At 36.5% G+C, this 279,015-nt stretch overlaps 9 protein-coding genes across 19 annotated transcripts in view; 5 read left to right on the top strand and 4 right to left on the bottom strand.

The window, feature by feature from the left end:
* The first annotated feature begins 3,310 nt into the window (after positions 1–3,310).
* On the top strand, positions 3,311–32,082 carry SEC23A (Protein transport protein Sec23A). Its single transcript, XM_051218336.1, has 13 exons — positions 3,311–3,357; positions 4,878–5,136; positions 6,269–6,409; positions 7,527–7,604; positions 9,943–10,101; positions 11,491–11,642; positions 14,477–14,780; positions 15,912–16,151; positions 17,234–17,652; positions 19,238–19,417; positions 21,610–21,817; positions 23,895–24,083; positions 31,464–32,082. The coding sequence occupies exons 2-13, from the start codon at positions 4,918–4,920 to the stop codon at positions 31,551–31,553; spliced, it is 2,379 nt and encodes a 792-aa protein (XP_051072892.1). The 5' UTR covers positions 3,311–3,357; positions 4,878–4,917; the 3' UTR covers positions 31,554–32,082.
* Positions 32,083–44,400: 12,318 nt separating this feature from the next.
* On the top strand, positions 44,401–73,843 carry RNASEH2B_1 (Ribonuclease H2 subunit B). Of its 3 annotated transcripts, XM_051209416.1 has the most exons (10): positions 44,401–44,464; positions 44,500–44,559; positions 44,608–44,822; positions 44,858–44,969; positions 49,162–49,365; positions 51,637–51,854; positions 53,478–53,546; positions 56,233–56,300; positions 67,376–67,502; positions 73,540–73,843. In XM_051209416.1, coding segments are annotated over exons 3-9 (732 nt in total). In that variant the 5' UTR covers positions 44,401–44,464; positions 44,500–44,559; positions 44,608–44,762; the 3' UTR covers positions 67,377–67,502; positions 73,540–73,843. The 3 variants fall into 3 exon arrangements, with proteins under 3 accessions (XP_051072889.1, XP_051072890.1, XP_051072891.1); XM_051209417.1 differs by lacking the exon at positions 73,540–73,843 and having other exon boundaries at positions 44,608–44,715; positions 44,755–44,969; positions 67,376–67,567; XM_051209415.1 differs by lacking the exons at positions 67,376–67,502; positions 73,540–73,843 and having other exon boundaries at positions 44,608–44,715; positions 44,755–44,822; positions 56,233–56,387.
* SUB2_1 (Suppressor of the cold-sensitive snRNP biogenesis mutant brr1-1) lies at positions 60,125–94,807 on the bottom strand (the record flags this gene model as incomplete). Of its 2 annotated transcripts, XM_051209289.1 has the most annotated exons (6): positions 60,125–60,946; positions 67,304–67,487; positions 71,537–71,578; positions 73,372–74,340; positions 78,065–78,253; positions 94,640–94,807. In XM_051209289.1, the coding sequence occupies 4 exons, from the start codon at positions 78,210–78,212 to the stop codon at positions 67,456–67,458; spliced, it is 1,191 nt and encodes a 396-aa protein (XP_051072888.1). The 2 variants fall into 2 exon arrangements, with proteins under 2 accessions (XP_051072888.1, XP_035588377.1); XM_035733200.1 differs by lacking the exons at positions 60,125–60,946; positions 67,304–67,487; positions 94,640–94,807 and adding an exon at positions 69,699–69,738 and having other exon boundaries at positions 71,533–71,578; positions 78,065–78,212.
* A 17,484-nt stretch (positions 94,808–112,291) lies between these two features.
* On the bottom strand, positions 112,292–125,353 carry MS3_00001686 (uncharacterized protein). 2 transcript variants are annotated; one of them, XM_051209155.1, is made up of 8 exons: positions 125,086–125,353; positions 124,870–125,047; positions 119,871–120,074; positions 119,685–119,827; positions 119,493–119,649; positions 119,331–119,457; positions 116,377–116,487; positions 112,292–113,764 (listed from the first exon to the last, which is right to left on the bottom strand). In XM_051209155.1, exons 3-8 carry the CDS (start codon positions 119,963–119,965, stop codon positions 113,366–113,368), a joined length of 1,032 nt encoding a protein of 343 aa, XP_051072886.1. In that variant the 5' UTR covers positions 119,966–120,074; positions 124,870–125,047; positions 125,086–125,353; the 3' UTR covers positions 112,292–113,365. The 2 variants fall into 2 exon arrangements, with proteins under 2 accessions (XP_051072886.1, XP_051072887.1); XM_051209156.1 differs by lacking the exons at positions 119,331–119,457; positions 119,493–119,649; positions 119,685–119,827; positions 119,871–120,074; positions 124,870–125,047 and adding an exon at positions 119,015–119,173 and having other exon boundaries at positions 125,086–125,137.
* Positions 125,354–128,571: 3,218 nt separating this feature from the next.
* MS3_00001576 (uncharacterized protein) lies at positions 128,572–152,051 on the bottom strand (the record flags this gene model as incomplete). Of its 2 annotated transcripts, XM_012938500.3 has the most annotated exons (10): positions 128,572–128,804; positions 131,958–132,142; positions 133,310–133,538; positions 136,414–136,595; positions 137,670–137,991; positions 140,393–140,476; positions 148,686–148,898; positions 150,109–150,198; positions 150,233–150,402; positions 151,730–152,003. In XM_012938500.3, 9 exons carry the CDS (start codon positions 152,001–152,003, stop codon positions 132,009–132,011), a joined length of 1,698 nt encoding a protein of 565 aa, XP_012793954.2. In that variant the 3' UTR covers positions 128,572–128,804; positions 131,958–132,008. The 2 variants fall into 2 exon arrangements, with proteins under 2 accessions (XP_012793954.2, XP_051072885.1); XM_051209041.1 differs by having other exon boundaries at positions 150,109–150,402; positions 151,730–152,051.
* A 5,106-nt stretch (positions 152,052–157,157) lies between these two features.
* Positions 157,158–162,563, top strand: MS3_00001197 (uncharacterized protein). The gene is made up of 2 exons (XM_051208683.1): positions 157,158–161,961; positions 162,000–162,563. Exon 1 carries the CDS (start codon positions 160,325–160,327, stop codon positions 161,378–161,380), a length of 1,056 nt encoding a protein of 351 aa, XP_051072884.1. The 5' UTR covers positions 157,158–160,324; the 3' UTR covers positions 161,381–161,961; positions 162,000–162,563.
* A 77-nt stretch (positions 162,564–162,640) lies between these two features.
* On the top strand, positions 162,641–207,395 carry CDK11A_1 (Cyclin-dependent kinase 11A). Of its 3 annotated transcripts, XM_051208923.1 has the most exons (10): positions 180,591–186,282; positions 187,015–188,498; positions 189,467–189,760; positions 191,202–191,348; positions 192,187–192,286; positions 194,216–194,492; positions 196,189–198,935; positions 201,733–202,749; positions 203,836–204,093; positions 206,929–207,395. In XM_051208923.1, the coding sequence occupies exons 7-10, from the start codon at positions 198,435–198,437 to the stop codon at positions 206,998–207,000; spliced, it is 1,848 nt and encodes a 615-aa protein (XP_051072881.1). In that variant the 5' UTR covers positions 180,591–186,282; positions 187,015–188,498; positions 189,467–189,760; positions 191,202–191,348; positions 192,187–192,286; positions 194,216–194,492; positions 196,189–198,434; the 3' UTR covers positions 207,001–207,395. The 3 variants fall into 3 exon arrangements, with proteins under 3 accessions (XP_051072883.1, XP_051072882.1, XP_051072881.1); XM_051208924.1 differs by lacking the exons at positions 201,733–202,749; positions 203,836–204,093; positions 206,929–207,395 and adding an exon at positions 178,822–178,849 and having other exon boundaries at positions 181,077–181,122; positions 185,694–186,282; positions 196,189–196,766; XM_051208925.1 differs by lacking the exons at positions 180,591–186,282; positions 187,015–188,498; positions 201,733–202,749; positions 203,836–204,093; positions 206,929–207,395 and adding exons at positions 162,641–164,987; positions 169,558–170,146; positions 170,879–172,364 and having other exon boundaries at positions 196,189–196,766.
* Positions 207,396–209,204: 1,809 nt separating this feature from the next.
* Positions 209,205–259,392, bottom strand: BTBD1_1 (BTB/POZ domain-containing protein 1). 2 transcript variants are annotated; one of them, XM_035733198.2, is made up of 10 exons: positions 259,319–259,392; positions 240,875–241,323; positions 237,391–238,427; positions 233,267–234,151; positions 228,458–228,598; positions 226,425–226,526; positions 219,751–220,029; positions 217,933–218,292; positions 213,877–214,314; positions 209,205–211,000 (listed from the first exon to the last, which is right to left on the bottom strand). In XM_035733198.2, the coding sequence occupies exons 2-10, from the start codon at positions 241,194–241,196 to the stop codon at positions 210,572–210,574; spliced, it is 3,993 nt and encodes a 1,330-aa protein (XP_035588375.1). In that variant the 5' UTR covers positions 241,197–241,323; positions 259,319–259,392; the 3' UTR covers positions 209,205–210,571. The 2 variants fall into 2 exon arrangements, with proteins under 2 accessions (XP_035588375.1, XP_051072880.1); XM_051208787.1 differs by lacking the exon at positions 259,319–259,392 and adding exons at positions 251,747–251,818; positions 251,864–252,066 and having other exon boundaries at positions 213,877–218,292.
* A 12,653-nt stretch (positions 259,393–272,045) lies between these two features.
* Positions 272,046–279,015, top strand: part of POLR2C_1 (DNA-directed RNA polymerase II subunit RPB3) — a gene marked incomplete at both ends in the record, with an annotated part of 9,471 nt that continues 2,501 nt past the window's right edge. The window contains 3 exons of one of the 3 annotated variants that reach the window (XM_012938494.2): positions 272,046–272,507; positions 276,870–277,304; positions 277,515–277,754. In XM_012938494.2, the coding sequence (XP_012793948.2) occupies positions 272,046–272,507; positions 276,870–277,304; positions 277,515–277,754 (1,137 nt within the window). Of the gene's footprint in view, positions 272,508–275,216; positions 275,664–276,869; positions 277,305–277,514 lie in introns of those variants that run through there. The other 2 variants (XM_051218227.1, XM_051218226.1) reach the window with 2 other exon arrangements.

Genomic DNA, 279,015 nt, shown 5'->3' with positions numbered 1-279,015 from the left:
TATTTTAGAAAACAGACATTTTTGAAAAGTAATCTGCTATTTTCCAAAGGAGGGCTTTATAGGAGCTAGTACTATGTTAATCCTAAATAGGTTATTCTAGACTCTGGACAAATTAATCCATTCATTCTTCTCAAGAAACATTTTTACCTGGTAACTTGTTCGCTTAGTAACCTTGATTGTTTTATTACAGTGTATGTGTTGATTACCCACCCTATTCATTGTATGAGAATAAATATCGAATCACGCTTGACGAAATGAAGTTAGCACACTCTTCTTCTCCTCTGTGCGTCATTTCGTCTCACTTCGTTTCGCGTTCTCCTCTTCGCTTCTATCATTTCGTTACTCTGGTTGTCTGTTCAGGTCAATGCATGTACCACGGAAGTGAAGAAGCATTATGTACAAAGAGAAACGGTGGATTACTCCCAACAAAAGGTGTATGCACGGAGGATTTTCACAAACAAGCACGTACAAACATAACGGCCTTAAACTACTTACACTAATATAGAAGGCACATAAATGATACTTTTATCCTGTACCATAAGAAGTGTAATTTGAGTTATATTCCATAAACTCTCAACAACCGTTTCCTGCCATTGAAATTTGAGCATGCAAGCAACAGACTGAGTGCTCATAACAAATTTATTTTTTGATACATCTTAATGAGTACAAAATTGTAATTCTAACGACTCGTGACTCAATGTATCAATGAACTTGAAACTATCAAGTCTAACCTTGGCATTAGTACCTACACGCTACGCATCCATTTCCTCTAAATCAAAATAGGAAGAAGATTTGATTTAACCCTAATACTAAACCGTGCGTTTCGATAGGGAGACTAAGTTGGAGAGACTCATTTCACCTTCATAGGATTCGCCAGAGAGATCACTTACCGTTTTAGTCCCTCACCGTTGATTTCATTCCAACATACCCGCCTCATACACGGTACAAGGAGTAGCTGCTTGGATCTTATATCACAAGTGCGATCTCAGAAATGTCAGGTATAATAATCTAAACATTTTTTGTCTAAGTGGCGAGATGACACTAACAGCCCATTAGATCCTGAAATCTTATGAAGCGGCAGTCTGAAAGTCATTTGTCGTCCTAAGGCTGTTTCTCACTATGACTTCAAGGTCATTTTGGTCCGTTATAGATGACACAATTTCACTTGTTGTGCAACGATATTGCGGAGATGTGACGTTCAGTGAAGTGTCTGAGTGGGGCGGCGTTGGCTGTAGCGGATACTGTTGACGGAGAGGGGTGTTGAGACGTGCGGCTATTGGGCGGACATCAGATGTAGATGACTGAACAGGTCGCTGGAGCGCAGCCGTTGAATGTCCCTGGTGCCGAGTGGATGTCGGATGTTGATACCGTGGCAGGTCAACAGAGCTATGGAGGTCAGCGCGCCACAGACTCGATATTTTGACGGAGAGCGTGGCCTAGACTGCGCGAAAGAGGAAAGTACCACGGAGAGTAGAACCACCGCAAGAACGACTGTTTTAAAGGGGAGACGGGTGTTGTGTGCGCTTCTTATATCCACATGAGTAGCATATAGCGATAGTCAGGAATCGAATGTATTTCAGTGGGAGTTCGAGAAGAGAAGAAAGGGAACATGAAGCAATAGAAGAACTGGAACAATGAAATCTGACACTATACACTGGTATTTGTAAAAGGAACAGTCAAGTTTGAGACAAGTGGTTGATATTTTGCAAATTAAGTATTTACTGATTGGTTCTCAGATTTTACTCATATGTTCTGTAATTTTGCGTTCAAATGAATTCGCTTGTCCACACATGTCTTCCTGTTCACTACAACATGAAGCGTTCCAGTTATTTATTCGTATCACTACATACTTGCTAGAACTAGCTTCTATTGGCCACTCGCCCATCCACTCAACCAGCGGATATAGGTCATATTGTAATATTATCCCTCCTGGTTATGGGCCTTCGAATGTTGATGCCATATTGCCAAGAGTAAAACAGTCGACTTTTCTAAAATTAGCAAATCATTTCTACAAAGCAAAAAAGAAAATGACCATGGGTTTTTCCATGTTACTTCCTGACTAAAACATTCATAGATCACCAACGTAGATGATCTGTCGAATAATTATGGACCTATTCGAGTTAGGAGGAAATGGAGTGGCCAACCAGCTAACGTCTAAGTCACACCTCGCGGTCAGTACCTTATGTGGATTACCGTCTCAACGTTCCCCGTCCCCGTTTCTACCTTGATGACCGTACGACAAAACGACGTTATTACAGAAATATATTAGTAAGAGTAGGTACAAGGAACAGAATGAGGTCAGTGATGCATGAGCTCGTCCATCAAAAGCAACTAGTTTGCGTACATCGTTTAGCCCTGACGTTGGCGAAGGCAGGTGAACTGTTCGATATTTAGCGACTTGACTGCTGCATGATTTGATTAGGGCCCAGTGACATTTCAATGGTCCTGCTGGTTATTCGCCCCTACATACTCTTGAATAGCCATATGAATATTTTTCATTATATTAATGACTGCACCAGTGAAACTTACGGGTTGGTGGTCACACACAAATCTCTACCTTCTAGTTCATGAATGGGGACTGATAGCTGAGTCTTTTCCGTCTCTTGGCAGTATAGACTTGTTAAAAGACAAATCAAATGGTATTCCCAGAGGTCCAGCAAACTTATCCGCCTGAGATTTTATAATCCTTATATGAATATCGTTATGACCACTGTTTTTATCTGGATTGAGATATTGAAGTACCTGTAAGTTAGCTCCTTTCTTAATAATTAGAGAATCGAACGACAAGCCGACACTATGATCTATTGTTGGTTCTATACCAAGGGCAAAAAAATTTCACTGAAATATTCCAATAAAGCTGCAGCCTTTGCAACATCAATTCACGCTAATATCAATGGACTTTCTTACACCAAGAAAGGTGAGTTCATCGCTTTATATACGAGAACAATCTTTTTGGACTAATTTCACAATCCCTGAACAATTGTCTTCCAGACGAATGCCTAGCTTTACTGACCAGTGCTTTGCATAAATCCTTGGCCTCGCAATAAGTGGATCTTTGTTTCCGAGGGCCTGTAGAGATAAGCATATTTCTATGCTTTTTCCTACGTCTAAGAAGTTTCTCGATCTCAATGGTAATCCGCAGTAATATTCCTGCCCGTTTCATACCCAGGTTTCTAGCTGAAGACACTGGTAATCATTGACACTAAGCACGCAATTTCGTAAATTTACAACTTATTCTACATCATATATAAACATTTCAGTTTTTTATGTTAGGTCTGTGGTTCCAATTGTCATCTTCGCATCTAGCGCGAAATTTGTAACGGAACTTAACACGTCTTTACACGTTTCATAGTTTTGGTAAGTCCTTTGTTCTGCTCAATAAACTATGCACATATCCTTGAAATTGGAAAAAAGACAGTCAAATATAATTTTTGCAACCTCGTCCTCAACTCTTCTAGCGCCTCAAATGTGTCCATAAGGTCGACCTGTTAGAAATAATTTATCTGATGTCCTTGATGTTATCATTTTTAAAAGCCGCATAGTTTGTAACAATTTAATATGGTAACCAACATTAATAAACTTTAAAGGGTGTTTTTTGTGATTTCATTCTCTAATCACTCAAGCCTCCAAGAAGAAGATTAATCGTTTATCATAGAGGCATTATTCATTGGTTAACTGTGTCAGAACTAAGAAAGTCTTCAGCCTCGTATGAATCCTAAGTGGATTCGAAAGCTTCCAAAGTTCGTCGGTTATTTAGAGATTACTGAGAAAGTAATTGCAATAAAGATTGATCAAGGTAAATAATGCCATACAAAACTCCCCACTCGTCAACCATGTTCGTATATTGGTAATAAGGCTGAGCCTGGCGACTTGAAGAACTTGGGGACTAGATCTCCTTTCAGACGGACACCTCATTAGGTGGGTCAATCGTCACTGTCCGACTGTTGGACTTAGCCACGTAGGTATGTGTAGACAACCTAGTGGATGTCTAAAGGATTATTGTAACCGATAGTTAGAAACTTGAGGTTAACTTATTCAAAATCGTCCGCAATTGAGCAGGTACTTTCACTCTTGCCTTATATTATAAGTTCCTAATCCACCTCATAAACTTCTCTCTACTCCACTAATTCATATTTTCTCAAACTATCTTTGATGTCTAACTTTCTCTATTTCCATAAATACTGTTGCATTCGATTGCAACGGAAGCCTCAACCATTCTTCTGCAGTGGAGTAATATTAGTAGGTGCCGTCGTATGATAGCCAGTGGTCAAAAATAGGTTTATGCCCCACTTCTTCCCTTAAGATCCTTGAATATATGTGCGTCAACGGTTTTCCAGTCCCTTTAGATGAACCATCAGTACACATAAACCCTGTTTATAGGCCGCATATCGTCCTTAATTAGTGTATTGGGGTCGTAAGCCGTAGTGGGGAGATTAAAAGTACGACTCTGTTTTCGGAATATTTGTAAACCAGTGTTTAATTATATTTTAAAAGTCAGGTGCTTAAACTATCTGATCAAATACATTTTTCAGCAATGATTGTCGACCTTAATCTTAGTAAAGTGATCCTATTTTGTATATTACCAGATTATGTATGATAGGACTGATTCTTTATTAATCATCCCCTCAATTCTTTTGCTTCTATGTGCACCTGAGTTTATTATTATTATTTCCTTGTTACATCAAACATTTATCTTAAAATAAATGTGATTATTGCTTTGCTTCAATTCATATGGCAAATAATCAACCGTATAGAATAACAAGTCACCTACTTTCGTAAACTCTCTTCTTATAACTCCATTTATTTATTTCTTGTTATTATTTGGAACTATCATTTATTTCTGTCAAAAGTATCTCCAATTTCCTCATAATATCTAGCTTGAATAACCTGTTCCCAATCATTTGGTAATCCCTCAAAATGGCGACAATGGCTGAATTTATACAGCAATCTGAAATAAATGATGGAATACGTTTTTCCTGGAATGCTTGGCCTGCTTCTCGACTAGAATCTGCTCAATGTGTTGTGCCTATTGGATGTTTGTATACTCTGTTCAAAGAACGTTATGATTTCCCACCAATTAATTATGATCCAGTGTTCTGCAGTCGATGTCGTGGTATTCTTAACCCTTATTGTCCGGTAAATTCCTTTGGATTTATAAAGAATCCCCATATTTTTCATATTCTTACCAGTGACTAAGCTATTTTTCGGTAGTGGTTTTAAGCAATATATATATATATATATTACTAACCACAAGTTACGTAATTATTTGAACAAAGTTGTTTTACAAGTTAGTGCCACTCAATGGTCTATCTTATTACACTGAAATTGCACAGCGTTTAGCTACACTGGTTTCAATCATTGCGAAATTGTTATATTTTCATCCAAGTTGGAGATACACTTTACTAATGAATTTTGAAAATATCCTGTTCCATCATGAGGTTAACTGACCACTTGAATTATTTATTATTATTATTTTATTTAAACACATAAACATTGGCACTAGGAGGAACCAAATGGATATGCGCCACATAAATCATTCGACTTGTGTGAGGGCTGGGATACTACCCGGGTGCCCAGACCGAAGCAGCTGGTTTTCTTAGGGGGCCATACCCCGAGCCTTGGACCTAAAGGTCTGACCCACAAGGCAATGGAGCGTCGTGAGGAGATGCAGTCACATGGTAGCCGGTGACCAACGATTGGTTCATACGCCACTTGTTCCCGCAAGATACTGGAGCCAGTCCATGTGCATCATTGGTTTGGAATCCGGTTAAAGCACCGGACAATCGCTTTTCGTTCTCTCAATTTCGTAAACAACACCCCCGCCATGAGAAGGCAATGAGAACCGCCTGGATTCATTTCACCAACAAATGTAAATCGTTGCTGCGTGTTATTTTATGGGTAATGAGTTAAAAAAATTAATCTATGCATCTGAGCTATCACTGAAGGGAATTTAACTTTAATCTACCTAAGTAGCGTGGCAGAGGTTTGTGTACTCGTCGTCTGTGGGCTATACATTCTATATGAAGTTTATTGGTACTCCGTGATTGACTGAAATCGAAACAGATGAATTGAAGTCAAAACTTTCTGACTAAATGTTGAGATCCATTGACTTTAACCCATTAGTTACCTAATTCTTATGTATCTTTATCTCACCTTGTTATTTGGAATCTATGTACACAGTACACTTTTTCCGATAGAATTAAGTTATGTTACTTGATCTAATGATGTCATCTGTCCTTTCTTTTTAATCATCTTCGTCTATTCTTAGTTTGATATTAGAACTCGTACATGGACATGTTGTTTGTGTAATACACGAAATAGTTTTCCACCTCAATATGCAGGAATGACTGAACAAAAATTACCTGCAGAATTGATGGCTCAGTTTACCACACTTGAATATACCATCCCAGTAAGTCTATTTTTTAATTTACCCAAGTGTATTATGTGAAAATACATGTTGAATTGTTCCAAAGTTATCTTTAATTTTATGTACCATCTAGCTTTTATATTTATCCGTTGTGAATAATTTTCTGCTTGTTTTATCTGTCTTAATTGAATGGAAAAATTGTTTTCGAAGCTCAGTATTACATTCCTACTGCTTTAATTGTGCATCACTTACATAACAATTGCCACCGGATTTAATCAATTTCTTGATGATGATTTTTGATCATCGAGAATCGTTCAATGTTCTTAACTCAAAAAGTTCAGGTTTCAAAGGCACAACATGAAACTGCTGCCATCTGTCCACTATTCAATCGAAGTTTTACAAGATCAGCATCACAACTCCGCTATAATTGACGCATATTAACATACAATGGGCGGATTAAATGTGATTGAGGTAGCCTGTGTATTATGATATCATATCCATACTTGAGATCAGATTTTCATCTAGATAACATTTACATCTCTATGTCATACTTTATTCAAAGATACTTCCAGAATGTCATCGATGAAAAATTGAAGAGTCGTGAGATTGTGCAACTCTACCTAGTACCACTGGATTTTTGAAAAGAAAGAAATCATGCAATGAATAAAAAGGGATATTGTGCGTTGAAAAATTTTGTTTAAGTATGAATATAGTGAAGATTTACTTGTTAGTAGTCGGTTTATACTGTAAGAAAAAACAAATGGAAAGCCACAATTTTTGTTTTAGCAGAATTATTGTTAGTTGTTCACTGTAACTGTCTTGTTAATTTCTCCTCTCTGTATCGCTGTGACCAATCAGTTATCATCAACGTAGGGCCCAGTATTAATGTTTATCAATTTAAGTTTCCATAAAATCCAAATCAACAAAGCTAGACAGGAAATCGATAAGATAAGAAATAAAGAAGAGGATTTAATTTCAGCTACACTGAGAGATACAATTAGAAAAACAAACAAACAAGATCAAAGATTTAAACATGTTATTCAAGTCAGAATTTGAAAGAAGATTATAACAATTCATAGAACCGTAACTGATTTCATGCCTTGTCATTTACTTTCTCTAAATATTAACATGTATACATTTATTTGTATTTATTTTTTAGAAGGTTCAACTTGTTCCACCCATTTTTATGTTTGTTATTGACACATGTATTGAAGAACCAGAATTTACTCATCTTAAAGTAAGTTCATTGTAAATATTGACTTGAATTTCTTAGTAAGGTTATCAACGATGCTTTTATCTTCACAAAGTATGTCTTATCCGTTACTTTCGACCATTATGAGGTTTTATTTCAAACCTTAAGATTTACACCTGAACTAAGGATAGGGAGTGAAGTAGTCGAACGCGTTGACAACTTCACTTATCTTGGAAGTCTGATCAGCCCTAATGGGTTGGTGTCTGACGAAATCTCAGCACGGATTCGAAAAGCTCGTTTGGCTTTTGCCAACTTACGTCACCTTTGGCGGAGGCGAGATATCCGTCTATCAATTAAAGGACGAGTATACTGCGCGGCAGTCCGTTCTTTCTTACTTTACGGCAGCGAAACATGGCCTTTAAGAGTGGAAGACACCCGTAAGCTACTAGTATTTGACCACAGATGCCTTAGAAATATTGCTGGCGTCTGCTGGGATCACCGGGTAAGTAATATTGAGGTTAGACGCAGGGTATTAGGGAATGATGGTAAATCAGTTGATGAGGTTATGAATCTTCATCGACTGAGATGGTTGGGCCACGTATTACGTATGCCTGAACACCGATTACCACGACGTGCAATGCTAACCGGTGTAGGGGATGGTTGGAAGAAAGTTAGGGGTGGCCAAACCAAAACGTGGCATCAGTGCTTGAAGTCACTAACTTCTAGTCTGAGCCATGTTGGTAGATGCAGACTACTTGGTTGGGGTCCGCGTGACTTTCGTAACCAATGGTTGGAGACTGTGTGTGACACGGCTCAGAATCGATCACAATGGCGTCGGTGTATACACTCCCTGTCTTTCCTTAAACTAAGAGATTAAAATCGCTTCATATCTTTCTTTCTACGAACTAATTCTTTCTTCCTATATTATATCCTTATTGCAACCTTTGACCTAACCACTCCTATGAATCCGGTGTTCATCTTGCTGTGCTAATGAGGTATGGCAACCTGGACCGATGCACATATGTGCCTGGTCCTACGTTGTAGCTGACTGACTGACTGACACCAGTGATGTTTTTCATCAAAGATTTTAAACTCCTACATTGGAGATGTTCATAGCAAATAGTTGCCAATAACCTCAAATGAATTTCTCTTTTTCTTTCCTACTCGTAACCTTGACAGTTCAAATGTGATAAATAGTATATTGAAATGTTTAGTTATGTTTCTCATCATGAATAACGTTCTCTTTTGCCTCCTGTTGTCAACTTGAATGAACTAATAAAAATAATTGAAACGTTCTAATATGTATTTATCATATTCCAGAAGTATCAAACATTAATTGTCGACCCTTTTTAGTCTTTGAAAACAATACAACTCACACTGTACTTCACTGGGGTACTTGCTGTTAAAAAAACTTACTGTTTCACTGTTTCTCTATGTTTTCCATATCTCATTTAGTCACGAGCAACGTTGAATCTGATACACTTGTACAGTCTTTCAAGTTACCATATCAAGGTGAAATTAAGCAAATCACAGTAGTAGGAATAGTGACAGTATCAGCGGTAATAAGAAAGAATAAATATAGACAGTATATTTCTAAACGAGAGGATGATTTCGTGGAATAGAAAAGTATAAGATTATTTTCAAATTAAAGACCTCGGAGAAAACAAAGAGTGAAAACATATACACAATTGTAATGGATTCCGTACCATGTCACACATCGTCTCCCAACCACTGGTTAAGATAATCGTGCAGACCACAACCAGATAGTTTGGATCTGCACAGACGGGTCAATCCAACAGTTAGTGACTTTGCAGATTGATGCTATAACTTGGTTTTCCCGTCTAACTTTTTTTTTCGAACTGGTGTTGCACCGGCAAATAGCTAAAAGCATACACATATAAATACGTATAATAAACCTACAGATGTAGGTAGTATGTTGAGACATTCTCTTAAAGAGCTTATTTATCAACGGGGACTGATAAAACACTTCTGACTATGAATAACTCGAAAATCCAAATGATTGTGAAAAATAGTTAATACTATATCCATTGAACAAATTAGTGATGATCGTGACTTAGTACGCTAGTCTCAAACGTGTTATCGTCTGAAGTGTGACAGGTACTGATATCGAGTTTCAATATATGAACATCAACACTGGAACGCAGGCGTTTTAAGTTAATCAGTAATAAGTAGACCTTAATATGCGTTACGGATTCCACTGCTGGATACAATTCAGAAATATCATAGTATGTATTCTTGACTTTCCGTTAAGTAAACGTCACCTTAAAGTAATTTATAGCTTTGTGACTTGTAAGCTCATATTTAATAAGTATTTATGCTTGAATTATTGATTAAAACTTTTGTCAAATTCAATTTCTTCTAGGAGTCTATTCAATTGTCGTTGAGTTTCCTACCACCACATGCTTTTGTTGGTTTGATCACTTTTGGGAAAATGGTACATGTTCATGAATTGGAAGCAGGACCTATTTCTAAATCATGGGTATTTAAAGGAACAAAAGATTATACAGGGAATCAAATCCAGGTACGAAAAAAAACAACTGTTCTCCTCTTTCTAATATGTTAATCTTTTCTTTCATCTTCATTTTAAAGCACTTTTATGCTTATAATTCCTCCATTGTAGCTGGTACCTTGACGTAGTACGTCATGTTTACATATAGTCATAATGTAATCGAGTCATATTGGTTGGAACATTCTTTCCTTTAGGTCCTACTATACCAGAGAGGGACAATGCTGAAAGCAGCTAACCCGTGGTCCAAGGACGAAGTCGTACTCCAGACTGTGTACGAATGTCATGACGATCTGGTATTTTCCTCAAAACTAGCACGCCTAATTTTCCTCCACGGATCTGTCGCTAGTGGCAATGTCCTTCGGATTGCAAAGCTTTCTCATCTAGGACTGTTTGAAAAAATGCTACGTGTTACTGACCTCAAGTAGTTTTCCCTTGTGATCTGGGGTCATACTCTCGGGTCTTCATGTTCACTACCTAACCCAGTTTTGTTTACAGGTCGTTTTGGAAGAACTGTCTTTCCATCATGTGGACAACCTGGATGTTACAACCGCCCTGACGCCTCTAACATCACGCAAGATCACCCCATCTTTATGCTTTGGTTCTGGTTATCGAACAACTCAACTAAACGAAAGAATTGAGAAACCTTAGAATAATGGTCTAATCTATATTCTTGTTCGGATCATATTCCACGTCTACTATTTATTCTATAACCTAGTACCCTAGACTTAATCATTTATGTCTAACCTGCACAGCTGTTATCGTCCCGCTATACTTAAGCCTTTCTCTAGCCTCTACTCTATGTCAACGACCAGCTTCTATCATACTCAATACATTAATGATCCACAACTCGTGTAATAATATGAAGTAAAATCCTGTCCACACGTCGAGTTAGGAAATTACAATAACAGCATAACTAGGCCATAAGTAGGGGAATTTAGTAATGAATTTGTAATAAATTAACAATAAATTAAGGAAGGTACAACACTCAATAACGGTTTATACATCATGTACGAGCTTACAAATAGGAAAATACCATAATTGAAGTATTTACTAGTCAAAAACTAAAAATATAAACAGTATTTCAGGTAGTGCAGTTCTAAAAGTTTAGCTTTTCTAAATACCTATTAAAACATTACTGAGTTCAGATTCAAGTACATCCGTTTGACACAATCCAAATAGGATGAAAAACCCGTTCTAGTTTCTCCTGGAAGCCAATAACTAGTTCTAATAAGACTTCGTATATGTACTATGTAACTGACACCAAGCAAAGTAAGAGTAATGTCATTAATTTTGATGATGGATTTGTTTTAATGAATTTAGAACTTAACCTTCCAATTTTCAAGTGTATCAGATTAATAACATATGTACAAATGATGGATACATAATCTATTTCTCATCTAGGTTATGTTAAGTGTTGGTCGTAGTTCAGTTACAACTGCTAATCAACCTACTTCTGTATTCAATCCAAATTCTCCTTCAGGTGCTCCTAAAGGTGTTTACAGTTCTGAAAAACAATTTCAACAACCACAAATGGCTCAATTACCATACAATAGGTTTGTTTAATGCTTCTTCATTGTTCATTTGAATTTATAAAAAAATGAAAATTGTTTTATCACTGAACAATTAGTTTCTTACTATTCATTTAGAATTCTTTTACATATGTAGTGTTAACTATCCTGATGATTCAGTTCTTTACTCAACTGTCAATAGTCATAATTTTACAATGTTTAGTTACACGAGTATATAAAAGTTTCGGGAATTTCTCATATATTTCCTATCAGGATGATGATCCCCACTCTGTTATGTCTTATAACACTTTGTTGTGACTTGAGACCACCCATCAATATCACGTTCTGTATTACAATTCCGATTATCGATTGGTTCACTTATGTGGTAATTAGTATCGGTGATCTGTTTCACGAATTGACACATCAACTAATGAACTACAGCCAATGTGTTAATGCGTATCGATCCTCGAGCTCCTTCTAACCCAGTAGCTGATTATAAAACGCATATAAGAAGTAGGTTAGTTCGCTACTGTACTTAGTTCAATCATGACTCATAACGCATATAATATTATACTTGAAATAACTGATTACACAACACAGTAAATAAGAAATCATGCTTTAAACAAAATCATGCCGTAAATGGCAGCAAACAGTACATAATTATTTAGCAATACCTATGGGACAGTAAAACATATAGCGATAGTTAATAGGTTTACTGAAAGCTTACAATAAAGGGAACACAGATATTCAGCCATACAGTTATTTACTAGTTATACAATGAAAATATTAGTAATAATGATTCGAATAGTCGTTCTGAAAGTCCCAACTATCCCTATATTCGTTTCGTTATAACAAGTAATCTATTTTACTAATCAATTACATATCCAACCAGTGGGAGATACTAAACACTTCTGATTTTAGATTACTCTTTAACAATCGAGAGTTGTAACTACCAAGTCACTATTCTACAGTCTTCTTAAATAAGAAAATTTTCAATTAAGTGCACAAGTCAACACGTATTCAGTGAATATTATTCACTTACTCCTGTTACCCATTTTAAAGGACATTGGGCCGCTCAACAGCATTCACCATCCAAATCTGTCCTGGTCAATCCTTCTCACACATGCTTCCAATCATCGAAGCATTGTGTTCCTTGGTCTTCTTATTTTCCGTTTTCTTTCAGGATTTCAAGTTAGCGCTTGCCACGTGATGCAGTTTCATGATTTCCACCATGTATGTCCTATCCACTTCCATTGTCTTTTCTTAATTTCCTCGTCAGCTGGAAGCTGGTTTTCTCTCTCCCACAGTAGGTTGTTGCTGGTGTTATTCAGCGAATGAAAATTGAGTATCCTGCGTAGACAATTATTTACAAATGCTTTTACTTTTTTGATGATGTTTGTGGTGGTTCTCCATGTTTCAGCTCCGTACAGTAGAACCGTTTTGAGGTTTGTACTAAAGATTCTGACATTGATATTGGTTGTGTTCTCTATACTGTATTGCTTGGTGATTAAACCTACATAGTCTTTTGAAAAGTGTGCATGTGTGATGTATTTCGACCTCCTGGCAAAACGCATTGGAACTTATTATGGGTGTTAATAACTTCACTTAATTGTTGACATCACTAGCTAAAACTGGGCTATTATCCATGATCCCAAATAGTTATATATGAAATTATTGAACCAATATGCCACAAATCCTGATTACAGGCTTCGTTTACAGACTAGCAAAATTACTGCAATGAAATTTATGCAAACCGAAAGGTGAAATGATAGAAAAAGACAAACCGAACATCATCAACTACGAGAAACAATCCATTGGATAAAGCGGCCGTCCTCTTCGAACTTCGTTTACATGAAGATCAATCAGCTATCAAACGCTACATGTCTTCACTTATATAGACAGATGTATGCGACCGCGGACACATTCGACTGGAAAAATTTTGAAATAGTAGAGATTTGTAGTGCCAGTGCATAAGTTTGGTCTTTCATCTTCTGAACAGGTTGGCTTAATTGTGAAGGTTTCACTATTCTTCTGAGCAACATCATCACAAGCTTCAGACAGAAGTAAACAGGACAATAAGGGTTTAAGCCACCCAACTCAGAAAACGAAACTCCAAGAATTTTAAGTTTTAGACAGCCAAGGTTCAACACGGAAAATACCAGAGAGTTTCTAGAAGCTTGCCAACTAGGTCACGAACAAAGTGATCTCTAGTGTTTTTATAGGGATGCGAGCAGTTGTCACTTCCCAGCACTCATATCAGTCAGCAATCAATAAATATATAGAAATAATTGTTTTCTACCAACCAATCAGGGAATTCAGAAGCAAGTAATAAGACCAAGAATCAGTTCATAGAGGAGTACAATCAAAATAATCGTACAAGCAATAATAATATATGTTTTGAACAACACCTAATCATATTCAAGGTCGACAAAACAAGCTGCTGTTTGCTTATAGAGAAATTCTCATAGCTTACTTCTACAAAATGTTTGTGCTACTAAGTCCAGATAACCACTAGCTTTTGCATTTGGGTGAAGTTTATTTCATTTCTATATTGGTTCTTTGTATCTTCTCATTAGTGTTTAAGACTGCAATTGATCAATCCTTTATTGGCATATTTGCATCTTGTGTGGATTGTCTCAAAGTTATAGACATTGTAAGCAGAGTTGGATGGTGGCTTGTAGTGGAATTCAGGACTCTCATTTCGTCCTATTTGAAACTCGTCAGCTGAATATACCTTCACTACTCAAACAAGCAATACAAGTGGATTAACTATAATGTTGTTTTACTTTCTCGCATTGTACTCCTGCCTTAATTATTTTGAAGATCATTGCATAAATTATCATTTCTTAGAACTGCCTGATGTTTTTTTGTGTGGATAGATTTATTCAACCAATGGAAAGATGTGATGGTTTAATCACTGATTTGCTCACTGAATTACAACCAGATCCTTGGCCTGTACCTCAAGGTAAACGTCCTTTACGTTCAGTTGGTACAGCATTGAGTATCGCAGTTGGCTTATTAGAAGCTGCTTATCCTAATACTGGAGCTAGAGTTATGCTATTTCTTGGTGGTCCATGCACTCAAGGTCCTGGTATGGTAGTTGATGATGATTTAAAAAATGTTATACGTTCACATCATGATATGGAAAAAGATAATTGTAAATATATGCGAAGAGCAATGAAAGTATGTTCTTTTTTGTATTTTATAACTGTTCACTACTTGTTTCTTCCGATTTAACATTGTCCTATACGTTCAGAACTGCATATTTAGTTGTAGATAATATAAAATTCTAACTTACGTAACTAATTCTTCGTGTTCACGTCAAGTCAGCGATAAGCAGCCTAGAACCTGGTCTCTCTCTCTCTCTCTCTCTCTATATATATATATATATATATATATATATATATATATATATATATACTTTCACGTGACCACGTGCACACAACCACTGCCAGGGATGTCCTACTCACTGCCTTATCGCGGCATTACTGTTGTTTACAAAAGTGAGAGGACGAAAAGCGAATGTCCGGTCCTTTAAACGGTTTGGTGGATGTGGAAGATTCACCTTAGGGAGTTGAAAAACCCTGATTTCAAACCAATAGTGCACATGGGGTGGCTCCAGGATCCTGATTGAACAAATGGTATACGAACCAATTGTTGGTCACCGACTATATGTATACATAGATCAGCTGGAGTGGACAGTTAAATATATCAAACTAGAGTTCAGAAGAAGTGAATAACACTGAATCGAAAATATTGAAGACAATAAACAATGAGTGCAACTTAGTAGGCACTATAGTTACCGTTGAGTGATTTTATTCATATGTTCAACCATATGCTTGAAGTCACTAATTTTTAGTCTGAGTCATGTTGGTAGATGCAGACTACTCGGTTGAGGTCCGTGTGACTATCATAACCAATGGTTGTAGACTTTGGGTGATACCGCTCAGAATCGATCACAATGGCGTAGGTGTATACACTATCTGTCTTCCCTTAAACTATGAGATGTAAATCGCTTCATACCTTTCTCTCTACCAAATAATTCTTTATTGCTATACTATATCCTTATGTGCAGTTTTTCTTTTTACATATTGCTACAATGGAAGTGACTACTTCTATGAATTTAGTGATCATCTTGTTGTGCTAATGGGTGTGAAAACTTGGACCGATGCATATGTGTGCCTGGTCCTACGTTATAACTGACTGACTATGTCCAACCCGTTTCACTATGTATAACCAGTTAATTATTGTTAACCATCAGATTACAATTTTTTTAAAAAAAGAATTAAACTCTTTCACATTGTTTCATTATAGCACTATGAAGGATTAGCTAATCGTGCTGCACAAAATCTTCATGTTGTTGATATATTCAGTTGTTCATTAGATCAAACTGGTTTACATGAATTACGTTATTTAACTAATTACACTGGTGGTCATATGATTATGGGTGATAGTTTTGCATCAAATTTATTTCAACAAACCTATCGTCGTGTATTCAATAAAGATGCATCTGGTTCATTTTTAATGGGATTAGCTGGTCAAATGGAAGTGAAGGTAAATATTGTCAAGTCATTATTATTATTATTATTATTTTTATGTTTTTATTATTAGTTTATCCTTCTTAAAATTGTCTTCAAGAGTAATTTTTAACCAACCTATTTGATTTATTGCTCAGTGAATAAAGTGTTTGTCACTGAAAGGAGTACCAAAGAAGTACATTAACCTTATAAGGGCTCTCGACTCGAACACAAATGGTCGAGTGAGAGCTTATGGCAAACTGTCATCAGAATTGATTACCTTAAGTGGTGTTTGTTAGGGCTGTCCACTCTCTCTATTATTGTTAACTTTGTCGTTGACGTGCTTTTAGAGATAACACTTTTCTCATCTAAGTTTCTAGGAGTCGAATTTCTACCAGGAGGTTCACTTGTTGACTTAGAATATGCTGATGACATAGTTTTATTTGATGAAGACGCTGACAAAATGCAGAGTCTTCTGACCACTCTAAGCAACAATGCAAGCATGTTCGGGATGTGATTCTCTCCCTCGAAATGCAAAATCTTACTTCAGGATTGGGTTGCATCGACACCTGAACTAATGATAGGGAGTGAAGTAATTGAGCGTGTCGACCGCTTCACTTATCTTGGGAGTCTCATCAACCCTTGTGGTGTGGTGTGTGACGAAATCTCAGCACGGATACGGAGGGCTCGACTAGCTTTAGCCAACTTGCGTCATTTATGGCGTAGGCGAGTTATCCGTCTACCAACCAAAGGATGGGTCAACTGCGCAGCAGTTCGTTAGTGAAACTTCTTATGATGTCCATGTTAATATATGACACGAAACTATGAACGGACTAACCATTAATATTTGAAGGAGCTTTGATCATTTAAATCGTGGAATGGAAACTAGTTAATGCATGTATTATCCATCTTTCTCAAGTATTATGGTTTTGTGAACCACTTTAGTGTACTATACAAGCTCGGAAGTTGGATACTCTAATCACTTACCATTTTAGATTTTCTCCACGCAATAAATAGCTGTCAATGTTTTACTTCTTAGTAAAAATCAAAAGTTCATCTACTATTATTAGCAAATTTGTTATTTCTTATTCTTTCAAACTCATATTTCTGCATATTTAGACATCCAAAGAACTGAAAGTATCCGGTTGTATCGGACCATGTTTTTCAGCTAACGTTAAAATGCCTAATACTGGTGAACAGGAAGTTGGAATTGGTCGTACTTCTGTCTGGCGGTTAAACGGTTTCACTCCATCAACTACATTAGCCATTTATTTCGAAGTAGCTACTCCAACTAGTGGTGGTGGAGTACAAATACCTCCAGGTAGTAATGGTAGAGGTTATGTACAATTTGTTACACAATATCAACGTGCTAATGGTCAGCGTAAATTACGTGTCACAACAGTATGTCGTAATTGGATTGATTCAACTACACAATTGCCACATATGATATGTGGATTTGATCAAGAAGCGGCTACTGTACTGATTGCACGAATGGCAATGTTCAAAGCTGAAACAACAGACAGCGTTGATGTATTACGGTAAGTAATTATTAATTAACAGGTTCGTAACGATAAAGTTATTTTATTCTCTCATTATTTTATAGCTGAAAATCCAAGTCTCTAACCTACAAAAAATGAAACTAGACCATCATCCCAAATTTTTTTTTACATTTTCTTTCATTTGATTATTCTGGAGCCACTGTGTATGTGACTTGTTTAAGCTCTGAACGTATGTAAGAATTCCACTAAAAAGTCGTAAATTCGCCTTACTGTGTTCATTGTACAAGGAAATTAAAGGACTCAGATGAAGAAGTAAACACGAATTGTAGAAACTCCCAAACATCTTGAGTATTTAAAATTATGAAATTTTACTCAAGAATTAGTGTAGTGAGTTTTTGAGGACACTAGACCCTCACAACTTATTTGGTTAACGTCTTATTTTGGAAATTTAAATTTCTCGTTTTTACACCGAAGGCACCCTTTCGTTTTACTTTCGAATGGTATTTCCCATTTGGTGGAAGGACTCTAAATGTCATTGGTTGGTTGCCTCTTTTAGTGTGCTATTTTGGGACGTTTCCCAAGGACATTTTTAGGCTGTATCTATACGTTTGAGTTGTTTGCTTGTTGTGGTCGTTGTGCTTTTGGCTGCTTGTGGAACATACTTTCATCATATGAACCTGGACTTTCCTCTCCCCTAGTTAGCGGGCCTAGGCCTCATTGGAATATTTTAGCTGTCTTGTCGTTGTATCGCTGGCCTTTCATTCCATTCGCCGATTTTTAGGTGGTCTCGTAATCTCTTCAAATATAGAATGAGTATAAAACGCTTGCAAAATTATACAAACTGTAATAAGTTAACATTTGCCGAAATGTTATTTATCAGAGAGGTAAAAACTTACTTAGTATGTTGATGTATCATAACAACTTTTACATTGAATATATATTCGATAACTTTTCAAAATTTTGTTTATTATTTATTTAAACACATAAACATTGGTACAAGGAGACACCAAATAGATATGCACCACATAAATCATTCGGTCTTTGTGAGGGCTGGAACACTGCCCGGGACCCCAAACCGAAGTAGGTGGTTCCCTTAGGGGGCCACGTCCAGAGCTTTTGACCTGAAGGTCTAATCCATAGGGCAGTGGAGCAACGTTAGGAGATGGTTCATACGCCATGTGTTTCCTTGGGCTACTGGGACCAGCCCATGTGCATCATTGGTTTGGTATCAGGGTTTTCCAACTCCGCTAGGCGGACGCTCTGTACCCACCAACCCGGGTAAAGCTTCGACATTCGCTATTCGTTCTCGCTTTCATAAACAACAGTAATGCCGCGAGAAAGCAGTGAGTAGGACTTCTGGGGTAGTGGTTTTATGCATGTAACCATGTGAGAACATTTCAAGAGGGAGAGCTGATTCTCCCCATTCTCGACCGTACCAGGACATTCGGGGGCAGCTTTTTAAAAACAGGTATACTGTAAAATAGTTCGATTCGTCACTTTACTACCGTAAATCATAGTCACTGAAGATTTAAAAAGAACATGTGTAGAGTCTACAAATATATACCATCAATTCGTAGTTATAAATTATCCATATTTTTTTCTATTCTTTTTTCTTATATCGCAGATGGTTGGATAGGCAACTAATTAAATTATGTCATAAATTCGGAGATTATCGTAAAGATGATCCAACTTCATTTCGATTACCTGGTGAATTCTCATTCTATCCTCAATTTATGTTTCATATGAGACGTTCACAATTTCTACAAGTTTTTAATAATAGTCCAGATGAAACAGCTTATTATCGGTAAGTAAATTATAAAGTGTTCACTTATCTTCACTTCACTTATCTTGGAAGTCTGATCAGCCCTAATGGGTTGGCGTCTGACGAAATCTCAGCACGGATTCGAAAAGCTCTTTTGGCTTTTGCCAACTTACGTCACCTATGGCGAAGGCGAGATATTCGTCTGTCAATAAAAGGACGAGCATACTGCACGGCAGTTCGTTCTTTTTTCATTTACGACAGCGGAACATGGCCATTAAGAGTAGAAGATATTCATAAGTTACTAGTATTTGACCACAGATGCCTTTGAAATATTGCTCGCATCTGCTGGGTTCACTGGGTAAGTAATAGTGAGGTTAAACGCAGGGCATTAGGGAATGATGATGGTAAATCAGTTGATGAGGTTGTGAAAGTTCATCGACTGAGATGGTTGGGCCACGTGTTACGTATACGTGAACACTGATTACCACGACGTGCAATGCTAACCGGTGTCGGAGATTGTTGGAAGAAAGTTAGGGTCGGTCTAACCAAAACGTGGCATCAGTGCTTGAAGACACTAACTTGTAGTGTTAGCCATGTTGGTAGATGCAGACTACTTGGTTGGGGTCCACGTGACTATCGTAACCAATGGTTGGAGACTGTGTGTGACATGGCTCAAAATCGATCACAATGGCGTCGGTGTATGCACTCTCTGTCCTCCCTTAAACTAAGAGATTAAAATCGCTTCATGTGTTTCTTTCTGCGGACTAATTCTTCTTCCTGTACTATATCCTTATATGCAATCTTTCTTTTTTATATTACCACCACTGAATTAACTACTTTTATGAATCCGGTGTTCATCTTTTTGTGTTAATGAGGAATGGCAACTTGGACCGATACATATATGTGCCTGGTTCTACGTTGTAACTGATTAATTGACTGACTGACTGAAAGTGTTCTTGTCAATTTTGTTGTGGTAATCAACCTTCTACTTTTGCTAATATACGTAATTTACTAGAGAAAAGGACAACAGGAAATTAGTTACTTTCATTCTAAGAAGACTCCTTAAAAAAGTATTTGGTTACTGATATAATGTAACCCGAAAACATAAGCAATTTGTAGGGAAAGTCTTGTAAGTGATAATCTATATTGTAGTGTCGGTTATAATGTTAAGCCCATGTACCTTATTCTAGCTTTCGGACAAACCAATCTATTTATTCTCTTTGATGCACATTTTGACCGTGTCAATTATATGCTTATCAATCTTGACTGCTTTTATATCAGCTTATGTGTGTACACTACTTATCCTATTCATCACATACCTGTAGCTTATTTTTGTGTGACTATAAATATTTATTAACGCTTCGTTAAATAGAGTTGGCTCACATGCCTTCTCGACTGTGGGTCATTTCGCTTCGCTCTCTTGTCTTCGCTTCATTCCCTGATTGCCTGTTCAAACTAATGAGTGTATGAAATATACATATTCGAAATCTATTCTTGTATTTGGCGTATTTAATTCCTTTATTCCCTAACGCAATCTAAGTCGATAATTATATACGAGAAATGACAATATGTATATTACAATACCAATCAGATACGATCAAACTGGAGTCAGATATTGGGCTACTATAGTGGTGAACCCGTCAAAAACATTGTGCGGTCTAATTGACGTCAAAATGAAGAGCCCCACTATAATGTGTTAATGATGTCGTTCGGAAGAACAATTAAAGTTCCACGACCAAACTATCCAGTTCACAGTATAAAACTTCATCAAAATTATCCACATAAACTACAAATCTTCTCCATCATCTCTATATATAATTCAGCTAGTCTTTATCAGTATCACAAACTTTAATCAGCTTAGAAGTGTTTGATGACGATTATGATGAATGAATGTATATATGGACTAATCTCCTGGAAACTACAACAATGGCGTCGGTGTATACACTCCCTGTCTTTCCTTAAACTAAGAGACTAAAATCACTTCATTCTTTCTGTCTACGAACTAATTCTTTCTTCCTATACTATATCCTTATTGCAACCTTTGACCTAACCACTCCTATGAATCCGCTGTTCATCTTGCTGTGCTAATGAGGTATGGCAACCTGGATCGATGCACATATGTGCCTGGTCCTACGTTGTAGCTGACTGACTGACTGACTGTTTTTTAAAAAATTTTTGTTTTAATAAATTATTCTATATAACTTTGTCCTTCTCTTTATTGATTTTGTTTCTAGTCATGTTTTAAATAAAGAAGATTGTTCTAATTCATTATTAATGATACAACCATCATTGACATCATTCAATTTAGATGGAAGTGAAGAACCAGTTTTATTGGATTCTAGTAGTATACAACCAGAACGTGTATTATTAATGGATAGCTTTTTCTTAATTCTTATTTATGAAGGTGATACAATTGCTAAATGGAAGAAAGCTGGCTATCTGGTTAGATAATTTGTTAGATTATTTTTTTTTGTATCGATGGTAGAATTGTGTCTGTATTATTATGATGAATGTTTTTTTTTATGTCATAACAACTGAATTTTTTATAACATGAACCGTTATGTTGTCTGTAGTGTGTTAGGTGGTGGACTGAGTCATGTGGGTAGGTGTAGACTACCTTGTTGGAATCCACGAGATGATAGCAACCGATGATTAGAAACCTTGAATGACATGGCACAAAATTGTTTGCAGTGGTACGGGTGCATCTACTCATTGTGTTCTCCCAAATTCTGATCTTCTGAATTCTTCATGTCCGCCAATTTTTCTATTTCCAAATTTATTTCATTGGATTATACTCTTTGAATAACATCTTCAAATCCTAATCTTTCCGATTACTGCTTATACTCTTACTACCTCTACCACCATCACGGGATTTGAATCGACAGCTACATTTCTGTGCTAGTAGGGTGTAGCAACTCGAACTGATGTATGTACGTACGAAGTTCTACGTTGTTATTGACTGACTGAGATATACTCCAATGAATCCGTAAATTAAATATTGTACCGATTGCTGACTGCTTTTACACTTCATAAATCTTAAACATTGTCAAAAAGTCATATGCAACATAGGATTTGGCACACCTGTCCATCATTTCAAGTTGCCGCGCCATATCAACATAACGAAATGAAATTATTAATGCAAATCACATAGTCAGTCGAAATATCGCCTACTCCACAAATGACGGAGGTTGGGATAAGCCAGTAGAGCCTCCCGAACCCGTGCCGACATCAGGACTGATGAGACTTACAAGATAATTAAGTCGATTGATACACTCAGCTGTTTCATTCCTTATCATTTATTAGGAAGTCAACGCAAGTCATTCCTGAAGCAACATTCTGTACTCCGATCAAGAGAGTTGTATCCCAAACATGTTTGGATTGTTGGTCAATGGGATTAGAAAACTCTGGATTTCATTAGCGTCTTCATCAAACTGAGTATTAGGAATAGTAACAGTATCAGCGGTAATAAGAAAGATTAAACATAGACAGTATATTTCTAAACGAGATAATAATTTCCTGGAATAGAAAAGTATAAGATTATTTTCAAATTAAAGACCTCGGAGAAAACAAAGAGTAAAAACATATACACAATTGTAATGGATTCCGTACCATGTCACACATCGTCTTCCAACCACTGGTTAAGATAATCATGCAGACCATAACCAGATAGTTTGGATCTGCATAGATGGGTCAATCCAACAGTCAGTGACTTTGCAGATTGGTGCTATATCTTGGTTTTCCCGTCTTTAACTTTTTTTTCAAACTGGTGTTGCACCGGCAAATAGCTAAAAACATACACATATAAATACGTATAGTAAACCTACAGATGTAGGTAGTATGTTGAGACATTCTCTTAAAGAGCTTATTTATCATCAAGGACTGATAAAACACTTCTGACTGTGGTGTGAGCTACTTATATTGATATAAGTAGTATATAACGTGTGTTAAAAGAACGTAATGTCCGGCAGCAGAAGATGGGGGGAGATCAAGAAAGGAAGAGCGAGAGCACAATGGAATTTGTAAGAAAACGCTTATGCAATGGAGTGGGAGACAATGGATTAGTGTTTGCAACGGAAACAATCCAGTTTGATATGATGCATTGGTATTTTGCAAATTGACGATTGACTTTATGGTATTCAGATTTTATTGAGATAGTCTGTAATTTCTGTGCTAAATACATTCGATTGTCCCCACCCGTGTTCTTGTTCACTACACTGACTATCGATAACGCGAAAATCCAAATGATTGTGAAAAAGAGTAAATACTATATCCATTGAACAAATTGGTGATGATCATGGTTACGATAATCGTTCAGACTACAACCAGATAGTCTGGATCTGCATACATGGATCAGTCCAACTGTCATTGAGTTCATGGGCTAATGTTTGGTCATTCGTAGTTTTCTTCTTATGTCCTTCTTCATGGTATATCATTCGTGATTATTTCAAATTTTGTTATATTTTTTGAGTATGTATATACACATTAACATATATCTGTATTCTTTCATTGTTTACTATAGGATATGCCTGAATATGCACATATTAAACAAATTCTAGATAAGCCTAGATATGAAGCACAAGAATTATTAAAAACACGTTTTCCAGTATCACGTTATGTTGAAACAGAACATGATGGTAGTCAAGCACGATTTCTATTATCTAAAGTTAATCCATCATTAACACATCATACAATGTATTCATTTGGTCAGGTAATTAATTTCATACTCTTTTTTCGGTTCTACTTTTATTCGCTCCTCCCCCCCCCAAAAAAAGTGTACTGATCTAGTTTGAGTTAGATTGGATAAAATATGTATTGGTCTACAAACTAACCATTTAAATCATCAATATAGGGTTATGGAGATTATTAAGTTTTTGATTAAGATCATGAGCCGATTGATATTAGACCTCAATTGAAAACCTGGATGCACTGAACGGCCATTTCGTCTTATTATGGGACTCAGCAGTGCACATCCACGATTTCGCGCTCAAACGCTTAACCTCTAGACCAGATCATTGAGCCGGCATCTAACGGCGTTAATGTCTAACTTCAACCAATCCACGAAATTGCGCGACCATCTTTCATTGTACTAAGGTAGATATCTGTCTCTGCTTGATACGGATTAGCTCCACTGGTCACGATCTAGCATCAATCGGTTCAGGATCTTAATCAATATCCATTTAAAATCCCAAAGAAGGAAATGATGTAATAGAAAACTAGTTACTCATGAGTAATACGATTATAGTAAATAAATTTTCGCATAAAATGATCTCTTAATTATAAGACATTTAACCTTTAAAACCTAATAAGCGATCATCTTTACTTTTGTAAAAATAGATCTCGATCTAACTATATAGTTCATAACAATAAATTTGATTACAAAAGGTGTAGTATTCAATGTTTCTAGTTAAGTTTACGTCAATGTTCATTGAAATAAGGAAAAAAATATCAGAAGGGTTTTTTTGTGGATACTGTAGTAATTCCAATGATTGAGATCATGAGTAGTCAACTGAAACTAGACCAGCATGGAAAACTTGGAAGCACTGGACGGTTGTCTCGCCCTGTTATGGGACTCCTCAGTGGTAGTGCGCATCCACGATTCCATGCCTCGAGATTCGAACCCAGGACCTATCAGTTTCGATGCGCACTGCTGAGAAGACGGAACGCCCATCCAGTGCTTCCAGGTTTTCCATAGTGGTCTAGCTACAGCTGACTCATGATCTCTACCATTGAAAAAAATAGACAGAAAGTCTGATGAATCAATCGTAGACGACGAATAATCGTTCAAATAAAATATTACTGGCGAGACTATAATTTATGATCGAACTAATCTGATAGAAGATAACAGGTTACGGCTTTTAGCGCGGAGTTCACTCATCTATTTGGATAAATAGAGTTTTGACATTTTAGCTGATATCACTTTGTGATGAAAACTCGAAATCTAATTCCTAACCTCAAACCATCAACTATAAATCATAATCCAAATTCCACACACTGGTCCTAGTTATCAAGTGGACATTCTCAAATTTAGTTTAGTGTCACTCAAAGATCATCCATAAACTATAGTCTCACCGTGTTACTTTATCACTTTTTATTGTTTGAAGTTTATTCTTTCATAAAATCACTCAAAGTATGTATTTTATTATGCCATCCATAATACTGATATATTGCTGAACAAGTTTCCCTTGTACCAATCTATCTATAAGATGCATGCTTTAAAAATAAAATGAAACTCTTCACCATACCTGCTTTACTTATTTAGTGTCAAGTAGATGTAAGTATTTCTTTTTGTAATAAAAATGTTGGTCTCGGGGTGTGTGTGTGTGTTTGCTTTTTACTATGCTTTTACTATATGCAAACATCCAATATTGACGTGTCATGATTATTAATTAAATGCTTTGATTCACAAAAGGGGAACAAAAAGATTACTGAATGTTGTTCCATTTTAGTAGTAAATGCTTACATAGCTCAATGCATACATTAGTCTAATTGATTCGGTACTTGCATACACAATCTTGTAGTGCCTCAGTCAGTCAGTCAGTCAGAAACAACGTAGAACTTCGTACGTACGTACTTCAGTTCGAGTTGCCACACCACATTAGCACAGAGATGCAGTTGTCGATTCAAATCCCGTAGTGGTAGAGGTAATAAGAGTATAATCCAGTGAAATAAATTTGGAAGGAGGAAAAAAGGACATGAAGAATCCAGAAGATTAGAATTTGGGAAAACACAAAGAGTGGATGCACCTGCGCCATTGCAAACGATTTTGAGCCATGTCATTCAGGGTCTCTAACCATCGGTTGCTATCATCTCGTGGTCCCCAACCAGGTAGTCTACACCTACCAACATGACTCAGTCCACTTGTCAGTGACTTCATGGACTTGTGCCATGTTTTGGTTTGGCCGCCTAGACAGTTTTAGGTGTAGTCCACAGGAAACTTGAGACCTAGATTTCTCTGACTATGAAACCGGATGACTCAAATTCGAATCCTACTGGAATCAACAGTTCCCTTAAGATTGTAAGTGCGTCTTAGTGATAAGCGCCAAGTAGCATGAAACCTAAGTTAAGGGTTGTTCTCAAACTTCTTCCAACTACATAAAATCTAAACTTAGTGTGGATGCTCTATCGAATCACATAGACTAGTGATCACATCAATTCAAAACTCTGATCTATGTATGTACACCCTGAAATACTTGATTAATCGATTTACTGGCCTGTTTATAAGGCGTGTACATGTTTTAATTTACGAACATAATGTTTCTGTTGATAAAATCAATCGGTATCCCACACTTATGAATTTGCAAAATAGTCATAATAACAGCTAGGGAACATTACTAAAACGGAATATAAAATTCAACATTTATTCTGTCTTCGTTTAGCACACTTATCAAGAATAATCAGTTAGTCAGTTACAACGTAGAACCAGGCACATATATGCATCGGTACAAGTTGCCATACCTCATTAACACAAAAAGATGAACACCGGATTCATAAAAGTAGTTAATTCAGTGGTGGTAATATATAAAAGAAAGATTGCATATAAGGATATAGTACAAGAAGAAAGAATTAGTCCGCAGAAAGAAAGATATGAAGTGATTTTAATCTCTTAGTTTAAGGGAGGACAGAGAGTGCATACACCGACGCCATTGTGATCGATTCTGAGCCGTATCACCAAGAGTCTACAACCATTGGTTACGATAGTCACGCGGACCCAAACCAAGTAGTCTGCATCTACCAACATGGCTCAGACTAGAAGTTAGTGTCTTCAAGCACTGATGCCACGTTTTGGTTAGACCGACCCTAACTTTCTTCCAACCATCTCCGACACCGGTTAGCATTGCACGTCGTGGTAATCAGTGTTCACGTATACGTAACACGTGGCCCAACCATCTCAGTCGATGAAGATTCACAACCTCATCGACTGATTTACGATCATTCCTTAGTACCCTGCGTCTAACCTCAATATTACTTACCCAGTGAACCCAGTAGATGCGAGTAATATTTCAAAGGCATCTGTGGTCAAATACTAGTAACTTATGAATATCTTCTACTCTTAATGGCCATGTTCCGCTGCCGTAAATTAAAACAGAACGGACTGCCGTGCAATATACTCGTCCTTTTATTGATAGATGGATATCTTGCCTTCGCCATAGGTGACGTAATTTGGCAAAAGCCAAACGAGCTTTTCGAATCCGTGCTGAGATTTTGTCAGACACCAACCCATTAGGGCTGATCGGACTTCCAAGATAAGTGAAGTTGTCAACGCGTTCGGCTACTTCACTCCCTATCCTTAGTTCAGGTGCTGACGCAGACCAGTCCTGAAGCAACAACTTGCATTTAGAGGGAGAGAAGTGCATTCCAAACATTCTTGCATTGTTGCTTAGTGCTACCAAAAGACTCTGCATTTTGTCAGCGTCTTCACCAAACAGGACTATGTCATCTGCGTATTCTAGGTCGATAAGTGGACCTCCTGGAAGGAGATCAATACCCGAGAATTCAGTCGACGAGAATGTTATTTCCATCAGTAGGTCTGTGATGAGGTTAAACAGAAATGTAGAAAGTGGACAGCTTTGACGGACATCACTTGAGGTTGCAAAAGTAGATGACTGTTCGCCATAAGCTCTGACTCGATTAGTAGTGTTCGAGTAAAGAGCCTTCACAAGGTTTATGCACTTCTGTGGTACGCCTTTCAATGACAGACACTGCCACAGAATCTCGCGGTCTACGGAGTCAAATGCTGCTTTTAAGTCAACAAAGACCAAGATCAAGAATTTGTTTACTGTTGACACTCTACATGGAATCCAACCAAAAACTATGTGAGATCTTAAAGTGATTGAGTACACTTGTAGCTCAGCATTCAAAATTTGAAGAATTGAACCATCTGCCAGTCAATCATGAAAACATTTTACTAGCCCAATTTACAGAAATTTATGATGGTACGCTGACGTTATTTAGAAAAACAATGAAAACTTCATCACAAGAACACTCATCGCTGAGAATACAACACCTTTAAAAACTAGTTATCCCGTCAAAGATAATACCTCTTAACTACTAACTTGGCCTACTTCTTGAACTCTAGTCAAACCGCTACACAGAGTAAACATCATCTAACGTCATGTATCTGTGTGGTCACTTTACACATTATTTAACTTTACAGATAAATTGGCTTCTCAAGTTTGGGGATTCGTAGAGATTGTAGTATTTTCACAGTTGAAATCACGAGCCGATTTAAGCTAGACCACTATTGAAAACCTAAAAACACTGGAAAGCCGTTTAGTCCTGGTACGGGACTCCTCAACGGTGCGCATCTACGATCCTGCACGCGTGACCAGTGGCGTTCAATCAGCGCCGTGTGAAACAGTTATCCATCACGGCAATGGATGAAGGGTCACATAAGATCATGGGTCGATCGAAGTCAGAAATTGACACTGTTAGATGCCTGCTCAGTAGTCTAGAGGCTAATGGTTCGCGCGCAAAACCAAAGGCCCTGGGTTCGAGTCTCTTTGGTGCAGGATAGCAGGTGTGCGCTGCTGATGAGTCTCATGCTAGGACGGAACAGCCGTCCAGCCCTTGCAGGTTTCCAATAGTGGTCTACCTGAGGTTGGCTCGTGAATTAAACTTTGGAAACTAGCTTTTGACAACTTTAAAAATCCATTCCAGATTGCTATTGATTAGTACGCGTATGATGCTTGCAATCCACCAAACTGGGCTTTTGATAGTTGTTCACTTTTAAGATTCTCATGAAGACCACCATTTGTCGTAAATTCACGAAAGCTTTAGTAGTTTAGACGGCTTGTGTAGAGCTCAACTTGACTTGATATTTATAAGTTAAATTATGTAACATTCCTCAAGATAATATTTACACCATCAATTGCTCTAATCAGCAGTGACAGGTTAGTCAACCTTCATTGCTGGTTGAGAATCTGTGGTAATTTATTTATATATTATATGTGACACTCAACAATGTCCTTCCGATATCAACATGTATTGTGTCATTAGTGTGTTTCGCAGTGTAATCGAACGACATAGTGCGATTGGTTCTAATCTGTAATTTTATAGAAGATCTATCAGTTCCCACACTTCTTTTTTTCTAGTCATTTCAATGTTTTGTGACTTTTATCAAATATTTTGTGTGCTTGCACCCTTGAATTTTATTCCTTTTGCACTCTAGAATAATCGTCTTAATAATAATAAGTAGGGTCTAACTCCCTTTTGTTTCCGTCTCCATCATTTGTTTACGTGCACTTTGTATTTGTAAGATTTTTGTGTACTCACATTGTTAGTCATAATCCCTATTACACTAAATCATGATATCTCATGTAGGAGTGTAAAGAAGCTGTCGTGGAATAAACGGGGTTTTCTTTATATGGAAAGTCAAACTTTGTCATTGATATCAGTCAGTCAGTAACAACGTAGAACTTCGTACGTACGTACATCAGTTCGAGTTGCCACACCACATTAGCACAGAGATACAATTGTCAATTTTAAATCCATATGTGTAAGCAGTAATCGGAAAGATTAGGGCTTGAAGATGTTATTAAAGAAGTATAATTCAGTGAAATAAATTTGAAGAGAAAACAAGAGACATTAAGATTTCAGAATTTGGGAGAACATAAAGATTAGATGTACATGCGCCATGTCATTCAAGGTCTCTAACCGTCAGTTGCTATCATCACGCGGTCTCCAACCAGATAGTCTACACCTACCAACATGGCTCAGTCCACTTGTCAGTGACTTCATGGACTTGTGTAATGTTTTGGTCTGACTTCCCCTAGCTTTCTTCCAATCTGCTCCTACACCAGAAAACATCGCACGTCGAGGCAGTCGGTGGTTGGGCATATGATATAAAATATATTATTCCATGTTTTCCAATGATTTCATTTCTAATGATTTTAGACAGATTCATGAAAGACCATCTATAGGTATATGTAAAGTAGATTGTATAATAACTTATACTTCCATATTGTCTTTGTGTCAACAAAGTTAGCAATCCTTCTTCTATAAAACAGGAATAAAAGTGTTTAATTTGTATTAACTGGACTAAGAAATGAATGCAAAATAGTTCATAGTAAATCTATGAATACTCCTTGACAATTAATCACTGAAAATACACTTTTTGATGAGCTAGAAAAATTTGTGGCACATGATTCAGGAAGGGAATAAATCATTTCCGAAACATAAGCATATACTAGGAACGAAAGGTGAACCGCTAAGATGAAAACTTACGTTTTAGTATTTGCTGTGGTACGGCCGAGAGTAGGGAGAGTCCGCTCTCCCTCTCGAAATGCTCTCATATGGCCACGCGTATATAGCCTCTGCCAGCGAAGTCCTACTCACACCATGGGTGTTATTTACGAAATTGAGAGAACAAAAATCGAACGTCCGGCGCTTTAACCGGGTTCGTGGATATGGAGAGTTCACCTAGGGGAGTTGGGAAACCCTCATTCCAAACCAATGGTGCACATGGGCTCCAGTATCCTGAAGGAACAAATGGCGTATGAACCAGTGGTTGGTCACCAGCTACCATGAGACTGCATCTCCCTACGTTGCTCCACTGCCTTGCGGATCAGACCTTCAGGTCGAAGGTGATTGTCCCCCTAAGAAAACCATCTGCTTCGGTTTAGGCACTTGGGCAGTATCACAGCCCTCACACATATCGAATGAGATTTGTGTGGCGCATATGTATTTGGTGCCTCCTTGTACCAATATCTATGTGTTAAAATAAATAATAAATCATAATGGTCGGGGAATAGTGCGAATCGACTTAAGCTTATATAAACCAGCGGAATCTCAAAGATGACATCTGGAGGTTCTACATTCGACTCCTGATGAGGTCGTAAGTACAAACTTTTGAGAACGTAACAGTTGCCCAGTACTTCTCAGTTTCCAATGATTATTTAACTCAGGTCACAGTGTATGATATAAAACTAGGGAAATCGGCAATCTTCCCAACCCCTTGTACTGAAGACAGTATATCAATAGGCTGAAATTGTATTTTTGTTATATTGCATTCTGCTATAATCAATCTGTTTACTACTGTTTCTACAAATTCATTCATAATTGTATCCTTATTATAAAATTGTAATTTTAGGATTCTGGTAGTGCAGTACTAACAGACGATGTATCACTTCAAGGTTTTATGGAACATTTAAAAAAATTAGCTGTTTCTAGTTCTGCATAGATTGTGATGAAATGAATAGACTAGTATTATGCAACATCTTTATGATGTGATATTGATGAAAAACACCAATGACAGTAATCGAAAATTCAATAGCATCTACTACTCATCGTCTATATTATAAGTAATTGCTTCCTATATATACATATATATATATATCTACAATTACCGTTTCCCCTTTTATTCATTTCTACTTTCTCTCGTTAATTTTGGTTGCAATTTTTTTCCAGTAATAATTTCTACTTTTATTTATTCTTGATTTCGATTCATGTGTGTTGAGAAAATTGTTGTTGTTGTTTCCTCACTCAATTTTAAATGGAAACCAACGTTTCTAATGAGCACATACAAGTACGTGTGTGTGTGTGTGTGTCTATGTATGTGCGTTTCTCAATCCATTCGTTTATTCAACTTGTAAATGAGTTGTTTTATGCAATGAATTGTATCCATTTACATAGATCTTCGGTATTATAAATAGTTATCTTCTATATATATATGGGATGTTTGTTTGAAATAAAATGCTTTTACAAATAAATTGAATTGTCTGTTCTAGTAAATTCATAGTGTACAAATCACAGTTAAAATATTAGACTTAAGAGAACTTTTGTAGAATTCAGGAAAAACTTCATAATTAAGTTCAGTTGAGTCCGAGTCCAAGAGTGGAGATCAACTCTAAGATGTAGGTACATCCAGCTGACCAGTCCCAAATAGGACAAGATGCCCATGAAACTGCATTCTACTGTTAGCTACTATCCATCTTTACATATAAAACTTAATACTGTTGTGTATCCTGGAACATCTAAATTATTGTATGTCCTTAACACAATTATAGGTTCACTTTAGCTGGATATATTTCATACACATAGTTCCCTTTATTATTTTAAAGAGAGCAAGAACAAAGATTGGTGCAGAATAATACATGAATTCATTTTATTTCGTTAGGTTCTCATCAGCTGCTTACAACCTAAAATATTTGAAAATCAACATTATTATAGATAATGACATACTTATACAACAGAGGGTAATGAAGGATGAATAAATGTATCATGGTGTAGCGAAGATTCCTATAGAGTTAATGAGGTCATAAAATTTTTGTTTCGAATATATAGAGTTTGGGAGGGAAGGTTCCAGAAGATTGAAATAGTGATTAGAAATCATGGAATTAAAGCACACATTAGATGATTATGTAATGAAGTAACTGAAAACAGATTAATGTCAATAAAGAGAAATATGAATTGAAATTGGTCAGTTATGAATGATGTAATTGTAAAATACAGAAAGAGTTGAAATGACGTAATAAAAATAAATAAAATAAAAGGGGGTGGGGTGAATGTTACCAGGGTAAAGAAAGATTTATTACTGTTTCTTTTTGTATACAAAGATCTGGTTTTAAACGTTTGATTGCTATTGCTTCGGCGAATTTTAAAAGGTTTGAATTTGATTGTTTGTTGATCACCTTGAAGGACTTCAGTATATCGACTTCGTGTCCTGTGTCAAGGAAATGTCTTGTGACAGCACTGCTAAATGCTTTTAGTCCGTTTGATCTCAAACTGTTCGGAATATGTTCTTTGAATCGGACATAGGCTCTCCTTTCAAGTCAATAAACTTGAAGACATTTCGAGATTATTCTGTTCAGCAATGGATCGTTAGTTCACCTTTTCTCCATTCATGTTCAGATCTTGTTTTTTTACTATCTAACTTAGATTCGTTAAGTAATTTCAACTAAAGAGCCCTTGGTATCTTCAAAACACTAACAGAATCTAATAAATTAAACGAACTTTAGGATATTAGAACAAGCAATGGTACAGTTGCAAATTCGATGTTCACTCCCAAAGTATTTTCGTCCAATATTCCGAACAAACTTCGCGATTAGGGAAAGTGTTTCGTTTGTTGTCACACTTCGTAGTCTTTGCTAGGATTTAAAGGATGGTTTGATTAACCAAAACAGACTACAAGAGAGCCTGAAGTAACGAACACCTTAACCTAGATTGACTTAACTAATTCATTTTACTCCTCGAAGTTGTGTTTGGTCCGCTGCTTATTACATCTTTATTTGATTTGAGCAATCGCATTGTGCAATATGCCTTTATACACTACCTATATACTAGTACAGTGCCAAAAGACAAGTCTTTAGGAAAACGTTCTAAACATTTCAGATACTCAACAAGTTTCTTATAAACATAATACTGCGATTAGCTCAAGGAAACCAGTTATAACTGGTTGTGAGTTGAACCAACGGAGTACCCCATTTATACTATAATAAATGAGTGCTCAACAACAGCTTACGGCATATTTCGACTTCCAAAAACATGGCTTGTGTTTGGGACCCAGTCCGATTTATAGACTACTAGATGCTAGCGGGAGGTGTTGAGAAAGTCAGCATTATACTACTTACAACATCCAATAGTCTTAAATGTGAATTTAATTGTCATGAATTAAGTCTGAGTCAAATGTTAACGTTATTAGAGCTTGGTAACTTGGTATGGAGTATGTGAATATATAAGGTCACATTTTATTTCTGGCAAAAGTTACCACACTGACAGAAGTCAACACAACTGTGCAACGTATTTACATATATTCTATAATTCAAATACATTTGAGGATGGCCAGTGACTTATAAATGCTCGGGAAGGCGTTCCAAACGATGCTGAAATTATAAACCAAAAAAGAAGTTTACTATTGGCGTTTGTTGAAACAATAATTATAAAATCACTAAATGAATAATTGTGAGTCGGTCGCATCCGAAAAATATACAACCTATGGAGCTGTTTTTGATTCACATTTACTAAAACGAATAGAAAGATACTTATGAATTGTCACAAGAATGAATGCATCTGGATCATTACAACTGATCTTAAGTAGTATCAATTATAGCTTAATGAATGTTGATTTTCATCTATTTTTAATCACACTTCACTCATATGTGAAAACAAATGCATGGAGGAAATACAGTACGAAAAACGATCAAGATGGGAGATGAATCGCATAAAATTACACAACTACAGGCTCCACTGACATTGTTTATCCTCATGTCTAGATGAAGCATAAATAAACTGGCACCAAGAAAACTGTCCTGAGACTAGACTCGCAAACATGACGGGAGGCGAAATACGGACATATCTACATTTTCGTTATTGCTAAAAACTTCTATGGAAGAAAATGCTGAAGTCAACATATCTCCTTAAATATTAGAGCGAATTTGACTTGAAATATTCGTGCACAATCGAGGCTTAGAATGCTGTTTCTTATTCACTTTATTTACAATATTTCCGGGAAAGCAAGTATTTTAAAAAGCTTTTCACCTTGTTTAGGCGATTAGTATACAAAAACATGTCGGAAAAGTTGCTTGTGGTTTGTCACAAAAGCCTTGTTTTAGTAATTCGCATACATTATAAACCTTATGGATTAAGATGATGCCGGGAATTTCTCTGTCTGTAACACATTCATAATTATGATTTTTGTCATTACAATTATCAGAATACTATGGATTTATTCACATAAATCAAATGAACTTTAATTATCTAAACTGGCACTTTGTTAGAAACTACTACTGGAAAAGCAAGAGCGAACTGTGGAAAATTTATGTAGGGCTAACTAGAGCAGTTCAAACAAACTTAACAAGTTTTTATGAATTCATAGAATGCCTCAGGTTTTACCTACATTTAATAACTGTTGCTCGACAACATTCCTTCCAAATTTGGTATGGCACTGTCTGCATAAAAACATGATCTCTTCCAACAAAGATGCTGCTGATTTTTGGTTAGTTTTTTAGAAACAAAATATCTAAAAACTACCCTAATGGTAGAAATTACTATTAGAATAGTACCAAAGGTAAGATTCATTCACAATTCATTTTGACATAAAATTATCGCTCAAAAATGTTTCATATGAAAACGTTTTTTAAATGTAACGCAGTACTATATTATAAATCTCAGCAGTAGGCGCAGTGCTGAACTGCTTGAGACGGTGAGTAGTGTAGACATTCGACAGAGTTTGTCTTACCTTTACAACTTCCATAGCTACACCCTCGGGTAGATTTCTTTGGATATATTCCAGAAATACGTCAGCAGTACATCCTGTTATGTGATCAACCTAAATGGCATCATAACAATATAAAATCACTTACTGTGAAGTATTTGTAGTGTGTGCGAAACTCATACTGGCGTTGCTGTTTCTTGTAAATAAACGGTGATTTGTTCATGGACAAGCGAAAAAACGTCGGTCGGTTACGAGTCTCACTTATTAATAATTCTATTTAGAAATCCTACATTACCTTATAAGAGCTATAGAGAGATTATCACAAACTTGTTTGACAAAAGTTTCGTAACTTTTTAGCACCATTGGCTCATGACCCTTAACGGTGATAACTAGCTTTTTGTACAACACATCCTGTTCTTGAATTTCTGACCCCTGTAGTTTATTAAAGAAACATAAAAAATTAACTACTTCACGCATATAGTCGCCTGAATTGAATACGCCTACGGAAGATGCCGAAGTTTTTTGAAGGTGTTGAACTGAGCCGGTATGACACCAAACAGGAAAATCTTAATTTTATATGGTTTAAAATATAAAACCTTACATAAACTCCTGAGTAACACCATCTTTATAAATACCGCCAACTAAATTCAGTAGTAGGATTCAAATGGTTGTGGACGGAATAGAAAAAGCTTTCGCTTAACAGGCTTCCGTGTCTAGTAGCAGGGGATCACCAGATCCTCCATGCGGGAACCTAGGTATGTTAACAATAAAAGAGGAAAAGAAATTAGTAAATCATAGTGTGATACTATCCTTAGTCCTTAACTAGAGATCAAGTTGCCTCTTAAAGGATTCCTGGGAAGTTGCTTGGACTAGCTCGCTCGGCAGCGTATTCCAGCGTTTGACAACTCTTAAAGAGTGGAAGTTGTGTCTACAGTCCGTTCTGCTATGTTGTGTCTCCAGTTTTTGGGTGTTACCTCTTAGGTTAGTGTTGGAAATAAGCTTAAGTAGGTGTTTGAGAGCATGTCCAGAAGTGTTAAGGATACTATAAGCCATTAATAGATCACCTCTAAGACGCCTATACTCTAATGGGTTAAGGTTAAGTGAATGGAGGCGCTCTTCGTAAAGTTTAAATTTGAGTCCTCGAACTGATTTCGTGGCTCGCCGTTGGATACGCTCCAGGATGTCATTATCCTTTTGGAATGAGAGAGGAAAAACTGTGTTTCCGTATTCTAAATGGGAACGGATAAAACTGTTGAAGATTATATGGAAAGTTCTTCCGTCAAACTGGCCAAAATTGCGCTTCAATGTTACCAGTGCAGGGTTTGCTCGGAGAGCATTTTTGTCACAGTTAGCGTAAGACTTTGGATCGTAGGGCACCAGGACTCCCAAATCTTTTTCGACTTGGGATACTACTAAGTTATAACTGTGGTCTGGGACATGTCACAGATGGATTACTTTACACTTTGAAGTGTTAAAGGTAAGTCCGTTGTCATCTGCCAAACTTTGAAGTCGAGTCAGGTCCTCCTGAAGTGCCTGTATATCGTCTTGGTTGCCTATCTCTCTCCAAAGTTTCACGTCGTCGGCAAAAAGTAATAAGTCTGACGTTACCTGTTGAGGAAGATCATTTATGTAGATCAAGAAGAGAAGAGGTTCTAGTACTGAGCCCTGGGGGACCCCTCTAGGACATTCCATAGCCTGAGATAAAGTGAAATTAACCCTGACCTTAAAATGTCGATTTTTCAGGTTTGATGTGAGCCAATCGATTAGACGTGGTCTGATACCCAATCGTTTGAGCTTATTGATAAGACATGTATGGTTAACCTTATCAAAAGCTTCTGAAAAATCAAGGTAAATGATATCAACCTTTCCCTTGCGATCGAGGATGCTTGTCTATCTGTCCACCGCAGTAAGCAGGTTGGTAATACAAGAGTAACCCTTCCTGAAACCATGCTGTTGGGGTGAGAAAAAATTTAAGGACAGTAAATAGTCATTTATACCATCGCATATCAAGGACTCCATGATTTTTGAGAGTATGGAGAGAAGAGCCACCGGTCGGTAACTTGAAGTTTTGCTGCGTTGACCTCCTTTGTTAATTGGTGTGATGTGAGCCAGCCTCCAATTTTCCGGTAGCTTTCCTCGACTTAGCGAGTGTGAGAACATCAAGCTAAGCGGCGTTGCCAAGATTGAGGCTGCTTCCCTCAGTATGGCGGAATCGACCATGTCCGGGCCAGGAGAAGTGTCTAATCTTAAGTGCTGCAATTTCCGGAACACCAAGTCAGCGCTTAGGTTCACTTCGGAAAGTTCTGTGGAATTGCAGACGAAACTGTCATCAGTAAAGTTAATGTCGGTCGGTTGAAATGTCTGGGAGTAATGTTCAGCCAGAAGGTTAGCGGCGTCGCCATCGTTGTTGGTCGGGCCGTTAAGACCTACCATTTGGGAAACTCCAGTTTCGGCTTGACGTAGAGTGGCTGCATAACGGAATAATTTTTTAGGATTGAAGGCAAATTTGTCCATAAGCTTTGTCCGGTACTGATGCCTATCTTCTCTTATATCCTTCGTGCATATGTTCCTGATATATTTATACTGCCTGTACGCTCCGTCGTTGTCAGTTCGTTTATATTCCAACGATGCCTTTTGCGGCTTAGCAGGCGAAGGGTACGGTTCTTTATTATTGTAGGTGGTTTGCAGCCTTTGGGAACCGTTTGAGGGACTGAATGGTTTGTAGCACCTAAGAGCGTGTGCAGTAAGAAGTCCCAATGACCGTCCACGTCGAGTTGGGGGTGAGAAGGCCTATGGTCTATGTTATTCCAATTCCAGTATGTCTATTTTTCCTCGAGTTTTTTCATTTCAAGATGCAGATACCACCACTTCGGGTAACAGATTCCAAGAATTGATGACTCGGTTTCAAAACCTCTATGCCACTGGTATTTTGTTCGCTCTCGGCTTTTCTACTCGCCTGCTATATCCTCTGAAATTTTTTGATCTGATTAGAAGAAAAAGGGTATATTTTATGTCCAAAATTGTCTGCTAACATTGAATACATCACAAAACAGATCACCTCTTAATCTGCGGTAGTATAAAGTAAAGAGGTCTAGCTTTTCAAGCAGCTCTTTGCATGATAAATCCCATAGTTTCGAAACTGAACAAGTACCTGTCTTCTTTACTTTTTCCAGGATATCCGATTCACCTGAACAAGAGCTCTCAGCCTGAATGCAGTTCTCAAATTTTGTTCCCACTAAGGTTGTGCATACTGTACTGAACATGTAATTATTTACTTTGGTGAATATCCGTCTTAAAGCTCAAAGGGTTTTAAACGTTTTAGCTTCAATCTCGCGGAAGGGGCCCATCGTCCAAAGATCTTGACTCACTACTATCCCATTATCCTTATGAAAGCGGGCTATAGGCATAAGCTCTTCCTATATGCTATACCTACTTACCTTTTTATCATCAAAGTGCATGTAGACGCAATTTGCCGCGTTGATCAAATAACCACAATATTTAAGTCTGCCTGAAATGACCATGCATCTGCGACTCATATTTTTTCTCTCCAGATTTTTACAACATCAACATATATTGACACCGTGGAATCATAATACTTGGGAGTTCATTTACATGTAGTATGTACGGTGAAGAACCTTTGACGGGGCCTTTCCGTACCTTACTAAGTAATGGTTGAAATGTTCGTGGATGAAATAGAAGAAAAACTTAATTAACAAGCTTAAGTATTTAGTACCTGTGGATCTCAGATGCTGCTACATAAGAACCTAAATGTTATTAAAGATAAAAAATATTGGTAAATTATAATGAAAAACTGTCATTATTCCCTAAGAACATATAAGGTTATCTCTTAAAGGTCTTCTGGGAATTCGCTTGGACTATCTCAGCTAGTAGTGAATCACAGCATTTGATTACTGTTAAGCATCTGAGTGTGTGCCTACAGTCGGTTCTGCTGTTTTGTGTTTCCACTTTCTATGTGTTGCTCCTACTGTGAAAGTCTAACGTATAAAACGATGTGGAATTTGTGTCAATATTGGTGGCAACAAGTTTGAAATATCCTGCAAGTACATATGGTCAACTTCACCACAGGATGATCCATCAGTAATAAGCATACTGTTCCTCGTTTCGTACTCTGGATGTCGATAATTCTTTTCAAATTTGCATCAGATTCTGTTAGCGGCAAACTTTGTTAGACTTCTAAAGTTATCTTGTAGTCTGATGGAAACGCATGCCGGATAGATCTTGAAGGCTGCAATTGATTCTTCATTTTTTCTTTTTAGATGTCAGAATATTCCATCGGTAAACCTACATTATTAATATGTGTAATTGATCTCGCTTCTTCAGGTGTCTTTTCAGCTGACGATGCGGAAAGTTGACTCTTTTGTTTGTAGAATGGCCAAATGTTAAATTATTTGTGTTATATGCAACCGACCATATTTCTTTACGGTTTAACAGTATCTTGTCATAAACTGTTTGACTTCTAGTACAATATGTGATATACCTACATGGCGGTTAAGGATGTACAATGAGAATAATTTATAGCCCATAGTGCAACATCTTCAGTTTTTATTAATCAGCACTGATAAACTCTTATGAAGTGTTCCCGTGGATATGTACAACTCTTAGACTACACGTCAAATGACACTTACTGTAGGATCCCAACTACGGTTTGGATGTTGAAGAATAGCCGACCGAGGATGTTAGACACGCGCCCTTTCCCGTCGAAATCAGAACAAGTAATCGGGTAACTAGCGGTTCTATAATTCATAATAAATTTAATGTAAATCATTACCTAAACAAATATTATCACCCGGCTATTCAACCAATGATTGTTCAATCAATTAAATCAATCACCACAAATAAATGTTATTCTATCCTGTCTGGATAGATCACGTACAGATTCGTTCAAAAGGTAACAATTGGTCGCTCTATAACACAGAGTGTTTTCAATTCTGGAAGAGTGCTTCAATTCACAACCAAAATGCACAATTCCAGTCAACACAGGTCAAGCAATCAAAAACAGGGATAAACCAAGATGGCTGCCGCCCAGACTTAGTATAAAGTAAAACAACATAAGTGCAGTTCGGGAAGAAACATGGGGAATTGGTGAAGGTGTAGTAAAAAACGAAACTATAATAAAATACAAATATTAACAATTCAAATGTAGTCAAAAAGTTAACAATGTACAACTAAAAGAATCAATAAGAACAAAGTGTAAGTATATACATGGAGGGATTTTCACAAACACACAAGGCACTCAAAATGAATCTTCCACTTACCTTCTTATGAAATCTTTGACAAACATATAAAGAGCAGAGTACTAGTTGGCACTAGTTGTCTATATGTTAGGCTAACAGCCTTTGTTCCTTCTTATTCACAATCCACCACAAAGCTAGCCGTATGTGATGTATTTTTCATAATGTTAGTAAAAATACCTAAAATTCATTTGACATCAGCAGCCGATTCTTTTCTCGTCCATCCAAACATAACAGGATCTCCACATGCACAATCATCCGTTATAACGAACTGGGACAATCAATATCTACAGCTGTATTTATAAATTTTTAAAATAAAAGGAACATACCCATTGAGACATAAAGTAAGAATGACCGATTCAGAGAAGAGTTCTATTTTCAGTGAATTAGCCAAAAATCTTTATTATACTTATGGACTAGGTCTCTCACACTTCCTTTTTGGTGTTGTAGGTGCAATCAGTGCAAATTACATCCAGAAAACTTCTAAAGGCTTGGGCTTGTTACCAAGTTAAACAGCATACTCTTTCTTAAATTCGACTTTCTGAACAAAACTCTAACAACATTCCATGTTTATGTAGTAAACCCAAAACATCTAACCGAGTGAGACGATTTCGAAAATGGGTCATTACGCGCTTGCTCAAAGAGGTTTTGGACGTCATGGTTCTCAAATCAGTCACGTTTATTTCTTTTAGCAATTTTTCCTTAATTACTCCTACAATCTGGTTTAACTCAGAAGACTTCATGACTTGGTGTGTCGGAATCTTCAGCATCTAAACAGGGACACCTGTCCTTGGCTGGACATGGTCCGTTCTCCTATACTGAGGAATGTACTTTTAGTATCGGCAACGCCACTTACCGTGATGCTTCCACATTTGCTAAGCTAAGACAGGGCACCAGAAAGTTGGAAGCTGGCTCACATCACACTAAACTTCAAAGAAGCTCGACACAGCGAATTTTCAAGCTACCATCAAAAATTATGGAGTCCCTGATATGCGAAGGTCTACATGTCTTCTTACTATCCATTTATTTTTTTCCACCCCAACAGCACGATTTCAGAAAAGGTCACTTTTATATAACCAACTTACTGACTGCAGTGGATAGGTGGACAACCATCTTTGATCTCAAGGGAAAGGTGGAAGTCGTATACTTTGACTTCCCATGAGGATTTTGTAGGGTCAATCATACATGTCTTATCAATAAGCTCAAACGAAAGTGCATCAAGTGACTATCATTGAATGGCTTGTTTTATACCTAAGTAATCGACTTTTTGATGTCAGGGTAAACTTTACTTTCTCTCAAGATACAGGATGTCCGATTAAGCTCACCCAGGACTGAGTACTAGGACCTTGTAGTGCGGCGTCGAGTCGCGGTTGACTATGATCACCACTACAAGAAGACTACGTGACAGTTAACCGATAAGATCCCCCGTAAGCCAAATATCAGAAGGCAGTTAATGGCTGTGGTCGAGATGTATTTGTTGGCAATCACGTGGTATCGAAATAATATCGAGACCGTGCCAAAGAGTACAAGTGAACTACTAAGCGTTATTGAGAGCGTGCAAGGTCACAGTCAACGGAAGAAGGTATGTGTTTTGGTACAATCAAACAAACGAGCACGGTAAAAAAAATCACAGGCAAAATTCGTTTTAATAGTAATTGCTTCCATTACACCAATCGCGTTCTCTTGATAAAAGTAGGTCACTACAATCTCATCTTTATTTATACAGACGACCTCCCCTAGCAGTTATCGCAAGATTTGTTACCTTTTGGCCATGATGCGAAACTTTGGAGACTTACGCAACCAATTCAGGAGGATCTGTCTCGACATTAAAGTTGAGCAGATGACAACAGGCTTATCTCTAATACATCGATTAGTAAGGTAGTCCATATGACACATGTTGAAGACTACAAATGCAACTTGCAACTTCTGTCTAGAGGTACCCCAAGGTGAAAAAGATTTGAGTGCATGTGCCCTGCCACTTAAAGTCTCAGGCTAACTGCGACAAAAACGCCTTTGGAAAAATCCTCGTACTGTTAACGTTAAAGCTCATTTTCTGCCACTCTAGTGGAAGAACTTTCCACATAACCCCTAACAGTTTTATTCGTCACAATTTAGAGTACGGAAGCATTGTTTTTCTGCTCTCACTCCAAAAGTATAACGACAATCTGTACCTCATCCAACAACGAGCCACAAAATCATTTCGGATGTGGTGGACCAGACGACATATAAACGAAAAAAGTATCAACAAAGTTAATAAAAATCAATAGTAACATCAATATATACCAGTTAAATGTTACAAATACAAAAAAAATTTGGGACGTTACTTAAATTGACCAAATGTTGCGTGTTCTGATTGTAAATCCACAATTATAAACGCTTGGTGATTCTGATCGGGTTGACGAACTTTCCAGTGATATAATCCAAAGTAGAATGTGATATATTTCAATTACAGTCTGTAAATAATGATAGTATTTGATTTAGACTTCAGATAACTCAATCACAAACGAAGATAGAACGAGGAATATGTGTGTAGTAGTGTATTTGTTAGCCAGCAAGAGTGTGTCACGCTACGTGGTTGCACAACAAAAAGTGTGTTCAAGGTCATTTACTAAAACAACAGTTACAGTCATTTAATGTTAAATATACATACAGTGGAAGGTTGACAAAATGAATACAAATAACATTGAAAACTATTTACAAAATAAGCTTGTCAGGCCTATCTCCACACGGGTACTCAAATTTAAGACTTGTGAAAATTGCTTCCGGTAACCGAAACTTCACCCGTTAAAGTACAGCAACCTAAATGCTTCCCGACATCCCATTAAACACCTTATTAAGCTTAGCCCCAACACAAAACTTGGGATAACACGAAGAAACTGGAGGCACAACACAGTATGACGGACTGTAGTAAAACCTGCTACTCATTGAGAGTAGTCAAATTGTGGAATTCGCTACCGTCTGAGCTAGTCTAAGCGACTTTCCAGGAGTCCCTAATTAGGAGAATTGACATATTCTTGAAGATGTCAAAGGTGTTTAGAGTTCGACAACGCCTAAACAGCAACACCCAATATGAATCGTATCCACCAAATGAAATCAAAAGACAGAAGCGAGGAGGTTCGAAGATATATTTGATAGGCTGTTAATGTATGGAGGATCGTCTGATTCAATCTGGCTAGCGATTGCAGGGGATGATGAGGACGGCGTTCCCACTCGTGATCTGGTGCGGATGCATGACCGAGAGCCTTCAGTTAGGTGAGTCCACTAAAACTAATATGGTCAGCATCCAATGTCGAAGACTTACAGAGCTATTTGTTTTTGGGATTTACTTACCGCTACATTCTTAAGAACCAAACACAGTACTTCAACACAACTTACCAGTATTTTTATCTTTTATCGTTAAATATTATTAGGCTCTTACGTAGCGGCATCTGTGATCCACTATTACTAAACACGGAAGCCGGTTAATCAAGTTTTTCTTCTGTTTTATCCAGAACCACTTTGAACCAATTATGAATACCACAGTGATGTAGCCAACAGACACGCCACTGACATGGTGCACTTCAAATATGAAGTGACTGCCTTGATGAAGGCTGATCAAGGTCGCTGAAGCATTAAGAGGTTGATTTCAATTACTCGCTACCGTGTGGTTTGAAATGCATGATTGTAGCTCTGTGTTCCTAATTCCAGGTACCTTCTCTCATGGCTATTATATATGTCCGTAGATAGCGTTACATGCCAGCCTTCAAAGTGTTCTTTGATTAGACTGAAACATCCAAGATCAGGTAGGACGTCGTTTCTTTGGATAGACTTGAGCCTCGTAACCTTTCTAGATTTACCTTGTTTGTATCTGTGGGATGGTCAGTCTTCAGAGCTTTTCGAAATTCAGAAAATCGACGAAAAATGTCGGTCTTGGATGCTTGGTGAAAATATCAAATCTGGTATATATATTTAAATATATGTTATATGAAGACATGTAGATGGTGGGATGTACGTTTGTAATCGAATTGACCCCCTCTTCTTCTTCATATCATTCTGCAGAAAAAATGTTTGTCTTTTAACTTTAGAGAATTACATTTCTAGGACAAGTTTATTTCATGGGATGCTATTTTGAGTGAAATTGGTGGATGTTTCGATGTCTTCAGCAACATTCCCAACATGGAAAGTCGTCTTGAAGAAATTTGTGACAAAAGGTGTAAGTCTTTATTCTCACCATGAGTCATGGCCTTCTTTAAAAAATTGTTCTTCATAAGAATTACTAGATGCAGTTACTGTACATGGTTTTTTACGCACCATAATCAGGTCATTTTTAATACTTTTTGTTCCCGTACCATTTGTAGGTATGTTTGATATCAGTTTGTTCACTATGCACTAGTCTCGTTAGCTGTCTTAAGATCAGGGTTTTAGTTCTAGAGAGACTTATGGAAAATCCCTGTATTCGTATTAATTGGTGAATCATGTCATCTGTCCTTTCGTGAATCGTGTGTATTGTGAATATGTACTCAAATACTGAATTTTAGTGGATTTCATCCATTCTATCTCGTGTAGTTTATTCTTTGAGTACTTTTAATTCTTGGATTCTTGTATGTAGCCAAATTAATCTCGCATTTACTTAGTTTTTCTTTATTTATTTGAACACATAAATATTGGTACAAGAGAGCACCAAATACATATGCGCCGCACAAACCAGTGAGAATGGGAAGAGAAAAAAGTAAGGTAAGGAGCGTAAAAGAAAAAAAGAAGAACAATAACGACCACAGATTAGTGTAAGGCAGTGTAATAATAATAATAATAATAATGAGGGAAACGGAGAGGTAAAACCAGAGGAAATCTTTCAGTCGAGGAAGATACAACCACTTTTTATGAAGAAGGTAAACGAACGTTACAGCAGGATCGCCACTGGCTTCTATTCTGAGCCATATCTGATAACGTCCCTAGCCACTGTGTTGCACCATCTCTCAGACCCCAACCAGGGAGTCGTGAAGGACCGACAGAAGCCAGTCCTTTGCAGCTTTCTTTCATGCCACGACACCATGTCATGCACTGACCACCTCTCCGGTTTTTCCAACCAGTCTCAGCGTCGGCAAATAATTCACCACACAGAATTCTCTGGGACGACATTCGTAGAACATGCCCAAGCCACCGAAGTTGGTGTTTCAAGATGGTAACACCAACTGGATTATCCTCTCTGTGCCGGAACACATGATGCCTAACCTCTATATTACTAGCATGGTGTTACCACTGGATGTCAGAAATCCTTCGGAGACAGCGATGATCGAACACAGAGAGTCGTCTAACATCCTCAACTCGGAGAGCCCAGGTTTCATAAGCATAGAGCAAATCTACTCTCACCGACGCGTTGTAGATCCGACCTTTTGTAGCCAGACGGCGCTGTGGGCCGTGATACTGCACGGGTGTCCAGACCGGAGCAGGTAGTTTTCTTAGGGGCCACACCCCGAGCCTTTGACCTGAAGGTCTGACCCACAAGGCAGTGGAGCATCGTAAGGAGATGAAGTCACATGGAAGCCGGTGACCAACGATTGGTTCGTACGCCATTTGTTCACGCTGGATACTGGAGCCCATGTCCGGACATCCACTTTTCGTCCTCTCAATTTCGTAAATAACATCCCCGCCACGAGAAGTTAGTGAGTAGGACTTCCCTGGCAGAGGCTGTATACGCATGGCCGTGTGAGAGCATTTCGAGAGGGAGGAAACGGGGTAAGAGGAGATAAGGATAATGATAAGAGTAATAATAATAATAATAATAATAATAATAATAATAATAATAATAATGTGAACACAAAGCGAAACCTAATCACTCTGGATAATAAGTCAATATTACCAGGGTAGGTTTAAGGTAAGAACAAACTGTTTTTGAACACATAAAGGGGGTTTGAATTTTCGTATGGCTAAGGCTTCAATAGACCTTAGTATACGCCCTTTTACACTTTTATACAACACTAAAAAAGCTGAATTTAGATCAATCTTGTGACCTGTTTCAATTATATGTTTATCAATGAAGGGATAATGGATGTTTATCCTCTGCTCTTATTGGGTCATTTGATTCTATTTGTTTCTGCAGTCATTTGGGTGCATGTTCACTCACTCCTCCCTATGTATGTGTGATCACACACACATTTAAATTGGTAAATACAGTGGGATGTGACGCAACCGTTTCCATGTACTTTAGGTTTTGAATGAAGCATGCACCTTGTTCTTTCTTTGATGATGACGTTTGCTGCGCAATAGGTTTTATTGATGACTGATTTAAGTCGTTGTTTCAGTAAAAGGCTATTTGAATCACCTCTGAATGGTAAGGTGATGTAGACAGGCTTTTTCTCTACCGAGGCTACAGTAGATCTCGCTGTACCATGGACTTTCCATCTATTTATGAATTTCAGAGGATAGCCATTTTCTATTAACGTTTTATTTAACAACTTAACATCATCATCAATGGCGTCATTGGTACAAATACGGTCGAGTCTGTTGAAAAGATACCTTATCAAACCACGTTTGTATTGCACACGTGATTGAAAGTTGTTTTCAGATATGTAATCACATAATATATCAATGGTTTGTTTAAACGGTACATTTGTAGACAAGGAATTTACAACAAATGAACACATTGTCTTTTCCTTGATATTAATATCATCTAAATGATCAACCAGTTCAAAAGAATCCTTTAGATGATATTAATATCAAGGAAAAGACAATGTGTTCATTTGATGAAAATTCCTTGTTTACAAATGTACCTTTTAAACAAACCATTGATACATTATGTGATTACATATCTGTAAACAATCTTAAATTATGTGTCCCTTTAAAAATTCTTAAAGATTTACTGCTATGTACTAACAAAGTTCAGTTCACTTTTGAAGGTAAATACTTTCGTCAGATTGATGGAGTTGGTATGGGTAGTCCGCTAGGACCATTATTAGCAGATGTATTCATGGCACGCTGAAAATCAGACTGATGACCTAGTCGGAAACATGTCACTTTGTAATAAATATGTGAACGATATCTTAGTTGTTTGTGAGAGAAAAGAGAATATGTACTAAATAAACTTAACGCTCCCCAAAACCATATTATTCTCTCATGTGAAGAGGAGAAGAACGATCAGCTTCACTTCCTAGATATACTTTTGAATAGACGAGAAGATGGCTCAGTCAAGCGACTTATTTTTAGAAAACCAACGTGGACAGGTCAATATCTTAGTTATTATAGTTATTGCCCTGTGCAATACAAACGTGGTTTGATAATGTGTCTTTTCAACAGACTCGATAGTATTTCTACAAACGACGCCATTGATGATGATGTTAAGTTGTTAAATAAAACGTTGATAGAAAATGGCTATCCTCTGAAATTCATAAATAGATGGAAAGTCCATGGTACAGCGAGATCTACTGTAGCCTCGGTAGAGAAAAAGCCTGTCTACATCACCTTACCATTCAGAGGTGATTCAAATAGCCTTTTATTGAAACAACGACTTAAATCAGTCATCAATAAAACCTATTGCGCAGCAAAGGTCATCATCAAAGAAAGAACAAGGTGCATGCTTCATTCAAAACCTAAAGTACATGGAAACGATTGCGTCACATCCCACTGTGTTTACCAATTTAAATGTGTGTGTGGTCACACATACATAGGGAGGAGTGAGTGAACATGTACCCAAATGGCTTCAGAAACAAATACAATCAAGTGACCCAATAAGAGCAGAGGATAAACATCCATCATCCTCTATTGCTAAACATATAATTGAAACAGGTCACAAGATTGATCTAATTTCAGATTTTGTAGTGCTGTATAAAAGTGTAAAAGGGCGTATACTAAGGTCTATTAAAGCCTTAGCCATACGAAAATTCAAACCCCCTTTATGTGTTCAAAAACAGTTTGTTCTTACCTTAAACCTACCCTGGTAATATTGACTTATTATCCAGAGTGATTAGGTTTCGCTTTGTGTTCACATTATTATTATCATTATCCTTATCTCCTCTTACCCCGTTTCCAGTCTAGTTGACCTTTTATTTTTATATATGAATGCTCTTAACAAGTACATGTGTGATCAGATTGTTCAAAATGTATTGCGCTAATATATCACATAGTTCTGATAATCTTCGTCTTCTAATTACATTATCGAAATTTATCAAAGGGACTAATTGTTTTAAATAGTAAAGGGTTAGAGTTTATCGCATTTTGTTTGTTGAGGTTCGTACTGCATTTAATGGCTAGTCGAAAATATATGTAACATAGTGTGCAATTCATTCAGCTTTATTGCATACCGAAGCGCATTTATAAAGTAAACCAGAAAAACTGTTTTAGTTCACAAACTACAAATTATGAACTTGTATTGACAATGCTTATGTATCATGACCATTTGTTTTTCGAAGGTATCGGTAGTTTATCTGTTTATCGGTTAAATGAATCTAAGACGATCGAGTGGTTGTCGAATAGAGTATCTGCTGTTTATAAGGCTTCCTACAACTGCAAGAATCCTGTTTTAGTTTCTCAACTTCGATTAATCGCTACTAGTTCGTCTTCTGATCAGTACGATGGAAAAAGTGAAGATTCACGGGTTCCAGAATTTACTTCTAGTAAGAGTTTTTCAAAATTTTTGTTGTTTTATCCACAAATAATTTCTTTGTTGCATATTTAACTACGGTTTAAACCTCCCTTTCATTTTTTTTCACACCAAATCCTCTCGTGACTAAATATACGACGGTCAATAGGACAATTAAACCTCAGTCAGTGAATTTTATCCCTAAATAAGCGTACCCCAACCCAGATATTATATAACTCAAACGAGATACCTCAACTCGTATAGCCAATTAGTAATTATGTTTTAATTTGTGGCACTCACTGATTTAGGAAACCAAATTGCTTAAAGTATATGTGATACTAATTAACAATCTTAGGATGTCTCAGCGTGTTGTTAAAATGCTGTCTGCTCTATATAATTTAGTGGATTTGACAAGTGTGTTTGACACCATCAACCGTTGCATTTCTCATTTTCAAGACTGCTTGTTACTAGTCTAAGAGGTCAATTTTGAAACTCCTTATCTAAAAATATCACTCTCATTAACGAAATTTTGGTAGATTGAAGGTAAAGACTTCTTATTCATGAAGATTTTGGTAGACTGTTTTCCTAGCTTGGTTGGTTTAATCATGAAACTCATATTCTTTCTAGATATTATCAGCACAAGCTCCAAATAAGAGTGAGGCATCAGGATTTCTCCACGAATCACTAATAGCTTGTTCTGCCAAACTAATAGAAAGACAATGATAGCTTCACAACACATTGAAGATATACAGCCATACCCCTTCACTATTCCGAACATATTGTAACCAAAGCTAATCAATATCACTTAATCTTTAGTTTTCCTATAGATTATATTCTGGGAACAACTAAGTGTTTGTTTTTTATGTAGACCTGTTATGTAGGGAAAGACATATCATCCAAGAGTATGTAGGTTGTATTGTTTTCATATGCTATGACATACAGGCTACTTGAATTGGATCAGCAGCATGTACTTCGCGCGATCGAAATGAACAGTACTTCTGCAAAAATGGCGAAATTCTATGCATGACAGTCCCACTTGTTAAGGAATTATTGAGACAGTAATATTCACAAGGCGTTAGCAATCATCCATTGAATCGAATTGTTATGACGGGATAAAAGGGCAACATCAAATTTTTCTACTCATTGTGAATTTTGTTCAATAGTACTTCCTTTTAAATTCAGTGTGTTATTACTCAGTGTAGTATCTGTTTTGTTTTCCAGTGTGTTGTTTTATTCTGTATAACATGCTGTATTCTTGTATTAGCTTGACAGGAACTATGCTCAACATGACGTGTAGCACGTGATTTGTATCTTTCTTTCTACGAACTAACTCTTTCTTCCTGTACTATATCCTTATATACAATGTTTCCTTTATATATTACAGTATTGAGTTAACTGCTATGAATCCGGTGTTTGTCTTGCTGTGCTAATGAGGTGTGACAACTTGGACCGATGCATACATGTGCCTGGTCCTACGTCGTAACTGACTCACTGATTTGTCATAACTCTAAGTATTTTTCGTATATATGATTATGAATACAGTGGTCTTGAGTGCTGTTACAGGTATGAGGGCGGTTATCACTTCCCGGTTGCCCACACCGTGGAAGGGTTCTTCTGGAGGTACCTGAAAAGGAAATCGGATTAGAAGTGGTCTTAGTGACCTGGGAGCGTGACCGCAGTGCACAAGGGAGAACTGCTTGAGGTCGGTCACACACGACCTTTTTATGAGTAATTTTCGTGTTATCTCCGTATTTGTTGAAACCTTATCACCGGAGAAAGATATCCGTGGGATAAGGCGAGGTGTGTATTTTTAGGGTCGACCTTTTCTAACCCCACCCCTCCTTGTGGGAAAACAGCATCGCTGTCATGCTGGTTGTCTGAAGGAAAAACCTTACTGCTGTCACACCTGTACAGTCAGCAGTACGATTTCGCCTTCGGACCTTGGGTTTGTTGCTTTTAGTCTTACCGCTCTTCAACCGATCTGTCTGACATGGTAGGATCTTGAGGAACGGTTGTTCCAGCCAGTATAGCTCGGTTGCTTCATCACGATAGGCAAGCCCGACCACCACGTCAAGGTAGCAACAACGGTCGGGAGTGATGGATCTTATACTTGTTCATTCAAGAATCACCTTACATAAATGGATGCTCTTTATGCTTAAAAGAGATGAAACAGGCTTAATAACTAGCATATTTAATACAAATATGTATTTCTTTCTTTTGTTACTACAATAATAAATTACTTATAGCGTTAAAAAGATAGTTATTAATAAACTTCATCATTAATGTTTTGTATTCTGTAAATTAGGTTCCAAAGAAGCTGAAATATTATCAACCAATCAATTGTTACATCAAACATGTTTACATTTAGCTTATCAATTAGTAGCTGATTATCTTTCACCTGATTTATACATTAAGCTTCAAGAAAAAATTGGATTAAAAACGATTGAATTCAATTTGCCGGATATGAATTCCACTGAAAATATTGATCCTATTGATGATAAATCTATCCAGAAGTCATTTGATGTAAGTTGATTTCATTAAAAAAAGTTCCGGTGAGATTCTAATTTCTGGACGAGCTAATCAGAGGCGTTTTAGAGATTTCAAGGTTACGGCACCAACTTCAGTGCTTAATGCTAAAGTACGATCGGTTCACTGGGGATTTTGTACAAAACGTGATAATTGAGCGGCTATAACAAATAAAACGGCGAGGCTATAGTTTGTGGACGAATCATTCAAGTATAAGATAATAGATCTCGGAGTTCGGTACGAAAACCTTTCATCCATTTGGCTAAATAAATTTCTGGCATTATAGCTGATATCAGTTTGTGATGAAAACCCGATATATAATTCCTAACTAATGCAAATTACGACAATTATTGCGAACTGGATAATAAAAGCACCAGTAACACTGGCTAAAGCCAGGTACTACAATATGTACGGATGATTGGAGAGCCTACAGACTTCTACATAGGCCTGATTATGTGCATCATGTCGTTATCCACAGGTAGCATTTCGTGTACTCAACAACCGGAGTGCACATAAACAATATTGAAGTTACGCGGTTGAGGCTAAAAGAGTTTTTGAGACTTTACCATGACTCCAGAGGTCGACTATTCTGTAGACATATGGATGATTTCCTTTACTGCATGCATTACGATGTTAGGACCTCTGAACCTCTTTCTAACGTTGACAAGTTCTTGAACCACGTCTAAGAAGTGTATCCACTTTATTTCCATGGTTTTGTATAATAATATATATTTACTCTATACTGACTGTGTGCTGATTGGCTAATATTTCTCAGGGTCACTTACGATTCGTTCAAAGGTCATCCATAAATTAGAGTCTCGCCTTATTTCCTTTTCACTAAGCTATGGGAATCTAACTCGAAATTCAAGTGTAACTCGCTCTTAACAATATCATAATGTTGTTAGTTTCAAAATACACGAATGGCTACTTACTTTGTTTAAGAGAAGTATATTCTCATCTTTGTTTCTCTATTTTACCCTTTTTTATCTGGAATTCTTAAACTGTATATCTGTAGTGGTGAGTGAGACCTCCGAAAATTCTGTAATAACGATTGTTGAACTTAGAAACATGATTGTTGTTCATAGCCAACCGACTAAAGGCTCAATGGTTAAATAACCCAAATTTTAATCACATTTATTTATTTATTTTATTTGAACACATAAATATTGATATAAGGAGGCACCAAATAGATATGCGCTACATAAATCATTCAATTTGTGTGAGGGCTGTGATACTACTGCCTGGGTGTCCAAACCGAAACAGGTGGTTTTCTTAGATGGCGGCCACATCTGGAGCCTTTAACCTAAAGGTCTGATGCGCAATGCAGTGAAGCAATGCTAGGAGATACAGTCCCATGGTAACTGTGGTGATCAGCGATTGGTTCATACTTCATTTGTTCCTCCAGAGTCTTTGGCTATGATAAAGCTCTTAACTAAAAATACAATGATTATTGAAGTACTTTATAACGTACCACCATCATTCTTCTTGATGACATTAATATAATCTTATTAGATCATGACCTAGTTGACCCTTTTTAAATAATTTAATAACTTTTTACCGTACTGTTCATCTTATATAAGTCATTGTTTGATTCACTTTATGTTTTAATATTTACATAAGTCGAAAAATTATCAACCCAAAGAAGACTATTCTTCAGCATTAAAGTTAAATGAATCAAAGATCAATGAGGTATGTTGTTGTTGTTGTTGTTGTTGTTTTGTAAATCTCATTCTGTTCTTTTTTTTCTTTTTCTTTGACCTGAGATATACTGCTTAGTGATCTTTTTTCTCTGGTTAGCGTTTTTTAGCGTGTTAGTTTTCTACGGGATGGGATCGCTAACCCCATGCCCAACTCTCCTCCTTTATCTAGGCTTGGGACCGGCAGTAGCTCCCGGAGGGACTCCAGGCGGAGTTATAATGATTAGAGAGCTATATAAAATTACTAAGGGTAAGAGAATGATTTACCACAATTCATCTCAACATAGTAAAGAAGTATCTATGGGTAGAAAGATTCAGAGAATAAAAACAAAATGCAGAAGCATTTATTTAAATATATAAGTACAAAAGGGCACCAAACAAATATATATATACCAGACTAATTCAGTTTTTGTAAGGGCTTGAATACTTCCCAGTCGGCCGAACTGAAGCACGTGATTTACTTAAGAAATCACTCCCTGAGCCTTTGATCTAGATGTCTAATCCACAATGCAGTGAAGCAACGTTAGGTGATGCTATCCTATAGTAGTCGGCGCCTAACAATAGGTTTAACGTCATTTGTTCCCTTAGGATCCTGTAGCCCATATCCACTATTCGTTTGAAAGTAGAGTTTTCTAATTCCCTTAGGTGGATTCTCTATATCCACCAATCTGGTTAAAGTACCAGTCAATCGCTTTTCTTCATCTAAATTTCGTAAATAACAACTCTGCCGCTAGATGGCAGTGGGTAGAACTTCCATGTCAGTGGTTGTATGTATGTGGTCATGTGAGAGTATTTCGAGAGGGAAAGCTGACTTTCCTCACCTTTAACCAAACCAGGGTCTGATAAATCTTTGCACAAATATTAATTAGTCAACCTTGTTTTTCCTCATATAACTCAAGAATTTCTATTTACAAATGCCCTGGTATGGCCGAGAGATTTAGAAAGTCCGCTCTCTCTCTCGAAATGCTCTCACATGGCCACGCGTTTATAGCCCCTGCCAGAGAAGTCTTACTCACTACTTTCTCGCACCATGGGTGTTGTTTACGAAAATGAGAGGATGAAAAGCGAATGTCCGTCGCCTTAACCGGATTCCAAATCAATGGTTCACATGGGCTTCAGTATCCGGCGTGAACAAATGGCATGTAAACCAATCGTTGGTCACCGGCTACCATGGGACCGCATCTCCTTACGATGCTCCACTGTCTTGTGGATCAGACCTTCAGGTTGAAGGCTCAGGGTGTGGCCCCCTAAGAAAACCACCTGCTTCGGTTTGGGCACCCGGGCAGTATCACAGCCCTCACACATATCAAATGAGATTTGTGTGGCGCATATTTTATTCTAATTAGTAGATAAAATGAATATGTTTACTTATAGACAAACCTAATTACTACTAAATGGGACGTAAATAATTAACACTCAGTTATTTAATGGATGATGGTATAGTTGCCATTATTGTTATTTTAGCCAAATACACATAAAATCCTATCAGTTTAAACAACTACCAATCATTAATTCCTAAGTTGACAACTACTTTATCGTAAACTTGTAATTTACAGTTGCTTATCATTCGAGCATATGTTGTCTATGTCATATTCACAGAACAATTTAAGGCATTACATTATACTAAGATGAAATAGCCATCCAATGTTTCTATATTATCTAGCTAAGTTCAATTGGTGTTTAATACTGGGCAAATTTCACAAATCCTACTTCATTTATTATAATCATATTGAGATGGTGGAGAAGATTTGTAGCTCAGGTAGATAGACTTCTATCTGAAGTTTGTGCTGATGATGTCGTTCAGAAGAACGATGAAAGCTCCACGACCAAACCATCCAGCTCAGAGAACAAAACTCCACCGAAATTATAATCATGTAGTCACTAATGATCAACTTCTAGATACAAGTCAAGTTCTAGTGAAAAGCTGTGGTCAATGGAGTTTAACCATGTTCAATATGAGACAGTTATTCATCGTAGGCAAAAGAAGATCAGTTAGTGAGTCACAACGTAGAACTTCGTACGTACGTACATATATCAGTTCAATTTACCATACCCCATTAGCACACTGATACAATCGTCCATTCAAATCCCATTGTGGTAGAGGTAGTAAGAGTATAAACAGCAATTCGAAAGATTATGGTTTGACGATGTTATTCAAGGAGTATAATCCAGTGAAATAAATTTGGAAATAGAAAAATTGGCGAACATGAAGAATTCAAAAGACCAGAATTTTGGAGACCACAAAGAGTGGATGCACCTGAGCACACCATTGCAAACGATTTTGAGCGATATCATTCAAGGTTTCTAACTATCGGTTGCTATCATCTCACAATTCCCAAACAGGTAGTCTACACCTACCAATATGGCTCAGTTCACTTCTCAGTGACTTCATGGATTTTAGCCATGTTTTGTTCTGGCCGCCTTTAGCTTACTTCCAATATCATGAGTCGATTAAAATCAGACACACACACACAACTGGGTTCTGTGTTGGATTTTCTGATTCAAGATTATGGATATCGAAGACCTCTGAGAAGTCCTATTCTAGAACGAATCGGACATTCAATGCTTTCAGGTTCTAAATGATAGTCATAACACTAAGATTAATTAGTTTATTTAATACAACAGTAGTATTCTGTTTAATTTTGTTTTGTTTCTTCTCTTCATATTATTTCTTCTAGTCAACTGTGAAGAAAGCGAAAATTCCAAAAGGTGTACAATCCATTACAAATTTCTTCAATAAAAAATAGTAATTTTATCATTACTATTCCATATCATGTATATGTATTATTTGTTATTATGATGATCTCATGTTTGAAAAAAAAACACACACATCGAAGAATGAATTAGAAGATTGTTTATATTTGATGAAAGAGGATGATCTTTGTAAATTGGATGGTTTGTGTTGAGTAGTGGCACAGTGTTGTCTAGTTAGTTAGTCAGTCAGGTACGACGTAGAACCAGGCACATAGATGCAGCGGTCCAAGTTGCCATACCTCATTAGCACAACAACATGAACATCGGATTCATAGAAGTCGTTACTTCAATGGTAGTAATATATAAAAGAAAGATTGTGTGTAAGGATATAGTACAGGAAGAAAGAATTAGTTGGTAGAATGAAAGGTATGAAGCGATTTTAATCTCATAGTTTGAAGGAAGGCAAAGTGTGTATACACCGACGCCATTGTGACCGATTCTGAGCCATGTCACACACAGTCTCCAACCATTGGTTACGATGGTCATGCGGACCCCAACCAAGTAACCTGCATCTACCAACATGACTCAGACTAGAAATTAGTGACTATAGACACTGATGACACGTTTCGGTTTGACCGCCTTTAATTTTCTTCCAACCGTTTTCAATACTGGTCAATATTGCACGTCGTGGTAATCGATGTTCAGGCATACGTAACACATGGCCCAACCATCTCAGTTGATAAAGGTTTACAACCTCATCAACTGATATACAATCATTCTCTTATATCCTGATGGTTTGATGGTTAATACACATAGTTTATCAACCATACAGGTTGTAGTTTCAAGTTCTATTCTATTTATAATTCAGTTCAAGTAGTATTTAATACTTTTCACATATGAATTATCCTTTAAAGTCGAATTCACTCATCTGTGCTTAGGAAATAAGTTACAGACTTATAGTCATCAACATAAAATCTGATACAGATTTGTCTTGTTCTAAGTTGTTATGTATCATATTTAGCATGATAATACGACTAACTAAATGAACAGGTGAAGAGATATAAATAGTGTGGTAACAATGACACTGGGAAAAACAATCATTAAGAATAAGGTTCAAATATTAACAAAGTGGAGGGTTACATATGAAAGAAATACTACTATCGCTCATGATCGAATGAAGAATCAAAAGAGTGAATGCATCTATAGGATTGTGAAAAATTCTGATAAATATCTTTAATAGCCCAAAATCTGACTCTAATTCGATCGTATAAATGTTGGTTATTGAATGGTTGCTGTCGAAATATTATATATCTCACATATCCTCGTATATTTCATCGACTTAAATCGCGTTAATCAATAATCGAATGAATTTCAAATATGTATATTCCATACAAACTTTAATCTAGACAAATGTATCGGAGAAGCGAAGAAAAGATATCGAAGCGAAATGACACGCAGTGGAGTAAGCATGTGAAACAAACCATTCCCGACCGTTGTTGCTACCTTGATGTGGTGGTCGGGCTTGCCTATCGTGATGAAGCAACCGAGCTATACTGGCTGGAACAACTGTTCCTCAAGATCCTACCACGTCAAAAAGGTTGATTGAAGAGCGGTAAGACTAAAAGCAACAAACCCAAGGTCCGAAGGCGAAGTCGTACTGCTGATTGTACAGAAATGTGACAGCAGTAAGGTGTTTCATTCAGACAACCAGCATGACAGCGATGCTGTTTTCCCACAAGGAGGGGTGGGGTTAGAAAAGGTCTACCCTAAAAATGCACACCTCGCCTTATCCCACGAATATCTTTCTCCGGTGATAAGGTTTCAACAAGTACGGAGATAACACGAAAATTACTCATAAAAAGGTCGTGTGTGACCGACCTCAAGCAGTTCTCCCTTGGGCACTGCGGCCACGCTCCCAGGTCACTAAGACCACTTCTAATCCAATTTCCTTTTCAGGTACCTCCAGAAGAACCCTTCCACGGTGTGGGCAACCGGGAAGTGATAACCGCCCGCATACCTGTAACAGCACTCAAGACCACTGTATTCTGACTAATCAATATTTCTAGTCACAAAAAATTAAGCTACAGATATGTGATGAATGGGATAAGAAGAGCACACACATATGCGTTAAGATAAAAATAGTCAAGATTGATAAGCGAATAATTGACGCGGTCAAAATGTGAATCAAGGAGAATGAATAGATTAGCTTGTCCGAAAGCTAGAATAAGGTATATATGGGATTAACATAATAACTGACAGTACATATTACTTATTAGTAAATATACTGATATCAGCTATTGAACCGCTGAGAATTGGATATCGCTGAACCGATGTCATTTAGCCGTTTTAGGGATACGTCTTTTATCATTGTTATCATAAAATGATCGTCTTATCATACTGCTGATTGGTGGTTGGATTCTATAATATTTTGTTGATTTGTTTTATCAATCTACATAAATTTGCATCACACAAATGAAACGATAATCTGGTTAAGAAATAAATGAAAGGAAGTTAGTGAAGAAGCAAACGAAAGCAGTTCATTTAAGAATAACTAGGTTTATCTCAGAAAACAATATAAACACTGGTTTGTTTTCTAACCCATGTTTGATAAAGTGTCATTCTGCAGAGTTGTAGCGTCTCTAAGACTAAGACAAATTAGCTGTGATAGACTGATAGATACATGCTCTATACAGCTAATTTTCCTACTACGACGCACTGGAAAGCTGTTTTGTTTTAGCCTGTAACTCATTAATACATTGTTCCCACAATCTCAGTATCAAGTATAGGACTTTCCTGGTTTCATAATAAGCCTTTCATGTCACTGAGTCGACATATAGTGGTTTACATTTCCAAGTTCATTAAATTTATGTTATCGTTCAATCATCTTCCAATACCGTTTGTTTGTAACTACCTCACACCCGATATGCTTAAACTCTCGTGATCACGTCTTTTCTTTTGGTTTAGAACTTCTCATCTGTCACATTTGAAATCTCAACAAAATGGAACTCAAATTATTTAGATCACTTAATGTGTGTGATATACTTAGACCATCGAAACAGCCTCTAGTGTTTGATATTCTAAACTTGATTTGATCGACTTTTTATCGGCTTTTAATATTTAATGAATATTAATCTTTTCTACTGCCACTGATACAGATACTACTTCTGCTACTTTAGAATATGTCTTGATTGTGATGTATTTCGACTGATTGGTTTATTATTTTTATCCACTGAACTTCAGTCTAAATCAGAAGAATTACTTTTTTTGTTCTTATAATCATCAGAAAACTTTTTAAATATTTCATTTACTATAATCGGACAAGTCAATATAATATTAACACATTAATTTTAAGTATAACAGCCAACTACTTATAAACATTTATAAGTAGTTTCAGTTTTTAAGTCTCACATTTTGACTAGAATTAAGTTCACTTGGTATTGTTTAGCTTTTATCTACCCATTGAGCTTTAAGACTGCAATTGATCAGTTTGTTATTGGCATATTTGCATACTCTGCGTATGCCTCGATATTGTCTTAATTCACAAGCTATTTGTAAACAATGATGGATAGTGGTTAGCAGTGGAATCCAGGACGCGTGTTTCGTCTTATTTAGGGCTCGTCAGCTGAATGTACCTGCATCTCAGAGTTGATGTTCACTCTGGGACTCGAACTCAGTACCATTCGCTTCAAACGCCATCGCGGGTTATCCACTCAACTACTGAGTCCTAAAATTAGTTTCTAACCATAATAATCCCTTGTAACGCTAGAAGTTTTCCATAATTGTAATGTTAGATAGTAAATATATTGATATGACGATCTTTCTGAATAAAAAATAAAACCAAACTAAATGTTCTTCATATAGAAAAAAACACACTTGAATTTGGTAACTTTCTTCAGTTAGTATTAGTTTAACACATAAGTTATTAGGTAATGATTACATTGATGATAATGTTAATATTTGCACACTTTAATAAACATAAAACAAACAATAAACATCTGAAGAAATTCATACTTATTCGACGAAATCCTTTCAACGATTTATTACATTGATGAAGGTGAGGAGATGTGAGGGGGAGGGTGAAATACTGAAAATTGATCTCACAGACACATGATATACATATAAACTTATATTCGATAGTATATAAGTAGTTTATAAGTAGTTTGTTATGTAATTATACAACAATTCATCATATATGGAAAAAACCCTTGTTAATAACATATGAAATCACTGTTAATAAAACAGTGAAAGCATAAACTGAAATATAAATAAATAATGAAAGAAAATATCAATAGTTATGTGTAGAAAACAAAAATGCAAAATCTTCGAAAAATCAAAGTATCAAAGGTTGTACATTGTATAGTAGTAACGATGAAATTGTTGATCTTGAATTCTTTTATAAATCAAAACAAAGTACCAAGTATGATTTAAAGAAGATTGCCCAGGATAAGGTTAGATGTTGCTGCTGCTGCTGCTGATGATGATGATGATGATGAGTACTGGATGGGCGATCTATACTCCTTCACGAGGAGTAACAGGTGTAAGTAAGTAAATAGGTATCATTGAACGAAACTTCGAAAAAATTATCATCTCAACTATTAGTATTTGTTTTTATGATATGTATGTGTTTCATTGAAGTTGGATTGAATACAAAGAATTGGATACATTCTTTGAACTAGTCAATTGAAGAAGAAACGAATTCTATAACAAAATTATTATAAAAAAAAATAATTAATAATCATTATTGAATAGAAACTAATAAAGAAGAAGATGAGACTAGAATTTATGGATGAATCTATCAAATATAAGATGATAGGTCTTGGATTTCGACACGACATTCACTCATTCATTTGGTTAAATATGATTCATAACTGATGTCATTTGGTGATGACCCCCCCCACCGGCGCCAAATCGAATTCCTAATCTTAATCATCCATTGTAAATCATAATTCTAATTTCTCACTATGATTTATAACCCCTTCATTCAATCCTAGTTGTTAGATAAACAGTTTCATGGTGATTCACTAGAGTCACTTAAAAGTCGTCCATAAATTACCGTTTTACCGGTATTCTAATCAAACATGAAATTTCATTTATATCATTAGTTAATGAATAGTAAGCGATCTAATTCGAATTGACTTAGCCTAACTTATTAAGAATTATCTTTAGAGCTAATAGATTAGTACAAATCAAGCTTATATGATCAGTTTCTGTTGGCTGACTGATTGATATCCGTTGGCATACAAGAAAGTCCTACTCACTGCGTTCTCACAATGTAGTTGTTATTTAAGAAATTGAGAGAATGAAATGTGAATGTCCCGTGCTTTAACCAGGTTTGTGGGTATGGAGGATCCACCTAAGGGAGTTGGAAAACTCTGATTCTAAACCAATGAAGCACATGGGTTGGCTCCAGTATCCTGAAGGAACAAATAGCGTATGGACCAATTGTTGGTCATCGGCTACCATGGGATTGCATCTCTTTACGTTGTTCCATTACCTTGTGCATTAAACCTTTAGGTCGAAGCCTCCGGAGGTGGCTTCCTGAGGAAATCGCTTGCTTTGGTCTAAGCATCCGGGCAGTATCACAGACCACATACAAACCAACTGACTTGTGTGGCGCATATGGATTCGGTGCCCCTTCGTACTAATATTCATGTATACAAATAAATAAATACATGAATAAATTATTATTATTATTATTATTATTATTATTATTATTATTATTATTATTATTATTATTATTATTATTATTATTATTATTATTATTATTATTATTATTATTATTATTATTATTATTATTATTATTATTATTATTATTATTATTATTATTATTATTATTATTATTATTATTATTATTATTATTATTATTATTATTATTATTATTATTATTATTATTATTATTATTATTATTATTATTATTATTATTATTATTATTATTATTATTATTATTATTATTATTATTATTATTATTATTATTATTATTATTATTATTATTATTATTATTATTATTATTATTATTATTATTATTATTATTATTATTATTATTATTATTATTATTATTATTATTATTATTATTATTATTATTATTATTATTATTATTATTATTATTATTATTATTATTATTATTATTATTATTATTATTATTATTATTATTATTATTATTATTATTATTATTATTATTATTATTATTATTATTATTATTATTATTATTATTATTATTATTATTATTATTATTATTATTATTATTATTATTATTATTATTATTATTATTATTATTATTATTATTATTATTATTATTATTATTATTATTATTATTATTATTATTATTATTATTATTATTATTATTATTATTATTATTATTATTATTATTATTATTATTATTATTATTATTATTATTATTATTATTATTATTATTATTATTATTATTATTATTATTATTATTATTATTATTATTATTATTATTATTATTATTATTATTATTATTATTATTATTATTATTATTATTATTATTATTATTATTATTATTATTATTATTATTATTATTATTATTATTATTATTATTATTATTATTATTATTATTATTATTATTATTATTATTATTATTATTATTATTATTATTATTATTATTATTATTATTATTATTATTATTATTATTATTATTATTATTATTATTATTATTATTATTATTATTATTATTATTATTATTATTATTATTATTATTATTATTATTATTATTATTATTATTATTATTATTATTATTATTATTATTATTATTATTATTATTATTATTATTATTATTATTATTATTATTATTATTATTATTATTATTATTATTATTATTATTATTATTATTATTATTATTATTATTATTATTATTATTATTATTATTATTATTATTATTATTATTATTATTATTATTATTATTATTATTATTATTATTATTATTATTATTATTATTATTATTATTATTATTATTATTATTATTATTATTATTATTATTATTATTATTATTATTATTATTATTATTATTATTATTATTATTATTATTATTATTATTATTATTATTATTATTATTATTATTATTATTATTATTATTATTATTATTATTATTATTATTATTATTATTATTATTATTATTATTATTATTATTATTATTATTATTATTATTATTATTATTATTATTATTATTATTATTATTATTATTATTATTATTATTATTATTATTATTATTATTATTATTATTATTATTATTATTATTATTATTATTATTATTATTATTATTATTATTATTATTATTATTATTATTATTATTATTATTATTATTATTATTATTATTATTATTATTATTATTATTATTATTATTATTATTATTATTATTATTATTATTATTATTATTATTATTAGCCCCCAAATGCCCTGGTACGGCCGAGAGTGGGGAAAGTCCGCTTTCCCTCTCGAAATGCTCTCACATGGCCACGCGTATATAGCCTCTGCCAGGGAAGTCCTACTCACTGCCTTCTCGTGTCGGGGGTGTTATTTACAAAAATGAGAGGACGAAAAGCGAATGTCCGTCGCTTTAACCGGATTCCAAATCAATGGTTCACATGGGCTTCAGTATCCGGCGTGAACAAATGGCATGTGGACCAATCGTTGGTCACCGGCTACCATGGGACTGCATCTCCTTACGATGCTCCACTGTCTTGTGGATCAGACCTTCAGGTCGAAGGCTCAGGGTGTGGCCTCCTAAGAAAACCACCTGCTTCGGTTTGGGCACCCGGGCAGTATCACAGCCCTCACACATATCGAATGGGATTTGTGTGGCGCATATGTATTTGGTGCCTTCTTGTACCAATATCTATGTGTTAAAATAAATAAAATTATTCAATATTATAATTTTGGTACAATATAGAATTCTCAGCGCAAAGTATTTCAACAAGTTTCCGTTTCTTTCTTCTTAGTCGGTCCTGGCGATAAATATTGAGGAATCGCCAGTTAGATGTTAGCACTTCAGTGAATGAACATCTGAATAATGTACATTCTTTTCGTTGTACATTGCCAGCAACCACATTGGCTCTTATTGAGTTTTTTCGTAACTTTGACAACGAAAGTTTGTACACTTTTCAGAAACGCAGCAGAATAGGTTATGCGATTAATAAACATAATGATATATTAAAACAAACAACAATAGATAACTTGTTGAAATATCTAGATGGCAGGAACAGGTAGCCCCCAGATGCTCAAGCAGGCCGCCCTGTTTCTCATAATAACCTGGTGAATTATTTATATTTTAAATAGATGTTTGAAATCAGACTTGAGATGATCTTTTTCATTTTGCTTAGACAATGATTCGACATCGGAAACGGTAATTACTTGGTTTGAGCACGGTATACAAATCTTGAAATGAATCTACATTAAATTGACAGATTGTAAATATCATATAAATAGATCTTTTGATAAATGTAAACAGAAAAAGAACATTGTATTGATCAATAAGTTTTTGATTGAGATTATGAATCGATTGATATCAGACCACTACTAAAAACTTGGAAGCACTAGGTGGCTGTTTCGTCCTAGTGTAGGACTCTTCAGCAGTGTGCGTCCACGATCCCGCTCGTGGAATTCCAACCCAGGGCCTTCGGTCTAGCGCACGAACGATTAACCTACTAGACCACTGAACCGGTAACAATTTCTAACCTCAATCAATTTACGAAATTTTGCGATCATCTTCTATAGTACTGAAGTAAATATCTGTCTCTATCTGACATGGATTAGCTATACTGGTTACGGTTTCTCACTAGAAACTCTGAGAATTCCCTCACGAATTTAGTCAATAATGAGGACATGGTAATTATCACTACAGGGTTATGAAGTTATTGATTGAGATCACGAACCAATTGGTGCTTCTAGGATCTAAATGGTGATCTAACATCAATCGGTTCATGATCTCAATCAAAATAGTTAATGATCACAACTTAAAATTATAAATGATGATTTTAGAAATCAAATAATTGTTGGAATATTTTTCACTAAACACTAGTGAATAGAAGAAATAATCACTTTTTTGGAGGGGGGAGTATATCAGTTAGTCAGCTACAACGTAGGATCAGGCACATATATGAATCGGTCCAAGTTGTCATACCTCATTAACACAACAAGATGGACACCGGATTCATAGAAGTAGTAAATTCAATGATACGTAATATATGAAAGAAGGATCGTATATAAGGATATAGCATAGCAATAAACAATTAGTTCGTTAAAAGAAAGATATAAAGCAATTTTAATCTCACAGTTTGAAGGAAGGCAAAGTGTGTATACACCTAGGCCATTGTGATCAATTCTCAGTCATGTCACCCACAGTTTTCAACTATTGGTTACGATAGCCGTAATGCTAAATCAAGATATTAAATCGATCATGAATTTGATCTGGTTCTTTTCTTATTATTGACTAACAATTCACTTGCTCTAAATGGATAATCCGATGGCATTTAGAGTGGACGGTACTGAGTTCGAGTCCCAGAGTGAATATCATCTCTGCGATGGAAGTACATCCAGCTGATGAATCCGAAACAGGACGAAACGCACATCAAAATGAATTCTACTACTAGCCATTATCTGATCGTTCTATATGTTTCATCATATAACTAGACAACAATAAAACACAATAACTTATCCCACATATTTCACTACTAAACCGTTCATCTATCTTTATCCACAATACGATTTAGTTACTAATGAAGTGACTGATAAAACAGGAACTTCATGAGAAACCTTACTGTAAAAAAAACTGTACGAATTGATTCAGATAAGAGATTAGTTGTAACCTTAATCAGATTATTTCATGTGCATTACTTTATAGATTTTAGACAATTCATGATCAGTATAATATTACCTTACATATCAGTCAGTCAGTAACAACGTGGAACTTCATACGTACGTACATCAGTTCGAGTTACCATACCACATTAACACAGAGATGCAGTTGTCGATTCAAATCCCATAGTGGTAGAGGTAGTAAAAGTATAAGCAGTGATCGGAAACATTAAGGTTTGGAGATGTTATTCAAGAAGTGTAATCCAATGAAATAAAGTTCAAAAGAGAGAAAATAAGGAACATGAAGAATTCAGAAGATTAGAATTTGGGAGAACACATAGAATGAATGCACTTGAGTACACCATTGCAAACAATTTTGAGCCATGTCATTCAAGGTCTCTAACCATCGGTTGTTATTATCATCTCGCGGATCCTAACCAGGTAGTCTACACCTACCACTTGTCAGTGACTTCATGGACTTGTACCATGTCATACACCAGACCACAAGGGCTGATGAAACTCCCAAGATAAATGAAGTGGTCTACACGCTCAACTGCTTCACTCCCTATCATTAGTTCCGATGTCGATGCAACCCAATCCTGAAGTAACATTGTTATGACTTTAAACTTTTGGTCGACTTTTTACCCTGTGCTAATTGTTGTGTCCTTGACTGAAAGATTAGAGAGCAGCATATTTATCGATCGATTCAATGACGCGTAAACACGTACGGACGGCTTAGAGTCTCGATTGGTCCCTCTTCCCTGTCAAGCCCAGTCAGTTGAGTCCAGAACACAAGTCACAGCCTCGGAGATATGAATCGTTGTATTTCAAGCATACTCTGTTTATATACTAACCAAACAGACCACATCGTACCATAAAAATAGAAAACAACATTTGTACAATATTTAACGGATGAAGTAAATAACGGCCAATTGGAAATGTTCATTTAACGTCCAAGGACATCATTAGACTTAACATGATAATGATTGGCACATTATTCTGCATCCATAACAAACATTTTGCATTTCGAGGGGGAGAATCGCATCCCCAACATGTTTTCATTGTTGCTTAGAGTGGTCAGATGAAATGCTTAAAGAATTTCATTGGTTCATCAATTGATTTTCTATCCTTATCTAGTACCCATTTCCTAACAACATATCAACATCATAATTGATACTCATTGTTACTAACTTGATATTATACTCAATAAAACATGCGCATCATTTAAATAAAAGAGAAACTCACTTGACATTAATACAAAAACTGTATTGTATATTAATGTGGGACATTTTTTTGTTGTTGTTGATTGTTTATCAGGAAGAAGAAGAAGTAGAAGAAGAAGAAGAAGATAATGTTGAAGAAGATCTCACAACCATTGAATAATTCAATCTTCATATCTAACTATTTTCCAACGTTTCAGGTAGATCACCTAAGATGTATAAAAGTAAATGAATATGTTTATTAGTTTACTTGCTTATAATAATACATTATATGTAAAGATGGAATCCATTTCCACGCGTGTTTCGTTCTATTTTAGGACTCATCAGATGGATGTACCTGCATCTCACATTTGATCTGCACTGCGAGACTCGAACCCATTATCGTTCGTTCTAAATGCCACTGTGTTAGTTACTTAGATAATGAATCCTGATAGCTACTTGTTTGTGCAATAGGGTGAAGTTGGTATTGTTTACTTGAATCTTCTCATTGATATTTAGGACTGCAATCGATCATTCTGTGTCTTATTGGCATATATACATACTGTGCCTTAATTCACAAGTATTATAAGAAAGATGGATAATGACTAGCGATGAAATACAGTTTGACGCGTGTTTCGTCCTATTTTAGGACTCATCAGATAGATGTACCTGCATTTCAGAGTTAATGTTTACTTTGAGACTCGAAATCAATATCGTTCGCTCTAAATGCCATCACGTTTTGATAACCACTTGTTTGTGCAATAAGGTGAAGTTTACATTCACTTAGTATTATTTTACTTGAATCTTCCCATTGATTTGCTGTACGCTAAGTTGATTGAGAATTCTATGAAGCATCAAACTGAATCAGTCTAAGTCTTATAGCTTTAAGCTGAACTATAGATGAAGGAGTGGATGGCTATTACTTCGTAACAAATCGACAAAACAGTAAAAATTTAGTGCGAAGTTCATTAGAAGATTCACTCACAAGATAAAACACAACAGAGCTACGGTGAAATTAACCTTTAATATATATAAGTGTAGGGTTATGGAGATTATTATGTTGTTGATTAAGATCATGAACCGATTGATGTTAGACCACCATTGAAAATCTGGAAGCACTAGATGGCCGTTACGTCCTATAGTGAGGGTTTTCAGCAGGGCGCATCCACGATCCCGCTCGCGGGATTCCAACCCAGGGCCTTCGGTCTCGTGAGCGAACGCTTAACCTACTAGACCACTGAGCCAGCATCCAACTGTGTTAATGTCTAAATTCAACTAATCCACAAAATTGAGCGACCAACTTTCATTGTACTGAGGTAGATATCTGTCTCTACCAGATACAGATTATCTCTACTGGTTACGGTTTATCACTAGAGCTCCGAGAATTCCATCACATTTAATAGTAATCTATATACTTAGTGCTCGTTTACAGACATGAGTAATGAATGCAACATCAGAAATATGGTTAGAACTTGACTCATTTAGAACATTTATTTTATACTGAATTAAGATTTCATTAAAATTAAATGAACTGTGAGAACACTTCACTTCAGATAGAACAGTAACGTTGCTGTAATCAAATTTCAATTCACTTAGAACTTAGTTCTCACATTGAACAGCAGTTTCATAAAAGTAACATTAGGAACAACAAGGTAAGTTGTAATAATTCACCGAACGACGTCAGGATCTTATCCAGTTTAACCAATCAGGAGATAGAGAAGACAGATCTATGATTTATTATATTAAGATTTATAATGAGCATTTAACTTTCGAGATCTTTACATTATACTAGTTAGCGATTTCCTACGGTATGGGGTTGTTGACCCCATGCACAACACTCCTCCTTTACCCGGGCATGGGACCGGCAGTAACTCTAGATGACCATGCTCTTCTATCCCATATATACCAACAATTGTGGGTGAAAACAGGTAGTGTAGCAGTGGCTTTTGCATCAGTAGGCTTCAACATACACGAGGGAAAAAACCAAGATCCTCAAATAGAACATGAAGAACACAAATCCAATCACACTTGATGAAGAACCTCTGGAGGATGTGGAATCTTTCACGTACCTGATCAACATCATCGATGAACACCGAGGATTAAATGTGGACGTAAGGGCGAAGATTGGCAAAACAAGGACAACATCTCTAAAATTGAAGAATATATGGAACTCAGAACAATTTTCAATCAGTATCAAAGTCAGAATCTTCAATACGAACGTCGAAGCAGCACTGTAGGGAGCTGAAACGTAAGAAATCCCTACTACAATCATGATTAAAAAGGTAAAAGTATTTATAAACAATTGTCTGCGAAAAATACTTAATACCCGTTGACTGGATACTATCAGCAACAAACTACTTTGGGAGAGAACATATCAACTACCAGCTGAAGAGTAAATTAGGAGAAGAAATGAGAAGTGAATATGAAATAGATTACGAAAATCATGAAACTGCATCATGTTGCAAGCGTTGACTTTGAATCCTGAATGGAAACGAGAAAGATAAAGATCAAAGAACACACTCCACTGGGAATTGAAAGCAGACATGAAAAGGATGAATATCAACTGGAAACAACTGGAAAAAAGTGCCCATGACAAAGTTGAATGAAGAATGCTGGTGAGTATCTCATGTTTCTCGACGAGGGTTAACAATCGTCAATAAGTAATGAGTTCTTACATTATAGTTGATGTCACTTATTGATGAAAAACCTAACCATAACTTCTTATGCATAATTCATGAACTTTAGTCAGTTTATACGTTAACCACTCAGTCGGTGGTATAGTACACCTTTACTACAAATAACATCTGATATGATATTGTCAGAAATTTGATTAAAACTTGAAACATTTTCTTTACAATTATTAAAGATCTAACTAGAATTAATCTAATCATTAAACTAATCCACGACCGCACCACCTCACGGGATTCGGACACAGGACCTATCATCCTCGTGAGCGAGCGCTTAACCAAATAGGCCACTGAGCCAGCATCCAATAAACTTAATGTCTAACTTAAACTAATCCACGAAATTAAGCAACACATCCACTGTTGTCATCAGTGAGGTGATATCTCACAACAGACCGGGTTGAACTCCACTGATCACTACTTCTCACTAGAACTCCAGGATATACCTCTTGAAGTCAATCACTAGTGAGCATATGTTGATTAATATCAGAAGGAGTTTTGTGAATATTATAGTTACTTTAATAGTTAAGATCATGAGTCAATTGAAACTAGATCATTATGAAAACGCGAGGTGAGTCGTAGATGCTCACTGCTGAGACTTTCCACAATAGGACGAAACGGCTCTCCAGTGCTTCCACGCTTCCCCTTCTGATATTTATCATAAATATATCCAAATACTTACGAATGAATAATTATCATACTAAATACATTCACTACTACGAATCAAGGTTATAAATTTCCTTCATTAGTTTTCTATGAGACAAGTTTATTCCCAATTAAGTCTACTCCAATTTATGGTAGTGGATAAAGTAAAACAAGGTTAACACAAAACTTTGAACAGTTACAACGAATCACTGTATCAAGTATCAAAGTAACTGATTATAAGTTTAAGCTATGTAAGTTATGAAGAGGAACATTAACCAAAAACTTTGTAGCATTTTACATAACTCTAACTTTTAATAACTTCACTGACCAATGCTATCTAGACATTATAAAGATAAGATGGTGATTGGAGATAGTCAGCAGGAAACCCAGGATCCGGGTTTCGTGCTACTTGGCACTCGTCAGCAAGGTGTATCTGTAATCATGAGGGAACTGGTGCTCCACGACGAACTCGGTACCGTGTCACCCAGCTTCACAGTCAGAGACGTTACCACCGAGCTATCCAGGCCACGACCGACCTCCTATAGGGCTGAGATGTAATGTAAGTGAAAACTATGATGAGATAAGATGGTGGTTGTAGGTAGTAGGACTTGATACACATGACAATGATCACCATCCAGTGATCAATCAATTGTAAGCCATTCTTAACCTTAGTGTGTTAATTGACGGAGTAACCCGGTGTAGTTGATATCTGACGATGCAATTAACAGTGATAATTGGATTCTATGAAACATATATTCATCGTGGACACTAAACTAAACAAGTCAACATCATAAAGAACTAAGCCGTATAACACTCTTTACTTTCTAATGAATAATAAATCTATTTACTCTATTCTGATACCTGAGAAATTTTACCACCTCTAACTATAAAGATGATTGGCATGAACTCAAGTCTCTAGTCAATAATCAACATAAACATAGCTTACTTACCCCAAACAAGAGTAAGATAGTCATTCATATTTCCAGATTTACCTGAAAGTATAACAAATAAACAAAATCATCAATGTTTTCAGATAAACACTTGGTTTATTTAATTGTGATGTTTACAGGTAGATTTACTTCAGTGGATAACTCCGCCTGTAGCTCTCCTAGAGTTACTGCCGATCTCAAACCCGGGTAATGAAGGAGGGTTGGAAATGAGGTCGGCAAAATAATCACGTACAAAAAAATCTTGCTAAAAAACACGCCAACCATATTAAACAGATTAAATCATTTAAAATCTGTGCTGGGATTTGAAGGAGGAATTATGACGCCTCAGGATAAAAGCTGAAATCCTCCGGAAACCACGAGGTTGATGCTCCTTCTAACAACCAGAGTAACAATTTTTATAGGTACATGAAACGTCTGAACAATGTGAGAGACCGGACACAGCTCAGAGAGCCGAGAAGCCAGAGACCGGGAGAACCAGTCAAATAGCTGTGGAAATGAGGAGATACAATTTGACAGTACTCGGATTTTAATGGATGCTTTGGTTATTGTCATAAAAACTTACCGTCCTGAAAATAGGTCCGACTAGTCGGATCCAAATAAAGGCTGTACGGAAGGTAAAGTTTTTTTCGATGATTTCTTAAGGTCTGGTTACTGCTTCTGATGCTCTTGCTTGGTTGCTTCTGATCGACTGAATCAAGACGGTAGTGTAATGCTAGAGAGGACATTGAGATTTCCCTAGTCAACGTCAGCTCTCTGAATCGCATGTCGTTCACCTGTTGTGTAAGACATTTTCCTTGGGCACCACCCTTGTAAATGAAGTCATAGACTATTGTCGCGACACGGGCTACTCAGATAGACCATCATTGTCGAAATCCTCTTACATATACTGACAACCGTTTAGGGGATAGACGTCTAGTACCCCTAAGCTTCGGTTTACAGTCCATGTTTACTTCTTGTGCATATATCATGTTATGCAAATCTGACTACTGATCTAACTACATATAAACTATATTAAAATTAATGTACTTATACATCACTTCGATTTATTTCGACAGTCAAATAAATCCTTATCACCAATCTTGGTTTCACTATATATCATCGAATTTGATATGCCAATATGAATCATAAGCCAGTTAAACATTTCAGCAGATACAATAATAATACAGAGAGAAATGATGTAAATGAATAATACAGATATAACCCTCAATGACCCGGTACGGCCAAGAGTGGAAAGAACAAACTCTCTTCGAAATGCTCTCATATGACCACGTATATACAGCCACTACCACAGAAGTCAAAGTAGGGCTGCTGTTCACAAAATTGAGAGGACAAAAATGGAATGTTCGTCGCTTTAACTGGGTTGATGACAAAGAGAGTCCACCTAGGGGAATTAGAAAACCCTGATTCCCAACCAATGGTACACATGGGTTGACTCCAAGATCCTTAAGGAACAAATGGCGTATGAATCAACTGTTTATCACTAGCTATCATGAGACTGTATCTCTTAACATTGCTCCAATGCCTTGTGAATCAGATCAAACTTTTAGGTCGAAGGTTCCTGGTATGCTCCCCTAAGAAAATTACCTACTTCAGTTTCAGCAGTATCCCAGTCTTGATATACGTCGAATGATTTATATGGTGTATATCTAGTTGGTACCTCCTTGTATCAATGTTTATATGTTTAAATAAATAGCCACTGGATATGATTACCCAAGATAGAGTTGAATGAAGAATGCTGATTGGCAGTCTATACTCCTCTACGAAGGGTAACAGATATAAGTCATGAATAGATATTCAATACTAATTAATACATATTTCATTGAAATATTACTTACAATCTTTCTGATCATTATCATATTCCATGGATTCTCTTTGATTTTCTACATTATCATGAATATGATGATTTACATCAATATAATCTTCATTATTATTTGTATCATATACAATTATACATGAAGTTGATAAATTTAAAGAACTTTTACATTTATGTTGTAATTGTTTAGATTCATTATATAAATGATTATTGATTATTTGATGATTTGACGATGATGATGATGATGATGTTGACGACGGTGATGATGATGTTGACGGCGACGACGACGACGATGATGATGATGATGGTTGACTGATATCATTGGATACAAAATCAGAATCTGTTGATGGTGATGATGATGATGTGGAGGATGATGGTGATGATGTTTTGACTTTAGTCCAATCATCAATATTATTCACATTATTATTGGTTATTGTTAAATGTTTAGATTGATAATTATGATGAATATATTGATTATTTATATCGAATTTTAATTGATATTGTTCAATATCTGTAGATAAACAATCATCAATATATTCATCTGTTAATTGATCATTATTCATTGTATAACTACAATTGGAATAACGATGAACTCTTCCATGATTCTTATAATCATAATGATAATCATCACTATTATTATTATTTATATCGGAGTCAATATTGTAACTAGATTGACTACGTGAAAGTGGATATACAGTAGGTGAACAAGTAAATGGATATCTTGATCTATGATTATTATTATTATTATAAGCTCGTTGACCTTCATGATAATAATGTCGATTGTATGTTCGACCACGTTTACGACCATAATAATTGTAAACGTTACCACCACCACCACCACCACCACCTCCATCATTAGTACCAACACCGCCGCCGCCACCACCACCACCAGTTCCAGTATTGCCAGAATGATAAAATTTCATATTATTGTTTCCATAGTAACGTCGACCAAATATATTTTTTTGTACATAACCCTTATCAACGGGTAACACTAAATGATATACAGATTTTTTGTTTGAAAAAAAAACAAACATTGAATGAAATTAATATTGACCATAAGATTTAATTGTCAAGGTAACTAATAATATGGGATTTAAAAAGTAGGATAAATCACTTTCAATTTATGAAGTCCAATATGATTAGGTGAATGAAATAAAAGGGAATATATGATCTCAACTATTAAAAAAAATTCGGCGAGATTCTAATTTCTGGACGAGTCAATCAGAAGCGTTTTAGAGATTCCAAGGTTACGGCGTCAACTTCAGTGCTTAATGCTAACGTACGATCGGTTCACAGGGAATTTTGTAGAAAACGTGATAATCGAGCAGCTATAACAAATAAAATGGCGAGACTATAATTTGTGGACGAATCAATCAGGTATAAGATAATAAATCTCAGATTTTAACGCGAAAGTCTTTCATCCATTTGGCTAAATAAATTTCTTGCATTAGAATTGATGTCAGTTTGTGATGAAAACCCGATATACAATTCCTAACTAATGCAAATTACGACAATTATTGCTAACTGGATAATAAAAGCACCAGTAACACTGGCTGCAGCCGGGTACTACAATATGTACGGATGATTGGAGAGCGTACAGACTTCTACATAGGCCTGATTATGTGCATCATGTCGTTATCCACAGGTAGCATTTTGTGCACTCAACAACCGGAGTGCACACAAACAATATTGAAGCGATATGGTCGAAGCTGAGTTTTTGAGACTTTATCATGGCTCCAAAGGCCGACTATTCTGTAGCCGTATAGATGATTTCCTTTACTGCATGTATTACGATTTAAGAACCTCTTTCTAAACTTGACAAGTTTTTGAACTACGTATAAGAAGTCTATCCACTTTATGTCCTTGGTTTTGTGTAATACATTTTTACTCTATGCTGACTGTGTGCTGATTGGCTAATATTTCTCAAGGTGACTTATGATTCGTTCAAAGGTCATCCATAAATAAGAGTCTCACCAAAAATTATTATCATATCCAAAAAACTCCTTCTGATATGAATCAACATATGCTCATTAGTGACTGACTAAAAAATAGGTATTTCTTGGATTTCTAGTGAGAAGTAGTGATCAATGGAGTTCAATCGTATCTGTTGTGAGATAGTAACCCACTGATAACAACAGTGGATGTATTACTGAATTTCGTGAATTAGTTAAAGTTAGACATTAACACCGTTGGATGCCGACCAAATCAGTAGTCTATTTGATTAAGCGCTCGCGTGCGAGACTGATAGGTAATGGGTTCCAATCTAGCGATGTGGCAAGATCTTGGATGCACACTGTCTAGGGGCCTCATATTAAGACGAAACGGTCATCCAATACTTCCATGTTTTACTTGGTGTTTTAGTTACAATTGACTCATGATCTCAACTATTAAAAATTTACTATAATATCCACCAAATCCTTTCTGTTAATAAATATCAGTCATAAAAGATCTCTTGATGATCTGATGGATAGGTATTATCGGTTGTTGAGAATGAGACAAATTTTATTCATAGATGATATCAGAAATTGACAAAGGTTGAAGGTATTTATCAATAGTTTCTATTCTAATTGTTGAGATCATGAGTCAATTGAAGCTAGACCACCATGGAAAACTGAAAGCACTGGACGGCTGTTTCGTTATATTGTGAGACTTCTCAGCAGTATGCATCCACGACCCCGCCTTTCGGGATCCAAACCCAGGACCTATCAGTTTCGCGCCAGGTGCTTAATCAACTAGACCACTGAGCCGGCATCCAACGGTGTTAATGTCTAATCAGAAGACTAAGTTGTATTTAATATTTTTGTCATCTTAAGATACATGAACCGCTGTATAGCACTATCTTAATATGTGTTAAAATATCTTCAGATTGATTTGCGACAGCTTAATTACAAATAACAGAAGTTTTATTCTCTGAATTGAATGATTTGGACATGAAGTTTTTATCATTATTCTGAATAACATCATCAGCATAAAACTTCAGATAGTAGTGAAGTGTTCGAATGTTTCCATATGCAGTTCACAGCTTATCCTGTAGATCTCGATGTTGATTGATTGTTGTTAACATTGAACCTATCATAGTTTACTTCTTTCAATGGACAGATATGTTTACGAATAAAGATCAGACAACTTTTTATGTTCTTTCCTTGAAAATTCTTCTATAGAAATTTCTATTCAGTCTAAGATGATACACCATTGTTGATGCTATCAGTATGTATGTATAGTGTGACTAGAAAAAGTGTTTTCCAGAAAAATCAATATCATTCAGGAAAAAAAAAGATTTTGGTTGAGATCATTAACTGAACAATGTTAGACCATCATTGATAACCTGGAAGCATTGGACGGCCATTTAGTCCTCTTGTGGGACTAATAATCATCAGTGTACATTCACGATTCTGCCTCGTAAGATTCGAACCCAGGGCCTTCAGTCTTATGTACAAACGCTTACTACCAAAATAAATGAATTAGAATTGATAGATTTGCTAAAACAATGATTATTGTTAACTATGGATCATAATCTTTTAGATTGCCTTAATCTAGTAAAGTCTATTCACTAGAGTTAACATATATTAACTACAAATATATCTCTTGACAATAGCTATAAAATAGATAACTTTCAAGATTAAGTACTGATTATGGTGAGACTATCATTTATTGGACGACCTTTGAGTGATGTTGAACTAGCCTTGAGAGTATCCACCTGATAACTCGGACGAAATGATGGTTATAAACCAGGATGAGGAATAAGAATTATGATTTACAGTTGATAGTTTGTAGTGACCTACTTTTATCAAGAGAACGCGATTGGTATAATGGAAACAATTATTATTATAATAACCAATTGTACCAGTGATTGTTTTACTGCACTTGTTTGTTTAACTGTACCAAAACACATAAATTCTTCCGTTGACTGTGACCTTTCACGCACTCGCGTACGCTCAGTAGTTCCACTTGTAAACTTTGGTACGATCTCGGTATTCTTTTGATACCACGAGATTGTCAGCAAATATATCTTATTACAACCGTCAACTGCTTTCTGGTTTTTGGCGTACGAAGGAATCCAACCTAATAACTGGCATGTAGTCTCAGTGTAGTGGTGATCATAGTCAACTGCGACTCGACGCCACGCTACAACGCTACAACTGGTGAGCCCGACATGGGATCAAAAGAATACCAAGATCGTGCCAAAGTTTACAAACGGAACTACTGAGCGTATGTGAGTGCGTGAAAGGTCACAGTCAACGGAGGAAGGTATGTTTTAGTACAATTAAACAAACAAGTACAGTAAAACAATCACTGGTCTAATTAATAATAATAATAATGGTTTCTATTATATCAATCGCGTTCTCTTGAGAAAAGTAGATCAGTACAGGGTAAAGTTTAGAATTAGATTAAGGGAGTTTTTCATCACAAACTGAAATCAGCCATAGTGCCATAAATCTACTTAACTAAATGGATGAGTGGATTTTTGCGCCAAAATCCGAGACTTTATTCCTCAGGACATTCATTTGATTCTAATTGATAGAAATCATTACTTCGGAGGGTGAATGTGTATTTGGGGGGGTATTACAGTAATTTGATTCTAATGTACTTGTCATCAACAATGTAAAGGAATTAATACAAAGCTAAATCTTGTTTAATATTGTTTATTCTAATAAAAAGACATGGAAACAATATATTTTAATAACCAAAACAAAACCCAAAAAAATGACACTCACTTCCCTCATGAATAACTTCTCCACGTATCCAAGGTGTAACAGGTTTATTATCTACATATAAATTTAATCGATTAGAATGTGATGCATAGTCTGTTTTATTTAAGGTTGGAGATGTACAATTGGAATATCGATCATAGTTGGAGACCATTTTCTTTCAAGTGTTGGTGTAGATAGATAGATAAACTTATTCTGAAATAAAAGGTAATTCATTTGTTAAATATGTTGAATGAGTTGTAGTTAACATTAATTAACCAATAATTCAGTATGTCTTTTCATTAAGATTATAAACCGATTAATGTTAGACCATTATTGAAAACCTGGAAGCACTGGATATCTATTTCGTCTTATTGTAGGACTCCTCAACCGATTCAGTGGTCTAGAGGTTAAGCATTCGTGAGAGAGACACTGTTGAGGAGTTGTACAATGGGACAAAACGGTCGTCCAGTGCTTCGAGGTTTTCAATGATAGTCTAATATCAATCGGTCCATGATCTCAATCAAAAACTTAATAATCTCCACAACTCTATACTGTTAAATCAGTATGTGTATATAATTTACAAAATCAATAAATTAATTATTTTCAGCAACAAATATTGTGGTGTATGCTACTGATGTTAGCACATATAGGTAGTATGTATCATTAATCGAAGGTGAAATGAGGCAGAAGGTTAAGAAGATCAAACAGAAGAGAACGAGAACAAAGAATGATTTGCGTGAAAACGAAGGAATAATAAAGTCTCAGATGATTTATTGACATTTTAAAAATGAAGAACTTACTGTATGATTCACAGATTATACTAAAACATTTTGTAATTTTGTATTCAAGCACATTCGATTGTCTCCACATGTGTTGTCGTTCACTACAATATGACTAAATTGCTGAGTTCACAATTGATTGATCACTGGGTGGTGATCAATATCATGTGTGTCAAGTATTTCTTAGTGCAGACTGGATGCTATCGACCAAGTTGCAATGTTCTACTTGGTACTCGTCAGCAAGGTGTACCTGTACCAATGAAGCTGTGATCAAATCCGTTAGGGAGCACCAGTCCTCTCAAGATTACAGGTACACTTTACTGACGAGTGCCAAATGGCACGAAACCCTGGTCCAGTGTTTCTTATTAACTACCTTCAACCACCATCAAATTGCTGAGTCATATATTTCCCTAATATTAGGAAGAATAAATATTTTAATATTGTTTAGGCTGCAGCTAACGAATCAATTTACTACTCATGATTCATTTTATTTGAGATTTGTCAACTGAATGAAAGCTTTTTCACAGTGTTGATGCTCATACTTCAACTTGAACTCAGTATTAATCTGTCCAAACAATAAAATATTATCATTGTGTTCAATGGCTTTGTTTTCTCTGTTGTTCGTAATATGGAATGAATTTGACGCGTCAATCTCGTCATATGCTCGTCATCAGTCGATACTTTGTTACTGCCAATACTGTATTATGGGTATATGTAAATGACATGTTCCAGAGTAAAATACATGTTCAATTCTGAATATAACAAGTTGAGATTGTATACACAAGTAAAGATATATGTTTTCTAATTAAAGATATCTATTTATCATTTGTTATTACGTAACAAATGGTACACTAACCCTTATATGGTTTATTTATGATAACTTCATTAATTAGTTATTGATCCAGTCCCAGAATGAGTAAATATTTTGAAGGAAGAATTTATCACATTACGAAATGTACTACTTACATTGTAAACATCAGTATAAGACTAACGATATTTCTAAATATAATAGATTAGTTTGTAGTGACATACTTTTATCAAGAGAACGCGATTGTTATAATGAAATTAATTATTATTATAACCAATTGTACCAGTGATTGTTTTACTGTACTTGTTTGTTTAACTGTACTAAGAACACACTTTCTTCCTTTGATTGTGACATTGCACGAATTCGGTTACGCTCAGTAACCATACTTGTAACTTGGCACGATCTCGGTATTCTTCCGATACCATGAGATCGCCAATAAATACATCTCGACTACAGCCATCAACTGCCTTCTAATATTTGGCCTACGGAGATTTTATCGGTTAACCGGCACGTAGTCTTCTTGTAGTGGTGATCATAGTCAACCACGACTCGACGCCACACAACAAGTTCTTATGGCATTTCAATGTTAAACAAACAATTCAATTCAGTTGAGGTTTTATTTTGATAATTTTTTATTCTTTAAGGTATTCAATGATTTAGCTGAAAACATTTTATATGAAGAAAACCAATCAGTCATAAAGTTAGTAATCAATCCAATAAAACAAAGGACCACAGGAATACATACCAAGATAATTAAACCTTGAACAGTTAGAACACGGTTGTCAGGTTAGAGTTATTCAGTATTTGTGGAATATTTTTAAAAAAAATCACTAATAATATTATTCGACAGATCAATGAAAGTCTTCTAATTACAGTATGCAATCATTCCAAATATTTCCCTATGTTTTTATGAATCATAAAGAAAAATTCAGCTGATCATCGCAAAAAAGGTTACAAAAACGAATACAACTATTAAAATGGAACACTTAAAGTTAACCAGTAGAGTTATGTAGATACAAAAAAACGAAGTGTTATGTTACAAGACTTTTCAAATTCAGATTTATTCGGTATTGTTAGTTTGAGTCTTTAGACATTTAGGTGATGAGTCCCAGATACGATGAAACGCGAGTTCCAGATTCCTTTTCTAGTCACTATCCGTATTTGCTTATAATGATTGTGAACTAAAGCAATATCGAGTCAGGATGCACAATAAGTGAGTGACTGATCAATTACAGTCCTAAATAAGAATGAGAAGATTCAAACAAATAATACCAAATGAATATATACTCCACCTGATTGCAAAAGCAAGTGGCTATCAGAACTCAGTAGTTTAATAGATAACGCGATGGCGTTTGAAGTGATCGGTACTGGGTTCAAGTCACAGAGTGAACATCAACTCTGAGATGCAGGTACATTCAGCTGACGAGTCTTAAATAGGATGTAACACGCATCAAACTGGATTCCACTGTTAGTCACTATTCATCTTTATTGAAATTCAGTATGAAACTAAAGAATATGCTCATGTAAGGTATCTACGTTTATTGATTTTAATTAAAGTTTCTGGTCATTAACTTTTAATTTCATTCAGATCCCAGCATAAATGTAAATACTTCCCTAAATATCTTAAACTAAACTTTATAAACTTATATTCTTATTTCAGTTTCGTTTTAACCACACCTAGGTGTGGTTGAAAAGGCGTTAACCAAAAATGTTTATTAAAATTTAATCTTTTCAGCTGACATTAAACCTTCTTATTAGTTAACATGGACAGTTAATAATATCTTTTTGATCTACTCTATAACCTGATCAAAAGAAATTATTTCCATTACAATCTTCCAGAGCAACAGAAAATGAAAAAAGACTTATTGAACAAGTTTTGGACTGTCACAACATTTTGTAATGACATCTGAGGATGGAAAAAAACTAGTGAAAGAAAACACATAAAGCAATAACAGTACCAATGCAATGAACGAAGTATTCAAGTAGGGAAGTCCAGTATATTGTTCGATCAATTAGTGATTTTACTTCATAATCAAAGAACAGATAGAAGTTAGCTGCTAAATAGTACAACGAAGATCACGTACTATCTGTCGAAAGTATTTCAACTCAATAACCACAAATACTTGTTTTCACTTTTGTCTTAAATTTATTTACATCAAAAATCTCAATCAAAATAGTAAATACAGTTGAAATTAGACATTAACACCGTTGGATACCTGACCGGGTCAGTGGTCTAAAGGTCAAGCGGCCGCGCGCAAAACTGATAGATCCTGGGTTTGAATCTCGCGAGGCGGAATCGTGGATGCGTACTGCTGAGGAGTTACATAGTAGGACGAATCGGCCGTCCATTGCTTCCAGGTTTTCCATGGTGGTCTAGCTTTAATTGACTCATGATCTTAACTACTAAAAATACAGAAAAGTTTTAAAACCGGATTTTTGCTTTAAAAAAAGATTTATTGTTCAAATTAATGCTAACCCCTTTCACCAAATTTCAGCAACTGAGTAGATCATCCCTATGACTTTCATCGTTTTTGGGAGAGCTGAAGTATTATATTTAGTTTTCTTAGTTCATGAAACAATAAAGTAAATGGATTTAAATTATTACACTTCTTCTGCTAGGTGTTTGTAGTTAGTCTGAAGGAAACTGTGCATTGAAGTTCCATATTAGTTAGCACATATTAGCGAATTGTATCTACAGTAATGAGGGAATCAATGCTCCGTGTTGAACTTGAATCTACGTCACTCAGCTTCATAGTCTTATATATGAAGGTCTAGAGTATCCTTTCGCATACCATTATTTACATAACATCAAAATATTGTGCATGCTTGGTCAAGTTACTCAGACCAATGTTCACACTAAACCTTTATTGTTTTATTATAGGGACTAGACTTATATGATATTAGTTTCTACCCTAAAATTATTTCTTTTACTGACAACGTAATATGAAAAGTGAACAAAGTTGTGTCTGTTAATTGTAAACCTAAATTAAATTTGTTGCTTAATTGAAGTAGATCAGTATATCACCTCAGTAATATGAAAATCAATAAAGCAGAAACAAAACTCACGGGTCAACCTAAACTAGGTCACCATCGAAAACCTGAAAGCAATGGACGACCTTTTCGTCCTTCTATGGGATTAATCAGCAGAGTGCGTCCACGACCCTGCACCTAAGTGACTCGAACTCAGGACCTTCGGTCTCGTACACGAATGCTTAGCCTCTAGATTACTGATCCGACATCCAATGGTTCTAATGTCTCACTCCAATCGGTCCATGATCATGCCCATCCCTTCACACAGTGAAGGGGGTGGATGACCGTTTCACCCTCGACACTGACTAGACGCAATTGGTCACGCATGCAGGATCGTAGATGCGCACCTCTAAGGAGTCTCATACTAGGACGAAACAGCATTCCGGTGCTTTCAGGTTTTCATTGGTTTTCTAGCTTAAATTGACTTGTTAACTCAACCGTTAAAATATTACAATCTCCACAAGTCCCCACACTAACAAGAAAAAAAGAGTTTCCACTTGTTGTGAAAAGTGAACAAATATATTGTAATTCAATGTTTGTAAGATTATATCTAAATATTTAAGTAGTATGGAAAATATACGGTGAACTGCCATTATTATACAAAGTTTAAAAACTCAACTAGCCATATAGTTGATAATAAAGCACTGAACTAGTTGTTCATTCAATGTGTAAGCTATATTTAATATCTTTGTAAAATATATCAACAGAATCCCGTATACTGTGAAAACAACGAGACGTTTATTAAGTCTCTTGATGTCAACTACTTTATGGAAGTGTATCCCGAAGCGAAGGAAACCACAACATAGTCAGTCAGTCATCTACAACATAGGACAAGGCACATATATGCATCGATTCAAGTTGCCATACCGCGTCAGCACAGCAAGATGAACATCGAATTCATAGAAGTAGTTATTTTGATGATGGTAATATATAAAAGAAAGATTGTGTATAAGGATATAGTACAGGAAGAAAGAATTAGTTGGTAGAAAGAAAGATATAAAGCAATTTTAATCTCTTAGTTTAAGAGAAGACAGAGAGTGTATACACTTACACCATTGTGATCGATTCTGAGTCATGTCACACACAGTCTCCAACCATTGGTTACGATAGTCACGCGGACCCCAACCAAGTAGTCTGCATCTACCAACATGGCTCAAACTAGAAGTTAGTGTCTTCAAGCACTGATGCCACGTTTTAGTTTGGCCGCCCCTAACTTTCTTCCAATCATCTCCAACACCGGTTAGCATTGCACGTCGTGGTAATCGGTGTTCAAGCATACGTAACACGTGGCCCAACCATCTCAGTCGATGAAGATTCACAACCTCATCAATTCATTTACTATCATTCCCTAATACCCTGCCTCTAACCTCACTATTGCTTACCCGGTGAACCCAGCAGATGCCAACAATATTTCTATGGCATCTGTGTTGAAATACTACTCGCTTACGAGTATCTTCTACTCTTAATGGCCATGTTTTGCAGCCGTAAAGTAAAACCGAACGAACAGCCGTGCAGTATACTCGCCTCTTAATTGATAGACGAACATCTCACCTTCGCCATAGGTGACGTAAGTTTGCAAAAGTCAAACGAGTTTTTTCGATTCCGTGCTAAGATTTTGTCAAACACCAACTTATTAGGACTGATCATACTTACAACATAAGTGAAGTTGTCAACGCATTCGACTACTGAACAGCATAATATTATTGTAGTGAACGAGAACAACTCCGCCTGGAGTCCCTCCGGGGGCTACTGCTGGTCCCAAGCCCGGATAAAGGAGGAGGGTTGAGCATGTGGTTAGCGTCCCCATCCCGTAGAAAATTAACTCGCTAAAAAAACGCTAAAGAGAAAGAATTAAGTAAGTGAACGAGAACACCGGGGGGGGGGAAGGACAACAACCAAATGTGTATGGACACACAAATTACAGAATCTCTCTAAGTAAATATCTTAGAACCATACAGTTATTATTTCCTTTGCAAAATGTCAATCAATTGTCTCACACTTAACTATTCTTTCGTTTCTACATCAATTATCCTCTGTTCTTGTTCTTTTTCATTTGATGTTCTTAGACCTTCTGACACCACCAGGTATTTCATTCTCGATAGATGACGATACATACTATTTATATTTGCTGATATCAGTAGTATACATCACACATGATAATGTTACACAACTACTCATATACATAATTTTTTTTTGTTTTGAAAAATTTATTGAAAAAATCAATAAATTCTAGAAAAGAAAACCTATTGATTCGATAATATGACAATATTAATCAATAAAGAAAATCAATATCATGTAGTTACAATTGATCTATAAAATAAAAATTGAATAAATTAAAGTGAAATATAAAATTCTGTGTAATTTAATATGATTTAATGATCAAATTCATTGAAAAGAAGGAGGACAATTTGTAGAGACTTTGGTCATTTTAATAGATGAATACATAAGTCAATTGAGGCTAGACCATCATGAAAGACATGGGAGCATTGGATAATCGTTTAGTCCTATTGTGGGATTCCTTAATAGTGAGCATCTACGATCCTGCATGCCTCTTGAGGTTCGAACTTAGGATCTATCGTCCTCGCACGTGAATCCATGACCTTTAAATCACTGTGACGATATTCACTGGTGTTAATGTCTAACATCAAACAATCCATGAAATTGTGCTATCGTTTTCTGTTGTCCTCAGTCAGTGCCACTCTCACAACAGATACAGTTGAATTCCACTAGTTATGGTGGACAATGACGCAATTTTGCGAATTGGTTAAAGTTAGACATCAACGACGTTGAATGCCGGTCAGGTAGTCTAAAGGTTACGCGTTTGCGTGCGAGAAAGATACGTCCTGGACTTGAGTTTCACGTGAAAGATCATGTATGCACACTTCTAAAGTTTCCCATAATAGGACGACACACCCGTTCAGTGTTTCCAGATTTTCCATTCTGGTCTAACTTCAATTGATTCATGAATTCAACTATTAAAACGACCTAAATCTTCACAAAATCTTCTTCTGTAAATTTTAAATTGATTGTTAATGACTTTAAATAATAAAACCAAAAAGCATGATTCAAATTTTAGAGTTAATAAGTCAAAATCTACCATGGATGTAGAAATATTTATTCCTATTGTACGGGTAATCACTTACTTTTATAGGATTTCGGTTCATTAATTGATGGTTAATATCATTCATCATTTATGTATAAAGACATGTTCTATCATAATAATATCTGTTACTGAAGGTTTGTTTTATAAAGCGTTTAGAGAATTATCGCCAGGCAATCCTCCCAGAGCCTCTTTGGGGCTACTGCCAGTCTCAAACCCGGATAAAGGAGAAAGATTGGGTATAGGGTTAGCGACTTCATCCTGTAGAAAACTAACTTGCTAAAGAAACGCTCACCAGAAAATAATAATTCAGAACTTTATTGGTTTCCTACAATAAAGTGTTTATATAACTATTTTTACAACAACGACTATGACTATGACTACTACTACGACGACGACGTCGACGACTACGACTATGGTGGGACTCTTCAGTGGTACACATTTTAATACAAAATAAAATGTTCAATTTCCATTTCAAAATGAACACTTATACCAATGATGTAATAGTTAAATTGAAGTTATAGTTGTATTTCAGTTATTTAGCAACATTGTTTTTTGAGGTTTTACACTATTACTAGCATATTTAGCAACCGTTCATATATCACCTTGTAAGCCCAGTGCAATGTCACTGAGCCCGGGCCAAATCATTCGGCAATTGAGTCACTGAATATCAAACAGATTATCTATCCCTGTCTGAGATCAAGGACAACCAACGTGCATCAGTTAATTGTATAACATGAACTGAACCATTCGGCGGTGGTCTTACTTTCGCTTGTATCTACTTTAAGTAATATAATTCAGTAATAACGTCCTTTGTGTTGTACAGTCTTCAAAGCATCTATAGTACTTTGATTTGTTGATGAGATAATCTACCTAAGGTGCTGACTGAGAGTTGTACCTTCGACGTTAGCTAGTTTGTCAAACCATTCTCGTCTAACTCGAGTAGGCCCCGAATCATTCAACATAGATCATCTACGTTAGTGACGTATAACCTCAATAAATATGATATATGAATATCTATATCTTAAAACAAACAAAATCTTTATTCTTAAAATACACATTTTAATAAAAGAAAGTCAATGTCAACATTTAAATGTTTAACAATTAATGCCTAATGTTGATTTAAAAATTGATTCATTAGATTTTATCTATCAATTATTGATTACATAATAATCAATCTATGAATGAATATATCGATTAATTAAGGTAAGATTGAATGTGATACAAGTGTATCGACTATTTCACTTGTTTGTTTGTTAATCTCTTAGTGGTATGTGTGCATACTATGTGTCTTGCTTTGATATTACCTTAATTAATAAGCGTTGGAAGTAAAGATGGATAGTGACTAGCAGTGGAATGTAGGACACAAGTTTCGTCCTGTTTTAGGACTCATCAGCTATATGTACCTGAATTTCAGAGTTGATGTTCAGTTCTGGACTCAAACCCTGTATCGTTTGCTTCAAACGCCATTGCGAGTTATTCACTTAGTTACTGAGTTATGATAGCCAGTTGCTTGTATCTTTCAGAGTGAACATCAACGTTGAGATCCAGATACATCCATCTAACTGATGAGTCCCAAATAGGATGAAATATACGTCTTGGTTTCCACTGTTAACCATCCACTATGCTTGTGAATTAAGGTAATATCGAGAATATACATATGCTAATAACAGACTGATCAATTACAACAATTACAATACTAAATGAATCGACAATAACTACCTTTAACAAGAAAAAATAATAAGAAATAGTTATTCACATGTCTAGTGTTTAATGTGCCCTATCAAAAGATCTATATTATATAGTAAATAGAGAAACAGTCAAAAGATTAGATTTCCTTTATTTTTAAAACAATTACATTGAACATGTGTCACTTTTAATTTAGGAATTAACAATCAGATGATTTCACTTCCAATCAATACTACTTATTAGAGGTAGTAGTAGTAGTGGTGGTAGTAGTAGTCGTAGTACTTTAACTTCTAATGAAGTTCATATTCCATAAAACATAAATTATGCCACATTAGATGAAAGTTTGTCATAACTCTTGCGTAACATTATGATTTGAAGAATGCAAAGAATCAATTCTCAGTTATTGTATATGAATGTTCATCAGTTTTATGTATAATAGATAGTATAGTCAAGTAGTATCGTCAGAATTAAAACACTATACATATATATATGTTTCATAATCAGTCAGTCAGTCAGTAACAACGTAGAACTTCGTATGTACGTACGTATGTCCATCAGTTCAAGTTGCCATACCACATTAGCACACTGATACAATTTCACAGATCGAAATCATGAGTCAGTTGAAGCTAGACCACCATTGAAAACCTGGAAGCACTGGACGGCCGTTTCGTCCTAGTATGGGACTCCTCAGCAGTGCGCATCCACGACCCCGCACCACCCGGGGCTCGAACCCAGGACCTACTGGCTTCGCGCGCGAGCACTTAACCATTAGACCACTGAGCCGGCATCCAACGGTGTTAATGTCTAACTTCAACCAATCCAATCCAATCAACAATATCCACAAAACCCATACTGATACAATTGTCAATTCAAATCCCATAGTGGTAGAGGTAGTAAGAGTATAAGCAGTAATCGGAAAGATTAAGGTTTAAAGATGTTATTCAAAGAGTATAGTCCAGTGAAATAAATTTGGAAAGAGGGAAAAATAAAGGGACATGAAGAATTCAGAAGATTAGAATTTGGGAGAACACAAAGAGTGGATGAGCATGTACCATTACAGACGATTTTGAGCCATGTCACTCAAGGTCTCTAACCATAGGTTATTATCGTCTAGTGGATCCGAACCACATTTTGATGATATCAAAGACCTCAACTAGTAAGTTAGTATCTCCCAACACAATTCGACCCAAGAATTAATGACTCCATAAATAGATATCTAATTTTTATCGTTTACTAGTCCAATTCAGTGGTAAACTATATTCGAAATAAAGTTAAGTAGCGGTTGAGCATTCATATTATACATGATATCACATCAGTTAATAGTTCCATCAATTACATTATGATTTCTCGCTCAAGCTCAAAATCATTCATTCCGTGTTTATCATAGTCTATCTTTGACCAAACATAACAATGACACTTAAATTATCTTGAATATAACTATGAATTCCAATGATAAATTAAATACCGTTGTTTGAAGATCTTGGCAGATCATTACTATTGTTCAGATGATGATGAATACGTTTTGGATATATATGAAAATAGTTATTGGTTTAATAGTTGAATTCATGATTCAATTTTAGCTAGATTACTATGGAACACCTGTAAGCACTGGACGACCGTTAGATGCCAACTCAGTGGTCATGTGGTTAGGCGCTCGCGCGCTAGACTGATAGGCCCTGTGTTCGAATCTCACGGGGAGCCAAGAGTCTCATACTAGGACGAAACGACCGTCCAATGCTTTCAGGTTTTCCATAGTGGTCTAGCTTTAATTGACTCATGAATTCAATTGTTAAAAAAATCACTACAATCTACACAAAATCCCTCTGATTATAATAATCAAATACTCACTAGTGACTGTCTCCAAAAGTTATTTCCTAGAGTTCTAGTGAGGAGACGTGATCAATAGAGTTCAACCGGGTGTGTTGTGAGATATCAACTCACTGAAGACAATGGTGGATGTGTTGCTCAATTTCGTGGATTGGTTGAAGTTAGACATTAATACTGTCGGATGCCGATCCAGTGGTTAAGTGCTCGCCCGCGAGACTGATATGTTCTGGGTTCGAATGTCATGGAGTGGGATTGTGGATGCACACTGCCGAGAAGTCCTACTCTAGAATGAAACGACTATCCAGTGCTTCTAGGTTTTCCATGATGGTCTAGCTTTAATTGATTCATGATCTCAACTATTAAAATTACTTTAATGCCCATAAAAACCTTTAAAACAGTTATGAAAACATCTCGGTTTTTAAGTCCTGTCCTAACTTTTTCTTTAAAAAATGGGTATCAAGAAATAAGAATGATAACAAATATCACTATTTGTTAGCTTGATCTAGTAACTGTTATTTATTTAAATACCTAAACATTGATGCTACGCGGGTGCCGAGACTGAAGTAGGTGGTTATCTTGAGTTGCCAAACCCCGAGCCTTTGACCTAGAGGTCTAATCCACAGGGCAATTGAGAAATGTACGGAGATACAGTCTCATGGTCTCATGCGTACCATTGATTCCGAATGAAGGTTTCCCAACTCCCCTAGGTGAATCATTCGTACTTACTAAGCTGGATAAAGCGCCGGACATTTACTTTCGTCTTCTGAATTTCGTAAACAGCACCTCAGTAGCGAAAAAGGCAGTGGATAGAACTTCCGTGGCAGTGGTTATATGCACGTGACATATGAGAACATTTTGAAGGAAACAGCTAACTCTCCACACTCTCGGTCATACCAGGGCATTTGGGGGCAGTAACTGAGATGTTTACTAACAGAATACTACTTATATGTATTGTATATTTTAAACTAGTTTTCTGTTTCCATTTTCTTAGCTAAACACAGTTATACAAGCAAACGATCAACATAATAGTTATTCATAAATTATGTCTTTTCGGATATCCTATGAAAAATTAAGAGTGTTGAACATTGCAATACTTTTGATGGAGTGCACTTCTGCACTATCTGAAGTTTGTGCTGATGATGTTGTACAGAAGAACAATGAAAGCTCCATGACCAAACCATCCAGCTCAGAGAACGAAACTCCATCAAAATCATCCACCTGAGCTACAAATCTTCTCCACCGCCTCAACGTTGCAATACTACTTACACATTTATTGATAATTATGAAAAGACAGATATAAGTGATTTCAATTTGTTGAATCATTTGATATTAAACTTATCACTTGACTCAACCATGTGAGTAACTTCAAAGTGCTCTCTTGAGGTCAACGCGGATATCATAACAAGTAGTTAGAAACATTATATGAAACAACTCAGAAGTAGAAGCGCTGATGAATATGTATTTACTATTTGTCTTTATTTAGATTCTGAGTTTTTAATATATTTTTTACCTTTATTCCACGAATTATCAGGGGTAAATTAATTAGAAATACAGTGATCTTGATTGCTGTTAGAAGTATGAGGGTGGTTTTTATTTCCCCGTAGTCCATACGATAGAAAGGTTCTTCGAGAGGTACCTGAAAAGGAAATTCGGTTAGAGTTGATCTTAGTGACCTGAGAGTGTGACCGCAACACCAAAGGGACAAATCCATGAGGTCGATCGCACACAAACGTTTCTGAGTAATTTTTGTGTTAGCTCCGTACTTGTTACGATCTTACCACCGAAGAAAGATATCTGTGGGATAAGGCAAGGTGTGTGTATTTGGGGTCGACACTTTTCTAATTCCAATCTTCCTTTGAGGGAAGGCAGCATCGCTGCTATGCTGGCTGTCTTGGGGGGACCCCTTACTGCCATCAAACCTGTGTACAGTCAGCAGTATGGCTTCTCTCTCGTATCGTGAGTTTGCTGCTTTTAGTCTTATCGTCCTTCAACAGATCAGCCTGGCATGGTAGGACCTTGAGAAATCACTGGTTCATCACGATGAGTAAGCCTAAGCACCACATTATGGTAGCAGCAACGGCCGGGTTCTCTAATTATGCTGTCTATGCTTATGCTTTCCAATTATCTAGCGATTTACTGATATCCTGTGGCAACTTGAACTGATATGTCTACGTGACAGGTTCTGCATTGTTTATGACTGACTATCAATTGATGCATTTTGAATAAATTCAACTGAATTGTTTAGTTTATCTAAGTCCGTAAAGGGATAAACCTATTCACAACGTTCCTAGCAATTTTAATCAATTTCTCTTCACCTAGTAGGTGCCTGTTGCATACAAGAGTGTAATTTTCAGTAATCATTTCATTTTAGGCCTTAAAGTTTACTATATTTATGTTCTTAACTAGTTATATCTAGGTGTGCTACACTGAACTTCTCCATAACAGGGAGATGTGAATAATTCCCATCATTCAGTTTTGCTGGATGATTTTTATTTTTAATGAAATCTTGACCTTCAAGCAATACATCCAGCCATGAATATGATTTACGAATCGATCAAAGTTAGAGCATTATTGAAAACCTGAAATCAGTGGACGACCGTTTTGTCCCAGTATGGGACTCCTCAGCAGAGCGCATCCACGATCCCGCTCACGGGATCCAAACCCGGGTCCTGTCTGACACGCACGTGAACGCTTAACCTCTAGACCATCGAGCCAGCATCCAACTGTGTTAATGTCTAATCTCAACCAGTCCACGAAATTGTGCGACCATCTTCCATTGTACTAAGATAGATACCGGTCTCTACCTGATACTGATTAGCTCCACAGGTCACGTCTTTTATTTATCGTTTACAATTGTGATCTTTATCAATTTACATGATGTTGGATTTTGCTAATAAATCAAATTAGATAGTGGTTGGAGGTAGTCAACAGGAAACCCTAGACCTGAGTTTCGTGCTATTTGGCACTCGTCAGCAAGGTGTGTCTATAATCTCAAGGAAATTGACGCTCCCTGACGGATTCAACCCCGTGTCACCCAGCTTCATAGTTAGTGACGTTACCACTGAGCTATCCGAGCCGCGACTGACCTCCTGTAGGACTGAAATGTGTTCACAATTGATTGATCATTAGGTAGGGATATTTTTGAAATTTCGGAGTTGAATTTATAGTCATTTCCATCATTCTATACTAATCAATAGTAGGTTTACTAGATCACTTCATTGATAATATTTAATCAATAATTAAAATTAAAAACTAATATGATCTATGACTAAAATAACTAACAACTTTACTAGAATGGTAATTATGTTTTAAGGTCTATTTCAAAATAGAATTTCACGTAAGTTCCAATTAGAACTATGTGATTTAAAGTTAAGTGAGATAGTCAGTCAGTCACTAACAACGTAGAACTTCGTACGTACGTACATACATCATTTCAAGTTGCTATGCCACATGAGTACAAAGATACAATTGTCAGTTCAAATCCAACTGTGGTAGAAGTAGTATAAACGATAATCGGAAAAATTAAGGTTTGAGGATGTTATTCAAGGAGTATAATACAGTGGAAAGGGACATGAAGAATTCAGAAGATTAGAATTTGGGAGAACACAAAGAGTGGATGCACCTGTGCTATTACAAACGATTTTGAGCCATGTCATTGAAGGTCACTAATCATCGGTTTCTATTATCTCGCGGATCATAACCAGGTAGACTACACCTACCAACATGTATAAGTCCACTTGTCAGTGACTTTATGGATTAGTACCATATTTTGATCTGGCCGCCCCTAGATTTCTTCCAACCTATTACTACACAATAAAACATCGCACATCGGAGCAGTCGGTGATTGAGCATACGTAACACATGTCCCATCCTTCTCAAATGATGACCAGATCAAAATTACTCTGCATGATAAATGTCACTAAGATTGAACATATATATATATATATATATATATATATATATATATATATATATATATATATATATATATATATATATATAAACCACTAGGTCCCTCCTTAATGATATAATGATATTGTAATAGTACTTGAATATTTTGCCTATTGTTTTTTAGTCAGAATAGTTATTGCACACACTTTTGACAAGTTTAATGTTATCTAGTGTCAACTTTAGTTTTCATTGCCTATTTGCTGATTGATGTCATGTAATAATTCATTTGAATCTTCCCATTGATATTTCGGACTGTAATTGACCAGTCTGTTATTGGCATATGTGTATTCTTTGCGGATTACCTCGATACTGCGTTTATTCACAAGCATTATAAGGAAAGACGAATAATGGCTAACAGTAGAATCCATGACATGCGTTATGACTTATTCGAAACTTATCAACTGAATATATCAGCATCTTACAATTGATGTTCATTCTAGGACACACAAGTAAATGGCTATCAGAACTCAATAGCTAAATAAATAATATATGATAGTATTTGAAGCGAACCAAATGTCAGTAAGTTCGAGTCGTGGAGTATACATCAACTTTTAGATGCTGATACGTCTAGCTGACAAAATGTGTATCCTGGATCCAACTACTCACCACTATTCATCTATGCTTATTATACATATATGTTTATAACATTATCGAAACTCATAATAATAATAATAATAATAATAATAATAATAATAATAATAATAATAATAAGAAGAAGAAGAAGAAGAAGAAGAAGAAGAAGAAGTAATATCAAAGCTATAGGGTTATGTAGAGCTGAAAGTCTCAAATGAGGTGGGAGGTTCGCCATTGGTATTGTGGATGATTCAGCATTACTTTGGCAAGTTTTGCTGGCTGTTCATGCACAATATTGGTTTGCTGACTAACCGATTTCATTCATATTGGTGGTTGCTTTTCAATGTTCTCAAATATCACCGTCATTCGGATATTGTAAGGCATGTCACCATTGCTAACATTAATGAGTTTGACTATCGTGTAATCAAAATTGGTCAACTTTGGCCTGTTAGTGCTGTGCATAATTGTTTCATGCGATCTATGATCGGAATAACTATATATATGATATAAATGTGTATATGAATAGTGCGAATGATCCACCAGGGTACTTGATACCTGTGTGGTTACACCACAGAATTGAGCTGTACTATTCGGATTGTAGCATTAAAGCCTGTACGGTGTCTGGCTCTCCTGTTAAACTAGATTGAGTTGTACTGTTTAGGTTGTCATGTGAAAATCCGGATAATATTTGATTCTCCTAAAAACCAATGTTAAATTACCCTGACCTATAATAGTATATTATATAACTAACTAATTAACTAACTTATATCAATACCAAACATTAAAATAGTATAATAAACAATCAATATGGGTTTTTCTTTCTTCTTCATATAAAAACTTACCTTTTATTTTCACAATATAACATATAACAATCATATAAATCACACTTTTCGATATATAAAAGAATCATATAAAGATAACTATTGTTTATTCTTTCATTGAATTCAATATCAAGCAAATAAACAATGTAAAACTGTATTATATTGTAATCTATTGAATTGTATTGTATATTGTATTGTGTTTTATTGTATTGTACTGTATTGTATTGTATTATATATGTTACATATTCCTTGTAATATCATAGATTGGTTGGTTAATTATATAAGTCTAGTATTTCATATTATTATTAAACAGATACAACATAGTAACCATACATATCTATATACATATAGTTGGTTAGTTACATGTCATGTATAAGTGTTTACAGATATGTATATATAGACATATATCTATATTACTATCTGTTATGATATTTTAAGTGAGGTCAGAAACAATAAAATAAATGAGAGTATTTCAGTAGTATATAAAAAAAAACGTTTTTCCCCCCTTTTTTCTTTTTTCTTTCTTTTTTTTTTAAAAAAAATTTATTCTAATCTAAAACTCATTTCATTTAAAAGTTCTTTCCCGCTTTTTCTTTTATTTAAATTAATCATTTTACTTTATCATATTGTTAATTATCAAAATTACCTACATATTTTTGTATAGAAATTCAAATAAACAAAAAATCAATCAATCAATTCAAATGATAATCTATAAATGTTTCAAGGAATTAATATTGATTTCTATCAGAATGGGTTTTGTGGAGAGTTTAAGAAATTTCACTGATTGAAATCATGAGTCAGTTGAAGCTAGACCATCATTGAAAACCTGGAAGCACTCGACGGCCGTTTCGTCCTGATATGGGACTCCTCAGCAGTGCGCATCTACGATCCCGCACCACGCGGGGCTCGAACCCAGGACCTACTGGTTTCACGCACGAGCATCAGGTTTTCAATGGTGGTCTAGCTTCAACTGACTCATGATTTCAACTTGTGAAATTTCTAAAACTCTCCACAAAACCCATTCTGATAATAATCACCAGCTCACTAGTGACTGACTTCAGGAAAAACTCCTTGAGTTCTAGTGAGAAGCCGTTACCAGTGGAGTTTAACCAGGTCTGTTGTGAGATAGGAACTCACTGAAGACAATGGTGTACGGTGGCGCAACTTCGTAGATTGGTTGAAGTTAGATATTAACACCGTTGGATGCCGGCTCAGTGGTCTAGTGGTTAAGCGCTCGCGCGCAAAACCAGTAGGTCCCGGGTTCGAGCCCCGTGTGGTGCGGGATCGTGGATGCGCACTGCCGGGGAGTTCCATATCAGGACGAAACGGCCGTCCAGTGATTCCAGGTTTTCAATGGTGGTCTAGCTTCAACTGACTCATGATTTCAACCTGTAATATTGATTTAATAGAAAAAAGAGAAAAAGATTTTTCTTATTGATTCAACAATCACTTAATCAAGCAATCAATCGATTGATCAATCGAACACACATAGTGTAATATAAGTAAAGATGAAATCAGTATATATGTATGTAAATGTTTACGCAAAATACTTCGAAACCAATTGGCCAGACACTATTAGCAATAACCTACTATGGGAGAGAACAAACTAGATTTCAACAAAGAAAGAAATCAGGAAGTGGATAAGACAAACATTGAGGAAAGCACCTAACTGTATCACAAGGCAAGTTCTCACCTTGAGATCTTGAAGACCAAAGGAGAAGAGGAAGACTAAAGTACACATTACGCCGAGAAATGGAAACAGACAAACATGAGAAGAATGAACAACAATTGGATCGAACTAGAAAGCAAGTCCCAGGACAGAGTGGGTTGGAGAATGTTGGTCGGCGGCCTATACACCATTAGAAGTAATAGGCGTAAGTAAATTAAAGTAAGTAAGCAAAGTAAAGTAAGTAAGTAAATTAAAGTAGGGTAAGTAAGTAAGAAAGTAATTAAGTATATATGTATTGTGATAATGAACTAATTTATATACTGCAATGATTATGTATTATTTTCAAAAGGGGAAGGTTTGGCATGGAGGTTTTAGTCATTTTACTAGTTGAATCAATGAATTGATTAACATTAGATCACTAAGGAAAGTTTGAAAGCACTACATGACCATTTTTTTCTAGTATGGGACATTTCACATATGTTCACGCGTATACAGTTACTGTCAACAAAATATTACTCACTACCTTCTTGCGACATTACTGTTGTTTAGTAAATTGAGATAAAGAAAAGTGAATATTCGGCGATCTAACCGGGTCGGTGGATATGGATAATCCGCTTGGGCAGTTGGAAAACCCCGATTCCAAACCAATGGCACATATAGGCTGGCTTCTAGGATCCTGAAGGAACAAATGGTGTATGAGCTTATTGTTGGTCACCGGTTAACATGAGACTGGATCTCCTAACGTCGCTCTACTGCCTTATGGATCAGACCTTTAGACCAAAGATTCCAGGTTTCCACCCTTAGAAAACCACCTTTTTCGGTTTCGACACTCGAGTAGTATCCCATATCTCACATACGAAACAATTGACTTGTATGGGCATATTTATACAATGCCCCTTTCCACCGCTATATATACATATATATGTTTAAATAGATAAATAAGTTCATCAAAACAAAAATAGAATTTAAACACTTAGGCTACTATGATCTAACTATAGGAAAATCATATTTACTTTATACAATATGAAATTTCATTATATATTAACTAATATTGATCTATTGTGTAATAATTGAAGTCCATTAAAGAACTAGTCATTCAATGAAAACTCACTAATGGATTATTTTAAATAAGTTTGTTTTTGTAGTATCACATGGGACAGTGCTTCCACGTTCCATCGGTGGTCTTACATTAATCGATTCATGATCTCAATCAAAAACGTAATAATCTCCACAACCCCTATACTAATAATTAACATGTGCTCATTAGTGACTAGCTTTGTGAGAGAATTCTCGGAGTTCTAGTGAAAAACCGTGATCAGTGGAGCTAATCTATGTCGGGTAGAAACAGCTGTCGACCTCAGTACAATGGAAGATGGTTGCGCTATTTCATGAGTTGGTTGATGTTAGACACTAAAACCATTAGATGCCGATTCAGTGGTCCAGTAAGTTAAGCGTTCGCGCGCGAAACTGGAGGTCCTGGGTTGGAATACCGCGAGCAAGATCGCAGTTGCGCACTGCTGAGGAGTCCGATAATAGCACGAAACGGCTTTTCAGTGCTTCCAGGTTTCCAACGATGGTCTAACATCAATCGGTTCATGATCTCAATCAAAATAGTTTAGAAGTATTCCGATGAATACATTACATAATCAATATTCATCTAGAAATGTCGGTGAGTTTATAATTTATGGACAAACGTTATGTGGCGCTAAAGTGACCTTGACAATGTCTATCTACATACCATAGCTAAATGAGGGTTATAAACAAGCGTGAGTAATTAATATGAATATTTACAGTTGGTAATTAGAGTTAGGAATTACATTTGGATGATTTTCATCACGGATAGACATTAGCTATAATGCTAAAACTCTATTTAACCAAATGAGTGAATGAATTTCACGCCGAAATCTGACACCAGTCATCGTAAATCTGATTGATTCGTTCATAAATTATAATCTCGTCGATAAACCATCTTTAGGTTTCAGGAACAACACTAACAGATAAAAAAAAGGAATTTCAATCCAATGAAGAAAACGTGTAGACTGTTGATGGTTAAAGCTATAATTTAGGCCAATCAAAGACAATTCAACATATAACATGAAAAGTATAATTTCGCCTGGAGCCCAACCCTTGGGGTTACTGCCATCGGTTTCAAGCCCGGATTAAGGAGAAAGGTCGGGTATAGAGTTAGCAATCCCATCCAGTAGAGAACTAACTCACTAAAAAATGCTAACCAAAAAGAAAAAATAAATCAAACCATTAAACTTAGCCCTGGGAGTAGGTTTTCATTCAGATGAGTTATGACATCTAATGGTGAAAGATGAATTCCTTCATAAATCACGAAGCTGATGCCCCTTCTGAAAACCATAGCAACCATTAATTCAGATACATAGGATGTTCATACAATATGAGAGACCGAGAGAGTCATTCAAACTGCTGTTGTTGAACATATAACTGTATTAAATAATCTCTATAGTAAATGTATATGACAATCAATTCAAACCCATATACATTACACATTCAATAACCTATTATAACCTGAATTCTATGAGGGAAATTCAAACAAATATAATTAATATCAGAAGGAGCTTTTTTTAAATATTATAGTAACTTCAATAGTTGAAATCATGAGTAAATTGAAGCTAGACCACCATGGAAAACCTGGAAGCAATGGACGGCCGTTTTGTCCTAGTATTATGCTTCTCATCAACAATCCCCCTCCCCGCAAGATTCGAACACAGAACATATCAGTCACGCGGACGAGCACTTAACCACTAGACCACTGGATTGGCATCCGATGGTGTTAATGTCTAACTTCAACCAATCCACGGAATTGAGCAACACATCCACCATTGTCTTCAGTGAGTTAATAATCTCACAACACACTCGGTTGAACTCCATTGATCTCGTCTCCTCACTAGAACTCTTGGAAATAACTTTTGCAGACAGTCACTAGTGAGTATATGATTATTATTATTTGAATGGGTTTTGTGGAGATTTTTTAGAAATTTCAATGGTTGAACTCATGAGTTAATTGAAGTTAGATCACCATGGAAAACCTGGAAGTCTATCTTTGGAAAAACATAATAATGACACTTAAATTATCTTGAATACAACTATGAATTCCAATGATAAATTAAATACCGTTGTTTGAGGATCTAGGCAGATCATTACCAATGTTCAGATGATGAATACGTTTTGGGTATATATGAAAATGGTTATTGGTTTAATAGTTGAATTCATGATTCAATTGTAGCTAGATTACTATGGAACACCTGTAAGCACTGGAAGACCGTTAGATGGCGGCTCAGTGGTCTAGTGGTTAAGCGCTCAAGCGTGAGACTAGTAGGTCCTGTGTTTGAATCACGCGAGTCTGAATCGTGGATGCGCATTCCTGAGAAGTCCCATGCTAGGACGAAACGACCGTCCAGTGCTTCAATTGACTCATGAATTCAACCACTGTAGAATTGTTCATAAAATACCAGCTTTCCTATTTATTCATCTGCATCTAATACGTCTTTTTACAGGATTCATATGTAATATCGTCCACACGAGTTTATACACATTCGATTTGATTGACATCATTTTTTTATTGATTTGAACACATACATATTGGTATAAAAGAGCATCGAATACATATGCACCACACAAGTCTATTGATTTGCATGTGAGAGCTTGGATACTACCAGCCTAAACCCAATCAGGTGGTTTACTCAGGAAGCCAAACCCGGAGCCTTTGACCTAAAGGTCTGATACACAAGGCAGTTGAGTATCGCAAGCAGATGCACTCCCATGGTAGCTGGTGACCAACAATAGGTTTATTCACCATTTGTTTCTTCAAGATACTGGAGCAAGCCCATGTGTACCATTGGTTTGGAACCAGGTTTTTCAAACTCCCCTAGGTGAATCAATTTAAATGGTGAATAAATCAAAGTATATTCAATAAAATGTTTCTTAATATCAGTATAAGTTTATGAGGGTTATAGTATAGTGTATGCTACTGACGTTGACAGATAAAGAATAGTATATATCATCAATAGAAAATGAAATACCTGACGGTAAATGGTTAAGAAGTTCTTGTTCTAATTTCCTTCTCAGCTATAAATACTTTTACAGTTTTGATTATGGTTGTGGTAGTTCCTCACGTTTCAGCTCCATACAGAACTGTTTGACGTTCGTATTGAAGATTCTGACTTTGGTATGAGTTGACGGTTGTTTTGATTTCCAAATATTCTTCAATTTTAGAAATTTTCTCCTTGCTTTGCTAATCTTTACCCTTACGTCTGCATCCGATCCTCCTTGTTTATCAATGATATTGACCTGGTACGTGAAAGATTCTACATCTTCCAGTGGTTCTTGGATGTGTGTTCTTCGTGTTCTATTTAAGGATCTTGGTTTTTCCCTCGTGTATGTTGAAGCCTACTGATGCAGAGGCCACTGCTACACTACCTGTTTTCACATACACTTGTTGGTATATATTGGATAAAAGAGCATGGTCATCTGTAAAGTGCAAATCGTCTAGTTACATCCAAGTTGTCCATTGTATTCCGTGCTTCCCCTCATGTTTAAAGGTCTTTATAATGCAATCAACCGCCAGAACAATGAGAAAAGGTGAGAGTGGGCAGCCCTGTTTGACACCGGCTCTCTCTTAGTTCTCACGTCTTCTGTTGTCCTTCTGAATTTTTTATGAATGCAAATATGGTCAATTTGGTTCTATGAAATGTGATCCGTGGAAACTCACGTAGCTTTGTTTAAGCGCGTGCGTGGTAATATTATGCCATCTATTACCAATTTGTTGAATGTACATAAATTTAAAAGTGTCTCACCATTCTCATTTCATTTTCCCAAACCATGACATCCCATGAAATCAGCATATCCGATGTTGTCCTTTCTGACTTTAGAGTTTAGATCTACCATCGGGATAGTTAGCTCCTTTCCTAGACACGCTACTACTACTAACTACAGTTTCTCATAAAACTGATCTTTTTAGAATTCACCACTATCATTTGAATAACATTCATTGTGATCCCCTAATTCTTTGTTTTAAAAAACGCTCTGATGATTCTTGATTGATGAGATTCACATCCTATAAGTGCTTTTCGTGATTCTTTGTACAGCATCGGTGCAACTTCTCGTGTGTATGGTGCATTTTCTCCTTCATGACCAGAGAACAATAGCATTTCCCCCGAATCTAAACTTTCTGTTCAGCTTTGTGTCTAGTGGATGTCACTTATTCCGATAACCATCAAATTGTACCCCTTCATTTCTGTAGCTATCTGACTTGCCGTCGCGGTCTCCTACATTGTGCGAACATTTCACATACCTATATTGATTGTTAGAAGAGGCGTCAACCTCGTGACTCCCCAAGAATCTCGGCTTTCACCATGAGGCGTCATAATTCATCTAAATGAAGATCCTTCAATTCGCAGGGCAGGTTTTAAATAGTTTAATTTTATTTATACTAGTTAACACTTTTTAGCAAGGTTGTTTACTACAAGATACAGTTTCTGACCTCATGCCTATCTCTCGTCCTTTTTGTAGGCTTGGAACCGACAGTGACCTTAGAAGAGCTACAGAGTGAGTTATTTCTAATCTTTTTATTTAGATAATTTCGGAAATGAGAAGAATAACAGACATAAAATAAAATAGAATATAACCATTTACACTAATATTATATTTCTACTGTAGTGAATGAGAACACAGACGAACACAAGCAAATGTGTATAAACACACAAATTACAAAATCTCTTAGTAAATATCTTAGCACCATACAGTAAAATGTACTTCATTTGCAGAATGTCAATCAATTATTTCAGACTTGATTATTCTTTGGTTTCTACGTCAATCATCCTCTGTTCTTGTTCTCTTTCCTTTAATCTTTTTAAACTTTCTACCGACAGATATTTCACTTTCGATTGATGATACATACTACTTATATCTGTCGATATCAGTAGCAAATATCACACTATAATTAGATTCTTACAAGAAAAGTAAAAAAAAAGTAAGATGGTTTAAGAAAACATTGGTAAAGATCAATAGATAGACTCTTTGATACAGTTCATATGAGCATTTGTTGACACATGAAATAATGATAAACTTATTTACGCCTGTTACTCCCAATAGAGCATGTGCCGCTGACCAGCATTCTCCAACCCACTCTGTCCTGGGCCTTCTTTTCTAGTTCCATCCAATTCTTGTTAATTTTTCTCATGTCTATTTCCATTTCCCGGCGTAATGTGTTCTTTGGTCCTCCTCTCCTCCTTTGGCCTTGAGGATTCCATGTGAGGGCTTGCCTTGTGACGCAGTTGGGTGCTTTCCTCAATGTGTGTCCTATCCACTTCCAGCGCTTCTTCCTGATTTCTTCCTCCGCTGGGATCTGGTTTGTTCTCTCCCACAGTTGGTTGTTGTTGATATTGTCTGGCCAACGGATCCGAAGTATTTTGTGTAAACAACTGTTAATAAACACCTGTATCTTCTGGATGATTTCTTTCGTAGTTCACCAGGTTTCCGCCCCATATAGTCGAACTGTCTTGACATTTGTATTGAAAATCCTGACCTTGGTGTTGGTTGACAGTTGCTTTGAGTTCCAGACGTTTCTCAGTTGTAAATATGCTTCTCTTGCTTTGCCGATCCGCGCCTTCACATCTGCATCAGATCCACCATGTTCATCAATGATGCTGCTCAGATATGTAAAGGTTTTTACATCTTCTAAATCTTCTCCGTCAATTGTGATTGGATTGGTGCATGCAGTGTTGTATCGGAGAACCTTGCTTTTCCCTTTGTGTATATTGAGACCTACTGCTGCTGCTACACTGTTCGTCTTCTCCTGCATTTGTTGTTGAGTGTGCGATAGGAGGGCCAGATCATCTGCGAAGTCTAGATCGTTCAACTGCATCCTAAATGTCCACTGTATTCCGTGCTTTCCTTCAGATGTTGACGTTTTCATGATTCAGTCAGTCACCAGGAGAAAGAGGAAGGGTGAGAGTAAGCAACCTTGCCTGACACCGGTAATAATGATCAACACTACTGATATAATCCCGATTGTAGTATAATAATTGTATACCTCTGTAATTGTGAATTGAGTTGGAAGGTGAGGTAATGTAATTGATCAGCTTCTTCCCTGCTTTAAAACTCAATATTATAAACTTTTAATTGTGTAATGAATGTCAACTCATGGTTCACAGATCATTTTGTCTAGAAATAAATCATGAATGTAAAATAAATAAACTAAATCCTTAGTATTATGTACTCAATATATGTTACATTGTCTGAGATAAGAGTAAAACTAAATAATATGGTGATTGAAATGTAGTCAACAAGAAACTCTGAATCTAGGTTTCGTGCTATTTGGCACTCATACCTGTAATCTTTTTTAAGGAACTGATGCTATTAGTTCGATTCTGTGTCATTCATTTACACAGTCAGAGGTGTTACTACTGAGTTGTCCAAGTCACGACTGACTTAATGTAAAACTGAGATGTATTTATAATTGGTTGATTGATCACTAGGTGGTGATCAATGTCATGTATATAAGAATCTTTCTTAGTACAGATCAAATTCTATCGATCATTCAGTGACCCATCAATTGTAAATACTTGAATTAAAGGTTATGATGAAGTGTTCAATTATTGAAGTGATTCCTTTTGATATAAACAATAATTGGCTAACAGAAATAATGGTTGAATCTTTACAGGCTATATTATAGTAATCATTATTACATCCTAAATGATTCAATTTCCTACTATAATTAAAACTTCGATTTGTATACAGACTATTAAGTTAAGATGATATTTTCCAGTGAACAAGTGTAAATTGTACGATAAAATTAAAGATTATTATCAAAAGGGGTTTTGTGGAGATTTTAGAAATTTCACTGGGTTCGAATCTCGCGGTGTGCGTAATCGTGAATGCGCACTGCTGAGGAGTCTCATACTAGGACGAAACGGCCGTCCAGTGCTTCCAGGTTTTTTATGGTGATCTAGCTTCATTTGACTCATGATTTCAATCAGTAAAAATTAAAGATTACAAATCAAATAAGATTGTTTCTTATTTGTCATTCCAGGTTATTACAACAGAGCAAACAGAACAAAGACATCGTTTGAAGGTTATTTATTTATTTGAACATATAAATATTGGTACAAAGGGGCATCAAATACATATGTGTCACACAAGTCACTGGTTTTGTGTTTGGGATGTGATACCGTCAGGGTGACCAGACACAAGCAGACGCCTTTCTTAGGAGGTCACATCTAGAGCCTTCGACCTAAAGGTTTGATTCACAAGACAGTAGAACAACATAAGGAGATGCAGTACCATAATAGCCTGTGATCAATCACAAGTTCATACCCTATTTATTCCTTCAGGATCCTGGAGCCGGCCCATGTGTATCATTGGTTTAGAATCAGGGTTTTCCAGCTCACCTAGGTAGATCATTCATACCCACTAAGCTGTTTAAAGCACCGGACATTCGTATTTCGTCCCCATAATTTTGTAAATAACAGTAATGTCTAGAGAAGGCAGTGAATCGGACTTCCCTGGCAGCGGTTGTATTCATGTAACCATGTGAGAACATCTTAAGAGGGAGACCAAACTCTTCCCACTCTCAACCCGTACCAGGTTATTTGAGGGCAGTTTGAAGGTGATATTAATGAACTCATTGATATTGTTGTTATAAATAGCATAGAACAAGATTCATTTCTGTACAATAGAAATATTACTTTAACTCACAGTTGATTGATCACTGGGTGGCAATCAATGTCATGCGTGTCTAGTCCTTATTAGTTCAGATCGAATCCTACAGAAGGTCGATCACGGCTCGGATAGCTCAATGGTAAATTATCTGACTTTGAAGCTGGGTGAGACGAGATCGATTCCGCCAGGGAGCACCAGTTCTCTCAAGATTACAGGTACACCTTGCTGACGAGTGCCAAGTAGCACGAAACCCGGATCCAAGGTTTACTGTCAACTACCTCCAACCACCATCTAATTATTCTAACTATCTAATTCTTTAAAAATCAATCACATTCTTTCATTGAAATAAACAAACATTCACAGACTGAATCTATTCTGTAACCTTATCATATTAAACAACATTACATAAAACCAATGTGAATCTATAGAAATATTTTACATTTTAATTTACATATACTTAGTATATCATCATTCAACAATGATTTATGTTAACCTTCAAAGTAATCACTCATTAACATTTATATAAATACTACATATATCAGTTATGTGTGTTTTTCAAGAATATTACGTAATTGGATTAACTGTCTAAACCACCATTGAAAACCTAGAAGCATTGGACAGTCGTTTCGTTTTGTTGTAGGACTCTTCAGCAGTGCGCATCCACAACCCCGCATGTCACACTCGAACCCAGCGCCTTGAGTCTCGTGCGCGAACGCTTAACCTCTAGACCACTGAACCGACTGACATCCAACAGTGTTAATGTCTAATCTCAATCAATCCACGAAACTGCACGATCATCTTCCATTGTACTGAGGTAGATAACTGTCTCTACTTGATATGGATTAGCTCGACTGGTCACGGCTTCTCACTGAAACGGCATCCAATGGTGTTAATGTCTCATATCAACCAATCCATAATCTCAATCAGAAACTTAATAATCTCCACAACCTTATACTAACAAAAACTTTATAGGCATATCATTTCATTTTCATTCGCTTAGAGTTTCCAAGAACATTCTGTGATGTTCAGAAGAGAACTTTTTATGTTGTTCAAAATCTTAATCAACTTAACAATTGATGATGTCTATGACATTTACTTCATTTCACTAACTTCATCTTAATTCTATTTACGTAATTCTTGTAATGGTTTCTGAGTATTTGATCAACTGATTATCAGACTGTATCAGATAGTTACTCAAGTAACTCATTATCGCAGTCAGATAACCTACGGATAAGTTATTTACTCCCCATTCCCAAAAAGAAGTTTTTTAACCTCAGTTCGATATGTATTCAAAAGATTGTACCTTAGTTATGTCACATATGGTTCTTTTGAATATAAATCTCCGTTTCTGATGGAGTTTTGTTCTCTGAGCTGAACGGGTGTCTTTGGTTGTGGAGTTTTCATCGTTCTTCTGAACGACATCATCAACTTAAACTTCAGGTAGAAGTGAAGTGTTTGAATTTCTCCATATGTGATTCATAGCTTTCCCTATAGACGTCGATGTTGACTAGTTCTTGTTGACCTTGAAGCTGTCATTGTTCACTTCTTTATTTTGGTTATATCTCCCATTGGTTTGATTTTTAGACTTATGTTTGGTTGATAAATTGGATCGATTTCAATGTGTTTGTTGATTGATCTGAGTCCCAAGCTTCTAAAACTTCTCTGATGTTTTTGGAATTGCTTCTATTCAAAATTTTCATATTTTTCAAGTCGGATGTATGTCCGCAGTTGTCCACGTGCATTGATATAAGTGAAGATATGTTATGGCGTTTGACTACTAATTAGCAATCACCTGAGCTACAAATCTTCTCCATCATCTCATATATCTCTGTAAACTAATTGTATATAAATAACTATTTGATGTTAGGTATTTAGAAGCAGGTGATAGAAAGTCCTTGACCTAAATTCTCTAGTAGTAAGCAATGGTCAATAAAGCATATCGGTAATCTACAGGGAACTCATTTTTGTTCTATTCATTTGGTATTGTTTTATTTGTATCGTCTTATTGTTATGTAGGACTGCAATGGATCGGTTTCATGTTGGCATATATGCATCCTGTGTGGATTGCCTCGATATGGCCTTGCTACCAAATGCTCTGATATGACCGAGGGTGGGGAGAGTTAGCCCTCACTCTCGAAATGACATCACATGGCCATGCATATACAGCCACTGACAGTGACGTCCTACACTGTATTCTCGCGGCATTACTGAAATTGGGAGGGCGAAATGTGAATGTCTGGCGATTTAATTGGGTTGGTGGACACCCAGAGTTCACCTAGGGGAGTTGAAAAACCTTGATTGTAAACCAATGGTGCACATGGGTTGGCTCCAGCATCCTGAGGGAACAAATGGTGTGTGAACTTATTGTTGATCACCAGCTACCATGGGACTGCATCGTCTAACGTTACTCCACTGCCTTGTGGATCAGACGGTTAGGTCGAAGGCTCCGGGTGTGGTCTCTTAAGAAATCCACCTACTTTGGTTTGGGCACTTGAGTAGTATCATAGCCCACACACAAATTAAGTGACTTGTGTGGTGCATATGTATTCGGTACCCCTTTGTACAAATATTTCTGTGTTTAAATAATAATTAGTTGTCTATCTAATTCTTTATTATGAATCAGTTTTTTTTATCCAGAGTTAATGAAAGGCTTAAAAACTTAATGGATCTCATAATAAATCTCACCAATGTAAAATACTTAAGTATAACAGAGAACATATTTATTCATATGCTTGTCATTCATTCAATGTTTAATATTATTCAATCTACCTCCACTCATGATGGTAGCTAGAGTAGAAGAACTCTTTGAACTACCGAATCAAGATGCAGCAACAGTTCATGAAGCTATCTACTATTCTTACTATCCATTTAGAACGAAATAAATAATAATCAATGCTATAATTGAATAGTAAAATTTGAATAGATCGAAGATCATTTCTTTAGTGACGGTCCAATATAAGATAGGATTTTAGTGGATATTATAGTAATTTCAATGGTTAAGATCATGAGTCAATTGAAACTAGACCACTATGGAAAATCTGGAAGCACTGAACGGCCGTTTCGTTCTACTGCGAGACTTCTAAGCAGTGCGCATCCACGATCCCGCCTCGCGAGACTCAGACCAAGGACCTATCGATCTCGATCACTTAACCTCTAGATCACTGAGCTGGCATCCAACGGTGGTAATGTCTAATCTCACAACGCAAAATTGTGAATACACACGGCTGAGGTGTCCCACAGTAGGACAAAACGGCTGTCCGGTGCTTCCAAGTTTTCCATAGTGGTCTAGCTTCAATTGGCTCATGGTCTAATATAAGAATATATTTTTGTATGTAAAAAGCATTGTCACCATACTATATAATTTTCTTTATTGAATACAATGAATTGATCAATTCAATCATAAGGGTTATTCTAAGAACATTCAAACAATAACTACTATTCTAATATCACATTTATAAATAGTAAACCATGTGTACTAATAGTACATGTGTATTCATTTACGTGACATAATAATACACCTTTTCTTTTGTTTAATCCAACTTTAATAACTAAGAAGAAAAATATTTCAATAGTTGAGATTATGAGTCAATTGAATCTAGACCATTATAGTTTTCTATGGTGGTATACGGTGTACTAATTGAACAATAGAACGCTAGAACCCTCCAAGTCGCAAATGAGAAGATAGTGCACAAGTGAAAGGAATTCTATTCCGAAACTATATTAAATATGGTACAAAACTCTCAGGTATTTATAGATTTTAGTAAAAACGAAATCATCAATCTAGTCATCCAATCCTTATACAGTGGTTTGTCTAATAAGGAAGTTATACATCGAGGTTCTAGAATATTCTTCCAAAGGATGATTGGATGGAATGTCTTCGGCTCTTTCTGAACTTCCTTGAGTTAACTCGTGGTTCATCCTCACATCGTCTTAAGTAGAAAAATTTGAATTGATCAATAGATATTTAGTTTGATATGACTATCTAACATTTAAAATTTACTCTATTTATATCTTGCTTGTATTAAACAACTATAATATCTTTTCACAGGTGAAATAACGAGTCGACCTAAGATAGGTTACCATTGAAAACTTAGGAGTACTGGATGGTCCCTTCGTCCTTGTATGGAACCCTTCATCAATATGTGTCCACAACTCCGCATCAAAGGGACACGAATTCAGGACCTCTGATTTCGTGCGCGAATGCTGAAACTCTTGACTACTGAACTAGCATCCAAAAGTGTTAATATCTATTGTCAATCGATCCATAATCTTGCGCAACCCTTCATCCATTGTCTGAGGTATTGTCATTCATGTAATGAAGAGTTGAGACACTATCGAGTTTTATAATAGTTAAATTGTAATTGATTTATTTAGTTGAACACATAAACATTGGTACGAGGAGGCACCAAATATATATGCACCGCACAAATCATTAATTTGTGTGGTGGCTATAATACTACCCGAGCCCCCGAACCGAAACAGCTGTTTTCTTAGGAGGTCACACTTGGAGCCTTTAACCCAGAGGTCTAACCCATAAGGCAGTGAGGTGACGTAAGGAGATGAAACCCCAGGGCAACCGGTAACCAACGATTGGTTCGTACAACATTTGTTCCTTCAGGATACTGGAACATAACCATGCGTACCATTGGTTTGGAATCAGGGCTTTTCAACTCCCTTAGGTGGATCCTCCATGTCCATACATAAGATCGAGGCAATTCACGATATTCAATCATGAGATTATTCAACGAAATAATAGTATGCTGTATATATATGTCAAATTTTAAAAAAAGTTAGTAATTATAAATTGACAAATAAAAACCACATTAGAAAGAAAAACAGTAACAGAAAGCTATGGAATATATTTTTCAATAATATTTGGGTGTGTATGATTTTAGAGGACTGATTGACTATGGTTTGTTATATTCCCATGAAATTAACACCCATAAGCTAGTAGTTTGATATCTACCAATATCTCTATTAATACAAATACAATAATCAACTGTTAGGTTTTAATTGTTGAGAGAATTCTCTCAAGATAAGTCACTTGTGACTAGATTTGAACTTGGCTTCATCATTAGCATATAATCAGCCTGATGAACACTAATACTGTGACTGAATCCAGACTTGTGAGATTGTGCCATTGTCGAAATTGTGATCGTATAGTGAAGAATTGGAAACGAATTTTGATCTGACCTTGTGTTCTTTTGTGAACTTGAACGAAAAGTTAAATCCTAATATTGATTATGTCTATCTAAAGAACTGTATATATAGCTACATATTAATTGTACTGTGTTATAACTAGGAGAAGGTTCAAATTCTGATTATAATGGGGATTCATAATCAGAATATTTGGAAGAAAATACAAGCTTCCCGATCGGAGCATTGATTAATTGAATCATCCCAAGTGTAATTTATTAATAAGAATACCTTCCGATTGAGTATTAGTCAATTCACAGAGTGGTTGATTATTACAAAATGCGAACTAAATATTTGCACTGTTTTCAAAGTGAATAGGTTGAGGTTAGACATTAACGCCGTCGGATGCCGGTTCAGTGGTCTAGAGATAAGCGTTCACGTGCGAAAGTGAAGGCCCTGGGTTCGAGTCCCCCGAGTGGGAGCGAGCACTGCTGAGGAGTCGCACAATAGTACGAAACGATCGTCCAATGCTTCCAGGTTTTCAATGGTGGTCTAACATCAATCGATTCATGATGTCAACCAAAAGCTTTCAAAGTAGTTTTTCATGCGTTCATATTAAAATGTACAGAATTGCTGTCTAAAGATCTGTTACTTGATGAATTACTTTCTTTGATTACATTTTAGTCATAATATTAAGGATCACAACTAAGGACAGATCTATTCATCAAAACTTCAACCAGTTTTGTATTCATGCTCTTTTCAGATTATTTTTCGATACAAAATTATACTACTGATTAAGTAGTATAGAAAAAACGGTCAAAAATCGTGAAAATTAACTTGTTGATCACATTATACCAATTACAAATTATTCAATTAATTTTACTGAATATTTCATGATTAATTTCAAATGAAATGAATCATTCTACTGATTTTAACTTATAGAAGTAGATTTCTATGCTTTATGAACTTTAGATTAAATGGTTATGAAAGAATTTGATAACAATGTTTCCATGAAGAATAATATCTGACAATCAGATAAAAAGGCTTGATCCTTTACTAAACTTAGACTAGGAAATACGACGTAAAATGAATTTCAAGTTAACAGCAAAAATGTACCAAATAAAATGTGTGATTTATTTACGGACTGCTGTCACATACCATTACTTACAATTAATTGATCACTGAGTGGTAATCAAAGTTATGTGCGTCAGGTCCTTCTTAGTGCAGATCGAATTCTATCGGCCAAGTTGCAATCTGGCTACTAGTCTAGATGGCTCAATATCGAGAGATGTTTGGATGTTGCCAACAGGAAAACTTAAACCCACATTTTGGATTATTTGGCATTTGTCAAGAAGGAGTGGCTGTAATCATGTGGGACCTAATGCTCGCTGAGGAATTCGATCCCGTTTCTCCCAGCTTCACAGTTAGAGACGTTACAGATGAGTTATTCAGGTTCTATAGGAGCCCAATCGCGGCCAAGATAGCTCAATGGTAACGCCTTTAACTGTGAAGCTGGGTGATATGGATCAAACCCTTCAAGTGTAATTAGGTCCTTCATGATTAAAGCACCGTCTTCTTGACGAGTGATAAATAGTCCGAAACTTATACCCAAAGTTTTCTGATGATTACCTCAAAACACAGTCTCATCTCAACACAGTACACGCGATGTTGAGTCACACGGACCAGTTGCCAAATCGAAACTTTGTCATAACAGTCTGAACGATGTCGCTAGGACGGCAGACCTGTTGAACTGGTACTGGAAAAACCCGAACTATCGTTCAAGACGTCGGTAGATCATGGTGAATGGCATTCCATCATCTTTACAGATTAATTCATTCACATCAGACTTCTTGCTGCCAGTGACTCAGATGAACTGAGATTCCAGCAGTTGCCAGATGTAGTTACTGCTTCTAAATCATTGGCACGCTCCGACCACCAGGTTTCTCGGACTTTACACAAGCTTATCACAATTTAATTGAGTAACAGTCTTAGTTTATGATCAAACTCTCGATCATCCTTAATAAACCGACTGGCTCCAATGAGTTGTAAGGAACCGCAAGAAACCTAGTGCTTAAAAGCGGAACGTTTCCTGAAGTCACAAGCTACGTAACTTGCCATTTTCATGGAACCATACTATTGCAACCAGTGCAAATTTATACTTTTCAGTGGGATGATAGCTAGTCGTGAACCTAACTCGGTTTGATATTTAGTTGCATCAGAAACTGTAACTAATCTGCTGAAAATTAACCGTTTAGGACGATGAATTTGTTGGCCACTGAAACGCAAGGTAACATGAGCACAAACAAGAGTATGATCGGAGTCCAGATAAATATTCTAAGAGGAGCGACAGTCTTGTATATAACCACGCCACCGGTAGCTGATCGAAATGTGGTCAGTCTGTGTCTAGATTTAAGATGAAGAGGGAAAACGCCAGGTAACACATCAGAGATGAATTTGCCGGAAGTCAGTGCTATCCAGAAACAAGTTGTAATCTGCGCAAACTTGAAATAGACGGTCACCGTTACATAACCTGCGACCAACAAGACCCATTAAGCAACCCAAACGCCCCTCTTCTGTATCTAGATGCCCAAACTGAATATTCGATTCTCCGACTAGCACTACTGTAGTGAACGCGAATTCTGGTGCACGACACCAATTTATTGTTTAGTGCAAAATTACAGAATGTCTTCGTAAGCCACCAAATACCCTGGTTAGGTCGAGAATGGGGGAGACAGCTCTCTCGCTCTCAAAATGCTCTCACATGGCCACGCGTATACAGCAGCTACCACAGAAGTCCTAGTTACTGCCTTTTCGCCACTGGGGTGCTATTTATTAAATTGAGAGGATGAAAAGCGAATGTCCGGCGTTTTAACCGACCTGGTGGGTACAAATGATCCATCTAGGGAAGGTGATAAACTCTAGTTCCAAGCCAACAGTGCCCATGTGCTCCAGGATACATTTCCAAGCTTTTCAAATCTGTAACATCTAAAATCATTCCTCTCATAATATTTATCATCTACGGGAATATACTACTGACAAAATACAAGTAGTTTCATTTTAACGTGTGTGTTTTTCATTGGCATAAGGGACTGACATATATACAACTAATTACGACGTTAACTTCACATGAATAGGAAAATAATTGAAAACTATCAATAAAATAAAGACAATATAATGATTATAAAATATTATTTTACACTGGTTATGAATGCATTACGCTGTACGAAAATAAATGATCCTATACCTAATCATAATCACATAGAGATCTCTGTAATATTAGTTATGATATCACCATTCATGACATTAGTGACTTCACTATCTAATTCATCATTAGAATTAATTCTAGGTAATAATAATGTTGAATTTATAGGTGTACGACATATTGGACAAGTAATAAATCCAATTAAATGATGATTTACTGTAAACATTGCTGATTTATATAATGATTTAAAACAATCTGAACAAATCACTGCATGTCGACATGGTAAAAGTACACGTAGATTATAAGTAGTTTCTATAGAAAGACATATGAAACAACATGGTTGCCATGTTTGACAAACTTTATCATTATTTATATATGATGTGATTGTTTTCGTTGGTAAAATAGTAGTTTCATCAATTGTGTTCATATTTTCACCAGCATCAAAAAGGATCTATTCAAAACAGAAGAAAAAACAATGAGACATTATGGAAAGGTTACCACTACATTGAGAATAAATTACCCTGAAATCAAGAAACAATGCTGATAACTCTATTTAAATGTTTGTATTCAAACAACGCATCATGAATCAGTCAGTAACAACGTAGAACTCCACACGTACGTACATCAGTTCGAGTTGCCATATGACAGAGAAGCAATTGTCAATTCAAACTCCATAGTGGTAGAGGTAGTAAAAGTATAGGCAGTAGTCGGGATGATGTTATTCAAGGGGTATAATTCAATGAAATAAATTTCGAAAGAGAAAAAATAAAGGACATGAAGAACTCAGAAGATTAGAATTTGGGAGAACACAAAGAGTGGATGCACCTGCACCATAGCAAATTATCTTAAGCCATATCATTCATCGTCTCTAACCATCGGTCGCTATCATCGCGCCGATCCCAATCAGGTAGTCTACACCTTCCAACATGGCTCAGTCCACTTGTCAGTGAATTCATGGACTTGTGCCATGTTTTAGTTTGCCCCCCCCCCCTAGATTTCTTCAAACCTACTCCTACATCATAGAACATTGCGCGTTGAGGCATTCGGTGGTTGGGCCTTGGTAACACATGTTACAGCCATCTCAACTGATGAATTTTCACTAATTCATCAATTGATTTGCCATCCTTATCTAGTACCCGTTTCCTAACAGCTGAGTTATTTACTCGGTGGTCCCAGGATATAAGAGCAATGTTTCAAAGACACTTATGGTCGAACACTAGTAACTTACGAATATCCTCTACTCTTGCCGGCCATGTTTCACTGCCATAAAGTAAGACGAAAGGAACTACTGCGCAGTAAATCCATCCTTCGGTTGGTAGAAGGACATCTCGCTTACGCCATAAATGACGCAAGTTAGCTAAAGCTAGTCGAGCCTTCTATATCCGTGATGAGATTTCGTCACACACCAGACCACAAGGGCTGATGAGACTCCCAATATAAGTGAGATAAGTGAGGCGGTCGACACGCTCAACTACTTCATTCCCTATCGCTAGTTAAGGTGTCGATGCAACCAAATCGTGAAGTAAGATTTTGCATTTCGAAGGGGAAGAATCGCATCCCGAACATGTTTGCATTGTTGCTTAGAGTGGTCAGATGAAATGCTTAATGAGTCAAAAGTAAGCAAAGTGGTAAAAAAATGTGAATCAACCTAAATTGTTACACTACATATGGATATATTAAGATGAGAATTAACAATATGAAAAGTGAAGGATATAGATTGAACCTAAGTACGCCATCAAACACTGATTTTGAGTGATATCACTCAACATCTATGATCATAGATTAGGGTTATCAACAATGTGTTTAAATCCAACAGTCGATGATTAAATGAACTAACACTTATATTATCGTTTGCCTCCCTAACTTGATTGTAAACGATTTCTACGCTAAGATAGTGGTTGGAGGTATTCAACAGGAAACCCTCCAATCACCATCCTATCTCAACATAGTGCACGCAATGTCGAATCACCTCAATTAGTGGCTACACCGCAACCTGGTCGATAGGATTCGATCTGCACTAAGAAGGACCCGACATACATGACATTGATCACTACCCAGTGATCAATCAATTGTAAATTTCGACGTTAGCGTTGCGTATCATATGCTACTCAATGGAGACAGTTTTTAATATGTTTCAGTTAATCAGACTAAAAAAATTGTAGTTTTATATTAATAATGAAACAACTACAAAGAAGAAAAACTAATTAATAACAATATGCAAAGATGGATAGTGGATAGCAGTTGATACCAGTTTGGCACGCGTCACGTCCTATTTGAAACTCATCAGCTGGATGTACCTGCATCTCAGTACCGTTCGCTTCAAACGCCATCGCGCGTTATCCACTTAGCTACTGGGTCCTGATAGCTACTTGCTTGTGCAACGTGGTGAATTTTAAATTCATTTGGAATTGTTTTTTATCACTTGAATTTTCCCATTGATGTTTAAGACTTAAATTGATCAGTCTCTTATTGACATAGGTTTATACTGTGTGTGTTGCCTCAATATTACCTTAATTCACAAGCGTTATAATCAAAGACGCACAAGTAAGTGGCTATCAGGACTCAGTATCTAAGTGAATAACGCGATGGAGGTAGAAGCGAACAGTACTGAGTACGAGTCCCAGAATGAACATCAAGTCAGACGCAGATACATCCAGCTGACGAGTCCAAAATAAGACGAGACGCGCACCCAAATGGATTCCACTGCTAGCCACTACCGATCTTTGTATATAATGCATGTGACCCAAGGCAATATCCGGGCAGTCTGCACATTATGCACAAATACCAAAAAGAGACTGATCAATTGCAGACCTATTCATCAATGGAAAGATTCAAGTAAACAATAACCAAGTGAATATATTTGTTACAATGTTTAGAAATCTTATTAATACTATTATTACCATTACTGACAAACATTTTCTTGCAATTTTCAGAAGTAAATATATATTTGTGAATGCATAGCTTTGAAAATGGATCGAAAGTTTGCCAACTTTAGTCAATCTATGCAATATTTGATTTGATTCGATCGACTAAATATCAAAACACTAATATAGTTTTACTCACTTGTGGAGTCAGAAGACGGTTCCAATTGGTTTTCCAATATGTATACATGATACTTGTATTCACTTGTTCCTCTTCTCGAATCTTTACATGAATTATGTAGCATGTAATATTCTGAAACGACCAAATTGGATCAATATGTCAAAGTAACTAATAGATAACTGAACTCTTCCAAAATTTGTTGAATTCATAGCAATCAGATTCCTTAAAATGAATTTATTTGCTTACAGGTAAAATGACAAATCTTTTCTTACCAAGGTAACAATATCTTCATTTTATTACATCATTGACGATTATTCCAAACGTTAATTTTATTTCTGACTGACTGTTATCAAGTCACGTTATTCCGAAATGGTACCAACAAGTACTCAGTTACTTCATTATGTAGTCAACTAATATTTTTAATTTTAATGGTTGACATCATGAATCAATTGAAGCTAGACCACTATGGAAAACCTGAAAGTAATGAATAGCCGTTTCTATTGTGAGACTCCTCAGCAATGCGCATCCACGATTCCGCCTCGTGAGATTCGAACCCAGGACCTATCAGTTTCGCGTGCAAGCGCTTAACCACTAGACCGGCAACCAACTGAGTTAATGTCTAACTTCTATTAATCCTCGAAATTGAGTAACATCCACCAATGTTTTGAGTGAGTTAGTATCTCACAACAGACCCAACTGAACACCACTGATCACTGCTTTCAACTAGAACTCTAGGATATACCTCTTGAAGCCAGTCACTAGTGAGCATCCAGGTTTTTCATGGTAGTCTAGCTTCGATTGACTAATGATATATATATATATATATATATATATATATATATATATATATATATATATATATATATATTCAATCTTAGCCATCTTCACTTATATGAAGATATAAACTCCCATGTGTGATCTACTTTTAAAATATTATACGTTCTAAGCACCCCATGAGAAACTAACTAAACAAAATGAAATCATGTTATATTCTGCTATAATCTTTGTTCCTGTTCTATTCAAGTTAATAAAAAAGAACTTTGTGTATGAAATGAGATTTTAATTCACAATAAAACTGAAATATATGATTTTCTAACTGACATTTTTATGACAAAACGTTTGAAATACAAGATCGTATAAGTTATTTAACCAGATGTGATTATATGAGGTTCGGCATCGTGTGTTCCGGCACAGAGACGATAATCCAATTGGTGTCACCATCTTGAATCATCGACTTCGGTGGCTTGGACATGTTCTACGAATGTCGTCACAGAGAATTCCAAGTCGTGCATTATTTGCCGACTCTGGGACTGGTTGGAAAAAGCAGAGAGGTGGTCAGTGTATGACATGGTGTCGTGGTATGAAATAAAGCTGCAAAGGGCTGGCTTCTGTTGGTCCTTCACGACTCCCTGGCTGGGGTCCGAGAGATGGTGCAACATAGTGGTTAGGGACGTTATCAGATATGGCTCAGAATAGAAGCCAGTGGCAATCCTTCTGCATCGTTCGTTTACTTTCTTTACAAAAAGTGACTGTAGCTTCTTTAACTGAAAGATTTCTTCTGGTTGTACCTTTCTGTTTCCCCATTATTATTATTTCACTAACGTACACTAATTTTTAGTCGTTATTGTTCTCTTTTTCTTTTACACGCACCTAACATTCTTTGTCTCTTCCCATTCTCATTATTATTGTGTGGTGCATATGTATCTGGTGGCCCCTTTTGCCAACATTTGTGTTCAAATAAAAAAGATTGTTTGATATCATTAAATTGACATGAATCGTTATGAATGATTGATGTACGAAACAACCATCAGGACATTTGACTTCTTTTTTTGAAAATCCGACTCATCATTTTTGGTTTTCTTCATTGACAAATGTCATGAATTTTCTTACAACTGCAGTACTGCTCAAGTGATCAAAGTGTTTTCGTAAGGAACCCCTTAAACGTCTTAATAGGAAATTTAATTCTCAAGGTAGTGGAGCAACATTAGAAGGATTTTTATGTTAGATGAATTCCAAAGATAGTTTGTATCCCACTCATCCAGTCTGTACCACAGGGTTCGGAAACCAGTTTTTTTAATCTCTACAACATATAATCTGTATGCGCCAGCTCAATTTAAACAGAAATCTATCTTTGTTGATCGACATAGTTCTTCATCTCTATAGATTTTATTGGAACAATAACAAGAACAGTTGTTTATCATTATGCTAATAGTTGTGAGGTATTTTCTTGAGTTGAATTTTACACATTCAAACTTATATGAAGATATTAGTTGTCTTTACTCAATTTGACAATAGGTGTGACTATTCACCCTAAGCTGCTCCTGAGTAAATGATCGGAATGATACATGGAATACTTGATAAACTTTAACCTCCTTCAAAACGTTGCTATAGGGCTGGTCTGCTTCAGCGCCTAAACTAATGATAGGAAGCGAAGTAATTTTGTGCGCCAACTACGTATCCTAGAGCTCGCATCAATAACTGACGGGTTGATGTTTAAAGAAATTTTGGAATGGATGCAGGAAGCTAGCTTAGATATGATGAAGTTAACTTGAGACAGTAATTAGTAATGGCTTCACAAAGAGTAGATAAGGTTTATAATTAGTTGAATAATTACAAGCACATTATTGTCTGACTAGTAGTAAACAGCTACTGATCTCACTTTAACCAACCAATAAATTGGGATGAAATAAAGACTATTACAAATGAATTTATCCAGAATAGAATAGCACCCATCCATTGTATTTGGTCACACATTAAGATTTGAAGCGATGTCCATAATGTTGACAGTTATAAGTTGAACATTAATCAACATATGTTGCTGAAACGGGAAAAACATTGTTCTTTGAAAACACTATCTGGACAAAAACCTGTTCAAAGAATGCATTTTCGCACTACGGTTACTACAAATAAGCTTAAAATAACATTAGTTCATCTGTTAAGTCCCATATAGTTTACATTCGAATTTTTAAACTTACTATTTCCTCATCCAGTGAATCTAGAGTACTTGAAACTAGACCAATAACAATTGAATATTTATCTCGTTTCGAATGATCAGGGCAAGACTGAACGTTCACGTGTATGGATATGTCTTGACTTCCAGGTCTAAGATCGAGTGAGTATAAACAACGAAGACTTACTTTACAGTATGTCTTTCGGTAGCGTTGGTAACAATATAATCTCTAAGATTTTTGTGGTCACTAGTCAACATGTCATGGAAAGAAGACAATGAGACATCACGTAAGACACAAAACTCGACAGCTTTAATGCTAGAAACAGTTACTCGAATCGGAAAACCTAAAGTTGTCAGTCAAATAGTAATTAACTCTCACCATACATATTACTGCTAGACGGCTGAAAGCTAGTTATCACAGAACTATTTCTCAATCTTTTTGTTGATAAATCAGATATCATATATCCTCTTGTTAACACAGACATTCCCGAATCAGCGTTTTGGCCATACAACCATAAGATGCTATATTTTAAAGCCAATTATTTTACTTAAATAGGAAACATACAATTTTTCCTTCACAACTTTAAGGATGACAGACAGTATAAGTAAAGCCAAGAAGATTCGAATGAATACACCCCTAATAATGTTGGAAATATCCATTGCAGTGGTTCAAAACTGAAACCAGGTTCCAAAATCCTGATTTGTTTGGTATTACTTCGGCGTTCACTATGTACGCATGAAAATAATTCCGTTTGGCTAGTACAGTGACCTTTAACAACAAGAAAACAAGTGAATTATCACATTAAGGATAAAAAGGTATTTAAACCGAATCATAAGGATGTTCGAATTTTGGGACAATCAACCTCTAACGTTGTTTATTTATTTATTTGAACACATCAATATTGGTAGAAGTGGCACCAAATATATATGCGCCACAAAAAACAATGAGAATGGGAAGAAAAAAAGGAAGGTAAGGAGCGCAAGAGAAAACAACGATGAACAATAACGACCACAGATTAGTGTAAGGCAGTGTAATATTAATATTAATAAAAATAATAATAATAATGGGGAAACAGAAACATACAATCAGAAGAAATCTTTCAGTTAAGGAAGATACAACCACTTTTTATGAAGAAGGTAAAAGAACGATACAGAAGGATTGCCACTGGCTTCTATTCTGAGCCATATCTGATAACGTCTCTAGCCACTATGTTGCACCATCTCTCGGACCCCAGCCAGAGAGTCGTGAAGGACCAACAGAAGCCAGCCCTTTGCAGCTTTATTTCATACCACGACACCATGTCATACACTGACCACCTCTCTGCTTTTTCCAACCAGTCCCAGAGTCGGCAAATAATGCACGACTTGGAATTCTCTGTGACGACATTCGTAGAACATGTCCAAGCCACCGAAGTCGATGATTCAAGATGGTGACACCAATTGGATTATCGTCTCTGTGCCGGAACACACGATGCCGAACCTCTGCATTGTTGACATGGTGTTGCACTCGATGTCAGCAATACTTCGGAGACAGCGATGATCAAACACAGAGAGTCGTCTAACGTCCTCAACTCGGAGAGGCCAGGTTTCACAAGCATAGGGCAGAACTGCTCTCACCGATGCGTTGTAGATCCGACCTTTTACGGCCAAACTAACATCACGAAGGCGCCAAAGGTGGCCCAGATTGGCATAAGCCGCTCTGGCTTTCACTATACGTGCATTGATCTCATCACTCACGCCACCACCAGCACTTATGCAGCTACTTAGATACACGAACTTCTCGACTACTTCTATCTGCTCACCATCTAGGGTGAGTACAGGATTAGGATCCTACCAGTCTTGTAGAAGTACTTTGCACTTCGAAGGTGCAAAGCACATACCATACCTACGAACACTGATTGCCAACTGATTAAGTGTGGATTGCATGCACTGGGTATTTTCGCACTGTAAGACAATATCACCCGCATACTCAAGGTCGAGAAGTCTTTCTCCAGGCAACAGATTCACACCGCCATTACTTACATCCACCAGAGCTGTTTCCAGAATGTCATCGATGGCAAAGTTGAAGAGGAATGGTGAGATTGGGCAACCCTGTCTAACCCCACTGCTCGAATGGAACAATGGAGAGAGGTGGTTGTATGCCCTCACTCTGCCTGAGTTGTTTGTATATATGGCCTTCAGGATGTTAATAAACTTCTCAGACACACCCTTCTTCAATAGACAATCCCAGAGAACAGTCCTGTCCAACGAATCGAAGGCAGCCCTGATGTCAAGAGACACTACGATTGTTGGCGTTTGATAAGTATGGCGGTGTTCTAACATTTGGCGGAGGGTGAAGATATGATCAATACATCCTTAACCAGAACGAAAACCAGCCTGCTCCTCGCGAGTCAATCTTTCTCGGGTTTTGAACAACGTACGAAGTATGACGGAAGCCAATAGCTTGGACGCAATCGAAAGTAGACTTATCCCCCAATAGTTTTTACAGGAATGACGTGAACTCTTTTTAAAGATAAGGACAACTATCGACTCATTCCATGACGTTGGTACACGCTCTAGTTCCCAGACTTTTGTAAACAACATCGTCAATTCCTTAGTCAGAATGTCACCACCATCTTTAAAAAGAGCCGGAGGTAAGTCATCTGAGCACGGTGATTTTTAGCGCTTCAAGAGTTGGAGTTCCTTGCGGACTTCCTCCTCGTTTGGTGGATCAGTCGTCACCGGCCACGGAGGGTAGGACAGTCTGACCAATGTTGCCGGATCAGCAGGTGAGTTGAACTGCCCTTCGAAAAATTCTGCCCATCGTCCAAGACGTCGATGGATGTTAGTGAGTGGCATCTCGTCATCCTCGCTGATTGTTTCGCTCACACCAGACTTCTTGCAGCCAGTGTCTCGGATGAGTTGGAAGAGCTTCCGGTAATTACCAGATGCAGTAGCTGCTTCCAGCTCATTAGCACGCTCCGAGCACCAGGCTTCTCGGTCCTTATGCAAGCTTTGCCCGATTTTTTTGCGTAACATCCTTCGTTTGTGGTCAAACTCACGGTCACCCGGAGTAGACCAACGGGCTTCAATGAGTTGTAAGGAACCAGAAGAAACCCAGTGCTTATAAGCGGGACGTTTCGCAAACCCACAACTGACTGTACACGCCATTTTCATGGCGTCATGCAATTGCGACCAATGCTCATCTATACTTTTCAGTAGAATGGTAGCTAGCCTATAAACTAGCTCGGTTCGACACTTACTTGCAACAGAAGTTGCAACCAGCTTGCTAACATCAATCCTTTGCTGGCGGTCACTTCGTTGTCCACTGAAAAGTAAGGCAAGATTGGCGCAGACCAAGGCATGATCAGAGTCCAGATAGGTACTCCAAAAGGAGCGGCAGTCTTGTACACAACCACGCCAGAGGTAGCTGATGGCGATGTGTTAAATCTGAGTCCAGGCTTGATGTGCAGAGGGAGGACGCCAGGTGGCACATCGGCGATGACTGTGCCGAAAGTTAGTGCTAGCCAGAAACAGGTTGTGGTCTGTGCATAGTTGAAGTAGACGGTCCCCGTTATCTGTCCTGCGACCAACAAGTCCCCATCGGCCACCTAAACGACTCTCTTCTGTGCTAGACGCCCGACCTGAGCATTCAAGTCTCCGGCTAGTACTACAATATCTGTCGAACGCACTTTCTGGAAAAGAACAGATAACTGGTAGTCAAACTCATCCTTGATTGCATCCGGGCTGCAATCCGTCGGAGTATAGGCGGAGATGTTGAAAAGACATCGTTTCTCACGCCGATTTCTTCTCACTTTGATGGAACTCTCTAATCTAACAGCACATAACCGACTGTTAATGGGGATTCAATCGATTGGTGCTGCCTCAGCTCTAGCGCTTAGTGCGACGCCAACGCCAGCAAGACCAGACGAAGATGCCACAGGGTCGCCGGATAAACGCACATAAAAACAAGCTTTTCGAAGCGACAGATGGAGAGCGAATTTGAAGTACTTCCCTAGAGTCTTGAATACGGGTCTCGGATAAACAAAAAACATCGATATTAAAACTTTTCAGAGACATAGCCAGCCCTATCTGCTGTCTGACCTTTATAAGTGTGCGAACGTTGAAGGCAACAAGTTTGAATGGTGCACGTGGTTTCAGAAAAACTGCTTCAGTAATCGTACTTGGTGGCAGCATACAATTTCCAACCAGGCAGTGGCTCGAGAACGTTTAGATAGAGCCGAATTTCCACCATAGGCGAGCTGGTGTATAAGTCGAAAAACAAGTATACACAGAGTGAGAATAAAAGTGTGAATAAATGACGTAGTAAATAATAATAATAACAATAATAGTAACAATAATAATGTGAATTATTTCATTGTTATTCGCAGCAGGAATAGTATTTTCCATAAAAATAGATAGTTCATCATAATTGTGCGTGGGCTGTGATACTGCCCGGGTGCCCAGAACGAAGCAGGTGGTTTTCTTAGAGGGCCACACCCCGAGCCTTTGACTTAAAGGTCTAACCCACAAGGAAGTAGAGCATCGTGAGGAGACGCATCCTCATGGCAGCCGCTGACCAACGATTGGTTCATACGCCATTTTTTCCCACAAGATACTGGAGCCCATGTGCACCATTGATTTGGTTTGGGATCCGGTTAAAGCGCCGGACATTCACTTTTCATCCTCTCATTTTCGTAAACAACACCCCCTCCATGAGAAGGCAGTGAGAAAGACTTCCCTGGCAGAGGCTGTATACGCGTGGCCATATGAGAGTATTTCGAGAGGGAGGGCGAGACCACACCGCTATTGGCCATACTAGGGCATTCGGGGACCAAGTTATAAAAACTGTTCAGTTACAGCTTAGTGCTTTGTTGAGAGGATGACTGTTTTCAAATAGGCATGACGAGACGAGAAGTAGTGTCACACTGGGTAATCAAGATCATACTATTTACCATCTCCGGAAATCTTCGTAACAAATAAGATTTTATAATTGTTATAAATGGTGGTGGGATATGTGAAGTATTTTTAGGTTTAAAATAGATTAATTAGGTTTATAGACCCTAGCCATAGTTAAATTTTGATTGGTGAAAAGATGTTTTGGGAGGAATATGCTTTCCTTGAAAGTCATTTTTGATATAAGATGTTATTGGTGATGGTGCCCAAATAGGTCGACTATAGTTGATGGTTACATTCAAGATACAAGAAGACTCAAAACCAACTGAACTAGTTCCCCAAAATTGGTAAGCCAGGTATGGTTATTGCATGAATAACCCAACGGGAATAAGACAAGTTCAACAAGTAAATTTTGGTTGGTAGTGGTAGGAATGTTCAAAGAGCTATATAGCTCTTTGAAGGGGTATATACCCTCCACCCTGTGTTGTGTTCATAACATAATACATTGTATTATGTGCAGAGGACATTTAACAACAAGTCGTTTAAATAAAATCAAGCTGACTATCATGATAATTAGTTTGATGTTTTGCTATAGCAAGAAACAATTGTTTCAAAAAAATTTCTGATCATCTACATTTAAATGAAGGGGATCAGAAATTTTTGCTGATTAAGTCAGCATGGCAACTTACAGAAAAAAAGATAATTTCCAGTTGATTAAACAAGTGGATTTGAATATATATCAAGGCTGTATAAAGAACGGATGGGCTCATTTCCATGGAAACCCCGAAATCAACACTTTACAATATACCAAGTACAAAATTTTGTTACCCCCTGAAATTTTTAGTATAGTCTACATAATGGAACAATCTGGAGCAGAACACAATTTTATTAACCGAAATACTAACTTTTAGTATAGACACATTACAGTCCGAATTTATGACATGTTCCGCAGAGGATGAAATAGCGCGTTGGAGCTTCAATTCTCAAAATTCTATAGGAAATATAGCGAACACATTATTCCCTGAGTCCCAAGTCTATGTAGTAAGAAGCTTATGTATTACACGAGTTCTTCTCTTATTTCTTTGAAGAAAGAAATTAGGCATTATTGCTATTTGATTGTAGGCTTTTCTCGTAGTCACAAAACTTTGTGAGACATACTGATATGAAATATAGACCTCCAAACCACCAGAAATAACAAATGAAAATAATCGAAAACAGTGGATAACTGCTAAAACTTCCTCAAATGCTTGTTATCAACAATAATTCCCTGTTTAATCGACTAGTTGTTATATGTGATAGAGTACTGTACTGCCGTGATAATTCAATCCCCTGATCTTTTGGTGTTGACTGTCGAAAATGCCTCAAATAGTGCCACATATATTCAGGGTTGGAAAAATCTCTTGTCCGCTACATAACTACAATATAAGAGTACCAACTCAATGAAATCAGAAGTCAGGAACTATTGAGTTGTAAAACACATTTGACAGGTTATGATGTGTTGAGAAGCATTTATTATAAGTTTGTTAGTGGTCGCAAAAGGTGAATATCATGGAGTAGCTACACGTAACTCGGTGCGGACGAGTGGCTGTGCACCTTCAGATAGAATGTGTCAGCATCAATGTCGAAGACTTAGAGAAGTGTTTACTTTCGCGATATATTCGCAGCTGCATTCCCAATACTTTGAAAGTTATGAGTTGGAGGATGTTTGCGGCTGAAATAATTACCTTACTATCTCTATGATAGTTTAGCGGATTGCGTCTTGTCTGAAGATAATTACAGTGTCATTTGAGCGCCTACGATAACAACTGTACATACAAAGTACATGGTAAAATCTTAGTTGACCATTCATTGAACTCACGAAATTCGTTTGCGTTATATAGGAAGCAATGTAAATCAATAGGCATTATAGTTTACTGACAACGTTGAGTTGGTCAATCAGAACTGAGACAAAGTCAAATGTATTTCGAGCGAAATTCAAGGTGCGAGATGTTGTGTGTCAAACGATGCGCCTCAAATATTGACAACACGATTGTTCTAATATGAGGTCTATGCTATTACTAATGATTGCTTCTTCCGTTCTTCATTAAATCCTAGTGCATTGTGTGCTCTTGCCGGATTCCTGACTGAACTTTCCTTTTGTCCTTGTCTTTTACAGCCATCCCCATTCATCCTAACCTGCATTCTGCCTTGGTACACAAAGTGCCTTCTGCGTATATGTGACAAGCTACAGAGATTAATAACCTGTTTGTTAATATTGACGAAATGAAAATTATCAGTAGTTGATTCCCCATGTGCTTGGAACCGATAAACTGTTTCCTATGAACCGAAATGTAGAGTTCAAAAATTAACCAACTTCAATGACAGAAACTAACTGCTCATAAGTTGGATTATTTTTTTAAATTACTTGGTGCGATTCAATGGGTCTTTGAGAATGTTCAGTGAAGCTAGGTAATATTTTCTCTTTAGAATTCTTGATATGAATCTTAACCTCAGCTTTACTTAGCTTCAGGACATGAGATGCGAAGCATCGAGCCATAGCTGGTGTCAGTTTGCGCCGAAAACTCTGACTGTCTTTTGTAAACTTGATTCAGCTCAACCCTTAATAACTAACCCTTATGTATTCTGGCTAAAGATGACGTTAGTTTCTAAAAACTATTATGAAGTTATTATCATATCTAACACTAGCACGGCTCCAGATACATTAACTTAGCCTTTCTACTTGAATATGAGAAATGACTCGATATATGAGAATTAATACTTCAAATAGTGATTTTATTATTTTTTCGTCACTTAGTATCATTAAATGTTGTGTAGATAAGTAAGGTTTTCATATTAGCTGATAAGCCACCCGAGGTCGTCAGTGTAGTAGACTTATACGCAATCAGAAATAACACAAACAAAGGCCAAGAATACCTGGAGAATTGGAACCAAAACTATGTGGCACAAAGATTAAAACACTCTTCAATAGCAGTAGTAAACTAAAATTTCTCTCTACATATTTGATGTGTCGCTACTACCACCTTATGAAATACGGTCCTTTTTCTATTAGCGAACTCATGTAATTACTATTCTGGAGCACGATTCGTGCCAACTGACATGTCTTTTGTCGCCCTTATTGTGTTGGCTGAAGCGCTAAATGGATCTGTTGGCCTAATGCGATAAGTACCACGTAGAATTAACTCGCAGTTGTACCAATCAGTCATATCATTATCAGAAATCAGCATTTGGCTCAAGTCGCAATCTTCACAGATAAGCCTTGTTTTAAGAAATTACATTATGGAGAACAGTGTTTTAAAACAATGTTGAATCAAACTTGAAATCGTTGCTTCGATAGCAGGTAGAAATTTCGTCGGAACGTCAACATACCACAAAACCTAATCAAGCTGCTACTTCGTGCTCCTCACTAGTTGGATAAACTGCCGATGATATTTTCGTTTAATCCGTCTGCCGAAACTGTCTGTGGCTTGTTTCAAACGTTGGAGGATTTGCTTCTGAAAACCAGAATAGAGTATATGAATCACGACCATTGATGCGTAAAATTAGAACCAAAGGGCTTCAAAGTACCATATTTTCGTGCTTGACACATGATTGCAACTTTGGAGGCGCACAAGAAACACTGTTTCAGAACTTGGGAGATTAGTTTTCACTTATCGTTATGTGATGTCAACGCAAAAGGCCTAGAGTGGAAGAACTTAACAAACTTGTCACTTACGCAGGCACTTTTAAGCAGTGATCCACATAGGATGACCAGTTCAAATGTTTTATTTTCGTTCATGGTCTACAATCTTCAAGATATAGAGCTATCCGCATAAATCTTAGTATAAATTGAGCAAAACCTTCTATGTTACAAACGTCCAGAGCTAACACAACAAACTTGTTTGTAACACTTATGAACGAAAGATACCAAACCCAGCAAAACCAGATATATATACAAAGTACTGAGTATGTTAAGAAGTTTGATCTGAGCTGGCTAGTAGTTGCGAGGGATGAGCAGCACAGCACACTCACTTGTGACCTTGTGAGGCTAATGAGGTCAGCACAAACGTCGATGACTCACAGGATTATTTACTTCGATGATTTATTAACCACTGCAACTGTAAATGTAGCACAAAATACTAAAATTCACCTTACAAAGTTTCGCGCAATTATACATTGTTGCTTTTTCATTTATCTTCCGTACACTTAAAGTAACTAGGATTTAGAAATGGTGCTACGGATCACTAATTATCTCGGTTGAACTAAGGCTACAACAAAATGCAGTTAGATCAGATTTGTGGAAGGCAGAGAGGGATCATATTGTACCATTGCAACAGGTAGAGACAATAGGCAGAAAACATTTTGATGTCCCATAACCTCATAAGCGATTACCAGTGAATTAAGAAACAGAATATAACAAACGCTCTTGAATATATATTTCAGTAATTGAATTCATTAACATATACAGCAGTAGTATATAACGAATGCATAATCAGACCGGAATAACAGCAGAATTAGACCTCTTTATGATTGGATTCATATTGACACCAGCACCAGTAGTTGCATTAGAATAAAAAAACACGAGCAACAAAATATCCGGCAATTGTATCGTAATGAATTAAATTCAGGACTGTTGGACTAGTTAGATCTGTACCGTATTAAAATGAACACGAAACATCCGGTGTTAATTTGTTAGCGTGTCTCAAATACTAATAGATCAAAATAGTAATGGGATACAATCAACAAACAACCCAACGAAGGAATATTAGGATTCATATGAAGGGCATTCGAATTAATCACAAGTTTGTAGTGAACAGAGAACTCATGTAGGAAGACCAATTTATTGTTTAATGAGAAATTAAAAAGCGTCTCCGTAAAATATGAAAGCTATACATCAAATAGATTATTTGCACATCTTCCTTTAGCTGTCCTTTACATATTTCATGGTTCGTCAAATGATTATTATTATTACAAATACCCAGTTTTTACATTCCTAACATCTCCAGTTATATGTTATTATGAGAGATATTCAACTTCTGGTGTTATGAACCATTTATATTTGTCAACATAGGTAGCATACAACATAAGTTGACCGATAGAATTGAACTAATGTATTTGACAGTCACATGATCAGTTGGTTGTCGTATTGCAAAATGAATATGCGATCATGTTCATTTAACACGTTTACGTGAAATACCATAAACATCCAAAAGTTCCATAACATTAAAACACAAGTTTGACAGTTTAATGTAGCTTCATTCAGGATTCGATGAAAAATGAAATGAATATTGTTAGGATGTGCAGAAAAATAGACCAATAGTTATCATGTTAAGTCGAATGTTGTCCTTGGTCAGTCAGTCAGCTACAACGTAGAACCAGGCACTTATGTGCATCGGTCCAGGTTGCCATACCGCATGTTGTCCTTGGACGGTAAATGTATATTTCCTATTGGTCGATATTTACTTCACTTGTTTAATATTGTGTAAATGTTGTTTTCTGTTTTTATGGTACGATGTGGTCTGCTTGGTTAGTATATAAACAGAGCGTGTTTGAATTATATTCATATCTCAGAGGCTGTGATTTTCCATCTGGACTCAACTGGCTGGGATATACAGGGAAGCAGGGCCAATCAGGACTCTAGGTCGTCCATTACGTGTCACTAAATCGATCGATATAAAACGCTGCTTATCAAAACCTGCTGTCACCCGTTACAACAAATTTACAACCATAGGCTTAGAATTTTGAAACCCATAATAAGAAGTTCTTTTACAGAAACAATAACATTAGCATAGCTTCTTACTTAGATGGGTCGACTTCATTATAAATCACCCTTGATAGAATTCGGAAAACCCAGTCAGATATCAATAACAAAAATATATAACCTACTACCTATATCACTTTAATGTTAAATAGAAACTCGATAGATTTACTCGCATGAGTGTGAAACTACAATGGCAACAAGATATTTGTTTACGACCAATTAAATGAACTTTCTATAAAGTTATACATGTCCTTACATTGTTGTTTGTTTGTAAATATTATAGTCATCTGCAAAAAAATACTCCCATTTTCTAAAACATATTTCTTTCGACTCCAACTTACAGAGTTTCCTGAAATATAACAAGTTACATTCATTTAGACCTATCTATGATTTCGATAATGTAATTAGAAGACGAAGATTATCAGAACTATGTGACACATTCCGAACAATCTGATCACACGTACTTGTTTAGAGCATTCATATATAAAAATAAAAGGTCAACTAGACTGGAAACGGGGTAAGAAGAGATAAGGATAATGAGAAGAGTAATAATAATAATGTGAACACAATTCGAAGCCTAATCACTCTGGCTAATAAGTCAATATTACAAGGATAGGTTTAAGGTAAGAACAAACTGTCTTTGAATGCACAAAGAGGGTTAGAATTTAGTATGGCTAAGGCTTCAATAAACCTTAGTATACGCCCTTTTACACTTTTATACAACACCACAAAATCTGAATTTAGATCAGTCTTGTGACCTGTTTCAATTATATGTTTAGCGATAGAGGATGATGGATGTTTATCATCTACTCTTTATTGGGTCACCTGATTGTATTTGTTTCTGCAGCCATTTGGGTTCATGTTCACTCACCCTAATGTTGAGATCACGATTGCTCCTCCCTATGTATGTGTGACCACACACACATCTAAATCGGTAAACACAGTGGGATGTGACATAATCGTTTTCATGTCTTTTAAGTTTTTGGATGAAGCATGCACCTTGTTCTTTCTTTGATGATGACCTTTGCTGCGCAATACGTTTATTTGATGACTGATTTAAGTCTTTATTTCAATAAAACGCTATTTGAATCACCTCTGAACGGTAAGGCTACAGTAGGTCACGCAGTACCATGTACTTTCCATCTATTTATGAATTTCAGAGGACAGCCATTTTCTACTAACGTTTTATTTAACAACTTGACATCATCATCAATGGCGTCGGTTGTACAAATATTATCGAGTCTGTTGAAAAAACACATTACCAAACCACGTTTGTATTTTACAGGGCAATAACTATAATAACTAAGATATTGACCTGTCCACGTTGGTTTTCTAAAAATAAATCGCTTGACTGAGCCATCTTCTCGTCTACTCAGAAGTATATCTAAGAAGGTAAGCTGGTCGTTCTTCGCCTCTTCACATGAGAGACTAATATTGTTTTGGAGAGTGTCAAGTTTATTTAGTAAACAGTACATATCCTCTTTTCTCTCACAAACAACTAAGATATCGTCCACAAATTTATTATAAAGTGATATGTTTCCGATTAGGTCATCAGTCTGATTTTCAACATGTGCCATGAATACATCTGCTAATAATGGTCCTAGCGGACTACCCATAGCAACTCCATCAATCTGACGAAAGTATTCACCTTCAAAAGTGAACTGAACTTTGTCAGTACATAATAGTAAATCTTTAAGAATTTTTAAAGGGATATATAATTTAAGATTGTTTACAGATATGTAATCACATAATATATCAATGGGTTTTTTTCAAAGGTACATTTGTAAACAAGCAATTCACATGAAATAAACACAATGTGTTTACCTTGATATTAATATCACCTAAATGATGGACCCTATTCGAAAACATCTATGTAAGTATTCTCTAAAGGATTCTTTTGAACTGGTCTACAAAAATGTTAACCACATTCATTCAAAGTCTTTTTACGATAAAATTATAAAACACAGTTACCTAGACATCAATGTACTGGACAATTTGAAAGGAGAAAAAAAAATACAAAAATACATTTATAAAAAGTACCTCAAAACTATAGTGAAATAATCATTATTCCATTGTATTGCACAATCTATGTTATTGGATAACACGACGTTGTGGATCAAATATATTTTTTTTGAATTCAAGTATAACTTCAATATCCGGTTGTGATATTTGTTTTCTGCCAGCTTTTGAAGAATATTGTGCCAATATCTCATCAGGAAGATCATCTAAATGAAGAATATGAGAAAAGTAGATGTGATTGTGTAGGATGTGGTTTTATTGTTTTCCTAATATAAATGATAACTGAATACAATGAAGTTAATAAAAGGCCATATACAATTACTGTACTCACTTTATTTAATTACACATCTGAATACAAAATAAAAATAAGCGTTCTACTTAGTATATACTAAGAAGCCTCAGATACCTGAGCCAGAGTGAAGTGGTATTCAAACACGTAATTCAGTAATTGAAAGTTAGGTGGTTTGATTAGTAAGCAACCATCCACCTAATAAAGTGACTGTTTTCTCATTCAATTCCTGAACTACAGTAACTAAGACACATAGAAAAAGAATTCACTCGTTCACTACATTTAAAAGCTACTGAGGGAAACAATTGTAGTCTTTTGACATTTATGAAAGTAAGGTACATCTCTCTCTGTGTTAATAACTCCTTAAAAACTTCTGGCAGTTAGTAACAACAGATCAAAATTAAAATGTTTTCTCAGGAAAAATAGATATTTCGACAACACGTCCGATTATAAGATGAAATTATGTGAAAGGATTATGGGTTTAAATGAAATTGAATCAGAAAGTGAAAAATAAGTCAAAATTACACATAAACATGTGAACATTCAAACCATAAACTAATGGTACCATGTTATTGATAGAGGTGACGCGAACAGTAGAAGCACTAAGCAAAATGTTAATCGATAAACTTAACCCTCTTAAATATTAATGCTTCAAACAATCAAACCAAATAGCTGCCACACAGTTATGGAGACATGTTGAAAATATGCGTCATTTAATGGTTTTACCATCATTTCATAAACTTACTATCAGTTCAGACAATAAGACATCCTAACTGAAGAACGTGTACAAAACGGATAGTAACACAAGGTCAACTGTGCTTCTTTAGTGTTTACTTTATTGAATGATCAACCAAAATTAATACACTTCGTTTAAAGTAAAGTGTCACAGTAGTCAAGGCGTTTAGCTTTTAGACACTAAGTAGCAAGTTAGAAACGAACTTCATCTAATTTGGTTTAGACAACCATGTAGTATTCAATAATCCTGATAGTCGAAATGTATCTTAAAGTAAAGTATACGATTCTGTACTTGGTAAATGAGTAGAATAGTTCAAACTGATCAAGATATAGAATTAAATAAACATACTTTCTAGAGCTAAACGACATTTTCCGCTTTGACCAAAACTAGATTCAATATAACCATATATACGTTGAATATGATCAGAAGAATCTTCATGTGATTTAATAATTAAATAAGCACGCAAACCAACAAATATTTCCCAATTCGTTTCACGTTTAAATAAACCATGAACAATACACATTCGTGGATTAACAATTCGTTCAAGTTGACCACGACGAGTTTTAGATTTACATACCTACAAAAAGAGTTAGAATTATGACACCAGAAAAGATCAAGTATGATAAAGACTATTAGGATTATCGATTTTTCCAAAATAATCCCTGAGTCTTTGGTATAAAAGTATGAATCGTTTGAGTTAGATAAGTGAAAATCTCATCAGTAACCTCCATTGGGTATGATTAAACGATGATTACTTAGAGAGTAATTCTTGTTTTCGAATTGGTGGTATTCAAATGGTGTGGATTCACAAAACCCAAATTATTCTTACAAGAGAAACAAATATATGTCAAAAAGAGCACTTGTAGAAACTAAGTACACTATTAAATAACTAGGCTATAATGGTAAAAACTGAAATACTGGAACATTCGATACTCATAACAATGAAAATTACAACTAATGAGAAAAATCTCGACCACTGAATCTAGAGGTTAAGCGTTCACATGCGAGACTGATAGGTCCTGGGTCCGAATCTCGCGAGGTGGGATTGTCAATGAGCACTGTTGAGGAATCCCACACTAGCACAAAACGACCGTCCAGTACTTCCAGGTTTTCCATGATGGTCTAGCTTCAATTTACTCGTGAACTCAACTATTGAAACTACCATAATATCCATAAAACCCTTTTCTGATAATTATGAGAAAAAGACTTGAATGCGTGGGATACCATATATGAATAACTGCAAAACATCAAAAACTGTTCGGCTTGACTGGAAAAATATTTAGACTTACAAAATGGTAACTATCACTACATTCAAACTATAAAATAGCCTTTAGTAAACAGAAATTTCTAAAATACAACCTCTATTCATATATGAGAAAGGTCAATAATCAGTGTGATAGTGAACTAAGTAAAAAAAAAGTATATGCCATCTCTCCTATTCATGTTGTTTAAGTGTGCCCATATATGTAGGGCTTCAGCTGTCAAAGTGCATTTGTATAAAGCAAAACAAAACCTCATGAAGGATGCATGTTCGATTGAAAGCAATTTTAGGACAAGATTCAATGACACAACAATTCATGAACGAACTAATCGGAGTTCGAGTCCCAGAGTGAGCATCAACTCTGAGATGCAGGTACATCCAGCTGACGAGTCCCAAAACACGACGAAACGCGCGTCCTGGATTCCACTGCTAGCCACTATCCATCTTTGCTTATAATCGGTAGCAAGTTATGAATTTTGACGCGAAATTCATTCATCCATTTGGCTAAATAGCGTGTTAGCATTTTAAATAATGTCAGTTCGTGATGAAAACCCTAAATCTAATTCCTAACCTTAACCATCAACTATAAATCATAATTCTATTTCCTCACACTGGTTTATAACACTCGTCTAGCCCTAGATAGTTGGAGGACATGCCCAAGGTCACTTTGGTGTCGCTCAAAGGTGGTTTATAAATTACGGTTTCACCGTGTAGAGGTTAATTCCTCTTCATTTTCAACTCCAATACATGATATCCCGTTAATTATATATTTTAACAGACCAATTGTCCTAGTAGTATTAGTGATATCGACAGATATCAGTAGTATCTATCATCAATCGAAAGTGAAATGTCTGGGTCTATGAAGATCAAAGAAGAGAATGAAAAGAAAGAATGATTGTTGTGGGAACAAAAGAACAATGAAGTTTAAGATGATTGACTTATGTTTGCAAAAGGAACAATCAAGTTTGAGGCAATTGAAAGACATTTTGCAAATGAAGTATTTATTGTATGATTCTCAGATTTTACTAAGATGTTCTATAATTTTGTATTAAAATACGTTCAATTATCCTCACTTTGTGTTCTCATTCACTGAATTATGAGTTTACTTGGAAATATTCAAAAGTCAAAGAACCAGATGTTGTGTGTCGTTAATAATTAATAAATCCCACAAACATGAGAGAAGTAATGATACTAGGAAATCAAGGAATCAAAAGTCGAAATGCCCTTATAAGTGTTAAGCAACTGTAGATAAATTATTGATTATCTGAGTTGACAACCATTGAAAGGATAGAGAAAAGCTGAAGCAAAATCATGCTTTCAATCAGACTCACATATACTTTTACATAGTAGATTAATTGCAGTAGGTAGGTAATAAAAGTCCGTCTAGCCCTATAAACCTGAAATAATATTGTTGATCAAGTTGTAATGTGGCTGCCAACTTGTAATGACTCGATATTGTATTCAGTAGTTTCTTTTTTTCAGAGAGAGTTACAGCCAATTTCAAAGATTCCAATCAAAATATGTCTGTAATATTGAGGAACCTAACTGGTAGAATTAGAGCGTTATTATGTGCTAGACATTGGTTGCTATTGTAAATATCTCAGTCCTACAAGTCATTTGTAACCAGAATAGTTCAATGGTAATATCATATATTGTGAAGTTGCATACTGATGTTGACTCGAATCCCATTAAGAAAGACCAGTTTTGTTAACATTTTAAGTGCACCTTGCTAATAAGTGTCACCAACCAGCGCGAAACCCAAGTCTAACGACTTTCAATTGACTACTTTCAATCACCTAACACATATATTATCTATACAGAGTCACCTATCTAAATATATGTGAAAATTGGTAGTACTGTAGTGAACAGTATACGGGTGGAACAATCGGATGTATTGAACACAAAATAACAGGATTTGTTAATAAAATCTGACAATCATAAATTAAATGTTTAATTTGCGAAATGTCCATCAATTGTCTCAAAATGACTCAGACTTCATTGTTCTTGCATTTTCATACAAATTGCATTCGGTTTCCATTCTTTACTGTTTGATCCCTCTTGTCTCTCTGCTGCCAGACCTTCTGTTCACGACTACCACCATATACTACTTATGTTAATCATCAATTAAAAGCCTTGTTGATAAAGCATGTTAATGTAAGAAACAAAAACAGAAAACAAAATAAAAACGTACAAGTAATTTACTTAAATAATTTGATTTATAATTTGAATCATTTAATTGTACTAAAACACGTCCATGTAAAGCGATACGACAACTAGTTATTGAATATGTATCTAATTTAGCGCCAATAGCTAATCCATTCATTGGACAAATAACTGGATGTTCAAATTCCAATAACAAATAAAGATTATCATCTAATTTAAAAGTAATAAGGGGGAGAAAAAGGAAAAAAAATATGAGATTAACACAAGAGATAAAATTCAATTAAGAATGAATGATTTATCCCATTTCACTTAAATGATAATTATTTTCCTTAATAACTTGGTACGTTTGGACAACAAAAGAAATGAAGCTTTCACATTATTCTTCATGTTGCAGGAATTAAGTAGGCGAATATCACATATATCAATCAATATGACCGGAAAATAGAAATATATTAGATACGATTAATAGTCAATAAAGTAGTGTAAAAAAAATCAATCGAGGCATACGCACAGTATGCACATATGCCAATAAGAGACTGATCAATTTCAGTCCTAAAACATCAATGGGAAGATTCAAGTAAAACAATATCAAGGGATTTGTATATACGTTTAAATTAGCACTCCTATAGATATAAAAGGATGACAAGTGAAAGTTCAGATGGTTTTCTATTACCATTTAAGTATTGCCAATCCACAAATTGAATTACCTCGCCAAATGCCCTGGTACGGGCGAGAGTCCGCTCTCCCTCTCACATGGCCACGTGCGTACAACCACTGCCAGGGAAGTCCTACTCACGGCCTTCTCGTGGCATTACTGTTGTTTACAAAATTGAGAGGATGAAAAGCAAATGTCCGACACTTTCATGGGGTAGGTGGACATGGAGAGTCCACCTAGGGGAGTTGGAAAACCCTCATTCCATACCAAGCATGCACATGGATTTGCTCCAAGATCCTAAAGGAACAAATGACGTATGAACCTATTGTTGGTCACTGGTCACTGACGTTGCTTCACTGCCTCGTGGATCAGACGGTTAGGTTGAAGGCTCCAGGTGTGGCCCACCTAAGAAAACCATCTACTTCGGTTTAGGCACCCGAGCAGTATTATAGCCCCTCACAGAAATAGAATGACTTATGTGGTACATATCTATTTTGTATCTCCTTGTACCAATGTTTATGTGTTTGAATAAATAAATTTAAATATACAAAATAGAACTGTTTATGAATTATTCAAAGTCAATTGTATCTTATATTAATACATAGAAACATAATAACAAACTAACTAACCTGTTTCATCAGAAATCTCATCAACATACTTATACATTGTTGTTTTATCAAATTCATTTGAATTTTCTATACTATTTAAATGTTTATCCGATTTTATTTTAGTAAAAAATGTTAAACTACTTAATACAGTTTCTTGACTAATAAATATATGTAAACGTGATTGACTTTTAATAGATGATTTAAAATAGGATACTTTTTTAATACAAGTTAATATACATGCATAACATGGAATTAAATTCTCCGTTGAAGTTATATCACCAATAAGACCACGTTCTAATAAATTTGAATCTAATTGTGATACACAAATACCAGCACGATCACCCTAAAAGATAAAAATAAAACCAGATGGTGATGATGAAGAAAACGTTAGATAAAAAGGTTCAAATCAACTTGGTACTTTGGTGAGAACGATAGTTTATGGATGACCTTTGAGCGACGCTAAATTGACCTTGAGAATGGACACCTACTGACTAAGAGTAAATAAGGGTCATAAATCATGGGAGTGTCCAACTAATAACTAGGACCAAGTAAGGCTGATAAACTTGTGTAAGGAATTAGAACTATGATTTACAGTTGATGGTTAAGGTTAAAAATTAGATTGAGAGTTTTCATCATGAACTGGCATCAGCTATAATGCCATAACTTTATTTAACCAAATGGATGGGTGAATTTCGTGCCGAAATCCGAGACCTGTTAACTTATACCTGATTAGTTCGTTCATAAATTATAGTCTCACCGTTACTTTAAATGGAAAACTAATACCTAAAAGCAAGAAATAATAATTTATATATAGATAGTGACTAGCTTTGTGGGGAAATTCTCAGAGTTCTATTGAGAAGCCATGACCAGTGGAGCTAATCCATGTCAGGTAGAGACAGATATTTACCTCAGTATAATCGAAGATGGTTGCTCTATTTCGTGGATTGGTTGAGGTTAGACAATAACGCTGTTGAATACAGACACAGTGGTCTAGATATTAAGCGTTCACACGCGAGACCGTAGGCCCTGGGTTCAAATCTTACGAGCGAGGCTGTGGATGAGCGCAGCTGAAGAGTGCCACAACAAGACGAAACGGCCATCCAGTTCTTCCAGATTATTATTGGTGGTTTAACATCGATCGGTTCATGATTTCAATCAAAAACTTAATAATCTTCACAACACCATACTGATATAGATATATACCAGAAGTATTGAAACTATGCTACTATAGTATTGCTTAATGCAAATGCAGTAGGTCAAACCTCAACTCACCAATATCATTTTATAGAAACATCTTCAATAACTCATGATTGTTTGAAGCACAGGTGGAAAAAACACATCTAATTGTCTTTTAACAGTTACTAACTTATGATTTATATATTTTTTACATATATCAGAATGGAATCTAAGATGTGTGAGGTACTGTCTATTTGGAATTCATCGACTGGACGAACCAGTTATAGTGGATACAATCCGTTCAGGATGCATATAAAGTTATAGAAATTGATCGTTTGTTAACCTGGATATCAACATAGGGGAAATGACAAATTCTTAATGATATATTAACTTATACTATGGAACTATTTATTAAAAAAAACTTACCACAAATTGTTAATTCAGTAACTTGGTAAAAAAAAGAGACGAACTGTATAAAACTTCTTAGAATAACTAAGTAAAATCTAATAAACTTGATTATGTTTGAAGAGATATGCAGAAGAAAAACATTCACCAACACCTTCATGTATTACTGTTGGAGTGATCCAGAAAATTGCTTGCAAAAGACAAGCAAGCATCAGGAAACACTAAGAAGCGTTTCATCCAATCGGCGTCACTTGAAGTTTTAGCCAAAAATATCAAGGAAGTGAAACGTCACATGCAGAGGTTCTGATTAGCTGATTGCTACACTGCTACTATGTTTAGTAGCATTCCAGAATCTTCTAGTAACCCAAGGACATTTAGAATATTATAAAAACCCTGTATTTTCTGCATTAAAATGAACCTTGGAGTAAACTACTTCTCGCATACTTTGCATCTCCTCTCTCGTGTTCAGGTCGCTGTATAGTTCTAGCTTGGGGTTACAGAATAGCTTAGGAGACGAATATAGCGTTTAATCCGCAAGACTTATCAACTACACATTGGATAAGAGAAAAACAATAAATGACCAGACAACAGTAATTTAGAGTTCGTGGTACTAAACTATTGACAATGAATATTATATGTTGATAGATATCGCGAAGTGGGGTGGTGTTTACGAAATTGACGGGACGAAAAATTAATGTCCAGCGCTTTAACCGGACTATCGTAATTAATTGTTGGAAACTCTAGGTGATATGGCTCAGAAATGATCACAATGGCGTAGGTGTATACACTCTTTGTCTTCCTTTAAACTATGAGATTAAAATTGCTTTATAGCTTTCTACGTAGTAATTCTTTCTACCTGTACTATATCTTTATATACGATCCTTCTTTTATATATTACTATCATTGAATTAACTATTTCTATGAATATGGTGTTCATCTTGTTGTGCTAATCAGGTGTGGCAACTTGGACTGATGCATGTATGCGCCTGGTCCTATCGTTGGAGATGACTTTGACTATAACATTTTACTAGATTTAGTAATCTGTTAAAATGAGTTTAAAATTTCATGCAAATTTTAACTTGCACATTTCTCATATTAAACAAAAAAGGAATCTAGTTAGTTGTAAATGTTTAGTAATAATAATATTTAACTAAATAACATACTGGTCCGATTGATTGAATTGGCTGACGAAATACTTGAATAGATTTAATCTTCTTTTGAATTCGTTGATAAGGTAAACCAATGGTCTATTAAGATAATGAATAGAAGACAAATTTAGAATCTTAAGTTTAAAAAATAAATAAGTCATACATTAACATTGAAACGAAAATCATAAGTAAAGACCAATCCTCTAGTGTAATAAGACTATTAAATCACTGGTGTAAAAGTCACTGACAAGTGGTCTGAGTCGTGTTGTTAGGTGTAGACTTTCTGGTTAGGATCCGCGAGATGATAGCAACCAATGGTTATATACCTTGAATGACATGGCTCAAAATCGTTCGCAATAGCACAATTTGTGTTCTCCCAAATCCTGATCTTAATTCGTCATGCCCCTTATTTTTCTCTTTCCGAATTGTCATTGGATTATACTCCTTGAATAACATCTTCAAACCCTAATGTTTCCGATCACTGCTTATACTTTTACTACCTCTACCACTATGGGATTTGAATCGACAATTGTATCTCTGTGATAATGTGGTATGGCAACTCGAAGTGATGTACGTACGTACGAAGTTCTACGTTGTTGCTGACTGTCAGAATTGATTATGTAGGGCAAATAATTTACGACATAGATGATACCACCAGTTGGAGAACTACTATAAACTGAAACGTTTATTACATAGTTTCGTTTCGTTTTTTCCAGGGCCCCTCAACAGTACAGATTTTAATTTGAACTAATGCTGATTAGAAACGAATTTTTATTACTCAAAACAATGAAGAGTAGAATGTAATTGTGAATATCTAGAACCATGGGTCTGGAAACTATTTTGTTTTTCAATGTGTTGCTTAGTTCCACATACAGTACTAGATTGCTTGCGTAGTCGACACAGAGATAATATGCCATTTCGTGAGACAGGAAAATATACCCTGTAAATACAATTGTTTCCATCATCACTGTACAAGATGTTACAAACTTTTTGAAGTGCTACTATCATACAATTTATAACGTCCTGAATTGTTGCTTTAGACTTGTATTAATAAAAACAGTACGCTCTTGAACATTATCATATTAAGTAGGATTGACGACACTTTTTTGAAATTCAACAAAATATTGAACAGTATTCTCACCGTCGAAATCCTCTATCACTCATGGACGGGTGGCTTGTTGTTTGGAAATCGAGTAACTGTACCCACAAACTTACGCCGTAAGGTGATGTTAAAACTGTATACTGCACACCCAGGGGTAACACGGATGAAGGCACTTGCATGTGGCTATGTATATTGGCCGAATATTGATGCTCAAATCGAAGAATATGTTCAAAGATGTTCCGCATGTGCAAAAGCCATCAAAGCCCCTTCCAAGATAGAAATGAAGAGTTGGGAGACACCAACAAAACCGTGGTCAAGAGTGCATGTGGATTTCGCCGGTCCCATAAACGAGAAACAGTACTTGATGATCGTTGATGCCTTCTCAAAATGGCCAGAGATCCACTACATGAAGTCTCTTTCGACAAAAGCTACTATCGAAAAACTGAAACAAGTATTCAGCTGCTTTGGGTGTCCAGACAGATAGGTGTCTGATAATGGACCACAGTTTACCTCCGCTGAATTTTCGAAGTTCTGCGCCGCCAACGCCGTTAGGCATATGAAGACATCCCCATACGATCCGCAGTCTAACGGTTTAGTTGAAGTTCGTCAATACGTTTAAAAGAGCACTGCTTAAAGCCGAGGGAAAAGGGGAAATAGAAGAGATGATTCAACGATTTTTACAAACCTACCAACACCCAAAACAGCAAGAAATAATCAAGAAAGTCCAGCAGAAGCAATTGTTTGAAGAAAGATTAGAACACCTATAGAGCAAATGAAACCAAAACCTAGAGCCAACCTCTGCAAGAACAAACGAACGGAACACCTATTCAACAAGCGACATGGTACATTGACCAGAAGGTTGAGGGTGGGACAAGCGGTAATAGCAAGAGATTTCACGCGAGTAAAGTCAACCCGGAAGTTTGGCATCATAATACGAAAAAAAGGGGAAAGTTATCTATGAAGTAAAAGTTTGACAAAAGATATGAGCGCGACGTGCAAACCAGATACAGACAATCAGACAAGAGCGGGACACAGGAAATGCTATTAAATCAAATATACCATTAAATATATTAACTGAGTGGGATAATGAAATTAAAGATAACCCTAATAATAATAAGACGTATAAAACACTCCCAACAAGGTCCGAACGCATCAGAGTGACAGCTAATTGAACAAAAATAAACCCTAACGATCGTTCTTATCTTTAATGCGTCAAAAAAAGAGGGGTTATATTCTAGTGAAGATCTAACTACGAGTAACGTCTGAGACCTATTAATGGACTAATCTTATTTATATACTCTTATGGTATAAATATTCAGTAACTAGATTATGTATGTCTATATTCCTCTTATTATAAGCTTCATTTTGACCTATAGATTATTATTGTACGATTTACTGTTTCTAGGTTATGCTCAGTTTATTAATTACCGTCTCTCACGTTCGCAGCCACTTTTTGGCTTTATTGTGTATGGATGTTATTTTCTATTTTATGGTGCGTTGCGGTCTGTTTGTTTGGTATATAAACCCAGTATATCTGAAGTAAATGATTCGATTCGATTCGATTTGCACAGTGGAGGCTGTTATTGGCATTCTGGACTCAGCTGGACGGGCTAGGCGAACATAGGACCAATAGGACACTAGGCTGCTCATACCGGTCGGACGTCACTGGTTTAGTACAGTATAAGAGCGAATAAGTCGTATTTTGATTGGCGAATAGATTACGTGATAGCTAGCGGCTCATAAAGTCACGACAAGATGTCTGTCCACAACTATATTAATAATGACCTCAAAAGATTCATCACACACCTTGCTAACTTCCTTCAGCACTCTCCGTAATACAGCAAAGTCTTTTTCTCAAACGCCCGGGAAAGAATAATGAAGAATAGTAAAGTATAGCATGAATTGACAAATTGTAAGACTGAATGTCGAGTAATCCCAAAAGCACATAGCCTCTTTATGTAGTAAGCCAGACGGAAAACTTTCTTCGATAATAGTAAAACATGAGAAGACCAAAAGAGATCAAAGGAAAAAGTAACAACAAGATAATTGACTTTCTACACTGTGTTTATCAAAGAGTCTCCAATGGCACAAACATTATGGGATCCCAACATGGTGTTTAGATGCCGTTCATGCCTCATGCTAAAATTAACAGCTTTACATTTAGACGGATTAAGTTGTTGGATAGTGCGTACTTATCACACTAATTGTCAAATTGGTTGTAGATGTTCTGAACGATTATACAAGTGCAAACTGTGTAACTATTTGTGGACCTCTCTTGTGTCACCGATCAATACTCAGTAAATATTTGATATCTAGTAATTAATGCTACTGTTTTGTTTTTCTTCAGAATATGACTATCGAAATAACCAAAGAGAATAAACGGAACAAATCACTTCGGTATTTGTATATTGTAATTCCCTTGGTCGTCTCATTCTTTCTTATGTGTGTCGGTTGTGTGATTTGGAAATGGTTGCATAAAAGAAGTAATTAATGATTCTCAGAAATGTCTTGGGATAGAATCAAAAGCAGAAATATAGTCAGAAAAGCGCATCGAACATACTTCTTACGCTTTTCCGAACTGAACACTATATTGTGATGCAGAACAGCAACGGCATCTAAGGTGCTTCTTTTGCATCTGTAAGTAAATTGACACGGATCAATGTGCTCTTTTATTGCAGGTTGAAGTGGGAGTATCAATAACTTTTCCATTGTTTTGTGGAGAGATGAAGTTATTGCTATGGGTCTGAATTCCACATTCTTATCACCAGATACTTTCTTAGATATAGGGATTATCTTTATCTTTCTCCACATTTTCGGTATGAGATTGGCTGAGAAGGATCTGTTAAATATAGTTGTGAACGGATAACATAGGACGTCAGTACATTTTTAAAAGGAGGTTTAGGATACCATCAGATCCTAAACATCGGGATGAATTAAGTGACTGGAGACATCTTCGGACATCAGTTTCAGTGAAACTAGGAACACAGCTATTCTTTAAACCTGTGGATGAAGGGAGCATTACATCAGATGACTGACGTATAGAAGACTTAGTTAAGTTACGAACATTCAGTTGGTTATGGTTCGTAACTTAACTAAGTCTTCTATACGTCAGTCATCTGATGTAATGCTCCCTTCATCCACAGGTTTAAAGAATAGCTGTGTTCCTAGTTTCACTGAAACTGATGTCCGAAGATGTCTCTAGTCACTTAATTCATCCCGATGTTTAGGATCTGATGGTATCCTAAACCTCCTTTTAAAAATGTACTGACGTCCTATGTTATCCGTTCACAACTATATTTAACAGATCCTTCTCAGCCAATCTCATACCGAAAATGTGGAGAAAGATAAAGATAATCCCTATATCTAAGAAAGTATCTGGTGATAAGAATGTGGAATTCAGACCCATAGCAATAACTTCATCTCTCCACAAAACAATGGAAAAGTTATTGATACTCCCACTTCAACCTGCAATAAAAGAGCACATTGATCCGTGTCAATTTACTTACAGATGCAAAAGAAGCACCTTAGATGCCGTTGCTGTTCTGCATCACAATATAGTGTTCAGTTCGGAAAAGCGTAAGAAGTATGTTCGATGCGCTTTTCTGGACTATATTTCTGCTTTTGATTCTATCCCAAGACATTTCTGAGAATCATTAATTACTTCTTTTATGCAACCATTTCCAAATCACACAACCGACACACATAAGAAAGAATGAGACGACCAAGGAATTACAATATACAAATACCGAAGTGATTTGTTCCGTTTATTCTCTTTGGTTATTTCGATAGTCATATTCTGAAGAAAAACAAAACAGTAGCATTAATTACTAGATATCAAATATTTACTGAGTATTGATCGGTGACACAAGAGAGGTCCACAAATAGTTACACAGTTTGCACTTGTATAATCGTTCAGAACATCTACAACCAATTCGACAATTAGTGTGATAAGTACGCACTATCCAACAACTTAATCCGTCTAAATGTAAAGCTGTTAATTTTAGCATGAGGCATGAACGGCATCTAAACACCATGTTGGGATCCCATAATGTTTGTGCCATTGGAGACTCTTTGATAAACACAGTGTAGAAAGTCAATTATCTTGTTGTTACTTTTTCCTTTGATCTCTTTTGGTCTTCTCATGTTTTACTATTATCGAAGAAAGTTTTCCGTCTGGCTTACTACATAAAGAGGCTATGTGCTTTTGGGATTACTCGACATTCAGTCTTACAATTTGTCAATTCATGCTATACTTTACTATTCTTCATTATTCTTTCCCGGGCGTTTGAGAAAAAGACTTTGCTGTATTACGGAGAGTGCTGAAGGAAGTTAGCAAGGTGTGTGATGAATCTTTTGAGGTCATTATTAATATAGTTGTGGACAGACATCTTGTCGTGACTTTATGAGCCGCTAGCTATCACGTAATCTATTCGCCAATCAAAATACGACTTATTCGCTCTTATACTGTACTAAACCAGTGACGTCCGACCGGTATGAGCAGCCTAGTGTCCTATTGGTCCTATGTTCGCCTAGCCCGTCCAGCTGAGTCCAGAATGCCAATAACAGCCTCCACTGTGCAAATCGAATCGAATCGAATCATTTACTTCAGATATACTGGGTTTATATACCAAACAAACAGACCGCAACGCACCATAAAATAGAAAATAACATCCATACACAATAAAGCCAAAAAGTGGCTGCGAACGTGAGAGACGGTAATTAATAAACTGAGCATAACCTAGAAACAGTAAATCGTACAATAATAATCTATAGGTCAAAATGAAGCTTATAATAAGGGGAATATAGACATACATAATCTAGTTACTGAATATTTATACCATAAGAGTATATAAATAAGATTAGTCCATTAATAGGTCTCAGACGTTACTCGTAGTTAGATCTTCACTAAGATATAATACATCTAAGTTCTTGAAACTGCTGGCAGGTGTTATCTTATTAGATACTAACCATCTCTTTCATTCATATATTTCTCCTTGTATATCTTCTGGTAAACCGAGATGTATTTTCATTAACATCCACACACACAATTAAAGGTATAAGAGTTCTATAATACTTCATCTAGTAAATATACTCTGTGACGAACAGGTTGTTAGAATCGACTTAGTCAATAACCTGTATTCTTAGACATGTTTCTAGTCTTAAAACGTTGTTTAGATTGGGATCTTTTTCGCTTTTTTCTTTTTCCACTTTTTTGTCCTTTTGCAAAGGAAACTTGTTGAAATACCTCGTGCTGAGGATTCTACATTGTTCGAAAATATAATATTGAATAAATCGATTAGTAATAATAATAGATTGTGCGACTAAGGAACATAAAAATGTGTTAAAAACGAAATAAAAAAGATAACTTGTTGAAATATCTAGATGGGATGAACAGGTTGCCCAGATATTCGAGCAGGCCGGCGCTAGAAAGCTTCAAAACACCGTCTGTCCCTCAGATCACTAGCTTTCATAGCTGCAGTGATTTATGAAAGGACATGTCTTTACATCAAAGTTTCAAGTTGTGATTCCAATAGGAGTGGTCGTATTACTATATTCTTTGGCAGTATTTTCTATTGCCCAAAAAATACTTTGCAGTTGGACGCAGTGAAAATTCTTTTCAGTTAAAACCATCAGAGACGTGTAGCCAATTTTGTAAGTTGCGAAACGATTTTATTCAATTTGTAAGCTAGCGGGATGATTGAGTAGACTTTGACCTTGTGAATTTGTAGCCTTAGTAACGATGATATTGTACAGAAGTTGGTGTTAAATGATGTTTTCGTTAACCGAATCTATTATTATAAGTTCTTGCAACGGAAATATCAAGAGAAATCTGACGCGCAAACGAATCCACAGTTAAATAATAGTGGCAGTCATCAAAAGCACCACTATTGGAACTGTTAGTGTTGTCGGTAAGCTTTACTACAAGTAAGCAACAACCTATTATGCTAATCGATAGATTAACTCATCAAAATTTAGTAGTCGTATTTGATAACCTCATTTTCAGAACGAAAAGCCAATGTCCGACGCTCCAACCGGGTTGGTGGACAACAACAGTCTATCTAGGGGAGTTGGAAAACCCTGATTCTAAATCAATGGTGCACATGACTGGCTCCGGGAACCTGAGGGATAAAATGGCGTATGAACCAATTATTGGTCACCTGATACCATGGGACTGCGTCTCATGACATTGCTCCACTACCTTGTGGATCAAACCCTCAGGTTGAAGGCTCCGGGTGTGGCCCCATAAGTAAACCACCTGCTTCGGTCTGGGCACCCGAGCAGTATCAGAGCCCACACACAAATCAAGTGACTTGCGTGGCGCATGTGTATTCAGTACCTCTTTGTACCAATATATATGTGTTCAAATAAATAAAATAACATGCAGAGAGTTATCCCTTCGCGGCTGCCCATAAGGAGGAAGAATATTTCTTCTTGAGGGACCTGGAACAGAAACTCGATTAGTATTGGTCTTAGCGACCGGGTGGCGTGATCAAAAAGTTCAAGAAAAATAAGTAGAACTGAAAAAAATTAACGTGAGAGATGTTTTAAAGGAACGGATATTGTAAAAGATGGGACTAGTTTTCTCGAACTATTATTAATTATAACTTTTTTCTGTAACTACTGAGTAAATCGATTACTATGCACACATATTCCCTTTATCATAAGATTTCTATTAACCTATTAACCACTGTTGTATGGCTAACTATTCCTAATTTGTTCCCAGTCTATTATTCAGTCTCGAAACCACTTCTGGCTCGACCGTGTATGGTTGTTAGTTTTCATTTCATGGTGTGAAGTGGTCTGATATGCTTGTACACAGACTACGTCTACTTGAAATATAATGTAGTAGATGCTGGTTGATAACTTTTAGATCTTAAGGTAGGGGAAGACAGAAGCTAGACAATCGTGAACAAACGGGGACTAGCTGTTGAATCAAGGTTGATAGGGTTGATCAGACGTGCACTGGTAAAATCCGAGAAATTAAACTGTAGAGTAAAAAGTAAACGCACAAAAAAGCAAATTAGAATCAGGATTCTGACTGGTGATTTGTTATACGATGTTGTTTAGCGGTTATAAGACGTAATAAAGGACACCAAAATGTTGGGTTTGAAACTCAGTAGAAGAAATGACTAACTTGAGTAAAATGAAATAAAATCAGCTTAAAATATTAGTAATGAAATAAAATATCAAACATGTGCAAGTTACTTGACCAACACTTGTAGTCCCAGATAGCACAGTTCCAGTAAGAATGGTACCTTGTCCAGTAATTGTGAAACAATGATCCACAGCAAATACAAAACCCATATCTTTCAACTTATTACGCTTCTCAGTTGGATCATGTATTGATCGTGCCAATAAAGAGATTAGATTTTTAATTTCTTGTGAATTGTTTGTACGTTGTTCAGATGTAAATTCTACCTGTTACACAAATTATAAATTGTACCGCCTAATGAATTAAACAAAATATTTTTGATAGTAACAAATTAACGGTAAATACGAAGGTAAATATACTATAAACAAGAATAATATAGTAATATAGACGAAATAAAGAATAAACCATGCCTACAGCTTGGAGGAAATTGATTCTAGTAGTAATTTAATGAGACAATAGTTAGGAAAATTATTAGAACCATGATTCTTTAAATATGTGAAGTTTTTATAAAATATGTCGTTAGAGTCCATACTTAATTTTCTTTCCAGGTGAAATCACCTAAACACCATAAACGGGGGAGACAATAGCTTAGTACGGAATTTAGTTTTATCAATTTTTAATGATGGCTAACAACTTCATATATCCTTAGTCATTCGAAATGCGAATACGGTTTGAAGTTTTCCGACTGAAAAACCTATAAATAATTTACTAATGATATACTCTTGTTTGAGATGAAAGTGCTAAACAAAGATTGAAGCTAAAACTTCCTGACATCACCAGTTAGGCAAGATATTTTTTATATCCCGAAATAAAAATACAATTACGTGTAGCATATATCGGAAAAGTGATTCCTATTCGGATGTTTGGTAGTCGATAAAGTTATAAGACAAATCTCCAACAAAAATGGAATAGAACAGAGATGCAGAAAGAAACATTGACGCAGTGTTTGGATTCTCAGAGCTCAGTACGTATAGAGTCCGTTCAGACCCACATACATATAAATCATGAGTAAACTGTCTACGATTATCTCAATGTTTTTGACTCACGAACTTAACTATCAAACTGCTATTTACAAGTCCACATTTGGAAACTCTGGCACCAAGATTATTTAATAAACCATAATATGAAGATAGTGCAACAACCGATAAAATAAATAATACAAACCAATAGAATCTCGTGCATTGAGATGATAAAACAAAGGACAAAATACTATTTACTGCCAAAAGAACAAGAATATTAATGAAGCAGATATCTGTCCTGATTATCATCTAACAAACTTATAAATTGGATAACTCGTTATCAAGTGAAGTTTAATGACAAAAAAGCATATATGTGCCTGGTCCTACGTTGTAGCTTACTGACTGATAAAAAAGCGCCAATAATAATCTTAGAATTGTTTAGATAAGAAATGACTTCGGAAGAGAGAAGGGTGCAGACATGTTACACATGTACAAATGAAAATAATTGATATTATACCTGAACACCACCAGGAGCAGCTGAAATTTCTGCAATTTCCGACTGTTTAAAAATTGTATTCTCCAACGTTTTTAGGATACGCTTTTTCATCTTTGAGCAGTATAATCACAGCAAATTACAATACCTTCTGAATTAATTCGTCCCTTTGATTTTCATGTAACAAATCACACTTATTGAGGACTACCAACATTTTCTCACAAGCTATCTCACCAATCACCAAACACTCGGCAGTTTGGGTTTGAAAACCCTTAGTGACATCGACAACAAGAATGACGATATCGATTATTTGGGACCCTAGAATTTGGAATAATAATAATGATAACACTATAGTCTATCGTTGAGAATAAGCCACCCGCCCAGAAAAACTAGCTTTAAAAAGTAAAATCTAGTGACAAAGCTTTAAATTTACCTTTAAAGGATAGGATACTCCATATATATGAAATATACCCGGAAACAAGAAAAACGAATGAATTGGATTTACAGTAAAGCACTGCAAAAACCGGTTCGTTTATGTTGCCGAAGTTTTATAACACAAACAGTGTAAACAAGCAACCACTTAACATAGTTTCGTCGATGTTTCACTACTATTTAAACTATCTGATAGTATGGTTGCTTAAAATTTTTAGAGCCAACAGTCACCAAATATCCTGAATTTAGACAGCCGAAGATTCACAATACTTAAAAGTGTTGTTTGGCTTACAATGATTCACACTAGAAATTTTGGCTTGTATTTATCATTTATTCATTTGCGTATAGTCAATACGTAGTTTTCGCTACTTAGACTAACGTTTTTGAGTTAAAATGCAGTAATTAAGACAATGATTGTTTGCAAGGTCGATAAGAGAAAAAAGTAGTCATAAGGGATGGCACCACCATGAACCCAAGTACAACATAATCACTTCAATTTCCTTTCCGATCTAGATTACATTATATAGTGAGTGTTCATACAAACATTGAGTGACAAGAGTCAAAAAGTGAAACCAAGAAAAACACCTTAATTCAATACTTACTGTTTTAAGTATAGCTATGGTACTTAAAACATTTGGTACCACTATGTTTACCTGGACTTAAGCATCATAACAAAATATTTTGTACGTATGACGACATACAGGGATACACGACGGCCTAATTAGGATTCTATATATGTATAAAGCAATACATGGGCACAATTAAGCCCTACAGTTTAAATTAGAACGGAAGTGGTTATCCTTAGATTTTTAAGGATTCTGAAGGAATAAAGATACTTGCCAATCCCATAGACGGTAAATATCACAATTAATTAGCAGCAAACATGGCAGATAAATCGAGGGACTGTAGTTGTAAAGTATCCCAATTTCCGATTTTTGAGCTTTTCTAAAATCAAATAGAAATTTGTAGTTTTTCCCAAAGTCTGGAGAAATTTTGGGGCGACCCAAAAAGGAAGATCTTCCCTAAGTTTTGGGGATTTAACCAGTTTCAAGCTACTTTGAGGAAAACAACCATGCATAAACAAAATTCCTATGTTTTCCTTGCATTTCAATAAAGCTCTCTTATTGCAGATTCCTGAAAGTTTCCATAAACCTAGTACAATTTTCCCTCAAAATATAAAGATCGGGATAAAGACGAAAACAAGGTGACTCACCACACAAAACCGTCTTTATGAGTGACCCATGCCCGGGACAGTCAACAAGGGTAAACTGAACCTTTTCGAAGTTTTCGCTTATAGAAGGCATAAAAGGGTAGCCCGCCGAATCCACGACAAAGGAAGAAAATCCAAGATCAAGCGTGATACCTCGTTTTTTACTCTGAGGATTTTTATCAAACGCGCTAGTACTAGCAATAGTGCTTAAGACTTTTGCTAGGCTCGTTTTTCCTGAGTCGACATGTCCCAGCACTCCCACGTTAACATTAAGCATCTCAAATGATATCAGTGACCTTGAAGAACCAAATTCAAATGGCTCAAATGGTTGGGGGGTTAAGTTCAGATGATCCCAATGGTTCAGGATTGAATAGAAGTTTTTGCTGAACAGGCTGCCGTATCTGGTAGCAGTGGATCATCGATGTAACCAGGTCAGAACTTAAGTATATTTAGCAACAAAATAGAAAAAGGAATTGGTAAATTATAGTGGGATACTGTCTTTGGTCATCTCCTAAAGAACTCCTGGGAAGTCACTTAGACTAGCTCAGACGGTAGCGATTTCCAAAATTTGGCTACTCTTGAGGAGTAGCAGGTTTTCTTACAGTCCGTTCTGCTTTGCTGTGCCTCCAGTTTCTGGGTTTTATCCTTAAGTTTTGTGTTATGACTAAGCATAAGTAGGTGTTTAAGGGGATGTCCAAAAGTGTTCAGGATTCTGTAAGTCACTAGAAGGTCACCCCTAAGACTCCTGTACTCTAATGAGTAAAGTCCGTAATTGGTAAGTTCGTTGTTATCTGTGAAGTTGAGTCAGGTCCTTCTGAAGTGCCAGTATGTCCTCTTGGTTGCGTATCGCTCTCCAAAGTTCCACATCATCAGCAAAAAGTAATAAGTCAGACGATATCTGTTGTAGAAGATCATTTGTATAAACCAAGAAAGGAAGAAATCCTAGTACTGAACGCTGGGGGACCCCACTAAGACATCCCATAGGCTGAAAGAAAGCGAAGTTAACCCTAACCTTAAAATGTCGATTTTTAGATATGAAGTGAGTCAATGAATTAGAGGTGATTTGATGCTCATGCTTTGAGCTTATTGATAAGACGTATATTGTTGACCCTATCAAAAGCTTTTGCGAAATCAAGGTAAATGACGTCAATTTTCCCCATGTGATCAAAGATGGTTGTCCATATGTCCACCGAGGTCAGAAGGTGGATTATACAAGAATGGCTGTTCCTGAAACCGAGCATTTGGAGTGAAGAGAAGGTTACAGATGGTAAGTGGTCGTGCATACCATCGCAAATTAGGAAATTCATAATTTTTGAGGATATTGAGAGAGGTGTTACCAACCTGTATCTTGAGGGTTCGCTGTGTCCACCTCCTTTGAAAATTGGCGTGGTGTGAGGTGGCTTCCAATTTTCTGGTAATGAAACTCGACTTAGTGAATGTGAAAAACATCGTGCTCGGCGCTGTTCCTAAGATTGAAGCTCCTTCTTTCAGTGTAGCAGAATGAACCATATTTTGGCTAGGATAAGTGTTTCTGTTTAGGTGTTGCAGTCCTCGACACACCGAGTCAGCGCTCAGGTCCATTTCTGAGAATTCTGTTGAGCTGCAGGTGAAGTTCTCATCAACATAGTTATTATGGGTCAGTTAAAATGTCTGGAAGTACTGTTCTGCATGCAGGTCGTCAGCATCACCGTTATTGTTGGTTGGGCAACTAGGACCTACCAATTAGGAAACTCCGAACTTGACTTGCCCAAGATAAGCTGCTTAATGGAACAAGCATTTCGGTTTGGTGTCAAATTTATTGACAAGCTTTGTCTGATGTTGAATTCGATTTTTTCTTATTGCCCTTGTGGATTGTTTCCCCACTTGTTTGAATTGCTAGTATGAACTGTTGTTACCAATTCGTTTGTACTGTACACAATAGTGACTTTCGCGTCTTAGGAAATGGAGAGTACGACACTTTATGTTTGTAAGGTAGTTGTAGATTTTAGGGACAGTTCTCAGAACAGATTGTTTAGTAATACATAACATCATGTGCAGTTCGCTCGCTGCAGAAAGTCCTGTTAAGCTGACACATCCAACTGTTTGAAATTCCAGCGCCTGTTGTTGGTAGAATGTCTTAGCTCATTTTTACCGATAAAACTGAAGGCTATGGTGACGTGGTCGCTTCTCTCCCCGGGAGTCAAAGGCTAGAGGTTGACAATCAGAAATTCTTCGTTTGTAAATACGCAGCCTAAGTGCAATTGCGCGTGAGCTTCCTCATCCTGTTCATCTGAGCGAGCTTTAAGAGAATGGACAGGTAAACTACCTACCCTGGGTTTTCCGAGCTGGTAGGCAATGTTCATTCTACAGTTTTTCCACGATTTTGGCAGCTCACAAGTGGAAACGTCAGATCCAAGATGCATTTGTGTTCGATCTTGCGTAATATGGCCTGTCCGGATGCATGTGGATTCCATTTGGTAACCAACGTCTGTCGTAACGAAATGATTCGAGACTGACGACCGCCATATGAAGAGGCGTGAAGCTTATCTTTATTAGCCGATGTCTAGAATCCCCGTCCTTCCTGATCGGCCTCATCACTTGTTCAGTCGATATATTTCCGAATTTCAAGGAATTCTATATGAATCTCTATTCCCGAATATCAGATTGTGCGTAGTCAGGGTCCATGTTTTGTAATACGGCATGGATAATTATATTTCCTCCACATCTGGCAAGATTCTTTAGGTAAGTCTCTGATGAGACTGAGTTCAGAATATGATATGTCAGGCAGTATTATTACATCCTCATCTGATTTTGGCAGGTGAGCAGCCAACGGAACATCCTCCACGTCAGCACTGTTAGTAAGCGCTACACTTGGGAGTCTTGGGTGATTTTGGTTCTTGAGGTCCTTACTCCGAATGAGCCGTGTAATCGTAAGTGGTTCTTTTTTAGGTAGTTCGGGCTTCCTGATCATTCATTTTTGTTTATTCACACTGAGGTCCTTTTTGCTTGGCAACTGAGATGCGTTTGGGATCCTCGTACTCATCATTGACTAGCTGGACATCTTAGGGGTAGATTACATGGCCAAATAAGTACCTGGTTTCACTACAAGAACTCGGTTGTTCTGTTTCTTTGATGGTAAAATGCGGCCCATCCTAACTCTGTTGACCGGTGCTCAGTCGCCCACAGAATTTTCGAGGACCACAGTTACATTTAGGAGGTCTGTGCTGAGAGACCAACGTCCGATATTTTTATCACGCGGTTGCACGTGGCGATTAATTTTATAACGTCCACCGGATGGCGATCTAGCCAGTTAACTGCAGTTATTCATGTATATGTATGTGCTGAAGTTTAAGTGAGTGTATTTGTTTCTAAACTCGTGCATTTATCACATTATCAGACAAAAGGTTGGTTGATTGCCATGTGAAAAATAATAAAGAGATCATATGAACCACAAAAGGTGGCTATTTCGAGAATAAATATTTACATTACTTTGTATTGATGTGTAAAAAGACGGAATTTAAAGAATAACAGAAAACAATTAGGTGATAACAAGTGAAATAGGATATAGTAACTGGTATTCTGTAATGAAGGCAGTGATAATCTTTTGTATACGCATCGGAGAGCTAGTCCAAAAGCAGGTGGTTATCCCTAAGTAGTTATGTGTTTGTAAAATCTCTTACAGCTAACCACTAATGGGGTTGTAGTCACTTATAATGAGAAAAGTGGGATCGTGTCGTTTTGTTTGTCCTTTCATGTGCAGTCTCTCGAGGATCGCTTCACGGAGCCCGGCGGTTATGTTATCATAGTATTCTCGAATTGGTGTGCCTAGGCATACTTGATGTGCACCATTATCAAACCGACTCTTATTCTCCCGTAGCCCAAAGAGAATAAGCCATGGCACTGAAGTCTGCTCTTATATTTTGTAACGTACCATCGATCTCTGTAATTGATTCAAGAGATGTATGTCAATCATGAAGAGAAGAGGCGTAATGGTATTGTGAACTTCGAGGTTGGGTCGTGGGCAACTTTGAGGTGATTGCGTTAAGTTATTTATGCATATATTGGAGAGTTACGTTTGTCTTGGCTGCATCCTTCATTTAGTTTGAGCCTGAGAAGGATCTCTGAAGAAATGATCGGGAGCGAAGGGGGGTTGTAGGCGTCTTGTATCAAACGAGACAAAATGTACATGATTTAACATTTCATCAGGTTAGGTTTTAACTGATTATCTACCGCCTTTTCCTCCACTGCTCTAAGGTTGTTTTCAAGCTAAAATGAGTCCTCTTTGCTTTATACGTAACTCTAGATCTTTACGTCGTCTGAGTAGATCAGTGACACCGAGTGAATTTAACATCACAGTTCGTTAATTAAGATCGAGAATAGTGGTGGACCTACGAGGGTTCCTTGTAAAATTTCTGACGCTGAGACTTCCCAATTTCCATACTCTCTATTCACCTTGGTACAAAAAAGCATCCTGTTCTCTTGATAGTTTTAAGTCCAGGATAAAAGTGGGTCAGTCAAATCCATTTATGTCAGTTTCCTTATACGAAGTGCATGGAGTTCTCTGACAAAGGTTTTGGTGAAAACGAGGAATGTTACACAAGCGAATATCTTATGGTCCATGTATGTCGTCCAGCTTTTCCGTCCTATTGAACGATAAGGGTATGATTTTCGTGGACAGTTGTTGTAGGTCATGTAGGATGTTATTTCTATCCATGTTATCCTTCATTTAACCAATGAACAGTCCTTTCATTACCTGAAGGTTTTTCGCCCGTGTAGCGTGCTCCATTAGCGGTGTCGCGATTTCAGTGTTCATCATTTTGGACTGCTAACCAGGGTCAACAGACACCTAGCTGTGTTTCAATCAGCTTTTCATCTGTCACCTCAGAGATCCGGGTCCAATCTCACATTATCTTATGTGAAGGAGTAGGCAGTTCAGGGTCTGAATAGCCTCAATCCTGTCCTCTCAGTTTCTAACCATCAAACGCGGTGACATCGAATCTACAATTTCGGGATTAGGTCTATCATTACATTAGCTAAGATAAAGGTTCTAATACAAAACTAGACAATAATTATACATTGGTAATACTGACTGAATAAAAAAGTCCTGTTATTAATTCTCATATTTGCTCCAACGTAATCGATCGGTTTTTGCTTATGTTAACCCACTGTTCAACTAGTCTGTTGACTAATGAGAACGTGTATTGTGCTGATACATGGATTATCGTTCATACTGAGCTTGCTGATTCGACCGATATTAATAACTTTTCAAGTGTTTCCTGATCTTCTGAAAATGGGTAAAGCATGATAGAAGTAATGAATTACATATGAAATTCACTATCAGTTTGTAAACATTGGTGAAGAAAAGTGAAAAGCAACTCTGAACCTATCTGTCATTTCCACTGAACTACACTAGATATGTTGTAGCGGTAAATAAATCCCCAAAGTAAATGGCTCTGTAAGTTTTTGACATTGGATGCTGACCACATGTTTTAGTGGACTCACCTAGCTGAAGGCGCTCGGGCATGCATCCGCACCAGATCACGTGTGAGAACGCCGTGCTCAACTGCTACTGCAATCGCTAGCCAGATTAGATCCGATAATTCCGATATATCGGCAATCGTCAAATACAACTTCTGATCTCCCCGATTCTGTCTTTTGATTTCTCTTGGTGGGTACGAGTTACATTAGAAGGTGTTACTGGTAAAAGCGTTGTCAAGCACTGAATACCTGTGCAATCTTCATTGGTGAGACCGACGTGATCTGGTACACCAAATCGTAAACTGTGGGTCTGTTCCATTTTGGGATTCTATATATCATTGCTCTAATTTAATTTTTTATACATTGTGATATTTTTTCCCGCGTTTTTGGATATCTATATATTTTTCACTCGTGTATTCTCGTACTTAATTTTCGCCCATGACTGAACAAACCCCCAAGGTATTTAAGATTAAGACTATGTTCTCACCCTCGTTCCAATTCATGCCCTTCTGGCCCGACAATATCGAAGCCTGGTTTTGCTATGCAGAAGCCGACTTCCACGAGCACAGCGTGAACGACACACATGCACAATTCCTCGCAGTAGTCAAGGCGGATTCAACAGGTACGTAACACCTAGTATGTTTACTAGTGATGTTTCTGAACCTTACGAAACCTTAAAGCGTTCTATCCTTAAAAAAGGAGACCTAACCGATCGACAAAGGTTAGACCAACTTTTTAATAACATAGACCCGCAACACGCTTCTGCGACGGACATGCTGCAAAGGATGAGAGAGGTCATAGGACTAAGAACTTTCGACGAACGCCTATTCAAACAACTTTTCTTGTCCAAACTTCCCCAACAAATGCAAACGGTTTTGGTCTCGTTTCGAAACAACGTCTTAGACGAGCTGGCTGCATCTGCCGACCACATCCTATAAATCACGAAATCTAATGCCGAGGTCTTTTCCAGTCAAAGAAAAGCTTCAAACGGCCCAGAATGACATAACCGAGTTATGTCATACACTCACGCGTCATCTAAATCTTCGTAACGACCGTAAGCGATCACACACCCCACGTAGAAGCACTTCACGTAAGCAATCTGTCTCTAGACCACGAGAGACAGACAATCCCGACTGGTGCTGGTATCATAACCAGTATGGAAAGTCTTCCAGAAATTGCAGAAAACCCTGCAATTTTCCAAACACAAAACCGACTGACTCGAAAAACAACTCGGGAAACTTCCAATACGGTACGCGTTAAAGGCAACCGTAGCCGGCGAACATAGCCGTCTGTTATACGTCACTGATGTGACAACGAGAATTCGCTACCTCGTCGACACTGGTGCAGAAATTGGCGTTCTCCCAGCGAATCACAACGACCGGCTTCACGAATCGGTTCTTAACTTACAGGCGGCAAACGGGAAGCCTATCGCTACGTCTGGCAAGATATACGTTTACCTTAACATGGGTTTACGCAAACCCATACACTGGATCTTCGTTGTTGCAGATGTTTCTATGCCAATCATTGGTATAGACCTTCTAAAACACCACAATCTAATCATCGATACGCGCAAACGGAGGCTAGTAGACAGAAACACTAATTTATCTGTTTGCATAACTTCTTTTCTGGTTGTAGATTATCTCCAGTCACAATTAAGCATACGATAGACCCATTTTATTAACCACTACTCGATAAGTATCCTGGGATACTCCAAACGCAACTGAAGTCGCCGTGTGTAACCAGCAGCGTTACACATCACATCACGACTACAGGACCACCTGTGTTCTCTAAAGCACGCCGACTAGCCCCAGAAAAGCTAAGGTTGGCGAAAAACGAGTTCGACCACGTGATAGACTTAGGGATCATACGACCGTCAAGTGGCCCATATGCATCTCCGTTGCACATGGTCCATAAAGAGGACAGCAACGATTGGCGTCCAACTGGTAACTATCGGCGACTGAATGCTCAAACTATTCCCGATCGTTACCCGTTGCCTCACATTCACGATTTGACAGCTACCTTGAAAGGTACAACTGTATTTTCAAAAATCGACTTGGTCAAAGCGTGAAACCAAATCCCTATGGATACTGACGACATACAGAAAACAGCTATCATAACTCCCTTCAGAATCTACGAATTTTTGCGAATGCCTTTCGGTTTAAGAAACACCGCCCATACCCTCCAAAGGTTCATAGACGACGTTTTTCGAGGTCTCACCTTCGTACATGCGTATGTTGGAGACTGTTTAATCGCAAGTCCGGACAGAGAAACACATTACGAGCATCTGGATCTTGTTTTCGAACGACTACAAAACATGGCATTACTGTAAACATTCAGAAATGTCAAATCGGAACCGACTCATTAGACTTTCTGGGACACACTATCGATGCTCAAGGTATCCGACCTCTTAGAACCAAAGTGGCGGCCATTCTGGATTACCCAGAACCGACCACGATCAAGCAACTACGAACGTTTAACGGCCTCGTAAGTTTCTATAGACGTTTCATACAGAAACGCGTGTTACTCATGAAACCTCTTACCGTCCAACTTCGTGGAAATGCAAAATCCATTGAGTTGGACGACACTGCACGAAAAGCACTCTCCACAATTAAGGAAATTATCGCGAAAGCAACAATGCTTGCTCATCAAGACACTAAAGCACCCATTACTATCGTATTAGACGCATCCGACTGAGCAGTCGGAGTCTTACAACAATAGGTCAACCACTCCTGGCAACATTGGCATTTCTCTCTTGACGGTTGCTACATACTGAATCGAGGTACAGCACATTCGGTAGGGAACTCCAAGTTATGTATTGTGCTGTACGGTTTTTCAACATTATATCGAAGGCCGTGAACTCACTCGTTTTACTGACCATGAACCCCTTACTTTCTCGTTAAGCTCCTCTTCAGACAAGTACTTACCTCATGAGTCTCGACAACTGGACTACATTTCGCAGTTTATTTAAGATATTCAACACATTTCTGGAGCAAACAATGTAGTTGCAGACGCCTTGTCTCACATAACTTCCTTGAACAGTTTCCAAGGAATATACCTTCTTAAACTCGCCCAGCTTCAAAAGAAGACACTGATCTTCACCACGAGTTATCGTCTACAACCCTCAAACTACGCATCAAACAGATGGGAACAGGTAAGGAAACCTTACTTTGTGACACATCGACAGGCAGGAATCGCACAATCGTGCCAAAACATTACCGACGCAATGTCTTCAATACGTTGCACAAGCTTTCTCATCCAGGCGTTCGTGCAACCATCAAGCTTATAGCAGAAAGGTTTTGCTGGCCTGGCATGAATAAAGACGTGAGGGAGTGGGCACGCTACTGTGCAAGCTGCCAAAAATTTATGGTTATCAGACACAATAAATGTCCCTTTGGCTCTTTCAAAAGTTCCGACGCTCGTTTCGACCATGTTCATCTGGATTTGGTAGGACCTTCACAAGATTCAAATGGATACTATTATCTCTTAACCTGCGTAGGCCGTTTCACTCAATGGCCAGAAGCAAGGCCTATCAAGGACATCACCGTTGAAACAGTGGCTCGCGCCTTCGTCGAGCGATGGGTAGCAAACTTCGACTGCCCTTCAATCATCACTACAGACCGCGGACGTCAATTTGTATCTGAACTTTTCCGTCATCTGACCACACTTTTAGGAATCACTCGCTTCCGAACGACCACCTACCACCCACAAGCAAACGGGTTGGTAGAACGTTTTCACCGACAACTAAAAGCTTCACTATCAGCTGCAAACGTTTCACAGTGGACCGACGCTCTTCCACTCGCCTTACTAGGTATCCGCAATGCAGTGAAAGCTGACATTGGATACACTGCGGCTCAACTCACTCATGGAATGACACTTCGACTTCCAGGAGAATTCGTTCGTCCTTCACCCTCTTCAATGAGCATGGATCCAACCTCCTACACGAACAGGCTTACAAACGCTGTGCGTTCAGTCAAACCAGCTTCCACTCGACCACAATCAACTGACGTTTTCGTTCAACCTGACTTACGATATAGTACACACGTTTTCGTCCGTCGAGACTCACATCGACGATCTTTCGAATCAGCATACGAAGGACCTTTCAAAGTTCTTCAACGTGAATCTAAGTACTATATAGTCTATAAGAACGGAACAAACGATAGCATCAGCATCGATGGCCTCAAAGTAGCGTATTTTTGAAGGAAATCCTAATCACGTCGATTTTCCTTTGGTACAATCGCACAACACGACTCCGACGCTTATAATACCCCAACCGACAGGCATCACACACGAAGATACTTCAGTACTATCAGAAAATAAACTTAAGACGACACGTTCTGGAAGAAGAGTAAGATTTCCAGAACATTTAAACGAGTATTGCGCGTAAGGCAATACTTGACATTTTATATTATCTCGATTTTTCTTCTTACCATATGTAATATTTACAAAAACAATTTTATTATGTTTATATATTTATAGTTCAAAAACATAAAAATCCATTTTTTAACGATATTACGTGTACAGGACTTTATTTTCAATTTTTTCGCCGGGATTGTGTCTTTACGCTCGTACGAGTGTATTTAGACATGCACTTACGTTTTGTTTTTTCTTTTCCAGGGCGGCTGGAAAAGAACGATGATGTTTACGAGGAGCCGAAATTTTCATTGTACTTTTTCTTACTATATTGAACTTCATGGTCCCCTATAGTAAGGAAAGACGACCAGATGCTGGGGGAGGGAGTGATCGGTAGCGGTAAATCAATCCCCAAAGTAAATAGCTCTGTAAGTTTTTGACATTGGATGCTGACCACATGTTTTAGTGGACTCACCTAGCTGAAGGCGCTCGGGCATGCATCCGCACCAGATCACGTGTGAGAACGCCGTGCTCAACTGCTACTGCAATCGCTAGCCAGATTAGATCCGATAATTCCGATATATCGGCAATCGTCAAATACAACTTCTGATCTCCCCGATTCTGTCTTTTGATTTCTCTTGGTGGGTACGAGTTATATTAGAAGGTGTTACTGGTAAAAGCGTTGTCAAGCCCTGAATACCTGTGCCATCTTCAATATCTTTGTAGTGATGTTCTCAAAGAAGTTTCCATAAAACATCTCATACTGATACGTTTTGGTCTGTTCTCCATTTTTTGTTTGTGGATTCGCGGTAATTTCACGGTTCTACTTCACAGATCGAAGAAAACTTAAAAATTGGATAGTATCAGACTGCTACATATTTTAAATTGATAGAGAATCGAAGTATTGCTTTTCTGATTGATACGTAGGAGACTAAACTGTCGAACAAAGAGTCAAGGCAGAAGTTGCAAAACGTGTTAGCTGTGTTTAAAAGAGATAAACTAACAAATTTTGGAAAAAGTTTTTATTGTACATTGAAATACTGTGCTGCGTAATTGTTTTTATATTCTTATAAGATCTGCTTTAATAAGAAGTATAATTTATAATCTTTCGCATAGTTTTTTATTGTGCATATGTTAGACAAGTTTTCCCACAATTTTCAAAGTTCTGTTTGTAACGCTCGTAAGTACGTTGTTTGAGGTGACTTTCTCTTTCTTTTTATTTCAATGTACTGATACGTTTTTATTCTAATAAGACTTCATCTACTGTCTTTAGTAATTCAGCAATGAATTTGTGGATTCTATAGGATGTCAGTGAAAACATATCATTTGTTGCTTCTTTGAAATCTTGTATAGTTACCTTATTGTGAAGTCTTCATTCTAGTCTCTACACAGATTGGTTACTTGACTGTTACAAACTATAGGCTTGATTGATTTTGATGATAACATCGCGTTCATTGTATTTAGGCAGTTTTTGGTGAATCGAACGTGCTCTTCAAACGTCAATTCCGTCTACTACTTTACAACGCTCACGAATATAGTAAACACGTGATTTAATGTTGCTCAGGAGCAAGCCTTCAACCGACTCACACCAGGCTATCTTACCATTATTTGTGTCTGAGAGTCGAACTTAACTGTAAATGTCTGAACAGAATCCCATGGCAGATAGTCTTTTCGTGTCTCACCATCCATTCTTGTCGTGTTAGATTTGAGAACCGGTTTATTTTTACGTTTGGGATTAATTTATTTTCAATTTCTTTACCGTTCGCCCCTGAAAGATGATTTTTCCCCAGTATACACCATAACTTAACATTCCAAAACTTAGTTTACTGAAAGCTTCACTGGATGTCCTATTAGGATAATCCATATTACTCCGGAATATTGGAAACAAACCCAATAATAGCCTGTCCTTAGTTCTATCCCGGCGTTATATATGACTTGGGAATGTACCGGAATCTTGCTTCCCGTACAACTTCCATGTCAGAATGGTGAAATTCATATGTTAAATGACCAGTATATGAAATCAAACCAAACATAGCCATGAAAGAACTGGTTGAAGGAATTCGTGAAATACAGTACTTACTAGATACAAGAAGTTTGAAGGTAGCATCCATCGGTAGTGATATTTCCCGGATTCTCAACTCATCTTTTGTCAAATGTGCATCAAACCATTAGATTAAAATCACTTTATACCTTTCTTTCTACGAACTAATTCTTTGTTCTTGTATTATATCTTTATTCGCAATCTTTCTCTTATATATTACTATCATTGAAGTAACTGTCTCTATGAATTTGATGTTCATCTTGTTGTGCTAATGAGGTGTGGCAATTTGCACAGATGCATATATGTGCCTGATCCTGCAGTGTAGGTGACTGACTGGTTGACCAAACTGCGAATATTTAAGGTAGCGATTTCGAATAATATACTTAGCTTTGTAATGATTATACAAGTTACTACATCATGTCCTATCTCTTGAAAAAGTCTTGTTAGCCGACTAAAACTGATGGAACGGGACGAAAACTATCAAGGTACATGTGTCGCCGAGGGAACTTATTCCTAAAATGAACTTAGGGTGAACCAAATTGAAATAAACTAATGCAAATTTGTAATTTTGTGTTGAATAACCTTGTTAATAATCTTATGTGATTCATAGGAAAGTATTTGAACAGTTTTCTTAGTTTCTTATTTCTTTTACTGTCAGTTTTTTTCTTTTCCTTTCGTTGATTTTCCTGTTGGTTCTGGTATAAATTCCTTGCCGGTAGTGTATAAATACATTTTGTAGGGTGCTACATTGTCTGTGATATGACTAGATTAATAGAATCAGAGAAATATGCGCACAGTCTCATGAAATTGCGTGGATTTAAGTTATCACTTATTAACATTATCAGAAATACTAGTGAACTAAAAATACTGAGAAAAAACTTGACGGCCCATTAGTCGAGCAAATCAACTTAATGAGAAGTACAGACATGTTAAATATTAGTTAAATAATAGTGTGGATACTTCTGATCTAATGTTATCGACTTCTATGTTACCTTTCTTCTACCTGTTAGTTCTGGCCTTCGCGAGGATCGTATTCAGCAAGCCTTCTGTGTTGTAACACAATTTAACATAGTCTAAATCTCGAGCTATATACTTTTTCTCTATGTATTCGAACTTTCCCTTTATTAACTTCATTCCTTGCTTGCTTTCTTGACCTTTTTCGGTGCTGTTCGTGAATTGTCGAAACTCAAAGACTTATGTTTCCCTTCCCAAAAAATGTCTTGAAAGGTTGATTCTGGATATGTAGCATGATGGTTTAAGTTCGAACAAATTTCCGTTGTTGGCGTAATAAATGCTCATATATTGTGTTAAATAAGACATATATTCTCTTCTGTTTGAAACTATGATATTTTATTTTTTTCTTTCAGACAGCAAATGGACTTCCTGGTGGAAATAGATGATGAGTTGGACTATGTTAGTTTATGGTATTTCTATTAATTTGATTGATTTGGCTATTGATTTCAAACTTTGTTTATTGTGTAATAATATTATTATTTGAACACTTAAATATTGGTACAAAGGGCACCGAATACATATGCGCCACACAGATCACTTGATTTGTGTGTGGCTTGTAATACTTCCCGGGTGCCCAGACCAAAGAAGGTGGTTTTTTAGGGGGTCACACCCGGAGCCTTCGACCTGAAGGTTTGATCCTCAAGGTAGTGGAGCAACATCAGGAGGTGCAGTCTCATGGTAGCCGGTGACCAACAATTGGTTCATAATCCATTTGCTATTTCAGGATCCTGGAGCCAGCCCATGTGCATTATTGGTTTGGAATCAGGGTTTTCCAACTCCCTAGATGGACTGTCGTTGTCTACCAACCCGGTTGGAGCGTCAAACATTTGCTTTTCGTCCTCTTGATTTCGTAAACAACAAGCAGTGTAGGAGTTCCTCGACATTGGCTGTATACGCGTGTTCATGTGAGAGCATTTCGAGAGAGAGAGAGCTAACTCTCCCCACCGTACCAGGGCATTCAGGAGCAATTGTATAATCCATCGTTGATATTTTATCAATATTATGAGGTTATTATCTACAGTTGTATCTAATTAATGGCTTGATCCAATTATTTAGCTGCAAAGTACAACGCACGGAGTTTATCTTTGTTCATCCTCCCTTTGCTCGTTGTGTGGACACATCTTTATAAGTCTGACATTACTTACTTCTGTTACCCCTCGTAGAGAAGCATAAGCCACTCACCAGCATTCTCCATAGAACTCTGTTGTGGACAATCCTTCCCGGTTGTTTCCAGTTTCCACTCATTCTCTCGATGTCTGCTTCCAATCCCCGACGCAATGTGTTCCATGTTCTTCCTTGACTTTCTTTGCTCTTGTTTGACTGTTTTTAATTCCTGTCTTCTTGTATTTCCCTACTTAAACCGTGTACAGAGTTTCGATGGAGATCTACTCTTTGTGATGATGCTTCTTGCGTCTCAGAACCTCCTGTGACGTCGAAGTTAGTGCTTCTCTAATCCGTTTTCAATTGTCTTCTATAGTAGTTTCCTCTTATTGGAACCCATTGCTGAGACTTATTTTGAATTCGCCAATTTTATCAGTATTTTGAAGGAAGACTATATTAAACCCTTGTAATGCTATTTGTCTAGTTGTCCAGTGCTTCTTTAGTTTCAATTTCATCTTGGCAACCATCAAGTGGTGATTTGAAGCTATGTCAGCTCCTCTCTTGGTTCTCACGTCTTCCGATGACTTTTTGAATTTCTTATCGATGCAAATATGATCAGCCTGATTCTCTGTGGTGTGGTTCGGTGATAAGGAAGTGGCTTTGTGTGTGTATTTGTGTGGGAATATTGTGCCGCCTATAACCGATTTGTTGAACTCACATAAATTTGCAAGTGTCTCACCACTTTCGTTTCTTTCTCCCAGTCCATATCGTCCTATGAAATCTTCGTATCCGGTGTTATCCATTCTGACTTTGGCGTTTAGGTCTCCAATCAGAGTGGTCAGGTCTTTTCTGGGCACCTCGCTGTGATTTATTGCAGCCTCTCATAAAACTGATCTTTAGTGTCATCATTGCTATCATTGGTTGGTGCATAAAATTAAATGAAATTCATTGTAATCCCCTTTTGATGATTCTGGATGCATGAGATTCCCTTCACATAAGTGCTTTTCGTGTTTCTTTGGATAGCATCAGTGCAACTTCCTGCGTGCACGGTGCTAGCGTTTTCTCGTTCATGACCAGGGTACAACAGCATATCTCCCTAACCTAACCTCTTCTGTCCAGCTTGGGTCTAATAGGTGTCACTTATTCTGATAACTACTAAGTTGTACCTTCTCATTTCCGTAGCTATCTGACTGGTCCTCTCGGTCTCCCACATTGTCCAATCATTCCAGGTATCCATATTAATTGTTCATTCAGGTTGTTAAAAGGAGTATCTGCCGAGTGACTTCCGAAGAATCTCGGCTTTCGCTATAAGCCGTTATAATTCTTTTAAATGAAGATCCTTCAACTTTCGGGACAAATGCCCTGGTACGGCCGAGAGTGAGGAGGGTCCGCTCTACTTCTCGAAATGCTCTCACATGGCCACGCGTATATAGCCTCTGCCAGGAAGTCCTACTCATTGCCTTCTCGTGGCGGGGGTGTTGTTTATGAATTTTAAAAGACCAAAAGCGAATGTCCGGCGCTTTAACCGGGTTGGTAGACATGGAGAGTTCACCTAGTGGAGTTGGAAAACCCTGATTGCAACCCGATGGTGCACATGGGCTGTCTCCAGTATCCTGAGCGAACAAATGGCGTATGAACCAATCGTTGGTCACCGGCTACCATGGGACTGCATCTCTTTACGATGCTCCATTGCCTTGTGGATCGAAGGCTCCGGTTGTGGCCCGCCGAGGAAACCACCTGCTTCGGTTTGGGCACCCGAGCAGTATCACAGCCCTCACACATATCAAATGAGATCTCTGTGGCGCATATCTATTTGGTGCCTCCTTGTACCAATATCTATGTGTTAAAATAAATAAATAATAATTAAGTGGTTTAGATTTTTTTCTGGTTGGCGTCTTTTAGTAAGATTATTTTCTATGAAATGAGGTTGCTGACTTCATGTCCAACCCCTCTCATCTGGGCTAAGGATCGGTAGTAACCCCAGAAAGCCTATTGTCGTATTGGGATTTGACATGTATAGAACCATTAAAATAAAACTCTCTCAGTAGTTTGGCATTCTTCTAATCCCTTGGTATCATATTGCCACATGAAATGTCGGTCATTTTAATCAAACTTCATCTTCATATCACGGAATATGTTTGGAGTTGTATTTCGTAAGGGTCATTTTCCAGTCTCACAAGTTTTCACAAGTTGTTTTAATTTGTTTGAACTTTGTGGAACTCATGTGACATATATGTTGCGTTTTTTAAGTACCTAGGCATAAAAGAATTTGATTATATACTGTCGTTTTAATATGGATATCATCTTTACAGTTTTGGTCCTAATAATTGAAATCAACGATAACTATATATAGAATATTGTTCTCGGTAGGTTCTCATTAAGTTACATAATTAAATATCCACATTAATGTTCCCGAAGAAGCATTTTTACTGCAAATATATCTAAGAGTTATAGCACATGAATTTCAGATTTGTTAACAAAATAACGCAAAATTGTTAGTATGTACTATTGACTTCCATAAGTTTATACGTTAAATAATAGTCAGAATAACTACAAATAATAGAGCGAAGGGACTAATCATACAATTGCGAACCAAACTAAACGTTTCTTTAAAGACGAAGTAACTCATGAAGTTATATAAAGTTAGTAAGAGATAGCAAATTGGGTGAGTGGTCATTAAATTTTCCATATATTTACGTGATATTAATAATCCAAAGATATTTGAATTATAACAATATCTGAATAAGATAAAATTATTAATGAAGACTTAAAATAGAAGGCTCTACGTATATTAGTCAAACTGGTTTCTTTCATAACTGAAATGCTTATTGACTTACTGTGTTCAAGGTTTACCATGGTAACAGAAGCTGTGGAAGATGTTTCTTTTGTACACAAAACTCTAATCTTTCAATGTGAATAGCTTCTGCTGTTTGAAGGATTTTAAGTCTGATAGATTTTGGCCGAAAATTACTAACATTACAATCTGCGGGGAACGATTGATGTGCACTGCTAGTATAACCCGTTTGAATTGAATGAAGTAGTAAGGTAATGAATCTTCGTTAACTGTGGTGGCTTGAACATATTTGACTCATGTTCAACCACTGTCTACGCCGATAAGTGATATATTATGTAGGAACAGGTTGGAAGAAAGCTAGGGGCTGCTAAACCTATGTATGGCATCATTCGATGTGGTCACTGATTGTCGGACCGAGTAATGTAGTTAGGTGTAGACTATCTAGTTAGGTACAGTGTGGTTATCGTAACCATTGATAGAGATGTTACATAAGATGACTTAGGATCGATGGCATTGGGACATATGCTTTCACTCGTCTTTTTTCTCAGATCTTGATTCCCACAATCTTATACTTTCTTTATGTAATCTTTTTTGTTACCATTGATGCCGTTAGTATTCCTACCACTCTGGGATATGACTGAGTAATTTTTTCTGGGTATTTCAATGTAGTTTGGGAATGTGAATCGATGTACATGTATATCAGATTTCATGTTGCATATAACTGACTGACTGAAGTGGGAAAGTGTTTAGCTGAAAGTTTTCACTGCAGTGAAAAAGTGAATCCTTAAAACATTTGCTAGTGTAACTTGCTTCACATGATCAAGTGAGCGGATAGATATAAAAATCGTGGCTGGTTTAGGCAATTTATCTCAGTCTGGATAGAAAATATTAGTTGTGGTTTTCCACGTCTAACGTTTCTTAAATTGTTCTGCGTAACCTCATAATTAAAATTTCTCCGGGTACGTTACCTCTAAATAGCAGGTTCATAAATAGCTCATACCGTTCCGACTTAATTTTGTTTTACTGTCGTAACTAAGCGCTTGCTTATTAAGTTTTGGTCAACTTATGGTTTAGAATGAAGGTGAATCACCTGTAACTTTCAAAAGAACCGGTACCAGTTACACAGGAGATTTAAAGTCTTCACAGTTTCACGTTAAACCAGCTTATCTAAGCGATAAAGGCCGTCGTACTATTGTTTCGCCCCGTGAAGAAGGAGAGGCTTATTCAGATGATGAAAATGATTCTGGTATGCCACCAGTTGATTCAAAGCGTGAATATAACAGCAAACAAATAACTCATTTTGATAAAGAAGAGGGTGAGGCATCTAGTGAAGAGGACCGACGTTATGAGAATTCAAAGCGGGAAAAATCAGGTTCCAGTAAATATCCTCCAGGGAACACAAATTTGACACTTGAGGAACATCAATATCGGAACCGTTTACATGAAAGATATGAACGACGTGAGCGTGAGAAGAAGAGAATACGCGATAACATAGATCCAGAGTCAATGCATGGGTCGAACCAACATGGACGTCCATTATATTACAAAGAAAATTCTACCTCCAGCAGTGAAAGAGAAGGTGTCCACTCTAATCCAAAAGTGGAAGACTCAGAAGTTAATCGGAAGTATCAGTCTTCGAAACAATCGGATTCAAAGCAGAGAGGTAATCGTAATTACAGCTAAAATGCTTTTGTTTAAAATTTCCTTTAAAATAATGGTTTACAGAATTTAGGATGGATTTTCAGATTTATACCCACCCACTGCGTAACCCGATATGGGTTGATATAATATGAATGAGTTAGAAGTCTGTGGGGTAGTCAAACCAGGATGTTTCACTAATTCATGAATTCCTTGACTCATGGTCTAAAATCTATCTTAAGGTTGAGATATTCTGGATCAAAGTGTTTGGGCAATAACTGCAATCAATCATTGGAGATGTTAGGTGACACTACTGGAAACCATTTTCAGTAGAGCAGCTGTATTCATTCGTCATAAAATCAACAAGATGAGTTATGAAAGGAACTGAATGAAAAGTACTAAGATTTTTAAATTTATTAGGATGTAATGAGTGACTACATCTGAGTTACAGTTATCAACTTGTGGCTATGTCATTTGGGGTTTCTACCGGTTAGTTCCCATCATCTTGAAAACTAAGAACGTTGCGTACCTCTAGACTTCTCGGATCAGCGGTAAGTGCCTCGAGACTAGTGTCATGTTCTGGTTCATCCGACCTTACTAGCTTCAGTGAACAAAAAACAAATAATATTAGATGCGGGTTATTATGTTTATGTTACAAAATCTGATAGATATATTGTCGATCAGATCTGTTATCTGTCTGTGTTTTACCTGTTAACTGTACTTGGGATTCTGTTATTTCTACATTGTTTTTCTTTAGATCGTATATTAGTGTCTACGGTTAATCAAACATTAGAAAATTCACCTCAAGACAATCGACAATACAAAACAGCTTTACAAGTAGAACGCGAGGAATATGTGCTAAAATATGGTCAAAATCAATCAAGTTGTGTTACTGTAACTGATAGAATGATTGAATCGCAAACTATTTATACAGATGAACTAAATCCTTCACAATCAGAGATAAATCGTAAATCGAAATCTAAAAATCTAAACGTGATCGAAAAGAAAAAGAGCAGAAGATGACATCAAAAAGTCGAGAGGTGACAACATTAAAAGTTAAAAAGGAAAGTAAGCAACGAAAAATTCAATCTGGTAATAGTAGTAGTCATTTAGACTACAATACTTGGGAGTCAATTCAAAAATATACCAAACTTCCAGATCGTCATCATGGATCCCTCCAACATAGTCGTTCAGGTTCATTAGATTCCATATCTTCCGCTTCATCTCAACTAAGTAAAGTTTCTGCATACACTGGTTGTTCATCACACTCATCACCTTTGGGATATCGTAAGTCATCAACATCATTAACAAGTGGTCAACAACTTCGACGCTCTTCTCAATCACCCAATGATCTTGATGAATCATATACCTATTCTAAGAAACGTTATCATCGTGAAGCTAGAGAAACTGCTCCACCACCTGAATCTACACGTCATTATATTGGTCCAAATCAAATATCGGTAAAAATGAAACATAAGCGTAAAGGTGACAAACGTGAAACATCTGAAAGTATTAATTATGGAGTAAATTTGGCTAGTAAACGTGAAAAACTATCACAAGACAATGAAAATCATGAATTACAAATAGAAGATTCACATACACACTCAACCACTGGACGCACCAAAAGTAAAATGTCAAAATCTCTTGGAACAGAATCTAGTAAACACAAAAAACACTCATCTAAGAGTTCGAAAATGAAAAACAATCGATCAACAATGAGAAAGATATCATCCACTTCAAAACTGGAAGGAGACTATGAACAAAGTAGTCGCAATCTCTATAAGTTAGTAGTAAATAAACCCGAAGGTGGTGAACAGTATTCAGAAGAAAGTGACTCAGATCCACACAATATCAATGATAATAGCAATAGTCGACGAAATAATCATGACATTAGTTATAACAAGATAGCAGATATTGATATCAATGAGAAAGCTGGTGGAAAATCTAAGGAAATGAATGTATTATTTCCTGCTGGAAATAAAATAATTGGGAATGATATAAAAGGTGAATTTAACAGACTACCACCTCCTCCGCGTTATCCGGGTTATTCGGAATCTTCATCTGAATGTGAAGAAGGTGGAGTACCCGATAATGGTTTTTTGGATGATGATGATGACGATATCAATGATCATAAACTTGATGATGTTGAACTTCATAAAGACGATGATGTTGTTAATGATGATGAAATCAGTTCCTTTAAGAATAAACCACCTGGGAAGCCATTCTATTTCCCATCTATACAAGTAAGGGTGAAATTTTTTATTTTTTTAAATGTATTAAATAGTGATTATGTATTTATTTTCTACATTGAGTAATTAACAATATCATACTTGTCTGATTCTCAACACTGATTTAATTCCATTGATCAAGTTCCAATGTGGTCATTAGTCTGAGTGATTCATTATATCGTCCACCATGTTCTGATGTTTGTTAATTAGAGACAGGCATTAAGAAACCCTAAACTCAAGTTTGATGCTAGTTGGCACTGCAATCTTTGTGGAACTGGTACTCATGAAATTCAAATCCTCCTCATTGAGTGTCTTTATACGAAACGCGGTTACATCGTTGTAAAATGCCTAAAATCGACATTGGAGAATAACATGTAATGAACTAATCGTTAATAGAACATGTTTTTCATTGGAGCAGTGGTTGTGGAAATTTTTGAACTTTCGTTGAAAACCTGAAAGTACTAGACATCTGTTCCGACTTAGTATAGGACACCTCATCAATGCACATCCACAATCTTTCCGTCGGTGATCGAACTCATTACTTTCGGTTGCGCTCACGAACACTCTAACCTCTAGACAAATTAGCCATTGGATCTGGACTCATAAAATAATAATATTGTACATAGCCACGACTATGTTACGAGTATGGAGATAGTAGGTGAATTACTAGATGTCATACTAATGAGATACACATGGGCATTTTCATAGTTGAAAGTAATATTGAAACCTTAATCTGCATCTTTGTTAGAGATACAGCTAATTGATTTGATCACTTGTTTTTTCAACGCCTCACCTACTGGTTAGTATCAATAATTTCATCGCTGTTGTTAAGTTTAACTTCTGGGTATAATCATGGACGTATTTCCATAAAATACAGTAAGCTAAATCACTTCTCCATCCCTCCCATTAATCCTCTCCTTAGATTTTGATCCATACAATAATCTATGTCTCTTTGATTGTCTTTCTCGTTCGATCGTTTTTAGTGGACTCACCTAGCTGAAGGCGCTCGGGCATGCATCCGCACCAGATCACGTGTGAGAACGCCGTGCTCAACTGCTACTGCAATCGCTAGCCAGATTAGATCCGATAATTCCGATATATCGGCAATCGTCAAATACAACTTCTGATCTCCCCGATTCTGTCTTTTGATTTCTCTTGGTGGGTACGAGTTACATTAGAAGGTGTTACTGGTAAAAGCGTTGTCAAGCACTGAATACCTGTGCAATCTTCATTGGTGAGACCGACGTGATCTGGTACACCAAATCGTAAACTGTGGGTCTGTTCCATTTTGGGATTCTATATATCATTGCTCTAATTTAATTTTTTATACATTGTGATATTTTTTCCCGCGTTTTTGGATATCTATATATTTTTCACTCGTGTATTCTCGTACTTAATTTTCGCCCATGACTGAACAAACCCCCAAGGTATTTAAGATTAAGACTATGTTCTCACCCTCGTTCCAATTCATGCCCTTCTGGCCCGACAATATCGAAGCCTGGTTTTGCTATGCAGAAGCCGACTTCCACGAGCACAGCGTGAACGACACACATGCACAATTCCTCGCAGTAGTCAAGGCGGATTCAACAGGTACGTAACACCTAGTATGTTTACTAGTGATGTTTCTGAACCTTACGAAACCTTAAAGCGTTCTATCCTTAAAAAAGGAGACCTAACCGATCGACAAAGGTTAGACCAACTTTTTAATAACATAGACCCGCAACACGCTTCTGCGACGGACATGCTGCAAAGGATGAGAGAGGTCATAGGACTAAGAACTTTCGACGAACGCCTATTCAAACAACTTTTCTTGTCCAAACTTCCCCAACAAATGCAAACGGTTTTGGTCTCGTTTCGAAACAACGTCTTAGACGAGCTGGCTGCATCTGCCGACCACATCCTATAAATCACGAAATCTAATGCCGAGGTCTTTTCCAGTCAAAGAAAAGCTTCAAACGGCCCAGAATGACATAACCGAGTTATGTCATACACTCACGCGTCATCTAAATCTTCGTAACGACCGTAAGCGATCACACACCCCACGTAGAAGCACTTCACGTAAGCAATCTGTCTCTAGACCACGAGAGACAGACAATCCCGACTGGTGCTGGTATCATAACCAGTATGGAAAGTCTTCCAGAAATTGCAGAAAACCCTGCAATTTTCCAAACACAAAACCGACTGACTCGAAAAACAACTCGGGAAACTTCCAATACGGTACGCGTTAAAGGCAACCGTAGCCGGCGAACATAGCCGTCTGTTATACGTCACTGATGTGACAACGAGAATTCGCTACCTCGTCGACACTGGTGCAGAAATTGGCGTTCTCCCAGCGAATCACAACGACCGGCTTCACGAATCGGTTCTTAACTTACAGGCGGCAAACGGGAAGCCTATCGCTACGTCTGGCAAGATATACGTTTACCTTAACATGGGTTTACGCAAACCCATACACTGGATCTTCGTTGTTGCAGATGTTTCTATGCCAATCATTGGTATAGACCTTCTAAAACACCACAATCTAATCATCGATACGCGCAAACGGAGGCTAGTAGACAGAAACACTAATTTATCTGTTTGCATAACTTCTTTTCTGGTTGTAGATTATCTCCAGTCACAATTAAGCATACGATAGACCCATTTTATTAACCACTACTCGATAAGTATCCTGGGATACTCCAAACGCAACTGAAGTCGCCGTGTGTAACCAGCAGCGTTACACATCACATCACGACTACAGGACCACCTGTGTTCTCTAAAGCACGCCGACTAGCCCCAGAAAAGCTAAGGTTGGCGAAAAACGAGTTCGACCACGTGATAGACTTAGGGATCATACGACCGTCAAGTGGCCCATATGCATCTCCGTTGCACATGGTCCATAAAGAGGACAGCAACGATTGGCGTCCAACTGGTAACTATCGGCGACTGAATGCTCAAACTATTCCCGATCGTTACCCGTTGCCTCACATTCACGATTTGACAGCTACCTTGAAAGGTACAACTGTATTTTCAAAAATCGACTTGGTCAAAGCGTGAAACCAAATCCCTATGGATACTGACGACATACAGAAAACAGCTATCATAACTCCCTTCAGAATCTACGAATTTTTGCGAATGCCTTTCGGTTTAAGAAACACCGCCCATACCCTCCAAAGGTTCATAGACGACGTTTTTCGAGGTCTCACCTTCGTACATGCGTATGTTGGAGACTGTTTAATCGCAAGTCCGGACAGAGAAACACATTACGAGCATCTGGATCTTGTTTTCGAACGACTACAAAACATGGCATTACTGTAAACATTCAGAAATGTCAAATCGGAACCGACTCATTAGACTTTCTGGGACACACTATCGATGCTCAAGGTATCCGACCTCTTAGAACCAAAGTGGCGGCCATTCTGGATTACCCAGAACCGACCACGATCAAGCAACTACGAACGTTTAACGGCCTCGTAAGTTTCTATAGACGTTTCATACAGAAACGCGTGTTACTCATGAAACCTCTTACCGTCCAACTTCGTGGAAATGCAAAATCCATTGAGTTGGACGACACTGCACGAAAAGCACTCTCCACAATTAAGGAAATTATCGCGAAAGCAACAATGCTTGCTCATCAAGACACTAAAGCACCCATTACTATCGTATTAGACGCATCCGACTGAGCAGTCGGAGTCTTACAACAATAGGTCAACCACTCCTGGCAACATTGGCATTTCTCTCTTGACGGTTGCTACATACTGAATCGAGGTACAGCACATTCGGTAGGGAACTCCAAGTTATGTATTGTGCTGTACGGTTTTTCAACATTATATCGAAGGCCGTGAACTCACTCGTTTTACTGACCATGAACCCCTTACTTTCTCGTTAAGCTCCTCTTCAGACAAGTACTTACCTCATGAGTCTCGACAACTGGACTACATTTCGCAGTTTATTTAAGATATTCAACACATTTCTGGAGCAAACAATGTAGTTGCAGACGCCTTGTCTCACATAACTTCCTTGAACAGTTTCCAAGGAATATACCTTCTTAAACTCGCCCAGCTTCAAAAAGAAGACACTGATCTTCACCACGAGTTATCGTCTACAACCCTCAAACTACGCATCAAACAGATGGGAACAGGTAAGGAAACCTTACTTTGTGACACATCGACAGGCAGGAATCGCACAATCGTGCCAAAACATTACCGACGCAATGTCTTCAATACGTTGCACAAGCTTTCTCATCCAGGCGTTCGTGCAACCATCAAGCTTATAGCAGAAAGGTTTTGCTGGCCTGGCATGAATAAAGACGTGAGGGAGTGGGCACGCTACTGTGCAAGCTGCCAAAAATTTATGGTTATCAGACACAATAAATGTCCCTTTGGCTCTTTCAAAAGTTCCGACGCTCGTTTCGACCATGTTCATCTGGATTTGGTAGGACCTTCACAAGATTCAAATGGATACTATTATCTCTTAACCTGCGTAGGCCGTTTCACTCAATGGCCAGAAGCAAGGCCTATCAAGGACATCACCGTTGAAACAGTGGCTCGCGCCTTCGTCGAGCGATGGGTAGCAAACTTCGACTGCCCTTCAATCATCACTACAGACCGCGGACGTCAATTTGTATCTGAACTTTTCCGTCATCTGACCACACTTTTAGGAATCACTCGCTTCCGAACGACCACCTACCACCCACAAGCAAACGGGTTGGTAGAACGTTTTCACCGACAACTAAAAGCTTCACTATCAGCTGCAAACGTTTCACAGTGGACCGACGCTCTTCCACTCGCCTTACTAGGTATCCGCAATGCAGTGAAAGCTGACATTGGATACACTGCGGCTCAACTCACTCATGGAATGACACTTCGACTTCCAGGAGAATTCGTTCGTCCTTCACCCTCTTCAATGAGCATGGATCCAACCTCCTACACGAACAGGCTTACAAACGCTGTGCGTTCAGTCAAACCAGCTTCCACTCGACCACAATCAACTGACGTTTTCGTTCAACCTGACTTACGATATAGTACACACGTTTTCGTCCGTCGAGACTCACATCGACGATCTTTCGAATCAGCATACGAAGGACCTTTCAAAGTTCTTCAACGTGAATCTAAGTACTATATAGTCTATAAGAACGGAACAAACGATAGCATCAGCATCGATGGCCTCAAAGTAGCGTATTTTTGAAGGAAATCCTAATCACGTCGATTTTCCTTTGGTACAATCGCACAACACGACTCCGACGCTTATAATACCCCAACCGACAGGCATCACACACGAAGATACTTCAGTACTATCAGAAAATAAACTTAAGACGACACGTTCTGGAAGAAGAGTAAGATTTCCAGAACATTTAAACGAGTATTGCGCGTAAGGCAATACTTGACATTTTATATTATCTCGATTTTTCTTCTTACCATATGTAATATTTACAAAAACAATTTTATTATGTTTATATATTTATAGTTCAAAAACATAAAAATCCATTTTTTAACGATATTACGTGTACAGGACTTTATTTTCAATTTTTTCGCCGGGATTGTGTCTTTACGCTCGTACGAGTGTATTTAGACATGCACTTACGTTTTGTTTTTTCTTTTCCAGGACGGCTGGAAAAGAACGATGATGTTTACGAGGAGCCGAAATTTTCATTGTACTTTTTCTTACTATATTGAACTTCATGGTCCCCTATAGTAAGGAAAGACGACCAGATGCTGGGGGAGGGAGTGATCGGTAGCGGTAAATCAATCCCCAAAGTAAATAGCTCTGTAAGTTTTTGACATTGGATGCTGACCACATGTTTTAGTGGACTCACCTAGCTGAAGGCGCTCGGGCATGCATCCGCACCAGATCACGTGTGAGAACGCCGTGCTCAACTGCTACTGCAATCGCTAGCCAGATTAGATCCGATAATTCCGATATATCGGCAATCGTCAAATACAACTTCTGATCTCCCCGATTCTGTCTTTTGATTTCTCTTGGTGGGTACGAGTTATATTAGAAGGTGTTACTGGTAAAAGCGTTGTCAAGCCCTGAATACCTGTGCCATCTTCAATATCTTTGTAGTGATGTTCTCAAAGAAGTTTCCATAAAACATCTCATACTGATACGTTTTGGTCTGTTCTCCATTTTTTGTTTGTGGATTCGCGGTAATTTCACGGTTCTACTTCACAGATCGAAGAAAACTTAAAAATTGGATAGTATCAGACTGCTACATATTTTAAATTGATAGAGAATCGAAGTATTGCTTTTCTGATTGATACGTAGGAGACTAAACTGTCGAACAAAGAGTCAAGGCAGAAGTTGCAAAACGTGTTAGCTGTGTTTAAAAGAGATAAACTAACAAATTTTGGAAAAAGTTTTTATTGTACATTGAAATACTGTGCTGCGTAATTGTTTTTTATATTCTTATAAGATCTGCTTTAATAAGAAGTATAATTTATAATCTTTCGCATAGTTTTTTATTGTGCATATGTTAGACAAGTTTTCCCACAATTTTCAAAGTTCTGTTTGTAACGCTCGTAAGTACGTTGTTTGAGGTGACTTTCTCTTTCTTTTTATTTCAATGTACTGATACGTTTTTATTCTAATAAGACTTCATCTACTGTCTTTAGTAATTCAGCAATGAATTTGTGGATTCTATAGGATGTCAGTGAAAACATATCATTTGTTGCTTCTTTGAAATCTTGTATAGTTACCTTATTGTGAAGTCTTCATTCTAGTCTCTACACAGATTGGTTACTTGACTGTTACAAACTATAGGCTTGATTGATTTTGATGATAACATCGCGTTCATTGTATTTAGGCAGTTTTTGGTGAATCGAACGTGCTCTTCAAACGTCAATTCCGTCTACTACTTTACAACGCTCACGAATATAGTAAACACGTGATTTAATGTTGCTCAGGAGCAAGCCTTCAACCGACTCACACCAGGCTATCTTACCATTATTTGTGTCTGAGAGTCGAACTTAACTGTAAATGTCTGAACAGAATCCCATGGCAGATAGTCTTTTCGTGTCTCACCATCCATTCTTGTCGTGTTAGATTTGAGAACCGGTTTATTTTTACGTTTGGGATTAATTTATTTTCAATTTCTTTACCGTTCGCCCCTGAAAGATGATTTTTCCCCAGTATACACCATAACTTAACATTCCAAAACTTAGTTTACTGAAAGCTTCACTGGATGTCCTATTAGGATAATCCATATTACTCCGGAATATTGGAAACAAACCCAATAATAGCCTGTCCTTAGTTCTATCCCGGCGTTATATATGACTTGGGAATGTACCGGAATCTTGCTTCCCGTACAACTTCCATGTCAGAATGGTGAAATTCATATGTTAAATGACCAGTATATGAAATCAAACCAAACATAGCCATGAAAGAACTGGTTGAAGGAATTCGTGAAATACAGTACTTACTAGATACAAGAAGTTTGAAGGTAGCATCCATCGGTAGTGATATTTCCCGGATTCTCAACTCATCTTTTGTCAAATGTGCATCAAACCATTAGATTAAAATCACTTTATACCTTTCTTTCTACGAACTAATTCTTTGTTCTTGTATTATATCTTTATTCGCAATCTTTCTCTTATATATTACTATCATTGAAGTAACTGTCTCTATGAATTTGATGTTCATCTTGTTGTGCTAATGAGGTGTGGCAATTTGCACAGATGCATATATGTGCCTGATCCTGCAGTGTAGGTGACTGACTGGTTGACCAAACTGCGAATATTTAAGGTAGCGATTTCGAATAATATACTTAGCTTTGTAATGATTATACAAGTTACTACATCATGTCCTATCTCTTGAAAAAGTCTTGTTAGCCGACTAAAACTGATGGAACGGGACGAAAACTATCAAGGTACATGTGTCGCCGAGGGAACTTATTCCTAAAATGAACTTAGGGTGAACCAAATTGAAATAAACTAATGCAAATTTGTAATTTTGTGTTGAATAACCTTGTTAATAATCTTATGTGATTCATAGGAAAGTATTTGAACAGTTTTCTTAGTTTCTTATTTCTTTTACTGTCAGTTTTTTTCTTTTCCTTTCGTTGATTTTCCTGTTGGTTCTGGTATAAATTCCTTGCCGGTAGTGTATAAATACATTTTGTAGGGTGCTACATTGTCTGTGATATGACTAGATTAATAGAATCAGAGAAATATGCGCACAGTCTCATGAAATTGCGTGGATTTAAGTTATCACTTATTAACATTATCAGAAATACTAGTGAACTAAAAATACTGAGAAAAACTTGACGGCCCATTAGTCGAGCAAATCAACTTAATGAGAAGTACAGACATGTTAAATATTAGTTAAATAATAGTGTGGATACTTCTGATCTAATGTTATCGACTTCTATGTTACCTTTCTTCTACCTGTTAGTTCTGGCCTTCGCGAGGATCGTATTCAGCAAGCCTTCTGTGTTGTAACACAATTTAACATAGTCTAAATCTCGAGCTATATACTTTTTCTCTATGTATTCGAACTTTCCCTTTATTAACTTCATTCCTTGCTTGCTTTCTTGACCTTTTTCGGTGCTGTTCGTGAATTGTCGAAACTCAAAGACTTATGTTTCCCTTCCCAAAAAATGTCTTGAAAGGTTGATTCTGGATATGTAGCATGATGGTTTAAGTTCGAACAAATTTCCGTTGTTGGCGTAATAAATGCTCATATATTGTGTTAAATAAGACATATATTCTCTTCTGTTTGAAACTATGATATTTTATTTTTTTCTTTCAGACAGCAAATGGACTTCCTGGTGGAAATAGATGATGAGTTGGACTATGTTAGTTTATGGTATTTCTATTAATTTGATTGATTTGGCTATTGATTTCAAACTTTGTTTATTGTGTAATAATATTATTATTTGAACACTTAAATATTGGTACAAAGGGCACCGAATACATATGCGCCACACAGATCACTTGATTTGTGTGTGGCTTGTAATACTTCCCGGGTGCCCAGACCAAAGAAGGTGGTTTTTAGGGGTCACACCCGGAGCCTTCGACCTGAAGGTTTGATCCTCAAGGTAGTGGAGCAACATCAGGAGGTGCAGTCTCATGGTAGCCGGTGACCAACAATTGGTTCATAATCCATTTGCTATTTCAGGATCCTGGAGCCAGCCCATGTGCATTATTGGTTTGGAATCAGGGTTTTCCAACTCCCTAGATGGACTGTCGTTGTCTACCAACCCGGTTGGAGCGTCAAACATTTGCTTTTCGTCCTCTTGATTTCGTAAACAACAAGCAGTGTAGGAGTTCCTCGACATTGGCTGTATACGCGTGTTCATGTGAGAGCATTTCGAGAGAGAGAGAGAGCTAACTCTCCCCACCGTACCAGGGCATTCAGGAGCAATTGTATAATCCATCGTTGATATTTTATCAATATTATGAGGTTATTATCTACAGTTGTATCTAATTAATGGCTTGATCCAATTATTTAGCTGCAAAGTACAACGCACGGAGTTTATCTTTGTTCATCCTCCCTTTGCTCGTTGTGTGGACACATCTTTATAAGTCTGACATTACTTACTTCTGTTACCCCTCGTAGAGAAGCATAAGCCACTCACCAGCATTCTCCATAGAACTCTGTTGTGGACAATCCTTCCCGGTTGTTTCCAGTTTCCACTCATTCTCTCGATGTCTGCTTCCAATCCCCGACGCAATGTGTTCCATGTTCTTCCTTGACTTTCTTTGCTCTTGTTTGACTGTTTTTAATTCCTGTCTTCTTGTATTTCCCTACTTAAACCGTGTACAGAGTTTCGATGGAGATCTACTCTTTGTGATGATGCTTCTTGCGTCTCAGAACCTCCTGTGACGTCGAAGTTAGTGCTTCTCTAATCCGTTTTCAATTGTCTTCTATAGTAGTTTCCTCTTATTGGAACCCATTGCTGAGACTTATTTTGAATTCGCCAATTTTATCAGTATTTTGAAGGAAGACTATATTAAACCCTTGTAATGCTATTTGTCTAGTTGTCCAGTGCTTCTTTAGTTTCAATTTCATCTTGGCAACCATCAAGTGGTGATTTGAAGCTATGTCAGCTCCTCTCTTGGTTCTCACGTCTTCCGATGACTTTTTGAATTTCTTATCGATGCAAATATGATCAGCCTGATTCTCTGTGGTGTGGTTCGGTGATAAGGAAGTGGCTTTGTGTGTGTATTTGTGTGGGAATATTGTGCCGCCTATAACCGATTTGTTGAACTCACATAAATTTGCAAGTGTCTCACCACTTTCGTTTCTTTCTCCCAGTCCATATCGTCCTATGAAATCTTCGTATCCGGTGTTATCCATTCTGACTTTGGCGTTTAGGTCTCCAATCAGAGTGGTCAGGTCTTTTCTGGGCACCTCGCTGTGATTTATTGCAGCCTCTCATAAAACTGATCTTTAGTGTCATCATTGCTATCATTGGTTGGTGCATAAAATTAAATGAAATTCATTGTAATCCCCTTTTGATGATTCTGGATGCATGAGATTCCCTTCACATAAGTGCTTTTCGTGTTTCTTTGGATAGCATCAGTGCAACTTCCTGCGTGCACGGTGCTAGCGTTTTCTCGTTCATGACCAGGGTACAACAGCATATCTCCCTAACCTAACCTCTTCTGTCCAGCTTGGGTCTAATAGGTGTCACTTATTCTGATAACTACTAAGTTGTACCTTCTCATTTCCGTAGCTATCTGACTGGTCCTCTCGGTCTCCCACATTGTCCAATCATTCCAGGTATCCATATTAATTGTTCATTCAGGTTGTTAAAAGGAGTATCTGCCGAGTGACTTCCGAAGAATCTCGGCTTTCGCTATAAGCCGTTATAATTCTTTTAAATGAAGATCCTTCAACTTTCGGGACAAATGCCCTGGTACGGCCGAGAGTGAGGAGGGTCCGCTCTACTTCTCGAAATGCTCTCACATGGCCACGCGTATATAGCCTCTGCCAGGGAAGTCCTACTCATTGCCTTCTCGTGGCGGGGGTGTTGTTTATGAATTTTAAAAGACCAAAAGCGAATGTCCGGCGCTTTAACCGGGTTGGTAGACATGGAGAGTTCACCTAGTGGAGTTGGAAAACCCTGATTGCAACCCGATGGTGCACATGGGCTGTCTCCAGTATCCTGAGCGAACAAATGGCGTATGAACCAATCGTTGGTCACCGGCTACCATGGGACTGCATCTCTTTACGATGCTCCATTGCCTTGTGGATCGAAGGCTCCGGTTGTGGCCCGCCGAGGAAACCACCTGCTTCGGTTTGGGCACCCGAGCAGTATCACAGCCCTCACACATATCAAATGAGATCTCTGTGGCGCATATCTATTTGGTGCCTCCTTGTACCAATATCTATGTGTTAAAATAAATAAATAATAATTAAGTGGTTTAGATTTTTTTCTGGTTGGCGTCTTTTAGTAAGATTATTTTCTATGAAATGAGGTTGCTGACTTCATGTCCAACCCCTCTCATCTGGGCTAAGGATCGGTAGTAACCCCAGAAAGCCTATTGTCGTATTGGGATTTGACATGTATAGAACCATTAAAATAAAACTCTCTCAGTAGTTTGGCATTCTTCTAATCCCTTGGTATCATATTGCCACATGAAATGTCGGTCATTTTAATCAAACTTCATCTTCATATCACGGAATATGTTTGGAGTTGTATTTCGTAAGGGTCATTTTCCAGTCTCACAAGTTTTCACAAGTTGTTTTAATTTGTTTGAACTTTGTGGAACTCATGTGACATATATGTTGCGTTTTTAAGTACCTAGGCATAAAAGAATTTGATTATATACTGTCGTTTTAATATGGATATCATCTTTACAGTTTTGGTCCTAATAATTGAAATCAACGATAACTATATATAGAATATTGTTCTCGGTAGGTTCTCATTAAGTTACATAATTAAATATCCACATTAATGTTCCCGAAGAAGCATTTTTACTGCAAATATATCTAAGAGTTATAGCACATGAATTTCAGATTTGTTAACAAAATAACGCAAAATTGTTAGTATGTACTATTGACTTCCATAAGTTTATACGTTAAATAATAGTCAGAATAACTACAAATAATAGAGCGAAGGGACTAATCATACAATTGCGAACCAAACTAAACGTTTCTTTAAAGACGAAGTAACTCATGAAGTTATATAAAGTTAGTAAGAGATAGCAAATTGGGTGAGTGGTCATTAAATTTTCCATATATTTACGTGATATTAATAATCCAAAGATATTTGAATTATAACAATATCTGAATAAGATAAAATTATTAATGAAGACTTAAAATAGAAGGCTCTACGTATATTAGTCAAACTGGTTTCTTTCATAACTGAAATGCTTATTGACTTACTGTGTTCAAGGTTTACCATGGTAACAGAAGCTGTGGAAGATGTTTCTTTTGTACACAAAACTCTAATCTTTCAATGTGAATAGCTTCTGCTGTTTGAAGGATTTTAAGTCTGATAGATTTTGGCCGAAAATTACTAACATTACAATCTGCGGGGAACGATTGATGTGCACTGCTAGTATAACCCGTTTGAATTGAATGAAGTAGTAAGGTAATGAATCTTCGTTAACTGTGGTGGCTTGAACATATTTGACTCATGTTCAACCACTGTCTACGCCGATAAGTGATATATTATGTAGGAACAGGTTGGAAGAAAGCTAGGGGCTGCTAAACCTATGTATGGCATCATTCGATGTGGTCACTGATTGTCGGACCGAGTAATGTAGTTAGGTGTAGACTATCTAGTTAGGTACAGTGTGGTTATCGTAACCATTGATAGAGATGTTACATAAGATGACTTAGGATCGATGGCATTGGGACATATGCTTTCACTCGTCTTTTTTCTCAGATCTTGATTCCCACAATCTTATACTTTCTTTATGTAATCTTTTTTGTTACCATTGATGCCGTTAGTATTCCTACCACTCTGGGATATGACTGAGTAATTTTTTCTGGGTATTTCAATGTAGTTTGGGAATGTGAATCGATGTACATGTATATCAGATTTCATGTTGCATATAACTGACTGACTGAAGTGGGAAAGTGTTTAGCTGAAAGTTTTCACTGCAGTGAAAAAGTGAATCCTTAAAACATTTGCTAGTGTAACTTGCTTCACATGATCAAGTGAGCGGATAGATATAAAAATCGTGGCTGGTTTAGGCAATTTATCTCAGTCTGGATAGAAAATATTAGTTGTGGTTTTCCCACGTCTAACGTTTCTTAAATTGTTCTGCGTAACCTCATAATTAAAATTTCTCCGGGTACGTTACCTCTAAATAGCAGGTTCATAAATAGCTCATACCGTTCCGACTTAATTTTGTTTTACTGTCGTAACTAAGCGCTTGCTTATTAAGTTTTGGTCAACTTATGGTTTAGAATGAAGGTGAATCACCTGTAACTTTCAAAAGAACCGGTACCAGTTACACAGGAGATTTAAAGTCTTCACAGTTTCACGTTAAACCAGCTTATCTAAGCGATAAAGGCCGTCGTACTATTGTTTCGCCCCGTGAAGAAGGAGAGGCTTATTCAGATGATGAAAATGATTCTGGTATGCCACCAGTTGATTCAAAGCGTGAATATAACAGCAAACAAATAACTCATTTTGATAAAGAAGAGGGTGAGGCATCTAGTGAAGAGGACCGACGTTATGAGAATTCAAAGCGGGAAAAATCAGGTTCCAGTAAATATCCTCCAGGGAACACAAATTTGACACTTGAGGAACATCAATATCGGAACCGTTTACATGAAAGATATGAACGACGTGAGCGTGAGAAGAAGAGAATACGCGATAACATAGATCCAGAGTCAATGCATGGGTCGAACCAACATGGACGTCCATTATATTACAAAGAAAATTCTACCTCCAGCAGTGAAAGAGAAGGTGTCCACTCTAATCCAAAAGTGGAAGACTCAGAAGTTAATCGGAAGTATCAGTCTTCGAAACAATCGGATTCAAAGCAGAGAGGTAATCGTAATTACAGCTAAAATGCTTTTGTTTAAAATTTCCTTTAAAATAATGGTTTACAGAATTTAGGATGGATTTTCAGATTTATACCCACCCACTGCGTAACCCGATATGGGTTGATATAATATGAATGAGTTAGAAGTCTTTGGGGTAGTCAAACCAGGATGTTTCACTAATTCATGAATTCCTTGACTCATGGTCTAAAATCTATCTTAAGGTTGAGATATTCTGGATCAAAGTGTTTGGGCAATAACTGCAATCAATCATTGGAGATGTTAGGTGACACTACTGGAAACCATTTTCAGTAGAGCAGCTGTATTCATTCGTCATAAAATCAACAAGATGAGTTATGAAAGGAACTGAATGAAAAGTACTAAGATTTTTAAATTTATTAGGATGTAATGAGTGACTACATCTGAGTTACAGTTATCAACTTGTGGCTATGTCATTTGGGGTTTCTACCGGTTAGTTCCCATCATCTTGAAAACTAAGAACGTTGCGTACCTCTAGACTTCTCGGATCAGCGGTAAGTGCCTCGAGACTAGTGTCATGTTCTGGTTCATCCGACCTTACTAGCTTCAGTGAACAAAAAACAAATAATATTAGATGCGGGTTATTATGTTTATGTTACAAAATCTGATAGATATATTGTCGATCAGATCTGTTATCTGTCTGTGTTTTACCTGTTAACTGTACTTGGGATTCTGTTATTTCTACATTGTTTTTCTTTAGATCGTATATTAGTGTCTACGGTTAATCAAACATTAGAAAATTCACCTCAAGACAATCGACAATACAAAACAGCTTTACAAGTAGAACGCGAGGAATATGTGCTAAAATATGGTCAAAATCAATCAAGTTGTGTTACTGTAACTGATAGAATGATTGAATCGCAAACTATTTATACAGATGAACTAAATCCTTCACAATCAGAGATAAATCGTAAATCGAAATCTAAAAATCTAAACGTGATCGAAAAGAAAAAGAGCAGAAGATGACATCAAAAAGTCGAGAGGTGACAACATTAAAAGTTAAAAAGGAAAGTAAGCAACGAAAAATTCAATCTGGTAATAGTAGTAGTCATTTAGACTACAATACTTGGGAGTCAATTCAAAAATATACCAAACTTCCAGATCGTCATCATGGATCCCTCCAACATAGTCGTTCAGGTTCATTAGATTCCATATCTTCCGCTTCATCTCAACTAAGTAAAGTTTCTGCATACACTGGTTGTTCATCACACTCATCACCTTTGGGATATCGTAAGTCATCAACATCATTAACAAGTGGTCAACAACTTCGACGCTCTTCTCAATCACCCAATGATCTTGATGAATCATATACCTATTCTAAGAAACGTTATCATCGTGAAGCTAGAGAAACTGCTCCACCACCTGAATCTACACGTCATTATATTGGTCCAAATCAAATATCGGTAAAAATGAAACATAAGCGTAAAGGTGACAAACGTGAAACATCTGAAAGTATTAATTATGGAGTAAATTTGGCTAGTAAACGTGAAAAACTATCACAAGACAATGAAAATCATGAATTACAAATAGAAGATTCACATACACACTCAACCACTGGACGCACCAAAAGTAAAATGTCAAAATCTCTTGGAACAGAATCTAGTAAACACAAAAACACTCATCTAAGAGTTCGAAAATGAAAAACAATCGATCAACAATGAGAAAGATATCATCCACTTCAAAACTGGAAGGAGACTATGAACAAAGTAGTCGCAATCTCTATAAGTTAGTAGTAAATAAACCCGAAGGTGGTGAACAGTATTCAGAAGAAAGTGACTCAGATCCACACAATATCAATGATAATAGCAATAGTCGACGAAATAATCATGACATTAGTTATAACAAGATAGCAGATATTGATATCAATGAGAAAGCTGGTGGAAAATCTAAGGAAATGAATGTATTATTTCCTGCTGGAAATAAAATAATTGGGAATGATATAAAAGGTGAATTTAACAGACTACCACCTCCTCCGCGTTATCCGGGTTATTCGGAATCTTCATCTGAATGTGAAGAAGGTGGAGTACCCGATAATGGTTTTTGGATGATGATGATGACGATATCAATGATCATAAACTTGATGATGTTGAACTTCATAAAGACGATGATGTTGTTAATGATGATGAAATCAGTTCCTTTAAGAATAAACCACCTGGGAAGCCATTCTATTTCCCATCTATACAAGTAAGGGTGAAATTTTTTATTTTTTTAAATGTATTAAATAGTGATTATGTATTTATTTTCTACATTGAGTAATTAACAATATCATACTTGTCTGATTCTCAACACTGATTTAATTCCATTGATCAAGTTCCAATGTGGTCATTAGTCTGAGTGATTCATTATATCGTCCACCATGTTCTGATGTTTGTTAATTAGAGACAGGCATTAAGAAACCCTAAACTCAAGTTTGATGCTAGTTGGCACTGCAATCTTTGTGGAACTGGTACTCATGAAATTCAAATCCTCCTCATTGAGTGTCTTTATACGAAACGCGGTTACATCGTTGTAAAATGCCTAAAATCGACATTGGAGAATAACATGTAATGAACTAATCGTTAATAGAACATGTTTTTCATTGGAGCAGTGGTTGTGGAAATTTTTGAACTTTCGTTGAAAACCTGAAAGTACTAGACATCTGTTCCGACTTAGTATAGGACACCTCATCAATGCACATCCACAATCTTTCCGTCGGTGATCGAACTCATTACTTTCGGTTGCGCTCACGAACACTCTAACCTCTAGACAAATTAGCCATTGGATCTGGACTCATAAAATAATAATATTGTACATAGCCACGACTATGTTACGAGTATGGAGATAGTAGGTGAATTACTAGATGTCATACTAATGAGATACACATGGGCATTTTCATAGTTGAAAGTAATATTGAAACCTTAATCTGCATCTTTGTTAGAGATACAGCTAATTGATTTGATCACTTGTTTTTTCAACGCCTCACCTACTGGTTAGTATCAATAATTTCATCGCTGTTGTTAAGTTTAACTTCTGGGTATAATCATGGACGTATTTCCATAAAATACAGTAAGCTAAATCACTTCTCCATCCCTCCCATTAATCCTCTCCTTAGATTTTGATCCATACAATAATCTATGTCTCTTTGATTGTCTTTCTCGTTCGATCGTTTTTAGGGTTGTAGATCAGTAGAAGAATTTGAATGTCTCAATCGTATTGAAGAAGGCACTTATGGTGTTGTCTATCGAGCACGTGATAAAAAAGTGAATGAAATTGTTGCATTGAAACGTTTAAAAATGGAGAAAGAACGTGATGGTTTCCCAATTACATCATTACGTGAAATAAATATGTTAATGAAAGCTCAACATGAAAACATTGTTACTGTACGTGAAGTAGTAGTTGGCAGTAATATGGATAAAATCTATTTAGTTATGGATTATGTTGAACATGATTTAAAATCATTAATGGAGGTAAGCAGGTGGTCCGGTTATTGCTTTTGTTTTTTTCCTGGTTAGCGATTTTTTAGCGAGCTAGTTTTCTACGGGATGCGGTCGCTAACCCCATGCCCAACCCTCCTTTATCCGGGCTTGGGACGGGCAGTAGCCCCAGAGGGGCTCCAGGCGGAGTTTTGTGTTCTTTTACGTAGTATAATTTCATATTTAAAATTACCGACTGTTCTTAGCTTAACTCATTGAAAATTGATAACCACTTGACGACTGTTTCGTCCTAGCATGGCACTAAGCAGTGCGCATCTTCAAACCGGCTGGATATCGAACTCAGGACTTCAGGTCTCTCAGCGAGCTCTCTATCTTCCTATCACTGATTCAGAATCAAGTGATTTTCATTCTTAACTTCATTCGATTTGCGATATTACAATCGAATAATCCAATCCAGCTGGTAGATACTTGCTGCTTGTCTAAGATAATTGTACTCTTATGATTACGGTCTCTTACTAGAGCTCCCGGAATCGCCTCGGAATCGGTCACTCGCAAGCACACGATTATTATTAGTTGCATAATTCATTCATACAGCTTTTGTATTTCATGTTGCACATTGACTAGGTATATGTTATGTTTACTTGACTGTGAACGAAATCATTTGTGTTAAAAGTTAGGGACACTAGTACTTGGTTGCTCAAACCGAAGTAAGTAAACCGTATTTGTGAATTATCATTTGAAAGCTGACTGCTTTAATCAATTGGCCACCGCTCTAGAATTTAAATATGTAATAATAAATATCGTTTACTATCTGTAAAAGTTTTTTTCTTATTGAGTTCTAGTTGGCTAGAACTCTTCAAATGAACCAATCTTTGATCACCGGCTACTATGGGACTGCATCGCTTTAAGAAAACCATCTGTTTTGGTTTGGGCACCCGAGCAGTACCACAGCCCTCACACAAATCAAATGAGAGTTTTGTGGCTTTTATGTATCTGATGCCCCCCTCGCCCTTGTACCAGTATTTATGTGTTCAAATAAATAATTAAGTATCTAATCCAGTTATGGATTGCAGTTCAAAGGATAAGAAAGGTTCTTAATTATCAAATGGGTTCTCACACTACCGAATTATTGGTATATGCTTTCAGTAAACTGACATAAACAAGACAGTTCCCCAACAGAATAGATTTTTTATGTAATAAAATGACATATTTGTTCACAAAATATTAACACAAAGTAAACACGATCAGGTGTCAACAATCGATTGGTTACTGTCAGTTTTTGAAGATCCCTAACTCTTTAATGAATCAAAGTCTTTTGTCTATGGATATTGTTTTCGTGTAGTTCAAACTGAATGCTTCTTTTTTTTGTTCGGTTGGAAAATAAACGTCTACTCTCTTATATACACAGTCCAATGTTTAATCCATTCTTCTGTGTTTATAACTAGTATCTAATTCTTTATTTACTGTTCTACAGATTATGAATGGTCCTTTCAGTGTTGGTGAAGTGAAATGTTTACTTGTACAATTACTAAGAGCAGTTAGTCATCTACATGATAATTGGATATTACATCGAGATTTAAAAACTTCAAATCTTCTGTTAAGTCATCAAGGAATTTTAAAGGTGAGTTCTCATTATTGTTTAAGTAAATTGTCTAATTTGTTCATTAGTAGTTATTCAAAACACTTTCTTTTACTGATTGAATGAAAATGTAAAATACATCTATTATTAACATGTTCGGTACTACTGATATAAATAACATATGTCTGTCATCTTGAAACATTTCATATATCTTCCGAGCGAGCGAGAGATTTGACGTCCTTAAAATCATTTTGTCCCAAACTAACACTACTTAAAGAATGCTATTGGGAATACCGTTTAGTGATAACGGAGAAGATTTGTAGCTTAGGTGGATGATTTTGATGGAGTTTTGTTCTCTGAGCTGGATGGTTTGGTCGTGGAGCTTTCATCGTTCTTCTGAACGATATCATCAGCACAAACTTCAGGTAGATCTCTACCTATCCAGCTCATAGAACAAAACTCCATCAAAAGAGTTTAGTCTTTATCTGAGACTCCGCAGAAGTGCACCAATGCTTGAATCTAGTACCTGTAGAACTCTGTACAAGCGTATAACTTTTAGACTATTGAAAGTTTACTATTTTGATCGCTTTGTGTTCATTTCGAGACAATCATTTTATTCCATGGCCTACTAAACGACGCATTTGGATACTTTACCAAAAAAAAGAGTTTTAGAACTTTGCCTATTGACTATCTCCTGTCATTTATTATCAACCTTAATTTAGTCTATTCGTGTAAATTACTCAGCCTAAGGATTAGATCATAAACTTGACATTGATCTTGACTATAGTCAAGATATGGATTAGTTTAGAAATTGTTAGTTTTAATTTTTGAAAACCTCATTGTTATTTCATTTTATTTTTTTGCATGTCGATTACTATAGGTAGGAGATTTCGGCTTGGCTCGTGAATATGGCTCTCCACTGAAACATTATACAGAAGTTGTTGTCACCTTATGGTATCGAGCACCGGAGCTGTTACTAGGTAGTTTTAATTGCTGTTTTTTTCTCGTTTGTTATTTTTAAATCTTAATCAATAGATTTAATCGTTAATTGGTATACTAATTCACGGAGCAGTCGGTGTTTGGGCATACGTAACATATGTTGAGATGGCTGAGACATGTGTTACGTATGCCCAAACACCGACTGCCCCGACGTGTTATGTTCAGTGGTATAGGAGTAGGTTGGAAGAAAGCTAGGGGCGGCCAGAACAAAACATGGCACAAATCCATGAGGTCACTGACAAGTGGACTGAGTCATGTTGTTAGGTGTAGGCTACCTAGTTGGGATCCGCGAGATGATAATAACCAATGGTTAGAGACCTTGAACGACATGGCTCAAAATCGTTTGCAATGGTGTGCGCAGATGCGTCCACTCTTTGTGTTCACCCAAATTCTATTCTTCTGAATTCTTCATGTCCCTTTTTCTCTCTTTCTAAATTTATTTCACTGTATTATACTCCTTGACTAACACCTTCAAACCCTAATGTTTCCGATCACTGCTTATATTTTTACTACCTCTACCACTATGGGATTTGAATAGACATTTGTATCAGTGTGGTAATGTGGTATGGCAACTTGAACTGATGTACGTACGTACGAAGTTCTATGTTGTTGCAGACTGACTGACTTAGATTCACTGATTGTTTTATTATTAAGTTTTTTTTGAAGTCCTTAAAATATTTCCAGTCGCAAATAGCAAATTTAAGACGTAAAATCTTAGCTTGTACTGTTTGACTGTACTTAGGTGGAGTGGTAGTAAATTGTTTCTTACTTGTATTCAGCATCTCCGAATGACGCTCTCTCAAGAAAACGGTAAGAGAAAATTCAAAACACGTCAACCATAAAGAAGAGAACTTTCTTGGCTCACAAATTTCTAGATTTTATGCTAACCCAATCCAACATGTGACTGGAATTTTGATATAATAATGAAGGAATTAAAAGGTTTGGCGGCATTCTATAATAGTTACATGATAATACAATACTCAACAATATACTAGATTATGCGACCCAGTATCAGACTATGTACTCGCTCGACATACTGATTAATAGATCAGCAGGTTAGATCATTGAAAATTCGACCGACGATTGAGAACCAAATTAGACTAGGCAATAGTTAATTGACACAAATTACAAACACTTAACACAATGAAATCCGATTAGAAATCAGTCATGAGTGAAATTAATGATATTCTATAATTTCATGGATTTAACGTAGTTGAATGTATCTATATTCCCTCACTGATTCGTTACATTTCTCTTTCATCGACATATCAGACTGATTCCCCTAGTGTTTCATACATATCTATATTTATTTATTTATTTCAACACATAGATATTGGTACAAGGAGACACCAAATACATATGCGCCACACAAATCTCATTCGATATGTGTGAGGGCTGTGATACTGCCCGGGTGCCCAAACCGAAGCAGGTGGTTTTCTTAGGGGGTCACTCTCCAAGCCTTCGACCTGAAGGTCTGATCCACAAGACAGTGAAGCATCGTGAGGAGACGCAGTCCCATGGATGCCGGTGACCAACGATTGGTTCATACACCATTTGTTCCCGCAGGATACTGGAGCCCATGTGCACCGTTGATTTGGAATCCGGTTAAAGCGCCGGACATTCACTTTTCGTCCTCTCATTTTCGTAAACAACATCCATGGTGCGAGAAGGCAGTGAGTAGGACTTCCCTGACAGAGGCTATATACGCGTGGCCATGTGAGAGCATTTGGAGAGGGAGAGCGGACTCTCCCCACTCTCGGCCATACCAGGGCATTTGGGGGCGCATACATATCTAGTGTTTACGCATATGTTATTATAATTGATGCAGTTGGCATTTTAGATGTTATTCACTAAACTCTCTCGTTTGTATGAACTACTACCATATTTTTTGTTGTTGTTGAAAAAAATAGGTACCAAACAATATACTTGTCCAATTGACTTATGGTCAGTTGGTTGTATTTTCGCTGAATTCTTACTACAACGACCATTATTCCCTGGGAAAGGTGAAGTGGATGAATTAAACATTATTTTTCGAGATTTGGGCACACCAACAGAACGTATTTGGCCAGGTGTATCTCAGTTGCCTGGAATTAAAAAATGTGTTTTTACTGAATATCCGTATAATCAATTAAGACGAAGATTTACTGAAAAACAAATATCTGATCAAGGCTTTGATTTATTGAATAGGTCAGTTAAAAGCGGTAATTTATTTTGTGTTTAGTTGAAGAGGTTTTGTAAGGATTAATCTGTTTTGTAGGTTTCATGTGTCACACATTGATGTCAGTCTAGGTACTTTTATAAATCAATGCACACTGAACAGCTATTTCGTCTTATTACAGGATTGTTCGGTTTTGAGCAAGTACAACTCATATCAAGGACCGAACCCACTGTAAGACAAGACTGTAGGCAGGAGGCATTCATCTTTATTGTGAGAAGTTAAAAAGTATTTACCTAATACATATATGCAGCTTTCAATCGTCCATTCGCGTTTTCCGGTATGTTCAAAAGACCACACCCGGAGCCTTCGACCTAGAGGTCTGATCCACAAGGTAGTGGAGCAAGGTCATGGCATTCACTCCCATGGTAGCCGATGACGAACAATAGGTTCATACACCATTTGTTCCCTCAGGATCCTGAAATCAGCCCATGTGCATCATTGGTTTGGAATCAGGGTTTTCCAATTCCACTGGGGGATCCTCCGTGTCCACCAACCCGGTTAGATTGCCGGACATTCACTTTTCATCCTCTGAATTTCGTAAACAACAGTAATGCCACTAGAATTCCGTGAGTAGGACTTCCGTGGCAGTGGCTGTATGCGCGTGGCCATGTGAGAGTATTTGGAATGGGAGAGTGGACTCTCCCCACTCTCGGTCGTACCAGGGTATTCGGGAGTTGTGCAACCTATGCAACTTAAATCGCAGTTGGTTTGCGATATCAAGCGACGATCATCCAATCCTATTTATGATAACTGTTCCACTCCCCGCATGCTTGAACTTCACCCATCATGACTTCATGCTAGATCTTCAGAATCATCTTGAAGTAGGTCACTAGTGATCTGAATATTGAAGTTTAATTGAAAGGGTTTTGTGGAGATTAGTTTTAATTTGTAGATTGTACTTGTCCAGTGCTCAGTAGTTTTCAGTAGTATTCCGACTGGAATCAATTTGTGACAATTACAATCTATGAGGTTTAATGCTATTTTTTTAATATCTCTAGCTTTTGGTATAATTTATACAAAAATTACTGAGGTCATCAATACCATAGAAAACTGTAAACAATGAAAGGTATAAGATGTGAAGTTTCTGAATATATTCATATCTTAAATCATTCTTTTTATTAATACAGGACCAATAGGACTGTAGGACAACTCATTAATTTTGTCTTATATGATGTAATATCTTTAACAATATTTCAAACCCATTCTTCTCGTTGTTTGTGATTTTTCATTTGTTGTTATTTGAACCAGTAGAATTTATTATATTCTATTGTATTCCTTCAACTGCTGAATAGTAGTTATCAGTTGATCCTCAACTACAGTTATGACTTTGTTTAGTTGTTCTAACTTTTTGTAAGCTTAATGAAGATCTTCGGCGCATAATTGCAGAGTGACACGTACTAACCGCCACTGATAAATTCAACACTGTAATATCAAACTGTACTAACAAATATTTGAGAATGATATGAATTGACTGTGAAGTACTTGTCTGTTCTTCAATCGTATTCAAATACTAATGTAATTGATATAAGGTACTTGAAATGGTTAGGTATAAATTTAAATTCAAGACGTTTTAATCTCATTTGTAACAGATATGTTTTTTAAGTTGAAGTTAATTGAAAAGTTCTTATAGATGATTGATTTCTTTAACATTTATTGTCTTTACAGCTTCCTTACATATTGTCCAGATAAACGGATTACCGCAGAAAAAGCACTTGTTCATCCATATTTCAACGAACGTCCTCGTGCTATCCATCCATCAATGTTTCCAAGTTGGCCAGCAAAGTCTGAAGGTGGTGTTGCAGTGAAAAGAGCATCACCTAGAGCACCTGCTGGCGGTGGTGCTCTGGCAGCGGCTGCAGCTGCTGTTGCTGCTGCCGCAGCAGCAGCGGCATCATCATTGGCCACAACAAGTGGTAGTCGTGTAAGGTATCAGCCTCCGGCGCCTCCTATGGGAGGTCAACGGTTTTATAGCAATATGTCGGATTCACGTCCAGGTACAGCAAATCAAGGATCAGGTGATGCTTTTACTACTAGTGGTGTAGATAAAGGATTCTTACTGCGTTTTTGAACTGTTCCTATTGTTAGAAGTTCAGATATCCTCTCTTTCCCTTCCTCGCTTTCTCTATATCTCTCTTTGATCCAATTCCTTGTACAGAAAAGACTTAAAACTCTTGCTTTTGGATTGTAACTTGTTCCTAAAAAAATGTATATGTATTGTATTAAAAAAAAAACTTATTTTGCCATTTACTGTTTTCTTTTATTAACTAACTACTTTTGTTTGAGTTGTATAATGTTATGTTATGGGTTATTACGAATTGTGTTATAGAACTCCGGATAAATTTTGCTGTGTATTGTTGTTTCTATCGTATATGTTTGCGAGTGTAGATAATCGATTTTATTTATCCTAACCGAATTTAGCCTAATTTTCTATACAATAATCATCCATATCATGTGTAAAGAACTCTTCATATAAAGTGGTCTGATCAAAACATTTAAGCTATCTGTTTTCCCAGTCTTCAAATTTTTCTGTTAAATATGTTCATAAGTTACTAGTATTTGATCATAGGTACTTTCAAAGCATTGCTTAGGTTTGTTTGGACAACTTAGTGAACAGTGCTGAGGTTAGGCTCAGATTACTGGGTCGAACTGACAATTCAATTGATGAGGTAATGAGTTTCCATCGAAGTGTATTAGATATTCTCGATCATCATCGTTTAAATAAATAATAATAATAATAATAATCATCGTTTATCTCGGCTGGCGATGTATACTAGTTTAAAAGTAGGTTAGAAAAAAGTTGTCAGCTCTGCATCAAGAAGTGTGTTCAGTCCGTGAAGTCCGTATCTAATAGATTAATCCTTCCGAATAGTAACATGCTACTTGAATAGGGTCCTTTCGATTAGTGGTTGGATACATTGGGTGAAATGACTCCAAAGCGTCCTAATGGTGCAGATAGGTTTAATCTTTGTCTTAAAATAGCTATATTATTACACCGCAAATGTATTCCTAAATCGATACACATTTCTCGTATTCTATATTTTTGACTGATTTAAGTTGACTGATATACTGTTCATTTTTACCGGCTAGTGTACGAATGTTATTTCATGAAAACCATCGCAAGTGCTTAATACTAAATAATCTCAGCTCAGCTTTCAGTGGTTGCTACATTTTATACATCGTTTGTTCTGTCTGTCTGAACCGTGTTAGTAAGTATATTGCTTGTTGTAGGTATCAGGTTATAGAGATTGTTGAATTTCATTGAAATCTTGAACCGGAAGCACCAAACAAATATGCGCCATATAAATCATTGGATTTATATGAGGACCGGGATACTGCCTGGGTGCCTAAACTGAAATCTTGAACCAACCTAAGTTAGACCACCATTGAAAACCTGGGAGCACTGGATGGCTGTTTTTTTCGTAATATGCAACTCCTCAACAGTGCTAATCCGTGATCCATCACACTTCCAGCTTTTCAATGGTGTCCTTAGATCGGTTCAACTTTTCAATGATATTGTCTTTTGTTAACTAACCATTCCTATGAGCGCAAGTGTGACAAGGGGACAGTATTCATCAACATAGAGTTTTGCGTCCGATTTGTACAGTTCGATACTCATCAGCATGGTATATCTACGATTTAAAGCCAACAACAGAAACATTTCTCTCTATTATATTTATTAATGGCATATGCATATATTCTCTTTCTTGTTTCAGTAGTTACCTCATCTGTTTTTCACAGTTATCGGTTAATTGGTTGGTGATCAATGATTATCATATATGTGGATGGAATCATCGTATCATAGTTATCTGAAACGATGACATTGTTTTATACACCACAATCATCACTATTATCATCTTCATCTTCATAGTTATTGCATAAGGGCAACAACACCAATATCTTTGATATAACAAATGATTTTATCTGATGATGATGATGATCTTCATTTCACTTTTGATGAAATACAAAGAGAATTAACTAATTTAGGTGTAGTCGGTTTAAATAATCAACAATTAATTCACTTAAAAAATGATTTAGATTTATTAATTAATAAAGAGAAATATGCATTGCATCATTTCAACCACCACCACCACCAGCAACAACAACAACCATCTCAATCAGTAACAACTAATGGTATTTCTATGAATGATGGTGATACCTATCAACAAATTGATGATAATAATCATATTACTACTGATAATTCTAAAAGAATTGTATCGTATCTATCTAAATCTCCTATCGTTTCCTCTTCTTCTCCTCCTCCTCCTCCATCATCATCATCGTCGTCATCATCATGTTTTTCTGTGACATCTGAGGACTTTACACATTATAATACAAACAGTTATGATTGTAATAGCGTGAACAATCCATTAAAGAAATTCAATGATCATACAATACTAAATGATTCAATTAAAGTAAGTAATTGTTTACAATTTGTTTAGTTCACTTTCATTAAATACATCTGAAGTTAAGTACAGTACACCGCTAAGCCAGTGTACATGCAGTCCAGCATGAAGTCAAGTGCACTCTTTATTCAACCACTGAAGTCTAGGGTAAATATTACTAAGCCAGTATACATGTAATCTAGCACAAAGCCAAGTGCATGTTTCATTATATATTTTTGAGTCATGATAATAATACTTCTACATGTTCACCTACGAAAACCTTGTTACAACTTTTACTTTCTCTAAATAGTCAAATTAGGCCATCTCAGCATCAGTCGAGAGGCAAAGCCACTATAACGACACAAATCCAACGGCTTTACTAAACCATTTAATCGGTAGTAACGATGGCGGTGTGTGTATGTGTGTAAAATTTAAGTTACTCATAATTATATTGGCTTAATTTAATTGTGCAAAATCTATTGAAATCAGTTCAAATTATACACTAAAGTGTTCAATAAAACAACAATGATCCGACTTTGATAAATCTATATTCATAGTCTACTTCAAGTCGATTGAACGTTGAGAAAAGATCTATGAAAAATGGAAGAAAAACCCCCATCTAATTCGGTATTTTGGAACACCTCTTTATTCAATCTTAACGGATGAGTATATATTTGTGAATATACTTGGAAATATCTCTGAATATTAAATTATTATCAAAAAGAAATTTATATCAACCATATTTTCAGTCAGTCAGTCAGTAACAACATAGAACTTCGTACTTACGTACATCAGTTCGAGTTGCCATACCACATTAGCACAGAGATGCAGTTGTCGATTCAAATCCCATAGTGGTAGAGGTAGTAAGAGTATAAGCAGTAATCGGAAAGATTAGGGTTTGGAGATGTTATTTAAAGAGTATTGTTCTTTTGCTTTTTAAGACAATAAAGGGGATTAATTGTGCAAAACATACTTGTACTTAAATAATTATCAAACGTTTTATTACCAATTGTTTTATCACAGTTCATGTGAAGTACTTAGAAATAGTGTAAATATGTACATGGAATCTTGTTTTTGGAGGGATGTATATTGCTTTGATTGTTCTTCTGAACGACATCATCAGCAAAAACTTCAGATAGATGTGAAGTGTTTGAGCTTCTCCACATGTGGTTCACAGCTTGTCCTGCAGACCTCGATGTTGATTGGTTCTTGTTGAACTTAATCCTGTCAATAAGAACCAATCAACATCGAGATCTAGAGGACAAGCTGTGAACCATATGTAGAGAAGTTCGAACACTTCACTTCTACCTGAAGTTTGTATTGATGATGTCGTTCAGAAGAACAATGAAAGCTTTACGACTAAACCGTCCAACCCAGAGAACAAAACTCCATCAAAATCATCTACCTGAGCTACAAATCTTCACCATCCTAAATATATTACTCTCTCCAATGTTCGAAGAAGTACTTTTAATACAATAATCAGGATATTTTCTACTAAGCTCTTGTTCAAGATACGTTCTCTGAGGTTGGTTATTTCATTTGTTCATGTCTTGCCAATGAAAAAAAGTCTAAAATTGAATTAATTGGATTATCATATGTTGGTAAATAAGTATCATTCATTCGTAGTCGAATGACCTAAATTCAAAAATCTACGACTTCTATTGAGAAAACTCATATGCTACTTCTTTTCAATGTGGTCAGTTGCCTCAAAATTGTGATGTTGTTGTATTGTCATCGATTCACTTTGACTAGTCAACATGTAAATTGTTATGTAATATGAGATTTAAGAGAATTTACGGAATAAATATAATCAAGCAATCAGTACATGCATGTGTCTGTAATTACATTGAATGTGAATTGATTCACAAGCGAAATCTTTACAACTTCACTTATCTTGAAAGTTTGATCAACTCTAATAGGTTGCTGTCTGATAAAATCTTTGCATGGATTCAAAAAGTCAGTTTGGCTTTTGTCAACTTATGTCACCTATGGCGAAGGTAGGATACCCGTCTGTCAATAAAAGGACGAGTATACTACGCAGCAGTTCGTTCTGTTATACCTTATGGCTGCTAAACGTGGTCATTCAAGGTAGAGGATACTCGTAAGTTACTAGTATTTGATCACAGATGTCTTAGAAATCTGCTGGAATCACCGTGTGAGATTAGACGCAGGGTTTTAGAGAATGATGTTTAACATGTTAATGAGGTTGTAAATCTTCATAGACTGAGATGGTTGGGCCACGTGTAACGTATACCTGGACACCAATTACTGCGAAGCCTAATGCTGACTAGTGTTGTAGACGGTTGGTAGAAAGTTAGAGGCGGCCAAACCAAAACGTGGCATCTATCCACGAAGTCACTAACTTCAAGTTTGAACCATGTTGATAGATTCAGACTACTTGGTTGGTGTCCGCGTGACTATTGTAACCAATGGTTGGAGACTGTGAGTGACATGACTCAGAATCGTCGGTGTCGGTATATACCCTCTTTGTCTCCCCTTAAACTATTAGATTAAAATAGCTTCATATCTTGTTTTCTACGAACTAATTCTTTCTTCCTGTACTATGTCTTTATACACAATCTTTCTTACATACATTACTGCCATTGAAGTAACTGGTTCTACGAATTTGGTGTTCATGTTGTTGTGCTAATGATGTGTGGCAACTTGGATCGATACATTTATGTGCCTAGTCCTACATTGTCGCTGACTGACTGCAATCTTTACAAAAGTGGATAATCTACTTATTATCTAAATTACAGGCTTTATTAGTAGATATATGTATCATTCTCATTAGTTCATATTCTTTTTTTGTTTATTCATGTGACAGTGTAAATCATCAATAACGAATAATTATTCTCTCAACTTGAATGAAAGAAACATATCCAATGATAGTTCTGTATCGAATGTCGTACAATTATCACCTAAACATCATCATGAACATGATCATTGTCTACATCAAAAACCATATTCTTCAACTGATTCACAAATAACAACCTGTTTTTCAACAACTAAGGAGGCAATGAATAATCTTGACACCACATCGATCTCATCATCATTATCATCAACAACTCTATTACTGAATGAACCTGAAAGTCATTTTGAAGAGAAACAACAGAAACTTAATCACCATCACCACCACCACCACCACCAACGTCAACAGCAGAAACATATAGTTCAGTCTGGGAATGAATTGACCAGCAGTAAACAATCTGTAAATTTTAAATATTCTGATGCTAATGGACAACCTATTCATTCTGAATCTTCTATGAAAAATCTTGACTTCGAACACCGTCTAAGTAATGAATTCATACTTACACCAATGAGAATGAAAACATCGTCATCAACAGACAAAAACTACTGTCACCCGAAGTCTGTTTCTAAAGATTCGTCTAATCAGTTTAGAAGATCGTCTGCATATCTTCAGCACCAACATCAACAGCCACGTGATTCTCATCAACATTTGCATGATGATCAAGGAAGTCGGGATAAATTACATGGAAAATGTGAATCGATTATTGAAAAGGTCACTGCACATACTACAACTAATGCAGATCAACATGACTTTCGTAGTAATAAGTTGTTAGTATCGAATAATAAATTGGAAAAGACATTAGGGTGTAATAAAATTGATGATATTTTAAGTTCTATTAATTATGAACGCCAAAAGTCTACTACTACCACGACGAATTCTCCAAGAAGATCGGCTCGATTTCTTGATAATCCTGTTGAGCAAGTTCATAATGTACCACAACAACAGCGACGACCTAAATCTGCACAACATTGTCAAAAAGGGAATGATTGTTGTTGTTATAATGCTCGATCATTACATTCTCAGAACTTACAAGTATGTATCCCGATTTCTGTTCATGATTATCCCTTTACTGTATTTTATATGTATTTTGATATAAACTATTCATAAGATCAGCTGCTTTCAATTATTGAGTATCTGATCAACCCTAATGATATTTTATTTGGTATTTTTTAGATTCTGCCGTGATAATATCTTGCGAATCAGGTTAATGTGCATTCTTATATCGTTAACAACTGAAGGAGAGATAAAGTTTTAAGTTCCTATCTGACACTATTCATTATTGATTTAAAAATTGTATATTTTTTAGTTGCTACCTTAAAATTTAATTCATACTTTAAGTGGTCTTGTTTTTAATAATTTCTCGATGTAGATGGCTTTTGTTCATAGTTGAATAATCAGTAGTAATTCAAGTGCCCTGGTACGGCCGAGGGTGGGGAGAGTTCACTCTCCCTCTCCAAATGCTATTTCATGGCCACGTGCATACAACCACTGCCACGGAAGCCCTTCTCACTGCTGTTTGCGAAATTGAGAGGACGAAAAGTGAATGTCCAACGCTCCAACCGGGTTGGTGGACACAGAGAGTTCACCTAGAGGAGTTGGAAAACACTGACTCCAAACCAATCATGCACATGAGCTGGCTCCAGGATCCTGAAGGAACGAATTGCATATGAACCAATTATTGGTTACCAGTTACAATTGGACTGTGTCTCCTGACGTTGCTCCATTGCCTTGTGGACTAGATCTTTAGGTCAAGGGCTCCTGGTGTAGAGACCCACGGGAAAACTACTTGTTTCGGTTCGGGCACTCTGGCAGTATCCTAGCCCTCACACAAATCGAATGATTTATGTGGCGCATATCTATTTGATGTCTCCTTGTACCAATGTTTATGTGTTCAAATAGATAAATACATTAATGAAAATTGAACTTGTTTCTCTACCAGTAAAATATCAAGTTACAGAATCTACTCTGATTTGCTAACTGTTAGATATTCTTATAAACTGTCAACATTATGGCTTGATTGTGAAGATATTCGTTTCTCTAGGGTTAATAATTTCTTGTTAATCAATTTGAATTCGTTGGTAAACTCAGAAACTTTGTTGTATTTTTTAAAATCTATAGCGACCGGTATCAACTAGTACACAGAGACAAAAACAAGATCCAGTTACAAAATATCATTCATATCAAAGAAGCTGGTCGATACATTCTACACCCGGTGAAAATGCACGACGTGTTCTACGTTGGAATATAAGAACAGCAATGATGCATAGAGAAATACCATTGTTACAACGTAACTCCTCGGAAGTTATTCGCCTCTTAGGTCCATATGCATCAGCTTATTTGGAGCAAGAAAGACAGAGACGAATTAAAGCTTTACAAGTATGTTTAATGTTTTTACTACAATCAAACGAGGCAATATAACTTTATGCTCTTCCTTGCCTATACTGTATAACTAACTGTTTTCAACTTCATTCCACTCGGTGCAATTAAGAAGAAAAATGTACTGAACTGTAGATATATTCTAAAACTAAATTTCAGATTGTTATGTTTGAAGTGATTACGAGTTCACCTAGTCTGCGAACGAAACAAAGACTCTGTGACCAAAGACCAATAAGCTTGCTATTCTGATGCTTTCCAGCCCCGCTAACTACAGAGAGAAGTCCAAGTTCGAGAACGAGGAAATATATTCTGCAAGCAGCCAGAAGCACGAGCAATAATAACAGGCACAAATCAAACGTATGTATATATACAGCATAAAATTGTCATTGGGAAACGTTACAAAATGACATACTAAAAGATACAATGAACCAATAGCGTTTAAAATTCTCCCAAGTGGGTATTACAACATGAAGGTTAAAAATTAGCGCTTCTGGAGCGAAAACAAGAAATTCAAATTTCCAAAATAAAATTACAAAATTGAACGACACATCCACCTTTGTCATCAGTGAGCTACTGTTTCGCAACTGACTCAGTTGAACTCCACTGGTCACTGGTGGATGTTTTGCTCAATTTCGTGGATTTGTTAAAGTTAGATATTAACACTGTTAGATACCGGCTCAGTGGTCTAGTGGTTAAGTGCTCGCGCACGAGACTGATAGGTCCTGGCTTCGAGTCCCACGAGGCGGGGTCGTGGATGCTCACTGCTGAGGATTCCCACTGTAGGATGAAACCGCCCTCCAGTGATTCTAGGCTTTACATTTACTCATGGTCTCAATACTAAAATCTCTACAAAACCCTTTTCTAAAAATTACAAAAATAAGGTATTTACCAAGTGAGTTCTAGGGGATCTGTCATCCCCAATACAGATCAAAGGCATAAAATTCAAATATAATTGTTTATACTCAACATATATGGGAGATAATGTTAATTTGTAGATTCATTAACTAGTTCTCATAGTTTTCTAATTCTATACATTCTCATACTAATTCATTTAGTGTAGGTGATCATTTTGCTGATAGTATAAGTAGTAAGTTATTAATCTGAATATTAGATCTGAACACTCCTAAATCCTTAATGTATGGATGTGTCAAATGTTAACAATACTGTCAAAGTTTAGTTAACATTAACCTCTCTATTTTGTGTACATTATTCCATCGATGATTTGAATTCCAATTCTAACATATTCGATTGTACTGATAGAGTTCTCTCCTATATGAATTTACAAGTCTATACGTGGTTAATAGAGTATGAATGAGAGAGTTCTGAGTATTGCTAGTTAACATACTGAATTCAAGTACTTCTAATTATTGTAGTGAACTAGTGATATACTAATATTTGACTATTCAAAACAAGTATAAAGGAATTCTATAATGTGATATGTTTTTCTCCGTTTGAGGTAACTTTTTGAACACGTCAAAAAGCCCTGATACGGCTGGGGGTGATGAGAGTCCATTTTCCAAATGTTCTGATATGGCCATATACATATAACTACTGCCAGGGAAGTCCTGCTCATTACGTCCTCGTAGCACTACTGTTGTTTACGAAATTGAGAGGACGAAAAATGAATGTTCGGCGCTTGGTAGATATAGAGCATCCACCTGAACACCGATTACCACGACGCGCAGTGCTAACCGGTGTTGGGGATGGTTAGAAGAAAGTTAGGGGTAACCGAACCAAATCGTGCTTAAAGCCACTAACTTCTAGTCTGAACCATGTTGATAGATGCAGACTGCTCGGTTGGAGTTCTCATGACTTTCGTAACCAATGGTTGGAGACTGTGGGTGACATGGGTCAGAGTTAATCACAATGGTGTCGGTATATACCCTCTTTGTCTCCCCTTAAACTATTAGATTAAAATCGCTTCATATCTTGCTTTCTACGAACTAATTCTTTCTTCTTGTACTATATCCTTATATATAATCCTCATTTTATATATTACTGCCGTTGAATTAACTACTTCTATCAATCCGGTGTTCATGTTGTTGTGCTCATGCGGTATGGCAACTTGGACCGATGCATATATATGCCTGGTCCTACGTTGTAGCTGATTTACTGACTGACTCATCTAGGAGAGTTGGAAAACCTTGATTCCAAACCAATGGTACACATGAGCTCGCTCCAACATCATGAGGGAACAAATGGTGTATGAACCAAATATTGATTACCGGTTACCATGAAATTTCATCTCCTAACCTTACTCTACTACTTTATGGATCAGACTATTAGGTTGAAGGCTCCGAATGTAACTCCTCAATAAAATCACCTTTTTCAGTCTGGCCATCAGAGCAGTATCCCACACACGCACACAATTTTATTCATTTACTAATATTTGATAAATATCATCTTATCAGAAGGGGTTTGTGGAGATTTTAGAAATTTTCACAGATTGAAATCATGAGTCAGTTGAAGCTAGACCACCAGTGGAGTACAACCAGGTCTGTTGTGAGATATCAGCTCACTGAAGACAATGATATATGGTGGCGCAACTTCGTGGATTGGTTGAAGTTAGACATTAACACCGTTGGATGCCGACTCAGTGGTCTAATGGTTAAGTGCTCGCGCGCGAAGCCAGCAGGTCCTGGGTTCGAGCCCTGCGTGGTGCGGGATCGTGGATGCGCACTGCTGAGGAGTCCCATGCTAGGACGAAACGGCCGTCCAGTGCTTGCAGGTTCTCAATGGTGGTCTAGCTTCAACTGACTCATGATTTCAATCTGTGAAAATATCATCTTACTTATATGTTTATTACATATTTTTTCTTTATCTTTCTGTTCATAGCTTGATTATATTCCACCAACTAGTAGACGTTATGATGAATTACGTCAAATTATTCGTTCATTAATGGGATAAATTTCATTAAATTTATATATCAATCAATTAACTGAATAATCTAGTTATTCTATTCATTGTATAATCTCATTGAATAATTTACTCTTGGTAATATACTTCATCTAGATATATATCTTTCTTTATAAGAAGGATCTCACATTCAAGAAGGATTGATATCCTTTTTCATTTGAAAATGGTCATATATCGTATTTACTTTCTATCAACCGGTGTTATCATTATCATTCCATTGATCCAATTGTTTAATAAACAATCTATTTCACTTTTTTTGTTTTCATCAGTCGTTGTTGAACTATGTTGTTTTTGTTGTTGTTGTTGTTGATGATATATTGTGCTTTTATTTAGATACCATTGTCATGTATCTTATATGATGAAATTGAATGTGAAATGAGAAGGAGCATTGAAAGTTCTCGTATTGCTTTTAATGTTGTTTGTTAATATTGATATTGTATTGTAGTTTTTTTTCTTTTTTTCCTTTTTTTGTTTCTTAGTTTTCTTTCTTTTTTTTGGTGTGTATGTTTCATGAAAAGGTTTTTTTATAGTCTAACTTTACAATAATTTTCATTAGTAGATCATCTAAATGTTTACGCCTTAACCGTTCAATCAGTCAGCTACAATGTAGGATCAGGCACATATGTACATCGGTCCAAGTTGCCATAATTGATTAGGACAACAAGTTGAACACCAGATTCATAGAAGTAGTTACATTGATGTATTTGTTGGACTTACATATCGTGATTAACTAATTGAGGTTTATTGACTAGAACATTTTGTTCCTTTTGCTTTGACTATCTCATTTAGGTTGGTTGGTGTGTCATAAAAGACTTAAAGCGCCAAGTTTGTGGTTGGTAAGTTATGTCGTATTTTCAACATGAGACAGTTCTTTCTTCAGTTATACGGTAACGTTTCCAGTTTGTCAAAATCACTCCCAAGCTAACTTCATTTTCATTTCTTTTTCACGATATTGTCAATTGAAAAGTGGCAACCATCTACACACCTCGAATCTGTACGTGTATCAATATTTCAGTATGCTAAAAAAAAGCTTGGGAAGACGTTTTCTCCTAGAGAGGATGGTTAAAAACCAGATCAATATCAATAACTGTTATGTTTTAAATTAAAACGTCAAGAGGCTACACTATTAACTTTATGTGGAACTGACTTTAGTACCTTTAAGCTTTGTTGTACGCACGATACTTTGACATCATACCCACAGGTTACGATACAATAAAACAGTCATTGATGATATTTCGCACATTCGACATTTATGAAATTCATCGGTTATTAGTCTTTATCAGAACTTTATCACTAGATAGCAATTTAAAGGACTTGAAAGTATTACACTTGTTATATGATCTGAAGGTTCTATGTTAAACAATACGTGGCAAGAAGTGTTCAGATTATGAGGACACGTGTTACGTATGCCCAAACACCGACTGCCCCGACGTGTGGTGTTTTATGGTGTAGGAGTAGGTTGGAAGAAAGCTAGGGGCGGCCAGAACAAAACATGGCACAAATCCATGAAGTCACTGACAAGTGGACTGAGCCATATTGGTAGGTGTAGGCTACCTAGTTGGGATCCGCGAGATGATAATAACAACCAATGGTTAGACACCCTGAATAACATGACTGCTTGGCAATGGTGTGCTCAGGTACGTCCATTCTATGTGTTCCCCCAAATCCTATTCTGAATTCTTCATATCCCTTATTTTCTTTCCAAATTTATTTCACTGAATTATACTCCTTGAATAACATCTTCAAACCGTAGTCTTTCCGATTACTGCTTATACTCTTACTACCTCTACCACAATGGGATTTGAATGGACAATTGTATTAGTGTGGTAATGTGGTATGGCAACTTGAACTGATGTACGTACGTACGAAGTTCTACGTTGTTGCAGACTGACTGACTGACTATTCATCACTAATATATCAGTTGTCCCATGTTAAAAAAACTTTGCAACTTAACTAAGTAAATAGCGTATGAACAGTTACTTTTAACGCTTTTGTTAGTGGTAAACTCTTACTATTGTCAGTATGGGGGTTGTGGAGATTGTTAACTTTTTGGTTGAGATCATGAATTAATTGGTGTTAGATCACCGTTGGAAACCTGGAAGCACTTGACGGCCGTTTCGTCCTAGTATGGGACTCCTCAGCAGTGCGCATCCACGATCCCGCACCCTGCGGGATTCGAACCCAGGACCTACTGGCTTCGCGCCTGAGCACTTAACCATTAGACCAGTGAGCCGGCATCCAATGGTGTTAGTCTCTAACATCAACCAATCCAACGAAATTGCGCGACCACCTTCCATTGTACTGAGGCAGATAACTGTCTCTACCCGACACGGATTAGCTCCACTGGTCACGACTTCTCACTAGAACTCCGAGAATTCCCTCACGAAGCTAGTCACTAGTGAGCACATGTTAATTATCAGTATGGGGGTTGTGGAGATTGTTAAGTTTTTGGTTGAGATTGTGTGTGTCAATGCGGTTTACTGTTTGGCGTTTATGTTGTCTTTGTTCAGTATGTGGATAATATACGTTAATCTTTATAATTATCGACAATTGTCTGTTTATGTTGATCTTATCGTCCTGATTATATTAGGACATAAAACGAATGTGTGTTAATACACGTTGACAGCACAATAGCAGTGGAAATTATAACATGATGAATAATATAGCTGAAGAAGAAATGTTTAATAGAAATAGGAATTTCAATCGTTGAGATCATGAGTCCATTTGAGGCTAGAGCACCATGGAAAACCTAGAAGCACTGGATGGTCGTTTCATCTTATTGTAGAACTCCTCTGTGGCAGTGCGCACATCCACAACCCCGCCTCGTCGGATTCGAACTAAGGGCCTGTCAGTCTCGCGCACGAGCACTTAACCACTAGGTCGGGAATATTGTTGAAAAAATAAACGAATAAAGATAAAGCAGTGAAATATGACGTGTAGAATTCATGATTTAGAAGAAGAAGAACAAGCAGAAGAAAATAGCGGATAGGTCTAAATACTCTACGATGAATATCACACAACATCTTCAACCATATATATAATGACTTTTTATTGAGCAACAATGACAACAATATATGATGATTAGATGATCGTTTATTGATTATCTATTATTATCCAAATCATTAATAAGCTTGACTTTTTAATGAAACAATAGATGATGTAATATCTGATATTTAATAATATAAAATAATTGTGAAATATCAATGTCCTTCGTTTCTTTTTTTTCATTAGAAAATTTATCTTACTAACTAATCATTTAAGTAGTTTTCACCGGATATCGAATTTTTTTTAGAAAGGAATCATATTGAGCAATAGTTATGTTGTATTCATATGAATTTAGAGTATAATATCATATGAAAAGAATAGGGAAATGAGGAATGGAAGGTTACAATTACATAGATATAATCTTTAATCATTCATAGAATCTTTCAATTGTATTTCACATATATAACAATAATATGAAATTGACCAATAAAAAGTTAATGTACATGAAGGGGAACATATTAAGTTCATGTTTATTTGAAATAATTGAAATGAAATGAAAAATCTTTTTTTTTCTTTCTTAGAAACAAGTATAAAATAATAAATCCGGTATTAATCCTCTATCAACACTACCATTTTCTAAACCATCCCAACTATCATGAAAATTAAATATAACCATTTCATTATTACCTAATAAATAAGTATTCTCATTGAATTTATTTGTTTCTAATCGTTTCTTTCGAATGTTAGATGATGACAATGTTGGTGGTGTTGTTGTTGATAATGATGATGATGATTTCTTATTGATATTTGTTATTGTTTCATTATTATTTCGTTTATTTAATGTTTCTTCCGATGGACAATGTATCATAATTTCAGTGCCACCATAGAAACCAATATAGGATGTTGATGAATTAATTGCTGTAGATGATGTTGACATTGATGCTGGATTATGATGATCAGAATTTGATGTGCTTAAACTTAAATAGTATCGTCTGTTTTTAACCAACTGTAAATAGATTTGGTTTTGAAAAAAAAAAGAATCTGTCAATGTTAGGGAAATAGTTTCCTAATGAGTTTACATTTAAATAGTTGTGATCATGAATCAATGAAATCTAGACCATCATGATATATCTGGAAACCGTAACCACGGGATCAGTTTATTGAAGAAACCTCATTGAAACTTTAAATATACATTCCCTTATTAAAATAACCATTCATATTTCTCAATAATTCGTGTAAGAAATTAATATTCATTGAAATTAAATGGTTGAATTCACGAGTCAATTAAAGCTAAACCACTATGGAAAACCTGGAAACATTGGACAGCCGTTTCGTCCTAGTTTGGAATTCCTCAGTGGCAGTGCGCATCCACGATCCCGCCTCGCGAAACTCTCACCCGGGATCTGTCAATCTCGCGCACAAATACTTAACCTCTAGATCACTGAGCCTGTATTCAACAGTGTTAATGTGATGTGACGGTTTAGTCAAGACATTTTCATTTCAATGCATAAATTAAAAAGTTTTACTTTAATAATAATAATAATTTCTATTCTAAGGTCATGTTTCCACAAGCAAGAAAGAAAATCAATTAATATTAAGGAATACTAAGCGCAATATATAAATTATAAAGATTTTATATTCAACAGTTGAATTTCTGAGTCCTTTGAAGTTAAACCATCATGATAAACGTGCGAACCGTGACCAGTGGAGTATAACCAGGTTTGTTATGAGATAATCACTCACTGAAGAGAATAGTGGACGGTGGCACAACTTTATGTATTGGTTGAAATTAGACATAAACATCATTGGATGCCAGCTTAATGGTCTGGAGATTAAGTGTTCACACGTAAGACTATGAGAGATCCTCAATTCGAATCTCATAAGGTGGGATCATGGATGCATACTGATGAGCAGTCCCTTACTAGGTCGAAATAGCCATCCAATGCTTCCAGGTATTCCATCATGTTCTAGCTTCAAATGACTCATAAATGTTTTATTATCTAATCAAATTTATTTATAATCATTTAATTACATCACTAAACATGAGCAATTAAGTTTAACGGATAGACAAATTTGTATATGTGTGACTAGATTTGTACACATTTGTAATGGATATCTGCTCACAATAAAATGCAACGCGACCATCGGTTTTGTGCTGTTTTGTTTGTTTGTTTGTTTGTTTTGTAATTCCGTTAGAAACAAAAAAGGTACTTGAATGTAATTTAAACAAAAACGAAAAATAAATAAACACCTCGAATGATTTAATGTTCTTGAAGCTGGATCACGTATTGAACAATTGAATGAATGAATGTGTGTTTGTGTGTGTACGTGTGTGTGTGTGTTTTTGTACGTGATCTATTGTGAATTCGAGATATGAAATTGATTTACAATACTACTAGATCGTTTCTTTTTTTTATCAAAGTAGATATTCTGTCTCTAATTAAAGTTACCAGTTGTGCTTTACATCTAACTTCGACTAATCTTTGTTCGTGCATGCAGTGTTATGATGCAATTACTCACCAACATGAGATGGTGGACAAGATTTGTAGACTAGGTGGATGATTTTGATGAAGTTTTGTTCTCTGAGCTGAATGGTTTAGTCGTGGAGCCTTAATCGTTCTTCGAAACGACATCATCATCACAATTCATGTGAAATACTTAGAAATAATGGAAATATGTACATGGAATCTTGTTTGTGGAGGGATATACATATCTATATTACTTTCATTGTTCTTCTGAACGACATCATCAGCACAAACTTCAGATAGAAGTGAAGTGTTTGAGCTTCGCGACCAAATCATCCAGCTCAGAGAACAAAACTCCAACAAAAACTCACCAACATGATTAATCAAAAGAATGCTGACTGAGTGGTCGGAAGTTTAAGCGTTCGCTGAGAGATTCGAAGGTATTGGAAAAGATTACTGGAAAGGTCGTGTTTGTGTGTGTAGACTATTGAGAAGTTTCATAATAGGATGAAATAGCTACTCGACACCTCCCAGTTTTCTAAGTTTCTCTAAGACCAATCCGTGAATTAAAGAATGAATTTATGATTATTATGCATAATCATACACTTTTGTTGTACCTATCCATTACTGTTCAAACTAGATAAAGCATTAGATGAACAAATGTTGCCTGTTTTGACCGTAGTTCTCCCCACACTCCCATTTTATAGTAATACATATCATGCTTGAATATTATAACTGCAGAGTAGTGATATATAATTCGGTTAGACAATCCATAACTCTTCTATTCGTGTATATCGTGTTGATGTTAAACGTACCTATACCCACTGTCACTCTTTGTATGTTACGCTAAATATACGGATCAATAGTCGTAGCTTGTGATTCAGATATCATCAACATCATCATCACCAACTTCCACTTCTTTTATTATAGTGTCCTGTTTTGAAGTCTGATTCATCTGTAATTATTAAACACCTTTTTTTTACGAAAAGATGGTACACTAAAAATTATCAGATTCTGTATGAGACTTTCAAGTTTATCATCAGAGATATTTTGCTGAAGGAATAAAATTTTAATAGATGATTTCATAAGTCAATTAAAGCTTGATCACCATGGAAAACCTCAGATCACTGGATGATCGTTTTGTCTTAGTATGGGACTCCTCAATGGCAATGCGCATGCCTAATCCCACCTCACGAAATATGAGCCCAGGATCTATCAGTCTCGCGTGCGAACGCTTAACCTCTAGACCAATGTGCCGACATCCGATGGTCTTAATGTCTAATTTCTACTAATCCACAAAATTGAGCGATACATCCATAATGGTCTAGTTTCAATTGGCTCATGATCTCAACTTAATTCATAAAAGAAACTTATTTCTAAATGAAACATTTTATAGTATTGATGAATATCACATTACCTTTACTGGACATCGAAATCGTATATCATAAACACGATTAGTTCCATCAGATCTTAATGAAATTTGTTTACTAGCAAGACATTTTGTTGAATATTTTTTATTGAAATGATTTAATGAATCACCTTCATCTAATCTTGATAATCCTGTAATATCCCAAATATTTAAATTGCCTCCACGATTATTATTATTATTACTATTACTATTGTTATGAAATAAACGTGTAGATACATTCAAATTAGTTAAATCACTTGTACTTCTAGATGCTTGTGAAAGATACATTCGATCTGATAATTGATTTAAATTTGGTGTTATAGCAGCTGGTGATGGTAGAGGTGTATTGCCATTTCCTGTTTTTAATTCAACATGAACTGTACGAATATCACCAACTTGTGTTGAACCATAAATTCCAACACCAGCAATAAATATAGATGCAGATACCTGGAATTTAGAAAAAAAAATGTGAAGAGAATGAATTAGGATACGTTTGTGGATATTTCATAGGTGTCTTCGAAATATTGCTTGTATATCGTGGGACCATCGAGTAAGTAATGCAGTTGTTAGGAAACGGGTACTAGATAAGGATGGCAAATCAATTGATGACGTAGTGAAACTCCATCAGTTGAGATGGCTTGGACACGTGTTACGTATGCCCAACCACCGACTGCCTCGACGTGCAATGTTCAGTGGTATATGAGTGGAGTAGGTTGGAAGAAAGCTAGGGGCGGCCAGACCAAAACATGGCACAAGTCCATGAAGTCACTGACAAGTGGACTGAGTCATGTCGGTAGGTGTAAACTACCTGGTTGGGGACCGCGAGATGATAGCAACCAATGGTTAGAGACCCTGAATGATATGGCTCAAAATCGTTTGCAATGGCGCAGGTGCATACACTCTTTGTGTTCTCCCAAATTTTGATCTTATTCCTCCTTGTCTCTTTTTTTTCTCTTTTCAAATTCATTTCACTGTATTATGCTCTTTAAATAAAATCTCCAAACACTAATCTTCCCGATTACTGCTTATACTCTTGCTACCTCTACCACTACGGGATTTGAATCGACAACTGCATCTCTGTGTTAATGTGGTGTGGCAACTCGAACTGATGTACGTACGTACGAAGTTCTACGTTGTTACTGACTGACTGACTGACTGACTGTGGATATTCTACAAATTGAAATAGTATTACTTTATTTTCTCTGAAAGATAAAATGTCATTACTTAGTACTGAGAATTTAAGTCGCGATCACACAACTTAAATTGATGCTCATCTGCACCAGAGTTTATGTTATGCCCCTAAAGGCGGAGGGTAGTTACAGTTAGTTCTCCTTCTCCAAGTGCCGTTATAAGGTCACATGCATACAACCAATACCACGGAAGTCAAACTCACTGCCTTCTCGCGGCATTACTGTTGTTTCTGAAATTGAGGGAACGAAAAACGAATGTTCGGCGCTCCGACCGGGTTGGTAGACACAGAGGGTCCACATAGGTGAGTTGGAAAACCCTGATTCTAAGCCAATGGTACACATGGATTGGCTCTAGGATCCTGAAGGAATAAATGGTGTATGAACCTATTGTTGGTCACCGGCTACCATGGGACTGCATCTCCTGACGTTGCTTCACTACCTGGTGGATCAGACCTTTAGGTCGAATGCTCCGGGTGTAACCCCCTAAGAAAGCAAGCTACTTCGGTCTGGGCACCCAGGCAATATCACACTTAACTTCTAGACCATTGAGCCGGCATCTAACAGTTTTAATGTCTAACCTCAAACAATCCACGAAATCGCGCGACCATCTTCCATAATAGGACGAACTGGCCGTTCACTGCTCCCAGGTTTTCAGTAATGCTCTAATATCGATCGATTTATGATCTCAAACAAAAGTTTACTAATCTCCACAACCCAATACTGATAATTCTGACAAGAAATTATCATTCTTAAGTAGTTAGGTTAAGTCTATTTTTCCATGTTTTGTATGTACTCTTCATATTGTTAATTGTTTATCAATGGTCTAATGATAGCCTACATATCCTGATAATTGATGTGTTTGAATTCTATAGTTGGAGGAGGGTGTGTGGGTCCTGTCAGAAATCCCATACAGGTACTAGACAACTTTCTAGTATTAGGTGAATTTCAATGGCTTCTAGGTCATGTGATGAAAATCATACAAAATACTACATATTATTGCTTATATTCTACTTTTAACTAAATATGAGAGGATTATGTTAAACATATTGGTTCATTCTAAATAAAAAAACTTCATTTATTATTTAATCAATAAACGAACATCAAGAATTGTTGTTGAATAATCTGTAGACTGTTTAATTGACAGTACTGTTTAACATCAGACTTTGATTCAGATTTTAGCGAACGAGAACATAAATGGCGTACAATCAATTATATTCGAACACACACATTGCAGAATAAAATCTAAGAACCATATAGTAAATACTTCAATTGCAAAATGTCAGTCAATCGTCTCAGATTTCATTGTTCTTTCGTTTCCACACCAATCATTCTTTGTTCTCGTTCTCTTCGATCTTATTAACCTTCCGCTTCAGGATATATCACTTTCGATTGACGATAACACATATTACTTATATCCATCGACATCATTAGCACACACCATTATCATTACCATTTAAAAAGACTTGAGTACTGTTAGAAGTATGAGGGCGGTTGTCACTTCTCGGTTTCCTACACCGTGGAAGGGTCCTTCTGGAGGTACCGGAAAACGAGATTGGATTAAAGGTGCTCATAGTGATCTGAGAGTGTGACCGCAGTAACCGAGGTATAACTGATTAAGATCGGTCACATACGATCTTTTGTGGGTAATTTTTGTGTTACCTCCGTACTTGTCGGAGCTTTAACACCAGAGACGGATATCCGTCGGATAAGATGAAGTGTGCATTTTATAGGGTCGACCGTTTCTAATCCCACACTTCCTTGAGCGAAGGTAGCATCGCTGATATCATGGATGTCTGAAGAAAACACCTTAATGCCATCACACCTCTGTACACTCAGCGGTACGACTTCACCTTCGGACCTTGGGTGTGCTGCTTTTATTTACATCGTCCTTCAACCGACTTATGTGGCATGGTAGGACCTTGTGGAACGATTGTTCTAGCCATTATAACTCGGTTAGTTCATCATAATAGGTAAACCCAACCATCAAGTCAACGTACCAACAACGGTCAACAACAAGAATATTAGGAATAGGTTCATGTCAAGTGACAAGAATAATATTACTGATACCAAGAGAATGTAACATTTTAAAATGAAAAAGTAGATCATTCAGAAAAGATTTAATTCATCAATTGATTTCACTAAGCATTTATCACAAATACGTTAATAGTGTAAATCATATAACATACATACCAACTCATGATTTCACTTTAAGGTACAATGACATTATTGAAGTGCACACACACACACACACACACTTGTTTTCGATGATGTAAACATAAACTGTTTGATACTTTAAATGATCTATTTCTCGATCGCAATGATAAGTGTTCATTAAATATCTAATTAAACAATTAGTTGAGCAATTCAAATGCTTCATTACGCCTGTTTACCCTCGTGGAAGAGTATAGGCCACTTACTAGGAAACACCTTAATGCCATCACACCTCTGTACACTCAGCAGTACGACTTCACTTTCAGACCTAAGGTTTGTTGCACTAGTCTTATTGTTCTTCAATCGACCTATCTGGCATTGTAGAATCTTGAGGAACAACTATTCCAGCGAGTATAGTTCGACTAGCTCATTATGATAGGTAAACCCGACCACCACGTCAACGTAGCAACAACGATTGGGGCGACTAAAAACTAATAATTCTCAACTAAGTCCCACGGTCTTATCATACATATGAATTATAGTTACCATATCAGTTTTACTCATTAATCTTACACGTGAAATACATTCATTAGTTAAAGTAAAAACAACATCTGATAATCAGATGATTAGTTCATTCCATTCATCAAACAATTCAAAAGTTCAATATTATCACATTACATTGTAATACAATATCATAATGAAAAGAATGAAAAGAAGAACCTACAGAGAAACTAATTGTATGCCTATGATTATTTGATGTATTTAATGATAATAAATCTTTTCGAATACGTTTAAAACGACTACATCTCCATAATTTTGGTCCTATTCTTGGTTCACATGGAAATGGTCCAGAATCTGGTAATAAATTTGTTATAAATGGTAATGATGATTGATTATTTGTTAATTGTATTGATGTAGATATCGACGACGGATTTGTTAATTTCATTTCATTTTCTGTCAATTCAATAGAATTTTCATTTTTTTTAGTTGCTAATGAATTTGATCGACGTGTTATTGATAATGTATTATCTTTTTTTTGTATATTCAATTTATTGGTTGTTATGTATACAAATAAATCACGTACCTAAATAATTCAATTGTTAAGAAAGTGTTATGATAAACTTGGGAAAAAAAAACAATTTTTAGTATAGGGTTATGGAGATTATTAAGTTTTTCATTGAGATCATGAACTGATGGATGTTAGACCACCATTGGAAACTTGTAAGCACTGGATAGCCACTTCGTACTATTGTAGGACTCCTCAAAGGCAGTGCGCATCCACCATGCCACTCGGGCAATGTGCTCACTGATGACTAGCTTCGTCAAGGAATTTTCGGAGTTCTAATAAGAAGTCGTGACCAGTGAGTCTAATCCATATCAAGTAGAGACAATTATCTACCTCAGTATAATGGATGATGATCGCACAATTTCGCGGATTGGTTGAGGTTAGACATTAACACCACTGGATAAAGGCTCAGTGGTCTAGAGGTTAAGCGTTCGTGCACTAGACTGAAAATCCCGGGTTCGAATCCCTCGAGCAGGTTCGTGAATACATACTGCTGAGGAGTCTCGTAATAGGATGAAACGGCCGTCCAGTGTTTCCAGGTTTTCAATGGTGATCTAAAATTGTTCGGTTCATGATCTCAATTAAAAAGTAATTTGTCATTACAAAGAATCATAATATGAAGAAAGCTGAATGTTGGCATAAATTGTTGCTAATGATTGAAGGCGACGAATTCAAGTTGGTAACAGTCTGAATTCTATATATTATGGAAATTAAGTAGAGTGGTTGATATGCTTAAAATAGAAATAGTTTCAATAATGGAAAACTGGAATAAACAAGTGTTAGCGGGATATAGATTGGATTAAAGAACGCACCATGCACGGTTGCGTTAGCGCACGCTGATTGGCTAATTCTTACCCAATCAGCGCTAGCCTATACTGTAGAATCTAGAACTATAAATTTATTAACGTTTTTCTTATTGTGCTACTTACTTCCATCTACCCCTCGTTATTTGAAATGTAGTTCTGTTCCTGTTCAATCGTGTTTTGAATTGAGGACTTGTCAAGTGAATTGGTGTTTAAGAATACTAAGCAATAGGAATATCTAGGTTGTAATAAAAGGAATTATAATAGTGGCGACGGGGATGAGATTCGAACCCACGTGGGAAAAACCCAATGGATTAGCATCTAAGAAGACGGCTAAAACACCCACAGCCTTCGACCTAAAGATCTGATCTATAAGGCAGTGGAGCATTGTAAAGAGATGCAGTCGCATGGTAGCCAGAGACCAACAATAGGTTCATACACCATTTATTCTTTCACGATCCTGGAGCCAGCCCGTATGTACCATTGACTTGGAATCAGGGTTTTCCAACTCACCTTGGTGGACACGAAGGGTTTGTTTTTACTCTATGGATGATGTATTCCAGCGTAGATGCAAATTCATATCTCCTAAAGACAACTTACATTCAACACATTTCATAATGGAATTGAATACAATAGAATTAAAGTATATTAAACATAATCAATAATAACTTACCATTTCTAATGAAAGATAACCTGAATAAGCAACATTTTCAGCAAAATCACTTAATGTCATTGTTGGAAATCTAATTAATGGTAATATATTTGCTGCAACTTGTACTCTATTAGAAACAACATCTCTTATACCTAAACGATTACATTCAGCTCCTGCCCAACGTCCAACAGCAGCAAATACTTCAGATTCTTGACAATTTAATGTATTACGACTAACTAAATCATGTACACAATTTGAATTTAATGTTAATAAACCTTGTGATATTAATACATCTGGGGCCTAAAATATAAAACAAAAAAATCAGATGAAATGGGTTATAAATATTACGAAATAATAATAATAATAAATCATAATGATTACTGCTTATACTTTTACTACCTGTATCACTATGGGGTTTGAATCGATAATTGGTAATGTGGTATGACGACTTGGACTGATGTACGTACGTACGTAAGTACGAAGTTTTACGTTGTTAACAAACTGACTGACTGATATCAAAGGTTGTGGAAAGATCAATAGTCTATTCATTTTTTGTTTGTGACCGATTTCCGTTCGGGAACTATTGAAAGTCACAGAGTACTGTATGCATGTTTAATCTTATTGAAAGATTCTTAAACAGTACACATAAAAGAGCATCAACAGAGATACAATTCAAGGCGTACGAATGTTATGGCTCCCTAGTTACGTTCAGATCAATGAGTTGGAATTTATTGTTTCTAAGTAAAGCTATCTCACATCAACTTGGCGCTCAAATATTGTGAAAACTATTCGATCAAATTTAAATGAAAATCCTTATTCATTAATTTTCTTAATAAATTACATTTTATTTACGAGAAAAAGAAAACCTACTATTTAATTGGTTATCAGAAGGGGTTTTGTGGAGATTTTTAGTAATTTCAATAGTTGAAATCATGAGTCAATTAAAGCTAGACCACTATGGAAAACTTGGAAGCACTAGACGGCCGTTTCGTCCTAGTATGGGACTCCTCAGCAGTGCGTATTCATGATCCCGCTCCCTCTCGCGGGATTCAAATCCAGGTTATCTTGTTTATCATAAAATTAGAATACTTTCATTATACCCATTCAATATAAATCTGCAATACAGTAGATGAGTATTTTACCAAAAATAAATCAATGTCCACTAATCTTTGGTTGTTTGTTTGTTTGTTTTTATGGTTACTTAATCTATATTTAGTTAATAATGTAAACTTCTCTGAAGTTTCTTTATGTAATAAACAGTTTAAAGTTTAATAGTTAAGTTCATGAGTCAACTGAAGCTAGATCATCATGAAAAACCTGGAAGTACCGAGTGGCCGTTTCGTCTTAGTGTGGGGCTCTTCAGCAGTACGCATCTAATATTTTCCATGGTGATTTAGCTTTAATTGACTCATGAACTCAACTTATAAAAAGTACTATAATATTCACGAAAACCCCTTTCTGAGTTTGAAGCTTAATAATGGTTTTTCTTTCATTTTCTTCTTTTTATTTAAAAAAAAATAGTAACTAAGCCGACAATAAATGGATGAATTATCTTCAGTTTTTGATCGAGATCATGAACCGACTGATGTTAGACCACCATTGAAAACCTGTAAGCACTGGGCGGTCGTTTCGTCCTGTTCTGGTGAGAAGCCGTGACCAGTGCAGTTAATCCGTGTTTGCTCGAAACAGGTGTCTACATCAGTACAATGGAAATTGTTCGCGCAAATTCGTGAATTGGTTGAAGTTAGACATTAACACCAATGGATGCTGGCTCATTGGTCCAGTTGGTTAAGGTCCTGGGTTCGAATCCCGCGGGGTGCGGGATCGTGGATGCACACTGCTGAGGAGTCTCACAATAAGACGAAGTGGCCATCCAATGCCTCCAGGTTTTCAATGGTGGTCTAACATCAATCGGTTCATGATCTTAATCAAAAACTTAACAATCTCCACCACCCCTAAACTGTTATCTTCAGTTTCTTTATTATAAATTAATCAAACAAGGGTATTTGGCAATGTAGGTTAATTTTAGAGAAGAAAAATTGTTTTGTTTTTTTTAATAAACCTTATATTCATTACTAACCATAACTAATTGGTTTCATAGATGTTACATAATTAAATGGTCTTCTAGATATTACATAATTCTTTTTTTTGTAAATTTTTTTGATGGGTCACATGCCAAAATGAAGCACGTGGTATGAATGGAACAAAAAAAGAACAAACATACATACAAAATTTCAATAGTTATGATCATGAGTTCATTGAAGCTAGATCACCATGGAAAATCTGGGAAGCGCTAGACGGCCGTTTCATTCTATTGTGGAACTCCTCAGTGGTAGCGTGCATTCACGACATCGCCTCGAGAGATTCGAAACCAGGACCTACTGGTTTCGCGCGCGAGCGCTTAACCACTAGACCACTGAGCGGGCATCCAACGTTGTTAGTGTCTAACTTCAACTAATCCACAAAATTGAGTGACACATCCACCATTGTCTTCAGTGAGTTACTATCTCACAACAGACCTGGTTGAACTACACTGGTCAATACTTCTCACTAGAACTCCAGGATATACCTCGTGAAGTCAGTCACTAGTGAGCATATGTTGATTAATACCAGGAGTTTTGTGAATATTATAGTGATTTCAATAGTTATGATCATGAGTTTATTGAAGCTAGATCACCATGAAAAATCTGGGAAGCGCTAGACGGCCGTTTCATTCTATTGTGGAACTCCTCAGTGGTAGTGTGCATTCACGACATCGCCTCGAGAGATTCGAAACTAGGACCTACTGGTTTCGCGCGCGAGCGCTTAACCATTAGACCACTGAGCCGGCACTCGACGGTGTTAATGTATAACTTCAACTAATCCACAAAATTGAGCGACATATCCACCATTGTCTTCAGTGAGTTACTATTTCACAACAGACCTGGTTGAACTACACTGGTCAATACTTCTCACTAGAACTCCAGGATATACCTCGTGAAGTCAGTCACTAGTGAGCATATGTTGATTAATATCAGGAGTTTTGTGAATATTATAGTGATTTCAATAGTTATGATCATGAGTTTATTGAAGCTAGATCACCATGAAAAATCTGGGAAGCGCTAGACGGCCGTTTCATTCTATTGTGGAACTCCTCAGTGGTAGTGTGCATTCACGACATCGCCTCGAGAGATTCGAAACTAGGACCTACTGGTTTCGCGCGCGAGCGCTTAACCATTAGACCACTGAGCCGGCACTCGACGGTGTTAATGTATAACTTCAACTAATCCACAAAATTGAGCGACATATCCACCATTGTCTTCAGTGAGTTACTATCTCACAACAGACCTGGTTGAACTACACTGGTCAATACTTCTCACTAGAACTCCAGGATATACCTCGTGAAGTCAGTCACTAGTGAGCATATGTTGATTAATACCAGGAGTTTTGTGAATATTATAGTGATTTCAATAGTTATGATCATGCGTCAATTGAAGCTAGACCACTATGAAAAATCTGGGAAGCGCTAGATAGCCGTTTCATCCTATTGTAGGACTCCTCAGTGGTAGTGTGCATTCACGACATCGCCTCGAGAGATTCGAACCTAAGATCTACCAGTCTCATACAGAAGACAAGGTTTAATAAATTTAATGTTCTCTGTTGAAAATCATTGTTGTTATTAGTTTTAATACATTTTTTTAATACTCTATACATTTATTCAAGTGAAAATCTTCAATATGAATATCAAGACAGTTCTACTGTATGAAGCTGAAACTTGAAGAATTACTAAGATCATCATCAAAATAGTACAAGTATTTTTAGGCAGTTGTCTACAGAAGATTCGTTAGCCGGATACCATCAACAACAACAACAACAACAGCAACCTACTATAGGAGAGAACCAACCATCTTCCGAATGAGAAAGAAATTAGGAAAAGACGTTAGAAATCGTCAAAATTCATCATATGGCAAGTGCTAACTTGGAATCCTGAAGGTGAATAAAAAAGAAGGAAGACTAAACAATACACTGCGTCGAGAATCAGGAGCAGAAATGAAAAGGATGAACAGTAAATGGAAACAATTGGAAAGGATCGCTAAAGACAGAATTGGATAGAGAATGCTGGTAGGTGGCCTATACTCTTCCACGAAGGTTAACAGGCGTAATGAAGCATTTGAATTGTTCAACTAATTGTTTGATTAGATATTTAATGAACACTTATCATTGCGATCGAGAGATAGATCATTTAAAGTATCAAACAGTTTATGTTTACATCATCGAAAACAAGTGTGTGTGTGTGTATGCACTTCAATAATGTCATTGTACCTTAAAGTGAAATCATGAGTTGGTATGTATGTTATATGATTTACACTATTAACGTATTTGTGATAAATGCTTAGTGAAATCAATTGATGAATTAAATCTTTTCTGAATGATGTACTTTTTCATTTTAAAATGTTACATTCTCTTGGTATCAGTAATATTATTCTTGTCACTTGACATGAACCTATTCCTAATATTCTTGTTGTTGACCGTTGTTACTACGTTGACTTGATGGTTGAGTTTACCTATTATGATGAACTAATCGAGTTATAATGGCTAGAACAATCGTTCCACAAGGTCCTACCATGCCAGATAAGTCGGTTGGAGAACGATGTAAATAAAAGCAGCACACCCAAGGTCCGAAGGTGAAGTCGTACCGCTGAGTGTACAGAGGTGTGATGGCATTAAGGTGTTTTCTTCAGATATCCATGATATCAGCGATGTTACCTTCGCACAAGGAAGTGTGGGATTAGAAACGGTCGACCCTAAAAATGCACACTTCATCTTATATGACGGATATACGTCTCTGGTGTTAAAGCCCCGACAAGTACGTAGGTAACACAAATATTGCCCACAAAAGGGTTGTGTGTGATCGACCTCAATCAGTTATACCTCGGTTACTGCGGTCACACTCTCAGGTCGCTGTGTATGATAAAGTTTTAATGATTTCACTTGACCTATTTAATAGGCACATTACTTATTATGAAAATTGTTAACAATCGTTTGATTCATTAATTTCTGTATTAACTTTCTGTTTCTAAGGTACAAATCAATGAATTACATATGTATTACTCAGATTTTCATTGAGTTATTGCCTTAATTAAGTATGTACTGAAACTTGTAAGTTATACTATTTTGTATTCTTGTGTGGATGCGTATCACTGACGAGTTCCATAATAGAATTAAATGACCTTCCAGTGCTTCCAAATTTTCAATTGTGGTCTAACATCAGTCGATTCATGATCTCAATCGAAAACCTAATAATCTCCACAACCCAATAGTGATAAACACCATGTGCTCACTAGTAACTAGCTTCGTGAGGGAATTCTCGAAGTTTTAGTGAGAAGCTGTGACCAGTGGAACTAATCCATGTCCAGTAGAGATAGGTATCTACGTCAGTACAATGGAAGATGGTCGCGAAGTTTCGTGGATTGGTTGAGGTTAGACATTAACACCGTTAGATGCCGACTCAGTGGTCTAGAAATTAAGCGTTCTTGCGTGAGACCGAATGTTTTGGATTCAAATTTTCCAAGCAAGATCGTGGATGAGCATTGCTGAGGAGTTCCATACTAAGGAGAAACAGTCATCCAGTGCTTTCAGGTTTTCAAGTGTGTTCCAACATCAATCAATTTATGATCTCAATCGACAACTTAACAATCTCTACAACCCCTAAACTGATAATCTAGAAAGGCATGATTCTTAACTAAAAAGATACTTATGATCATTCATATTATATTTTATGTATCCAAAATTATAATTTGAAGATTCTATTGACTATCTGCATAAATTCATTACCAGATTTGGGTCATAAAAACCCTAGATTTCCTGTATATAAACAAACCATTGGAGTAAAGGGTTTCTTTCATATTTCTCACATTGTCTCCTGTGTTCAAGTTACTGTGTAGATTTAGCCTAAGGGTTACTAGAAGACAATATGTTACACAAGAAACATAGTCTATAGTTTACTATGTGATATCCATTTTAGATCATTTTCATGCTTCAATATCCATCATACCAAATGGATAAAGAGCATAAAGTTGATTTCACATCAATACTTTTATCATCTGATTGATAGACATTGATCAATAATCTATTCCATTAAACTAATATTGATTGATCATTGTTCAGTAACGAATTATCAGTCTAATGCAATGATCTAATTTTATCAATCAACTTGACTCATGTCTCTTGAGATTATAGATATACCTTACTTAATGACTACTATTTCTAAGAGATTTTTGAAGATTTCATTCAGCTACCTGAACCCTATTGAATCGTCAAGATTATTATTCTGGATTATGGTTTAACCGACAGGATCTCAATCAGTATCAATGAATACACAAATATGACATTCCTTATTCTTCATGAATTAGTCAGTGTGTAATATATAAGGCCTATAAGAAATCACTTGCGTAACGAATAACTCGATGCTATGTTCATGTCTTGTTTGAAAGCTTAATCCTTAAATGACTGGAAGTATATCAGTTATCTCGACATGAAAGTACAAAGTTGATTACAGGTTATCTTTAACGAAATATCAAAGACTATTTTGCATACAAATTGATGATTTATAACTGTAAATATAAGAAATAGACTTATTACAAGTGACATTAGGTGAATTTTCAAACAAAATCAAACAAACGTTTCACTTATTACAATACTAATAGAATTCTTACCAAAACATCGATTATATGCCAACATCGACGAGTTAGATCAACTTCATCAAAAAATATACTACGATCAAGCATCATACAAACATTTTCAGCTGTAATTAAATCCTGTATGATAATGAAATAAATTAAAGAAAGAAAAAGAAATTAGTTTATTGCACATTTTAAGTTTACGATATTTGAAAGGATGAAAAGTGAATGTCTGGCATTTTAATCGGATTGATGGACACGAGGAGTCCATCCAGATGAGTTGGAAAACTCTGATTCCAAAGCTGTAGTGCACATGAGCTGGTTCCAAGATCCTGAGGGAATAAATGGTGTATAAACCTATTTTTGGGTACCGGTTATCACGAGACTGCATCTCTTAACGTTGGTCCACTGGCTTGTGGATTAGACCTTTAGGTCGAAGACTCCAAGTGTAGCCCCCATAAGAAAACTACCTGTTTCGGTTTGAGCACCCAGGCAGTATTCGAGTCCTCACACAAATCGAATGATTTATGTGGTGCACATTTATTTGGTGCCTCTCTGTACCAATGTTTATATGTTTAAATGAATAAATTATGTGAAAATAAAATTTATCAGCTTAGAGAATTAGCATTCGCCTGTTCTACTGTAAATGCTCAGTGAACTTTGATTCAAGTAGCCAAAATGTTTCATCAGACTTAATGTATTAGATATTGCTCATTGGTCAGTACAAAAATATGGACTTCACTAATGAGTAGGTATAAAGTTCTACTTACTTACGCCTGTTACTCCTCGTGAAGAGGAGTATAGACCGCTCACCAGCATTCTCCAACCAACCCTGTCCTAGGCAATCCTTTCTAGTTCTTTCCAGTTGTTATTCATCCCTTTCAAATCTGCTTCTATTTCCCGACGTTATGTGTTCTTTGGCCTTCCTCTTTTCCACTTCCCTTGAGAATTCCAAATTAGGGCTTGCCTCGTGATACAGTTTGACGATTTGCATAGTGCATGTTCTATCCATTTCCATCGTCTTTTCCTAATTTCTTCTTCAGTTGGAAGTTGGTTTGTTCTCTCCCACAGAAGGCTGTTGCTGATGGTATGCGGCCAATCGGTGTTGAGTTTCTTGCGTAGACAGCTATTTATAAATACTTGTACCTTCTTGATTGTGGTTGTTGTAGTTCTCCGAGTTTCAGCTCCATACAGTAGAACTGCCTTGACGTTCGTATTGAAGATTCTCACTTTGATATTGGTTGAAAGTTGTTTTGAGTTCCATATGTTCTTCAATTGTAGGAATGCGACCCTTGCTTTGCCAATCTTCGCCTTTACGTCTGCATCTGAACGGCCTTGTTCATCGATGATGCTTCCCAGGTATGTGAAGGATTCTACATCTTCCAGAGTTTCGCCATCAAGAGTGATTGGATTGCTGTTCTCCGCTTTGAATTTGAGGACCTTGGTTTTCCCTTTGTGTATACTGAGCCCTACTGATGCAGAGACTGCTGCTACACTGGCTGTCTTTATCTGCATTTATTCACGTGCATGCGATAGGAGGGAGGTATAACATTTTGGCAGTTTCTAAAGATATTCTTCAGAAATATCCATACCGGTAGGTCAATATTTTTTCGGTTGAACTATACAGAAATCATTTCTAGTTTTATTATATCAAAATAGTTATAATGTTTCTCTAAAATGGTTGTGCAGTATCGTGGTTTGGCCAAAGTTAGACATTTAACACAATTGGATATCTGCTCATTGGTCTAGAAGTTAACCGTTTGCGAATGAAATCCAAATGCTCTGGGTTCAAGTCCTGTGTGTGAGATCGTGGATGTACACTCTTGAAGAGTCCTATACTAAGACGAAATATCAGTTCAGGTTCCATGAGTGAAGTATCAGTTCCGCGAAGATTTCAAGTACTCCTTGTAATGAAGAAATATGCCGACTAACATAAAACCTAGATTCAAAATTCTCTAGATAACTTACATTCAATTATCAACACATCGTTAGCTTTTAGTTATATTATTAAGAAAAACAACAACAACAACAATGAATCCTTTCAAAGATAACAAAATGAATAGACTTACTTTTAAGTATTCAACACAAATTTGTGTTAAACGTGGAAGGATATACTTTTTTGTTGCATACAATAAATAGAATAATAAATTGATATCATTCTCCACTAATAATTCATCACTATAGATATAAGATAGCATAATTTGAAATGCCTAAAATGTTGAAGAAATAAGAAGAAAAAAAACCAATAAAATGGGACCGGGTTGTGGGGGATAGTTGGTGTTAGGATTATGAAATGAGTAAGGATAAGTAATTCAAATGTAATTTCTATGATACAATAGACTAATTTATGGACGAACCAATTAGATTCAGGATGAGATGTCTTGGATTTTTGGCGCAAAATTCACCCATGCATTTGGTTAGAAAGCGTTTAGGGATTTTAACTGATAGATCCTGGGTAAGAATCTTGCGGGGGGGGTCAGGATGGTGAATGCATAATGCTGAAGAGTTTCATATTAATTCGAAACGGCCGTCCAGTGCTTCCAGGTTTTCCATTGTGGATTAGCTTCAAATGACTCATGATTTTAACTGTTGAAATTTTAGCGGATGTTAATTCGTGATGAAAACCTGAAATCTTATTCCTAACCGTAACCATCAACTGTAAATCATAATATCCACTGTTCATACTGCTTGATAACTATCATTTAGCCCTAGTAAGTTGGTGGATGTTCCCAAAGTCACTTACACGCCGCTCGAAGGTCGTCCATAAATTATAGTCTCACCAAATAGTTCATTTTTCTTGAATAGTTGAATACTGCATTGATCAAGTGAGTTTTTATTCGGTTAAACAAAAACAAAATGTTCGTATCACTGAACAATAAAAGTGGATCAATCAATGTGTTGCTGTCATCAAAGCACTACGCGTCCATGTCAGATTAGTGAATGTACATTGTTAAGAACTCCTGTACTAGATGAAACAGGTTTTCTGGGTTATTAGTAGTGATTTAGCTAAAATCAGTTAGCTGAAGTGACCCATTTTCAAGGAATTTATGATTACGCTGTAACAATAACTCTTTTCACATTATAATCCGTTGATAACTCATTCATTTTCACAACTCCGTTTGTAGCTCTTCTAGAGTTACTGCCAGTCTCAAGCCCAGATAAAGGAGGAGGTTTGAGCATAGGGTTAGCGACCCCATCCCGTAGAAAACTAACTCGTTAAAAAAACGCTAACCAGAAAAATAATTAAAACCATTTAAACTCTGTCCTGGGAGTTAGGTCTTCATTTAGATGAGTTATTACACTTCATAGTGTAAGCTGAGTTTCTTCGAAAGTCACGACCCCATGCTCAACCCTCCTATTTTATTCGGGCGCAAAACGATAAACTCAACAATCCGCCCAACTTTTGTTTTTTTTACTAATCAATGCTCCTTGGTTCACAATAAGTCATTAACTATGAGGAAAGCATTGCAAAGTCGAGTCCAGTTTCACGCACGTTTCGTCTTTTTCGGGACTCGTCAGCTGGATGTACCTGCATTTCAGAGTTGACGTTCACTCTGGGGCTCGAACCCAGTACCGTTCACTTTAAACGTCATCGCGTTATCCACTTAACTACTGAGTCCTGCTAACCACTTGCTTGTGTAATGGAGTAAAGTTTAAATTGACTTGATGTTGTTTTACTTGTATCTTCCTATTGTTATTTAGAGCTGCAACTGATCAGTCTCATGTTAGCAAATGTGCATTCTGTGAGGATCTTCTCCATATAACCTTAAAAGTCACAAGTTTATTTAAAGCAAAGATGGATGATGGTGGTTAACAGTGGAATTGAAAAGTTATGAATGTTTGTTTAAGTTTACAACATTTAAATCTAGTTATATTTGATCATTTTTTTACTTTTTATGCAAATTTTTGTTTACTTAGAAACATGTAGAAGGTGCTTAAATAAACGAGACATTTGTTACGTCTATGCATATCAATTATGTACATTATTATTCATACACTTATTTACATAACCTGACTGTAATCAATGATTTTTGATTTATTACGATAGACATTGAGTTCATATCTCGCATTGAACTAGTTATATATAAGTTATATAATATATTCTTGTGGGTCAGGGTAATTTTACATTGGTTTTCAGGAGAACCAGACGTCATTCAGACTTTCACATGACAACTCAAACAGTACAGCTCAATCCCGTTTAACAGGACAGCCAGACACCACCCAGGCTTACATTTTATAACCCGAGCAGTACAGTTCAATCCCGCTTCACAGGAGAACCAGACAACGTATAGGCTTTAATGCTACAATCTGTATAGTAAAGCTCAATCCTGTGGTGCAACCATGCAGGTACCAAGCACTCAGGTGGATCATTCGCACCATTCATATAAACATTCACATCATATGTATAGCTATTCCGATCAATTATGTACAGCACGAACAGGCCAAAGTTGACCGATTTTGGTTACACGACAGTCAAACTCATTAATGTTAGCAATAGCGATATGCCTTACAATGTCCAAATTACAATGATCTTTGAGAACACTGAAAAGCGACCACCATTATGAATGAAATCGGTTAACCAGCAAGCCAATTATGTGCATGAACAGTCAGCAAAACTTGCCAAATTAATGCCGAACGATCCACAATATCAATGGCAAACCTCCTGTCACATATGAGAACTTCAGCTCTACAGAGCAATATAGCTTTATAGCTTATACTGCATAAAACACATATGTAGGGTAGTAAACGAAATAGCCCAGCTTGAAGCATTAGGGCTTACAGAACGCTCAAAACCCATTCATTGTCTGGTGTTGGAATACGATTAGTAGACCACCAAGACCAGTTTTATCGCATTTTCGAAATCTTCATTTTTCTGACTTTTCAGACCCTGTCTGATTTAGGGGTGGTATCCCTTACTTTTATATATATATATATATATATATATATATATATATATATATATATATATATATATATATATATATATATATATATATATATATATATATATATATATATAGCGCCTTGATATATTCAATTAATAAGTTTCGAATACGTCAACACTTGGATCCTGAATTCCACCGTTGATCATTAAACATGGTTCAGTTGTTACAGAAATGCAGCTGTAGTTCAACGGTCAAAAGATTCAGATTTCAACCAGTAAGTAACATGAGAATAAGTGCCAGATAATACCATTAGCACTAGCAAAAATAGTATAATCTGGGTGGCCAGGTCTTTTTCTGGGCACCTCGCTGTGATTTATTACAGCCTCTCATAAAACTGATCTTTAGTGTCATCATTGCTATCATTGGTTGGTGCATAAAATTAAATGAAATTCATTATAATCCCCTTCTGATGATTCTGGATGCATGAGATTTCCGTCACATAAGTGCTTTTCGTGTTTCTTTGGATAGCATCAGTGCAACTTCCCGCGTGCACGGTGTTAGCATTTTCTCGTTCATGACCAGGGTACAACAGCATATCTCCCGAATCTAAACTTTTCTGTCCAGCTTGGGTCTAATGGGTGTCACTTATTCTGATAACTACTAAGTTGTACCTTCTCATTTCCGTAGCTATCTGACTGGTCCTCTCGGTCTCCCACATTGTCCAGTCATTCCAGGTATCCATATTAATTGTTCCTTCTGGTTTTTGAAAGAAGCATCTGCCGAGTGACTTTCGAAGAATCCCAGCTTTCGCCATGAGTCGTTATAATTCTTTTAAATGAAGATCCTTAACGTTCAGGAAAGAGTTTTTATCATTTTGTTCCTGGTTGGCGTTATATAATCATAAAATTGCCTAATTGATATACTCCCATGTATAGTGATTTCATAAAATTTAACTTCTCATTTTATTACAAGCTTCTTGTGTACACTGTTGTTGCAAAGACTTATCAGTCTTGATACATCTATATAATACCTACATACTGAGCAAGTAAACATTTACAAACTCATTCATATATTGAAATCCAAACAGATTTAATAAGCATTTCATAAAACCCAGAGATCTTGTATATGGTGCATTTGAAGGTAGTACCAGTCGTTTCTTCTTTTTCAATGATTGTCTGTCTAACATCAGTCCATAATGCACTGAAAGAAAAGCCAATAGTTATCTATATAACAACTTGAATTTATGTATATAACAGAAGGGTTTTGTGGATATTATAGTAATTTCGATGGTTGAAATCATGAGTCGATTGAAGCTAGAACACCATGGAAAACCTGAAGCATTGGGCGACCGTTTCGTCCTAGTATGAACTCCTCACCAGTGCCCATCCACGATCTTGCTTCGCGAGACTGAAACCCAGGACAAATAAGTCTCGTGGGCGAACGCTTAACCACTAGACCACTGAGTCAGCATCCAACGTTGTTAATGTCTAACTTCAACTAATCCACGAAATTGAGCGATACATCCACCGATGTTTTCAGTGAGTTACTATCTCACAACAGACCGGGCTGAACTTCACTGATCACTGCTTCTCACTAGAACTCCAGAAACTACCTCTTGGAGACTGTCACTAGTGAGTATATGTTGATTCATATCAGAAGTGGTCAATGGAGTTCAACCGGGTCTGTTGTGAGGCAGTAACTCATTGATGACAATGGTGGACAGTGACTCAATTCCGTGGATTAGTTGAAGTCATACATTAACACCGTTGGATGCCGATTCAGTGATCTAGTGGTTAAGCGCTTGCATGCGAAACTGATAGGTCCTGGGTTCGAATCTTGAAAGACGGTATTGTGGATATTCACTGCCACTGAGGCGTCCCACGCCGAAACGGCCATCCAGTGCTTCCATGTCTTCCACAGTGGTCTAGCTTCAATTGACTCGTGATCTCAACCATTGAAATTATATGTATATATATATGAAATACATCTTACCTTTGGATGTATATCTGGTATATGATATTCTCGACGATTTTCCGAATTTTTATTATCACAATCCGCCATTGGTCCATAAAACATTGCTTCAAATACTGGTGAAGCAGCTGCTAATATTAAACGATGTGCAGCAAAACGCCAAATAATTGGTTCTGTATCATTAGTTCCATTCAATGATCCTTTACTAGGATCCATTGAATGAATACAATTTGAATTATTATTATTATTATTATTACTTGTTCTATTTAATAAATTATTCGTTGAAGTTAATTTATGTGATAAGTTTTGTGAATTATAATCATTGGATTTATTATCTGTATTATGATCTGAATGACACGATGGTTGTTCACCATCTGAATTCAAATCTGTTGCATCATCAATAGTATTCTCTTGATCTGAATCAGTACATCTTGAATATAATATATCTAATGGAGTATTATATACATTATTATTATTATTATCATTATTATTAGTAGTATTAGTATTATTATTAGTAGTATTGTTATTAGCAGTAATAGTACGAGTAGTAATTGTAATTGTATTGGGAGGATTATTATTATTATTACCATTACTATGACTACTATTATTATTATTAGTAGTAGTAGTGGTAGTATTACCATCATTATTGTTGTACATCAGACGTGATTTATTTATACTATTTGAACAATTTGTAGATCGTGTTGATGATACATTTAATAATTGTTTATTTGTACAACAATTAATTTGACTTTTTGGACCACCTGGTGCACTGGAATCATTTGAATGTAAACTAATTGATGTATTATTACCTAATATATCATCACCGCCAACAATAAACCATACATCAGCAAATCTTTCAGTAATAAGCATTTGACGCCATAATTGACGACTTCCAAATAAATTAGCCTATATTTAAGATAGAATAACAATTAATAAATAAGTATGATTAGTATTAGAAGGGTACTTTTTGTGGAAAACCTGATAACATCATCCTACTGTGGTTAAGCGCTCGCAAACGAGACTGATAAGTCTTGAGTTCGAATCTCGTGAGATGGGATCGTGGATGAGCACTGTCACTGTGGAGTCTTGTCCAATGCTTCCAAGTTTTCCATAATGGCCTAGCATCAATCAATTCATGATCTTAACTATTAAAAGAATATAAATAACAATAAAAACTGTTAAAGTGAATTTCTAATCATAAAAGGTTTGTGTGAAATACTGAATTCTATAGTTCACATCATGAATTGAATCTTAGTTAGAAAATTATCGAGACTAGAATGTAATGTAAATCTCTTTCATCCTAATATAGGACTCTGTTATGTTTAGTTGTCATTTGAGTAGACAGCTGATATGTACGCTTCCTAGATTCTTGTCTAAATAATCTATTTAAGAGACAAAACCAAGAATGAGTAGGATGGTTGGCGAGACTACAATTAATAGACGAATCAATCACGTGTAACATAACGGTGTCGAATGAATATTTCATCCTATTATGAAACTTCTCAATAGCGTACACACACACACACGACCTCTCCAGTAATCTTACCCATTACCTTCAAATCTCTCAGTGAACGCTTAAACTTCCGACCACTCAGTCAGCATTCTATTGATTAATATAATCAACCTTAATCATGTTGCTGAATTTTTGTTGGAGTTTTGTTCTCTGAGCTGGACGATTTGGTCGTGGTGCTTTAATCGTTCTTCTAGACGACGTCATCAACACAAACTTCAGGTAAAAGTGAAGTGTCCGTATTACTTCACATGGGGTTCACAGCTTGTAGGTCTACAGAACAAGCTGTGAATCACATGTGGAGAAGCTCAAACACGTCACTGCTATCTGAAGTTTGTGCTGATGATGTCGTTCAGAAGAACAATGAAAGCAATATAGATTCATATATATCCCTCCACAAACAAGATTCCATGTACATATTTACACTATTTCTAAGTATTTCACATGAACTGTGATGATGATGTCGTTTCGAAGAACGATTAAAGCTCCACGACTAAACTATTCAGTTCAGAGAACAAAACTTCATCAAAATCACCCATCTAAGCTACAAATCTTCCATACCATCTCATGTTAGTGAGTAATTGCATCATAACACTATATGGATGAACAACGATTAGTCGAGGTTAGATGTAAAACACAACTGGTAACTTTAATTATAGACAGAGTAACTACTTCGAAGAAAAAAAAGATCACATAGTGATAAAAATCAATTTCATATCTCTAATTCACAATGCATCACGTACACAAACACACACTCACATACACACGTTCACACACACACACAAATTCCTTCATTCAATTGTTCACTATGTGATCCAGCTTCAAGAACATTAAATCATTCGAGGTGTTTATTTATTTTTTCTTCGTTTTTGTTTAAATTACATTCAAGTACCTTTTTTGTTTCTAACGGAATTACAAAACAAACAAACAAAACAGCACAAAACCGATGGTTGTGTTGCATTTTATTGTGAGCAGATATCCATTACAAATGTGTACAAATCTAGTCACACATATACAAATTTGTCTATCCATCAAACTTAATTGCTCATGTTTAGTGATGTAATTAAATGATCATAAATAAATTTGATTAGATAATAAAACATTTATGAGTCAATTGAAGTTAGACCATGATGGAATACCTGGAAGCATTGGATGGCTATTTCGACCTAGTAAGGGACTGCTCATCAATATGCATCCATGATCCTGCCCCATGAGATTCGAATTGAGGATCTCTCACAGTCTTACGTGTGAACACTTAATCTCCAGACCATTAAGCTGGCATCCAATGATGTTCATGTCTAATTTCAACCAATACATAAAGTTGTGCCACCGTCCATTATTCTCTTCAGTGAGTGATTATCTCATAACAAACCTGGTTATACTCCACTGGTCACGGTTTCCACGTTTATCATGATGGTTTAGCTTCGAAGGACTCAGAAATTCAACTGTTGAATATAAAATCTTTATAATTTATATATTGCGCTTAGTATTCCTTAATATTAATTGATTTTCTTTCTTACTTACGGAAACATGACCTTAGAATAGAAATTATTATTATTAAAGTAAAACTTTTTAATTTATGCATTGAAATGAAAATGTCTTGACTAAACCGTCACATCACATTAACACTGTTGAATACAGGCTCAGTGATCTAGAGGTTAAGTATTTGTGCGCGAGATTGACAGATCCCGAGTTAGAGTTTTGCGAGGCGGAATCGTGGATGCGCACTGCCACTGAGGAATTCCAAACTAGGACGAAACGGCTGTGCAATGCTTCCAGGTTTTCCATAGTGGTTAAGCTTGAATTGACTCATGAATTCAACTATTTAATTTCAATGAATATTAATTTCTTACACGAATTATTGAGAAATATGAATGGTTGTTTTAATAAGGGAATGTATAGTTAAAGTTTCAATCAGGTTTCTTCAATAAACTGATTTGTAATGTATACTACTAAATTAGATGAGTAGAGTTAGAGATTACTGAAAAAAAATGAGAAAGCTTGGTTATTTGGCCTGAAGTTGAACATTGAATCTAGCGTGATTACACAACTTAAAAGACATTAGTTTTCGATTAGGGTGCATCTACACACTTGATATCGTAGATAGAGATATTTAGTCCTGTTGTTGTGAACCTAACTCAGTTTAACGTACCGTTAATTAGTGTCTTAGTTACAAACAATGTAACAGATCTATTGTGTCATGTCTGATCTCCTGTGTAACTGTGAACTGGATAAACATAACATTTCTATCGATTGATTATTAGTTGATGATCAATGTCATGTGTGCCAGGTCCTTCTTAGTGCAGATCAAATCTTATCGATCAAGCTGCGATGTGGCCATCTGTCTATCTAGGTGACTCAACATTGCATGTACTATGTTGAGATCCTAGGTCCAGGGTTTCCTCTAGGCTACCTCTAACCACCATCTTATTTCAAGCATAACATTGATTACTACTTGTGTTTAATCACTGACATAACTTTACTAAGGCGTAGAGCTCACAGCGCTCTGATATAATCTGATGTCATGCGAATGACAACAGATTTTAAGTGGTAACGCATTTGTTTATTTAATTACTATTTGATAAGTTCCCATTTCTTTTTTTCTTATCTCATATTTTAAAATAGTGATACTTACCCTCCAATCGGTTGCATCTGTTCTCTTCTCTGTATATTTGACTTCTTGTCTTTTCACAATTTTTTCAGTATCTGAATTATTTGCTTCATATAGTCTAGGACGATGTATTACTGATTCATTATGACTATTGGCTACAATTTCTGTTACATGTAAATCTTCAATACTACTAGCATCACTTATACTAGTAGTCATACTAGCATTATCGATACTAGACAATTGAGGAGGTTGAATCGATGACTGGTTATTACGCAACACATAGATTTCTCTATCTCTGCTACTATTAGGTGAATTATAAGTTGCAAGTGTTTCATTTGTTTGTGCATGATGATTACTACTGTTGTTATTATTATTACTTCTGTTCGGCCCTCCACTTTCATACTGCTGCTGCATTCCGCTTAGGTGATTTGTGCTCGAAGTGATATTCATTGCAAATGGATCATTTACACCAAGATTTGCATCCATATGACGCTGGTTAGCTACATCATTTTGAGGACGTCTTAATTGACCTTGATACAAACCTCTTGTTTGTACAGCTTGTGTAACTCTGGATGTTTGGACGGAACCTATTCGTGGTTGAGATCGAACAGCTTGTGAAGCACGATCACTATTATCTTCATTTGGTGAACGTAGAGAGAGTGTTTGTGCTGTATTAGTAGATAATGGTTGTTGATGAGGATTTCGACTTGTAGGATTAGTGAAAATAATTGGTCGGTCTACAGTTTCTTCATTCAACGGGGATGATAGCGAATTGTTCAAATTTCGGAAACCAGAAACATCTTGTTCTACCTGACGACGTTGTGGATTTTCTAGATCTGCTGATAATCTATGAGATCTATTTTTTGATCTTCGAGGACGAAGTAACCCATACATTGGAACCAAAACTAAATTTTGTCGTTCAATTAATGTATCTTGACTTAAGCCGTTGCTTCTATCCTGAAATGATCGACGAATTTGATTTGTTAATCTATCATCAACATGTAAGTTGAGTTGATGCAAATGATTATGGCTTACTCCTGATCTTAAACGGATATTTCTTGCTAGATATTAACGAAAAAAACAAGTTTATTCAACAAACAATTGGAATCGCTTATCGCAGTTTCCTATTTCAATATAAATATTCACTTAAAAGCTGATATCTAGTAAGGATTTTATGTATTTAAACATTTTACCAAGTAATAATTTCAAAACGTATTCAGTACTTTGGATAAGGTATTGGCTGACATTCAACAATAAATGCAGGAGAATACGATCAGTGTAGCAGTAGCGTCAGCAGCAGGAGGTCTCAACATACACAAAGGAAAAAGCAAGATTCTCCGATAGAACACAACATGCACCAATCGAATCACACTCGACGGAGAAGCTGTGGAAGCTGTAAAAACCTTTACCTAACTGGGCAGCATCATTGATGAAAACCGTGGATCTGATGCAAATGTGAACACGCGAATCGGCAAAGTAGGAGCAGTAGATCTACAATTTAAGAATACCTGGAACTCAAAACAACTCTCTGTCAATCAACAACAAAGTCAGAATTTTCAATACAAATGTCAATACAGTTCTACTGTATGAGGTGGAAACTTGGAGAACTACGAAAGCCATCATCCAGAAGATACAATTGTTTATCCACAGTTGCCTTCTCAAAATACTTCGGATCCGTTGACCAAACAGTATTAGCAACAATCTACTGTGTGAAAAAACAAACCAGATTGCAGTGGAGGAAGAAATCAGGGAGAAGCGCTGAGGGTGGTTAGGACACACATTGAGGAAAGCACCGAACTGAGTCACAAGACAAACCCTCACATGTAATCCTCAAGGCCAAAGGAGGAGAGGAAGATCATAGAACACATTACGCCAAGAAATCGAGACAGACATGAGAAGAATGAACAACAATTGGATCGAACTAGGAAGGAAGGCCTAGGACAAAGTGGGTTGGAGAATGCTGGTCGGCGGTCTATGACATTTGTTCATCAAATCAATATAGGGTCAATGGTTTTAATGACTTAGCATCGTGTGCACTATGTTGAGATCCCACACAGATCATCAATTCCATCAAGATTTCAGATTAACTTTGATGATGATTACTAACTAACACAAAACTTAAGTCCAATGGTTTCCCACCTACTGTCTACAACCACCTAACTTCCTCAAATATTAGACAATGTAGGTTTATGACATTGATTTAGTATGAAAAATAGTCTATTTCACAAAGTTACTTATATTAAGCAAAGTATAAACAAATTCCTGATTTTTCTGAGAGAATTGAACCTACCTGATATTCTGTTTTGTACTTTATGCTTAGAAGAATTCATAAACTCGATTGATTCTTACCAAACTAATGTATAACCGTTGACCTATTGATATATTACTTATGTAAACCATTATATACAATAAAATCAAGTTTGTATTGTCTTGTTTGTTCATAAACATCTAAGACTACAACGAAATGTCAGCAGTACAACTCTCAAAAATACTATGATTACTTAGTATTGTTTACTTGAATCTTCCCGTTGATGTTTAGGACTGCAAATGCTCAGTAACTTATTGGCATACATACTGTGCACATTGCTGACAATTCTCAAATAGGACGAAACGCGCGTCCTTGATTCCAATGCTAACCATCATCCCACGAGCGGGATCATGGTTGTGCACTGCTGAGGAGTTCTACAATGTGACGAAACGGGCGTCCAATGCTTCCAGGTTTTCAATGGTGGTCTAACATCAATCGGTTCATGATCTCAATCAAATACTATGATTAGTTGGAAGAAAGTCTAGCTGTAGATTATATTTACAGGATTTTAAAAAATGATGAGGTTGTGAAGTTTATTTCCTTCTTAATAGGTGCTCATATGTATGCCCATGTTTTGTCCAATAAACACAAAAACTTTTAATGATGGACAGTAATTCAACAGATGATCAACTGTATGTTGGAGAACAATGATAAGTTTAAGGTCAACAAGAACCAATCAACATCGAGGTCTACAGGACAAGCTGTGAATCACATATGGGGAAAGTTGAACACTTCACTTCTACCTGAAGTTTGTCCTGATGATGTCGTTCAGAAGAACGATGAAAGTTCCAAGACCAAACCATCCAACTCAGAGTACAAAACCCCATCAAACTGTGGGTATTCTCTAGCTTAATCTTTTTGATAATAACAAATGTATTGTCCAAACAATTGATTCACAATACCCTATTAAGATCGATAGGAGAAGTCATCAGTCATATGAGGCGAAATCCAAATAACTCACTTCTACTTGAAGCTTGTACCGGTGATAATTTCAAGAAGGGAGATAAAAGCTTCACGGCTAAAAGAACCAGTTCAGAAAGCAAAACCTCATGAAAATCATCTACATAAGCTAAAAGATTTTCTCCAAACAAACTTTATCATATCTTAGCTTGCAAACTTATTAAACAAACATGTGGTATTCTCAAAACCTGATATCTTATGTATACATATATAGCAAAAAGCTATTAACAAGTAACATACCACTAGCACTGCGTTGAAACCAAAATCCTGATGGATCACTTAATTGATTTTGTGAACGATAATATCTAGTGTTTGGATCATTCAAGTAGATAATATTTCGATCATCTTCAAACCTTGGCGATAAATCTTGATGTCGTCTATGACGAAATGAAACATTACGATCATGACGTCGTTCTCTGGAATATATTTCACGTTGATCTTGATTTATGGTTATTATCGGTGGTGAATTATTCTGTGTAGATTCATTACCGATTTCACTATGTGGACTTTGTGATTGTTCATGATGTTCAGATTGTTGTTGTGGAGATGATGGTTCAGACATGATAATTCTGAGGAAATCTTAATAACTTTACAAGACTAACAATTTTCCATTCATTTTTTTTACGGTAATTCGAGTGTTATAAGTTGTTATTTATGAGTTAAATGAATCAATAACCAACATGAGAAATCTGAACGAGATACAAATGTAGAGAGAGAGAGGGAGAGTAAAAAAAAGCAACGTATAAAAACTTCACAAAAACTATTGAAAACTGGATTGTTAAACAATCTTGAATCTTTTCTTTAATTAATGATTCAATAAAATTTTAATAGTTGAGATCATGAGTCAATTGAAGCTAGACCACGTATGGAAAACCTGGAAGCATTGGACGGTCGTTTCGTCCCAGTATGGGACTCCTCAACAGTGCACATCCATGATCCAGCCCAGTGGTCTAGAGGTTAAGCGTTCGAGTGAGAGACTGATAGATCCTCGCAAGGGGGGATCGTGGATGCCCACTGTTCACGAGTCTTATATTAAGACGAAACAGCCGTCCAGTGCCCCCAGGTTCTTCATGGTGTTCTAGCCCCGATTGACTCATGATGTTAACTATTAAATCACCATAATATCCGCAAAACCTCATTTTGAATTTAATCTGTCATAAATTTGTATGGTGTAATGAGAAGACGAAGATTATTAGAACTATGTGATGATAGATTAGAGTAATACATTTCGAACAATCTGATTGTAGTGTCGGTTATTATGTTAAGCCCATATACCTTATTCTAGCTTTCGGACAGCCCATTCTATTCATTCTACTTGAGTCACATTCTGACCTTGTTATTTATTCGCTTATCAATCTTGAATGTTTTTATATGAGCGCGCAGGTATGTGTACATTTCTTATCCCATTACACATCACCACTTTTGTGGAGGCTCGTAATTTTATCGTTGTTTAGATCGGAAGATGTTTGTTGACGGGCTCTCCATTTTAGTGGCCCGTGGATCTGACTCCAATTCGATCGTATGAATATTTGTTATCGCCTATCTTCGTATATAATCATCCACTTAAATCGCGTTAGTCAATAACGGAATTGAATAAGTTGAGTAACGAGAATGAACTTGTGAATATATATATATATATTGTATATAAAGCGAATGGAAAAGAGAGAATAGAAAGGATGCAGAGTGGAGATGGCTTACCTGCCAGTGAAATATCTTTGAGACCTAGCCAGTTGTCACTGAATATCGAACAGATCATCGACCCCTATCAAGGTCAAGGACAGCCAACGCGCATCAGTTGATCGTACGCTATTGACTGGTCCATACGGTGGTGGTCACACTTTTGCTTGTACTTACTGAAACTAATATATTACTGTAACAATGCCTATCAGTCCCATAACCTATTCAGGTGTGCTAGTGAAAAGTGTACAACGTTTCGTTGTACAAGTTACAAAGGAGCCCAATCACAGACATCGTGGTTGTTGGCAATATGCATTCAGATGTCGATTTACTAAACTGTTAACATCTAACTGGCGATCACTTAATATTTACCGCAAGGATCGATCAAGAAATAAGAAAAGGAAACTTATTGAAATACTTTGTGCTGAGAATTCTATATTGTACCAAAATAAAATATAATATTGTTTACATTCAATTCAGTTGAATATTAATAAAGACTATGGTTAGTTGGGAGTAAACAAAGGAAATTTTGATGAAGTTCTGTTCTCTGAGCGTTCGAACACTTCACTTCTACCTGAAATTTGTATTAATGATGTCGTTCAGAAGAATGATGAAAGCTCCACGAACAAATCATCTAGCTCAGAGAACAAAACTCCATCAAAATCATCCACCTGAGCTACAAATCTTCTCCACCATCTCAAACGAGACTTTCAACAAACTAAAATATTCAGCAAAAGTTTGCAATCGATCGTAGTTGATATTCTAGACCACAGTCTTGAATTTAAAAACTTTTACTAATATCTTCATTCTGTGAAACATATCAATTTTTGTTCGAACTTAGTAGCTCGTAGGATAATGAACTTAGTGCTTAAAGTGAAGCGTTCACGGTTTCAATCTCTCGATGAATATCAATACTAAGATGTCAGTAAATCCAAGTGATGACTCTTAAAAAAGAACGAAATACACATCTTAAGTCCCGTTTCTTGTACCATATCAAATACTTTAAAACTGTTTTATTCAATTAGTTGCTCCCGGTTTATTCTGGAGGTACCGGAAAACGAAATTTGATTAAACGTGGTCTTAGTGACCTGAGAGTGTGATAGCAGTTTCCAAGAAACAACTGTCTGAGGTCGGTCACGCATGACCCTTTTGTGGGTAATTTTTGTGTTACCTTCGTACTTGTCGGGACCTTACCGCCGGAGACGGATATCCGTCGGATAAGGTGAGGTGTGCATTTTTAGGGTCGCCTTCGGACCTTGAGTTTGCTGCTTTTAGTCTTACCGTTCTTCAACCCACCTATCTGGCATTGTAAAACCTTAAAAAACGATTGTTTCAGCCAGTATAGCTCGATTGGTTCATCATGATAGGTGAGCCCCACCACAATTTCAAGGTAGCAACAACGATTGAATGATCACTAGGTGGTGATCAATGTTAATGTAATATCAAGTCTTTCTTAGTGCAGATCAGATGCTATCGACCAGGTTGCAATGTAGTCATTCATGTTAAAATTAAGTTGTTGTTGTTGTGTTTTCTTTTTTCATTTTTGCCCACATATTATTACTGAATATAGAAATTTTACTTATGAAATTGTTATTGGTAAAACTTGTCCAATTATGAATTACACATTATTAAACAAAATGGCTTATTAGTTAAACAGAATATTTCGCTAATTATAATCATTATTACTAACTAACTAATAACTTCTATTCTTACTTTATAACTTTCTTAATTTAATATTTATGTATACAATATAGTAAACAGTTATTGATCATTTTAGTTATGCTCATCTATGTTTACACCTAATAGCTTAACAAGCACCATTCATATACATATACATATATCTATGTGTATTCATGTGCACACTTGATTGTGCTTTCTTATTAATATTGGTTAGAAACATGGAGACAAAGGTACCTGATCGATAATAACGGAATATTACTTACTTTATTGTTATTTTATTATAGTTCACATACACACACACACACGAAGAGCGAGAGAGAGAGAGAGAAAGAGAAAGAAAGAGATACATAAAACCAAGTGTTTCATTGCATTTTATTTTTCACCTATTTGTATCTATGTGACTAATCAGTCGGGAAATTAATCAACTGATTCTAACATGTTTGTGTTGTTTTTATTAAAAAAAAACCAAGTTGAGTGCGTTGCTGATGTGTCCTTTACTAGGACGAAACGGTCGTCTAGTGCTTCCAAGTTTTTCAGAATGATCTAGCTTAAATTGATTCATGAATCCAACTATTAAATTATTATAATTTCTATAATGTCTCATTCTGACCAATTAGTTCTTCATCAGGATAGAACGTGGATATCAATTAGATGGTGGTGAGTCAATTTAACAAAATACTTATCAGTTAGTTACACGTTTGAAAAATTAAAACAAAAAGAAGACTAAAAGTACAATGAATTTTCATCATCAGTTAATTATTACAAATAGTTACATCATTAAAATTGGATGTAAATATAAATGCTGAATTCATGAGTCGATAAACGCTAGACCACTATGGAAAACCTGAAAGCATTGGACGGTGGTTTCGTCCTAGCGTCGAACTCCTCAACAGTGCGCATCTACAATCCTACATGCAGGATTCGAAACCAGGACCTTCGGTTTCGCGCGCGAACACCTAACCTCTAAACCACTGGATCAGCATCCAACGGTGTTAATGTCTAACTTCAACCAATTCACGAAACTGAGCCACATATCCACCATTATCTTCAGTGATTTAATATCTCACAACAGACGCGGTTGAACTTCACTCACTAGAACTCCAGGAACTACCTCTTGGAGACCATCACTAGTGAACATATTTTAATTAATATTAGAAGGAGGGTTTGTGGAGATTTTAGTAAGTTTATAGTTGAATTCATGAGTGAATTTAAACTAGACCATCATGGAAAACCTAGAACCATTGGAAGACTATTTCGTCCTACTGTGGGACTCTTCAACAGTACGCATCCACGATCTTAACTACTAAAATAAATTAATCAATTGAAACAAGAATAAAAATGGAAACATCTTTATCTATTTAAATTAGAAAAAGTAATATTGACTGAATTGTATTTTCTTAGGTCCGACTAAAACTACTACAATATTAGAACAATAAATTATAATGGATTGTATTTAGATGATGAATTTCATTGACTAAAAGGTCTGCAAGCAATATGTATCATACATAGCTAGTCATTGTCGTGTATTGATACGCTTTATAGTATACTACGGTGAATGCTACTGATGTCAACAGATATAAGTAGTAAGTATATGTTATGGATGCTGAGGAAAAATAGACCAATAATTATCATGTTAAGTCCAATGGTGTCCTTAGACTTTAGATGGACATTTCCTATTGGTCGATATCTGTTCAGTTGTTGAATATTGTACAAAATGTTGTTTTCTAGTTTATGGTACGATAAGGTATGCTTGATTGGTATATAAACAAAGTATGTTTGAAATATAATGATTCATATCTCCGGGGCTGTGACTTGTGTTTCTTGACTCAACTGGCTAGGACAGATAGCGAAGCAGGGCCAATCAGAGCACTAGGTCGTCCGTACGTGTTTTACGTGTCACTGTGATCGATCGTTAAATACGCTGCTTATCAAAAACCCTGCAGTCACCCGTTACAACAGTATCATTATTCAAAAGTAGAATGCTTGGAAACAGAAGGTTAAGAAGATTGACGAAAAGAGAATAAAACAAACAGAATGGAAACAAAAGAACAATGAGACCTGGGAAGATTGATTGTAAAATGAAGTATTTTTTTCTGTAGGGTTCTTCAAAGTTGACAAAATGATTCTATAATTCTGTACTCTTATTCATTATAATACTACCACCAAATATTATTGAACATTGAATAACTAACTCATCCTAATTTTGAGACTTGTATATACAGCTATGACCTTCTTAATAGTAAAACAAAAATGTATATTTTTGAATGATAATCTCTATCTATCTGGTAGCACTAAGCAACAATGCCAGAATGTTTGGGATGCGCTTCTCTCCCTCTAAATGCAAGTTGTTACTTCAGGACTGGTCTGCGTCAACACCTGAACTAAGGATAGGGAGTGAAGTAGTTGAACGCGTTGACAACTTCACTTATCTTGGAAGTCTGATCAGCCCTAATGGGTTGGTATCGGACGAAATCTCAGCACGGATTCGAAAAGCTCGTTTGGCTTTTGCCAACTTACGTAACCTTTGGCGAAGGCGAGATATCCGTCTATCAATAGAAGAACGAGTATACTGCGCGGCAGTTCGTTCTGTTTTAATTTACGGCAGCGAAACATGGCCACTAAGAGTAGAAGACACCCGTAAGCTACTAGTATTTGACCACAGATGCCTTAGAAATATTGCTGGCGTCTGTTGGGATCACCGGGTAAGTAATAGTGAGGTTAGACGCAGGGTATTAGAGAATAATGGTAAATCAGTAGGTGAGGTTATGAATCTTCATCGACTGAGATGGTTGGGCCACGTATTACGTATGCTTGAACACCGATTACCACGACGTGCAATGCTAACCGGGGTAGGGGATGGTTGGAAGAAAGTTAGGGGCGGCCAAACTAAAACGTGGCATCAGTGCTTGAAGACACTAACTTCTAGTCTGAGCCATGTTGGTAGATGCAGACTACTTGGTTGGGGTCCGCGTGACTTTCGTAACCAATGGTTGGAGACTCTTGGTGACATGGCTCAGAATCGATCACAATGGCGTCGGTGTATACACTCCCTGCCTTCCCTTAAACTAAAAGATTAAAATCACTTCATTCTTTCTGTCTACGAACTAATTCTTTCTTCCTATACTATATCCTTATTGCAACCTTTGACCTAACCACTCCTATGAATCCGCTGTTCATCTTGCTGTGCTAATGAGGTATGGCAACCTGGACCGATGCACATATGTGCCTGGTCCTACGTTGTAGCTGACTGACTGACTGAGTTACAATCTCAACTCATGTTTTAAAGAATGACTTATAAGATAATCTATATTTCATTCATTACAAGTACATTATATTCTAAAATATTAGCAGTGAGGAAATAGAGTAAAGTATATAATCAGAAAATACAACTTAAATGATCTCACATATACATAATCCTTTATCTGTAAAATTCTATATTCTTACTCTTTATAGAACCTATAAGGAGTATGATGTCGTATTGGGTTTATTCTAGTTGAAATACTATTAGTCACTTACTTACTTACGCCTGTTACTCTAAATGGATCATAGGCCGCCAACCAGCATTCTTCAACCCACTCTGTCCTAGGCCTTCCTTCCTAGTTCGATTCAATTGTTGTTCATTCTTCTCATATTTGTCTCCATTTCTCGGCGTAATGTGTTCTTTGGTTTTCCTCGTCTCCTCATTTGGCCTTGAGGATTCCATGTGAGGGCTTGTCTTGTGATGCAGTTCGGTGCTTTCCTCAATGCGTGTCTTATCCACTTGCAGCGCTTCTTCCTGATTTGTCCCTCTGCTGAAGTCTGGTTTGTTCTCTCCCACAGTAGGTTGTTACTGTCTCCCGAATCCGGAGAATTTTGAGTACACAACTGTGGATAAACAATTGTATCTTATGGATGATTGCTTTCGTAGTTCTCCAAGATCCCGCCTCATACAGTAGAACTGTATTGACAGTTGTATTGAAAATTCTGACTTTGGTGTTGATTGACAGACAATTGTTTTGAGTTCGAGATATTCTTCAATTGTAGATCTACTGCTCTTGCTTTGCCGATTCGCGTGTTCACATTTGCATCAGATCCACCGTTTTCATCAATGATGCTACCCAGATACTTAAAGGCTTTTATAGCTTCCACAGCTTCTCCGTCGAGTATGATTCGATTGATGCATGTTGTGTTCTATCGGAGACTCTTAATTTTCCATTTGTTTAATTCAAACCATTTAAACTCTTAGTCACTAAGTAGAATTTATTCTAATTTCTAGATTGAAGTTAAATTTCATGGCGGATTGACATTATTTGAAGGGTTGTTTTGAAGAACGGAGTGCTAAAAAGTTACTTCTGTCATTTTACAACTGATTTATTGATTATTAATAAAAACCTAATTAGGATGGATAAATATCCTCAAACTTTATGTTAGATGATTGGAGTTGGTCGGTATGAAAACTCTCATTTAAGTTTCGTACAAGCTAGAACTTGTTATCAAGGTGTGCTTGCAATATTGATGTAATAGATACTCTTTGTACCATTTGAAACGGTGTCATTCAACTTCACAGCCTGAATCGTTTTCACAGGGATATTTTGTAGTAGCAGAGTTTCTGTAGAACTAAAACATTTTCATCTGATCGATTAGTGAATATGGATAAATCTACATTGTTCTACTTTGTGTCCTTTAGACATAAGACGATATTTTTAGGTCACTAGTATTTGGTCACAGTTGCTTTCTCAGTATTGCCTAAGTATGTTGAAAATAAAGAATGTCAAGTGGTGAGCTTAGAATCAGATTGATAGGGAAATTACGGCAAATAGATTAATGATGTGATTGGTTTTCCATCAAGTTAAGTGGTTAGGTCACGTATTACGTATACCCGAACATCCCATATCTTAACATGTGACGATAAATTGTGTTGAAGTAGGTTGTAAGAAAATTTATTCGATTGAAGATAATCCCCTTGCATTTAGCTTATACTTGATTATTTAAAACAGGTCAGAGGGTGTCGTCAGTAGTCGGTAAAATATAACCGGGAACACCTTTTTTGGTAAAGAAGCGTTAAAGTAAATCATTTCGATTCACTACTGAATACAGTTATATGTAATTTGTACTTCCTGTTTTATAGGAATGCTAAATTTGAGCAACTAAATTATTTATAAAGCTTATCCTATGAGTATATTCAACGCATGCAACTTTAGGAACACGTTTTTGATACATTTTGGACTTTTGATAACAACGGAATCCATGACACAACTTTCGTCCTATATAGGACTCATCAACTGTGTTCAAGAGTAATATCAAATCTTTTACTTAGGATGAACATATCCAACAGAAATTGAATGAATGAAGTCCGAAATATCAACAATACGATAATACAGACTTTTACAAACACGTTCATACTCTTTAAACGAGTAAATGGTCATGTGATCCCAATATGAGGGGTCTTTAAACTGATAAGTATTAGGATCGAGTACTTCTATGAACACCAGCATTGGAATATATATAATTCGAGTTGAAAAGTCTTAAATAAGACGAGAAGCACATCCTGGATTCTACTTTTACTTAAAATCTGGTTTCATATACTCGATATTAGTTTTGGACGAATCAAAATGCTAAGCCTAGAAAATTCAACAATTTCATTCAATCAAGCATAATCTGCCAATGCTATAAGATCAATTCATTCATCTACCAAGAAGTTACGGCCGTTCAGTGCTTCCAGGTTTTCAATGGTGATCTAACATCAATCGGTTCATGATCTCAATCCAAATGATAAAAACTTCAATCATACAGCCCTCGAGGAATGAATACCGAAAGTTAAAGAATAGGGAGATTAGTAAGCATACAAGCACAAAACTTTACCGTTTCAAGTTGTTATCTTTCTTAGAATGAGAACAACATGAAACTAGACAAGATATGTATGAATGAACATTGAAAATCAATTGAGATAGTGGCATTTTTCCAAATATGATTCCAAAAAAGAACTATTTAATTTGAGTTACTGAAGTAAACTCTGATTAAACAAATATTAATGTAAGTTGAATACTTTTTCAATTATAGGAAAATTAAATATCACATATATGAGTACGAAATGAATTTCAACTTCACCCCATTGCATAGGCAAGTGGCTATCAGGACTCAATAACTAAGTGGATAACAAGATGGCGTTTGAAGTGAACGGTATTGCGTTCGAGTCTCAGAGTGAACATCAACTTTGAAATACGGGTAAATCCAGTTCACGAAATGCGAGTCAAACTGGATTCCGCTGCTAGCCACTATCCATATTATAATGCTTGTGAATTAATGCAATATCGAGGCAATACGCACAGTATGCACATATACAATAAGAGACTGATCAGATGCAGTCTTAAACATTAATGGGAAGATTCAAGTAAACAATACCATAAGTATTAGTAGGTTTAAAGGATTGATTTGTTTTAATGATCGTCATCTTGCGAAGGTTTCAACCGAAGAATGAGAGTATAAGTAATATTGAAGTTCATCTTGGACAAAGTAAAACTTATTACCTAATAAGTGGCAACATATCATAGCATTGGCTTTTACCGCTTAGATATAGAATTATCCATGTGATTTCAGTGAATTTCAAACCAAAGAGTCATCTCTGTTACTAGCAATGAGTAAGAGCCCTGGTATGGCCAAGTGCATACAACCACTTCCACAGAAGTTCTACTCAGTGCATTCTCACATCAGGGGTGCTGATTATGAGATTGAAAGGACGAAAAGCGGATGTCTACCGCTTTAACCGGGTTGATAAATACGGAGGATTCACTTGGGAGAGTTGGAAAACCCTCATTTCAAACCAATGGTGCACATGTACTGGCTCCAGGATCCTGAGAGAACAAATGGCTCCGGGTATGGCTCCCTAAGAAAACCATTTGCTTCGGTCTGCGCACCCGGGCAGTATCCCAGCTCTCACACAAAGCGAATGATGAAGTGTGGCGCATATCTATTTAGTGTCTCCTGGTATCAATGTTTATGTGTTTAAATAGATAAACAAATAATTAAATAAAGAGCAACAGATAATAGTTTAGTTTTTATATTTTTTTCCAAATGTTGTGATCATGAGTCAATTGAAACTAGACCACTGTGGAAAACTTAAAACTACTGGACGACCGTTTCATCCTATCATAGGACTCCTCAGCACTGCTCAGTCTGGCTTCAACTGACTCATGATCTAAACAATTAAAATGACTATGATATTCACTGATTGACAAAACAATAAATGGAATTTACTCGTCACCATGTAATAAACATATATGAAATCAGTTTCTACATAATGATTAATCAATGTAAGGATCAGTCTTAAAGGACATCGGTCACTACTCAAATAGCTCATTGGTAATTACTCGAATTGTGACATGAGGAGTATTAGTTTCAATAGGATGATAGAAACACTTTTTTGACAAGTACCAACTAACAAAAAACATTGTTGTTATTGTTATTTATTAGAATAGAAAGTCTATGGAAACAGTTCTGTTTTTACCATAATTAAAAACAATCAATGGTCTAGAGGTTAAATGTTCACGCACAAGACCGATAGATCTTAGGTTCGAATCTCGCGAGGCAGAATCATGGATACATATTACTGAAGAGTCCTATACTGGGACGAAACATCTGTTTAGTACTTCCAGATTCTTCATAATTCATGAATTCATCTATTATTATCAATCATTTATTTAATCAACATAAAACAACATGTCAATCAATCATTAATTATCAAATATCCAATTATAACTAACTCATTAACTAACTTACACTAATTGAATGCATAGAAACAACTAATCATTAATGTATCCCTTTTAAACTTACACCGTCTTTTTATATTCACTAATAATAATGACCTTAAATTAATACTTGTATACTTATACATACTTGGAACCAATCCTTAATTAGTATCTTCTTTTGTTTGTTTTAATTTTTGGTGGTATATTCAATGTAAAGTATGAAATATACATTGAAGATGATCAAGCCAAACATTAACATTGATCATTATATATCCTATTCTGTGAAACATTAAAATAAAGTTAAAATGAATTGATCATTGAAATCCAACTGTGAAATAATATCCGTATTGATTAAAATGAAAGAAACTAAATAAAAATTAGCACTTATTCTATATAAGTATTTATAAGTAGGCTGTATATCTATATCTATATAGACATAGTACATTGGATACATGTAACAATGAGTTGGTTGATATGTGTGAACATTGTTACTTACTAAGTAACAAATGAATACCCACATACACACACACATACACAGATACATACATACATAGATAGATGCATAGATACATACATGCATGGATACATATATCAGTATGCACCGAGGTCTCTGTGTATTATGTGAGTATAGTGTTTTGTTCTTCTTTTTTTTTTGGTTCTTATTTTCATGATCGTTTTTTTTCTTCTTTTTATTTCATACAATCCTTTTCACTCAAAAATAATTTTTAAAAAAAAGTGAAACAGAATATGAAATTCCATTACAATATTGTTTTTACTAGTTCTTTTTATTTTCTCATATAGAAAATAGGCAAAGTGTAAATATTCACTGTTTAACCAAGTTTCTATATATATATATATCTAGCTTCAATTGACTCATGATTTCAACTATTGGAATTACTAAACTCTCTAGAAAACCTCTTCTGATAATAATCATCTGCTCACTAGTGACGGTCTCTAAGAGGTAGTTCTTGGAGTTCTAGTGAGAAGTAGTGACCAATGGAGTTCAACTAGGTCTGTTGTGAGATATCAGCTCACTGATGACAATGGTGTACGGTGGCGTAATTTTGTGAATTGGTTGGAGTTAGACATTAACACCGTTGGATGCCAACCAGCTCAGTGGTCTAATGGTTAAGCGCAAGCGCACGAGGCTGATAGGTCCTGGGTTCGAGTCTGGTGGCCGGGGGGGGTGAGATCGTGGATGCGCACTGCTATCGAGGAGTCCTATACTAGGACCAAACGGCCTTCCAGTGCTTCCAGGTTTTCCATGATGGTCTAGCTTCAGTTGACTCATGATTTCAACTATTGACATATCCAAGGGTTTAGGTTAAGTCATTTATGATTGTGTATGTGTGTGTGTGCTATGATAAGGATTTCAAACAATTACACAATACCAGAATACTAATAATTATTATGTATGAGTTATTATATAATATAATGTTTAATATAAAATCATAATTATAATTAATTCTATCGTCATAATGAAAAGGACTTAAATATTTAATAAAAGAATCAGTTGAAAGATAAAACGTTTAATGAAGTGATTTGTTGATAGATCTAATGTAATGGCTTGCTTGAATATCTGGGCTACTTGTTCCTGTCATCTAGATATTTCAATAAGTTGTCCATTTTCTAGTTTATTTTAAAACTTCTTTTCGACTTTGTATACAGTGTTTGTACATCTTAAACTTGAGTACTGTAAACAAGCGGCAAGCGCTTACTTAAAAAATAAAGACAGTAATCTTTTGAAAAAGATTCAGAGAATAACAACTAAACTGATTCCCGGAATAGCGAAGCTCCTGTATGATGCTCGAATGGCTAAGCTAAACCTGTTCCCGTTGTCATATCGAAGAATTAGAAGTGACTTGATTACAGTTTTTAAATTGCTTAGTGATAAATTTGCACCTGATATGCCCTCATTTTTCTTGTCTTCAAAAACAGAGAATTTACGAGGACACTTTTAAAAAGTTCACAAGCCTAGAACAAATTACTTTTCATCTGACTATCGACTTTCTCATCGAATCATCAACTAGTAGAATTCATTACCTAAGCATGTGGTTGAGGTTTCATTTATTGACTCTTTCAAAAGAAAGTTGGATCAACTAAGAGACCATCATGGCCAGAACTAACACAGACTATCAAACCTCATGTCCTTTTCTTTTCAAATTGAAGCTGAATACATAATTATGGCTATTAATCATATAACCTATTCAAGTGAGTTTTTGAAAAGTGTACAACCTTTCGTTGCACAAGTTACAAAGGAGTCCAATCAGAGATATCGTGGCCGCTGACAAGATACAGCGAAAAGAATGTACATCATTTAGAAGTCAATCGACTGAACTGCTAACATCTAACTGGCGAGCATTCAATATTTATCTCAACGATCGACCAAGAAGTAAGAAATGGAAGCCTGTTGAAATACTTTGTGCTGACAATTCTATATTGTATCAAAAATACGATATTGAATAAAGCTACTAATAATAACAGTAATAATACATTATTGCCTATCAAATATCCTTGTTATCAATCAATTGTGCAGCGTTAAGAATATCATGTAGGTCTTGTTGAATTAAATTACATGCATTCATATTAGGTAGGGAAAAGTTTGTTTCAGTCATAAATATACAAAATAATAAACCCTAGTTGAGGATCTGTTTCTATTCATGTAAGTACATATAACGTAAATGCTGGGGATTCATGCGCGTGATTAGTAAAGTTTTGTAAAGTTTTGATACTAATCCTAGCAATGTGTCGAAATTTCTATAATAAAAATAACTATAACTTATAGACTAACTGTAGTGTTGCTCAGGGCTACAGTGTGACTCACTTGTTACGAGCTCTGAAGGTCTTGCCGTTGGTCGCTGACGATATCAGCCGGTTGTAGACTTCATGAACATTGTGAAACTAAGACGAAACTATTCCCCAGTGCCAATGATTTTAAACTGTTGGTTAGTCACTTTCAGACCATGGTTTAAGCAATCTTGACAAACATCCATTCCCTAACAAATCTTACTATGTTAAATTTCAAAACTTTCTTAACACTTTTTTGGACTAAAGAAATGCCAAGTAAATTCTCTAGGATACTTGGAAATGTTTCATGAACACCTTGTTAACAATTTAAAACTTATTTACCTTTTACAACATCACAGTAACTGAACAGAACTAATAAATCCAATACTGTGAAGTTTTTGGCATTTTTTTTCTCAATAATTCTATATGATTTCATTCATTATTGATCATTATGCAAGTAGGACTCAAAAACAGTTGCTATAGAATAGTTGATAGTGATATCCAGGCCTCTTACTTCATCTTGTTTAGAACTAGTAGTCCGCATCTACCTGAATTCAAGCGTTATGGTAAGACAGGTGACTCGAATTTGGTTACTTTCGTTTCAAATCCCCAATTTATTATCCACTGAGCTACTGAATTCAACGAGTATGATGTTTAGATGATTATTACTTATGATTTAAATTACCCTGTTGAACTGGTTACTTTATAATAGCAAGCCTTGTTACAAGCTTGAATAAAAAACCCATAAACTACTTTTTAGTTTTTACTGCTAATGTAATTAAGTGATAGGAACTATTTTCAGATTGAGAAGAAATCTCTACGAATGCGACTATTCATATTATAATGAACGTATTTACGATGAATCAACGCAAGAATTCTATACATGTTCGTAAACAGCCGAAATGCATAAGTATTAAGTCAAGCTGATTCAAGTAATCAGTACAATGCTGTCATAAGGCTTTCCATTTACACAGACTACTTTGAGAAAATATAATATACTTTAGGACAGGAATTAAACTCAAAATACAGTTTCACTTTCAATAACATATTTACTAGCTCTAAAAATGAAGACATGAATATAAAATCGAGAAATGTTTCAAATCTACTATAATGATAACACCAAAATAAAAACGTTCATACTTTCTAATAAATAAGTATATATATTTCTTATATCCCAATTAGTAGAAAACTACATTGCTGGCGTTTCTTGACTTAGTGTGAGCCACTTATTCAGAATAAATATATAACTGAAGGAGTGGAATACATTAAATCTTGAAACTTCAAAAATGCACTTTTCTACTTACTGAGAAGTAGCAGAGTAAATACATTTATTACTAACTTTCTATCTAATGCTCAGTTTTTTTGAAACCATCAAGTATAATCTTGACACTGATACCTATAACTCATGCTTACATTATATAAGAAGTACAATGACCTCGTTTGTTTAATATATAAAAACTGAGCTGTCTCTCATAATAAGATTTCGTAATTTTACTCTCAAAAGCTATATCTTAAGTAGTTTGACTAAATTTCGACGGTTTGACCTACTGAAAACTCAGGATTGGCCTGTGTATACGATTTCATGTTATCAGTCAGCCAGAGTCAAAGTATGACTTGATATGAGTGTGTATCACTTACGGCCATCATAAAAGAGGGGAGGGCATTAACAAAATGAGAAGCAAGAGAGCCATTATGATAATTATATTACTGTTAGTGAATCTAAATATCAGAATTATGGGTCAGAAAAATAAACAAGAATTAAGATGGTAAATAATGAAATGAATCTTAGGTCAGTATTTAAAGGAAGACAGGGGATCTAATAATTCAAACAAACAAAACATTTCAGTTACTTCTCCTTAGTTTTCAATTCACATATTACGGAATTCACACGAAATTCAGTGGGTAGGTTTATTCATCTCAATACTTGATGTTTCTAGCCATTTTACAACCTACTGCATGATGATCAGCTTTATGCTTTGGTTGTTGCCTGTTTGTACTCTATTTATTTGTCTTAGAGCCATAAAAAAAGGTGGTTTGTGGTTACATTTGATGCACGGTTACGAAAAAATTAGAAATATGATTTAATTGGCAATATAAGTCGATTGAAGTGGAACTTCAAACTGAGAAGGATCAGCTAAATCAAAGAATTCGCATAATTTACCTATGTGTCTAAGATAATAACAAAACTAATATCTCTTTATTGACAGGGTATTAACACTTATCAGAACTGTACAATAACGACTGAGACAAGCAAAACCAAATAGCTCAAATCTAAGACAGTGTGAAACGCTTTAACTATTTTTGAATTAGAATAGATAACTGTCACACAAAAATAGTAGCTTTTCCTTTTTTTAACTAATGTTGATCCAAAAATGATGAGGTTAGATGCAATATCAAAAATAATCCCGCCACTGTCGTCCCATCATTGTTCTTATTCATTAAAAAGGATACTTTCCAAGGTTATACGTATCAATACTACATTACTTTAGTTTAATTTGTCTATAAAATAATACATTTTACGAAGCATTGCGCATTTGATCTGGTGAATAATGTAATCGATTCCTCACTTGCCTTAAACAAGTGTTGCAGTAAGCTCGGTGGCTATAGGGATGAAGACCACTTTGAAACTTTTGATGGAATAACAGGGATTTCACTCAATACCTAGTACTGGCAAAATATCCGTGATACACCCATTTTAAAGCTCACTGAGTTTTAACTCACAAGGGTAAAGGCAAAATGTTATCTTCAGAAAAGCTTAAGCATACAGTCAAATATACCGACTTCGCATAACGGTAGAAATTCCTCGTCGTTTATCTATAATTTTAGATCAAATTAAATAAAATGACGATCTCCATATTTCACGATTGTCAGGCTTGGTTTTCTGCATATTTACATTAGTTGCTGAAGAATTATTCAAAAGTCCAGTGTTGGGTACTTAGGTGAAAATTACAGCTTTAATAACGAACAGAGGTTTTAATAACGACAAGTCAATGTCTATTCTTCAATATCTTTTAAAGAGTACAAACTATAACTTGTATTGTTCTAGCATCACTGTCTGCTAATGTGAGCCCCCAAGTGCCCCGAAACGGCCGAGAGTGAGGAGAGTCAGGTCTCTCACATGCCCATGTGCGTACAACCACTGCCACAGAAGTCTTACTTAATGCCTTCGCGCAGCAGCTGTGTTTCCTACGAAATTGAGAGGATAAAAGCAGATGTCCGGCTTCTTACCTCAGTCTATGGATATGGAGGATACACCTAGGAGAGTCGGAGAACTCTGATTCAAAACCAATGACGCACATGAGCTGACTCCAGGATCCTGTGAGAACAAATGGCGTACGAACCAACTATTGGTCATTGGCTACAACGAGACTGCATTTCCTGACGTTGTTCCACTACATTATGGATTAGACCTTTAGGCCGAAGGCTTCGGGCGTGGCTCCCTGAGGAAACCATCTGCTTCGGTTTAGGCTCCTTAGCAGAATCATAGCCCACAAACAAATCAAGTGACTTGTGTGACGCATATGTATTCGGTACCCCTTTGTACCAATCTTTATGTTAAATAAATAAATGCTAATGTGGTTTGAAAAACTTAATTGATCCATGTGTGTGTCAGGCCCTACGTTGCCTAGGTTTGAATAAATAACAATCCTTTATTTTCGAGCGTCAGCAAACTCTGACATTAATATTTATTGGCTAATATTCAATAAACTGTTAGAAATATTAGGTAAGAAACCAAGATCAACAACTGACCAATCAATTGATTAAAAACATAAAACACTAGACAGTTTTGTCCCGCTCTTCACTTAGCTCCATAAATTAGCTTTCTACATGAAATGATGAACTAATACTCAGATACCTAGGAGTTGAAAACACTCCTGAAAATTACAAACCTGTCAAGAAGCTTGTAACAAGAAGTGAAATTCATATTCTCACATGGCTAATATGCATCACTAAGTCACAGCTAACGTGAGTTTGTGATGAAAGCTACAAAACCCAACCCTAAATCTTAAATCGAAATACCTAACAATAAACGTGAACTATACGGGGATAAAAAAATCCTTTCGCGACTTTTCAAAGTTAGGAAATATGGATAACTTATATCAACTTTTAAATTAGCCAAGACAGAGTATTTTTGAAAAATATCAACAGACTTTCTATATGTATGACCATTTTACACCTAGTAATATAGTTTTCTTTTCCATAAACTAATTATTTAGGGAGACTCTCTGCTGATTGACCAAGAACTGGAACAAAAATTGCCATGATAGCTTTAAGTTTGACCCGAGCTATATTTTTGCTTACTTTGAATTAGGACCGATGTTATTTTGTGATGATAAATCTCTCCCTAAATTCCTATCCTGTTTATAACCCCGAACCTAAGTCACAAACTTACTTTCCAAATTCAATTTACCATTGAGTAAGCAGCTGAAATCTCTGAACGTTACTACAAGATTGCACCGAGTCGTATATGTACAAACGTTTTACTCTGTAACGGACTATATTTTGAATAGATAGTTCTCCACATTTCTAAATCTCAAGAACCTAATACGGGTGCGAAAATCTCTACTTAGTGCAGTAAACATGTAGGAAACTCACTAAAATATTCGATTAACATATCTAAGTAATGATGATGACTGACAAAACTTTAAATAAACTGTGTAATTGGTAAAACTCATATGACCTAAATTGTTCGTCAACATACACCTGAAACCAAGCGTAAAGTAAACAGAAAAGATATCCATCCCCAAATAAATATTAACAAATTCCATGATGTCATAAATTTATCACGCTATACTTCTAAAAAAAACCGTCTTACATTTCCACATTAATTCAGACGGAATTTGAAATAACGCTTCAAGTGGCCTTAAATATTACGAGTTGTACATTGTGCAATAAAACCCAGTGACCTGTTACATATACTAGACTGTAAAATAAACGAATATCTTGGCGCATTATAAATGTGTAAGTTGGCTCGACATAGTGTTTGGACTTTAATTTGCTTCTTAATATCTTTGCTGGATTAGATTTTCAGATTCAGATTTCAAATTTGTGTAGTAAGGACAGAAGTCCTACAGCCTATGTGATTCCTTTTCTAGTACGCTTCTGTTAGTGTCCATACTTCTCTTGAAAGAGTCAATTAAAGGTGCGGACACCACTGCTTCGGGCAGCAGGTATTGATGACTCGTTATGAGAACCTGTATGCCACTGGTATTTCGTTCGTTCTTGGCTTTTCTACTCGCATGATATGTCCTCTGAGATGTTCCGATCTAGTGGGAAGAAAAAGAGAGAATGAGTTAGGTCCAAAATCATTTCTTAGTATTCTGTTTATCAAAATGATAGGACAGAGTAAAGAGGTCTAGCTTTTAAAGCCGCTCTTTGTATGGTGAACCCCTGAGTTCTGGAATTGCACTTGTAGCTGCCCGCCGTACTTCTGGAATATCGTAGTCACCTTTTAAACAGGGTCGTGCAGCCTGAAGGCACTTCCCAGGCTTGGTTCTCACTAAGGATTTCTAATGTGTCGGAATAAATCAAATGCAGTCGTGGTTTCTAACAGTTTGTAATCGAATGGCGTTATCGATGGCCCTACTTCTAAATTAACCCAGTTTATATGTGGTGCATTAAAATCACCTACTACAAGGCTTTTACCCTTGTCACAGCAGGACTAAAGTTTACTTAGGAGAAAATCATCTACTACACATTCTGAACTGAGATGTACTACAACTAATTCAATATCTTGCCGTCGACCTTTCAGCTTACATCGCACCAGTTCACAATTCCCTGAAACATGTGCCACTCTCTCACCTGCTCTTATGGTTAGGGTACTTTTCGTGTACAGGATAACTCCGCCTCCCCTACGGTTTAAGCTATCAACCCTGCTGGATAAAAAACGAGTCGACTGAATTTCATTATCTAATACTTCTGACGCTAACCATGTTTCTGAGACAAAAATAACGTCTGGTTTTTCTTTATCTACCACTGAATTGAGCTCCGCCATTTTATTAAGTGGGCTGCGAGCATTTGCTGAGTATACCTTTAAGTCTGTGGAGAACTTTTCTTTACCACCCAGAGTGGCTTGAGGATCGTTTTGCTCCAAACTTTTACAATTTGAAAACCCTTAATAACGAGGTGACGCTCATTTATTTCCGCTTCTGCAGCTCGCCTCTTAATACGATCAGCTAGGCTGAGTGCCTCACGGACGTATATTTCGGATCCAATTAGTTTACGTGAGTTACCTAGAATCAGGTTCATATCTTCAACTGTAGCATTGTAAACTTCAAGGGGCGGCTTTTCTGAGGACTTTTAAATACTGTGTGAGCAATATCGAATGCTTGATGTGAATCAACCGAGCTCGAAAACTGATTGAGTTACTATGACATTCCACTGAACTTCATCACCTCCCACGGATAATAATGTGGTGTTTTGTTAAGTCGGATTTCGGAGAACTTCAACGGAGTCTCCAGAGGCCTTAAACGAGCCGAAAAGTCCTAGTCAATCACAGCACGATGGAGCATTCTAGAATTCCAATGTGGCGTGCTACTATTGATCGGTAGCATAATATGTCATTAACGGATTGGCCGAAATATGATGTTGATTTACCAAACAAAAACGAACCTTGGAGTAAAGTATTTCTCCCATACTCTGCGACTTCTCTCTGATGTTCAGATCACTGTGTAGTTCCAGTTGCGGGTTTCCAGAATAACTTAGGAAACGAATAAAGCGTTTGTAAGATCAATTTTGAATGCTTTGTGTGTTTGTGAAAATCCCTCCATGTATATACTTGCACCTTGTTCCTATTGATCCTCTTAGTTGTACATTGTTAACTTTTTGACTACATTTGAATTGTTAATATTTGTATTTTATTATAGTTTTCGTTTTTACTACACCTTCACTAATTTCACGTGTTTCTTCCCGAACCGCACTTGTGTTGTTTTACTTTATGCTAAGTCTGGGCGGCAGCCATTTTGGTTCGTTCTTGCTTTTGATTGCTTGACCTGTGTTGACTGGAACTGTGCATTTTGGTTGTGAATTGAAGCACTCTTCCAGAATTGAAAACACTCTGTGTTATGGAGTGACCAATTATTATCTTTTGAACAAATCTGTACGCAATCTATCCAGACAGGATAGAATAACATTTATTTGTGGTGATTGGTAATTTTCTTGCATCCTTTATCAACTTTCTTATTTATTGTAGTTTAGATTTGATCAATTGAACAATTATTGGTTGGATAGCTGAGTGGTTATATTTGTTTAGGTAATAATGTACGCTTAAATTTATGATAAATTATAGAACCGTCATCTTACCCAATTACTTTGTTTTGGTTTCAATCAGGCGAGGGCGCGTATCTAACTCATCCAGACAGCTGTCCTTCAATCCAAACCGTAGTTTGGATCTTACAGTTCTAAACAAATAATTTGGTCGAATTCGTTTGGCTTTCGTTTCGTTGATTTTAATCATTGTCTCTGGGAATATTTGGTCGTTCGCTTGCGATGCCAAACAATCGTCGAAGGAAATTGAGTCCAAGGCTCGTGGATGCTAAAAGAGATGAACAAAAGGATGGATCCCCTCAATCAAGGCAAGTGCCTTATGATGCTTCTATGTGTCATGGTTCATATTCTAATAGGGACGATTGTAATTATAGTGAATCTAGTTGTGATATAATGGCAGATGGCATAGAAAACCTTAGTTTAGACGTGAAGCAAGCGAAAAGCGTGATGCCCACGGCGCCTTTCGTAGGTCCAGAGTTACCGAAGGTGGAGTTAAGTTATTTCGACGGTCAACCTAGAGGTTATTGGAAGTTTTTAAGGGAGTTTGAGACCTATGCAGAATCAAGGGTCAAGGATGATGGTCGACGCTTGCTTTATTTGATACATTTTTGTAAGGGTAAAGCAAAAACAGCCATTGAGGGTTGTATTATATTGGAAGCCTCTTCTGGTTACAGGAAGGCCAAAGAAATTCTAAAACGGTTGTTCAGACAGGCGCATGTAATCGCTAAGGAAACTTTAGAGGACTTATTCAAAACTACAAATGTTGATTTCAGTGATCTTGAGCAACTGACAAATCTAGCAATAAGGATGGAAAATTGTTCTATAGTTTTGAAACAGATGAATTATACGGCCGACTTAAATTCTCTAATTACTTTAGAGAGAATAGTAAGACTCTTGCCACAAGTTATGCAAACTTAGTGGGGGACTGGGTGGATGAATTGACTGAAGATAACAGGAAACCGACCTTTGACGAGTTCACTCAGTTTATCGCATCGCGTGCGAGAGTGGCTTGTAGTAGATTTGGACGGTTAGCAAATCGTTCAAGAAAAGGACATAACGTAAAGACGAACTGTCACGTGCAATCGGAGCAAGGGAATATTTCGACAACGAAAACTAAATGCAGTATGTGTTCCTACGACCATGCCATTGATAAATGTCCACAGTTCTTAGTGCTTACAGTTCAAGACCGATGGTCTCACGCTAAAAGCAAGAGTATTTGTTTTGTCTGTCGTAGACAAGGACATAAAGTTAATGAATGTAAGCTGACGAAGCTTTGTAACGTTAATGGTTGTGAAAAGAAACACCATTCTTTGTTGCACGGTGAAAGTGATAAACCTGGTATCTCGAATTGTTGCGGATATACTAAATCACTAATCAGTCAAGTGTGTTTAGGAATGATTCCCGTACGGTTGAAATCGCGAAAAGCCGAGATTGTGGGTTATGCTCTGTTGGACAACGGTTATGATGTGACACTGATAAAATCAAACTGTTTGAGGTCTCTCGGGCTGAACGAAGACCAAGCATCAGTGGTAGTTGAGACTGTGGGCGGTAATGAAACAATGAAGGTCACGAGTGCGCCTATTGAGGTATATTCTTTAGATCGATCTGAACATGTTACGATCGAAGGAGTTCTGATTGTGGCAGGTATACCAGGTCATAAGCCAACAAAGTCAGCAATGAACAACCTAGTTAAGTGGCCGCATTTAAGTGATGTGCCAATAGATAGCCTAGACTCTGAAGAAGTTTTACTGTTGATTGGTTGCGACGTACCAGAAGCACATTGGGTGTTAGACCAACGGTTGGGTGGAAGGAAGAACCCGTACGCTGTGAAAACGTTGCTGGGGTGGACTGTTTTCGAACCTGCGTGATATTCGGAATATAGGAAAAGTTGTTAATCATAACAGTAAATTACAGACTTTGGAGAACGAAATACGTAAACTTTATGATGTAGAGTTTTCTGATGTTTATTCAAATGATAAATCAGTATCAATAGAAGGATTGTGGAAGGGGGTACACGCTTCGAAAATGGTCAGTTTGTAGTTCCTATACCATGGAAAGTGAACCCAAATATGAAAGGTGGGAATTATGAAGTGGCAAGCAGTAGACTACAGAGTTTGAAGCGTAGATTGTTGAAAGATGACATTCTGCATATCAAGTATACAAAAGGTATTGAAAGTAATTTTATTAAGGGCTATGCGGAGAAGATCCCTGAAATACCATTGCAAACTAGTTATCGCCCCCGGTGCTACTTACTTCACCATGCAGTTATAAACCCGAAAAAGCCAGAAAAACTGAGAGTGGCCCTTGACTGTGCCGCCAAGTTTGCAGGCGTTTCTCTAAATGATATGGTTTATCAAGGACCCGACACAACTACTGAGTTAGTGTGTATATTATTGCGTTTTCGCAAAGAAGCAGTCACAATCTCTGCGGATGTTGAAGAAATGTTCATGCAAGTGAAGGTCCATGAGTCTGATCGTGGAGCTTTAAGATTTTTGTGGTAGCAGGAGGGAGACATTTCGAGGGAACCATCCGAGTTCCAAATGACATCTCATCCATTTGGTGCCATATCATCGCCTTTTTGCGCGAACTTTGCCTTGAATAAGACGGCCCAAATATTCTCTGACGGTTATGATGGTTATGTCGTAGATGCTGTTAAGAATAATTTCTATGTTGATGATTACTTGGTATCTTTTCCCACTTGTGATCAAGCAAAGAGTTTCGTTAAGCAGATGGGTGAATTATTAAGTAGAGGAGGTTTCAAACTAAAGAAATGGGTTACCAACTCGGAGGAGGTAAGGACCATCTTGCCTGATGTATGTAAAGAACAGTCCTTGATAGACATGTCAACGAATTACGACACTACTCATCGAACCCTAGGTGCAGAATGGGATTTTAAACAAGATGTATTTAAGTTTTATTTTGATGCACCGGAGAGGTCTCTGACTAGGAGAGGTATTCTGTCTATAGTTTCTTCTCTGTTCGATCCTCTGGGTCTAATTGCTCCAGTCTGTCTTACTGCCAAACTCCTCTTGCAAAAATTATGTAAGTCCAAAATAAGCTAGGATCAGCCTCTCAACGAGCCGTACATGTCTGCGCGGCTAAACTGGGTAAGTTTAATGCGTCAGATAGGTCACGTCACGGTAACTCGGGGTATCGAGAAGAGAATCGACGAACCCGACACGAAAGTGGAATTGCACTTGTTCAGTGATGCTTCAGAGATTGGCTATGGAGCAGTTGCGTACGCACGAGTCAGTTGTTTGAAGGAACCACCATATTGTATCTTGTTGTACAGCAAGTCTAGGGTAGCACCTATCAGACAAGTCACTATACCGAGATTTGAGATTGCATCAGCGGTGTTAAGTGTGAGGCTTAGTGAAGTATTACGGAGAAGTCTGCCTAATTTTTTCTGCAAAGTAAACTTCCATAAAGATTCCATGATAGTGTCATACTACATTAAGAATATCGAGAACCGATATAGCACCTATATAGCCAACCGCCTTGCTGTGGTGTACCAGTATACGAAGGTTGAACAATGGAGTTATGTAAAGTCGTCAAGGAATCCAGCTGATTGGACCTCAAGAGGTATACAAAAAATGACTGATCTGGAATCTTGGTTCAAATGTCCTACCTTACTGCATGACGAATTTTGTACAACATTCACTGACTGTCCGGAACCTACTCCTGACGATATCGAGCTTAGAAAAACTGCTGTGGTTAACTTGAGTAGTATAAAGTACAACATGTCACCTATTCTCTCTTATTGCTCCGAGTGGTTGAAATTAGTCAGGGCCGTAGCCTGGCTTGGAAGGTTCATAGAATTCCTGATGGTACTTCGTTCCCCGAGTCATGAAGGATCCGTTCATCTAGGATGTTTAAAGGTCAAAGAGCTTGACATCGCCAATCGTAAAATTTTATTGATGGTTCAGAAAGAAGTGTATGGGGAAATACTTCGTGGATTCAAAAACAATGGTAAAGTAGTTAGTCACAATGATCTGAAGGGCTTATCACCGATAATGCTTGATGGGTTACTCTGTGTTGGAGGCCGACTAAGCTACTCAGATTTCTCAAATGCCTTTAAACATCCAATAATATTGCCCAGTCGACACTTAGTGACAGAAATGATAATTAGACATTATCATAAGGAACAAGGGCACACAGGAACGTCACAAGTACTGGCCACGATTCGAAAAGGGTATTGAATAATAAAAGGAGCCAGCACGGTTAAGAGAGTGATAGGAAAGTGTGTGACATGCCGGCGGTTTACGACGAATACAGGGCAACAATTGATGGCACCACTTCCAGCTTGTAGAGTTCGACAAGGATGGTATAGCTTCTCAGCCGTGGAAGTAGACTACTTTGGACCCTTTTTGTCAAAAGAGGAAGATCATTAGAAAAAATATATGGATGTGTATTTACTTGCTTGCAAACCCGAGCAGTGCATATTGAAATGACACATAGTTTGAATACTGATTCGTTTATAATGGACTTGTTACGTTTTATTGGAAGAAGAGGGAAACCTGCCGAAATTTACAGTGACAATGGGTCAAATTTCATGGGTGCGGTCTCTGAACTAAGAAGATTTGTGCAACAGTTGAATCAACAGAAAATAGACAAAGAACTGTCAGCTAGGCAGATTCAGTGGCATTTTAACCTGCCCTCATCCAATCACAGGGGTGGAGTCTGGGAAAGGATGATTAGGTCCATACGCCGACTGTTATTATTGATAACTAGAGAGCAGACTCTAACCGATGAGACTATAAGCACCTATTTGATTGAGATTGAAAAGATATTGAACGATCGACCAATTACTCCGGTCGTTCAAGATGCTAACGATAAACTAGCCTTGTCGCCAAACAGTTTGTTATTATTGAGAGAATCTGACGGAATAGTCGAAGAAGGTAACATCAGAGATAAATATGACAAACGATGGAAACAGGTTAATCATCTTGCTAATGTGTTTTGGAAAAGGTGGTTAAGAGAGTATTTACCGTCCCTACAAAAACGTCAAAAGTGGTTAGTTGAACACAACAATTTTCAGAAAGGGGATGTAATGATGGCCCTTTTTGCGTAGTTGAAGATTGTGAAATAGATGACGACGGAAGAGTTAGAACAGTGCTTGTTCGTACGAACGGTGGATTAGTCAGGAGAGATATACGTAGATTATACCTCCTTGAAGACTCGAATTAGTTCCTCGTATTATCAATGCAGGTAGGTCGAGTAGGCCTACTATTGTAAGTCCTACTCCTTCCTATAGTGTCAAATGCTACATAATGAACCATGACCATAGGCATCAAGGTAGCTTGTGTGATATGGAGGGATTTTGGGGGCCGTGGAAGGATCCATTTTGAATGTTTTGTGTGTTTGTGAAAATCCCTCCATGTATATACTTGCACCTTGTTCCTATTGATCCTCTTAGTTGTACATTGTTAACTTTTTGACTACATTTGAATTGTTAATATTTGTATTTTATTATAGTTTTCGTTTTTACTACACCTTCACTAATTTCACGTGTTTCTTCCCGAACCGCACTTGTGTTGTTTTACTTTATGCTAAGTCTGGGCGGCAGCCATTTTGGTTCGTTCTTGCTTTTGATTGCTTGACCTGTGTTGACTGGAACTGTGCATTTTGGTTGTGAATTGAAGCACTCTTCCAGAATTGAAAACACTCTGTGTTATGGAGTGACCAATTATTATCTTTTGAACAAATCTGTACGCAATCTATCCAGACAGGATAGAATAACATTTATTTGTGGTGATTGGTAATTTTCTTGCATCCTTTATCAACTTTCTTATTTATTGTAGTTTAGATTTGATCAATTGAACAATTATTGGTTGGATAGCTGAGTGGTTATATTTGTTTAGGTAATAATGTACGCTTAAATTTATGATAAATTATAGAACCGTCATCTTACCCAATTACTTTGTTTTGGTTTCAATCAGGCGAGGGCGCGTATCTAACTCATCCAGACAGCTGTCCTTCAATCCAAACCGTAGTTTGGATCTTAAAGCGTTCGATTCGCAAGACTTATCAGTGACGACGGGGATGACTACAATGAACATTTTTTGAAGCAGCTAAAAGCTTATATTGAGCGTCAAGTAAAGTGGTTAGAAGAGTCTCAAATCAGAATCATGGAAGCCTTGATGAAGGAATTCTGCCTGTCCCAGCGAAACCCTGCTTCTGGTAAACTACAAGTATCACATTCTGATTCAGTTATTAACGCCATCCATGAATTTAATTTTGATGGTGTAGCAGGTGTAACTTTTGAGTCTTGTTTTAAGCAGTATGAAGATTTGTTTTATATTGATCTTTTTACACTGGATGACGCATCAAAAGTCAGAATACTTCTGAGAAAACTTGGAACTATGGAATATGAACGCTGCAGCAACTTCATTCTCCCGAAGAATCTATGAGAATTTAGTTTTGATGAAGCAGTTAAAACTCTGTCTCAAATCTTTGGAGAACAATCATCTCTATTTAGTATCCGTTACCAGGGCCCAATGTTAACGAACGAATCAGGAGATGTCTGTGTGAAACATGCGGGAATCGTGAACAGACAATGTCTGAAGACAAGTTTAAATGCTTAGTATTCATCTGTAGCCTGTGTTCACCCGAGGATGCTGATATCCGAAGAAGAATCTCACGCAAACTCGAACACTTTTCTAACATGACCATGCAGGAAGTAACTATCGACTGCCAAAGGTTAGTGAACTTAAAGCATGATACCTCAATGGTGCAGAACGTCAATGCAGTCAAGAGAAAAGTCTTTCAAGGTACCAGCACGCATATTTATCGTAATAGCAGCGCCAAGCCATCATCTCCATGCGGGGCATGTGGAGGTTGGCACTATAAGAGTTTCTGCCCATATAAAGAACATCGTTGTAGCAAATGTCATCGGAATGGGCATAAAGAAAACCTCTGCAGAAGAAGAAACCATAAACGACATTCCTTGAAACCCTACTCAAAGAAATACAGATGTAATTCTCTAACTATTACATAAATCTAAATGTATTCATCTGAGTGCATTAAAGGATTCTTATTTTATTTTTCCAAATTGTTGGTTTCCTTCTGAGGTTGATATTCATTACACAATTATTATTCTTATCATGGATCAAAACTTTTCACTAGGTATCCACTTCTCTTGTCTCTCTTCTTTCCCTCTAAATAAATATTATTCTTAAGATTACGAAGTTTGTAATTAAGACAATAACTTGTGTTACATTTAAATTAACTTCTCAGACCCGTTTTATCTTCACTATGCATATATGACTCATGCATATTGATATTTTATTATCCTTTTCATTTAATTGAGACTTTCATAGCATCACTCCAAACTATGTGACTGCACAAACATTAATTCTAGCGTCATATCTTACTGCAATTATAAGTTATTTTTTCCTAATTATATTTTGTTACTAATTTAACGATACACACATAGTCGTTTATTCTTGTTCTGTGTTCATAAACACGTCTATTAGACTGTTTGCGTATTTCATGTCACCTTTATTTCTATTCCCTTATTTTCTCCATTTCCTTCTTTAAACTCATTTCAATATTCTTCTCAGTTGCACAGACCCAATTTATTATTATTAATATTCTACTATTATTGCTCTAATTTTTTTTTAAATGGCAAGTATAATGCTGACATTATTGAAAATTGTGTATTATTGCATTTTTTGAAGAAACCCGAAATGGTTTCTTCACAACACTTATGTACCCATAAGATGTTTGTGAATAATAATAATAATAATAATAATAATAATAGTAATAACACAGTATTGGTATCACATAATCGAGCACAAAGTTACCGCCAAAGAAAGTATGTAAACCTAGATATAAATAAAAAGCGTGCCCGCTTGCAGCTCGACACCGCTTCTAACATCACACTTATTAGTTGAAGAGCCTGGAAGCTTATCGGAAAACCACAGGTGCTCCCAACAAACCAGTTAGCTCATAGTGTATTTGGAGGGAGCCTAATATTGTTGGAGAGGTATGTTGTACAGTTTCGAAAGGAAACACGAATACGAGTGCAACTTTATGTCTCACAGAAAACACAGGACTAGATTTACTGGGCCTAGACTTAATAAAAGCACTGCAATTAGCAAATCACCCCATTAACCACATATGCAGCGCAGTAAGAGCCAATAAACCAGCGAAAAAAATCTGAAGGAGGTTGTATTAGAAAGATATAGTCAAGTGTTTAGAGAAGGATTGGAGGAATGCACGAAGGCCAAAGCATCGTTAACCCTAAAACCTGCAGCTACTCCCATGTTTAGACCTAGAAGACCCGTATCATATGCTGCTCTCCCAGTGGTTGAACAAGAGCTAGAACGACTTCTGAAACTAGGTGTCATTGAACCAGTGAATTTCTCAGAATAAGCCGCATCGATAGTGGTAGTAAAGAAGACTAATGGTAGAGTTCGGTTATGTGCCGATTACCCAAACGGGTTGAATGAAGCGTTAGAAACTCATCAGTATCCATTACCCTTACCTGAAGATATTTTTGCTAAACTGAACGGAGGTAAGCCTTTTGCAAAGTTGGATTTATCCGAAGCTTATTTACAAATCCCTGTTGCTGACGAGTCTAAAACCCTGCTCACCATAAACACACACAAGGGTCTATTCCGGCATAATCTACTACCCTTCGGAGTCAAGACGGCCCTAACCATATCTCAGCAAATAATGAATACTATGCTACAGGATGTTCCAGGTGCTGCAGCTTATCTAGATGATATAATAATTATGGTAGTGGATAGAATAGACTTAGAAAAGGAGCTCGACCAGGTGCTGATGCGAATAGCCGAATATGGACCTCGACTTCGTCCAGAGAAATGTGACTTCTGTACGCGAAAAGTACGCTACCTTGGGTTTATAATCGACAAGGATGGCAGAAGACTAGATTCGGAGAATACCCAGGCAGTGAAAACTATGCCCAGACCGACGGACGTCCCCACACTACGATCTTTTTTGGGACTAGTTAGACATTATGGAGCTTCTATTTCGAACCTTCATCAATTACGTGTCCCCTGAATAACCTTCTGTCGAAGAATGTAAAATGAAATTCGTCTGCAACTTGCCAGTCTGCTTTCGATGAAATCAAGAAAGTACTAGTCTCGGATCTGCTGCTCACCCATTACGATCCATCTTTACCCATTGTAGTAGCACCAGACGCTTCAAACTACGGCATTGGAGCAATTATTTCTCACATCATGCCAGATGGATCTGAGAAGGCAATATTACATGCAGCTAGATCGTTAACGTCAGAAGAACGTAACTACAGTCAGATCGAGAAGGAAGCATTGTCGATCATCTTTACTGTGAAGAAATTTCACAAGATGATATATGGACTTCAGTTCACAATATTAACTGACCATCAACCATTACTAGCCATTTTTGGGTCAAAGAAAGGAATCCCTGTTCATATAGCTAACCGGACCTACCGATGGGAAACCACACTTCTGGGTTACGACTCCAAGATCAAGTGTCAGTCTATTACCGCCTTCGGGCAAGCTGACGCATTGTCAAACCCCAGAGGAGACTCTCGTAGCAAATATAAAAGCTGAGGAAGAAGTTCATCGCGTATCGGATGATGCAATCAATGGACTCCCGATAACCTTTGAAGTTATCAAGAAGATCACTGAAAGTGATAAGACATTGAGCGCAGTTAAATGCTATCTCTCGACAAAATGGCCAAACAATCGCCTTGACGGAGAACTTTGACAACATTTTTGTCTACGGGACTCACTAATGGTTATTGACTCGTGTATTATGTTCGGTGATCGAATTGTTATTCCGAAGTTATTACGTCACAAGGTTCTCAAGCAGTTTCACAATGGGCATCCTGGAGTCAATAAAATGAAATCGAAAATCACCAACGTAGATGATCCATGTCGAAATGATTGGAGGCCTACTCGAGTTAGACGTGAATGATGTGACAAACTAGCTAATGTCGAAGTCACACCTTATGGTCAGCACTTTACGTGGACTACCCCATCGACGTATCAAGGTACCATAGATGCTTTGAAGACTGTACAACACAGAGAGCGTTATTACAGAAATATATTAGTTAAAGTAGACACAATAGAAAGTAAGACCATTGCCGCATGGGCCAGTCCATTGTATACGATTAATTGATGCGCGTTGTTTGTCCTTGACCTTGAGAGGATCGATGATTTGCCCGATATTCAATGACCCAACTACTGGATGATTTGACTAGGGCTCGGTGACATTTCGCTGGCCCTATAAAATCGTTGACACGCAATTATGCCTATTGGCCGTCAATGGACAAAGATATCGAGAATAAATGCCTTAACTGTCAATCATGCATTCAAGCCGCTAAAAATCCCTTGAAATGCAAACCTCAGTATTGGCCTACGCCTGCATTACCCTGTGTAGGACTTCACGCAGATTTCGCTGGTTCAATCCAAGGAAGAATGTTTCTAATTATCGTAGATACATTTACTAAATGGCCGGAAGTATACACCATGCTGAACTGTACAACATCAGAAACAATCCACAAGTTGTCTACCCTGTTTGGTTGTTTCGGAGTACCAGAGACCTCAATAACGGATGACGGCTCGCGACTCGCCGCAGAATCGTTTAAGCATTTCTGTAGAGCAAACGGAATAACTCATCTCCGTTCTCCACCCTATCGTCCGAAATCAAACGGACAAGGAGAACGCTTTGTGGACACGTTTAAACGAGGATTACTGAAAGGGGGAGGCGAAAGGACGACTGGGCAGGTAATCAAAAAAGTTTTAACATCGTACAGATCCACCCCGAACCCGAAGTTTTCAGATGGCAAGTCTCCTGCGGAAGCCATGTTCGAAAGGCGTATTCGAACCGTCTTCAGAGCCATGTTGTCATCCAAATTAGTGGATGATCTCAGTCACAATCCATGTATCCGTAACTTTAATGTTGGCGACAAAGATGTCATTGAATCCTTCATCGGGAAGAACCGATGGGAGCCGGGAGGAGTTGTACAAAAATTGGGAAGAGTTCTGTTCAGAGTTCGAGGAACTTTTGGAACGTGTATACGACACACAAATCAAATCCATAGGGACAAAAGAACGATACAGACTTGAAAAAGCCGGCCAAATTTTTCGTTAGAGTTAATCTTAGATACACTTATGCCACACAAGCCAAAGAACACTGAGAAAAAGCCTCGGACTAGGAAGACGTCAATAATAATGGGACGCCACCACAACCCAGTTATCGAACTACAAGTAGATCCTAGAAAGAAATCTTATTCGGGGGAGATGTTGAGTCGGCTTTCGGATAACTTCAACGGAGCCTTCAGGGGCCCAAAAGGAGCCGAAGAGTCCTAGCCAATCACAGCACGATGGAGCACTCTAGAATTCCAACGTGGCGTGCTACTATTGATCGGTAACATAATATGTCATTAACGGATTGGCCGAAATATGATGTTGATTTAACAAACGCTAACATCTACAAATACCCATGTTTCCTATACAAAAACGAACCTTGGAGTAAAGTATTTCTCCCATACTCTGCGACTTCTCTCTGATGTTCAGATCACTGTGTAGTTCTAGTTGCGGGTTTCCAGAATAGCTTAGGAAACGAATGTAGCGTTCTATTCGCAAGACGGATGAATTTTTGTTTTGATAAACTGTTCTAACTAACGTTCTCATAGAAGTTAATTCTGGGAGGATAGGGAGGGATGTGATTATGATAGGTTGTTTTGCTCATAACCGTTTTCACTCGAATAAAACACTGGTACGTTCCTGGAATAATTTAAACTGAATAGAACACTCAACCAAAACAGAACACAATGAAGCTCGTATAAGAACACGGGAAGAATTTTTTGCTGTTCAATAGGAAACTCACTTCCTATGGTGTCGATAGTTTCAAAAAAAACTCGATGAGTTCTTTGCTTCAAAAATCATTGATCTAGATCACTGTCGGCACTACTGCTACACCAAAGCCAGACTGAAATAGCTGATAACTCAAAAGAGAAAAATCATCTCTTTGATTGCCGGAAAACGAGCACAATAACCGATCTGATAACCATGATCATGACAAGGAATAAATACTACTCCGTAGACCTGGTTATGTCATAAAACTGTTTCCTTCCTAGCTGCGCAAACTGCAATCTGTATTTATCCACAAACAAGGGACTGGTTTGAGAGATACGACTAAAGGTAAATCTGCATTTCAAGTGGCTTTCGGCCTATTTTTTGGGCCCATAAACTAACGTATTTTTATTAATTCTCGCTTAAAACGTTATTATTGTGCCCTTCTCCCTCAAACTGTAACGTTCGACCGCTCAGTTCATTCAGTAATATAAACAGCAGTAGAGTTTCACCAAGTTTTTAGGCGGTAGAATTTTCTTCAACCCATAACGGTATATAGGCAAAAAGACGTCATAATGGATGTATCAGATTTTTATAACATAATCATGGGATAGTCGGAAGAGGAGGTTTTTATTTCAAAGCACACAAATTTTGTGATATCTAACAAGGGACGATGGAAAATATCTTGCTTGCACGGAACAAAGAAGTAAAAAAGAACTTAGCTATGGTGTTCTATTGTAAACAGGAGGTGCTCAGCTAACTCTGAACCACTGAAATTAAGCAATTACGTCAGTTTTATTCCTTGAATCGACTTTCGCTGAAATATAATTTTTATCAGCTCATAAAACAATATCAAGCCATGTCACTATCTTGGTAAAATGATGTTGCCTGATGGAGGACCGCTGTGTTTCGTCCGGTGTCTGACCTTGACACATAACCATAAATGACGAATACTGTTCCACGAATGTCTAGTGCTCCAATGATATACGCTATTGTCCTATTGCTTCCTTCTTCCTCTAGAACTTAATTTCTCTCTACAAAGTCTCACGTCAGGCCTTTTCAAAAAGTCTGAAAATAAGTATAGAGATAGGCAGTAAAGCGTGTTACGAAGCTAAGAAACGGGCTTTCCATAGACCGAAATTAAAGAGGAGACTTGACAATCACGTGGCCACTTGTTAATTACCATCTCCTGGTTGAACCAGCAGTGTTTAATGCACACTTATCCATCGTTATGTGTGATTATGCTATATATATATATATATATATATATATATATATATATCGTTTATTATAATCTCTTCCTGTTTTATTTTTACTCATCAGTCTCCGCATAGACTCTATCTATTAATTTATTTAATTATTTATTCCTCGAGGTTGTAACTTTTTTGAGTGGCTAGAATAATGCCCACTGGAAACTACCGGAGACCAGGATCCCTTCTGAAAAACTAGAAGCAAGGATGAAGTAATCATTATGCTTATACATGCCAATCACAAGGATATCAGATCTATTGCAATGCAAATTTTTTCATTCTTCAGTTTCTGAAACTCACACCTCTTCGGAAGTTGAAATTCACTCTGGCTGTCTAGAAGCAGATCTCAATGAACAAATTGACAACCGACTGAAACTGACATTGAAAATTGAAGTTGGATTTTTATGTATCTGCTCTACTTAAACTTTTTTTAAGGTCAGTTTCTGACACATGGAAATTCGATGATTCTACTTCTAAGCGGATGTTGCTTTTATTTATGGGGATGTTATTATAATTTACTCTGCAACATTAGAAAACTTTGGAATTAAGTGATTCACTATAGATCCGTGAGCTTATGCATAAATGCACACCTTCAGGTGAGCCTATACTAAAAGGAAGCAGTTATCCAATGCCTCCTGGATTTCAATGGTTTTATGACTAAAATCACTCTTTGGTGTATGACTTCGAAGCTCAACAATTTCCAAAACCTATAGATAGTTTAATATAAATGATCACAATGGCGTTTATGTTAATTGTCGTTTAGATACCGTTATTTTATTCGAAATTTCGACGTTTCACTAACCTGCGACATGTCTGAATTTCTATCTAATGTAAGGTGAGAGATATGAGTTAATTAAGGGAATTAAAACAAACATTCACGGGTCTCATAGGATCTCCATTCTGGCTGTTAAACCTCATTCGTTTCCAAAGCCATGCTATCCATTTATTTATTTGAACACAGATATTGGTACAAAAAGGCACCGAATACATATGCATCAAACGTCATTCGATTTGTGTGAGGATCGGGATACTGCTATACATACTAAAATATATGATAAATTGGAGTGTTGTGTAAAGGGGAATCAAAGGATTTTGGAGAACGATAGGTGCATTACATGAAATTGTGCTTAAATAAAGATTTAGGAGGAAATAAGAATTGGATTTATATCGGTTACTGTTATCCACATTGGATCATAATGTTTTAAACCATTTATCACGGTTGTCTCCGACCTTTATTTAATTCATAAAAATGTGTATAATGGGGCACCAAAACATTTATGCCTTATACAAACTAGTGAATTTGTGTATGGGTTAGAATACTGTTCGGGTGCTCAAGCTAAGTCGAGTTTTTTTGAACGGCCACTCACATGCAAATAATTTTCGAAAAACATCTGTGATGGAATAACTAAAGTTTGTGTATACGTTGCGCTTTCATAGACGACAGACCACACTTACAGGAATGCAGAGATTCTTTGCATCGTGCCCAATATTTGATCATTCTGACTTGTGCACCGAGATACAAATGATGCAATTTGATGGAACCCAATCGAATCCTTTATGGTCTTACCAAACTTTCATACATGCTCTCATGGATTGAAGTCGAAATTTATTTGGTATTTAAATGCATTTAGAAAATTAAAGCCTGCTTCGGTTCGGGCACCCGAGCAGTATCTTAGCCCTCACACAAATCGAATGATTTATGTGGCGTATATCTATTTGGTGTCTCTTTGTACCAATGTTTATGTGTTTAAGTAAAATAAATAAAATCAACATTGGCTGGCATTGGAATTACTTATGTTCTCAGTTTATTTGATGCCAGCGTCAGAAAACAGATTTTTTATTCCTGTGAGTATTAGCACTAGCTAGAAACAAGTTTACTTCATGAAGTTGTTACCATAAACAATCATTATTATCTTTTTGGTGCTCTGAAATTCAAGTTTTGTATATTTCATAGTTCATTTGGATTATAAACATAACCACTGAAGTCATTACTTCTGAAGACTTTCATTTACGTTTTTATTTTTCATTGGATTTTTAAAAGTTAGGAATGCCATATGCCAATCAACCTATCGTCACATTAACAAGCTTTAACAATGAAAACATAAAGTTTATACTGGAAGAGACTGATTTAAGTGTAGCCAATGCTATTCGGCGTGTTTGTATCGCTGAAGTCCCTACTCTTGCAATAGATTGGGTACAGATTGAAGACAATAATACAATGTTAAATGATGAATTCATTGCCCAACGTGTTGGGTTAATTCCACTGACATGTGATAATGTAGTTGATAAAATGACGTATTTCCGAGAGTGTCCTTGCCGCGAATTCTGTGAACAATGTTCCGTTGAACTTACATTGGATGTATGTTGTACTACGGATGCACCAAGACATGTTACAGGAGCAGATCTCATCAGCAGTAACCGTGATGTACAACCTGTACCATCAAGAGATGCTGATGACTCGTCATACGTCGGTCAGGTTAGCGCATATTTTCTTGATATATGTCATGTTTAATTTGATATGGCGTGTGCTATCTTTTAAGATTTTGGTTTATCAGAACTAAACTAGGATTTATTTGTCCATTTTATTTACTTACATCTAAAGTTTGTAAAATGTATATAATTCTGTTGAAACGTGGATTTCTAGTTAGTTCACTCTATTAACTTACTTTCTCTGTGTGATTTTCAGGAATCCATACTAATTGTTAAAATGCGCAAGGGGCAACGCCTGAAATTAAGAGCGATCGCAAAAAAAGGTTTTGGTAAAGAGCATGCAAAATGGAATCCAACTGCTGGTGTAGGGTTTGAATACGACCCAGATAATGCCTTAAGACATACATTTTTACATAAACCCGAAGAATGGCCACGTTCGGAATATTCAACTTTACCGGAAAATGAACATCAGGCACCCTATGATCCAACTGGAAAGGTGAGATACTTTTTCAAGATTTAATGCCTTAATTATTTGCATGTATAACAATCACACAATGTACTAATGAATAGTCTAAGGCTTTCGATATCATCCATTGGAATACTTGTTCAAACCTACTTCAACCTGTATAATTTATGTAAGGAGCATGAATTTAGCCTAACAGTCAAGTTTTGGTTTCATTAGGGAATGAATAACCTATAAAATTGATACCACCTATCGCTCATTGGTGAGATAAAAGTTTGTCTCGTTTATCTTTTCATACGGTATTTAGTATATTATGTGACTGGTTTTGAGTGGTTTGTTCCCAGAACACTATTTACTAAGAACGTCCTTCTTGCAGGTTCCGTTTTTTATTTGCAACTGCTGTCCTAACTTATTAACTTCAACTGGACTTAGCTGTGTCGGAACAGTAAATCATTTGTTAAAGATGATACCTCAAGATATGTTTTCGCGACACCTGAACTCCAAATTAGTCTAGTTGTGGCACCCAAAACATTCTTTCGTTAATCATACAACAACATATTCTATGGTGTAACAGACGATCATCTTAAACTTGAATTAGTTAACAGAAACGTATATTGAAAATGTTTCGTTATCACGAATTACAATTTAACAATTATCTTTACATACGTTTGTACAGAACCAAGGCTATCTAGTACGTCGTTCATTAAATATTAGTAGGTCTGTGTTACGTTCCTCAGACAGAAAGTTATGTATGAGTTCAAAACACTCTGTTTCAAGTTTTTCTTAGGAGATGCAGTTGTGTCACTTAAGAAAACCATTAAGTAGATGTAAATAAGGAGTAGAAGTCTTTTGTGATTTTCATCTCAAGGTGCTTATGTTTACCAGTTGGATTGCAACCGTATTTAAGGAGCATGTGTAACGTGAATGTCTGTTTATTTATTTATTTTAACACATAGATATTGGTACAAGGAGGCACCAAATACATATGCGCCACACAAATCTTATCCGATATGTGTGAGGGCTGTGATACTGCCCGGGTGCCCAAACCGAAGCAGGTGGTTTTCTTAGGGGGTCACTCTCCAAGCCTTCGACCTGAAGGTCTGGTCCACAAGGCAGTGGAGCATCGTGAGGAGATGCAATCCCATGGTAGCCGGTGACCAACAATTGGTTCATAGGCCATTTGTTCCTTCAGGATACTGGAGCCCATGTGCACCATTGGTTTGGAATCCGGTTAAAGCGCCGGACATTCGCTTTTCGTCCTCTCATTTTCGTAAGCAACACCCCCGCCACGAGA

This window comes from Schistosoma haematobium, chromosome 1 (genome assembly GCF_000699445.3).
Source record: "Schistosoma haematobium chromosome 1, whole genome shotgun sequence".
Lineage (NCBI taxonomy): Eukaryota > Metazoa > Platyhelminthes > Trematoda > Strigeidida > Schistosomatidae > Schistosoma > Schistosoma haematobium.
This window is presented reverse-complemented; position numbering and strand designations above follow the sequence as displayed.

Bases quoted from the DNA above. Each gene is read 5' to 3' on its own strand.
- SEC23A (XM_051218336.1), top strand. From the start codon at position 4,918: ATGGCGACAATGGCTGAATTTATACAGCAATCTGAAATAAATGATGGA. The intron at 5,137-6,268 runs GTAAATTCCTTT...GTCTATTCTTAG, and splicing joins TTCTTAACCCTTATTGTCCG to TTTGATATTAGAACTCGTAC. The intron at 7,605-9,942 runs GTAAGTTCATTG...AATTTCTTCTAG, and splicing joins CAGAATTTACTCATCTTAAA to GAGTCTATTCAATTGTCGTT.
- RNASEH2B_1 (XM_051209415.1), top strand. From the start codon at position 44,431: ATGCATGATTGTAGCTCTGTGTTCCTAATTCCAG. The intron at 44,716-44,754 runs GTATATATATTT...GAAGACATGTAG, and splicing joins TGGTGAAAATATCAAATCTG to ATGGTGGGATGTACGTTTGT. The intron at 49,366-51,636 runs GTAAGAGTTTTT...TCTGTAAATTAG, and splicing joins GGTTCCAGAATTTACTTCTA to GTTCCAAAGAAGCTGAAATA.
- MS3_00001686 (XM_051209155.1), bottom strand. From the start codon at position 119,965: ATGGATATTTCCAACATTATTAGGGGTGTATTCATTCGAATCTTCTTG. The intron at 119,650-119,684 runs GTGAGAGTTAAT...TGACAACTTTAG, and splicing joins GTCTAGCAGTAATATGTATG to GTTTTCCGATTCGAGTAACT. The intron at 116,488-119,330 runs GTAAGTTTAAAA...TGGTCGTTTCAG, and splicing joins ATTCACTGGATGAGGAAATA to AATATTACATGCTACATAAT.
- MS3_00001197 (XM_051208683.1), top strand. From the start codon at position 160,325: ATGGGAACAGGTAAGGAAACCTTACTTTGTGACACATCGACAGGCAGG.
- CDK11A_1 (XM_051208925.1), top strand. From the start codon at position 171,141: ATGACATCAAAAAGTCGAGAGGTGACAACATTAAAAGTTAAAAAGGAA. The intron at 172,365-189,466 runs GTAAGGGTGAAA...GATCGTTTTTAG, and splicing joins TCTATTTCCCATCTATACAA to GGTTGTAGATCAGTAGAAGA. The intron at 192,287-194,215 runs GTAGTTTTAATT...TGAAAAAAATAG, and splicing joins AGCACCGGAGCTGTTACTAG to GTACCAAACAATATACTTGT.
- BTBD1_1 (XM_035733198.2), bottom strand. From the start codon at position 241,196: ATGTCTGAACCATCATCTCCACAACAACAATCTGAACATCATGAACAA. The intron at 234,152-237,390 runs GTAAGTATCACT...TCTTAAATATAG, and splicing joins CAGATGCAACCGATTGGAGG to GCTAATTTATTTGGAAGTCG. The intron at 228,599-233,266 runs GTAAGATGTATT...TCAACATTTTAG, and splicing joins TACCAGATATACATCCAAAG to GCATTTCAAATTATGCTATC.